This window comes from Pleurodeles waltl, chromosome 7, assembly GCF_031143425.1.
Source record: "Pleurodeles waltl isolate 20211129_DDA chromosome 7, aPleWal1.hap1.20221129, whole genome shotgun sequence".
Classification (NCBI taxonomy): Eukaryota; Metazoa; Chordata; class Amphibia; order Caudata; family Salamandridae; genus Pleurodeles; species Pleurodeles waltl.
The window spans coordinates 1,539,978,503-1,540,266,860 of NC_090446.1; the positions used below are offsets into that span (position 1 = coordinate 1,539,978,503).

The 288,358-nt window shown below is 46.8% G+C and overlaps 1 protein-coding gene and 2 long non-coding RNA genes across 3 annotated transcripts; all 3 read left to right on the forward strand.

The window, feature by feature from the left end:
* Positions 1-21,103: 21,103 nt before the first annotated feature.
* On the forward strand, positions 21,104-67,360 carry LOC138247466 (uncharacterized). The gene is made up of 3 exons (XR_011194513.1): positions 21,104-21,348; positions 42,318-42,399; positions 67,228-67,360. It is a non-coding gene; the product is annotated as an uncharacterized lncRNA (long non-coding RNA).
* A 31-nt stretch (positions 67,361-67,391) lies between these two features.
* On the forward strand, positions 67,392-205,345 carry LOC138247106 (carcinoembryonic antigen-related cell adhesion molecule 1-like; the record flags this gene model as incomplete). The annotated part of the gene is made up of 7 exons (XM_069201851.1): positions 67,392-67,572; positions 175,889-176,170; positions 180,185-180,469; positions 195,417-195,662; positions 199,267-199,584; positions 205,070-205,231; positions 205,317-205,345. Coding segments are annotated over 7 exons (1,503 nt in total), but the record flags the coding sequence as incomplete, so codon positions are not given.
* Positions 205,346-234,516: 29,171 nt separating this feature from the next.
* LOC138247467 (uncharacterized) lies at positions 234,517-246,690 on the forward strand. Its single transcript, XR_011194514.1, has 2 exons — positions 234,517-234,628; positions 246,262-246,690. It is a non-coding gene; the product is annotated as an uncharacterized lncRNA (long non-coding RNA).
* Positions 246,691-288,358: the final 41,668 nt, after the last annotated feature.

The following is a 288,358-nucleotide window of genomic DNA, read 5'->3' on the forward strand; positions in this document are numbered from 1 at the left end:
GCGGGGGTCTCCTCTCCATGGGGCTGGTGGGACGGCGGGAAGCCCACCACCCACGTGATAAGGCCCTAAGTATTTTAATGTTTCAAACTTTCTTTTTATTTTTGGGGGTTCAGGATAAATTAGAATGGGTTGAAGGCTTCTGTTATTACATTTTCCCCTCCTGCAGAGCCACCTCCAATTTTTGTCTCCTGTTTCTGACCATGTTTTTTGTTGGCCTTAGAACTCTGTGCACATTACCCCTGCTAATCAGAGCTAAAGTACCCTCCCTTTCAAGCATGTTAACATGTTAACACTGGTATCCACATAATTGACACCTTTGATTTACTTGTAAGTCCCTAGTATATTCTGATACCTGTAAAATGCTAAAAGTTGGCTACAAACCTCTTTGTGCCAATCACTAAAGTAGCACGGTAAAACACAACTCTAGGACAGCCACTGCAGCATGCAGTTTAAAATGCCATTTCAACCTAGCATAAAAAACCTTTTATCAGGCCTAGACTTTCCTTTTTAGGTTGAGCTTGGCAGTGCGCAGCTCTGTCTGCAAGACATGTTGTATTGAATATGGGCTTTTAACCATGCCCACTCTTGCCAATCATTCTTTGTCGTACTTGTCTTAAATACTTCATTTTTATTAGTGCAAATGTCCCTCCTTTGTGTGCTAAATTCCTGCCAGGGGATTTCACTAAGAGAACATTTTTGTTGGCCATCACACTACCTCACATTTCTTCTTGTTACAGCTTGTGATGACCCTTCCCTCTCTCCTCCAGTCTGGTTTTGGTTTTGTCTTTAATCCCAGCCGTGATCCTTGTTCCTTGGGGCTCGGTGGCATGGTTCATGTTCGAATGTATGTTTTTTAAGAAAAGTCCAGTTATGAATTTGCAATGCCAATAGCTCTAACCCAAGCAAATGTGAGACCAAGTGGATTGCAAATGCTTGCTAATACTTATAAGTCACCCTTATGGTAGGCTCTGAATGCCCATTTGGGAGGATGCATGTATTTAAAGAGTAAGACATGCTTTAACGCGCTGCAGTGAAAAACCTCCAAAGTGGTTTTTCACTGCTTCAAGGATGGCTCTCCCATAAGCTTACACTGGAGAACACTATTACATCTAATAAATGCTAACTTCAGTTTGGCAGTGGCTATAAAATTGGTTTGAGGGCTCAAATTAATAGTAATATAAAATCCAATCTAATGGTCAAGTCAGATTTCATATTCTTATTTTGGAAAACGCACTTATAGAAAATCTAGCTGTGACCTCAACCCTAATGGCTCCCCTATGATCAGATGTATATTGCTCTCAGAGATTGAACAAAGGGCTCTCTCTGTGTGTGGTGAGGACGTGGCCTTGACCACATAGATGGGGGACTGTGTCCATCCCCATCCTGAGCTTCAAAGTACACCTACCTGTCACTGGCAGATGAAGCTCACACCTAGGCCTGTCTCCCCTTTGTCTCGCTTGTCAGGCTGGCACCAAACCCAGTGGGGCTACAGGAACTGACCAGAAGTTGTTTAGGTAGTCTACATAGGCGTGTCTGCCACTCACAGGTTGGTCCTGGGCATAAAACTGGATCCCACAGTACTCTTCTCAGAATACTCTTAGACCTGTGGAGTATCACAAAAAGGACTGCCCTGCTGTCTGAAGAACCTGAGCAAAGACTGGGCCTGCTTTCCTTAAACCCAGAACCCCAGAAGCACAGGGACACAGCAAGCTTTCAGCAGTCTCTTTCCCTGCATCTGCCCAGCAGACCAGCTCCACCTGGATCTACTCTGAACCCTGTTTGTGGCCTCTCTTGGTAATATTCCTAAACCCAAAGTGGAATCACTGTTGAAGCCACAGATGTCAATGTTGAATTCTTGGTCAACCACAGCTTGCTGGTTTTCCCCACTGATGGAGATACAACTTCCACAAAACTTTCTAAGTCTAAATGAAGAGGGCTCGCTCTGCACCAGTGTCAACCATCAAAACCCCTGATAGCGAGTCCTTCATGGGCACAGACTTTGTACTTTGTCTACTAGGTGTTTTTTTTCCACCTTTAACCACCACTGCACCAGGACCCTGCTCTTCCACAACCCGCTGTCATCAAGCTTGAGCTTTCTGCTAACCCTTCCGCCGGCTGACCACTTGTTCTCTAAGCCACACAGTAAACTTTCCATCAGGACAAACCTGGTCCCTATATCCAAGCCATGCTCCATTGCAGTCCACATTAAGTTTTATCTTTGACTTGGTCTAGAATAAATAGAAGACCATGGTTGGGGGATTATACTGTTTGGTGCTATTTTTAATTCTAACGTTAAAAATTCATATCTGCAGTTCTACTAATTGAATTTTTGTCATTTTTGTGGTGATTTTATTTTTTTAAATTTACTCTATTTTTCTAAATTTTTTCTGGTTCAGTGCGGGCCTGCACTGGCAGTTTGCACTGGAAAGTTTGATTGAAGAAGGATCAAGATTGATTAGCATGTGGCTGGGTCGAAACTGAGGTCAAGATTTAGAGTTTGGCGGATGGGTTACTCTGTCACAAACAAGACGGATATCCCGTCTGCCGTCTTACGATCTCCATAGGCTGTTATGGGATTGTGAGCCAGCAGGCAGGATATCCGTCACGTTTGTGAAAGAGTAACCCCCTCCACCAAACTCTTAATCAGGCCCTAAATCTTTTCCCTCAGTCTCCCAGGATTTTTACTCTTTCCTCAATGTTGCTGGGTTTCCAGTTTGAAAAAATAAACCCCCAGGTTTTTAGCTGTTTTTTGCAATGTTTCTAAGACTTGAATTACAAAAGGAAATGCGCCCCATCGAATGATTACTTCCCTTTCATCATATTTTTCACTGTTCACAAGGTTTCTTCAGGCCAGAATTTGAATATTTACCCAGTGTCCCATGATTTTTGCATTTCATCAGTATTTTAGGGATTTATTGCTAGTATGGTAAATCTGAAGCACATTTACCTTTTTCCCAAATGTTTTTGGGGCTGGTATTAGAATAGTAAATCTGTCCCCCATAATTTAAAATTTTCCTTAAAAGCTTTTTAGATTGGAGTATGAATAGTTAATTAGGCTTCCAAGTTTTACGTATTTCTAGAATGTTTTTCAATTGTTTTCCTTGTTACAAATTAATATTGACATTTTTGTAATTTAACAGCAAGAAAGACACTTTTTAATAATAAAATATTTATTAAAATATTTTAAAACCTTCTTCACAGTTTTCACAGTTTAACAAAAATCTATGCTTTTACCCACCTTATGTTAGTATATAGTTTTGCATGTAAAATACATTTTTAAAAATAAAAAAATTGGTGATAATTTATTTGAAAATTGTTATTTTTAGAATGTATATTTTTTAATGGTTACTTTATGCTCAAAATGAAAAACTATTTTTGAAGAGAAAATATACATATATATATATATATATATATATATATATATTTAATAATGTTGTATTTATTACAATAAACAAACATTCTCATAACAACAGGTATGAAGCCTTTTCTGCAATTGTTTATGGAACAAACACAGATTTTTACATTGAGTTCAAGGTATATTCAATCTATTCTTCATTATCATTTGTTGACCATTTTCTGTATAATTTACTATCTCATATAGTCGTAGGGCCTGATTTAAATCTTGTCGGTAACAGTGCCACTGTCGACCTTTCGAATGAAAGTCCGTCCACTGCTGTGACGGTTCACTCTTTGTATTAGATGTTGGCAGTCCCATATGTGAAAGTCCACATTCGAACCGCTGTTCCTGCCAGCGGGAGACTGAAATGTGGATGCAGGCAGGAACCCAGACACCCTAACCGCCATGCTGATTTGGTTGTGCCTCACAGCCAAGCAAAAAGTGGAGGTCCGACCTCCATGTTGGAGTTGGCGTATTGGAGGGGAAGGTGTGAAAACTCGCCTATTCCTCCTTCCACTCTTGTCTTCGGCAGGATATGACTGGACAACACCTGGCGTCATTGCTACCACAATCTCACGGTGAAAACATGACCCCCCTCCTGTTGCTGGACACAAATGTAGGAATGCTACATTGCAAGTGTACATTGGGCAGTGTTCTGTCTGAATTGCAATGGGGTCTTGTGTGAATGTGTTGTGTAGTGTACAGTGCATGGATACACATATGGCTAAGGGACTGTGTGTGTGTGTGTGTATGTGTCTATTAACTCTATTCCATAGCCTCTGCCATTGTACAAAGTCCATTGGGTCCCGCCACTGTCTCCCTCCGTCAGCAGTCTGTTGCCATTGAGTCCGCGTGTAGAATTGCAGCATTAAATACGGTGGGCGGAAGACCGTCGACTTGACAGTCTTTTCTGGTCCGCACCCGACGTGGCTTGACGGTGTGACCACCAAGATCTAGATCAGGCCCTTCGCCATTTCTCCATATAACTACAGGGAGTGCAGAATTATTAGGCAAATGAGTATTTTGACCACATCATCCTCTTTATGCATGTTGTCTTACTCCAAGCTGTATAGGCTCGAAAGCCTACTACCAATTAAGCATATTAGATGATGTGCATCTCTGTAATGAGAAGGGGTGTGGTCTAATGACATCAACACCCTATATCAGGTGTGCATAATTATTAGGCAACTTCCTTTCCTTTGGCAAAATGGGTCAAAAGAAGGACTTGACAGGCTCAGAAAAGTCAAAAATAGTGAGATATCTTGCAGAGGGATGCAGCACTCTTAAAATTGCAAAGCTTCTGAAGCGTGATCATCGAACAATCAAGCGTTTCATTCAAAATAGTCAACAGGGTCGCAAGAAGCGTGTGGAAAAACCAAGGCGCAAAATAACTGCCCATGAACTGAGAAAAGTCAAGAGTGCAGCTGCCACGATGCCACTTGCCACCAGTTTGGCCATATTTCAGAGCTGCAACATCACTGGAGTGCCCAAAAGCACAAGGTGTGCAATACTCAGAGACATGGCCAAGGTAAGAAAGGCTGAAAGACGACCACCACTGAACAAGACACACAAGCTGAAACGTCAAGACTGGGCCAAGAAATATCTCAAGACTGATTTTCTAAGGTTTTATGGACTGATGAAATGAGAGTGAGTCTTGATGGGCCAGATGGATGGGCCCGTGGCTGGATTGGTAAAGGGCAGAGAGCTCCAGTCCGACTCAGACGCCAGCAAGGTGGAGGTGGAGTACTGGTTTGGGCTGGTATCATCAAAGATGAGCTTGTGGGGCCTTTTCGGGTTGAGGATGGAGTCAAGCTCAACTCCCAGTCCTACTGCCAGTTCCTGGTAGACACCTTCTTCAAGCAGTGGTACAGGAAGAAGTCTGCATCCTTCAAGAAAAACATGATTTTCATGCAGGACAATGCTCCATCACACGCGTCCAAGTACTCCACAGCGTGGCTGGCAAGAAAGGGTATAAAAGAAGGAAATCTAATGACATGGCCTCCTTGTTCACCTGATCTGAACCCCATTGAGAACCTGTGGTCCATCATCAAATGTGAGATTTACAAGGAGGGAAAACAGTACACCTCTCTGAACAGTGTCTGGGAGGCTGTGGTTGCTGCTGCACGCAATGTTGATGGTGAACAGATCAAAACACTGACAGAATCCATGGATGGCAGGCTTTTGAGTGTCCTTGCAAAGAAAGGTGGCTATATTGGTCACTGATTTGTTTTTTTTTTGTTTTTGAATGTCAGAATGTATATTTGTGAATGTTGAGATGTTATATTGGTTTCACTGGTAATAATAAATCATTGAAATGGGTATATATTTGTTTTTTGTTAAGTTGCCTAATAATTATGCACAGTAATAGTCACCTGCACACACAGATATCCCCCTAACATAGCTAAAACTAAAAACAAACTAAAAACTACTTCCAAAAATATTCAGCTTTGATATTAATGAGTTTTTTGGGTTCATTGAGAACATGGTTGTTGTTCAATAATAAAATTAATCCTCAAAAATACAACTTGCCTAATAATTCTGCACTCCCTGTATGTTGCAGTCATCGAAGGCTGTGGATGCAGCTCCTGTTGCTTCAATTCAGGTAAGGTATTGTTTTGTTATAATTTCTTCCTACACAGGATTGGAAAATGATATTTTACTTGTTTAATTAGGCACTGTTGGTACCTTATGTTCTATGTTGTGTTTGGTGTAGTGATGAAAAGTGTGTGTGTTGTTCTATCATGCAGTTAACATTTTGTATGGGGACAGATAGGTATCATCATGTATTATGGTGATTAGAATTTACACGAGACGGATATGGTAATGAGCTCTCTTTCCACTGTTTTATTGTCACGCAGATTGGGTGGGTGTTTCAAGTTATATGTTTTGTATGTCAGAAATTCTGCTGGACTTCTAAGTGTTTTCTTTAATGTAAGTGTATGGATTCATGTCCATTGGGTTTCCGGATTTTGTTATTAAACGTTTTTCAGTCTTGGGGTAGATCGTGATATAGATATGTAGAATTTTTCTCTCTACTTTTTTTAAAGGCATTGGTTCTCTTTTTGATACATCTTTTCACTTATAAGGTGTGTTTGAGAAACCCTTGGATAGGGATCTGCTTATTGGTGAAACTCTAAGTAAATTCTCTTTTTAATTTGTTCTGCAATAATGTTTTTATATGTCATGAATATTATGCTGTTTAGATAGGGGATGTTTTACATGGCTCTAATATGTTGCGTTTGTTTGATCTGTATCTTTCTATTTTTATTGTAGTAGATTAGAGACCAGTCTACGGAGATGAAGACATCTGCCACCTAGCCGGCTACTCGGAATGAAAGGAACTTGGCAACTCATTTACACATGACTCAGATTACACACACCTGACAACCCTTCAAAGAAAAACACACAAATACAGTCAGCACCCTCGGTTCTACCTTCTTCCCTTTGGTCTACGTAGCCCTGTAGCCAACAGGAACCACACCCAGCCTCCAGGATGTGGTTCCTCCATCACTGAAGAGCAAGGGGCGCCTCACAGAGAAGGGGCGGGTGTTGTAGTGCCCTGTCTGCTCAAACACCACAAACAACTACATGATCTGTCTATAAGCAACATCTGTGAAGCAGCCTTTGCTGTAACAGAGAGCCTGCATGTTAATGCAATGCCAGGGGTTGTTGTGGACAAGGTGTTCCCTATGGTGAGACGGCTGAATTGCCACCTGGATGCCATCAATGGCACTGAATGAATGAGGGAAGTGGGCAAAGTCAAGGGAAAGCAAAAACATTCACCAGCATTGTGACCTCAAAAACTAGTTCTGTGTGGGTTCATTTACTGTGTGATTGGTCTTGTAATGAGCTGAACTTGTAGATTGGTTGTGGATTTTATGGGAGTGTGTTGCAGTACGAGTGGGTGGCCATGTTTGGTTCTTGACTCACTCCTGTGCTTCCCTGAAGTAGACATGAGCCTGTTTTGTGAAAGTTAAGGCTGGAGTAAAATTAAAATTGTATTTTGTAAACACAATAAAGTAGCCTTCCTCTTGTATGTTTCTGTATTTGCATGTCCCTCCTAAACCCTTTCTTTAGGTTCTTTCACTTGTCCTTCTAACATTTACTACAAAAACATACACCACGTGTGTGGCGATCTCTCCACACGTAGCAGAGGTGTCCATACATGTATGGTGGGCGGCTTGCGTTCTTCTCAGAAGGGACAGGTGGACAGTGGTTGCTTGTCTCTCAGGGCAGATAAGGTAGAATGGTTTCCTCTTCTCTTGGGTGGAGGAGGGGATGGAGGGTTGGTTTGCTCTTGCCCCAGAGGGTACATGTGGATAGTGTTTGCTAGCATCTCAAGGCAGGCAAGGTAGAATGTCTTGTTCTTCTCTTGGGTGGAGGAGGGGATGGAGGGTTGGTTGGTCTTGCCCCAGAAGGTACATGTGGATACATTGCTAGCATCTCAAGGCAGGCAAGGGAGAATGTCTTGTTCTTCTCTTGGGTGGAGGAGGGGATGGAGGGTTGGTTTGCTCTTGCCCCAGAGGGTACATGTGGATAGTGTTTGCTAGCATCTCAAGGCAGGCAAGGGAGAATGTCTTGTTCTTCTCTTGCGTGGAAGCGAGGATGGTGGGTTGGTTTGCTCTTGCCCCAGAAGGTACATGTGGATAGATTGCTAGCATCTCAAGGCAGGCAAGGTAGAATGTCTTGTTCTTCTCTTGCATAGAAGAGAGGATGGTGGGTTGGTTTGCTCTTGCCCCAGAAGGTACATGTGGATAGATTGCTAGCATCTTAAGGCAGGCAAGGTAGAATATCTTGTTCTTCTCTTGGGTGGAAGAGGGGATGGTGGGTTGGTTTGCTCTTGCCCCAGAGGGTACATGTGGATAGATTGCTAGCATCTCAAGGCAGGCAAGGTAGAATGTCTTGTTCTTCTCTTGCGTGGAAGCGAGGATGGTGGGTTGGTTTGCTCTTGCCCCAGAAGGTGCATGTGGATAGATTGCTAGCATCTCAAGGCAGGCAAGGTAGAATGTCTTGTTCTTCTCTTGGGTGGAGGAGGGGATGGAGGGTTGGTTGGTCTTGCCCCAGAAGTTACATGTGGATAGATTGCTAGCATCTCAAGGCAGGCAAGGGAGAATGTCTTGTTCTTCTCTTGGGTGGAGGAGGGGATGGAGGGTTGGTTTGCTCTTGCCCCAGAGGGTACATGTGGATAGTGTTTGCTAGCATCTCAAGGCAGGCAAGGGAGAATGTCTTGTTCTTCTCTTGCGTGGAAACGAGGATGGTGGGTTGGTTTGCTCTTGCCCCAGAAGGTGCATGTGGATAGATTGCTAGCATCTCAAGGCAGGCAAGGTAGAATATCTTGTTCTTCTCTTGGGTGGAGGATGGTTGGTTTCTTTACTCTCTTTACTGTTCATCAGGATCGTGTACTTTATTATCTCCTGAATTTGTAGTGAGAATGGCATCTTCAGCTCTCCCTTGGCTAGACAGTCTCATTCTTTTAAAAATCGAATAAGCCTGTTTTTGAGGAACGTGTTTCATTTTTGCTTCTCTAGTCTTCTCCCACTCTGTTTATGTTGCAGACACATCAATCCAACATAGCCTGCTTCTTCTAAAGACAGCAAGAGTAAAACCACCACCACAAAAGCAACTGGTTCAAAAATGGTCCTGTGAGGAGCCTATGGAAATAAAGATTTCAAAAACATGCCATTAAAATATGTAAAGGGAGAAGCTAAACACAATAAGATTGTGTAAGTTTGAAAATACTTGTGAAATTCACAAAGGCCGTGAGTTTTGAAAAATAGGATTAAGGAAAAATGTCCTGTAGCATTCATTTTGCAAGACACATTTGCCACACAACATGATTTGTTCCAGAAACAACAGTTTTTGCAGTAATTCTGCCTTGCAGGCAAAAGTATGAGAAGGCGACAAACATTGTCCGTTTGTGAAGATGTGAAAGTTGTCATGTCTGCCAAAACCTTGACAAAAAAGTTATAATTGTGCACAGTTCAGACCCAAAACGACCTACAAATCAAGAATGGCTGGACATTTGTGACCTGGCATGGCACAGATGCTAGCCATCCTCAGATCAGTACCTGTGTTATTCCGAGACCTTCTATAGTCTCCCACCGTGCCCTGAATCCTGAGGTACTGAACTCATGGGGAGTAGAGTCTCAGCAACCCGGAAGCAGTGTGCGCGTCACTAATAATATGGTGTATGAAGTGAGCACTCATTAACCGCAGGTGGGTTACACTGAGTGGATGTTTCCCCGAGAGGTTCTGAGAGACATGAAGTAGACAAGAGCAAAGCTTGGGTTGTCTCTGGTGTCACTCAGAGCCCTGAGGTGAGAAACATTCCTGTAATTCACTTTGTACCCATCTATGATTGTATGGTCTGTGTGCCCCAAAAACCATCTGCCAATGCTTTCAACTGCTACGCAGGGGGAAAGGAGTAATATGAGAGCCATAGTGGTGTGAAATAACATACCTTACCTGACACCCTTACACAGCCCCCCTTACTTTACCCTCCCACAGCTTTGCTTCCTGCTTTCAGGTGAACACGCAGCGCCGCCCGGAGAGGCTCCCGGTCCTGTCAGCCTGGCCTGGGAGGCCCTTATGGCATCACAACTGGGGGTAACCAGTTTAGTTATCCGCTGTTGCCAGGTCACAGCAGCGAGTAACCAGAGGTAGAACCTGTTGTAAACAGCAGAGGCTCCCCTCCACAGCCAGGCCTCACAAGATCGTATTTGCTTTTAGGATTGTACCAACCACGGGTGAATACCGGCGAGTGTGGACTGCACAGTTTAAGGAAGAGAGGAGTTATACATTGTATTACGCGCCCTACAGGAAATAAAATGTGTCGAGAAGGGAATCAGTGCAAATCTTTCAACACAGCTCACTGTTCCAAGTCAAGTGTCACACTTGAGTTTTCGCACTTCTGTTTTTAAATCCCAGGGGCTGCCTCGTGCCAGAAAACAATAAGTCTGAGGACAGCTGATGAGACAAACAACGAACTGAAGTGAAAAGGTGTTTACCCATCATTATTTACCTGGCCCGAGCTAACTGCTGCAATACACAAACACGTTTGACCCAGTGGTGTAAGCAGTGATGGGAACCCCGCAGAATGTGAAGAGGGGCCCCAGAGTCTCCCATAGTTTGCAGATTTTTATTGGTCTTGGGCTCAATGGGGGTCCCTGAAGTGTTGGGGATCCATTGCGCTGCAGCAGCTCCAGGGGGTTGTGCTATGCTCCTTATTTGAGTATATGTAGAGCTGAAACATGGGTTGAAAATATGAGATTATAAAGCTTTACCTTCCAAAAAGTGTCCGGTTACCAGGGTACGTACTTCTAGTGAGACACAGATATCCAGGGGATCTGTGGAGCAGGGGGGCTCCAGAACGAATCAATAATTTAGGAGTTGAAATCACTGCATTATTCCAGTTTAAGGTTATACAGCTTGAGATGTATTTGCTTTGCCTGCCTGGGCCGGTAGATTTTTTGAGTGTGTTAATACTCACAAAACTAAAAGAGCAAACTGAGGGGTCAAAAAAGTGATTCAAATTGGTGCAAAATGTTATTTTCAAATTTACTTTCCAGCACAAAACCTATGCTAGACTCATGCAGACACCCTTGCACAGTGGTGCACAGGTGTGTGAGTGCTGCTAGGAAGCATGATTCCACACCAGCACTGGGGAGAGAGAAGGACAGTGTAGGAAAGTACCATCTTGCCTGGCATCTTACCCCCATTTTTACTGTATGTACGTTTATTTTTGCCAGTCTCACTGGGATCCTGCTAGCCAGGGCCCCAGTACTCATAAGTTTGAGGCCTGTATGTGTTACCTGTGTTATGACTAACTGTCTCACTGAGGCTCTGCTATCAAGAACCTCAGTGCTTACGCTCTCTCTGCTTTTAAAATTGTCACTGACAGGCTAGTGACTAATTTTACCAATTCTGATTGGCACACTGGAACACCCTTATATTTCCCTAGTCTATGGTACCTGGGTACGCAGGGTTTTGGGGTTCCAGGAGATCCCTATGGGCTGCAGCATTTCTTTTGCCACCCATAGGGAGCTCAGACAATTCTTACACAGGACTGCCACTGCAGCCTGGTGAAATAACATCCACGTTATTTCACAGCCATTTTACACTGCACTTAAGTACTTCTAAGTCACCTATATGTCTAACCCTCACTTAGTGAAGGTTAGGTGCAAAATTACTTAGTGTGAGGGCACCCTGGCACTAGCCAAGGTGCCCCCACATTGTTCAGGGCAATTTGCCCGGACTTTGTAAGTGCGGGGACACCATTACACACGTGCACCACATATGGGTCAATACCTATATGTAGCGTCACAATGGTAACTCTGAACATGGCCATGTAACATGTCTAGGATCATGGAATTATCACCCCAATACCATTCTGGTATTGGGGGGACAATTCCATGCATCCCGGGGCTCCAGCATAGAGCCCGGGTACTGGCAAACTAACTCTCCGGGGTTTTCTCTGCAGCTACCGCTGCTGCCAACCCTCAGACAGGTTTCTGCCCCCCTGGTGGCCTGGGCAGCCCAGTCCCAGGAAGGCAGAACAAAGGATTTCCTCTGAGAGAGGGTGTTACACCCTCTCCCTTTGGAAATAGGTGTGAAGGGCCTGAAAGGAGTAGCCTCTCCTGGCCTCTGGAAATGCTTTGAAGGGCACAGATGGTGCCCTCCTTGCATAAGCCAGTCTACACAGGGATCCCCCCGCCCCTGCTCTGGCACAAAACTGGACAAAGGAAAGGGGAGTGAGCACTCCCCTGACCAGCACCTCCCAAGGGGAGGTGTCCAGAGCTCCTCCAGTGTGTCCCAGACTTCTGCCATCTTGGATGCCGAGGTGTGAGGGCACAATGGACACCTCTGAGTAGCCAGTGCCAGCAGATGACGTCAGAGACCCCTCTTGATAGGTGATTACCTTTCTCTGTAGCCAATCCTCCTCTGAGGGCTATTTAGGGTCCCTCCTGTGGGTTTCTCATCAGATAACGAATGCAAGAGCTCACCAGAGTTCCTCTGCACTTCTCTCTTTGACTTGTGCCAAGGATCGACTGCTGACTGCTCCAGGACGCCTGCAAAACCACAACAAAGTAGCAAGAAGACTACCACCAACATTGTAGTGCCTCATCCTGCCGGCTTTCTCGACTGTTTCCTGGTGGTGCATGCTCTGAGGGCTGTCTGCCTTCACCCTGCACTGGAAGCCAAGAAGAAATCTCCTGTGGGTCGACGGAATCTTCCCCCTGCCAATGCAGGCACCAAACTTCTGCATCACCGGGCCTCTGGTTCCCCTCTCATCTTGATGAGCGTGGTCCCTGGAACACAGGAGCTGGATCCAAGTGTCCCCGACAGTCCAGTGGCCCTTCTGTCCAAAGTTGGTGGAGGTAAGTCCTTGCCTCCGCATGCCAGACAGTAATCCTATGTACTGCGTGAACTGCAGCTGTTAGGGCTTCTGTGCACTTTTGCAAGACTTCCTTCGTGCACAGCATTGCCCAGGTCCCCAGCACTCCGTCCTGCATTGCCCAACTCGCTGAGTTGGACTCCGACTTCGTGGGACCCTCTTTTGTTGTGCTGAGACGACCACCATTCTCAGATCTTCTGAATGCCTGTTCAGGTACTTCTGCAAGCGCTGCCCGCTTCTGCGTGTGCTCTCTGTATTGCTGAGCACCCCCTCTGTCTCCTCCTCCAAGGGGCGAGCCCCTGGTCCTTTCTGGGCCCTGGCAGAACCCAAAATCCTCAACCGTGACTCTTGCAGCTAGCAAGGCTTGTTTGCGGTCTTTCTGCATGGAAACAACTCTGCATCCTCCAGCATGCCGTAGGAAATCTTCCGACCAAAGGAGAAGTTCCTGGCACCTTCTGTTGTTGCAGAATCTTTGGCTTCTTCCACCCGGAGGCAGACTTTTTGCACCTCCATCCGGTGTTTAGTGGGCTCCTGCCCCTCCGGATACTTGCGTGACTCCTGGACTTGGTCCCCTTCCTTTTCAGATCCTCAGGTCCAGGAATCTGTCTTCAGTGCTGTGCAGTCAGTTGTTATCTTTGCAGAATCCCCTATCTCGACTTTACTGTCTTTCTGAGGTAGTAGGGTAACTTTCCTCCTACTTTTCAGGGTCTTGTGGTGGGGTATCTTGGACACCCTTAGTGTTTTCTTACACTCCCAGCGACCCTCTACACACTACACTAGGCCTGGAGTCCATTTGTGGTTCGCATTCCACTTTTGGAGTATATGATTTGTGTTGCCCCTAGGCCTATTGTCTCCTATTGCATTCTATTGTGTAGTACAGTGTTTGCACTACTTTGCTAACTGTTTACTTACCTGATTTTGGTTTGTGTGTATATTTTGTGTATTTTACTCACCTCCTAAGGGAGTATATCCTCTGAGATACTTTTGGCATATTGTCACTAAAATAAAGTACCTTTATTTTTAGTAACTCTGAGTATTGTGTTTTCTTATGATATAGTGCTAAGTGATATAAGTGGTATAGTAGGAGCTTTGCATGTTTCCTAGTTCAGCCTAAGCTGCTGCTCTGCTATAGCTACCTGTATCAGCCTAAGCTGCTAGAACAATACTAATCTATTAATAAGGGATAACTGGACCTGGCACAAGATGTAAATACCACAAGGTACCCACTATAAGCCAGGCCAGCCTCCTACAGACAGTGGCATATCTCTGTAGATATGGTGCTAAGAAGAGCAAAGCAGGGTCTAGCTGATTTATTTAAAGGGCATTTGGTCAACTTGAGGGTGATGTACATGTTATGTATTTTCTATGAATTAGAAAGAAGATGCTGGCTGGCACTTCTTTGCAGAGAAAAGTCTGTGTTGTTGGTTTAAGTACACTCTTTTGTCCATTGAAAGAAGAGATGTCTGGAAATAATGATCAGGTGCTTAGTGAGTTCTGACATCTACTTGCAACTAACTACAAGCGCTACTACGAAATGTAAAAATATTTAGGAAAAAGATCATCAATGGATAATGTAGTCAATATTTTATACGTTGCGCAAAAGCAGACGTAAGTGAGACGAATAAAGATATAAATACTTTATAAAATTTCCTGCACTAGACTCTGCTACAAACTGTTTAATAGTCAAAATACATTAACCGATATGTATTTGGATTTGGCATAGAGCAGCACAGCATGTCACCCTGCTGTACTGCCTCACACCAAGTGAAAGGGCTGGAATGCACATTGTTTATACAATACGGTCTTTTTCTGTCATTTCCCCATGCCCTGACACTATCTCTGCAGTCTAGCGCCAATGCAGACACCCTTACACCATGGTGCAAGGGTGGCTGTGTTGTCAGGAGGATTGTTTTTGTGCAGGAAGGGAGACCATTGTGACCAAAAACGATCCTGGCAGGTGTTTTCCTCTTTCCATGTGTGCTGCAGAATACCACACACATAGAATGAGGTAAAAAGAGGTGAAATAAAGATATTTCTCCTTGTTACACCTCCACTGGGGAAGTGTAAGGTGTTGGTGCATCCCCAGGCTAATTGAGCCTCTTGAAAATCTGGGGAAGTTTCAACATCCATAGGTGTTGTGTGGGAAAACCAACCGTAACGCCCATGGAATGCTTCCCTGGTGCAGAGAGTGGCAATGAAGAGACTTGTGCTGCCTTGCCTTACTCCATATCTAAAGTGGCTATGCGTGGCCTCATAGATATGATTGGGTAGTCGTGGACACCACCCAGTCTGGCTTCAGGAGCAATCACAGCACAGAGACTGCCCTCCTCGCCGCCGCAGCTGACATCCACTCGCTCCTCGACAACGGCATACAGCAGCCCTCATCCTACTGGACCTTTCGGCCGCCTTCGACACGGTCTCGTACCTTACCCTCTGCTCCAGGCTCCACTCAGTCGGCATCCACTCAGAGGACAAACTCCCTTAGAGCCTCGAGACCCTCCCGGGTGAGTAGTTGCACTTTATGAACACTGATTTGTTTTGATGTAGTCTGAGCCACCGAAGCATCAAAGAAAGTGACGCTTCGGTTGTGCACGGGGCTCATAAATATGCCCCATAATTAGTAACTGGTACACTTATTTAAATCTGGCCCACACTCTTTCAGTAACTCATTCAAAAAGATACAACTCTTTAGAAAGCTTCCCAGTTACATTCCTTCTATGATCAAATTTAGTAAAGTAAAACTCATGCTAGAAGTTTATAATGTGATTTTGACTTTCTGCGTCAACACTGTAGAATCGGACTTAATGAAAGAGTTGTAGACCAGATTAGGATGAGTTTTAGTCTAAAGACTAAAAGGCCATATAAAGGTGCTTTATTTCCTTATGGTGATGTTCATTCATCTGTTTATTACACCTCACTTTTGATTATTAAATGACTGGTTGTCTAGAAGTATTTTAAGTATACCATTTTACAAGGTTTAAACCACTTGTTTGCCTTTCCTCCTGGAGGGGAGCAGGTAATGGCGCCTGTATCTTACAAATGCTGTGGAAAGGGGGTGGAGCCTATTCTAAATTGCATACATTTGTTGCAGTGTGGGTTTAATGAGGGGGCAGAGTCTAGACATTGAAATAGAGAAATGTGATGTATTTAGGATACATTATGGAATTCCTTGACTCTCTCACATCTGGGTCAAAATTTCAAGTTTTGTTCAAATAACCAATAGTGACTAAGATGAACACATTAAGCAGAGGTTTTCCACTTAAAAAATGGCAAAATTAACGTCTAACGTTTAACGTCCACGTCTAACGTGTTTAATGGAAAAATAGCTGTTGTGCAAGCAAAATAATAAGAATCAACAATTCCTGTTTCCATGGACCAGACTAACCACTCAGTTTAATTTGAGCATATTATGCTAAAAGCTATATGTTACATCCATTTTTATACACTCTTTCGCAATACAAGTGAATGGAAGCAAAACCACGATTACAACTGTTACATTAAGTGAAACCAGCTAATGAGCTGATAATAAGAGTTTCTCATAAGAAAAAAGGCAAGAAGTCCTAGTTTTTCCCAAATCCATGCTTTGTGATGCAAGGTTTTGAACAAGGCTATGCTTACTACAAAAATGCAGGAAAATGTAAAAAGGTATGCCACTAAATAAATTACCTTTGAAACTTCCAAAATAGATGAAACATAGCAGGCATATTAGGATGCATACACACTTTCTATTAATATAAAAATTAAATTCAAATTCAAAAGTAAGCTGAATTAGTTCATGTTAAGGCACATTCAGATATCAGTATATTCATAAAGAAACAGTAGTATGGAGGCATGGAAATAGTTGGTTTTATGTTCTCAGTCGCCTCTTTTTTTTACAAGAGAAAAAATCCTTAAAATATTTGATGACATACAATCTAACTAGTTCAGCTTTAAAATCATTAATATCTTCATATTCCTCCCATAAAGATAGCAAAATCTTGTGGACTGGGCCTTTATTAGCACAAGTGGGAAGGATAATGCACAATAAAAGTTTTATTAAAGCATACAATGTACCACAATCAAATTTACTGCATTCGCTATTAATATTTCTATTCCCCAATTCCTAAAGCTTCCAGAGAGTCAGAACCAAATGCCACTTAGGTTAAAATCTATCCTGTTTTAAATTTCATACAATTTCTTAACACTATACTTAGTGTGGTCTATCTATTCATGTATACAAAGAGATGTGTTAGCAAGGTATGTACAGCATTCGGTATCTACTGAGACACACAAATGCCCCTTTGATGCTAACAAGTAATCTTAAGCAAAAACAGCAAGGTGATAGATGGAAAGCTTGAATTAATCTTAGACACAGGCAATTACTTGAGGCCAAATCATAATCTATTGTTTTTTGCCCACCATGCCACTTCAGGTTTAACCCAGCAATATATAAATAAGTCTTGAACCTGCTTCAATGGGAACAGTCCAGCCCAAGATTCCAAGCCAGGACCTCCCCGAACCAGAATACAAGCAACCAAAGACCAGTTTCACCCTGACCCGGACTTATCAGCCGGGTATAGCATGATTCTAGTGGCATAGTGAGCATGCGACCAACGTCTGGGCATACCCATCCCAAATAAGGTTTCAACTGCAGCAACAACAAGGTGCTGGATGGAATGCCTGAATTATCCTAGCCACTATTAATAGCTTGGGGCCACATTCCACTCCTTGTTGTTTTGCCCACCATGCCACCTCAGTTTGGACCCAACCATATGCAAATCAGTCTTGACCCTGCTTCTCATGGGAACAGTCCAGCCAAACTGCCAGGCCAGGTCCTCCCTGAACCAGAATACAAGCAACCTAGGACTGATTTCACCCTAGTGAAGGCTCTTCAGGAAGGTATATCTTTGTTCCAGTGGAACAGTGATTCTGTGACTCATGTATGGGTATACCCAGTCCATTTTCTTTGTTTTTTCTGAAGCCACACAGTGATTAGCAACAGTTACTAATTCAACCAACTAATGCAGATCGTCAATAGCAAGCGTCTCACAGTCAATAGCAAACCCTGCATAGAAGCTGCATCTACAGCTGGAGTTTCTTTCAAACACATCCCTAAGCCTCTCTAGGTAGTCTGCTTGGACTTCACTCTCATTTTGTTTACAATTTGAGATCTTAGTCTAACAATTGGTTCATATTCACCCAGTTGGGTTGAGACACTACAAACACACTTTATATCTCCTCCCAGAAATGAGTAGCGTTCTGTCAGATGTTTGTGAATTATTTTTTAATGTACATTGTCAGAGGTCGATCAAAGGACATAGACCATGATCCTAGGCCGAGCCACAGGTTAGTCCCTCAGGGGTAGATAAGAACGAAAACTCTTCCTGTGTCATTAGAATGGAGAGAAGGGAAGTGTCTTCTAGCCAGCTGATTTACTTAGTTATGGAATCAGCATCTTGTCTTGTAATGTGAACCCTTCTGCCAGGTGCTTTGCTATCAGTCAGTCACATCGCAGCACTCGCTTGTCCGTAACCTTCTTGTGTCCTGGTCACCGGCTCTCCTCCAGGTGCTGCCCCATTTCCAGGTGCGTCTGGAGCCTGACCCTGACCTCCTCGCCTGGCATGGGGAACATATCCAATAAATCCTCCTTCCTGTGGTCCTCACTGTCTTTCTACTTTCATTGTGGTTCAGTTAGCTGGGGGAATAAGACAGCAGTAGGAGGACAAGCCTTAGCTCCATCCACAAAGTGACTTATTTGGTATTCTAGCTTGTCATGGTTATTTGTCACTCCTATGATTTGGGGATTCATGTTTTTATTTGTGGACCTCCTCATGCCATTGCAGAAAGAGTGGCTCCTGTTCAGGATCTATTTTGTTTTTAGAATCTTTCAGTTTCTTCTTTAAATGTCTTAATCTTTTTATGTCAAAAGTAGCATGTTCAGGAAAAGATTTCTTTCCACCCCCATCAGTGAGTATGGGTGGGCAAAAATGTCTACTCTGCCGGCGGAGTTTGAGGAGTTTTATCGACTCTGTGTTCCACGTGGAGTGTGGAGTTTCGGCAAAAAAATTTGCCAACTGCCGCATGGTGTTGTTTTTTCTCACATGCGGCTTGCCGATGTTATGTTGGCAAGGGCAAGGGAGAATGTGCATCAGCTAGCATGATTTTCAGGTGCTAGAACACCTCCCAGTGAGATTTCTCAATGCGGGCAGTTGTGACAGGTCGCGACTTTCCATGTTGAGAAAGCTGCAGCTCAAGTAGAAAATCTACTTGAACGACAGGATGAATCAGCGCTCTCTGGCACGCTGCTGGGTGCCGGTCATGCTGATCTTCCAGTGTGAAAGAAGATCCAGACACTTAAATCAGCAAGAGCAGCGTGATGTGCCCGGTTCCACCCGCTTGCAGAACTCCGTGGAATTTCACTGAGTTTTTATGTAACTGGCCACCCCCATCCACACGTTCAGACAGTTGCACGTTGCTTTAGCATCCTGGCAGTATAGAGTGTGGGATGGAGTCATTTTCGATCTGGGGTCACTAAGTTTTGATTCCTCAGCCCCATCTCAATTCTTTACCTCATTCACACCTGGAAAGGTAGGAGAGGGGTCTGCTGGCCTTGTGCCCACAGCTCAGGGAAGGTGGAAAGGAAATAGATCAAGGGTAGGGGTTCCTTCAGTTATTTTCTAGCTGATCTCATGGAGGGAAAAGAAAGGTATCATACACTCATGCCCAAAGATCCCCTGTGCTTGGCTTCACCTTTGGTCAGGCACTCAGAGGGACTGGAAAAGGTGCTGGTGTGGTAGGATTGGAGGGCCTCTTTCTCAAACACATTAATTTTGGGGCTTCTCCCAATCCTACCTACCCAACCAATTCATTACCCTGCCGTCTACTTCCAGACAACATCTGTTTGTGCACTTTTAATGGACTGTAGTTAGCCACGTAGACAGGCATCAAACAAAATATGGTAATCTCAGTAGGACTTTTCCTACATTTGGTTCAACATGCTTGCCAACTGCTGCCAACCTGTAGTCTTATTAAGGCTGCTTATTGAGTCAGCAGTCACTCCTTGATGAAAGGAGGTCAGGACCACACCAGGCAGGGCAGCGCCTAGGAGGAGGCAGGAGTGACTGACTCTTGCCCACCTGTGCACCTACACACATCACTGGGCAGTGTGCCCACACAGAGCCAGATCAGGCAGGGCACCGCCCAGGAGGAGGCAGGAGTGACTGACTCTTGCCCACCTGTGCACCTACACACATCACCGGGCAGTGTGCCCACACAGAGCCAGATCAGGCAGGGCACCGCCCAGGAGGAGGCAGGAGTGACTGACTCTTGCCCACCTGTGCACCTACACACAGCAGCGGGCAGTGTGCCCACACAGGCAGGGCACAGTCCAGGAGAAGGCAGGGGAAACTGACACCCACCTGTGCACCTGCACAGCACATGGTGCCCACACAGGACAAGACCAGGCAGGGCACAGCCCAGGAGGAGACAGGGGGTGAGTGACTCTTACCAACATGTGCACCTAGACACAGCACAGGGCAGTGTGCCCACACAGAGCCAGACCAGGCAGGGCACCGCCCAAGATCAGGCAGGGGTGACTGACACCCACATCTGTACCTGCACAGGATAGGGCAGTGTGCCACACAGAGCCAGACCAGGGAGGGCACCGCCCAGAAGGAGTGACTGACTCTTACCCACCTGTGCAACTATACACAGCACAGGGCAGTGTGCCCACACAGAGCCACACCAGGCAGGGCACCGCCCAGAAGGAGTGACTGACTCTTACCCACCTGTGCACCTACACACAGCAGCGGGCAGTGTGCCCACACAGAGCCAGATCAGGCAGGGAACCGCCCAAGAGGAGGCAGGAGTGACTGACACCCACATGTGTACCTGCACAGGATAGGGGCAGTGTGCCACACAGAGCCAGCTCAGGCAGGGCACCACCCAGGAGGAGTCAGGGGGTGAGTGATTCTTACCCACCTGTGAACCTATCCTCAGGACAGGGTGCCCACCCGGAGCCAGACTAGGCTGGGCACCGCCCAGAAGGAGGAAGGAGTGACTGACAGTTACCCACCTATGGACCAGCACAGGGCACCGTGCCCACATAGGGCCGGACCAGGCAGGGCACCGCCCAAGAGGAGGCAGGAGTGACTGACTCTTACCCACCTGTGCACCTACACACAGGGCAGTGTTCCCACACAGAGCCAGACCAGGCAGGGCACCGCCCAGAAGGAGTGACTGACTCTTACCCACCTGTGCACCTACACACAGCACCGGGCAGTGTGCCCACACAGAGCCAGCTCAGGCAGGGCACCGCCCAGGAGGAGGCAGGAGTGACTGACTCTTACCCTCTGTGCACCTGGGAGGCTGGCCCTGTGTCTATCTATTGTTGCGATTAATCAATGCTGGACTCACCTGGATCAAAGTCTGAAGCTGAAGGAGGAAGAGAGACCTGCCGGCTTCCGTTACCTGGGCCTCCCTACCAGCTCCGGGAGTGAAGGGCTCACAGAAGGCGGAGGAACCGAGCCCCGGAGCTGTCATCTCTCACAGACAGAGCAGGAGCAGGACCGGGGGCCTGGTGAGTGACCAACGCGCCTAGCAGTCTTTGATGTTAGTGTGGAGTCAGATAGGCGCTATGAGAAGTGACACCGAGCCCCAGAGCTGTGATCTCTCACAGAAGGAGTGAGAGGAGACACTGAGCCCCGGACCTGTCATCTCTCTCACTGACAGAGTGTGTGAGAGGAGAGACCAGCCACAGAGCTGTAATCTCGGTCACAGACAGAGAGAGTGAGAGGAGAGACCGAGCCCCAGAGTACAGAGAGTGAGAGGAGAGACTGAGCCCCACAGCTGTCATCTCTCTCACTGACAGAAGGTGTGAGAGGAGCCACTGAGCCCCGGAGCACAGAGAGTGAGAGGAGAGACTGAGCCCCAGAGCATAGAGAGTGAGAGGAGAGACTGAGCTGTCATCTCTCACAGAGAGAGGGTGTGAGAGGAGAGACCGATCCCCAGAGCTGTCATCTCTCACAGATAGTGGGTGTGAGAGGAGAGACCGAGCCCCAGAGCACAGAGAGTGAGAGGAGAGACTGAGCTGTCATCTCTCACAGAGAGAGGGTGTGAGAGGAGAGGCTGAGCCCCAGAGCTGTCATCTCTCTCACTGACAGAGGGTGTGAGAGGAGAGACCGATCCCCAGAGCTGTCATCTCTCACAGAGAGAGGAGAGACTGAGCCCTAGAGCTGTCATCTCTCACAGAGAGAGGAGAGACCGAGCCCCAGAGCACAGAGAGTGAGAGGAGAAACTGAACCCCAGAGCACAGAGAGTGAGTGGAGAAACTGAGCCCCAGAGCTGTCATCTCTCACAGACAGAAGGAGTGAGAGGAGAGACTGAGCCCCAGAGCTGTCATCTCTCACAGATAGTGGGTGTGAGAGGAGAGACCGAGCCCCAGAGCACAGAGAGTGAGAGGAGACAGTGAGTCCCAGAGCTGTCATCTCTCACAGAGAGAGGGAATGAGAGGAGAGACTGAGCCCCAGAGCTGTCATCTCTCACAGACGGAGCAGGACCGGGGGCCAGGTGAGTGACTAAAGCGCCTAGCACTCTTTGATGTCAGTGTGGAGTCAGTTAGGAGCTATGAGAATTGACACTGAGCCCCAGAGCTGTCATCTCTCACAGACATGGTAGGAGCAGGCCCCGGGGACCGCTGGGTGACCAGGGGGGATTTTACACACTCTTTACACACAGTGTGAAGCCAGCGATGAGCCTGGTGAGTGGCTGAGGCATATACTCACTCAGTACTATCAATGTGGATCCTACTGAGTGTCCAGGGGTTTTACTCACTCATTACTGACAATTTGAGTCAATCGATAGCTTGGCTTTTAGACATTCATTACTGTCAGCGCAGTACCAGAGAGAAGGCTGGTGAGTGACAGAGGCTTTTACTTACTCATTACTGACAGTTGGGAGTCAGTCGGTAGCCTGTTAGTTTCTGCCAGTGCGGCACTCTCTCCTCTGTCAGTGTGGAATGGGAGAGAGGTCTGGCGAGTGACTGAGTTCTATGGTCACTCTTTCATCATGGTGTGGATCTGGACAGTGGCCCTGTCACCCTGTCACCCAGAGCTGTCACTCAGGAGCGGAAGAGGCGGGGCTGACTGAAGACCGATGGGTCCCCCGCCTCATGTAGATTAAAGGGTATCTGCTTCCAGCAGGACTCAGGGCTTTTCTTTATCAATGGTTGATCGATGCGTCTTGTTCGAATGTCTTGTTCTCTTTGGTTTAATGCGACGAAGCGAGACATCAGTCCCTGCGCAGCAGGTGCATTAGCTCGCTGAGCTACCTTGTGTCACTAACCCCCCCCCAGGAGACAGCCGGGAGCTTGGGACGGAGTTCACGCGTTGGATCCTGCACGTTCCCTGGGTTCCATGGGGTGCACAGGGGGAGCCCCGTGTTGTAAGCTTCCTTTACGTTGTACGTTTTGTAAATGTCTTTCTGGACCTGTAAGAAGCGAGTGAGATGGGGCGGAGGCGCTCAGCAGAGCTTTGCAGGTCCGTCCCCTGCACTCTCTGCTGATGCCGGACTGATTATAGTTTATTGATAAGATGGGGGCAATGGAATGTACTCTTCCAGAAATGGTTGTGAGAAGCTCCATCGAAGGTGTCTGGAATCCAGGGGCGTAGCTTCAGTGAGAGAGTTTGGGGTGTGACACCCCCAAAAAATGTATACTTGGCTCAGTAGGTGGGTCTGGGAACCCTGAGTGGCGTCCGCTATCTCTGTGTAGGTTTTAATCACCCTGAGCCGAGAATGAAAAACAAGGCAGTGGCCTTTTACGTGAGAGAGACAGAGTGAGAGACAGGAGAGAGACAGAGAGAGACAGAGAAAGGAGAGAGAGACAGATAGAGAGGGAGAGACAGAGAGAGAGAGAGAGACAGAGAAAGGAGAGAGAGAGACAGAGAGACAGAGAGACAGAGAAAGAGACAGAGAGGGAGAGACAGAGAGAGAGAGAGACAGAGAAAGGAGAGAGAGACACAGAGAGACAGAGAAAGAGACAGATAGAGAGAGAGAGATAGAGAAGGAGAGGGAAGACAGAAAATGACAGAGAGAGTCAGAGAAAGTTAGAGACACAGAGAGAGAACGAGAGAGGGAGAGAGAGAGAGAGAGCAAGAGAGGAGAGAGAGAGAGAGAGGGAGAGAGAGAGAGAGAGCAAGAGAGGAGAGAGAGAGACAGAGAAAGAGAGAGAGACAGAGAGAGAAAGGAGAGAGAGACACAGAGAGATACAGCGAGACCGAGAGAGAGACTTATCTAGTGGCTGAATTTGATTTGAGAATGTGTAACCAGACGGGCTGGCATCAAACCGGGCTTATCTGCTAAACTGTGTGATCCTAGGGAAATATTTCATTACACAGCACTTTTAAATGCTTGGGTGCAGGGTGTGTGCAGGGTGTGTGATGGGCAACCACCTTCAATATCTGATTTAATAGACTGTGGTCTTGTGCGATGCACTTGGCTTTGTCATTGGGGGAGAGCACTGAATGTTTCTAAAAACTATCACTTGTAATAAATGTCTGTTTATGCAGTGATATCATCTGATGTTCGGTAAAATGCTTCCAAATGTTAAAGAAACATACATTTTATTTTGAAACGATTGTATCTCGTATGTCTTACAACATAATGTTGCACAATAAACTGAAGGTTTCATGGCTCGGCTCGTGCCCGGACCCTTGAAGCCAAGCCAGGCCCGGACTCAGCTGTGGCTCGACGAGCCCTCTTCATTACCCTGCACTCCCTCCCCCATCTGCAGCCGAGGCTCAGTGCACGGGGCCGTCAGTCACTCCATAAATGTTTGCCAAAGGCGGGGACTAGAAACACGGGGTCCCTGCCCACGTGCACCGACTTTGTAACTCTAGCATCAAGGCTTCTTGTAGCAGAGACGAAGGAGGGGTTTGCAGTAAGTGTCCCCTGGTCAGAGACTCCAGGCCATTGTACTCTACATTCCAGTGGCCACGAGTTCCCAAGAAGAGCTACCAGGCGCAGGTGTGTAGCTCAGGGAGGTGTTTGGGGTGTAACACCCTCACATTCATGCCTAGTTTGGTGTTTGGGGCCCTGAGTAGAGTTTGCTATACTCTGTGTGTCCATTCTTTGGATTGGGATCTTAAATGTAGTAACCCTGCACCTTTAGAATTACTCCTTGAATTAGGGCAAACTTACTACTTTTTGGAATTCCCCAACATCGGCAGTAGTAGGATTAGAAAACTGCAGCAGGTTCCGGGCAAACTACTGGCGATCAAACACCCAAAAGGTGATGGGGTAAGTGGTTGCAAACAGTCTAACTAGTGGCAATGGCTTGGAGTGGCATTCCAATCCGTCATTTTTTGCCCGCTGTGCACTCTGGACAGAAGCCCATCGGATGCAAATCAGAGCTGACCCTGTTGCTGCTAGAAGCAGTCCATCCCGATCCTTGGTCACCTGAACCCCCCCACCCTGCAATCCGATGCTTGTTTAATCTTGAAATTTGAAATACCCCCCCCCCCCTGAATCTCTCTCATGAAGCAGCACCCCTTGTGGAGTCCACACGGTGGTGGTAGGAGGTAAGCGTAACTGAGGAGGTGTTTACGGATGAGTAATGGTTTTAATAAACAGAGTGACATACAGTACACTGAAACAGAAAGCCTTATCTGTCACCCGGGTGAAATTACTGCCCTGATAACAAGTTGCATTGTGCAGGGGTCCCAGAATTACGGAAGTCAGAAGCACTGTGTACTATCGGTAATTTCAACCCTACACCACACAATTACATATTGTGTAGACTGGAGTGACACCAACTTGGGAGACAGGTCTTTTCCTGAATTTGTAGTGTCAACTTAGAGTCCACTTCAACAAGAAAACAATGATTCCCATCTATCAGTGGTTCCCACCTTTTCACATCTGTAGACGCCCAATTTATCATTACTGGAACCCAGGGACCCCCACTGAATCATTATTGGTATCCGGGGACCCTCCACTTAGTCATTACTGAAAGCTGGGGACCTAATCTGTCAATTTTATTCAATTTTCTAAGCAGTTGCTCACCCCATGATAAAGCTTCGTGGACTCCTAGGGGTTCCCCAACCACAGACTGGAAACCACGGCCATATATTATTTCCCAAACATGTGAAATTCCCATTATTCGTCTGCACCACACCAGAAATAAAGGGACACGTAATTCCAGGGAACAAAAGCTCCAGGGTTTATTTGTGACAACTCCAAATGAGACTTGCAGATGATCGAGGCTCTCAGCAGGACACTTTACCCCCCCCCCCCCAGTACTTGTTTGGGGATAGAGTCACACTTTGGTTGTTAGGATAGTCAGTCACAAATGCAACAGAGCGTCCTGTCCACTGAACTCTTGGTCCCCCCACTTCTTCCAGAGATGAGCAGAACACTCGCTTCTCATGGAGCCTCCATCTGGCTTGTTGACAGAAGGCTTACTCATAGACCCAACAAAGTAGGAACCATCAGAGTAAAGTCATACACCATCTGCTCTGTGATGGTGTTTTTTCTGTCCATCACTGCCAGGAAAAGCATGACGGTAGGGGGACAGAACAAATTAATAATGACCCCAGGACTCTGTAAGAAAACTCCAAGGGTCTGGGGTCATGAGTTTTATGTTTTTCGGAAGCAGCCTCCCACTTGGAAGTTCTATTCAGTAAATAAAAAAAATAAAAAAAGAATTTGGTGAGCAGTGATAACATCTCACTGCGTCCATCTACCAAACCTATTGTACCTTTTTAGGGTACTGCCATGATGGTGGTTAATTTCAAGGTACAGAGATGACTTCTGGGGCAGTATTCATGGCCGTATTTGACAGACAGAGGGCTTAATGTCGTCTGTGAACCCGACAGATGGCACGCCGTCTGTTAAACAAGTCAGGCCCATCATGCCTACATGGAAAGAAATAGTGGTTTTGCTGAGCATATTTTTTCAATGCTGATCTTAATCCCGGCAGTATTTCTATACCACCAGTAGTACTGTGGTAGCCCAGGTAAAGAATTTGTTTCCGAGAAGTGATAATTTATTTGCATCTGAACATTTTATCTAACCAGGGCTAATGTTTAATTTTAGCATATCTTCCTGGTTGAACAAAAATGTTGAATATTTCCTCTAATGACATTGGTCCTAATTTAGAGTTAAGAGGACACGTACTCCATCACAAACGTAAAAGATTCCCGTCCTCGGGATTACAACTGCCTTTGGATATAATGGCCTTGTAATGAGGCAGACGGGAGATCTGTCAGATGTCCGATGAAGTATCCCATCTGCCAAACTCTGAATCAAGCCTGAAGTATTCCATCCTCTAACACCTGGGGTATCCTGGACACTGTCCATGAGCCACTGCACTCTGGTGCACATCTTCCCTTCCCCACCAGTGGGATGTCCCCCCCTTTGTACTTTCCGTCCAATGCAACATCTGTATTAGAGCTCCTCTATAGTTTGGTGTCCAAGCATTGAAAACTGTCAAAGGCACATAGAACATGAGAGGAGGGGCGCAGAGGCCTTGTTTAGAGTTTGATGGAGGGGGTTACTCTGTGACAAACGTCATGGATATCCCACCTGCTGCATTACGGTCTCCACAGGACATAATGGACTTGTAATACGGCGAGTAACCCGTCCACCATCTTCTATATCAGGCCCACGGTCACCTTCAAACACCAGTCAATAGGATCAAGAAGTTAGCATAGTTATTTATTTTTTTAGTTGGAAGCAGCTGAAGCATTTTATAGCTAATGTTGAACTCAGCATCAGTGACTGCACGTACATGGTGTAGGTTGAGGTGTTTACACAGTGGGCGGTGATAGATGCCAGTACATAGTAGACAATCCCAATGTACACATCTGGTGGGTGAACACAATCAAGACAAGCAATACAGCTTATCACTCCCTTAAAGCAAAAAAATGACATGTCCACACCATGTACGAACACAATGACAGGTGGTGGGATGTCATCCTTCGAGAGTTTCATTGAGTAGCAAGTGTCTTTTCAGTGAGGTTTTAAACTCTTTTCCAGTTAGAAGGTGACACAAACATCCTGAGGTGAAGAGTTTCTACTGAAGAGGTCCTAGTAGGTATAAGGTTGGGACACTGGAGACAGCACAGTATGGTTTAGATGTTGTCAGAATATTTTCAACTGCACATATAAGGTCACAAGTGGGCCCATGCAAATTTTGTTTACAGTCGCGTAATCTAGTGTAATTTCTGGAATTTTCCATTAGAATTGTTATGCAAAATTTCCAAAAGCATCCCAAATTGCAATATTGCGATTTTGTAGAGCTAAAAGTCCTGTTGCATGAGAATAACGCAAATGAAAAGAAGACCAGTAACTCTGATGTGTGATTTGTGCTTTTTTTTAGTGCAAAATCCATTTCTAAGTCCAAAATGGACACCAGGATGCATTTTGCATAAACACATAGCAGAAAATGATGCATGGGCATTATGTGTAATAACATCAAATTTCAGATCATGTTTGGGTTTGCATAATTTTTGCGAAGGAAATTATGCAAATTTCAAGCCATGCTTAATTAAGAGTTGGAGTCTAGCATGATAAGGTGTCAGAAAGGTTCCTCCTAGTCACACCAGACAAATCCAACAAGTGATCAGAGGACTACACTGCGCAATTTAATTTAGATTACAACCACAATAACTGTGGATAACATTTAGGGTGACAAGACATATGAAATGTAGCCTTCCTTTTGGGTTGGTCCTTTACAAGACTTTTAAACTCCAACCAAACCCAAGGACTTGTCAGACACAATGGTCATTGTGCAACAAATAAACATTGACGCAAAGCAATAGGGAGCTGAGGGTGTAAACTGTGTGTATTCCAACTGCTTTGTCGCTGTTCGATGAAGAGAGCATGCGTTTTAGTGGATCTGCAGCAAGCGTGCTTTGTACATAAACTGTGTATATCAGGGACAACAGGTGTACCTGCTGCAATAGTTCTGAGTCCTCAAGGTACTCAAGCCTGCGGTGGTGCTCACTTATTAAATGCTGCAGAACCGTGACATGGCCTAGAGGGACTTCTGAAGGTGGATGGACAATAGCCAAGACTTTCACAGAATGTTTATTTTACAAGAATGCTTTACTGCTCATTCAATTGAGCTTCAATGAACAACATCTTAGTAACTGCAACCCGGTTTTAAATCATCTATGTTTGCATTTCACTGCACAGTGAAGGACTTTTGTAACTTGGGGCTTGATTTAGCATTTGGTGGATGGGGTCGCTTTGCATGGCTTTGAATGGCCTCATAGATAGGCAGTAAGGCAAGGCAGCGCAAATCACTGTGTTGCATTACTCTGCATTAGTGAGGCATTCCATGGACGTTGCGTGGGTGTTCCAAACAAACACCCATGGAGTTTAATGCATGCCCAGATTCACAAGACCTTGTAAACCTAGGAATGTGCTAAAATCCTACGTCTCACCAGGGGAGGCCCAACAAGCACAAATATCTTTATTTCTCCTACAACAACGAGAAATATCTTTATTTCCTCTTTCTATGCGTGATGCCTTCTGTGGCACGCATAGTGAGGGGAAAGGCTCCCTGGATTGAAGGTACCCTTTTCTGCACCAAAACAATCCTGCATGCACAGCAGGCACCCTTGCACCATGGTACAAGGGGGCCTGGGTTGGCGCTATGGCATTAGCACAGGGAGAAAGGACAGGACTGTGCTATATACGACACATTCCTGCCCTTTCCCTGTGACGCAGGGCAGCACAGCAAGGTGACTTCACCCAAATCTTGTAAATTTGTCCTAGTTGGGCCCTTAGGGGACTTAAGAATAATGGACATTGCACTAGCACACAGATCCTGGGCCACGTTACTGCTGACTGCCTGCAAATCCCAAACCCAATGTATGACACTTTGTGCTGTATCTAGGGAGGGGGAAGGTTCCCAGTATTTGGCAAACTCAGCAAGAACTATCACAAATAGAACATTTCTTTGCATTTAAAATGCATTATTGAAGCTATTTACATAAATTACAATCACATTTTAAATGCATGAAAAAGACTGAAAATCATGTGTAACAATTGAGGATCCCAGTTTCTTGTTTTGACTGATTTTTACAAATAAATATAGATAAAAAACAGCTTGTTTCCCATGTGTATCTATTCTTAAATGCAGTAAAAACACAGAAAATTGTGCTTCTTGTGAGCGACTCTCTTTGCTGTTCTTCATGTATTCCAAACCAACATCTGAGCAGCTAAGCAACATGGGAGATAAAAAATAGGATGAGATTTTCTTAAATACAAACATACGGAAATAAATAGGATGAGATTTTCCTAAATACAAACATATGTTACACTACATTTGTATATAAGACTAATGTTTAACTAAGGGTGTAGTGTTTTGTTATATTTGACTACTTAATTTGCTGGAACACGAGAGGCATCAAAGTATAGCATATTTATACAAAACAAATATGTAGAAATACCAAAAAGATGACCAAAAAATAAATATGGATAAATACAGATGGAAATATTAAAACATAGAAACCATAAAACCGGGAGCCTTAGTAATAATTGCCAAGCCTAACCATTGAATCATACTTTTATATTTAACAATTGTTACCAATCATTGAACATAGGGAAATAAATTCTACATCAGCATGTTGGATACATGATAACCCTTCGTATTTTAAAATACGTTATATATGAAAAGGAAGCCTGAACTGTAGAAGTAAAAAAATGGAAAAATGGGAAAGAGACTACAAAGGAATGTCAAGAACATGACTCAGTTTAAAACAAGAGATGTAAAGTTGAGGTCAGTGTTTCCAAACTTTTGACTTCTGTGGACCCCCACTTTATCATTCTGGAACCCAGGGACCCTCACTGAATCATTATTGGAATCCGGGGACCCCCCCACTGAATCATTACTAAAAGCTGGAAACCTAATCTGTTAATATTATTTAATTTTCTAAGCAGTCGTGGACCCCCTGAGGAGGCTTTGTGCACCCCCAGGGGACCCCGGACCACAGGTTGGGAACCACTGGTTTCGATAGTTAAATTACGAAAATTTGTATATGAATCAGTTCCCTGTATATGACAATAACAATTATTAGCAAGGACTCGAATCAATAAAGAACATACATTGAAAATAGTCTAAAGTCTTCTGCCTAAACAATACAGTAGGAAATCCACTTTGGAGTGCCCCAGGGCAGACGGGGCCACTGAGGCTCAGTCTGGCCGCCGGCCTCCAATCTGGGAGCCAAGTACCCTTTTTGGAAATTCACTTCTAGGATAGAGAGGAAGAGCAGTCCAAGGCTTACTGGGGACGTGCTGTAGTCTAGAGACTCAGAAATCAGACACACATCAAACTAAAGATAATAATTTGCTGACGACTAGGACCTCCTCTTATTGAAAAAAAGAGTGGTCCCTGGTTCAAAATCATATGAAGAAATATGTTTAACAAAGTTTAAAGATTTTAATAGAAAAAATATAAATATGGTCTGAAAAAAATAATAATAAGACAGTGTTAGTGAAGAAAATATGCTTGCTGCTCAAAAAGTGTGACGCACACCTGGAATTTGGAGAAGACACTCCGCTGATCCGTCTGCCTCAAATCACTTTTTCCTCAGGCTCATTCTTGGCTTGATTCTGATTTGCAGGATAATATATCACCCCATAACTATACATGGTTTTGCCTTTTTCCTTCAATTGGATTGCTCGTTTTACACAGTAATGGTTGTTCTCACAGACCCTACTGAAATCCTTGACGTAATGCGGGCTTTATGCCCTGGCCCATGCCCTTTTGTAGTGTCTTGGCAATCACTGCAAGAACCCTCAATTGGGTTTCTGTCTTTTTCTCGTGTTACTATCCTCCTTCCTACATCTTACCCTTGGGATCGCCATATTGTTTGAATTCTGATGATGATCCTTCAATTTAATGGGGTCGAAAGATAGTCAACTTTGTAACTTGTTTTACCACCTAAATCTACAGTTCTTTCTACCTATTCAATTAATTATCCATATCCACGGCAATAAACTTGTTTACCTGACTTATTAACTTAAACATTTGTAATGCTTTTTTTTCCTGTGTTATGTTGATTTGTTGACACCTGTGAGACTATCCAGGCAGTTGAGCAGGTGTGTAGGTGTGTGGTCCCCACAGAATCATTCGAAGAGCCAAGTCTTCATTTTCTTGCAAAACTAAAGTAGCTAGGAGGAGGCTTTGATGTCTTGTGGGAAGTTGTTCCATGTTTTGGGTGCAATTTAAGAGAACAAAGAAATTGCTGATCTGCTTTTGTGAATCCGGAGGGTGTCTATGAGTGAGAGTGAAGCTAAGTGTAGGCATCTTGATGGGTTGTGAAAGTGTATGTGGCTGTTGAGGTATTCAAGTCTGTGTTATGTAGGGCTTTGTAGGCGCGCATAAGGAGTTCACATTGACTGTGTTTGTGAATAGGAAGCTACTGGAGCTCCCTGAGGTAAGGTGAGATGTGGGTGCAGCAAGAAATTGTGATTGTGAGTCTTGTGGCAGCTCTCTGGATGATCTGAAGTCTAAGAAGGAGTTGCTTGATGTAAGCTGCTGTAGTTGATTCGGCTTGTGGTGAGTGCTTGTTTGGCAGTTCTTCTGGTGTTCTGCAGAAACCACTTGAAGATTTTTCTTAACATTCATAGGATGTGGAAGCAAACAGAGCTCAAGATATTGACTTGTGTTGTCATGTTCAGCTTATCATCCAGTATGATCCCCAGATTTCTTGCATGGTTGATGGATGCTGGTGTGAGGCCCAATTCCATCAGCCACTAGGTGGCATCCCACGGGCAGTTCTTGTTTCCAAAGACCAGTATTTTAGTCTTGCTGGAGTTTAGTTTAAAGCAGTTGGTTATCATCCATTCTGCTACCAGTGCCATGCATATGGTGAAGTTGGTTCTGGTGATGGGTATCTTGTCCACCAGAGAGAGGATGACTTGGGTGTCATCTGCATGGGAGATGATGGTAATGCCTTAAAACCTGATGATGTTGGTGAGCAGGGCCATGTAGACGTTAAACAGGGTAGAAATGAGGGATGAACCCTGGGGTACTCCTCATGCAAGTTACTTGGCCTCGGATGTGAAAGGTGGTAGTCTGACTCTTCGGGTTCTCCCTGTGAGGAAGGAGCTGATCTAGTTGAGAAATGGTCCTTGGATATCCCTTTGATGGAGTCTTCTGATGAGTATGTTGTGGGAGAGAGACAGTGTCAAATGCTTCGGAGAGGTTGAGCAGGATGAAGGCAGCTGTTTCTCCTCAGTCAATGGTGGTACTGATATCGTCGGTGGCTGCGATGAGTTCAGTTTCTGTGCTGTGATTTTTTCTGATGTCTGATGGTGTGGTGGAGCTTGGAGTGCTTGTGAGTTCTTTGATGATGGCTTCATTGTTTACTTTTGCTGGACAGGGAAACAGGGAAGTTGGCCAGTTGGCTTGGGTCCGCTAAAAGTTTCTTGTGAAGGGCATTGATTGCAGCATTCTTCCAGGCTTCTGGGAAGGTGGCAGAGGTGATGGAGGTGTTCATGATGTGGGTGAGTGCTATGCTGATTGTTGATGTGCTTAGGCTATAGATGTGGTGTGAGCAAGGGTCCGGTGGGGCCCCAGAGTGGATGGTCTGAATGATTTTGACTGTCTCTTTGCTGGTAGGGGTTTTTCATCTGATAAGGTAGTTGTCTTGAATGTTGATAGGCAGGTTTGGTGATGAGTTCACTAGAATCTGATTGGTGCACAAAGTTGCTGTAGATATTCATGATTTTGCTGTGGAAGAAGTTGGATATGTCTCCTCAGAGCTCTTGAGGGGGGTGATGCTATTGACGAGAGCAATGGGTGTGGTGAAATCTTTGATGATCGAGAAGAATCTTGGCCACAGGGTTGGAAAAGTCAGTATAGAGGGCACTGAGCCAGTCTGATTCAGAGATATTGCTTCAGCTGTGACTGGGTAGGCTGACATTGCTGGATGCTTTGGTCTGCAGTGTGTTAATTTGTAAGTGGCTTATGGAGTAGTTGGTCCATGTGAGGTTGTGTTGAACTTGATGTCACTGAAGTCAGTGAAGATGGAGTCCAGTGTATGTCTTTCGATGTTTGTGGGTTCAGTGACAAACTGGGATCATCCGATGTTGTTTAAGTTCTCTAGGAGTGCTGTGTACAAGTGGTTGTTGCTGTCTTCAAGGCTTTGGAGTCGATGGTGAGATGGGAAGTTGAAGTCTGTGATGAAGGTAGCATGTGGTCCCAGCAGTTGGTTGACAAGATTTCCATTTAGGGTGAAATGTTTGTAGATTTGAAACCTGAAGTGCAGATGTTCCATGAACGGAGTAGCAAGCTCTGTGGCAGATGATGAACTTTGTACATCAGTGGTTCCCAGCCTGTGGTCCAGGGACACCTGTGGATCCGAAAAACCTTCTCAGGGGGTCCAAGAATGCTTACAAAATCAAAATATATTAACAGATTAATAAAGTATGTATAAATACAGTAGCTAAATTGCAATCGAACATTTGAAAACATACTGTAAATGTCAAGGAATTTGGAATTGGAGGCTAAAAATTAAATTAGCATCCTCAGATAGATTTGTGGGAGCAGTGCAGGTGTATCAGACAGAATATAGTATGGATGAAGAGTGGCCTCAATTGAATTTAGAAAAGCTCCAACCTTCCTATTAAAATTATTTTTAAACTTATATATATATAAATAGGAAATGCCTGTGAACAAGGTCGTCATGACCGAAACGCGTTGGGCAACATTGTGTCAAGTTTGATTTAAACGGAGCCCAGAAATAAAGAAGCTTTGAAAACTGAAACTTTTGGAGCGCGGTTTTTCCTTCTTCAACTTGAGGAATTTGTTTATATATATATATATATATATATATATATATATATATATATATATATATATATATATATATATATATTTATTTACATATATATATATATATATTCCAGTCAAATAAAATGTATTATCATTTGTGCATGTGTTTAATGAATGCTTGTTTCTGTATTTTCTGTTTATTGTTTTTTGGTTAAACTCATCCACAATGTTTAGGCCTTGGTCCCTGGCTTCTAGTAGTTCTAGAATCTATTTCTTACCTGTCAACATAGTATTGCCAACATATAATGCTTTACATGAACACTGTAGAACATAGATCACAGTGGGATTAAGGCATGTTATGAATTTCTTGATTTTTCTAGGCCCTGTCATAGTAGGAACCACATACGTGTCATCATATCCACAACTCACATGCTCTCTGACATCTGAAAAAAACATGTGAGAGACTTAGGACCTGGTTTAGAGTTTGGCGGATGGGTTACTCGTCTGGCGTATTACTATCCAAAGGCGCTTTTAATACTTCGGGCGGAGTAACCCTTCCACCTACCTCTGGTTACAGGTACCTCCTTTTTTAAAGTTTCTCTTAACTGCATGTGCTTTATTACTAAATGTAGCAATGGATCTTGCTTTAAAGAGGGTGTTACGCCATCACAAACATGACAGATATCCCGTCCACTGTATTACAGTTCCATTATAGTCTACTTGTAACCCCTCCGCCAGACTTTAAATCCGGCCCTAAGTCTTTTCTCATGACCTAATTGAATTTGTACATGGCTCAGTTGGAACATGTTCAGTATAACTGCTCCAGCTAAAACCTTTGATTATGTTGTGATATCTGTCTCTGAAAATTACATTATTACTATGGTTGCTATGTTTTGTCAGCAGATCTCAATAGGGGCTTTGCTCCATTTGAGATGAGTAGAATACTGACTTGTTGCATGACGAACACTGTTCCCTACAGGTTTTTTTTGATAGAATCTTGTCTCTAATATACCATTTTTGACTTCAAGTGCTTGATCAACTCATACATAAAACCATTTACAGATTTAAGTTTTTAGTATTCACAATTCCCTCACTGAGGTTGTACTTCCCATTCTAAATTCTGAAATAATCATTATATGGAGTAGTCAAAGTGTGACAGTATCAGATTTTTTATTATGTTCTGAAGAACAGACCTCCTGCTCCTCCAGCCCATTTGCATAGCTAGGGGTGAAGCAGCGCCCATTGCTATGCCCTTTGGTTGTCGGTAACCACTGGGTTGGAACAAAAAACTTTTTTTCAATCAGAACTTCAACATAGGCAATATGATCTCTGTGTGTTTAAAAAGATGTATGGATCTTGAGTGTAGAAATACCTACAGGCTGCCCTCCCCTTATCATGCTAGATACCAGTGTACAAAGATGTAACATCAGTGGGCATCATCCCAAAATCATCCTACAAAGGAATCCCCTCAGTCATTTCCAAGACATCCATAGTGTCTTGCACATACTAAGTTAAAGTTTGAACATTTAAAGAGAGAAAGTGGTCAATACATTGTGATGTTGTTTACAGTAAGCTACTACCAGAATGCATTATAGGCCTCCCTAGTGGGTTGGAACCATTCTTATGAATTCTGGTTACAATAAACAGATGGTTGGCAGTGTAGGTTGCTCATTGTTCAGAAACCAATATTCTTCGGTTTCTATTTAACACTTTGAGGCATTGTTATTCATTAAATCCTCCACACAACCCTTCATTCTCTTGCTCAAATGCATATGTTGTCCAACATCACCTGTTTGTAAGTGCATGATCTCAATATTTCAACCATTTTGATTTTCTTCTTCTGTAACAGTTGATCAATTTGAGTTTTAGCAAACTTTATAAATATCTATTCTCATCTTCTTCTAGTCAAAGCAATTTGTTGGGAATTACTGAAAGTCCCATCACCAAAAATTGTTCCTCCTCTGATATAAGAATATGAATTATGAGATTAACAATGGTTTGTGAAGCTACTTTTATTGCCTCAATCCTCTTGTCTGTCTCTTCACATGACCATGTTTCTGTTGCTTGTCTACTTCACCCTCAGTACATTGGTCCCTTTTTTCCTTTCATGCTCTTGAGTTATTCCTCTTTCTTTTGTCCTTGTACTTTGATTGTCCTCGAGAAGATTAAACATATTTTAAAGTGTAGCGCCACACTTGTTGTTACTATTTCTCCTAAATGATCACTTGAATCTATAAAATCCACATCAGAGCATACAGTACTTTGTTGAGAGATACTAGTCATTGATACAATATCCAATTTCCGTTGAATGGTGTCACCAGAGATGTCAGACCTTTTTGCAAAATTAAAAATCCCCCTTGCACCTTGCATACAGTCTTATCTTTCAAAGCGTTCATTTGTCTTTAAACACATTTTCATATTTTTGCAATCTGACTTGAATTTAATGTAATTAATAGTTAATTGTCCTTTTTAAAAGCTCATGTACATGTTCCTCAATCGCTTCCCCAAGTTTATTTTAATTAATGTTGGCATATTTGATGTGGGCCTTCATCCAACGGAATAAACAACCATTGGTACTTCCCATCCATTCATTAATCATTGAAGGGTGGGGTCCCCATAACAAGAAATTGTAAAAATAAGACCTTTGTGTATTATTCTAGCCCCCAAATACTTCTCTGGGGAAGCTACATCGCACCATTTCTTTCTTTATTTTTGGAAAGTCTCTCCAGTCCTTCCAATGTTTGTGTCTGTGAGAGAGTTTCTGCAGCTGCCTTTGTCACTTCCCCGTCAGTGGCAACCACTAAGTCTGCATCATCATACAGTCATAAGCAGTAGCTGCTGCTTGCATACATCATGATTAATCTAATGAAGAGGTACTTGTACCTCGTGTAAGCATTGCTCATCCCTCAGTGACATGCTTGAACCTCCTGCAATATGAAGAAACATCAAGACAGCCTCATGTAGTAGAAGCTTTAACCTGGGAAGACAACTTTTGATGTTCTTTGAGGTCATAGGTCATGAGTAAACTGAGAGAGAAGATAGCTGCGCAATATGGATTAAGTAGAGTGTTATCACAAGGCAATCAAAATAATAATAATAATAATAATATTAATGATAATAGTTATAATGCCAATGATGAAATAATAATAATAAAAGTAATAATAATGATGACAATAACAATAATAATAATAGCAAATAATAATAATAATAAAAAAATAACAATGATGATGATAATAACAATAATGGTAATAATAATGATAATAAAAGTAATAATAACAATGAAGACAATGATAATAATAATAATAGTAATAACAATGATGATCATGATGATGAAGATAATAATAATAGCAATAATAATAATAATAATAGTAATACTCTCTTAAAAGTGAAGAATGTGCAAGTTTGAAACTGCAAATGTTGGCAATTGGCCCTCTCTGCAGGGTCATCCCCAAACTTGCCTTTCTCCTCCTTTGTTTCTGACATCTGGGCATTTTGCCACTGCTGATCAGTGCTATAGTGCATGTGGTCTCTCCCCTACAACTTGGTATAATAGGCTTACACCTGTTTGGCATATTTAATTTACCTGTAAGTCCCTTTCAAAGCAGCATACCATATACACAGGGTTTGTAAATTAAATGCTACTAGCGGACCTGCAGCGCTGATTGCCCCACCCACAGAAGTTGCCTTTCAAACTTGTCTCAGAGATGTCACTGCAGGGCCTGCACGCACAGCTTACTGCCATACTGACTTGGCAAGTCAACCTACTTGCCAAGGCCTAATACTCCCTTTTTATGATACCTGAGTCACCCCTAAGGTAGGCCCTCGATAGCCCTTTGGTCATGGTGCTGTGCATGTTAAAGATAGGACATATATTTTTATGTGTTACATGTCCTAGTAGTGACCAACAGCCTCTTTTGTTTGTTTTTCACTACTGTGAGTGCTGCTTCTCTCATAGGTTTACATTGGGAATTCCCTTAAATATGTTTAAGTGCGAATTTCAGATCTGTAAGCAGTAGCATGAGCATGTTTAGTGTGTTTGGAATGGTAGTGAGAAATCCCGTTTACTAGTGTATGTGAATTTTACATTACTATTTTAGAACTGCCACTTTTACAAAGTAGGCATTTCTCTGGGCTTATAACTCAAGTGCTTTGCAGCTTGACTCCAATCCATGTCTGGGGAAGAGAGACAGCTCGGCTTTATGCATACTTTCCAGACAGCCATGACACAGGGAAGTGGAGGTGTAGCAAAATTACATCTGCATACAGAATGGTCTACCTGGGCTGGGAGAAAGGGAGGCGGGCAACATTAGGGGCATATTTAAGAGTCCCTATCACCATTATAACACCACATTAGCATCTTTTTTTGATGCTAATGTAGCATTAGAAGGCCAAAAATGCTGCGCCATATTTACAAAGTGATGCAATGCATGCATTGTGCCACTTTGTAACCCTTTGTGATACATTATGCCTGTGCCAGGCATAATGTATGCAAAGGGGGTATTCCCCGGTTAAGAGGGCCAAAAAAATGTTACAAGGAAATCTAGGAGATTTAATTGCAACATATTTTTCAGCACTTTTAATGCCTGGTCAGAGGAGCTGTTAAAAGGAGGTTTCCATTGATTTCAATGGGCCTCTGGGTTCTCTGCAGGATTAGCGTAAAAATTGTTGACACAAATCCTGCAAAGCGCTGGACTAGCATAACATTTTTGGACATTAGACCTCTAACTACCGCCATGGTGTGCCACATTTTAAGTACAGCACACACATGGTGGCATTGGGGGCACTAAGGGACGCAAGAAAAGTGGCGTTGCATTGTGTGCAGTGCCACTTTTCTTAAATATGCCCCTTACATTTGTGTAGGCTGTGTCCTGCCCCCACATAAATGGCTTGTTTACCCCCTACTGATGGCTGGAGACAGGGCAGAGGTTCAAAAGGGGTATTGTGCACTTCTAAAGTTCTTTTGAAGTTCCCCCTAGATCAAAGACATTTTGAGAATAAGTACCCCATGATTCGTAAAGCACTTTTGGACCTAAAACCAAACCTCTGTCACAAGGTCTACTTGACTGCAGAAAGGGCTCATCTGGACTACTCTTCTGTTTGTTGCCCTGCTGCCTGGTGTCTGTTGAATGGCACAAAGGAAGCCTCAGAATTACTTTTTCGCTTCTTGCCCTGCTGCCAGCTGCTCCCTGACCTTTAGAAGACTGAGGCCCCACAGGAACTGCAAGTAGAAACCATCATTCCTACTACCTGTTTTGATGTGGTGGCCTGCCTGCACCCCCCTTCAAGTGTTCACCCAGGAGTCCAGCGACCACTGGTTGTTGCGCCTGGGCACCATAATTATCAGCGCCTGGGGAGCACCTTGACTCTACAAGCTCGTGCATGGTGAGTGCCGCTGATTTCACAAGCCTTCTGAGCTCCTCTCCCGACGGGGAATTTAAATCACCACAAGCGCCGTAGCACAACTTAAAGAAATAGCTGCTGCACCCAGCAACGACTGCCTCTCGGGCTGCCGGCTGCCATCGGAGCCCAGGAAGCTTCAGGCGCCCCAAGAGGACCGGTGCCTTCACCCCGCAACCGCTGCCTCGGGCTGTCGGGGTACTTCTGCTGCCCCACACCATGCCCCTCGGCACCCTGAGAGGCAGAGCACAGAACCCCTTCCTCTGAACTCCCCGACTTGCGCTGCATAAGCTGTGTGCGGCGAGGCTGCGATCAGCCTCCTTCTCAGAGCACATTACCAGGGAAACCTGAAACCTTCTCACAGCGGCCAACACAACTTCACCCCGCCCCCTCAAGGGCTGAGACCAGTGTGGTGCGGCCACCACTCGCAGTTGGCACTGGGAGAGCGGGTCTGCTCGAGCCTCTGATCACCGTGCCCCAGTAGGGCACCAAGTCAACCCTGATCGTCAGCCAGTCAGTATGAATGCTGTGCCACTCCAGACAGAGACCAAATATATGAAAACAAGCAGTGTTCCTGCTCCAATAACAACAGTCCTGCCACAAACGCAGAGCCAGGGCTCCTTAGAGTTGGAACACAAGCAATACCAGATTGATGCCAGCCTACAGAGACCTCATCATTGCAGTGCGACTTGAGTCCTATGGCACAGTTAGCACAGGGCCCACGTCTGAGCATACATGATGCACCAAGGGTAATGGACGCAGTGCCTCCAAGAAGCGTCAGCAATTGCTCAAGGCTACAAACCAGTTCACTACCTCACTCCACACAGGTACCAGTCATATGCAAATCAGCCTTTGTCCTGTTCCAGTAAGAACTGTTCAACTCAAACTGCAGAGCTAAGCCCTACCTGAACAGGAGCACAAGCAACTCCAGACTGGTGTCAGCCTAATTAATAAATATTAGTGAGGGGCAGCATGCGGCGTGTGGCACTGTGAGAAGGGGACCCACATCTGGACATACAACTCGCTTTAAAACCTCACAGTGAAGAGAACAAAAGAGTGATACATGGATTTCTTGCAAATAGGCTCTGACAGTCACTTGTTTTTCACCCATTATACCACTCTAGACTGCAAATTGCTAAACCTGGACTCCTCTGAACTGTCTGGGGCTGCTTGTGTTTTTGTTAGAATGGGCTTGAGCCAGCAGTTTGGGCTGGTGTTGAAACTTACACATGTACAATTCTACCTAGTTTGTATGAGGAGAGATGCTCATCTTCAAGCATGTGGTCATAGAAACACTGCCTGCCTGTAATATTCTGGATTTGATGAGGGGTTGAAATGTATCATGTGCTGGGATGAAATATACAGTGTCCCTCGGGTTAAAGTTCTTTTATGTTGATAGGTTTGTTGTTACCTCAGTTGAAAGATTCTCTGTTCTGGGTGACAGGTAGGTGTGTCTGTGTGTATGGCTTGTAATGAACCTTTGTTTATCTTGTTTCAAAGGTAGTTTATGATATACATTCAGAGATAGACTGTTCTCTTAGGTTGGAATCCTCATATGTTTGACTATGGATGCTCATTTATGTGAGCCTTAGAGTTCACTAATGTGTGAGGAGACCAAAATAATGCCCCAAATTTTAGGCACTCCAAAATTATATTGTTATTGATGCACACAAATGTAAATGCACAGGCGTTGTCTACAGATATATTCCTGCATGTTCATAGTGTTAGACCTCTGTGCTTCCTTTGTCTATATGTATATGTTATAAGCTGCAGAGTCTGTATGGAATAAGCTGCACAGCCTGTGATTCCACCATGTTTTAAGGTACAGACCATGTGTTCTACAGGATGAAAAGTCTGTGTATACAAATGCGCAGAGTCGGTATGCTCCAAGATGTGGTATGTGTGTTCCAGGATCATGAATCTCTGTTCTCCTCTGCACTCTCCACTGTTGTGTCTTGTACATCACTGTTTCATTATAAGGGACATATGTTGTACCTTGTGCTGTTCTGTGCTGTTGTAACAATGGAGACACATTTCACACTCCAGCATACCTGGTGCTTTCTTGCCCAGCAGTGGTGAGTGACTGAGCCCTGTATGGCATTGGGTGAAGTGTGGAGCCCATGTACTGAGGGGAGTTGAACAGGTCTGCTGTGTATCTGAAAGTGACCTTCATCCAAGTAACATCTTTTAAAAAGCAAATCCACATACAGGATGTTGCATGTTGGCCATTACATAAATTTTCCATCTTCGTATCACTAAACATCCCACTTTTCTTTACTTTAATCTGATAAGAACATCTATAACTCTGTATGAGTGTAAGATTTATCATTCAGAAATCTAACTGAAATATATTTTCTTCCACTTAGGTGTCCAATGTTGTCTGATCTGGAGGTAGCGCCATCGAATCCAAAATGAAGCTTCTGAAGCTGAGCTGTGTTATGATCACAGGTAAACATGCAAAGTTGATCAAGACTTAAGATAAGCCAAGAACATGGAGGTGACATTGTGTAAAGGAATTGAAAAGGGTGAAACATTAGGTCACAAAGCATGGAGGTGTGTGGTAACAGTGACCGTCCCTCAACAATGTGTACAAACAGCATGTTACACTCTTCACATCTGCTGTGTATTTTATGCCATGACATTTTTTCATATGCATTAGTTTTAAGAAAAGTGGTATACCCAAAAGCAGGTTGTAAGGCGTTACGTTTTAGAGTGAAAAAGTCACATTGAAGCCTCCTGGGCTGTTTCCTTTTGTACAGTAACAGTCATTTGTAATAAATATATTTGGAGAGGAGAGGCAACATATCCCAGTCAGGCGTTGCCACTTGTAGGGCATGGGCCCTCCTTACACTCAACAATGACAGTCAACACACTGACATATACAGAATGTATATGAAATGTCCAAAAATCTCTCAAACTGAGACATCTACCGCACATATTCCTTCCCCAAGTGTAATATTTAATCAATGTAAGTTCCCCACATTATTAAGATTCAAGAAAACCCCTGCCTGTGCATTTCAGCTACATAACCTTTGTCTGGGCTTCTGTGAGAACATGAGCAGTGCACCTGTGGGGGGTATAAGACATTATTTGAATAGCCTTGGCTGCACATTACAGGGTGCTTTAGGTTTTCCTTTAAAATCAGAACATACCCTTGATAAAGATTTTGCACAGTGGGGGTTGACTACACAACTTGGCACTACAATCCACAAGATACCGCATTCTATATAGAGAACATTGGGATTTTGTAGTGCAGCACTTCGTGAATACCACAATATCTGCATAGCGAGTTTTCTGAGTTTTGCTTTGCAGTAACAACTTATTCCAGACATGTATGTGGACTGTGATCCTTTTGTGTTCCTTGATTGCTGTGTGTGGCTGCTGCTTATCTAGGTTGTTGCTCTCTTTAGTAACAGAAGCATTCTTGTGTGAGGGTTTGAAGGCTAATAAGACATTTCTTTAGAAACCACTTCTCACTGGTATTGGGTGGGGATCTGTAAGAGGAGCACAAAGAAATCCTGGCCTCTTGTCCCCTTTACCACATGAGATTTCTGCATTAACTGTATTCCCATCAAATTCAAGCACATACAGTCCTGACAAAGATCTAACTCATGAAAATGGCACATGGTAGCACAAGTGACATCACACGCCCAGTTTCACTCACATACTTACACATACACGCACATTTACACTTACACACAACATCTCAAGTAAACATACGCTAGCCTGCAAGCATTCACACAACATACATTTAAAAACATTTTTTTTACTTACCTCAGCTGCCAGGGAAGGTCATATTCCAGCTAATTGTACATCATCATCACCGTGGGGGCTGCGGGGGCCTTTGTTATGCCACTGCGACCCATCCTTTCTCAGCAGGATTGAGCGCCTGTTGTAACTGAACAGTTTCACACAAATGTGGATCATGGACAGCAAATGTTCATTGTGGTAATTGACAGACTCCGGAAGGATCAGGTAAGTCAACTTGAAGTTTATTCTCAGAAGAAACCACCCTCAACAACCAGCGACACATGAGGGGAATCGTTACAACATAAACTGTTTCCTTTCAACTGTTCTTTTACATTCACATTCTATCCCGAATGCCTCCTGGCACCCAGCACTACTAGACGGCTTCACAAGCTCAAAGAGCAGTCGTGTGCCGGTGTTGCGAGCCTGTGTACAGGAGGATATTACATGCATACAACAGGGCTTACCTGCACTACCTAGTGCTTCACTGTAGGAAGCTGGCACGGTGTGTGCTGGGTACTTACACCTTATACCAGGTCCAGGTATCCCCTCTTAGTGAAGTGTAGTCAGTTTCTAGAAGCCAGGATCTCTAGAGGTAGCTGTGGATGAGCAGCCAAGGCTTATCTAGGAGACATGCAAAGCTCATGCAATACCACTGTAGTCACACAGCACTTAGACAAATGAAAGAAAACATGCAGTGTTACAAACATAAAGGTACTTTATTATGGTAACACAGCACCAAAAATACTACAGAGGCAATACTCCCTTAGGAGGTAAGTAATACACTAGTTGTCACAAATAGGCATACGAACAGTTAGAAAACAGTGTAAAGCAATGTAAACAACAACAGAGAATAGTGACCCTGGGGGGAGCACAAACCATATACTAAAAAAATGGAATGCGAGAGTCGAACCCCCACCTAGGTAAGTGAAGTGTGTAGAGGGGAGCTGGGGGTACCAGGAAAAAACAAAGGTACGTATCACAACACCCCCCAGAGACCAGGAAAGCAGGAGTAAATTACTAGAATTTCCCCAAAACACCTACTTAGAAGAAAAGAAGAGAATTGCAAAACCCAGAAATGACTGGAAGAAAAAAACAGTGGATTCCTGAAGAGGAAGTCCTGTGGAAAGAGGGGACCAGGTCCAGAAGACACAATACAGTTTAGTGAGGGAAGGAGCCCCTACCCACCAGGCTGGAGGTTGCATGAGTTGATCAACGGTGAGGAAGGAAAGTCAGCACTGCAGCCCTGGAGTCGGAGTCACATTCCTGGAGGATGCAGGTGATGTCCCACGCTGGAAGGAAGATTGCAGTTGGGTTTGTGTGTCTGGATTCCTCCAACAAGCCTTGGCACAGGCAAACCTTGCAGTTTGCAGTAAATGGTGCTGCTGGGGACCAGTAAGGCCCAGGAGAGCTCAACCCAGGAGGGGGTATAGAGGGAGCTCTCAGTGTCGCGGAGAACCCAAAGAAGCACAGGCAGCACTCACAGGAGTTCCACAAGTTGTGGACACAGAAGGTGCAAATGGAGTCAATGCAGCACTACGAAAAAAGATCCCACACCGCAGGAGAGTCACTCAGGGAGCTGTGTGTTGCAGGAAGGAGTCCTGGGGGTTGGAGCTACACGATGCCTGAAGACTCCTTGCAGAAAGTGCTAACAAGCCTTGGCAGCTGCAAAAGACACAGTGCATGGGGGTACTGTCCTGAATAGGAAGGCAAGTGCTTACCTCGACGCAAGTTGGAGAGCTGGCAGGGAGGACCGACAGGACCACTCCCAACTAACACCTGTGTTACAGGATCCACGCAGCTCAGCAGGGGAGGGGATTCACACAGCCAGTCGTCGTTGCTGTTGGTCCTTGCAGATGCAGGGGAGTGACTCCTTCACTCTAAATGAGATTCCTTCTTCTTTCCTGTGCAGACTGAAGATGGGCTAACCTCAGAGGATGCACAACTGGGGAAATGTTGCAGAAGCTGGAAGGAGCCATGGAAACAATGTTGCAGGTGAAGTCTTCATCTTTGTTGCAGATTGTCGGGTCCTGGAGAGTCCAGATGCAGTTTCTTTGGTCAGAATTCAAAGTAAGGGATGCAGAGGAATCCTGCTGGAATCTTGCAAGCCGAATCTGAGGAACCACACAAAGGAGAGACCCCAAATAGAGGGGTATTGGTCACCTAACTGGGTGATCACCTATCAGGAGGGGGCTCTGATGTCACCTGCCTGGCCTGGCCACTCAGATGCTCCCAGACCTCCCTGCCAACCTTGAATACAAGATGGCAAAACCCAGGGACCTTCTGGAGGAGCTCTGGGCACCACCCATGGAGTGGTGATGGACATGGGAGTGGCCACTTCCCTTTCCATTGTCCAGTTTCATGCCAGAGCAGGGACTGGCGGTCCTTGAACCAGTCCAGACTGGTTTATGCACGGAGGGCACCAAATGTGCCTTTCAAAGCACACCAGTGGCCTGGGAAGGCTACCCCTCCAAAGTCCAATAACACCTATTTCCAAAGGGAGAGGGTGTTACACCCCTCTCCCTAAGGAAATCCTTTGTTCAGCCTTCCTGGGCTTGAGCTGCTCAACCAACAGGAAGGCAGAAACCTGTCTGTAAGGTGGCAGCAGCGGGGGCTGACTGGAAAACCTCAGACATCTGTAGGAGCAATACTGGGGGTCCTCTAAGGAGCCTCAAGAGTGCATGGAATCATACAACTAATACTTGGAAAAGTATTGGGGTATGATTCCAACATTTTTGATACCAAACATGCCTAGGTTCGGAGTTATCATTATGCAGCTGGACATAGGTAGTGACCTATGTCCGGTATGGCGTCCTCGCATTCACAAAGTCCAGGCAAATCGGTCTGGAATTTGTGGGGGTACTTCTGCTAGTGTAGGGGTGCCCTCATACACAGATACATGCACCCTGCCCTCTGAGTTGAGAGGGCCTCCCATAGGGGTGACATAATGACTTGGTGCAGTGACCTATAGTGAAAACGGGTTCATGCATCCAGTTCACGCAGACTGCAATGGCAGGGCTCTGGAACCCTTTGCATGGGCTCCCTATGGACGGCAGAATAACTGCTGCAGCCCATAGCGATCCCCTGGAACCCTACTGCCCTGGCTACCTAGGTAACATATACTAGGGGCTCACATGGGGGCACCAGTATGTCAATTGTGGGATAAAAAGTTACCAGCAACTAAGTTTAAAGGCAAGAGCATAATCACTGGGGTCCTGTTTAGCATGATCCCAGTGAACACAGTCAAACACCCTGACAAACAGGCAAAAAGTGGGGGAATCCATGCTAGAAAGAGGCTACTTTCTTACATTCCCTCCTTCTTAATTGGTAATAAAACACTTTTTCTTACAGAGAACTAAAAAAAGCAGCGTCCAGCATGGCCTGTGGGGAGCAATGATCACACGGGAAAACATTTAAAGTGCTGGAATAGGTAACCGGCTCTGGGAAGGCATCCATGAAGTGTATTGTGTTCAGCATCAGCCTAGTTAATAAACGTCTGTGATGGCTGTTTGCTAGCCAATTAAGGTGCGATTTGATACCAGGCACGCATTTAATCAGACTACGATATGAGACGGTGCACTTTGGGATTCAGTATGATCCTTGTCATTTCCAAACATCTTTGAAAAACAAACTTTAAAAAACTGTTTAAAAGATCATCAATTAATCAAGATTTGTAAAGCCCGACTAATCACCCGACAGGGTATCCAGGCGCTTGCAGGTCTCAGAGAAGCAGTGAAAATTAGGAAAAAGCAATGAGAAGTCACACAAAAACAGCAAAAAAAGCAAGGAGAAAGCAACGAAAATGAGGGAAAACAAGGAAAGGGCACAAATAATGGGAGGAAAAGCAAGGAGAAAGTAGTGAGAATGAGGGACAAGCAAGGAGAAGGTGCAAAAAATCAGGAAAAGCAAGGAGAAAGTAGTGAAGGCAAAGAAAAAGCTAGGAAAATGCACACAAAAAAAGGAGGGAAAAGCCAGAAGAAAGCAGTGAGAACAAGGTAAAAGTAAGAAGGCACACAAAAAAGGGAGAAAATGAAAGGAAACAAATGTGAAAAAATGTGAGAAAAGCAAGGAGAATGTACATAAAAATGGGAAAAGCAAGGCAAAAGCTGTGAAAGTGAGGGAAAAGCAAGATTAAGCCACAGGAAAAAAGGGGGGAAAGGACAGAAAAAGCAGTGAAAAATGAAGGAAAACAAGGAGAAGGCACATAAAAAATGGTTAAAAAACAAGAAGACAGGAGCAGGAGTGATGCAGCAGCACTGGGAGAGCTGGGCCTGGGACCTAATGATAAAAAGCCTCTGGAGTACTAAAAAGCTCTGGTGGAGTTAGTCTGTGGCTGGTCATTTTTATCTAAGCTATCTTCATTGCGTTATCAAGCTTTCACCAATCAAAAAGTAGCATAGGATTAAAAATGGTATCTCTTTTCATCCAAATAGAACACCAAAGAAGGAGCGGTCGCAATCTGATATGTTTGGAGAAGAGTAGAGGTGCATTGAGGGACTGCCAAGAGTTGCCTCAAAAAGCCATTCTGTCTTTTGAATGTCAGCATAATCTCATTCCAATTGTTCTCCTGCACCGTAGAGAACAATCAGCGGTCTTTTTGCTTAATACACCTCCACCTGCTCTTTAAGGGGCTTTGTTAGATGGAGTCAACTGAAAAAGGTTTACTCCATCTAAAGCATTGGTAAGAACCCTACCAAAGATCTTCTCCTTAGCCTTGTACTAGAAAGTGACCAGAACCAGTCTGGCCCATCCCAGGATCAGGAGGGAGAGGAGGGGGGTACCCAGCAAGAATAAGGGTAGGGCCCTGTGGACTCTGGAGAGGTTTCATCCAAAGACCTGTCACCTAACAGGCCATCCAGTGAAGCTGGTAGTGGGAGGGGGTCACACATCAGTAGGGCACCTTTCAGTCCAACAGGCCAGGTAACTAGAGTCCAGCGAGTTAGAGACAGGTCCACTTCTGCCAATTCCCACATTTCCTCGGTGTCTCAGAATTCTCAAGCCTCCCACCCTGAGAATAACACCCTAGATAGGGAACTCAGAAAGCTGAGGTTGGAAGAGGCCAGACTGAAGCTGAGACAGCAACAGTTGGCCTTAGACAGGGAATCTCTAGATGTAGAGAGGGAAAGGCAGAGGTTGGGGTTAGTTCCCCATGGTGGCAGCAGCAGTGTTCTTGATAGTAATCCTGTAAGAGAACAAGATTCTAGGAACCTGCATAAGATAGTCCCCCCTTACAAGGAGGGAGGTGACATTAACAAGTGGTTTGCTGCACTTGAGAGGGTCTGTATGGTACAGTTGGTCCCTCAAATGCAGTGGGCTGCTATCTTGTGGCTATCTTTCACTGGTAAGGGTAGGGATAGGCTCCTTACTGTCAGAGAAAGTGATGCCAATAACTACAAAGTTTTGAAGGATGTACTCTTAGATGGATTTGGCTTAACTACTGAACAATACAGGATAAAGTTCAGAGATACCAGAAAAGAGTCCTCTTAAGACTGGACAGACTTTGTAGACTGTTCAGTGAAGGCCTTGGAGGGATGGTTACATGGCAGTAAGGTGACTGACTATGAAAGCCTGTATAATCTAATCCTGAGAGAGCATATTTTGAATAATTGTGTGTCTGACTTGCTGCATCAGTACTTGGTAGACTCAGATCTGACCTCTCTCCAAGAATTGGGAAAGAAGGCAGACAAATGGGTCAGAACAAGAATGAACAGAAACGTTCATACAGGTGGTGACAAGGATGGCAAGAAGAAGTATGGTAAGTCTTCTGACAAGGGTGGGGACAAAGATAAAAAACATTCTGAGTCTTCATCAGGCCCACAAAAACCCTCTGGGGGTGGTGGGTCCAAATCCTCTTCCCACAATCAAAAGAAGCCATGGTGTTATTTATGTAAAAGTAAATGCCATTGGGCAAGTGATTCCACTTGTCCAAAGAAAAACACCAAGGCTCCCACTACCACAACCCCAACTGCGCCCTCTAGTACCCCTAGTAATAGCTGTGGTGGTGGGAAGTCTTCTACAAATAGCCAATCAAAGGGTGTAGCTGGGCTCACCATTGGCAGTTTATTTGGGGTTGGTCTTGTTAGGGAGACCGCATAGGCTGTTTTAGTCTCTGATGGTGGCATTGATTTTGCCACCTTGGTTGCTTGCCCCCTTAATATGGGTAAGAACAAGCAACTACCCCTAATTAACGGTGTTGAGGTTGAGGCCTACAGGGAGGCAGGAGCCAGTGTAAGGAGGATTGGGAACAACCTTTAAAAGCTCCAAAGCAAGACATTGTGCACTATGTACTTGGCCTAAGATCCAGAATGGCTGAGTACATGAAAAAGGCCAGTAAAAACCTTCAGGCCAGCCAAGAGCTCCAAAAGCAACGGCATGACCAGAAGGCTGTCCTGACCCAGTACCACCCAGGACAGAAGGTGTGGGTATTGGAGCCTGTGGCCCCAAGAGCACTCCAGGGCAAATGGAGTGGACCCCATCTCAATGTTGAAAAGAAGGGTGAGGTCACCTATTTGGTTAACCTAGGCACTGCCAGGAGTCCCCTTAGGGTGCTCCATGTCAATTGCCTGAAACCTTACTATGACAGGGCTGACTTAACCCCACTCATGGCAACTGATGAGGGGCAGGAAGAAGAGAGTGACCCTCTCCCTGACCTCTTCTCCATCACTGAAGCAGATGCCTTAGAGGAGGGAGTGGTGCTTTCAGATTGCCTTACTGGTGCGCATTAGCAGAAGGACAACTGTATAAATCTCCTAGGCCAATTCTCTGACCTCTTCTCACTGATACCAGGTACAACTGCCTGGTGCGAGCACACAATCAACACTGGAGACAGTTTACCTGTCACAAGTAAGATTTATAGGCAGCCTGACCATGTCAGGGACTGCATAAAACAAGAGGTACAGAAAATGTTGGACTTAGTAGTGATTGAGCCTTCAGAGAGCCCTTGGGCTAGCCCAGTGGTGCTTGTCCCAAAACCTCACTGTAAAAATGGTAAAAGAGAAATGAGGTTTTGTGTTGACTACAGAGGTCTCAATCAAATAACCAAAACTGATGCTCACCCTATACCCAGGGCAGATGAGCTAATAGATACACTGGCTTCTGCCAAGTATCTAAGCACTTTTGATTGAACTGCAGGGTTTTGGCAGATTGAATTATCAGAAGATGCTAAACCTAAAACTGCATTTTCCACCATTGGAGGGCGCTATCAGTTCACTGTTATGCCCTTTGGTTTGAAGAATGTGCCTGCCACTTTTCAGAGGTTGGTGAACACAGTCCTGCAAGGTTTGGAAGCTTTTAGTGCAGCATATCTAGATGATATAGCTGGCTTTAGCTCCACCTGGGATAAGCACCTGGTCCACCTATAGAAAGTTTTGGAGGCCCTGCAAAAGGCAGGCCTCACTATCAAGGCCTCAAAGTACCAGATAGGGCAGGGGAAAGTGGTTTATCTGGGCCACCTGGTAGGTGGGGAACAGATTGCACCACTACAGGGGAAGATCCAGACCATTATGTAATGGGCTCCCCCTACACCTCAAACCCAGGTGAGAGCATTCTTAGGCCTCACAGAGTACTATAGGAGGTCCATTAAGAACTATGGCTCCATTGCAGCTCCTCTTAATGACCTCACTAGTACGAAGATGCCTAAAAAGGTATTGTGGACAGCTAGCTGTCAAAAGGCTTTTGATGAGCTCAAACAGACCATGTGCTCTGCACCTGTCCTAAAAAGCCCCTGTTACTCCAAGAGATTCATAGTCCAGACTGCTGCATCTGACTTAGGGGTGGGGGCAGTGCTATCACAGCTTAACACTGAGGGCCAGGATCAACCTGTTGCTTTTATCAGCAGGAGGTTGACCCCTAGAGAAAAGCGTTGGTCTGCCATAGAGAGGGAGGCCTTTGCTGTGGTCTGGGCACTGAAAAAGTTGAGACCATACCTGTTTGGTTCTCACTTTATTGTTCAGACAGACCACAAACCTCTACTATGGCTTAAACAAATGAAAGGTTGAAAACGCTAAATTGTTGAGGTGGTCCATCTCCCTACAGGGAATGGACTGTACAGTGGAACATAGAGCTGGGAGTACCCACTCCAATGCAGATGGACTCTCCAGATATTTCCACTTAGACAATGAAGACTCATCTGGGCAAGGTTAGCCTTATTGTCCCTCGTTTGGGGGGGGTTGTGTAGGAAGGTACCATCTTGCCTGGTATGTTACCCCCATTTTTACTTGTGTGTCAGTTTGTTTTTGCCTGTCTCACTGGGATCCTGCTAGCCAGGACCCCAGTGCTCATAGTTGTGGCCTGAATGTGTGTTCCCTGCGTAGTGCTTAACTGTGTCACTGAGGCTCTGCTAATCAGAACCTCAGTGCTTATGCTCTCTCTGCCTTTAAAATTGTCACTGCAGGCTAGTGGCCATTTTTACCAATTCTCATTGGCACACTGGAACACCCTTATAATTCCCTAGTATATGGTACCTGGGTACCCATGGTATTGGGGTTCCAGGAGATCCCTATGGACTGCAGCATTTCTTTTGCCACCCATAGGGAGCTCAGACAATTCTTACACAGGACTGCCACTGCAGCCTGAGTGAAATAACGTCCACGTTATTTCACAGCCATTTTACACTGCACTTAAGTAACTTATAAGTCACTTATATGTCTAACCCTCACTTAGTGAAGGTTAGGTGCAAAGTTACTAAGTGTGAGGGCACCCTGGCACTAGCCAAGGTACCCCCACATAGTTCAGGGCAATTTCCCTGGACTTTGTGAGTGCGGGACACCATTACAAATGTGCACTACATATAGGTCAATACCTATATGTAGCTTCACAATGGTAACTCTGAATATGGCCATGTAACATGTCGAAGTGTCCAAATCTGGTATATGGGGGGGGGGCAATTCCATGCACCCTGGGGGCCCCACCATGGACCCCCAGTACTGCCAAACCAGCTCTCTGAGGCTTGCATTGCAGCTATAGCTGCTGCCACCTCACAGACAGGGGTTTGCCCTCCTGGGGTCTGGGCAGCCCAGTCCCAGGAAGGCAGAACAAAGCATTTCCTCTGAGAGCAGAGTGTTACACCCTCTCCCTTTGGAAATAGGTGTTACAGGCTGGGGAGGGGTAGCCTCCCCAGCCTCTGGGAACGCTTTGAAGGGCACAGATGGTGCCCTCCTTGCATAAACCAGTCTACACCGGTTCAGGGACCTCTTCTCCTCTGCTCTGGTGGAAACCTGGACAAAGGAAAGGGGAGTGAGCACTCCCCTGTCCATCAGCATCCCAGGGGTGGTGCCCAAAGCTCCTCCAGTGTGTCTCAGACTTCAGCCATCTTGCTTTGCAAGGTGTGGGGGCACTCTGGAGGGCTCTGAGTTCCCAGTGCCAGCAGGTGACATCAGAGACCCCTCCTGATAGGTTCATACTTGATAAGGTAGCCAATCCCCTTCTCAGGGCTATTTAGGGTCTCTCCTGTGGGTTCTCTTGAGATTCTGTTTGCAAGTTTCCTTCAGGAATCCTCTGCAACAACTTCAGACCCTTCTGACCTCGTATCAACCGCAGCCTGCTCCAAGAAATGCTGCAACTGCAACAAAGTGTCTACAAGCGAAGCTTTTCTTCATCAACCTCAGCTCCAAGTCAGCAACTGCAACAGTTTCCATGGTGTGCATGGTCTGGGGACTCCCTGTCTTCATCCTGCACCAGAAGGACCGAAGAAATCTCCCATGGAGTGACGGAGTCACTACACTGCTCCAAGCAGGCACCTGCCAAGGTGATGACCAGTACCCTGGGACTCCTCTCACGGCAACACGCATGCTCCTAAGGACACAGAGGGTGGACATCATCGACATAGACTGTATTGAGGTCCTGCTGATGCAATCTGGAGGAGGTAAGACCTTGCCTTTCCCGAGAATGATGGTACCCCTGTGTATTGTGTCTTCTTCGCATCCTGAGGCCTCTGTGCACTCTTTGGAAAATTCCTTTGTGCATAGCCTGGCCCAGGTCCCCAGCACTCCACCCTGCGATGCTCAACTCACTAAGTTGTTCTCCGGCGGTGTGGGACCTTCTTTTGTTGTGCTGCATCAACTGCATTTTGCACCTCCTTTGAATCTGGATCCTGTGGCTTCTGGGGGTGCTGACTGGCATTCTGAGGGTTCTCTAAAGTGCTGAGAGCTCCCTCTTATTCCTCACATAGAGTGGAGGCCCCCAGGTCCCTCCTGGATCCATCTAGTGCCATTTTGATGCAAAACGCACTTTTGTCGTAGCCAAGGCTTGTTGGAGCCTTCCAACACGAAATCTCGTCTGAAACAATCTTCACACCGTGGGACATCTTTTGCTTTATGCAGGAACCCACAAGCATCTTCCTAGGGTGCATTTCTGTAGTCTTTGACTAACAGGGGACTCTTCTTTTGTGCCCTCTTCTGGGTTGGCAGGGGCTCCTATCCTTCCTGGAACTTCTTTTGACTTCTGGACTTGGTCCCCTTCCTTTACAGATCTTCAGGTCCAGTAGTCCAGCAGTTGTTCTTTGCATACTTGGTTGGCTGCTGCAAAATCCCCAAAACGAGGTGTAGTGTGTCCTAAGGAAACTTGCAGTACTTTACTCCTGCTTTTCTCTGCTCTGGGGTGGGGTAATTTACTTACCTTTACTGTATTCTTACACTCCCAGTAATTCTTCAAACCGTACACTTGTCTAGGGGGGAATTTGTGATTCACATTCCCCTTTTTTAGCATATGCTTTGTGTTGCCTCTAGATCTATTTTCTCCCATTGCATTCTATAGGATTTCCTACTGTTTGCATTGTTCTATGACTATTTACTTGTCTAAAATTTGTGTCTAGTGTATATATTGTGTATAATACTTACCTCCAGTCATGGTCGTCTCAGTAGTGAGAAGAGCAGGTCAGCCATGCAGAGGGTTGTCACGTTAGTGCAAGGAGCTGGTCAAGCAGCAGGTGGTTGTGTAGCTTTGTGATTGCAGTAGTCGTGGGCTGCCTTTGCTGTAGCGTGAAGTGCAGGTCTCATGATGCCAATCTCCATGGTCTGTTGTCAGCATGAAGAGCAAAGTTTACCTGAGGTTTGTGTTGACGGTCTTAGTGGGTGGCAGAGTCTTGGCGTGAACTGACCTTTTCGTTGCAGAAAGGAGCACAAACATCTGTATTTTCACCTTTTCTTTAGACGTATCCTCTGGTGCCAGCCAATGGGCAAGGACCTGGGGAGGCACCTCTTGGTGATCAGATGCTCACAAGTTCAATCTTCCTTCTCAGATAGGAAGGCAGTGCTTCAAAAAGCATGACAGCTCTCTGGCAACAGGACAGTCCTTCTTCTATAACTTCTTCAGGTTAAGAAGTGTTCTGTTGAGTGGCTCTGGAGGTGCAGTATTTATACCTGGTGTCAGCCTATGTAATTTATCTTGAGGCAAAGGCACCGTTCCGCAAGATCTATTTCCTTAGAGATCACCCCTACTGCTCTGGCCAGAGAGAAGTCCAGAGTAGTACTATGGGACAATTGAAGCCTGTGTGAGGACAGGTGTGCTATGCCTGACTCGGGGACAGGCACATTTGGCAAGGTGAGAGCAGACACTTTTAAGTACCAGTCCAAGGTAGTAAACTGTTGATGCATGTGCGAGGGCAGGCATGTCCTGCCTGACCCTAAGACAGGCATGTCTGGTAAGGAGAGCGTAGACACCCTTAGGTATCAGTCCAGGATAGTGTGCCGTTGATGCATGTGTGGTTACAGCTGTGCAATGCCTGACCCTGGGACTGGTATGTCTGGTGAGGGGAGCGCAGACACCATTATGTATCGGTCCAAGATGGTGTACTGTTGATGCATACAGCAGTACACCATACATACAGGAGTGCCTTGCCTGACCCTGGGACAGGCATGTCTGGTAAGGTGAGAGCAGGCAGCTTTAAGTACCAGTCCAAGGTAGTGGACCTTGATGATTTTGCAAGAGCAGGCATGTCCTGCCTGACCCTAGGAAAGGCATGTCTAATGAGGAGAGAGCAGAAACCCTTAAGTATCAGTCCAAGATGGTGTACTGTTGACGCACGTGTAGAAAGAGGTGTGCTACGACTGACCCTGCGATAGGCATGTTTGGTAAGGTGAGAGCTTTAAGTACCAGTCCAAGGTAATGGACTGTTGATGTGAGTGCAAGGGCAGGTGTGCCATCCCTGACCCTAGGACAGGTATGTCTGGTAAGGTGAGAGCAGGCAGCATTAAGTACCTTTCCAAGGTAGTGGACCTTGATGAATTTGCAAGAGCAGACAGGTCCTGCCTGACCCTAGGACAGGCATGTCTGGTAAGGAGAGAGCAGACACCCTTACGTAACAGTCCAAGATGGTGTCTTGTTGTTGCATGTGTGGTTACAGATGTGCAATGCCTGACCCTGGACAGGCATGTCTGGTGAGATGAGGGCAGACACCTTTAGTGCTCTCCTTGTTGGTTGATGCAGCCAACATGGGGGAGCAGGTAGGATCCATCAGTAGGGTTGGTGTAAACCTCAGTACTGTGCCTTGATTGACGCTGTCAATTATTAAGTCTTGAGGGATGAGCAGAGCACAGAAGCATCTTCTGGAGTCTTTGTGAGCTTTGAAGTGGAGGAGACACCACTTCTGGCAGCCCCTGCAGCCACCCGGGCTTGTTAGGAGGCTGCACAAAGAAAGGTACACTGGGGAGTTAGTGCATATGATGTTATCAATAGTATTATATATTTTAAGAACTTGAATAAGTATGCATTCAGGATGCCTTGTCTTCAGAATAAAGACAAAACTTAGGTTCTCTGCATAAACCTTCTGAAGGTTTACACTCACACACTACAGCAAAAGCTTCCTTCAAACACCTGACCCCCCTGCTCAGTCCTTTGTGGGCTCTCATGAAAACAGGCAAAGGGCCCAGAAAGCATCTATTCTGGCAGTTCAGGTAATGCTGGAGGACCCTCTTGACAGGGACGTAGAAGGGAGAGAGAAAGGAGAAAGCAGGAAGGCAGAGGGAAAGTATGACTGTAGTAAAGTACCCTCTTTTTGCTGTGGTTACCCCCATTTTCTGCCTGATGTCAGCGTGCTTGACTGTGTTCAATGGGATCCTGCTAACCAGGACCCCAGTGATTATGCCTTCTCTCCTCTAAATTTGGTTGTTGCATATTGGTAACCAAGTATTTCACCCACAATTAGCATACTGGTGCACCCTTATAAGTCCCTAGTATATAGTACTTAGGTACCCAGGACATTGGGGTTCCAGGGGATCCCTATGGGCTGCAGCATATCTTTTGCCACCCATAGGGAGCCCATGCAAAGGCTTCTAAGGGAATGCCATTGCAGCCTGTGTGAAAATATGCATGCACCCTTTCACTGCCATTTACACTGTACCAGGTCACTTATAAGTCACCCCATAGCAGGCCCTCAAGCAGAGGGCAGGGTGCAGAGAACCTGTGTTTGAGGGTACCCATGCACTAGCAGAGGTGCCCCCACGACCTCCAGGACCATTTTCCCAGATTCATGAACGTGGGGATGCCATTTTACACGTGTACTAGACATAGGTCACTACCTATGTCTAGCTACATAATGGTAACTCCGAACATAGGCTTCTTTGGTATCAAACATGTTGGAATCATACCCCAATGCTTTTTCAAGCATTTGTTGTATGATTCCATGCACTATGGGAGCTCCACAGTGGACCCCCAGTACTGCCATTACAGCCTTCTGAGGGTTCCCAGGCAGCCCCAGCTACTGTCACCTCACAGAAAGGTTTCTGCCCTCCTGTTGCTCAAGCAGCTCAAGCCCAGGAAGGCAGAACAAAGAATTTCCTATGAGAGAGGGTGTTACACCCTCTTCCTTTGGAAATAGGTGTTACAGGCATGGGAGGGGTAGCCTCCAGAGCCTCTGAAAATGCTTTGAAGGGCACAGATGGTGCCCTCCTTGCAGCATCCAGTCTACACTGGTTCAGGAACCCCAGTCCCTGCTCTGGCACGAAACTGGACAAAGGAAAGGGGCATGATCACTCCCCCATCCTAGGGGTGGTGCTCAGAGCTCCTCCAGAGTGTCCCTGGGTTTTGCCATCCTGGATTCCAAGTTGGCAGGGCACTCTCGGAGCATCTGAGTGGGCAGTGCCAGCATGTGACGTTAGAGCCCTCCCCTGATAGGTGCTTACCTTTGTAGCTGACCACTCCCCCTTTCAGGGTTATTTAGGGTCTCTCCTCTGAGTGTTTTTTTAGATTCGAATTGCAAGACTCCACTAGGAATCCTCTGCATCCTTTACTTCACCTTCTACTGACAAAACTGCATCTGGACCCTCCAGGAACTCTATAAACTGCAACAAAGAAGCAAAGACAACTTCTGCAACATTGTATCTTCAGTTCCTGCCAGCAACTGCAACTGTTTCCAGGTCATGCATCCTCCGAGGGCTGTCTGTCTTCAGCCTGCACCAGAAGATTGAAGGAATCTCCCTTGAAGTGAAGGAGTCACTTCCCTGCTTCAGCAGGCACCCCTCTGCAGCGATGACCGGTGGCTTAGGTCCCCTCTCCTGAAGAAGTGCATGGATCCAGCTACATGGGTGGTAGACTGAAGTGGTGTCGAACGTCATGAAGTCCAGCTGTCCAACTTTGGTGGAGGTAAGAGCTTTCCTCCCCACGCAATACAGTACCCCTGTGCACCACATGTTTTGCAGTTGCCAAGGCTTATTGCCATCCTTCCACAAAGTTCTTCATGCACCATGGACCTCCATCCCCAGCACTCCTTCCTGCGATGCACAGCCTCCTGGGTGGTTCTTCGGTGGCATGGGATCCCTTTGTGTAGTGCTGCATGGGCCTCCTTTTGTACCTTCTTTGTCCCCATGCTGTGGGACTCCTGTGCATGCTGCCTGGTCTTCCGAGGGATCTCTGAGTTGCTGTCTCCCTCTCCTAGGTAGAGGCCACCAGGTCCCTCCTGGTCCCGGGCAACGCTATTTTCTGCTAACCGCAAGCTTTGCGTGTGTCAAGGCTTGTTGGCAGAATCCAGTGATGCAAACCAGACTGGACTCATCCATCCGGTGTGTGACATCATCTGCACCAACCAGGAACCTGCATCCATCTTCTTGGGTGCAGTACTGGCTGTTCTTCCTCGCCAGTGGTTTTTCTTTCGCACCTTCATCTGGGTTAGAAGGGGCTCCTGTTCTCCCTGGACTCTTCAGTGTTTCTTGGACTTGGTCCCCTTCTTCCACAGGTCTTCAGGTCCAGGAATCCACTGTTGGTGTCTTGCAGTCTCTTCTGGTTCTCGCAAAATCTTCTATCACATGTATTTGTGTGTTCAAGGAAAGTAACTGATGAAGGGCCAGAAGTAGGAAGGAAAAATTTTGCGACTCGGAAATTGCGAGTCATTGCGAATCACAATTTCTTACTCGCAAAATGGGATCCAAGAAAAAAAAGCGAACTCACAATTTGCGAGTCGGGTGTCGCAAATTGCGACTGGGCTGCAAATTGCATGCAGGTGCAGCAAAACAGTTGGAAAAACACTTCCTGGCTCTTGCTGATGACATCAGAGCCAGGAAGTCATCAAATACACCTGGGAGGAGGGAGGACCACACCCTTTTCAAACTGCTGTGCAACTACCTGGAGAGAGGAACTGCTGCTACCATGGAAGACACAGGTAGTGCAGGAAGGAAAAGGAAACTAAAATTCTTAGAAAAAGAACTTGAGGTGCTGACAGAAGAATGCTGCCAGCACCATGACCAGCTTTTTGGCAAGGCAGCCCTCAGTGTCCCAGACACCGAGAAGAGGAGGATCTAGCAGCAAATCCAGGAGAGGATCAATGCCATTGGGGTGAGCCACTGAAGCATTGATGAAATTAAAAAAAGGTGGTACGACCTGCGCTCCATGACAAAGGAGAGGGTGGCAGAGTGCCTCAGGGAGATGAGGGGCACAGGAGCAGGCCCATCCACCATCCCACCTCCCACAGCCATGGAGTAATTGGTGGAGCAGACACTGGAGCCTGAGGCTGTGTCATGAATGGGAGCATTGGATACGTCAGCGCAAGGGACATCCAAAAGTGAGTACTATGAAACATGCATGTACACCTACAAATGCTATATCCACACTCACCCAGTACACAGCAGCATGCACAACCAGACTAGCTCCATTCCAGACTAGCAACCACCAGAATGATGCATTATGGGCAATGTAGTACAGTAGTCAGCATATAGGCAAATGTTTAATATGAGGCATACAACAGATGTTATAGACTGACAGTGTGTTCCCTATGTCCCACAGGTCTCCCACAAGACACCCCCACCAGCCACACCATCCATGGTGAAGACAGCAGGCCACAAGCAGTGCAGGAGGCTGCAGCAGCCATTACAGGGCCCAGCACGACACCACCACAGTCCCCTCCAGAAGAAGTACAGGACATGGAGGAAGGAGACACAACACCTGGCCCCAGCCACACTGTGAGACAGCCAGAGCCAGCAGCACCACTTTATCGCAGACGCAGAGTCCAAGTGCAGGCGGTGGCCCAGGAGGATATAGGGGAGGCATCCATGTCTGCAGTTGAGGCATCCCTCCTTTCTGGTCAGCGCCTGCAAACAAGGCAATAAAGGATTATTTCAGGTGCAATTCAGAGAATGGAACACAATATCACACATGGCCTGGCTGATGTGAACACACAGTTCACAAGACTAAATGACAATGTCAGTGAACTTACACATTCAATCCGCCAACTGGTGACGGAACTGGTGGCTGAGAGACAAAGCGCAAGGCACTGTGAGCGCCACCTAGTTCAAAGATTTGACCGCATGGCAGCGTCCATTGGCCGTCTTGCCATGGACACCACAGGCCTGTCAATACGGACCGTGAATCTGCAGATGGAACTGGGCCACTTTGCAGGGGATGTGGCGCGGGGACTGGGCCGCATTAGCCACGCTGTGGACATGTTGGAGGCCAGGCAGGTGGCAAGGGGCACGGGTGAGACCCCTCAGGACAGTGAGGAGGTGTCCACTATCAGCAGTGTATCTGCCACTGACACACGTGTACTGCGGAGTGGCAGTGCACATCAGGGGTCAGCTGACCCACCTGGGACGAGCCATGCTGGGCGAACCAGGAGGAGGATGTAGGCACAAACACTGCAGGACTTATGAGGCACATGCAGTTAATGTGTCCTCATTAAGGGTGGACATGTGCAGCCCCTTACGGACAGTTATGTTCTTTTGTTATTAGGTTCACTAATTAAAATGTTTTGTTTGTTCCACTACACAACTGGGCTCTTTGTGTGTGACATTGGTGAGTGTGGTGTCTGTTACCACGTACCTTCCAAAGTATTGGGTTGCAATGTGGTCCCGTCTCTGTCTGCCTTGATTTGCAATGCTTCTATCTCCAGGCTGCCGATATGGTAGCTCTTGCTCGTTATCCTCCGAATCTGGGTCTGCAGGGGTTAGATGTAGCCCACGTCTGGTTGCAATGTTGTGCAGTATTGCGCATGCTCCAACTATCTTGAATGCTGTTATTGGGGCATACTGGAGCACACCTCCACTTCTGTGGAGGCATCGGAATCTTGCCTTTAACAGTCCAAAGGTCCTCTCTGTGACATTTCCGGTCTGCCTATGTGCACTGTTATATCGCCTCTCATTCTCATTGCTGGGTGTTAGGTACGGGGTAAGTATCCATGGTCGTAGCGCATATGCACTGTCACCTGTTTGGCAAAAATAAGCAATGTTAGCAGGGCATGGATGGTTTCAACAGTGACCTGTGTGTAAGGCTTCAGGGTGTCTTCAGCAATACCTAAGAGATGTCCATCTCCAAACTTTCTAGGCGTTGGTCTATCCCACTGTGCCTGAGAATGTAAGAGTCATGTGTACTCCCTGGAAATTTGGCTACCATGTCAGTGATGACATAATGGGCATCACATACCACCTGGATGTTCAGTGAGTGGGTACATTTCCTATTGCGGAACAGATATTCCAGATTTGCAGGAGGGCAAATTTGTATATGTGTCCCTTCCACACACCCTATTACATGGGGGAAGTTGGCAATTCTGTAGAATTCCAACTTGGTGCTGTTAATTTCAGCCTCATTCCTGGGTAGGTATATGTATCTGGACATGTGTGTAAGTATGGCACCTAGGAAACATCTGAAGAACTGTGAGAGTGCACTTTGGGATACCCCACCTGCCACTGCAATCACCCCCTGATAGCTACCCGAGGCCAAGAGGTGCAGAGAGGATAGCACTTGCACATGTGTGGGGATGGCGCTGCCGCGCACAGTCTTGCGTTGAAGCTGCGGATTGAGTAGATCAATGAATTCTAATATTGCTGCACTGCTGAGTCTGTATTTGTCATATATCTCCTCCTCAGTTTGTTGGAAAAGTGTCTGCCTGGTTCGGTATATCCTCTCCTGTCTCTGGCTCCTCCTCTGCTGGGCAGCATGGACTCTCCTCCTCCTTGCTATCACATATATTTCAGCCATTTTGAGTAACCCAGATGCCTTATGGGTCTCCTTTTATACTTTGGTTCTGGTTACCACCTGCTCTGACTTAGTGGTAATTTGGGTGTGCAAAATGGGCTTTTTGCGACAATTTGCGAGTGGCTTTTTCATATGGTTTGCGACTCGCAAATTGCGACTTCCTATTTGCGGGTCGCAAAATCAGGTCGCAATTTTTGGGAGTCGGTAATGGCTTGCATCGCAATTTGCACTACGGAAATGGGATTTTTGCATCCTATTTCCGATTTTGCGGGGTCGCAAATTGCGATTTGGGCCATTTGCGACTCGCAAAAATTTGCTACATCTGGCCCGAACTCCTGCTTTCCTGGGCTCTGTGGTGGATTCTATTACTTACCATTGGTGTTTTCTTACACTCAAAGCGCCCCTCTACACATTACACTTGCCTAGGTGGGAAACCGACTTTTGCATTCCACTATTTTATTTTAGTATATGGTTTGTGTTCCCCCAGGCCCATTTTCTAACTATTATTTGCACTGCTTTGTAACTGTTTTTCCAGCTATTTCTGCATTATAGTGTATATACTGTGTATATTACTTACCTCCTAAGGGAGTATAGTCTCTATGGTATTTTTGGCATTTGTGCCACTAAAGTAAAGTACCTTTATGTTTGTAACACTGAGTATTTTCTTTCATGTGTGTGAGTACTGTGTGACTACAGTGGTATTGCATGAGCTTTGCATCTCTCCTTGTTAAGCCTTGGCTGTTCATCCACATTACAGCTAGAGAGCCTGGCTTCTAGACACTGTGTACATTTCACTAACAAGGGATAACTGGACCTGGTATCAGGTGTAAGAACCATAGGTACCTACAACAAGCCAGCCTCCTACAGCCTCCGTTAGTCACGATGGAGCTGAGGCTTAAATTAATATTGAAACCCATTCAGTTTTCTAAGGGGCGCACCTTCACTTATGTATAAAATGTTATCAACCTTATTTACCTTATTTACTTTTCACTAGCACTGCAGCTGCTCTTAAATGTATTTGGAGATAAAGGCCGTAATACATCTTTTTCCAAACATTTTCCTCAGAAAGTATGAATGGGAACAGTAATTACATGCTCGAAATATACAAAAAATGCAATGCAGGTCTTGAACTCACAGATATTGAAGCGTATCTTTCATTAAGGGGTTGTGTGTCAAACTCAAACCTTTCCTTCATTTCATTGCAAAGGATAATGACCCCAAAACAAATATTCTTGGCTATGGGTTTGCACCTTCGCTTTTCTTTCACACACGCTTTATTATCTGTTTCTTTGGCAGTCACTTCTATTCCATTCCATAGCCAGTGACTGCTGCCTACTCACTCCCGGGGCCAATATTCACTCTCCCACACTACCAAGACCACTCTCACACACCTCACACACTAGCAGTCTAACACTGCCACAAACTCTCAATCTTCTGTCTGACTCACGAGGCCCCTAGTGAGACCTTGCTAGTGCGAGGACTGATGCTGGGCACAGGGAGCTTTGCTCTGGCCTCTGATGCTGTAGCATTCCATGTGATGCTTGCTGGTAATTGCTTTACATAAATTTACATACTTTTTGCATAATTTTACACAACCTTTGCAAAAGTTTGCAACATTTTGCTGGAAGGAAAGACGTGATTTCATACAATCCTAAAATGTTCCACTCTGCACCATTATGAATCAATGATTTAATGACGTTTATGTAGGTCTCGGGTCACCCTAGGAGTATACGAGCGCTGTAGAATGTGATATTTCTGGTAGATGCAGTGGTAACCCTGGTAGCTGCTAGTAATATGGCGCATCTGCTTACATATATAAAGGGTTTTTCAAGGATGACGCAAACAGATTTTTCTTCAGGAGAAAGGTTGGATAATTCACGACATTAATCCCAAATTGCAGGGCAGAGAAATCATTAAGGTGGAGGAGGTTGGTGATAATGGCATCTCTACTAAGCTATAGCCAAATTTAAATTACACCAGGGTAACTTGCTTAATTTTTTTAATATCTCATTACACGTCTTATGAGAAATTCATGAAATTACGTCATTATATCATCACATAATTAGGCTGCAAATATATTGTGGTGGCGTGCAGGAACAACACAAATAACCAGAAAGAGAGTGTCTGACATTCAAGGCAATTTCATCGTTTAGTCCATTTTTGTTAATGGGAAATACGTCCTTTCATCAAAAATTTATGCAAGGGCTAATTTCATACTAAAATATAGTGTTAAATTATTACTTTTCCATTTATGTAATTATGCACAATTTCATGCAATTTTCAAAAAATGTTGCATAAATGCACAAACACAAATTATAAATCAATCAATCCAGTACTTCTATAATGCAGCTTATCAACCGGAGGGTTTCAATGAGCTGTTGCGACAAGCTGCACACTTGAATAGACAGATCTTCAGGTCCTTAATGAACTGCTTCATTGATGCAAATTATGCAAATTTCACACATCCCTAACCATTAGCTCAACCATTTTCACAATCAGGGCATCAGACTCCAGACACCGGACTGGGTAGGAGTCCAGGAAGGTGTGGTATATATGGGGTTGCCTGTAATTAAGCCAATCAGAATGGTGCAGAACCCAAATGTTTGAGCTATTCTTGTTGGTTGATTTTCCACCAATCTGAATTATTCCTTGTGTGAAGGCCCTTTTTGTGTTCCTGCCTGCGCAGGTGGGAGGTTGTAGGTAGACATGTGCCCCAGTGGTGGCAATTACAGTGATACAGAACTCAGTTTGCCATATCCAAAGGACCTGCTACAAGAACCAGCTAGTTCGCCATGAAGCTGAAATCCACCAAAAGCAACTGCCAGGAACAAGAAATAAAGTGGTGCATCTGCAAAGACAGGAGACCATACCGCCTTCAAGGTAGCACTCAACCTGTACCATTGCCTCCTGAAAGAAACCAAGAAGAACGCCGTAGCAGACCGCATAGAAGCCAGCTCAAACTGCAGTAAGGAGCTCATTAATATCGTGAAGGGGTTTTCCACCCCCCGCAGCTGCCGAAAACAACATCACCCCCTCCCAAGAATTGTGTGAGATCCTGGTGGACTTCTTCCATGACCAAATGTCAAACATCTACGAAAACTTCACAACCTACCCCACCACTGACTGCATCCGCCTGCTCATACCCATGAACACAAACCTTGAATAGAATACCTGCTCACCCATTGGGAATCTCTCACAGCTCAAGCCGCAATCTCCATCATGAACTCAGTACACTCAGGAGCACCCAGGGACCCATGTCCCCTCCACATCTTCAACCTCGGTAGCAAGGCGATTAAGGATGAGCTCAAGAAAGTCTGGAACACCTCCATTACGAGAGCCGCCTTCCATGAGGACTGAAAATACACTGTAGTGAGGCCTCTCCTGAACAAACCATCTGTTGATCCAGCATATTGGAAGAACTGCTGGCCCATCTTCCTGCTTCCCTTTCCGGCAAATGTTCTTGAACAAAGGCAATCAACAGCAACTCACTGAACATATGGAATGCAACAACTTGCTGGATCCCTCCCAATCTGGATTCCAAGCCAACCATAGCACAGAGACAGTCCTGATCGTAGCCATCAATGTCATTAGGGCCCTCCTGGACTGCGACAAAAAACAGCAGCCTCCTGGGCCTATCAGCCACACTTGACACCGTCTACCATCACACCTTGATCCATAGACTCCACCACATGAGAATCTAAGGAGATGCCCTGAAATGGATCAGCTCATACCTCACTGGAAGAACCTAGAGAATCTGTCTGCCAAGAAGATCATTCGCAGCATCCCACAAGGATGAGCCCTCGGCCTCACCCCCTTCAATACATGCATGCCCCCCCGACCAAAACCGGTAGATCACACAGACTCACCCACTCCAACGACACACAGCTCATCCTCTTGCTGTCAGAAGACCTCTTTACCACCAGAACCAACTTCCATAGATGTATGATGAACATTGCTGGCTGGATAAAGAACAACTGCCTCAAACTTAGCTTGAGCAACATGGAAGTCCTTATCTTTGGGAAAAACACCTTGCCATGGAGCAGCACATGGTGGCCTTCTGAACTTGGCCCATCCCCTGCCCTGACAGACGACGCCCGCAACCTCTGTATCATCCTGGACAGCAAGTTATCTATGATGAATAGGTAAATGCAGTCTCATCCTCCTGCTTCCACACCCTGCAAATGATGTTCATGTGGCTCTCAGTCAACACCAGAAGGATCGCCACACAGGCCCTTGCCACCAGCAGACTTGACTACGGATATACGCTCTATGTAGGAATGACTGTATAGCTCCTGAAGAGACTACAGGCAATACAGGACTCAGCAGCAAGACTCACCTTCGACCTCCACAAACGAACCCACATCTCACGTCATCTCAAGAAGCTACACTGGCTCACGATCCACAAGGGATGCTAGCTCAAGATGCTGACTGTAGCATACAAAGTCCTGCAGAGAGAAGGATCAGCTTACATCAACAAATAAAAGACCTACCACCAACCGACCAGACAGACAAAGTCGGGAACAATCTTCCTCTGCACCTCCAAAACTCCTCATTGGTAAAGGAATTGAGGAAAGGACTGAAGACCTGAATTGCTGCTTTTTAAATCCTGATTGATTGATTGCTGATTGATTAAGTTGTAAAAGTGTTTACATTCTTTAGGACTGGAAGAATGCTGTCAGGAGTGGAATTTTAGGATAATCACATTTGAGCATAAATATTTTCTTAGACAGATAAGGGTGGGTATGGGAGATTTATTGGTCAGGTGTGCATTGTGTAACATACTGTGTAACCGTTTTTACAAAATGTTGTGAAGCATATTAGTTTGAATATTAGTTAATTAATTTGAAACCTCGGTACTGTGTATCATGTAAATTGGTGGGAATTCCTTTATCTTAGTTTCAATTTCCAGAAACGAAATCTCATGTTGATGACAGGATGGCCACAGGCGGTGGTCAGTTCTGCAATAGCGTGAAGCGAAAAGCGATGTATTTAGCCACCAAACGCCCCAGGAAATAGAGACTACATAGAAATTACCATTTATATTTACATATTTAAGTGCTACAAGAATTATGCATGCATCTTTGTCTGAAGTCTCTGTTGTGAATTACATCTCCTTCTTCGCTCCCTCCCATCCAGCCTGGCTGTGCGTGTGGCCCCAGCGGACGGCGGCGCAGGGCCCCGGGGCGGGTGTGGTCGATGCTGCGGTGGGAGAGACGGTCACCCTCACCGCCCCGGTCACTGCGGATATACTGGTCTTCTCATGGTACAGGGGGACCGCGGTGAGTGAACTGATCCTCACTTACATCGTGTCATCTTCCGCACAGAACAACGGCCCGCAGTTCACGGGGCGGGAGAGCGGGCGCCCCGACGGGTCCCTGCGGATCACAGACCTGCGGACGAGCGACTCCGGGATCTACACAGTGTCTGTGATACCAAATAGTGGACCAACAACACCAGGCTCCCAGCAGCTGCGAGTCTACGGTGAGTGAGGCACTCTCTCAGTTAAGACACACTCCAGCAGAACGACCGAGAGTACCTACATTTCTAACTTCTGAGCATGTAACTGTGTACTTGTAGTATGCAGTAGTACGGAAAATAATAATGTTAATAATAATTGTAATCAACCAATGATGGCTTTGTAATGTACGTTTAATCACCCACAGGGTCTCAAGGCGCAGTAATACTTTATAAATGACGTGACCCTTGCATAGACCACAGGTGGGATAAATCAGTGCAGAGTTTCAAGCCATCTATATTTTTAAATACTTATAAAACCGGCCCACAGTTCGCGCCTCTAGTACCTGGCGGTAATGGCCGCTGTCTTCCCTCCACAGACTCTGCACATCCACATATGACAGCCACGGAGCCACTGTCGCTGCCCACGGAAGGGCAGTACACACAGGGTAGAGGCAATCCATTCTTAGGCCACGCACCCCCTGGACATAAGCACTGTACTGTACAGTGTACCGGCACGGTAGACTGTGATCCCCCCTGGCACGTGCAGGGTAGAATGAATATCGGGGGTACGTTGAGCGGCGAATCCAGAAGGTGTCATGCTGGATTATGTAATCACAGCCAGCAATTTTCTTCTTGCGTGCCAGCAAAAAAAAGAAAAACTTGAATGGCCTCGTGCTCTTGCACAAAACACGGTGCCATTCGTGCTGTTTTTTTAGTGCTGTTCGAGCTACCGGTGCTAAATTGTAGTTCGATTGCATGTTTCTGCCTGTTGGGGCAACGCATGGAATCTGGTGGAGTTTTTATATAACTCCATGGAATTCCGTCGAGTGAAACTCCACAGGTTCCACCCACCTCTAATTACCCGTTCGAGTTCTGGACTTTAACCATTCAGTGTGCACGGGGAGTACGGCCTTCACACAGAAATAACTCTGGCTCAAGTCTTTACTGTGTTGCATGAAGTGCTTGCATGGGATGCACAAGAGACTGTGGCCCTCATTACAACCTTGGCGGGGATGTCGGCTGTAACATTGCAGCCGGCTCCTAATGGCAGGCAGACAGTGAAAATCGCTACAGGGCTGTGCCTGGGGGCCCCTGCACTGCCCATGCTAAGTGCATGGTCAGGGGCCCCCAGGGGCCACAGCTCCCCTTACGGCCAGCCTTTCCATGGCGGTGTCTACCGCCATGGACAGGCTGGCGGGAAGGGGAGTCATAATCACCAGGGCAGCGCTGAAAGCAGCGCTGCCCTGGTGGATTACAACCGCCAGGACAACCATGGCGGAAAACCGCTGGTCCCGGCGGTATGACCGCGGCGCTACTGCTGCGGTCAAAATGTGCCGAATTGTACCGCCAGCCTGTTGGCAGTACGATCGCCACTTCAACCCTAGCGGTCTTTGACCACCAGGATTGTAATGAGGGCCTGCATTTCCCACATATAGCTGGTTGAGAGGTTTTGGCACTTACACATAAGGTGCAGGACCTTCCATTTGATTCCAGCTTCCACAGGAATTAATGACCCTTGTAACCGACCCCCAAAGCATTGATCTTGCCCCTGAATTCTGCATCCAAACAAATTCCAACATTCTAAGCCCTTAGCAGTTTAGCCAGACATTTTTGGCATTGCCCAGATATGGGCAGCTGATATAACGAGAATTTGCAATGCAATAGGTCTCACATTTTCTTGAGTTGGTGCTATTGGAATTGTAACTTCATAACTGGACTTTTCTTGCCACATAAATTGGTCAACTCTGCCTCCTAATTTCATCTATTCATGCCATATAATTCCAGTGGCCCACCACTTACCTAAAGCACAACCATTTGCCTTCTTCCTCTATCCTAAAACGTATACAATTATCATATAAACCTTTATCAGAAATAAACTCTTGGCATTAGAGTGTAATGCTCAAAACACCATAACAAAAATATAATTTGGGATGGATTTGAGGGTGAAAGAAACAGGGAGTCAGGAGTAAAGATGGGAAGGACAAGTGGCGTAGTAACGGGGTCATGGGCCCTGGAGTAAGAAAGGAAAATGGTTGACTGTTTTTTTGGTAGGAAAATAAAGCAATAATTAGAGTTGAGTGAGGTCCATAGGTCTTTTTGGCCCCGGTTCCACTGCACCTGTTGCTCCATTGATAACTAGATCTCAGGATGCGGCAGAAAAAGAGAAGCAAAAGGAATACAACAGACAAAAGGAAGAAAGAGAAAGGGTCACAAAGAAATAAAAGAAAGAAGGGAGAGAAAGAATGAGAAAATGAAGCACAATTAAGAAGAAATAGAACAAACATGTGAGACAAAAAAAAGAAGGAAGCTAGCAAACAAAAGATACAGAGGAGAACATAATAAAGGAAGTGTGAAAAGAAAGCAAAAAAATGAACATTAGAGAAAAGAAAGATGGTGAGAGAATCAAGCAGCAAAAGAACAAGGGCATGTATTTACCAACACATTTCCCACAGACACAGAATGGGAAAACCACTGACACTTCGGGTCCCGACAAGTAACTTGTGGCTTCCACATACAGATGGGAAAAAGAGGGATTTATAGTAAAAAGTGAATTGACAGATAAAGATAAGAAAAACACCAGAGAAAGGAAGGAAGAAAGATCTAAATAAATAAGGGAAAGAACATAACCTGAGTCAAAGGAAAGATCAAATAAAAAATACAAAGAAAGAATGAAGGGAAGAGAAAAAAAATAGTGAAATAATAAACGCCTGATGAAGAAAAAAGAGAGGAACAAAACAAGGAAAGAAAAAAATCAAGTTTTTGCAAGTTTGAAAGAGGAGGTAGGAAGAAGGAAATAAAAAAGGGAGAGGAGTAGAAATAAACAGTTGAAAGAAAGAGTGAAACTGTTAGCGTGTGAATTTTAAGAGCTGAAAAGAGAACAGTGGGGAGAAAGAAAACATTGAGAGTAAACAGAGTAAATGAAAGAACGGAGTGAGATAGGTGAAATATACCCTCCCAAATAAAGGTGGCAGCTAGGAATAGATTTAATTGGTTCCCCCAGGTCCTCAAACAGAAGTCAGAGTTTGGAACAGCAGTGGGCACTGCAGAACAGCAGGAGGTGCATTAGCAGAGTTGTATGTGAACCCCAATACAACAATATTGGGGTGCTTCAGATCAGGATTGGGGGTATAGACAGAGCTGTGTCCCGGCCCATTGTGGAATAACAGAAAGGCAGCGGGAAAGGAATGAGAAACGGAGCATCGTGTAATTCCTGGTATTGGAATAATGGGACGCTGCAGGTTAGGGTTAGGGTGCACTGACACAGTTGTATGTGAGCTGCAGTACTGGAATAGTAACGGGCACACAAAGTCAGAAGTGAGGTATGTTAATGAAGCTATATGTGGAACCTAGTATTGGCGTGTCAGTGTTACCAAGTGTTAGCCTGGAGGGGCCCTGGTGAAGCTGCGAGTGGGGCCCAGCATGGGAGTAGCTTTGCCTCTGAACCACAGAAGCTAGAGGCATGTGTGTGAGCCATAGTGCTGAGAAGAAATGTTACCTGAATGTTAGAATTGATGCATTCTGGAGGAGCTGTGGTAGTTTGGCACAAGCAGTCAGGCTTATCTCAAAGGCAATGTGTAAAGTATTTGTACCAACACACAAAGTAGTATAGTAAAGACTTTACAAAATTGACACCACATCCGTTTACAAAAATAGGCAATATTTATCTAAATCGAACAAGGCCAAGATGACAAAAATCCAACATACACAAGTCAAGATATGAATTTTTAAAACAATAAGAGTTTTACTCAATAGAAAGCAATGGAAACATTGATTTTACACAAAGCACCTGGTTTGCGTAAAAAATTAAGCTGCACGGGTGAGCGAGCGTCGGAAAAGTCAGCGATGCGTCAATTCCTTACTCACAAGTGAGGCCGTGGGTCGTTTCTCCTCTGGTCCGGTCGGCGATGCACTGTTTTCTTCTCCTGCAAGAGAGAAATGCTTCGATTTCCGGACAGGGCACCTCGGACCCGCACAGCTTTGCGATGACTTTGACACCAAGCGACGATGCATGAGAAATCCAGTCGCACGGTGTTGGAAAACCATGCTGTGTGGGGTTTGCATAATTATCAGAAGCCTCAAGTGGGTGTTGCGTAATTTCTCTAGCCGCGATGTGTCGATCTCCCAGCCGCAATGGAGGTGGAGTGTCTATTTTAGCCGCAAAGCAGATGGCGATTAGTTTTTCAGTTGCGTTGCAGGTAGTGCATCAAAACTTTCCCTGCACAGTGTTCTGTGAGTGGATTAAGTCCTTGTTCTGCCAATTTCACCTCTCAAGGGCCCAGGAACTGGATAGGGCACCACTTGGCAGGGCAGGAATCTGAGCAGAGAGTCCAGGTGCTGGCAGAGGAAGTCTTTGATGGCCCTGACACTTCAAAATAAGAGGCAAGCTCAATCCAAGCCCTTGGAGATTCTTCACAAGCAGGAATATACCTCAAAGTCCAGTCTTTGCTCTTTTTCAGGCAGAAGCAGCAACTGGAGGCCAGCCCAGCAAAGCACATTCACAGGCAAAGGGGCAGTACTCCTCCTCCAGCTCTTCAGCTCTTCTCCTTGGCAGAGGTTCCTCTTCATTTCAGAAGTAATCTTGAAGAAATCTAAAGTCTGGGGTTTTGGGTCCACTACTTATACCCTTTTCTGCCTTTGAAGTTGCCCAACTTCATAGAAAGTCTCTGTTGTTTACAGGATCTTGCCTGCCCAGGCTTGGCCCCAGACGCACACCAGGGGGTTGGAGACTGCATTGTGTGAGGGCAGATACAGCCTATTCAGGTGTAAGTGACCACTCCTCCCTCCACTCTAGCCCAGATGGCTCATCAGGATATGCAGGCTACACCACAGCTCCCTTTGTGTCACTGTCTACAGGAGATTCACAAACAGCACAACTGTCAGTTTCACCCAGACAGGGAATCCACAAACAGGCAGAGTCACAGAATGGTTAAAGCAAGAAATTGCCTACTTTCTAAAAGTGGCACTTTCAAACTAACAATCTAAAAACCAACCTCACTAAAAGATGTATTTTTAAATTGTGAGTTCCAAGACCCCAAACTCCATATCTCTATCTGTTCTCGAAGGGAAACTGCACTTTATTTAAAGGCAGCCCCCATGTTGCCCTATGAGAGAGATATGCCTTGCAACAGTGAAAACCTAATTTGGCATTATTTCACTGTTAGGACATGTAAAACACATTAGTACACATCTCACCTTTCACATACGCTGCACCCTGCCCATGGGGCTACCTAGGGACTACCTTAGGGGTGCCTTACATGTATAAAAAGGGAAGGTTTGGGCTTGGCAAGTGGGTACGCTTGCCAAGTCGAATTGACAGTTTAAAACTGCAGACACTGCAGTGGCAGGTCTGAGCCATGTTTACAGGGCTACTCATGTGAGTGGCACAATCAGTGCTGCAGGCCCACTAGTAGCATTTAGTTAACAGGCCCTTAGGCACCTCTAGTGCACTTTATTAGGGACATACTAGTAAATTAAATATGCCAATCATGGATAAACCAATGAACAATACAATTTACACAGAGAGCATATGCACTTTAGCACTGGTTAGCAGTGCTGAAGTGCCCAGAGCCCTAAAGCCAACATAAATTGGTCAGAAAAATTAGGAGGAAGGAGGCAAAAAGTTTGGGGATGTCCCTGCAAAAAGGGCCAGGTCCAACAGCTGCTGTAACTGAACTGCGTGTGAACGGGCCCCAGTATAGGAAAGGAGGTGACCTTGCTGGGGTAGAACTGAGGTGCACTGATGGAGTTGTGCCTGAGGACCCATTACTGGAAAAGCAGTGTACGGACTGTAAAAACTGAGGTGCCCTGGCAGACAGTGTGTGTGTGGGGTTCTGGCTCAGCTGAGGGGCTTGAAGTGTGTGACCTAAGGTGCACTAATGGAGGTGTGACCAAGGTCCCAGTACTGAAACAGTAGTGTGCACTGACTGTAAAAAATGAGGTGCTCTGGCAGCCAGCCTGTGTGGGGTTCTGGCACGGCTGAGGGGCTTGAAGTGTCTCAACTGAGGTGCACTGATGGAGCTGCACCCAAGGTCTATGTACTGGAACAGCAGTGTGTACTGACTGTAAGAACTGAGGTGCTCAGGCAGACAGCATGTGTGGTGTTCCTGGCACTGGCACGGCTGAAGACTTGGAGTGTGTGAACTGAGGTGTACTGATGGAGCTGTGTCCGAGATCCCAGTACTGGAGCAGCACAGTAAACTGACTACAACAACGGAGGTGCTCTGGCAGACACCGTGTGTGGGATTCCTGGCATTGGCATGGCTGAGGGCTTGGAATGTGTGAACTGCAATGCACTGATGGAACTGCATCTGAGGTCCCAGTACTGAAACAGCAGTGTGTCCTGACTGTAAGAACTGAGGTGCTCTGGCAGACAACATGTGTGGGGTTCCCGGCATGGCTGAGTGGCATGGAATGTGTGAACTGAGGTGCACTGATGGAGCTAAAAGTGGGATCCCAGTATGAAGCAGAAGTGGATACTGCCTTTAAAGATTGCAAAGCCCTGGTAGAGCTGGGTTCCTTGGCTATAAGCAATTACAAGCGATCTCCACCCTGGGCACCACAGTCAGGTACACTTGGTAAAGAAAATCCAAGCCAAGGAAGGGTGGGAGGCAGGCAGCTGAAAAAAGGTGCAGAAAGCCTAGAAACACCAAATGTGACCAAGATAACAGCCTGATTTACAGTCCGGCTTACAGCAAAGGTCAGAATAAGAATGCTCTGCAAATGAAAAGGGAAGCTTCCCTGGACAGGAGCAGGAAACAAAGTGAAAAAAGTCCCCAACAGAGCAGATAACCAGGACAAAGTGTTATTATACAGGAATTGGTCCCTGCTGCCACGCAGAAGAAGGAGGAACAAAGAGGCATGACTGACTACTAGCAAGCAAGGATTTTTAAATGACACTGAAAATAACAAATGAAATAGCTGGAAGCCCAGAGAAGACATATACTTAAAAGTATACAAGAGGTCATTCGCTTTTGCTCGACCTAATAAACACAGGCGCGGACTCTGTCGGAGAGTTGACTGAGCGAACTGGAGGATGTTCTTCAGACTGCAGAACTGGTTGAGAATGCTTTGCTCAACCGAGGTCAGCAAGCCATGAAGATGCTAGGGATTTGTTGCATATGCTCTCTTTTTTACCCAGGTGTTGGGGGTTTGTTTGAAAAAAAGACATCTGTTTTAAAAATGTTCACTCTTTTTTCACCTTCTCAGTGATGATCAGACAGGTGGTAAGGTGGATGTACTGACTGTGATGTGTTCAGCATATGACAGTACATATAGATTATGTTGCCTAGTGGTGCCCTGTAGCAGTAACAAGAGAAGTTTAACATAAAAGCCAAAAGAGGTGACCCTGCAGCACCCCACATGTCACAACTGACTTAGGAACCATGAAGACCCAAGCATGGTTCCTCAGAGTTCTTGTTAAGGAATGAAAAAGAAACGATTGTCACCCCAATACTCACGGCATGTTATAGTTCTTTCAAGAAGATCCAGTTATCCTTGGTATCAAAGGTTGTAGAGAGGTCCAACATCATGACCTTTCCCCTCATCTCTCCTTTAATGAGAGCCCCCATGATGCTACTAAGGGTGATTTCTTTATCTTCTTCCTGGAGAGGGAATCATGAATGACTGGAGTCTAATATATTAGGTCTATCCATGCCATCAACACCTATTGTGAAATGGAACTTTGCAGCAATTGTCTGACAATCAATAGACCAGCAATAAGGATGTTAGAATCAAACATTTCAACACCGCCCAAAGTGATCTTTACCTGAAGAAGTGTTCATCATGTTGTCAACATCCACCCTTTAAAGGAAAGATAGACGCATCACAACAGTGGTGACCTGGATTCTTGAACCTTATACTTTACAGAGAGATAGTAAGCACTAGACATGAGTCATTGATTCTTTAAAATTCACCAATTGAAAGAACTGTGAGCACCAGAAAGATGTCCACAAATGAACATCTTTCTAGTGGAGGCTGAAAACCATAGCCAATTATTCTTTCTCAACAGCTTCCTAGGACCTCTCCTTGGAGGTAAGCATGCATGAATCCCATGTGTCCAGTTGAAACTCCCAAGTTAGTCTGAATGGAAGAATTGCCTCTCAATGTAGTTTACTCCCATGGCCACTGGAATTTGTGTGACGATGGAGGTCCAGATTACGCAGCAAGAAGATAAATCTGAGTAGAAAATAGTGTGGCAGTACTCACTATTTTGTCATTTTTACACAAATTAAAACTGTCTGGACAAAGGTTCTACCACATTACTACCAGTTTATCACCTAGATACAGACTTCAGGAACCGCACAGTTAACCTTTGCAAAGGGTCTACCTCTGCGAGGCACCACACTTGACACTTTTATATAACCTTTGATGAGTTTTAGGGTCTGACTCTGTTAATATTACACATGCTATTCATTAGAAAACAGTTTTGCAGTTTACCACAATTTCATAGCACATGTGTTGGACCTTTTACAGGTTCATCCCGAAAGTTTTTTGCCTTCCTCCTCCTTTTTTTCCTGACCTCTTTATGTTGGCTCTAGGTCTCTGAGCACTTTATCACTGCTGATCAGTGCTAAAGTGCAGGTGCTCTCCCTTCTAAAGTTGGTATGATTGGCTTGCACCTAATTGGCACATTTAATTTACCTGTGAGTGCCTTGTACAGTGGAATCCCTATACCAGGCCCTGTAAATTAAATGCTACTAGTGGGTGTGCACCGCTGCTTGCGCCACCCACTGAAGTAGCCTTTCAAACCTGTCTCAGGCCTGCTGGCACAGGGCCTGCGTGAGCAGTTTACTGCCACAGGGACCTGGCATCTAAATGTACTTGCCAGGCCTAGAACTCCTCTTTTACTACATATAAGTCACCCCAAAGGTAGACCCAAGATAGCCCTATGAGGAGGGTGCTGTGTGGCTAAAAGACAGGACATTTGCCTGGTTTTGTGGCCTGGTTTCTCACTGCTGTGAGTTCTGCCTTCTCATAGGATTGCTTTGGAAATGCCCTAACATATGTCTAAATGGTATTGTCTGATCTATGAGGGGTAGCGTAGGCATGTTTGGTAAGGTTGTAATGGTAGTGAGAAATGCTGCTTACTTGTGTAGGTGGATTTTTTTATTACCATTATAGAAATGCCACTTTTGGAAAGTGGGCACTTCCCTGACTGTGGTGTTTTGCAGCTTGCCTCAAATCCACACCTGTGGCAGAGTGACTACTGGGCTTTGTGAGTACTTTCACACAGCCTGTACATAGGGAGGGTGGAGGTGTCACAGAGGTGCATCTACATATTGAATGGTCTTCCTGGGCTGAGAGAAGGAGAGGCGGGGCACACCTGCATTTGTAAAGGCTGTGCCCTGGCCTCACACAAAGGGCTTGTTTACCCCCCACTGATGTCTGGAGCCAGTGCTGAAGGAGAAGGGGGACATTCCTGGAACCGGCCAGTACTGGTTGGAACCCTTTCTCCCCCTTTTGTGGAGGCTGCGCAAAATGTGAATAAGTACAGTGGGTTTTTCCCCACATTTTTAGATACTAATGGACTAATGAACTGGAAACCGGATGCTACTAGAAGGACTCTCCGGGGACCCCCTTGGGACTGCTGCTGTTGTGCTGACCTATGACCTGCTAGGTCACTTGGAGGGACTGCCACTGCCTCCCTGACCCTTCTGCTGACCTGTTTGCTGGGACACTGCAGCCCTGTGCCCCATTGTTGTCTGGGTGGTGTGCCCCCTGTTTCCCTGCATTTTTCCTTCCTCACAGCACAGGAGAAGCTCTTTGCCATTGATTTTCACAGCGTGAGAGAAGAGCCGGAGGCACGGAAGCACTGTGTTCCCTCTGTGCCTGAGCATGAGGAGTGCTTCATCTTTCTTCTTTTTTTTCTCAGCGCGTAAGGAGCGCTTTGTACTGAACTCATCCCTTGCTTGGGGTGCCAGGAAGTGCCCGTGACACTCGCTGTGGGCCCCCTTCACAACTCCAACATGTGAGAGGTCACGAGGAGCAGAGGAGCTTGCGCGGACAAACACGCTCCCTGTGGTGCCCGAGGGAAGTGCAAAATCATTTTTCTTATTTACTGATCCATGTAAAGCCACTTTGTATGGCTTTGTTTGGTTTAATAAATACAAATAACGCAAGGCAGCACAATGCACTGAGAAGTAGTTCCAAGGGTGGTGCATGGAGGTTCCCACACACCCACACATGGATTTTGGCGCATTTCCAGATTAACAAAGATATCTTGATTTCTACTTATTTTTTCCTCTTTCCAGATGTGCTGCATTTTGCAACACAAATAGAAAGAGGAAAACACTGTTGATTGTTTTTGGGCAGGGAGGTGCCCCTTCCTGCACAAAAGCAATCCTGTCTGTAATTCAGGCACCCTTGCACTAGGGTGCAACGGTGCCTGTGTTGCCATTAGGCAGCACAGAGTGCACCCGCACTAGGAAGCAGGGGTAGTGTGCCACATGGTAGTTGATATTGCACATTTCTGCTCTCTTCCTTTTTCACACAATGCTGTGCAGCACAACAACTTAGCTTGAAAGCCTGTGTTGCAAAAAAAATCTGCAAATCTGCCTCAGAGTGCTTACTCCCTTACAGTACTTCCTACTGAAAATGATAACAACAGAGGGGCAGATTTACTAATCTTTCATGCAATGCATTGCAGCAAGGCAACTTCCTACACTGCATCATGTGTAAGGGAGACGGTTGAAATGCACTATATCCATTCAGATATGGCACACTTCTGCTTTCTGATAGTGCTGGTGCACTTCAGGCAGCCTTCCGACAACACAGGCAAGCGTGCACCAGGGTGCAAGGGTGCCTGCATTATGGGCAGTGTTGTTTTGTTGATGAAGAAAAACCTTCTGTACAAAAACAATCCCTAGAGGCATTTTCCTCTTTTCATGTGTGCAGAATGTAGCACACATGGAAAGAGGAAGCGACAAGAAGAAATTAAGATATTTACCTTGTTACGCCTATCTTGGGTATGCACACCATTTTGGAGCAAACACATTTTTGCATCATTTAGTAATTGTGGGTTTGTTTCAAAATACATTTAAGACATCTAAAGAATGCTGTTATCCTGTAGGCATTGGGGTGTAATACTCTATCATTGGCATATATCAGGAATTACAGTGTGTTTGAACATTGGGTAAGTTGCATCCACCCAAGCAATTTTAGTGACCATATCTGTAGGAACGAGATTACATAAAAGGGTGCTAATAAGCACTCCTGTTTTAAATTTCTATTAGTTGGGATTATATTAGTGAGCCAATCGTAATGGACACGTTTGACTTGTACCTAGGTATCCCAATACAAAGACTATGCAGCCTTCAGATATTGCGGTGGCACACCCATTCAAAATTTGCTTTGTAAAGAATTGAATGATCCATCTCATCAGCAGCAATCTGACACTCTATAATTCAAGTGAACAAAATGTAGGATTTCATATGCTCAGAATTTTGTTATCCAAAATGCTACTTTTTGGTTGAAATCCAGTCTGCTCAGTTGGGATTAAATTAGCTGTACTAGCTCATGTTTCAGTAATTTAAGAAGTTAGGGATATGTTTGTGTGTTGGTTTGCATCATGTGTGCACCACGCAACGTGGTACATGCACGACACAAACTTTAAATATAATCATTGAAGGCACACAAGGCCACATAAGTGGCTCCATAAATCTGGAAGAAGGCAACGCAGCAGAAGTCACTGCATTGCCTTACTCTGCCCTGTGAAGGCGTTCCATGGGCATTGTGTGGAGGCTCCCACAATACTCACATGGATTTTGACACATTCCCAAACTTACCAGGACTGGTAAACCTGGGAATGCACCAAAACCTCACTCCTCCCCAGGGAGGGCATATTAAGGAGAACTTTCTTTATTACTCCTCGTTGCTTCCTTTTTCTCTGTGTGCTGCATCCTGCAGCATCCATAGAAAGAGGAAGGGCCATATTTATACTTTTTGACGCACAACTGTGCCAACACAGTTGTGCGTCAAAAAATTTAACGCCGGCTAACGCCATTCTGAAGAACCATGCGGGCGCCGTATTTATTCAATGACGTTAGCCGGCGTTAGCCGGCGGAGCTGCCTGGTGTGCGTAAAAAAAAATGACTTACACCAGGCAGCGCCGGCGTAGGGGAAAATGGAGCTTGGGCGTCAAAAAATGGGGCAAGTCAGGCTGAGGCAAAATTTTCGCCTCAACCCGATTTGCGCCATTTTTTTTTACTCCCAACCCCCATTGAAATGACTCCTGTCTTAGCAAAGACAGGAGTCATGCCCCCTTGCCCAATGACCATGCCCAGGGGACTTATGTCCCCTGGGCATGGTCATTGGGCATAGTGGCATGTAGGGGGGCCCAAATCAGGCCCCCCTATGCCACAAAAAAAAAATACTTACCAGCACTTACCTTAATGTCCCAGGGGTGGGTCCCTCCATCCTTGGGCATCCTCCTGGGGTGGGCAAGGGTGGCAGGGGGTGTCCCTGGGGACATGGGAGGGCACCTCTAGGCTCCTTCCGCGCCCACAGGTCCCTTAACGCCTGCCCTGAGCAGGCGTTAAAAAATGACGCTAACGCGGGTAGACGTCATTTTTTTTTACCTGCCCACTCCCGGGCGTCATTTTTGCCCGGGAGTGTAAATACGGCGCACATGCCTCGGAGTAATTTTTTAGAAGGGAACGCCTACCTTGCATATCATTAACGCAAGGTAGGTGTCCACGCTAAAAAATGACGCAAACTCCATGAACTTTGGCGCTAGATGCGTCTAACGCCAAAGTATAAATATGGAGTTCGTTTTGCGTCGAATTTGCGTAAAAAAAAACCGACGCAAATCCGGCGCAAACAGAGTATAAATATGGCCCGAAATATCTCAGGGGATTGTTTTTGTGCAGGAACATGCTCCATGGTGCAAGGCTGGCTGCAAAATGACACCAGTGCAGGGGCAAAGCCAGGAATGCGCTATATTAACTTAAATACAGCGCATTACTGCCCTTTCCCTATCACACAGCAGAGCAAGGTGACTTGCTGCGCTGCACTGCGTGAAAACTTAAAATATGCGCCTTCGTGTATATTACATATAACCATCATCTATTAATACTATTGTTCTTTAATTATAAACTTAAATTATAATCATATAAATTGATTGGAGTATTGACCCCCACCATAACTAAGGGATGATTTGTAATTCGAGTGCTGGTGTGAACAAAATACTCAACTATTTAGCCCAATTAATGATTGGTCTTGTAGGAAAGTGGGTTACTTATTGGTATGGATTTGAGCCCACCACAAAGAACAAGGGGGTAAAGCACATGCTAACCACAAATGAGTGGGGGTAAAGCACATGCTCAATAATTTAAACTTGGACTCCACACCCTGGTAGTGATAGCACACATTAATTAGGAAACTGTGTAAAGTATTGGGCAGCCATAAAAAATATAAAAACTCAAAACACAACACAATAGAACTTACACAACCAATCTCTCCAAATCTTGAAAACTCTAAATCAGATATCTCAGCTGCAAACTCCCACTGGCACTCCGTAGGTCTTGGAACACCAAAAATGTTTTAAGAGCCAACTTTTCAGACTCTCTGGACCAGCTCCTCTTGGTCACTCCATTTTGAGCATTCCTATGCCCCTTTTGGTCCCACAAGGTAGCTTCCTGCAAATCATTTACAGCCTGTTATGCTTTTATTTTCTTATTTATTCTTTCTTCTTGGAAGAATTGTGCAGGACTGTAGAAGCAGTCCTGCACAATTCTTCAACCAGTGCAGGGATGTTAACCTGCAACTGATCCTCCAACCTGGGGTCTGTACCTTCAGGTTGGACCAGGGCCAGGGGTGAGGCTTCCCTCCCCCTGCCCTCTCTCCTGGGGTCCTGAACCACCCAACTAGGAGTGGCCCCCCCAGAAGACAACATGGTAGGGGCACTGTTAGCAGTAGCCCCTTCCTCCAGGTCAGGGGGGACACCCTGAACCTGATCCTCCAGTCCAGGGTCTGTACCCACAGACTGGACCACCGCCTGGCAACCCAGGACTTCCTTGGAAGCACACTTACCCCCCATCAAGTCAGAGTTTACCCCCTCAACCTGATCATTCAACCCAGAGTCACCACCCTGCGGTTGAACCTTTGCCTGGCACACCAGGACTTCCAGGGGGGCACACTTACCACCCTCTAGGGACACACTATCCCCAAGGGCCACACAAGAGTCTGGCTGGCGCAGGTCCCCTGACCTCTGCCCATCTGACAGAGTCTGGATTCCCCCCAACCCAGAAATGGTCTCACCAAGGTCATTCCTGGGGGGCTCTGCTCTCAGAGCTGACCCCTGACCCTCCAGGTTCTCCACTGGGGTCCGCAACCCCCTCTCAACCTTCTGTCTGGACTTCTGCACCCCCTCACTAGGAGTGGTACTGCCAGACACCAGAACTGGTGGGACGATGGCTACAGCCGCCCCCCCAAGTTCTCCTGACACTGTGGGGTCTCCCTCAACAGATGGCCCTATGGTACAGGCTAGGCTCCCCTCCTGGTGTTCCCTCATGGAACTCTCCAGGACCTGGGACCGGATCTCGGGCACCTTGGGCCTCAACCCATCCCCATTCCCTCTCCTCTGAGACTGGACATGGGGTCCCTGTAGGAGGCTGGACTGGCTTGTAGTGAGTAGCAAGGGGTACTTGCACCTTGCACCAGGCCCAGTTATCCCTTATTAGTGTATAGGGTGTCTAGCAGCATAGGCTGATAGATAATGGTAGCTTAGCAGAGCAGCTTAAGCTGAACTAGGAGACGAGTGAAGCTCCTACAGTACCACTAGTGTCACTTGCACAATATCATAAGAAAACACAATACACAGATATACTAAAAATAAAGGTACTTTATTTTTATGACAATATGCCAAAGTATCTCAGTGAGTACCCTCAGTATGAGGATAGCAATTATACACAAATTATATGTACACAATACCAAAAATATGCAGTATAGTCTTAGAAAACAGTGCAAACAATGTATAGTTACAATAGGATGCAATGGGGACACATAGGGATAGGGGCAACACAAACCATATACTCCAAAAGTGGAATGTGAACCACAAATGGACCCCAAACCTATGTGACCTTGTAGAGGGTCGCTGGGACTATTAGAAAATAGTAAGGGTTAGAAAAATAGCCCTCCCCAAGACCCTAAAAAGTGAGTGCAAAGTGCACTGAAGTTCCCCAAAGGACAAAGAAGTCGTGATAGGGGAATAATGCAGGAAAGACACAAACCAGCAATGCAACAATGATGGATTTCCAATCTAGGGTACCTGTGGAACAAGGGGACCAAGTCCAAAAGTCACAAGCAAGTCGGAGATGGGCAGATGCCCAGGAAATGCCAGCTGTGGGTGCAAACAAGCTTTTACTGGACAGAAGAAGCTGAGGTTTCTGCAGGAACGAAAAGGGGTAGAGACTTCCACTTTGGTGGACGGATCCCTCTTGCCGTGAAAAGTCATGCAAAAGTGTTTTCTCGCCGAAAGACCGCCAACAAGCCTTGTTATCTGCAAATCGTGCGGTAAGCGTTTTTGGATGTTGCTGTGGCCCAGGAGGGACCAGGATGTCGCAAATTGCATCGGGAGAGAGAGGGGATGTCGAACAAGACAAGGAGCCCTCTCAGCAGCAGGTAGCACCCAGAGAAGTGCCAGAAACAGGCACTACAAGGATGTGTGAAACGGTGCTCACCGAAGTTGCACAAAGGAGTCCCACATCTCCGGAGACTAACTTAGAAAGTCGTGCAATGCAGGTTAGAGTGCCGTAAACCCAGGCTTGGCTGTGCACAAAGGATTTCTGCCGGAAAGGCACAGGGGCCGGAGTAGCTGCAAAAGTTGCGGTTCCCAGCAATGCAGTCTGGCTTGGGGAGGCAAGGACTTACCTCCACCAAACTTGGACTGAAGAGTCACTGGACTGTGGGAGTCACTTGGACAGAGTTGCTGGATTCAAGGGACCTCGCTCGTCGTGCTGAGAGGAGACCCAAGGGACCGGTAATGCAGCTTTTTGGTGCCTGCGGTAGCAGGGGGAAGATTCCGTCGACCCACAGGAGATTTCTTCGGAGCTTCTAGTGCAGAGAGGAGGCAGACTACCCCCACAGCATGCACCACCAGGAAAACAGTCGAGAAGGCGGCAGGATCAGCGTTACAGAGTTGCAGTAGTCGTCTTTGCTACTATGTTGCAGTTTTGCAGGCTTCCAGCGCGGTCAGCAGTCGATTCCTTGGCAGAAGGTGAAGAGAGAGATGCAGAGGAACTCTGATGAGCTCTTGCATTCGTTATCTAAAGTTTCCCCAGAGACAGAGACCCTAAATAGCCAGAAAAGAGGGTTTGGCTACCTAGGAGAGAGGATAGGCTAGCAACACCTGGAGGAGCCTATCAGAAGGAGTCTCTGACGTCACCTGGTGGCACTGGCCACTCAGAGCAGTCCAGTGTGCCAGCAGCACCTCTGTTTCCAAGATGGCAGAGGTCTGTAGCACACTGGTGGAGCTCTAGACACCTCCCAGGGGAGGTGCAGGTCAGGGGAGTGGTCACTCCCCTTTCCTTTGTCCAGTTTCACGCCAGAGCAGGGCTAAGGGGTCCCTGAACCGGTGTAGACTGGCTTATGCAGAATTGGGCACAAATGTGCCCAAGAAAGCATTTCCAGAGGCTGGGGGAGGCTACTCCTCCCCTGCCTTCACACCATTTTCCAAAGGGGGAGGGTGTAACACCCTCTCTCAGAGGAAGTCCTTTGTTCTGCCATCCTGGGACAAGCCTGGCTTGACCCCAGGGGGGCAGAAACCTGTCTGAGGGGTTGGCAGCAGCAGCAGCTGCAGTGAAACCCCTGAAAAGGCAGTTTGGCAGTACCAGGGTCTGTGCTACAGACCACTGGGATCATGGGATTGTGCCAACTATGCTAGGATGGCATAGAGGGGGCAATTCCATGATCATAGACATGTTACATGGCCATATTCGGAGTTACCATTGTGAAGCTACACATAGGTAGTGACCTATGTGTAGTGCACGCGTGTAATGGTGTCCCCGCACTCACAAAGTTCAGGGAATTGGCCCTGAACAATGTGGGGGCACCTTGGCTAGTGCCAGGGTGCCCACACACTAAGTAACTTTGCACGTAACCTTTACCAGGTAAAGGTTAGACATATAGGTGACTTATAAGTTACATAAGTGCAGTGGTAAATGGCTGTGGAATAACGTGGACGTTATTTCACTCAGGCTGCAGTGGCAGGCCTGTGTAAGAATTGTCAGAGCTCCCTATGGGTGGTAAAAGAAATGCTGCAGCCCATAGGGATCTCCTGGAACCCCAATACCCTGGGTACCTCAGTACCATATACTAGGGAATTATAAGGGTGTTCCAGTAAGCCAATGTAAATTGGTAAAATTGGTCACTAGCCTGTTAGTGACAATTTGAAAGAAATGAGAGAGCATAACCACTGAGGTTCTGGTTAGCAGAGCCTCAGTGAGACAGTTAGGCACCACACAGGGAACACATACATATAGGCCACAAACTTATGAGCACTGGGGTCTTGACTAGCAGGGTCCCAGTGACACATAACAAACATACTGAAAACATAGGGTTTTCACTATGAGCACTGGGACCTGGCTAGCAGGATCCCAGTGAGACAGTGAAAATACCCTGACATACACTCACAAACAGGCCAAAAGTGGGGGTAACAAGGCTAGAAAGGGGCTACTTTCTCACACAACCCCCCCCCCCCCCAAACGAAGGACAATAAGGCTAACCTTGGCCAGTTGAGACTTTATTGTCTAAGTGGTGATAAGTAGAGAGTAGCTCTGCAATAGACTGGTTACTCCCTTTATCATCCACTATATGGTTACTTCCCTGTGGGGATGTAAACCACCCTGTTTGAAGTTTTTTAGCTAAGCAACAATGTGAAGATGTATTTTCAGAGTTTCTATCAGTAAGTTTTAGTTTAGAGCAGTGGGAATTGTCCACTGAACCTATTTGTAGTGATGGAAATGCCAGACAGGGATGCTGTCTCAGTAAAGCCATAGCTGGGCAAAAACTTTGTCCATATGGCTGGAAGAGAGAACAGGGATGCTGTTTCTCTTGAGTTGGAGCAGGGCAGGGATGCTGTCCTATGAGCTCCACACTAGGGAAGGGATGCTGTCCTAAGCGTTGTGAGGCAGTGCAGGGTTTCTGCACTCAAGTTTCTCTGGGAGGGTTGGAGGGATGCTCCATGTTAACTAAAATGGTGCTCTTTTTCTCACCAATGTTAGTTATCCCACAGAGAGGTACTTCTACCTCAGGGAGTACAGTTTTGCCAACTGATGATTCCCTTGGAACAGGTGCCACCCCAGGAGAGGTTTCTCCCACCACAGGAATGGTATCCTGAATGGTAGGGTGGTTAGGGGATACTGTGATACCCTTTTTACCTGTTGATGGAGAGGGATCCTGAGTTTTCAGGCCTTCTCTCCTTTGCTTTTTAATTTCAGTAGAAATGAGAGGGAACAATTCCTCTGGGATGCCCAGCATGGCTGCATGGGCATAAAACTCTACATCAGCCCAACCTGAGGCCTCTAGGTCATTACCTAAGAGACAGTCTACAGGTAAGCTAGGTGATACCACCACCTGCTTAGGGCCAGTAACTCCACCCCAACTAAACTGAATTATAGCTAAGTGTAGTGAGTACCAAGGGGTACTTGCACCTTGCACCAGACCCAGTTATCCCTTATTAGTGTATAGGGTGTCTAGCAGCATAGGCTGATAGATAATGGTAGCTTAGCAGAGCAGCTTAGGCTGAACTAGGAGACGTGTGAAGCTACTACAGTACCACAAGTGTCACTTGCACAATATCATAAGAAAACACAATACACAGTTATACTAAAAATAAAGGTACTTTATTTTTATGACAATATGCCAAAGTATCTTAGAGTGTACCCTCAGTAAGAGGATAGCAAATATACACAAGTTATATGTGCACAATACCAAAAATATGCAGTATAGTCTTAGAAAACAGTGCAAACAATGTATAGTTACAATAGGATGCAATGGGGACACATAGGGATAGGGGCAACACAAACCATATACTCCAAAAGTGGAATGTGAACCACGAATGGACCCCAAACCTATGTGACCTTGTAGAGGGTCGCTGGGACTATTAGAAAATAGTGAGAGTTAGAAAAATAGCCCTCCCCAAGACCCTGAAAAGTGAGTGCAAAGTGCACTGAAGTTCCCCAAAAGACAAAGAAGTCGTGATAGAGGAATAATGCAGGAAAGACACAAACCAACAATGCAACAACTGTGGATTTCCAATCTAGGGTACCTGTGGAACAAGGGGACCAAGTCCAAAAGTCACAAGCAAGTCGGAGATAGGCAGATGCCCAGGAAATGCCAGCTGTGGGTGCAAAGAAGCTTCTACTGGACAGAAGAAGTGGAGGTTTCTGCAGGAACGAAAAGGGCTAGAGACTTCCCCTTTGGTGGACGGATCTCTCTCGCCGTGGAGAGTTGTGAAGAAGTGTTTTTCTGCCGAAAGAACGCCAACAAGCCTTGCTAGCTGCAAATCGTGCGGTTAGCGTTTTTGGACGCTGCTGCAGCCCAGGAGGAACCAGGAGGTCGCAAATTGGACCAGAAGAGAGAAGGGACGTCGAGCAAAACAAGGAGCCCTCTCAGCAGCAGGTAGCACCCAGAAAAGTGCCAGAAACAGGCACTACAAGGATGCGTGAAACGGTGCTTGCCGAAGTTGCACAAAGGAGTCCCACGTCGCCGGAGACCAACTTAGAAAGTCGTGCAATGCAGGTTGGAGTGCCGTGGACCCAGGCTTGGCTGTGCACAAAGGATTTTTGCCGTAAATGCCCGGAAGCCGGAGTAGTTGCAAAAGTTGCGGTTTCCAACAATGCAGTCTGGCGTGAAGAGGCAAGGACTTACCTCCACCAAACTTGGACTGAAGAGTCACTGGACTGTGGGAGTCACTTGGACAGAGTTGCTGGATTCAAGGGACCTCGCTCGTTGTGCTGAGAGGAGACCCAAGGGACCGGTAATGCAGCTTTTTGGTGCCTGTGGTAGCAGGGGGAAGATTCCGTCGACCCACAGGAGATTTCTTTGGAGCTTCTAGTGCAGAGAGGAGGCAGACTACCCCCACAGCATGCACCACCAGGAAAACAGTCGAGAAGGCGGCAGGATCAGCGTTACAGAGTTGCAGTAGTCATCTTTGCTACTATGTTGCAGTTTTGCAGGCTTCCAGCGCGGTCAGCAGTCGATTCCTTGGCAGAAGGTGAAGAGAGAGATGCAGAGGAACTCTGATGAGCTCTTGCATTCGTTATCTAAAGTTTCCCCAGAGACAGAGACCCTAAATAGCCAGAAAAGAGGGTTTGGCTACCTAGGAGAGAGGATAGGCTAGCAACACCTGGAGGAGCCTATCAGAAGGAGTCTCTGACGTCACCTGGTGGCACTGGCCACTCAGAGCAGTCCAGTGTGCTGGCAGCACCTCTGTTTCCAAGATGGCAGAGGTCTGGAGCACACTGGAGGAGCTCTGGACACCTCCCAGGGGAGGTGCAGGTCAGGGGAGTGGTCACTCCCCTTTCCTTTGTCCAGTTTCGCGCCAGAGCAGGGGCTAAGGGGTCCCTGAACCGGTGTAGACTGGCTTATGCAGAATTGGGCACATCTGTGCCCAAGAAAGCATTTCCAGAGGCTGGGGGAGGCCACTCCTCCCCTGCCTTCACACCATTTTCCAAAGGGAGAGGGTGTAACACCCTCTCTCAGAGGAAGTCCTTTGTTCTGCCATCCTGGGACAAGCCTGGCTTGACCCCAGGGGGGCAGAAACCTGTCTGAAGGGTTGGCAGCAGCAGCAGCTGCAGTGAAACCCCAGGAAAGGCAGTTTGGCAGTACCTGGGTCTGTGCTACAGACCACTGGGATCATGGAATTGTACCAACAAAGCCAGGATGGCATAGAGGGGGCAATTCCATGATCTTAGACATGTTACATGGCCATATTCGGAGTTACCATTGTGAAGCTACATATAGGTAGTGACCTATATGTAGTGCACGCGTGTAATGGTGTCCCCGCACTCACAAAGTCCGGGGAATTGGCCCTGAACAATGTGGGGGCACCTTGGCTAGTGCCAGGGTGCCCTCACACTAAGTAACTTTGCACCTAACCTTTACCAGGTAAAGGTTAGACATATAGGTGACTTACAAGTTACTTAAGTGCAGTGTAAAATGGCTGTGAAATAACGTGGACGTTATTTCACTCAGGCTGCAGTGGCAGGCCTGTGTAAGAATTGTCAGAGCTCCCTATGGGTGGCAAAAGAAATGCTGCAGCCCATAGGGATCTCCTGGAACCCCAATACCCTGGGTACCTCAGTACCATATACTAGGGAATTATAAGGGCGTTCCAGTAAGCCAATGTAAATTGGTAAAATTGGTCACTAGCCTGTTAGTGACAATTTGAAAGAAATGAGAGAGCATAACCACTGAGGTTCTGGTTAGCAGATCCTCAGTGAGACAGTTAGGCATCACATAGGGAACACATACATATAGGCCACAAACATATGAGCACTGGGGTCCTGACTAGCAGGGTCCCAGTGACACATAACAAACGTACTGAAAACATAGGGTTTTCACTATGAGCACTGGGCCCTGGCTAGCAGGATCCCAGTGAGACAGTGAAAACACCCTGACATACACTCACAAACAGGCCAAAAGTGGGGGTAACAAGGCTAGAAAGAGGCTACTTTCTCACACTAAGGGAATAAACTTAGTGGAGTTATGGACATCAATAATGTTATACTGTTGTCCAATGATGTGTTGTTCAGGAGCCACTAGGTTTTCAGTCACCAAAGTGATACTGGCACCTGTGTCCCTGTAGGCCAAGGCCTCAACACCATTTATTGAAACTGTCTGCCTGTACTTATCCATTGTAAGGGGACAAGCAGCCAGTGTGGCAAGGCCAATGCCACTAGGTGTGACAGAAACTGTCTTGGGAGTGACTACCCCAGTTTCTACTATGGACCCATAAGTGAACCCAACTACACCCTTAACTTGACTGTTGCCAGCAGTCCCACCACTAGTACCACTACTGCTATTGGCACTAGAGCTTGATGTATTAGTGGTGGTAGGCTCAGGGGGTTTACCTGGACAGGACTTATCCCCTGGCCTATGGCCTCTGTTTTTACACACAAAGCACCAAGGCTTTTTAAATTGTGTAGGTTGAGAAGAAGAGGAAGAATTTGTTTTATCCCCACCCCCTGAAGAGTGTTTAAGATTTGAAGTGGGATCTTTGGTTTTACCCTTATCCCCATGCTTATCTTGAGATTTTTCACCATCTTTCTTCTTATTGCCATCTTTGTCACCCCCTGTATGAACTTTTCTGTTCACCCTTGTTCTGACCCATTTGTCTGCCTTCTTTCCCAATTCTTGTGGAGAGGTCAGATCAGAGTCCACCAAGTACTGGTGTAACAAATCAGACACACAATTATTAAGAATATGCTCTCTCAGGATCAAGTTATACAGGCTGTCATAATCAGTAACTTTACTGCCATGTAACCACCCCTCTAAGGCCTTCACTGAATGATCAACAAAATCAACCCAGTCTTGTGAAGACTCCTTTTTGGTCTCTCTGAACTTTATCCTGTATTGTTCAGTGGTTAAGCCATAACCATCCAGGAGTGCATTCTTAAGAACTGTAAAATTATTGGCATCACTTTCTTTCACAGTAAGGAGCCTATCCCTACCTTTTCCACTAAATGATAGCCATAGGATAGCAGCCCACTGCCTTTGAGGGACATCCTGTACAACACAGGCCCTCTCAAGTGCAGCAAACCACTTGTTAATGTCATCCCCCTCCTTGTAAGGGGGAACTATCTTGTGCAGATTCCTTGAATCATGCTCTCTTGCAGGATGACTATGGGGAATACTGCTGCTGCCACCATGGGTTTCTAAACCCAATTTCTGTCTCTCCTTCTCTACTTCTAAGGTCTGTCTATCCAAATCCAGCTGTTGCTTCTTGAGCTTCAGTCTGGTTTGTTCCACTCTCAATCTATTGAGCTCCCTTTCTAACAATCTGTCTTCAGGGTGGGTGGGAGGGACATTCCTAGACACAGAAGTATGGTGAGAATGGACAGAAGGAGACCTGTCCCTTACAGAAGGCACCCTAACAGCTTGGCTAACAGTATATTGTGAGAGCACACCATCTGTATGGTGTGATTCAACATGTGTACCAACTATGCTAGACTGTCTAGTAATGGGCAGGCTAAGAAGTTTCTTTCCTGAATCTTTTCCTGGGGGAGTCCCTGGATCAGATTGGGAACCATTAGCTACTTTTTCAACAGATGGGGCACTTTTAGCCTTATCTTGTTCTCTAAGCATGTTAAGTAACAATTCCAAGGAAGGATTCTTCCCTACACTCAAACCTCTCTCTATGCAGAGACTCCTTGCTCCTTTCCAGCTAAGGTGATCATATGCAATCTTGGACAGGTCAACATTTTGGTCTGTGCCAGACATTTTTAGAGAGAGTTAAAGTGATAGAAAAAGAGAAAAAAGTTTTCAGAACTTTTTAGAAAGACAGAAAAAAAACTTTTTTAACTTTTTAGAACTTTTTAGAAAGTTTAGAAGTACTTTTCAGCACTTAGAAAAGAGTGAAAAGAGGAAATGCAAAACTTTTTAGTTATGTGTACACACACTGAACTTGTTTTGTATATTTTTCTCTTATGAAAAGTACAATGACAAGAGTGGTAAGTAGTCTCAAAGCACTTATCCCGCCGCTGCACAACCAATGTAGGAGGCTGGACTGGCTTGTAGTGAGTACCAAGGGGTACTTGCACCTTGCACCAGGCCCAGTTATACCTTATTAGTGTATAGGGTGTCTAGCAGCATAGGCTGATAGGTAATGGTAGCTTAGCAGAGCAGCTTAGGCTGAACTAGGAGACGAGTGAAGCTCCTACAGTACCACTACTGTAGTGTCACTTGCACAATATCATAAGAAAACACAATACACAGATATACTAAAATAAAGGTACTTTATTTTTATGACAATATGCCAAAGTATCTCAGTGAGTACCCTCAGTAAGAGGATAGCAATTATACACAAATTATATGTACACAATACCAACAATATGCAGTATAGTCTTAGAAAACAGTGCAAACAATGTATAGTTACAATAGGATGCAATGGGGACACATAGGGATAGGGGCAAGACAAACCATATACTCCAAAAGTGGAATGTGAACCACAAATGGACCCCAAACCTATGTGACCTTGTAGAGGGTCGCTGGGACTATTAGAAAATAGTAAGGGTTAGAAAAATAGCCCTCCCCAAGACCCTGAAAAGTGAGTGCAAAGTGCACTGAAGTTCCCCAAAGGACAAAGAAGTCGTGATAGGGGAATAATGCAGGAAAGACACAAACCAGCAATGCAACAATGATGGATTTCCAATCTAGGGTACCTGTGGAACAAGGGGACCAAGTCCAAAAGTCACAAGCAAGTCGGAGATGGGCAGATGCCCAGGAAATGCCAGCTGTTGGTGCAAAGAAGCTTTTACTGGACAGAAGAAGCTGAGGTTTCTGCAGGAACGAAAAGGGCTAGAGACTTCCCCTTTGGTGGAAGGATCCCTCTTGCCGTGTAAAGTCATGCAAAAGTGTTTTCCCGCCGAAAGACCACCAACAAGCCTTGCTAGCTGCAAATTGTGCGGTAAACGTTTTTGGATGCTGCTGTGGCCCAGGAGGGACCAGGATGTCGCAAATTGCGTCAGGAGAGAGAGGGGACGTCGGTCAAGACAAGGAGCCCTCTCAACAGCAGGTAGCTCCCAGAGAAGTGCCAGAAACAGGCACTACAAGGATGCATGAAATGGTGCTCGCCGAAGTTGCACAAAGGAGTCCCACGTCGCCGGAGACCAACTTAGAAAGTCATGCAATGCAGGTTAGAGTGCCGTGGACCCAGGCTTGGCTGTGCACAAAGGATTTCTGCCGGAAGTGCACAGGGGCCGGAGTAGCTGCAAAAGTCGCGGTTCCCAGCAATGCAGTCTGGCGTGGGGAGGCAAGGTCTTACCTCCACCAAACTTGGACTGAAGAGTCACTGGACTGTGGGAGTCACTGGGACAGAGTTGCTGGATTCAAGGGACCTCGCTCGTTGTGCTGAGAGGAGACCCAAGGGACCGGTAATGCAGCTTTTTGGTGCCTGCAGTAGCAGGGGGAAGATTCCGTTGACCCACGGGACATTTCTTCGGAGCTTCTAGTGCAGAGAGGAGGCAGACTACCCCCACAGCATGCACCACCAGGAAAACAGTCAAGAAGGCGGCAGGATCAGCATTACAGAGTTGCAGTAGTCGTCTTTGCTACTATGTTGCAGTTTTGCAGGCTTCCAGCGCGGTCAGCAGTCGATTCCTTGGCAGAAGGTGAAGAGAGAGATGCAGAGGAACTCTGATGAGCTCTTGCATTCGTTATCTAAAGTTTCCCCAGAGACAGAGACCCTAAATAGCCAGAAAAGAGGGTTTGGCTACCTAGGAGAGAGGATAGGCTAGCAACACCTGGAGGAGCCTATCAGAAGGAGTCTCTGACGTCACCTGGTGGCACTGGCCACTCAGAGCAGTCCAGTGTGCCAGCAGCACCTCTGTTTCCAAGATGGCAGAGGTCTGGAGCACACTGGAGGAGCTCTGGACACCTCCCAGGGGAGGTGCAGGTCAGGGGAGTGGTCACTCCCCTTTCCTTTGTCCAGTTTCGCGCCAGAGCAGGGCTAAGGGGTCCCTGAACCGGTGTAGACTGGCTTATGCAGAATTGGGCACAAATATGCCCAAGAAAGCATTTCCAGAGGCTGGGGGAGGCTACTCCTCCTCTGCCTTCACACCATTTTCCAAAGGAGGAGGGTGTAACACCCTCTCTCAGAGGAAGTCCTTTGTTCTGCCATCCTGGGACAAGCCTGGCTTGACCCCAGGGGGGCAGAAACCTGTCTGAGGGGTTGGCAGCAGCAGCAGCTGCAGTGAAACCCCTGAAAAGGCAGTTTGGCAGTACCAGGGTCTGTGCTACAGACCACTGGGATCATGGGATTATGCCAACTATGCTAGGATGGCATAGAGGGGGCAATTCCATGATCATAGACATGTTACATGGCCATATTCGGAGTTACCATTGTGAAGCTACACATAGGTAGTGACCTATGTGTAGTGCACGCGTGTAATGGTGTCCCCGCACTCACAAAGTTCAGGGAATTGGCCCTGAACAATGTGGGGGCACCTTGGCTAGTGCCAGGGTGCCCACACACTAAGTAACTTTGCACCTAACCTTTACCAGGTAAAGGTTAGACATATAGGTGACTTATAAGTTACATAAGTGCAGTTGTAAATGGCTGTGAAATAACGTGGACGTTATTTCACTCAGGCTGCAGTGGCAGGCCTGTGTAAGAATTGTCAGAGCTCCCTATGGGTGGCAAAAGAAATGCTGCAGCCCATAGGGATCTCCTGGAACCCCAATACCCTGGGTACCTCAGTACCATATACTAGGGAATTATAAGGGTGTTCCAGTAAGCCAATGTAAATTGGTAAAATTGGTCACTAGCCTGTTAGTGACAATTTGAAAGAAATGAGAGAGCATAACCACTGAGGTTCTGGTTAGCAGAGCCTCAGTGAGACAGTTAGGCACCACACAGGGAACACATACATATAGGCCACAAACTTATGAGCACTGGGGTGTTGACTAGCAGGGTCCCAGTGACACATAACAAACATACTGAAAACATAGGGTTTTCACTATGAGCACTGGGCCCTGGCTAGCAGGATCCCAGTGAGACAGTGAAAATACCCTGACATACACTCACAAACAGGCCAAAAGTGGGGGTAACAAGGCTAGAAAGGGGCTACTTTCTCACAGTCCCTCACCCATCCCACTACACTGGCACCTACCTGGGATACTACAATCCTTCCCTACCTCACCTGGTTGGGAAATACCTAGATCACTCCTCTCAGAAGCCCCCCCAAATGCCTCTTCAGACTCTCTGGTACTCACCAAGAGGTCTGCCTCCATTGTAAGCTCCCTAGGGTCAGAGAACTCACACTCCACCTGGTGTTGGCGCAGCTCTGGAAAATAAGGACTAGACATATGCTCTCCAGCAATTACATCACTCAGCCCCTTACATGAATTAACCAAAGTACCCTTCACCCAACCATCCAGTGACTCTGCTTTGAAAAAGCACCCCACATCACCCTCCTGAGACTGGTGAGACAGTACCTGACTGTCCCTGACACTCAACCCACACTCTTCTGGGATTTCTTCACACTTCATAACCAGGACTTCTACCTGGGGGGAACCCCTCTCCCTGTCACTCTCACCTAGAGTCAGTAGAGTGTCCCTCCCACCAGTAGGAATATGACTCCCCATGCCAGTTCCCCAATCCACCTCAGGGACCCTGTGCATCACTGGAGCTACCTCATACCCCTAAACCTCCTGGTGTGTGTTAACTCCCGCCTTCAAGTAGGGCACCACATCTCTGGGCATGTGCACTTCTTCAGCAGCACTAGATATAAAATTGTTTTTGCCACCATTCCAGCTGGATTCAGCCCTCATGACTTTCAGCTCCTTCATTTTGAGCTCATAAGCCCAAATCCTCTTTTTGATCTCTAAGTCCCTCCTCCTTTCTTCCAACTCCTTCTCCCTTTGCATCCTCAACTCCTTGAACCGGCGAGCCCTCCCTGCCTGTCTGTCCTGTAACTCTTCAGGAGTCAGACCCTTGGATGACACCCTGCTACCCCTCCTGGGGACCCTCCCCCCAGGCGTAACAGGTACCTCCACTACACCACTGTGTATCCTCTGCACTTCTCCACCCACATTCTCCTCCTCTGTGTGCCCTCCAGCCTTCTTGATTGTCACCCAGGCCCTCTGTGCCTTTTGCAGCTCCCCCTCCCTGGTGGAGCTGGCAGTGGGACAGTCAAGATCTTTAAGGAACTATTTCAATTGAGCAACTGAGTACTCCTTCAGTTTCTCTATTTCAAACACAGCTCCAGCTGTTGCATCTCCAGATTGAGACATGATGGTCACAAGTGCAAAGTTCCAAAGGCAGAAAATAAGTTCCCAATGAAGTAAAAAGAATCAGTCAAGGGATCAGCAAAATCATGGAAGTAGAATAAAAAGAGTCCCAAAGAGGAAAAATCGAAGATCACCAAACAAGTAGTATGTGGTCACGTAGTGGTCTGAACTCAAACAGTAGTGTACACTTAATTACTGTATGTCAAGTACAAATACAAGTCCAAATCCCACCGCTGCCACCAATGTTAGAAATGGGGTCTTTGGTTGACAATCAGGTTACCCCCTGTTCAAGCAAGGACCCTCACTCTAGTCAGGGTAAAAGAGAATCACCCTCAGCTAACCCCTGCTTACCTCCTTGGTAGCATGGCAGAGCAGTAGGCTTAACTTCAGAGCGCTAGGTGTAAAGTATTTGTACCAACTGTGAGAAGGTAGCCTCTTTCTAGCCTTGTTACCCCCACTTTTGGCCTGTTTGTGAGTGTATGTCAGGGTGTTTGTCACTGTTTTCACTGTCTCACTGGGATCCTGGTAGCCAGGCCTCAGTGCTCATAGTGAAAACACTATGTTTTCAGTATGTTTGTTATGTGTCACTGGGATCCTGCTGGTCAGGACCCCAGTGCTCATAGGTTTGTGGCCTATATGTATGTGTCACTGGGACCCTGTCACACAGGGCCCCAGTGCTCATAGGTGTGCATGTATATGTTCCCTGTGTGGTGCCTAACTGTCTCACTGAGGCTCTGCTAACCAGAACCTCAGTGGTTATGCTCTCTCATTACTTCCAAATTGTCACTGACAGGCTAGTGACCAATTTTACCAATTTACATTGGCTTACTGGAACACCATTATAATTCCCTAGTATATGGTACTGAGGTACCCAGGGTATTGGGGTTCCAGGAGATCCCTATGGGCTGCAGCATTTCTTTTGCCACCCATAGGGAGCTCTGACAATTCTTACACAGGCCTGCCACTGCAGCCTGAGTGAAATAACGTCCACGTTATTTCACAGCCATTTTACACTGCACTTAAGTAACTTATAAGTCACCTATATGTCTAACCTTTACCTGGTAAAGGTTAGGTGCAAAGTTACTTAGTGTGAGGGCACCCTGGCACTAGCCAAGGTGCCCCCACATTGTTCAGAGCCAATTCACTGAACTTTGTGAGTGCGGGGACACCATTACACGCGTGCACTACATATAGGTCACTACCTATATGTAGCTTCACCATGGTAACTCCGAATATGGCCATGTAACATGTCTATGATCATGGAATTGCCCCCTCTATGCCATCCTGGCATTGTTGGTACAATTCCATGATCCCAGTGGTCTGTAGCACAGACCCTGGTACTGCCAGACTGCCCTTCCTGGGGTTTCACTGCAGCTGCTGCTGCTGCCAACCCCTCAGACAGGCAGCTGCCCTCCTGGGGTCCAGCCAGGCCTGGCCCAGGATGGCAGAACAAAGAACTTCCTCTGAGAGAGGGTGTGACACCCTCTCCCTTTGGAAAATGGTGTGAAGGCAGGGGAGGAGTAGCCTCCCCCAGCCTCTGGAAATGCTTTCTTGGGCACAGATGTGCCCAATTCTGCATAAGCCAGTCTACACCGGTTCAGGGACCCCTTAGCCCCTGCTCTGGCGCGAAACTGGACAAAAGAAAGGGGAGTGACCACTCCCCTGACCTGCACCTCCCCTGGGAGGTGTCCAGAGCTCCTCCAGTGTGCTCCAGACCTCTGCCATCTTGGAAACAGAGGTGCTGCTGGCACACTGGACTGCTCTGAGTGGCCAGTGCCACCAGGTGACGTCAGAGACTCCTTGTGATAGGCTCCTTCAGGTGTTAGTAGCCTTTCCTCTCTCCTAGGTAGCCAAACCCTCTTTTCTGGCTATTTAGGGTCTCTGTCTCTGGGGAAACTTTAGATAACGAATGCATGAGCTCAGCCGAGTTCCTCTGCATCTCCCTCTTCACCTTCTGATAAGGAATGGACCGCTGACCGCGCTGGAGGCCTGCAAACCTGCAACATAGTAGCAAAGACGACTACTGCAACTCTGTAACGCTGATCCTGCCGCCTTCTCAACTGTTTTCCTGCTTGTGCATGCTGTGGGGGTAGCCTGCCTCCTCTCTGCACCAGAAGCTCCGAAGAAATCTCCCGTGGGTCGACGGAATCGTCCCCCTGCAACCGCAGGCACCAAAAAGCTGCATTACCGGTCCCTTGGGTCTCCTCTCAGCACGACGAGCGAGGTCCCTCGAATCCAGCGACACCGTCCAAGTGACCCCCACAGTCCAGTGACTCTTCAGCCCAAGTTTGGTGGAGGTAAGTCCTTGCCTCACCTCGCTGGGCTGCATTGCTGGGAACCGCGACTTTGCAAGCTACTCCGGCCCCTGTGCACTTCTGGCGGAAATCCTTCATGCACAGCCAAGCCTGGGTCCACGGCACTCTAACCTGCATTGCACGACTTTCTAAGTTGGTCTCCGGCGACGTGGGACTCCTTTGTGCAACTTCGGCGAGCACCGTTTCACGCATCCTCGTAGTGCCTGTTTCTGGCACTTCTCCGGGTGCTACCTGCTTCAGTGAGGGCTTCTTGTCTTGCTCGACGTCCCCTCTCTCTGCAGGTCCAATTTGCGACCTCCTGGTCCCTCCTGGGCCCCAGCAGCGTCCTAAAACGCCAAAGGCACGATTTGCTTGTAGCAAGGCTTGTTGGCGTCCATCCGGCGGGACAACACTTCTGCACGACTCTCCAAGGTGTGTGGGATCCATCCTCCAAAGGGGAAGTCTCTAGCCCTTGTCGTTCCTGCAGTATTCACAGTTCTTCAGCCTAGTAAGAGCTTCTTTGCACCAACCGCTGGCATTTCTTGGGCATCTGCCCATCTCCGAGTTGCTTGTGACTTTTGGACTTGGTCCCCTTGTTCCACAGGTACCCTCAGTCAGGAATCCATCGTTGTTGCATTGCTGATTTGTGTTTTCTTTGCATTTTCCCTCTAACACGACTATTTTGTCCTTAGGGGAACTTTAGTGCACTTTGCACTCACTTTTCAGGGTCTTGGGGAGGGTTATTTTTCTAACTCTCACTATTTTCTAATAGTCCCAGCGACCCTCTACAAGGTCACATAGGTTTGGGGTCCATTCGTGGTTCGCATTCCACTTCTGGAGTATATGGTTTGTGTTGCCCCTATCCCTATGTTTCCCCATTGCATCCTATTGTAACTATACATTGTTTGCACTGTTTTCTAAGACTATACTGCATATTTTTGCTATTGTGTAAATATATCTTGTGTATATTTCCTATCCTCTCACTGAGGGTACACTCTAAGATACTTTGGCATATTGTCATAAAAATAAAGTACCTTTATTTTTAGTATAACTGTGTATTGTGTTTTCTTATGATATTGTGCATATGACACTAAGTGGTACTGTAGTAGCTTCACACGTCTCCTAGTTCAGCCTAAGCTGCTCTGCTAAGCTACCATTATCTATCAGCCTAAGCTGCTAGACACCCTATACACTAATAAGGGATAACTGGGCCTGGTGCAAGGTGCAAGTACCCCTTGGTACTCACTACAAGCCAGTCCAGCCTCCTACATTGGTTGTGCAGTGGTGGGATAAGTGCTTGAGACTACTTACCACTCTTGTCATTGTACTTTTCATAAGAGAAAAATATACAAAACAAGGTCAGTGTATATACACATAGCCAAAAAGTTTTGCATTTCCTCTTTTCACTCTTTTCTAAGTGCTGAAAAGTACTTCTAAACTTTCAAAAAGTTCTTAAAAGTTTAAAAAGTTTTTTTCTGTCTTTCCAAAAAGTTCTGAAAACTTTTTTCTCTTTTCCTATCACTTTAACTCTCTCTAAAAATGTCTGGCACAGGCCAAAATGTTGAACTGTCCAAACTTGCATATGATCACCTTAGCTGGAAAGGAGCAAGGAGTCTCTGCATAGAGAGAGGTTTGAGTGTAGGGAAGAATCCTTCCTTAGAACTGTTAATTAACATGCTTAGAGTACAGGATAAGGCCATAAGTGCCCAATCTGGTGAAAAAACAGCTAATGGTTCTCAATCTGATCCAGGGACTCCCCCAGGAAAAGGTTCAGGAAAGAAACTTCTCAGCCTGCCCATTACTAGACAGTCTAGCATAGTTGGTACAGAGGTTGAATCACACCATACTGATGGTGTGCTCTCACATTATAATGTTAACCAAGCTGTTAGGGTGCCCTCTGTAAGGGACAGGTCTCCTTCTGTTCATTCCCATCATACCTCTGTATCTAGAAATGTCCCTCCCACCCACCCTGATGACAGATTGTTAGAAAGGGAGCTCAATAGATTGAGAGTGGAACAAACCAGACTGAAGCTCAAGAAGCAACAGCTGGATTTGGATAGACAGTCTTTAGAAGTAGAGAGGGAAAGACAGAAGTTGGGTTTAGAAACCCATGGTGGCAGCAGCAGTATTCCCCATAGTCATCCTGCAAAAGAGCATGATTCCAGGAATCTGCACAAGATAGTTCCCCCTTACAAGGAGGGGGATGACATTAACAAGTGGTTTGCTGCACTTGAGAGGGCCTGTGCTGTACAGGATGTCCCTCAAAGGCAGTGGGCTGCTATCCTATGGCTATCATTTAGTGGAAAAGGTAGGGATAGGCTCCTTACTGTGAAAGAAAGTGATGCCAATAATTTTACAGTTCTTAAGAATGCACTCCTGGATGGTTATGGCTTAACCACTGAACAGTACAGGATAAAGTTCAGAGAGACCAAAAAGGAGTCTTCACAAGACTGGGTTGATTTCATTGACCATTCAGTGAAGGCCTTGGAGGGGTGGTTACATGGCAGTAAAGTTACTGATTATGAAAGCCTGTATAACACAATCCTGAGAGAGCATATACTTAATAATTGTGTGTCTGATTTGTTGCACCAGTACCTGGTAGACTCTGATCTGACCTCTCCCCAAGAATTGGGAAAGAAGGCAGACAAATGGGTCAGAACAAGGGTGTAGGAGGCTGGACTGGCTTGTAGTGAGTACCAAGGGGTACTTGCACCTTGCACCAGGCCCAGTTATCCCTTATTAGTGTATAGGGTGTCTAGCAGCTTAGGCTGATAGATAATGGTAGCTTAGCAAAGCAGCTCAGGCTGAACTAGGAGACGTGTGAAGCTACTACAGTACCACTTAGTGTCATATGCACAATATCATAAGAAAACACAATACACAGTTATACTAAAAATAAAGGTACTTTATTTTTATGACAATATGCCAAAGTATCTTAGAGTGTACCCTCAGTGAGAGGATAGGAAATATACACAAGATATATATACACAATAGCAAAAATATGCAGTATAGTCTTAGAAAACAGTGCAAACAATGTATAGTTACAATAGGATGCAATGGGGAAACATAGGGATAGGGGCAACACAAACCATATACTCCAGAAGTGGAATGCGAACCACGAATGGACCCCAAACCTATGTGACCTTGTAGAGGGTCGCTGGGACTATTAGAAAATAGTGAGAGTTAGAAAAATAACCCTCCCCAAGACCCTGAAAAGTGAGTGCAAAGTGCACTAAAGTTTCCCTAAGGACAAAATAGTCGTGTTAGAGGGAAAATGCAAGGAAAACACAAATCAGCAATGCAACAACGATGGATTCCTGACTGAGGGTACCTGTGGAACAAGGGGACCAAGTCCAAAAGTCACAAGCCACTCGGAGATGGGCAGATGCCCAAGAAATGCCAGCGGTTGGTGCAAAGAAGCTCTTACTTGGCTGAAGAACTGTGAATACTGCAGGAACGACAAGGGCTAGAGACTTCCCCTTTGGAGGATGAATCCACCACGCCTTGGAGAGTCGTGCAGAAGTGTTTTCCCGCCGGATGGACGCCAACAAGCCTTGTTACATGCAAATCGTGCGTTTGGCGTTTTTGGACGCTGCTGGGGCCCAGGAGGGACCAGGAGGTCGCAAATGGGACCTGCAGAGAGAGGGGACGTCGAGCAAGACAAAGAGCCCTCACTGAAGCAGGTAGCACCCGGAGAAGTGCCAGAAACAGGCACTACGAGGATGCGTGAAATGGTGCTCGCCGAAGTTGCACAAAGGAGTCCCACGTCGCCGGAGACCAACTTAGAAAGTCGTGCAATGCAGGTTAGAGTGCCGTGGACCCAGGCTTGGCTGTGCACACAGGATTTCCGCCGGAAGTGCACAGGGGCCGGAGAAGCTTGCAAAGTCGCGGTTCCCAGCAATGCAGCCCAGCGAGGTAAGGCAAGGACTTACCTCCACCAAACTTGGGCTGAAGAGTCACTGGACTGTGGGGGTCAATTGGACGGTGTCGCTGGATTCGAGGGACCTCGCTCGTCGTGCTGAGAGGAGACCCAAGGGACCGGAGATGCAGCTTTTTGGTGCCTGCGGTTGCAGGGGGACGATTCCGTCGACCCACGGGAGATTTCTTCGGAGCTTCTGGTGCAGAGAGGAGGCAGGCTACCCCCACAGCATGCACAAGCAGGAAAACAGTCGAGAAGGCGGCAGGATCAGCGTTACAGAGTTGCAGTAGTCGTCTTTGCTACTATGTTGCAGGTTTGCAGGCTTCCAGCGCGGTCAGCGGTCGATTCCTTATCAGAAGGTGAAGAGGGAGATGCAGAGGAACTCGGCTGAGCTCATGCATTCGTTATCTAAAGTTTCCCCAGAGACAGAGACCCTAAATAGCCAGAAAAGAGGGTTTGGCTACCTAGGAGAGAGGAAAGGCTACTAACACCTGAAGGAGCCTATCAGCAGGAGTCTCTGACGTCACCTGGTGGCACTGGCCACTCAGAGCAGTCCAGTGTGCCAGCAGCACCTCTGTTTCCAAGATGGCAGAGGTCTGGAGCACACTGGAGGAGCTCTGGACACCTCCCAGGGGAGGTGCAGGTCAGGGGAGCGGTCACTCCCCTTTCCTTTGTCCAGTTTCGCGCCAGAGCAGGGGCTAAGGGGTCCCTGAACCGGTGTAGGCTGGCTTATGCAGAATTGGGCACATCTGTGCCCAACAAAGCATTTCCAGAGGCTGGGGGAGGCTACTCCTCCCCTGCCTTCACACCATTTTCCAAAGGGAGAGGGTGTCACACCCTCTCTCAGAGGAAGTTCTTTGTTCTGCCATCCTGGGTCAGGCCTGGCTGGACCCCAGGAGGGCAGCTGCCTGTCTGAGGGGTTGGCAGCAGCAGCTGCAGAGAAACCCCAGGAAGGGCAGTCTGGCAGTACCAGGGTCTGTGCTACAGACCACTGGGATCATGGAATTGTACCAACAATGCCAGGATGGCATAGAGGGGGCAATTCCATGATCATAGACATGTTACATGGCCATATTCGGAGTTACCATGGTGAAGCTACATATAGGTAGTGACCTATATGTAGTGCACGCATGTAATGGTGTCCCCGCACTCACAAAGTTCAGGGAATTGGCTCTGAACAATGTGGGGGCACCTTGGCTAGTGCCAGGGTGCCCTCACACTAAGTAACTTTGCACCTAACCTTTACCAGGTAAAGGTTAGACATATAGGTGACTTATAAGTTACTTAAGTGCAGTGTAAAATGGCTGTGAAATAACGTGGACGTTATTTCACTCAGGCTGCAGTGGCAGGCCTGTGTAAGAATTGTCAGAGCTCCCTATGGGTGGCAAAAGAAATGCTGCAGCCCATAGGGATCTCCTGGAACCCCAATACCCTGGGTACCTCAGTACCATATACTAGGGAATTATAAGGGTGTTCCAGTAAGCCAATGTAAATTGGTAAAAATGGTCACTAGCCTGTTAGTGACAATTTGAAAGTAATGAGAGAGCATAACCACTGAGGTTCTGGTTAGCAGAGCCTCAGTGAGACAGTTAGGCACCACACAGGGAACATATACATGCACACCTATGAGCACTGGGGCCCTGTGTGACAGGGTCCCAGTGACACATACATATAGGCCACAAACCTATGAGCACTGGGGTCCTGACCAGCAGGATCCCAGTGACACATAACAAACATACTGAAACATAGTGTTTTCACTATGAGCACTGAGGCCTGGCTATCAGGATCCCAGTGAGACAGTGAAAACAGTGACAAACACCCTGACATACACTCACAAACAGGCCAAAAGTGGGGGTAACAAGGCTAGAAAGAGGCTACCTTCTCACACAACCCCCCCCCAAACGAAGGACAATAAGGCTAACCTTGGCCAGTTGAGACTTTATTGTCTAAGTGGTGATAAGTAGAGAGTAGCTCTGCAATAGACTGGTTACTCCCTTTATCATCCACTATATGGTTACTTTCCTGTGGGGATGTAAACCACCCTGTTTGAAGTTTTTTAGCTAAGCAACAATGTGAAGATGTATTTTCAGAGTTTCTATCAGTAAGTTTTAGTTTAGAGCAGTGGGAATTGTCCACTGAACCTATTTGTAGTGATGGAAATGCCAGACAGGGATGCTGTCTCAGAAAAGCCATAGCTGGGCAAAAACTTTGTCCATATGGCTGGAAGAGAGAACAGGGATGCTGTTTCTCTTGGGTTGGAGCAGGGCAGGGATGCTGTCCTATCAGCTCCACACTAGGGCAGGGATGCTGTCCTAAGTGTTGTGAGGCAGTGCAGAGTTTCTGCACTAAAGTTTCTCTGGGAGGGTTGGAGGGATGCTCCATGTTAACTAAAATGGTGCTCTTTTTCTCACCAATGTTAGTTATCCCACAGAGAGGTACTTCCACCTCAGGGAGTCCAGCTTTGCCAGCTGATGATTCCCTTGGAACAGGTGCCACCCCAGGAGAGGTTTCTCCCACCACAGGAATAGTATCCTGAATGGTAGGGTGGTTAGGGGATACTGTGATACCCTTTTTACCTGTTGATGGAGAGGGATCCTGAGTTTTCAGGCCTTCTCTCCTTTGCTTTTTCATTTCACTTGAAATGAGAGGGAACAATTCCTCAGGGATGCCCAGCATGGCTGCATGGGCATAAAACTCTACATCACCCCAACCTGAGGCCTCTAGGTCATTACCTAAGAGACAGTCTACAGGTAAGCTAGGTGATACCACCACCTGCTTAGGGCCAGTAACTCCACCCCAACTAAACTGAATTATAGCTAAGGGAAGAAACTTAGTGGAGTTATGGACATCAATAATCTTATACTGTTGTCCAATGATGTGTTGTTCAGGAGGCACTAGGTTTTCAGTCACCAAAGTGAAACTGGCACCTGTGTCCCTGTAGGCCAAGGCCTCAACACCATTTATTGAAACTGTCTGCCTGTACTTATCCATTGTAAGGGGACAAGCAGCCAGTGTGGCAAGGCCAGTGCCACTAGGTGTGACAGAAACTGTCTTGGGACTGATTACATCAGTTTCCACTATGGACCCATAAGTGAACCCAACTACACCCTTTGCTTGACTGTTGCCAGCAGTCCCACCACTAGTACCACTACTGCTAGGGGCACTAGAGCTTGATGTATTAGTGGTGGTAGGCTCAGGGGGTTTACCTGGACAGGACTTATCCCCTGGCCTATGGCCTCTGTTTTTACACACAAAGCACCAAGGCTTTTTAATGTGTGCAGGTTGAGAAGAAGAGGAAGAATTAGTTTTATCCCCACCCTCTGAAGAGTGTTTAAGATTTGAAGTGGGATCTTTGGTTTTACCCTTATCCCCATGCTTATCTTGAGATTTTTCACCATCTTTCTTCTTATTGCCATCTTTGTCACCCCCTGTATGAACTTTTCTGTTCACCCTTGTTCTGACCCATTTGTCTGCCTTCTTTCCCAATTCTTGGGGAGAGGTCAGATCAGAGTCTACCAGGTACTGGTGCAACAAATCAGACACACAATTATTAAGTATATGCTCTCTCAGGATTGTGTTATACAGGCTTTCATAATCAGTAACTTTACTGCCATGTAACCACCCCTCCAAGGCCTTCACTGAATGGTCAATGAAATCAACCCAGTCTTGTGAAGACTCCTTTTTGGTATCTCTGAACTTGATCCTGTACTGTTCAGTGGTTAAGCCATAACCATCCAGGAGTGCATTCTTAAGAACTTGGAAATTGTTAGCATCATTTTCTTTTACAGTAAGGAGCCTATCCCTACCTTTTCCAGTAAATGATAGCCATAGGATAGCAGCCCACTGCCTTTGAGGGACATCCTGTACAGCACAGGCCCTCTCAAGTGCAGCAAACCACTTGTTAATGTCATCCCCCTCCTTGTAAGGGGGAACTATCTTATGCAGATTCCTGGAATCATGCTCTTTTGCAGGATGACTATGGGGAATACTGCTGCTGCCACCATGGGTATCTAAACCCATTTTCTGTCTTTCCCTCTCTATTTCTAAAGACTGTCTATCCAAATCCAGCTGTTGCTTCTTGAGCTTCAGTCTGGTTTGCTCCACTCTCAATCTATTGAGCTCCCTTTCCAACAATCTGTCATCAGGGTGGGTGGGAGGGACATTTCTAGATACAGAGGTATGATGGGAATGAACAGAAGGAGACCTGTCCCTTACAGAGGGCACCCTAACAGCTTGGCTACCAGTATAATGTGAGAGCACATCATCAGTATGATGTGATTCAACCTCTGTACCAACTATGCTAGACTGTCTAGTAATGGGCAGGCTGAGAAGTTTCTTTCCTGAACCTTTTCCTGGGGGAGTCCCTGGATCAGATTGAGAACCATTAGCTACTTTTTCTACAGATTGGGCACTTATGGCCTTATCCTGTACTCTAAGCATATTAATTAACAGTTCTAAAGAAGGATTCTTCCCTACACTCAAACCTCTCTCTATGCAGAGACTCCTTGCTCCTTTCCAGCTAAGGTGATCATATGCAAGTTTGGACAGTTCAACTTTTTGGCCTGTGCCAGACATTTTTAGAGAGAGTTAAAGTAATAGACAAAGAGAAAAAAGTTTTCAGAACTTTTTGGAAAGACAGAAAAAACTTTTTAAACTTTTAAGAACTTTTTGAAAGTTTAGAAGTACTTTTCAGCACTTAGAAAAGAGTGAAAAGAGGAAATGCAAAACTTTTTGGCTATGTGTATATACACTGACCTTGTTTTGTATATTTTTCTCTTATGAAAAGTACAATGACAAGAGTGGTAAGTAGTCTCAAAGCACTTATCCCACCGCTGCACAACCAATGTAGGAGGCTGGACTGGCTTGTAGTGAGTACCAAGGGGTACTTGCACCTTGCACCAGGCCCAGTTATCCCTTATTAGTGTATAGGGTGTCTAGCAGCTTAGGCTGATAGATAATGGTAGCTTAGCAAAGCAGCTCAGGCTGAACTAGGAGACGTGTGAAGCTACTACAGTACCACTTAGTGTCATATGCACAATATCATAAGAAAACACAATACACAGTTATACTAAAAATAAAGGTACTTTATTTTTATGACAATATGCCAAAGTATCTTAGAGTGTACCCTCAGTGAGAGGATAGGAAATATACACAAGATATATATACACAATAGCAAAAATATGCAGTATAGTCTTAGAAAACAGTGCAAACAATGTATAGTTACAATAGGATGCAATGGGGAAACATAGGGATAGGGGCAACACAAACCATATACTCCAGAAGTGGAATGCGAACCACGAATGGACCCCAAACCTATGTGACCTTGTAGAGGGTCGCTGGGACTATTAGAAAATAGTGAGAGTTAGAAAAATAACCCTCCCCAAGACCCTGAAAAGTGAGTGCAAAGTGCACTAAAGTTTCCCTAAGGACAAAATAGTCGTGTTAGAGGGAAAATGCAAGGAAAACACAAATCAGCAATGCAACAACGATGGATTCCTGACTGAGGGTACCTGTGGAACAAGGGGACCAAGTCCAAAAGTCACAAGCCACTCGGAGATGGGCAGATGCCCAAGAAATGCCAGCGGTTGGTGCAAAGAAGCTCTTACTTGGCTGAAGAACTGTGAATACTGCAGGAACGACAAGGGCTAGAGACTTACCCTTTGGAGGATGAATCCACCACGCCTCGGAGAGTCGTGCAGAAGTGTTTTCCCGCCGGATGGACGCCAACAAGCCTTGTTACATGCAAATCGTGCGTTTGGCGTTTTTGGACGCTGCTGGGGCCCAGGAGGGACCAGGAGGTCGCAAATGGGACCTGCAGAGAGAGGGGACGTCGAGCAAGACAAAGAGCCCTCACTGAAGCAGGTAGCACCCGGAGAAGTGCCAGAAACAGGCACTACGAGGATGCGTGAAACGGTGCTCGCCGAAGTTGCACAAAGGAGTCCCACGTCGCCGGAGACCAACTTAGAAAGTCGTGCAATGCAGGTTAGAGTGCCGTGGACCCAGGCTTGGCTCTGCACACAGGATTTCCGCCGGAAGTGCACAGGGGCCGGAGAAGCTTGCAAAGTCGCGGTTCCCAGCAATGCAGCCCAGCGAGGTGAGGCAAGGACTTACCTCCACCAAACTTGGGCTGAAGAGTCACTGGACTGTGGGGGTCACTTGGACGGTGTCGCTGGATTCGAGGGACCTCGCTCGTCGTGCTGAGAGGAGACCCAAGGGACCGGAGATGCAGCTTTTTGGTGCCTGCGGTTGCAGGGGGACGATTCCGTCGACCCACGGGAGATTTCTTCGGAGCTTCTGGTGCAGAGAGGAGGCAGGCTACCCCCACAGCATGCACAAGCAGGAAAACAGTCGAGAAGGCGGCAGGATCAGCGTTACAGAGTTGCAGTAGTCGTCTTTGCTACTATGTTGCAGGTTTGCAGGCTTCCAGCGCGGTCAGCGGTCGATTCCTTATCAGAAGGTGAAGAGGGAGATGCAGAGGAACTCGGCTGAGCTCATGCATTCGTTATCTAAAGTTTCCCCAGAGACAGAGACCCTAAATAGCCAGAAAAGAGGGTTTGGCTACCTAGGAGAGAGGAAAGGCTACTAACACCTGAAGGAGCCTATCAGCAGGAGTCTCTGACGTCACCTGGTGGCACTGGCCACTCAGAGCAGTCCAGTGTGCCAGCAGCACCTCTGTTTCCAAGATGGCAGAGGTCTGGAGCACACTGGAGGAGCTCTGGACACCTCCCAGGGGAGGTGCAGGTCAGGGGAGCGGTCACTCCCCTTTCCTTTGTCCAGTTTCGCGCCAGAGCAGGGGCTAAGGGGTCCCTGAACCGGTGTAGGCTGGCTTATGCAGAATTGGGCACATCTGTGCCCAACAAAGCATTTCCAGAGGCTGGGGGAGGCTACTCCTCCCCTGCCTTCACACCATTTTCCAAAGGGAGAGGGTGTCACACCCTCTCTCAGAGGAAGTTCTTTGTTCTGCCATCCTGGGCCAGGCCTGGCTGGACCCCAGGAGGGCAGCTGCCTGTCTGAGGGGTTGGCAGCAGCAGCTGCAGAGAAACCCCAGGAAGGGCAGTCTGGCAGTACCAGGGTCTGTGCTACAGACCACTGGGATCATGGAATTGTACCAACAATGCCAGGATGGCATAGAGGGGGCAATTCCATGATCATAGACATGTTACATGGCCATATTCGGAGTTACCATGGTGAAGCTACATATAGGTAGTGACCTATATGTAGTGCACGCATGTAATGGTGTCCCCGCACTCACAAAGTTCAGGGAATTGGCTCTGAACAATGTGGGGGCACCTTGGCTAGTGCCAGGGTGCCCTCACACTAAGTAACTTTGCACCTAACCTTTACCAGGTAAAGGTTAGACATATAGGTGACTTATAAGTTACTTAAGTGCAGTGTAAAATGGCTGTGAAATAACGTGGACGTTATTTCACTCAGGCTGCAGTGGCAGGCCTGTGTAAGAATTGTCAGAGCTCCCTATGGGTGGCAAAAGAAATGCTGCAGCCCATAGGGATCTCCTGGAACCCCAATACCCTGGGTACCTCAGTACCATATACTAGGGAATTATAAGGGTGTTCCAGTAAGCCAATGTAAATTGGTAAAAATGGTCACTAGCCTGTTAGTGACAATTTGAAAGTAATGAGAGAGCATAACCACTGAGGTTCTGGTTAGCAGAGCCTCAGTGAGACAGTTAGGCACCACACAGGGAACATATACATGCACACCTATGAGCACTGGGGCCCTGTGTGACAGGGTCCCAGTGACACATACATATAGGCCACAAACCTATGAGCACTGGGGTCCTGACCAGCAGGATCCCAGTGACACATAACAAACATACTGAAACATAGTGTTTTCACTATGAGCACTGAGGCCTGGCTATCAGGATCCCAGTGAGACAGTGAAAACAGTGACAAACACCCTGACATACACTCACAAACAGGCCAAAAGTGGGGGTAACAAGGCTAGAAAGAGGCTACCTTCTCACAAAGGGTGAACAGAAAAGTTCATACAGGGGGTGACAAAGATGGCAATAAGAAGAAAGATGGTGAAAAATCTCAAGATAAGCATGGGGATAAGGGTAAAACCAAAGATCCCACTTCAAATCTTAAACACTCTTCAGAGGGTGGGGATAAAACAAATTCTTCCTCTTCTTCCCAACCTGCACACATTAAAAAGCCTTGGTGCTTTGTGTGTAAAAACAGAGGCCATAGGCCAGGGGATAAGTCCTGTCCAGGTAAACCCCCTGAGCCTACCACCACTAATACATCAAGCTTTAGTGCCCCTAGCAGTAGTGGTACTAGTGGTGGGACTGCTGGCAACAGTCAAGCAAAGGGTGTAGTTGGGTTCACTTATGGGTCCATAGTGGAAACTGATGTAATCAGTCCCAAGACAGTTTCTGTCACACCTAGTGGCATTGGCCTTGCCACACTGGCTGCTTGTCCCCTTACAATGGATAAGTACAGGCAGACAGTTTCAATAAATGGTGTTGAGGCCTTGGCCTACAGGGACACAGGTGCCAGTTTCACTTTGGTGACTGAAAACCTAGTGCCTCCTGAACAACACATCATTGGACAACAGTATAAGATTATTGATGTCCATAACTCCACTAAGTTTCTTCCCTTAGCTATAATTCAGTTTAGTTGGGGTGGAGTTACTGGCCCTAAGCAGGTGGTGGTATCACCTAGCTTACCTGTAGACTGTCTCTTAGGTAATGACCTAGAGGCCTCAGGTTGGGCTGATGTAGAGTTTTATGCCCATGCAGCCATGCTGGGCATCCCTGAGGAATTGTTCCCTCTCATTTCAAGTGAAATGAAAAAGCAAAGGAGAGAAGGCCTGAAAACTCAGGATCCCTCTCCATCAACAGGTAAAAAGGGTATCACAGTATCCCCTAACCACCCTACCATTCAGGATACCATTCCTGTGGTGGGAGAAACCTCTCCTGGGGTGGCACCTGTTCCAAGGGAATCATCAGCGGGCATAGCTGGACTCCCTGAGGTAGAAGTACCTCTCTGTGGAATAACTAACATTGGTGACAAAAAGAGCACCATTTTAGATAACATGGAGCATCCCTCCAACCCTCCCAGAGAAACTTTAGTGCAGAAACCCTGTACTGCCTCACAACACTTAGGACAGCATCCCTGCCCTAGTGTGGAGCTCATAGGACAGCATCCCTGCCCTGCTCCAACTCAAGAGAAACAGCATCCCTGTTCTCTCTTCCAGCCAAATGGACAAAGTTTTTGCCCAGCTATGGCTTTACTGAGACAGCATCCCTGTCTGGCATTTCCATCATTACAAATAGGTTCAGTGGATAATTCCCACTGCTCTAAACTAAAACTTACTGATAGAAACTCTGAAAATACATCTTCGCATTGTTGGTTAGCTAAAAAACTTCAAACAGGGTGGTTTACATCCCCACAGGGAAGTAACCATATAGTGGATGATAAAGGGAGTAACCAGTCTATTGCAGAGCTACTCTCTACTTATCACCACTTAGACAATAAAGTCTCAACTGGCCAAGGTTAGCCTTATTGTCCTTCGTTTGGGGGGGGGTTGTGTGAGAAGGTAGCCTCTTTCTAGCCTTGTTACCCCCACTTTTGGCCTGTTTGTGAGTGTATGTCAGGGTGTTTGTCACTGTTTTCACTGTCTCACTGGGATCCTGATAGCCAGGCCTCAGTGCTCATAGTGAAAACACAATGTTTTCAGTATGTTTGTTATGTGTCACTGGGATCCTGCTGGTCAGGACCCCAGTGCTCATAGGTTTGTGGCCTATATGTATGTGTCACTGGGACCCTGTCACACAGGGCCCCAGTGCTCATAGGTGTGCATGTATATGTTCCCTGTGTGGTGCCTAACTGTCTCACTGAGGCTCTGCTAACCAGAACCTCAGTGGTTATGCTCTCTCATTACTTCCAAATTGTCACTGACAGGCTAGTGACCAATTTTACCAATTTACATTGGCTTACTGGAACACCATTATAATTCCCTAGTATATGGTACTGAGGTACCCAGGGTATTTGGGTTCCAGGAGATCCCTATGGGCTGCAGCATTTCTTTTGCCACCCATAGGGAGCTCTGACAATTCTTACACAGGCCTGCCACTGCAGCCTGAGTGAAATAACGTCCACGTTATTTCACAGCCATTTTACACTGCACTTAAGTAACTTATAAGTCACCTATATGTCTAACCTTTACCTGGTAAAGGTTAGGTGCAAAGTTACTTAGTGTGAGGGCACCCTGGCACTAGCCAAGGTGCCCCCACATTGTTCAGAGCCAATTCACTGAACTTTGTGAGTGCGGGGACACCATTACACGCGTGCACTACATATAGGTCACTACCTATATGTAGCTTCACCATGGTAACTCCGAATATGGCCATGTAACATGTCTATGATCATGGAATTGCCCCCTCTATGCCATCCTGGCATTGTTGGTACAATTCCATGATCCCAGTGGTCTGTAGCACAGACCCTGGTACTGCCAGACTGCCCTTCCTGGGGTTTCACTGCAGCTGCTGCTGCTGCCAACCCCTCAGACAGGCAGCTGCCCTCCTGGGGTCCAGCCAGGCCTGGCCCAGGATGGCAGAACAAAGAACTTCCTCTGAGAGAGGGTGTGACACCCTCTCCCTTTGGAAAATGGTGTGAAGGCAGGGGAGGAGTAGCCTCCCCCAGCCTCTGGAAATGCTTTGTTGGGCACAGATGTGCCCAATTCTGCATAAGCCAGTCTACACCGGTTCAGGGACCCCTAAGCCCCTGCTCTGGCGCAAAACTGGACAAAAGAAAGGGGAGTGACCACTCCCCTGACCTGCACCTCCCCTGGGAGGTGTCCAGAGCTCCTCCAGTGTGCTCCAGACCTCTGCCATCTTGGAAACAGAGGTGCTGCTGGCACACTGGACTGCTCTGAGTGGCCAGTGCCACCAGGTGACGTCAGAGACTCCTTGTGATAGGCTCCTTCAGGTGTTAGTAGCCTTTCCTCTCTCCTAGGTAGCCAAACCCTCTTTTCTGGCCATTTAGGGTCTCTGTCTCTGGGGAAACTTTAGATAACGAATGCATGAGCTCAGCCGAGTTCCTCTGCATCTCCCTCTTCACCTTCTGACAAGGAATGGACCGCTGACCGCGCTGGAGGCCTGCAAACCTGCAACATAGTAGCAAAGACGACTACTGCAACTCTGTAACGCTGATCCTGCCGCCTTCTCGACTGTTTTCCTGCTTGTGCATGCTGTGGGGGTAGCCTGCCTCCTCTCTGCACCAGAAGCTCCGAAGAAATCTCCCGTGGGTCGACGGAATCGTCCCCCTGCAACCGCAGGCACCAAAAAGCTGCATTACCGGTCCCTTGGGTCTCCTCTCAGCACGACGAGCGAGGTCCCTCGAATCCAGCGACACCGTCCAAGTGACCCCCACAGTCCAGTGACTCTTCAGCCCAAGTTTGGTGGAGGTAAGTCCTTGCCTCACCTCGCTGGGCTGCATTGCTGGGAACCGCGACTTTGCAAGCTACTCCGGCCCCTGTGCACTTCCGGCGGAAATCCTTCGTGCACAGCCAAGCCTGGGTCCACGGCACTCTAACCTGCATTGCACGACTTTCTAAGTTGGTCTCCGGCGACGTGGGACTCCTTTGTGCAACTTCGGCGAGCACCGTTTCACGCATCCTCGTAGTGCCTGTTTCTGGCACTTCTCTGGGTGCTACCTGCTTCAGTGAGGGCTCTTTGTCTTGCTCGACGTCCCCTCTCTCTGCAGGTCCAATTTGCGACCTCCTGGTCCCTCCTGGGCCCCAGCAGCGTCCAAAAACGCCAAAGGCACGATTTGCGTGTAGCAAGGCTTGTTGGCGTCCATCCGGCGGGAAAACACTTCTGCACGACTCTCCAAGGCGTGTGGGATCCATCCTCCAAAGGGGAAGTCTCTAGCCCTTGTCGTTCCTGCAGTATTCACAGTTCTTCAGCCTAGTAAGAGCTTCTTTGCACCAACCGCTGGCATTTCTTGGGCATCTGCCCATCTCCGAGTTGCTTGTGACTTTTGGACTTGGTCCCCTTGTTCCACAGGTACCCTCAGTCAGGAATCCATCGTTGTTGCATTGCTGATTTGTGTTTTCTTTGCATTTTCCCTCTAACACGACTATTTTGTCCTTAGGGGAACTTTAGTGCACTTTGCACTCACTTTTCAGGGTCTTGGGGAGGGTTATTTTTCTAACTCTCACTATTTTCTAATAGTCCCAGCGACCCTCTACAAGGTCACATAGGTTTGGGGTCCATTCGTGGTTCGCATTCCACTTTTGGAGTATATGGTTTGTGTTGCCCCTATCCCTATGTTTCCCCATTGCATCCTATTGTAACTATACATTGTTTGCACTGTTTTCTAAGACTATACTGCATATTTTTGCTATTGTGTAAATATATCTTGTGTATATTTCCTATCCTCTCACTGAGGGTACACTCTAAGATACTTTGGCACATTGTCATAAAAATAAAGTACCTTTATTTTTAGTATAACTGTGTATTGTGTTTTCTTATGATATTGTGCATATGACACTAAGTGGTACTGTAGTAGCTTCACTCGTCTCCTAGTTCAGCCTAAGCTGCTCTGCTAAGCTACCATTATCTATCAGCCTAAGCTGCTAGACACCCTATACACTAATAAGGGATAACTGGGCCTGGTGCAAGGTGCAAGTACCCCTTGGTACTCACTACAAGCCAGTCCAGCCTCCTACATTGGTTGTGCAGTGGTGGGATAAGTGCTTGAGACTACTTACCACTCTTGTCATTGTACTTTTCATAAGAGAAAAATATACAAAACAAGGTCAGTGTATATACACATAGCCAAAAAGTTTTGCATTTCCTCTTTTCACTCTTTTCTAAGTGCTGAAAAGTACTTCTAAACTTTCAAAAAGTTCTTAATAGTTTAAAAAGTTTTTTTCTGTCTTTCCAAAAAGTTCTGAAAACTTTTTTCTCTTTTCCTATCACTTTAACTCTCTCTAAAAATGTCTGGCACAGGCCAAAATGTTGAACTGTCCAAACTTGCATATGATCACCTTAGCTGGAAAGGAGCAAGGAGTCTCTGCATAGAGAGAGGTTTGAGTGTAGGGAAGAATCCTTCCTTAGAACTGTTAATTAACATGCTTAGAGTACAGGATAAGGCCATAAGTGCCCAATCTGGTGAAAAAGCAGCTAATGGTTCTCAATCTGATCCAGGGACTCCCCCAGGAAAAGGTTCAGGAAAGAAACTTCTCAGCCTGCCCATTACTAGACAGTCTAGCATAGTTGGTACAGAGGTTGAATCACACCATACTGATGGTGTGCTCTCACATTATAATGTTAACCAAGCTGTTAGGGTGCCCTCTGTAAGGGACAGGTCTCCTTCTGTTCATTCCCATCATACCTCTGTATCTAGAAATGTCCCTCCCACCCACCCTGATGACAGATTGTTAGAAAGGGAGCTCAATAGATTGAGAGTGGAACAAACCAGACTGAAGCTCAAGAAGCAACAGCTGGATTTGGATAGACAGTCTTTAGAAGTAGAGAGGGAAAGACAGAAGTTGGGTTTAGAAACCCATGGTGGCAGCAGCAGTATTCCCCATAGTCATCCTGCAAAAGAGCATGATTCCAGGAATCTGCACAAGATAGTTCCCCCTTACAAGGAGGGGGATGACATTAACAAGTGGTTTGCTGCACTTGAGAGGGCCTGTGCTGTACAGGATGTCCCTCAAAGGCAGTGGGCTGCTATCCTATGGCTATCATTTAGTGGAAAAGGTAGGGATAGGCTCCTTACTGTGAAAGAAAGTGATGCCAATAATTTTACAGTTCTTAAGAATGCACTCCTGGATGGTTATGGCTTAACCACTGAACAGTACAGGATAAAGTTCAGAGAGACCAAAAAGGAGTCTTCACAAGACTGGGTTGATTTCATTGACCATTCAGTGAAGGCCTTGGAGGGGTGGTTACATGGCAGTAAAGTTACTGATTATGAAAGCCTGTATAACACAATCCTGAGAGAGCATATACTTAATAATTGTGTGTCTGATTTGTTGCACCAGTACCTGGTAGACTCTGATCTGACCTCTCCCCAAGAATTGGGAAAGAAGGCAGACAAATGGGTCAGAACAAGGGTGAACAGAAAAGTTCATACAGGGGGTGACAAAGATGGCAATAAGAAGAAAGATGGTGAAAAATCTCAAGATAAGCATGGGGATAAGGGTAAAACCAAAGATCCCACTTCAAATCTTAAACACTCTTCAGAGGGTGGGGATAAAACAAATTCTTCCTCTTCTTCCCAACCTGCACACATTAAAAAGCCTTGGTGCTTTGTGTGTAAAAACAGAGGCCATAGGCCAGGGGATAAGTCCTGTCCAGGTAAACCCCCTGAGCCTACCACCACTAATACATCAAGCTCTAGTGCCCCTAGCAGTAGTGGTACTAGTGGTGGGACTGCTGGCAACAGTCAAGCAAAGGGTGTAGTTGGGTTCACTTATGGGTCCATAGTGGAAACTGATGTAATCAGTCCCAAGACAGTTTCTGTCACACCTAGTGGCATTGGCCTTGCCACACTGGCTGCTTGTCCCCTTACAATGGATAAGTACAGGCAGACAGTTTCAATAAATGGTGTTGAGGCCTTGGCCTACAGGGACACAGGTGCCAGTTTCACTTTGGTGACTGAAAACCTAGTGCCTCCTGAACAACACATCATTGGACAACAGTATAAGATTATTGATGTCCATAACTCCACTAAGTTTCTTCCCTTAGCTATAATTCAGTTTAGTTGGGGTGGAGTTACTGGCCCTAAGCAGGTGGTGGTATCACCTAGCTTACCTGTAGACTGTCTCTTAGGTAATGACCTAGAGGCCTCAGGTTGGGCTGATGTAGAGTTTTATGCCCATGCAGCCATGCTGGGCATCCCTGAGGAATTGTTCCCTCTCATTTCAAGTGAAATGAAAAAGCAAAGGAGAGAAGGCCTGAAAACTCAGGATCCCTCTCCATCAACAGGTAAAAAGGGTATCACAGTATCCCCTAACCACCCTACCATTCAGGATACCATTCCTGTGGTGGGAGAAACCTCTCCTGGGGTGGCACCTGTTCCAAGGGAATCATCAGCGGGCATAGCTGGACTCCCTCAGGTAGAAGTACCTCTCTGTGGAATAACTAACATTGGTGACAAAAAGAGCACCATTTTAGTTAACATGGAGCATCCCTCCAACCCTCCCAGAGAAACTTTAGTGCTGAAACCCTGTACTGCCTCACAACACTTAGGACAGCATCCCTGCCCTAGTGTGGAGCTCATAGGACAGCATCCCTGCCCTGCTCCAACTCAAGAGAAACAGCATCCCTGTTCTCTCTTCCAGCCAAATGGACAAAGTTTTTGCCCAGCTATGGCTTTACTGAGACAGCATCCATGTCTGGCATTTCCATCATTACAAATAGGTTCAGTGGATAATTCCCACTGCTCTAAACTAAAACTTACTGATAGAAACTCTGAAAATACATCTTCGCATTGTTGGTTAGCTAAAAAACTTCAAACAGGGTGGTTTACATCCCCACAGGGAAGTAACCATATAGTGGATGATAAAGGGAGTAACCAGTCTATTGCAGAGCTACTCTCTACTTATCACCACTTAGACAATAAAGTCTCAACTGGCCAAGGTTAGCCTTATTGTCCTTCGTTTGGGGGGGGGGTTGTGTGAGAAGGTAGCCTCTTTCTAGCCTTGTTACCCCCACTTTTGGCCTGTTTGTGAGTGTATGTCAGGGTGTTTGTCACTGTTTTCACTGTCTCACTGGGATCCTGATAGCCAGGCCTCAGTGCTCATAGTGAAAACACTATGTTTTCAGTATGTTTGTTATGTGTCACTGGGATCCTGCTGGTCAGGACCCCAGTGCTCATAGGTTTGTGGCCTATATGTATGTGTCACTGGGACCCTGTCACACAGGGCCCCAGTGCTCATAGGTGTGCATGTATATGTTCCCTGTGTGGTGCCTAACTGTCTCACTGAGGCTCTGCTAACCAGAACCTCAGTGGTTATGCTCTCTCATTACTTCCAAATTGTCACTGACAGGCTAGTGACCAATTTTACCAATTTACATTGGCTTACTGGAACACCATTATAATTCCCTAGTATATGGTACTGAGGTACCCAGGGTATTGGGGTTCCAGGAGATCCCTATGGGCTGCAGCATTTCTTTTGCCACCCATAGGGAGCTCTGACAATTCTTACACAGGCCTGCCACTGCAGCCTGAGTGAAATAACGTCCACGTTATTTCACAGCCATTTTACACTGCACTTAAGTAACTTATAAGTCACCTATATGTCTAACCTTTACCTGGTAAAGGTTAGGTGCAAAGTTACTTAGTGTGAGGGCACCCTGGCACTAGCCAAGGTGCCCCCACATTGTTCAGAGCCAATTCACTGAACTTTGTGAGTGCGGGGACACCATTACACGCGTGCACTACATATAGGTCACTACCTATATGTAGCTTCACCATGGTAACTCCGAATATGGCCATGTAACATGTCTATGATCATGGAATTGCCCCCTCTATGCCATCCTGGCATTGTTGGTACAATTCCATGATCCCAGTGGTCTGTAGCACAGACCCTGGTACTGCCAGACTGCCCTTCCTGGGGTTTCACTGCAGCTGCTGCCAACCCCTCAGACAGGCAGCTGCCCTCCTGGGGTCCAGCCAGGCCTGGCCCAGGATGGCAGAACAAAGAACTTCCTCTGAGAGAGGGTGTGACACCCTCTCCCTTTGGAAAATGGTGTGAAGGCAGGGGAGGAGTAGCCTCCCCCAGCCTCTGGAAATGCTTTGTTGGGCACAGATGTGCCCTATTCTGCATAAGCCAGTCTACACCGGTTCAGGGACCCCTTAGCCCCTGCTCTGGCGCGAAACTGGACAAAAGAAAGGGGAGTGACCACTCCCCTGACCTGCACCTCCCCTGGGAGGTGTCCAGAGCTCCTCCAGTGTGCTCCAGACCTCTGCCATCTTGGAAACAGAGGTGCTGCTGGCACACTGGACTGCTCTGAGTGGCCAGTGCCACCAGGTGACGTCAGAGACTCCTTGTGATAAGCTCCTTCAGGTGTTAGTAGCCTTTCCTCTCTCCTAGGTAGCCAAACCCTCTTTTCTGGCTATTTAGGGTCTCTGTCTCTGGGGAAACTTTAGATAACGAATGCATGAGCTCAGCCGAGTTCCTCTGCATCTCCCTCTTCACCTTCTGATAAGGAATGGACCGCTGACCGCGCTGGAGGCCTGCAAACCTGCAACATAGTAGCAAAGACGACTACTGCAACTCTGTAACGCTGATCCTGCCGCCTTCTCGACTGTTTTCCTGCTTGTGCATGCTGTGGGGGTAGCCTGCCTCCTCTCTGCACCAGAAGCTCCGAAGAAATCTCCCGTGGGTCGACGGAATCGTCCCCCTGCAACCGCAGGCACCAAAAAGCTGCATTACCAGTCCCTTGGGTCTCCTCTCAGCACGACGAGCGAGGTCCCTCGAATCCAGCGACACCGTCCAAGTGACCCCCACAGTCCAGTGACTCTTCAGCCCAAGTTTGGTGGAGGTAAGTCCTTGCCTCACCTCGCTGGGCTGCATTGCTGGGAACCGCGACTTTGCAAGCTACTCCGGCCCCTGTGCACTTCCGGCGGAAATACTTCGTGCACAGCCAAGCCTGGGTCCACGGCACTCTAACCTGCATTGCACGACTTTCTAAGTTGGTCTCCGGCGACGTGGGACTCCTTTGTGCAACTTCGGCGAGCACCGTTTCACGCATCCTCGTAGTGCCTGTTTCTGGCACTTCTCCGGGTGCTACCTGCTTCAGTGAGGGCTCTTTGTCTTGCTCGACGTCCCCTCTCTCTGCAGGTCCAATTTGCGACCTCCTGGTCCCTCCTGGGCCCCAGCAGCGTCCAAAAACGCCAAAGGCACGATTTGCTTGTAGCAAGGCTTGTTGGCGTCCATCCGGCGGGACAACACTTCTGCACGACTCTCCAAGGTGTGTGGGATCCATCCTCCAAAGGGGAAGTCTCTAGCCCTTGTCGTTCCTGCAGTATTCACAGTTCTTCAGCCTAGTAAGAGCTTCTTTGCACCAACCGCTGGCATTTCTTGGGCATCTGCCCATCTCCGAGTTGCTTGTGACTTTTGGACTTGGTCCCCTTGTTCCACAGGTACCCTCAGTCAGGAATCCATCGTTGTTGCATTGCTGATTTGTGTTTTCTTTGCATTTTCCCTCTAACACGACTATTTTGTCCTTAGGGGAACTTTAGTGCACTTTGCACTCACTTTTCAGGGTCTTGGGGAGGGTTATTTTTCTAACTCTCACTATTTTCTTATAGTCCCAGCGACCCTCTACAAGGTCACATAGGTTTGGGGTCCATTCGTGGTTCGCATTCCACTTCTGGAGTATATGGTTTGTGTTGCCCCTATCCCTATGTTTCCCCATTGCATCCTATTGTAACTATACATTGTTTGCACTGTTTTCTAAGACTATACTGCATATTTTTGCTATTGTGTAAATATATCTTGTGTATATTTCCTATCCTCTCACTGAGGGTACACTCTAAGATACTTTGGCATATTGTCATAAAAATAAAGTACCTTTATTTTTAGTATAACTGTGTATTGTGTTTTCTTATGATATTGTGCATATGACACTAAGTGGTACTGTAGTAGCTTCACACGTCTCCTAGTTCAGCCTAAGCTGCTCTGCTAAGCTACCATTATCTATCAGCCTAAGCTGCTAGACACCCTATACACTAATAAGGGATAACTGGGCCTGGTGCAAGGTGCAAGTACCCCTTGGTACTCACTACAAGCCAGTCCAGCCTCCTACACCAACACACACAGTAACTTCATGCAAACACTACAAAATTACACAACACCGGTTTAGAAAAATAGGAAATATTTATCTAAACAAAACAAGACCAAAATGACAAAAATCCGACATACACAAGTCAAGTTATGAATCTTTAAAGATTAAACTTAAAAATAGCGCTTAGAAACAAAAATGCTTCAATGAGATGTTAACACGGCGTCGTGACGGAGTCATTCCCAACAAGCCGACACCAGCGGCGCCGGACACGGAGTCGTGTAGACCCCCAAGTACAGTACCTTTGTTGAAGAGTGAAAACAAGCCGATGCGCGAAGTCGGGGATTGCGGCGTCTGTGCAAAACGTTGAATCCACGCACTTCGAGCGGCGTCGGTCACGACGTGGTGCGGCAACTTTCACGGAGTCACGGACTTCAGTGGGGCGGCTGCGGCGTCGGGCCTGCGAAGAGCGTCGCGTTCCAGCGAAGGTCACGGCGTCAGGTGCAGGCGGCGTTACCGGATTCAGCAGCGGCGGCGGTCCGAAGTCGTCCGAACTCGATTTCCTTGGATTCCACCAGCTTTCCTTTCAAGGGCCCAGGGACTGGATAGGGCACCACTTGTCGGGGCAGGAGTCTCTCCAGAGACTCCAGGTGCTGGCAGAGAGAAGTCTTTGCTGTCCCTGAGACTTCAAACAACAGGAGGCAAGCTCTAACTCAAGCCCTTGGAGATTTCTTCACAAGATGGAAGGCACAAAAAGTCCAGTCTTTGCCCTCTTACTCTGGCAGAAGCAGCACTGCGGGAAAGCTCCACAAAGCACAGTCACAGGCAGGGCAGCACTTCTTCCTCAGCTATCAGCTCTTCTCCAGGCAGAGGTTCCTCTGGTTCCAGAAGTGTTTCTAAAGTCTGTAGATTTGGGTGCCCTTCTTATACCCATTTTAGTCTTTGAAGTCACCTTTCTTCAAAGGGGACTCACACCTACTTGTGAAATCCTGCCTTGCCCAGGCAAGGCATCAGACACACAGCAGGGGGTTGGAGCCGACATTGTCAGAGGCAGGCACAGTCCTTTCAGATGAGAGTGACCACTCCACCCCTCCCTCCTAGCAGAGATGGCTAATCAGGAAATGCAGGTTACACCCCAGCCCCCTTTGTGTCACTGTCTAGTGCGAGGTGAAAAACAACCCAACTGTCAAACTGACCTAGACAGGGAATCCACAAACAAGGCAGAGTCACAAAATGGTTTAAGCAAGAAAATGCTCACTTTCTAAAAGTGGCATTTTCAAACGCACAATCTCGAAATCAACTTTACTAAAAGATGTATTTTTTAATTGTGAGTTCAGGGACCCCAAACTCCACATGTCCATCTACTCTCTAGGGGAATCTACGCTTTAATCATATTTAAAGGTAGCCCCCATATTATCCTATGAGAGAGACAGTCCTTGCAACAGTGAAAAACAAATTTAACAATATTTCACTGTCAGGACATATAAACCACATTACTATATGTCCTACCTTAACCATACACTGCACCCTGCCCTTGGGGCTACCTAGGGCCTACCTTAGGGGTGCCTTACATGTAAGAAAAGGGAAGGTTTAGGCCTGGCAAGTGGGTACACTTGCCAAGTCGAATTTACAGAGTTAAAATACACACACAGACACTGCAGTGGCAGGTGTGAGACATGATTACAGGGTTACTTGTGTGGGTGGCACAACCAGTGCTGCAGGCCCACTAGTAACATTTGATTTACAGGCTCTGGGCACCTCTAGTGCACTTTACTAGTGTGAGAAGGTAGCCTCTTTCTAGCCTTGTTACCCCCACTTTTGGCCTGTTTGTGAGTGTATGTCAGGGTGTTTGTCACTGTTTTCACTGTCTCACTGGGATCCTGATAGCCAGGCCTCAGTGCTCATAGTGAAAACACCATGTTTTCAGTATGGTTGTTATGTGTCACTGGGATCCTGCTAGTCAGGACCCCAGTGCTCATAGGTTTGTGGCCTATATGTATGTGTCACTGGGACCCTGTCACACAGGGCCCCAGTGCTCATAGGTGTGCATGTATATGTTCCCTGTGTGGTGCCTAACTGTCTCACTGAGGCTCTGCTAACCAGAACCTCAGTGGTTATGCTCTCTCATTACTTTTAAATTGTCACTAACAGGCTAGTGACCATTTTTACCAATTTACATTGGCTTACTGGAACACCCTTATAATTCCCTAGTATATGGTACTGAGGTACCCAGGGTATTGGGGTTCCAGGAGACCCCTATGGGCTGCAGCATTTCTTTTGCCACCCATAGGGAGCTCTGACAATTCTTACACAGGCCTGCCACTGCAGCCTGAGTGAAATAACGTCCACGTTATTTCACAGCCATTTTACACTGCACTTAAGTAACTTATAAGTCACCTATATGTCTAACCTTTACCTGGTAAAGGTTAGGTGCAAAGTTACTTAGTGTGAGGGCACCCTGGCACTAGCCAAGGTGCCCCCACATTGTTCAGAGCCAATTCCCTGAACTTTGTGAGTGCGGGGACACCATTACACGCGTGCACTACATATAGGTCACTACCTATATGTAGCTTCACCATGGTAACTCCGAATATGGCCATGTAACATGTCTATGATCATGGAATTGCCCCCTCTATACCATCCTGGCATAGTTGGCACAATCCCATGATCCCAGTGGTCTGTAGCACAGACCCTGGTACTGCCAAACTGCCCTTCCTGGGGTTTCACTGCAGCTGCTGCTGCTGCCAACCCCTCAGACAGGCAGCTGCCCTCCTGGGGTCCAGCCAGGCCTGGCCCAGGATGGCAGAACAAAGAACTTCCTCTGAGAGAGGGTGTGACACCCTCTCCCTTTGGAAAATGGTGTGAAGGCAGGGGAGGAGTAGCCTCCCCCAGCCTCTGGAAATGCTTTGTTGGGCACAGATGTGCCCAATTCTGCATAAGCCAGTCTACACCGGTTCAGGGACCCCTTAGCCCCTGCTCTGGCGCGAAACTGGACAAAGGAAAGGGGAGTGACCACTCCCCTGACCTGCACCTCCCCTGGGAGGTGTCCAGAGCTCCTCCAGTGTGCTCCAGACCTCTGCCATCTTGGAAACAGAGGTGCTGCTGGCACACTGGACTGCTCTGAGTGGCCAGTGCCACCAGGTGACGTCAGAGACTCCTTGTGATAGGCTCCTTCAGGTGTTAGTAGCCTTTCCTCTCTCCTAGGTAGCCAAACCCTCTTTTCTGGCTATTTAGGGTCTCTGTCTCTGGGGAAACTTTAGATAACGAATGCATGAGCTCAGCCGAGTTCCTCTGCATCTCCCTCTTCACCTTCTGATAAGGAATCGACCGCTGACCGCGCTGGAAGCCTGCAAACCTGCAACATAGTAGCAAAGACGACTACTGCAACTCTGTAACGCTGATCCTGCCGCCTTCTCGACTGTTTTCCTGCTTGTGCATGCTGTGGGGGTAGTCTGCCTCCTCTCTGCACCAGAAGCTCCGAAGAAATCTCCCGTGGGTCGACGGAATCTTCCCCCTGCAACCGCAGGCACCAAAAAGCTGCATCTCCGGTCCCTTGGGTCTCCTCTCAGCACGACGAGCGAGGTCCCTCGAATCCAGCGACACCGTCCAAGTGACCCCCACAGTCCAGTGACTCTTCAGCCCAAGTTTGGTGGAGGTAAGTCCTTGCCTCACCTCGCTGGGCTGCATTGCTGGGAACCGCGACTTTGCAAGCTTCTCCGGCCCCTGTGCACTTCCGGCGGAAATCCTTCGTGCACAGCCAAGCCTGGGTCCACGGCACTCTAACCTGCATTGCACGACTTTCTAAGTTGGTCTCCGGCGACGTGGGACTCCTTTGTGCAACTTCGGCGAGCACCGTTTCACGCATCCTCGTAGTGCCTGTTTCTGGCACTTCTCCGGGTGCTACCTGCTTCAGTGAGGGCTCCTTGTCTTGCACGACGTCCCCTCTCTCTGCAGGTCCAATTTGCGACCTCCTGGTCCCTCCTGGGCCCCAGCAGCGTCCAAAAACGCCAAACGCACGATTTGCGTGTAGCAAGGCTTGTTGGCGTCCGTCCGGCGGGAAAACACTTCTGCACGACTCTCCAAGGCGTGGGGGATCCATCCTCCAAAGGGGAAGTCTCTAGCCCTTGTCGTTCCTGCAGTATTCACAGTTCTTCAGCCTAGTAAGAGCTTCTTTGCACCAACCGCTGGCATTTCTTGGGCATCTGCCCATCTCCGAGCTGCTTGTGACTTTTGGACTTGGTCCCCTTGTTCCACAGGTACCCTCAGTCAGGAATCCATCGTTGTTGCATTGCTGATTTGTGTTTTCCTTGCATTTTCCCTCTAACACGACTATTTTGTCCTTAGGGGAACTTTAGTGCACTTTGCACTCACTTTTCAGGGTCTTGGGGAGGGCTAGTTTTCTAACTCTCACTATTTTCTAATAGTCCCAGCGACCCTCTACAAGGTCACATAGGTTTGGGGTCCATTCGTGGTTCGCATTCCACTTCTGGAGTATATGGTTTGTGTTGCCCCTATCCCTATGTTTCCCCATTGCATCCTATTGTAACTATACATTGTTTGCACTGTTTTCTAAGACTATACTGCATATTTTTGCTATTGTGTATATATATCTTGTGTATATTTCCTATCCTCTCACTGAGGGTACACTCTAAGATACTTTGGCATATTGTCATAAAAATAAAGTACCTTTATTTTTAGTATAACTGTGTATTGTGTTTTCTTATGATATTGTGCATATGACACTAAGTGGTACTGTAGTAGCTTCACACGTCTCCTAGTTCAGCCTAAGCTGCTCTGCTAAGCTACCATTATCTATCAGCCTAAGCTGCTAGACACCCTATACACTAATAAGGGATAACTGGGCCTGGTGCAAGGTGCAAGTACCCCTTGGTACTCACTACAAGCCAGTCCAGCCTCCTACATTGGTTGTGCAGTGGTGGGATAAGTGCTTGAGACTACTTACCACTCTTCTCATTGTACTTTTCATAAGAGAAAAATATACAAAACAAGGTCAGTGTATATACACATAGCCAAAAAGTTTTGCATTTCCTCTTTTCACTCTTTTCTAAGTGCTGAAAAGTACTTCTAAACTTTCAAAAAGTTCTTAAAAGTTTAAAAAGTTTTTTTCTGTCTTTCCAAAAAGTTCTGAAAACTTTTTTCTCTTTGTCTATCACTTTAACTCTCTCTAAAAAATGTCTGGCACAGGCCAAAAAGTTGAACTGTCCAAACTTGCATATGATCACCTTAGCTGGAAAGGAGCAAGGAGTCTCTGCATAGAGAGAGGTTTGAGTGTAGGGAAGAATCCTTCCTTAGAACTGTTAATTAATATGCTTAGAGTACAGGATAAGGCCATAAGTGCCCAATCTGTGGAAAAAGTAGCTAATGGTTCTCAATCTGATCCAGGGACTCCCCCAGGAAAAGGTTCAGGAAAGAAACTTCTTAGCCTGCCCATTACTAGACAGTCTAGCATAGTTGGTACAGAGGTTGAATCACATCATACTGATGATGTGCTCTCACATTATACTGGTAGCCAAGCTGTTAGGGTGCCCTCTGTAAGGGACAGGTCTCCTTCTGTTCATTCCCATCATACCTCTGTATCTAGAAATGTCCCTCCCACCCACCCTGATGACAGATTGTTAGAAAGGGAGCTCAATAGATTGAGAGTGGAGCAAACCAGACTGAAGCTCAAGAAGCAACAGCTGGATTTGGATAGACAGTCTTTAGAAATAGAGAGGGAAAGACAGAAAATGGGTTTAGATACCCATGGTGGCAGCAGCAGTATTCCCTATAGTCATCCTGCAAAAGAGCATGATTCCAGGAATCTGCATAAGATAGTTCCCCCTTACAAGGAGGGGGATGACATTAACAAGTGGTTTGCTGCACTTGAGAGGGCCTGTGCTGTACAGGATGTCCCTCAAAAGCAGTGGGCTGCTATCCTATGGCTATCATTTACTGGAAAAGGTAGGGATAGGCTCCTTACTGTAAAAGAAAATGATGCTAACAATTTCCAAGTTCTTAAGAATGCACTCCTGGATGGTTATGGCTTAACCACTGAACAGTACAGGATAAAGTTCAGAGATACCAAAAAGGAGTCTTCACAAGACTGGGTTGATTTCATTGACCAGGCAGTGAAGGCCTTGGAGGGGTGGTTACATGGCAGTAAAGTTACTGATTATGACAGCCTGTATAACTTAATCCTGAGAGAGCATATTCTTAATAATTGTGTGTCTGATTTGTTGCACCAGTACTTGGTGGACTCTGATCTGACCTCTCCCCAAGAATTGGGAAAGAAGGCAGACAAATGGGTCAGAACAAGGGTGAACAGAAAAGTTCATACAGGGGGTGACAAAGATGGCAATAAGAAGAAAGATGGTGAAAAATCTCAAGATAAGCATGGGGATAAGGGTAAAACCAAAGATCCCACTTCAAATCTTAAACACTCTTCAGAGGGTGGGGATAAAACAAATTCTTCCTCTTCTTCCCAACCTGCACACATTAAAAAGCCTTGGTGCTTTGTGTGTAAAAACAGAGGCCATAGGCCAGGGGATAAGTCCTGTCCAGGTAAACCCCCTGAGCCTACCACCACTAATACATCAAGCTCTAGTGCCCCTAGCAGTAGTGGTACTAGTGGTGGGACTGCTGGCAACAGTCAAGCAAAGGGTGTAGTTGGGTTCACTTATGGGTCCATAGTGGAAACTGATGTCATCAGTCCCAAGACAGTTTCTGTCACACCTAGTGGCATTGGCCTTGCCACACTGGCTGCTTGTCCCCTTACAATGGATAAGTACAGGCAGACAGTTTCAATAAATGGTGTTGAGGCCTTGGCCTACAGGGACACAGGTGCCAGTTTCACTTTGGTGACTGAAAACCTAGTGCCTCCTGAACAACACATCATTGGACAACAGTATAAGATTATTGATGTCCATAACTCCACTAAGTTTCTTCCCTTAGCTATAATTCAGTTTAGTTGGGGTGGAGTTACTGGCCCTAAGCAGGTGGTGGTATCACCTAGCTTACCTGTAGACTGTCTCTTAGGTAATGACCTAGAGGCCTCAGGTTGGGCTGATGTAGAGTTTTATGCCCATGCAGCCATGCTGGGCATCCCTGAGGAATTGTTCCCTCTCATTTCAAGTGAAATGAAAAAGCAAAGGAGAGAAGGCCTGAAAACTCAGGATCCCTCTCCATCAACAGGTAAAAAGGGTATCACAGTATCCCCTAACCACCCTACCATTCAGGATACTATTCCTGTGGTGGGAGAAACCTCTCCTGGGGTGGCACCTGTTCCAAGGGAATCATCAGCTGGCAAAGCTGGACTCCCTGAGGTGGAAGTACCTCTCTGTGGGATAACTAACATTGGTGAGAAAAAGAGCACCATTTTAGTTAACATGGAGCATCCCTCCAACCCTCCCAGAGAAACTTTAGTGCAGAAACTCTGCACTGCCTCACAACACTTAGGACAGCATCCCTGCCCTAATGTGGAGCTGATAGGACAGCATCCCTGCCCTGCTCCAACCCAAGAGAAACAGCATCCCTGTTCTCTCTTCCAGCCATATGGACAAAGTTTTTGCCCAGCTATGGCTTTTCTGAGACAGCATCCCTGTCTGGCATTTCCATCACTACAAATAGGTTCAGTGGACAATTCCCACTGCTCTAAACTAAAACTTACTGATAGAAACTCTGAAAATACATCTTCACATTGTTGCTTAGCTAAAAAACTTCAAACAGGGTGGTTTACATCCCCACAGGGAAGTAACCATATAGTGGATGATAAAGGGAGTAACCAGTCTATTGCAGAGCTACTCTCTACTTATCACCACTTAGACAATAAAGTCTCAACTGGCCAAGGTTAGCCTTATTGTCCTTCGTTTGGGGGGGGGTTGTGTGAGAAGGTAGCCTCTTTCTAGCCTTGTTACCCCCACTTTTGGCCTGTTTGTGAGTGTATGTCAGGGTGTTTGTCACTGTTTTCACTGTCTCACTGGGATCCTGATAGCCAGGCCTCAGTGCTCATAGTGAAAACACCATGTTTTCAGTATGGTTGTTATGTGTCACTGGGATCCTGCTAGTCAGGACCCCAGTGCTCATAGGTTTGTGGCCTATATGTATGTGTCACTGGGACCCTGTCACACAGGGCCCCAGTGCTCATAGGTGTGCATGTATATGTTCCCTGTGTGGTGCCTAACTGTCTCACTGAGGCTCTGCTAACCAGAACCTCAGTGGTTATGCTCTCTCATTACTTTTAAATTGTCACTAACAGGCTAGTGACCATTTTTACCAATTTACATTGGCTTACTGGAACACCCTTATAATTCCCTAGTATATGGTACTGAGGTACCCAGGGTATTGGGGTTCCAGGAGACCCCTATGGGCTGCAGCATTTCTTTTGCCACCCATAGGGAGCTCTGACAATTCTTACACAGGCCTGCCACTGCAGCCTGAGTGAAATAACGTCCACGTTATTTCACAGCCATTTTACACTGCACTTAAGTAACTTATAAGTCACCTATATGTCTAACCTTTACCTGGTAAAGGTTAGGTGCAAAGTTACTTAGTGTGAGGGCACCCTGGCACTAGCCAAGGTGCCCCCACATTGTTCAGAGCCAATTCCCTGAACTTTGTGAGTGCGGGGACACCATTACACGCGTGCACTACATATAGGTCACTACCTATATGTAGCTTCACCATGGTAACTCCGAATATGGCCATGTAACATGTCTATGATCATGGAATTGCCCCCTCTATACCATCCTGGCATAGTTGGCACAATCCCATGATCCCAGTGGTCTGTAGCACAGACCCTGGTACTGCCAAACTGCCCTTCCTGGGGTTTCACTGCAGCTGCTGCTGCTGCCAACCCCTCAGACAGGCAGCTGCCCTCCTGGGGTCCAGCCAGGCCTGGCCCAGGATGGCAGAACAAAGAACTTCCTCTGAGAGAGGGTGTGACACCCTCTCCCTTTGGAAAATGGTGTGAAGGCAGGGGAGGAGTAGCCTCCCCCAGCCTCTGGAAATGCTTTGTTGGGCACAGATGTGCCCAATTCTGCATAAGCCAGTCTACACCGGTTCAGGGACCCCTTAGCCCCTGCTCTGGCGCGAAACTGGACAAAGGAAAGGGGAGTGACCACTCCCCTGACCTGCACCTCCCCTGGGAGGTGTCCAGAGCTCCTCCAGTGTGCTCCAGACCTCTGCCATCTTGGAAACAGAGGTGCTGCTGGCACACTGGACTGCTCTGAGTGGCCAGTGCCACCAGGTGACGTCAGAGACTCCTTGTGATATGCTCCTTCAGGTGTTAGTAGCCTTTCCTCTCTCCTAGGTAGCCAAACCCTCTTTTCTGGCTATTTAGGGTCTCTGTCTCTGGGGAAACTTTAGATAACGAATGCATGAGCTCAGCCGAGTTCCTCTGCATCTCCCTCTTCACCTTCTGATAAGGAATCGACCGCTGACCGCGCTGGAAGCCTGCAAACCTGCAACATAGTAGCACAGACGACTACTGCAACTCTGTAACGCTGATCCTGCCGCCTTCTCGACTGTTTTCCTGCTTGTGCATGCTGTGGGGGTAGTCTGCCTCCTCTCTGCACCAGAAGCTCCGAAGAAATCTCCCGTGGGTCGACGGAATCTTCCCCCTGCAACCGCAGGCACCAAAAAGCTGCATCTCCGGTCCCTTGGTCTCCTCTCAGCACGACGAGCGAGGTCCCTCGAATCCAGCGACACCGTCCAAGTGACCCCCACAGTCCAGTGACTCTTCAGCCCAAGTTTGGTGGAGGTAAGTCCTTGCCTCACCTCGCTGGGCTGCATTGCTGGGAACCGCGACTTTGCAAGCTTCTCCGGCCCCTGTGCACTTCCGGCGGAAATCCTTCGTGCACAGCCAAGCCTGGGTCCACGGCACTCTAACCTGCATTGCACGACTTTCTAAGTTGGTCTCCGGCGACGTGGGACTCCTTTGTGCAACTTCGGCGAGCACCGTTTCACGCATCCTCGTAGTGCCTGTTTCTGGCACTTCTCCGGGTGCTACCTGCTTCAGTGAGGGCTCCTTGTCTTGCTCGACGTCCCCTCTCTCTGCAGGTCCAATTTGCGACCTCCTGGTCCCTCCTGGGCCCCAGCAGCGTCCAAAAACGCCAAACGCACGATTTGCGTGTAGCAAGGCTTGTTGGCGTCCATCCGGCGGGAAAACACTTCTGCACGACTCTCCAAGGCGTGGGGGATCCATCCTCCAAAGGGGAAGTCTCTAGCCCTTGTCGTTCCTGCAGTATTCACAGTTCTTCAGCCTAGTAAGAGCTTCTTTGCACCAACCGCTGGCATTTCTTGGGCATCTGCCCATCTCCGAGCTGCTTGTGACTTTTGGACTTGGTCCCCTTGTTCCACAGGTACCCTCAGTCAGGAATCCATCGTTGTTGCATTGCTGATTTGTGTTTTCCTTGCATTTTCCCTCTAACACGACTATTTTGTCCTTAGGGGAACTTTAGTGCACTTTGCACTCACTTTTCAGGGTCTTGGGGAGGGCTAGTTTTCTAACTCTCACTATTTTCTAATAGTCCCAGCGACCCTCTACAAGGTCACATAGGTTTGGGGTCCATTCGTGGTTCGCATTCCACTTCTGGAGTATATGGTTTGTGTTGCCCCTATCCCTATGTTTCCCCATTGCATCCTATTGTAACTATACATTGTTTGCACTGTTTTCTAAGACTATACTGCATATTTTTGCTATTGTGTATATATATCTTGTGTATATTTCCTATCCTCTCACTGAGGGTACACTCTAAGATACTTTGGCATATTGTCATAAAAATAAAGTACCTTTATTTTTAGTATAACTGTGTATTGTGTTTTCTTATGATATTGTGCATATGACACTAAGTGGTACTGTAGTAGCTTCACACGTCTCCTAGTTCAGCCTAAGCTGCTCTGCTAAGCTACCATTATCTATCAGCCTAAGCTGCTAGACACCCTATACACTAATAAGGGATAACTGGGCCTGGTGCAAGGTGCAAGTACCCCTTGGTACTCACTACAAGCCAGTCCAGCCTCCTACAACTAGGGACTTAACAGTAAAACAAATATGCCAATCATGGAGAACCAATTACGTACACATTTTACACGGAGAGCATAGGCACTTTAGCACTGGTTAGCAGTGGTAAAGTGCTCAGAGTTGAAAAGCCAACAGCAACAGGTCAGAAAAAAATAGGAGGCAGGAGGCAAAAAGACTGGGGATGACCCTGCATAAGCAAAAAAGTCTAACAACTAGCATCAAGATGGTGTTAGTATACTGTCTGTCTCTCTCTTTGATTCCTACAAATTATGTGGTACAAGCCTTGACTCATTCCCCAGCTTCTTTTCTTTGTGTCTTGCTTGACTCTTTTTCGGTCTTCCAATTATCTGAGTCCTGATGATGATCCCGGATCTTATATTGCATCGAACACTATCGGCATGTATGACAGACCTGTATGGAATACGTAATAGAGATAGTGTCCATCTACAAACCTGTGTGATGTAGATATATTCTCAAATCTTCATGTGTCACATCACTACACCATTACCTTATAGGCACTGTTTTATGATGCACCTAGAGATCCCAGGGTTTCCTTTGTGTACACCTCTCATATACACATCTCATGTACACCTCTCAGATACTCTTCTCATGTACACTTCTTATGTACATATCTCTTGTACATCTCTCATGTACACATCTCATGTACATCTCTCATGTGCACCTCGTTCTCATGTACACATCTCACGTACAGTCCTCATGTAGCATATGTAAACCCTGCCTTCTACGTCATCCTCAGTCAAAAGTCTCATAATGAAGGACACTGATGTGTCAATGACCATGGTGAAGACCCTCCCTTTTCCCCCGTCAGTGTCTGATTTGGGCAGTCATTTCATTGCTGCAAAGAGAGTTAACAGCAGGTGGCACCATTCATGCTATAAGGCTTTGTGGCATCCCTTCACATCATGGTATTGTAACTTTGCGGTCTGTACCTGAGGGTAGTCTAACATAAGCTTTGCCGCACGGTGTCCTGGAGACAGTAGATTCGCTCCAGAGGTAGCCTGCCCTCAGCGAAGCAGAATGTAAAGATAGGTGGCTGCTTTGGTCCTTTTGTCTTGCTATGGAGATGATGTTGCACTCATCTGCTCTCACAAAGTGATCCTCCCTGAGCTGAGCAAATGTTTGGGAAACCGAAGGAGTGAGATACTTGTCATTTTCTCACTGGGATCAAGGATGCCAGATGCTAGATCATTGTGGTGTAAGGTGTGAGCTTGACCTATGAGTGGTAACATCATGAGAACAGGCCATAGTCTGTTGTTCAATACTGGTGAATGGATAGTGGGGTATGTGCGGTACTCACTTACAGCTCTCCGTCATATGCAGCTCAGTAAAATAGTGGGTTAGCAGCTTCCCATGCTCCCCAACAGTCCCTAATCACATTATTGATGTATATATTTATTGGTGGTGTAGGAGGCTGGCCTGGCTTGTAGTGGGCACCAAGGGGTACTTACACTCTGTACCAGGTCCAGTTATCCATTATTAGTGTAGAAGAGGTGTTTCTAGCAGCTTAGGCTGATAGAAGGTAGCTATAGCAGAGCAGCTTAGGCTGAACTAGGATACATGCAAAGCTCCTACTATACCACTGGTGTCATATGCACAATATCATAAGAAAACACAATACACAGATATACTAAAAATAAAGGTACTTTATTTTTATGACGATATGCCAAAAGTATCTCAGTGAGTAGCCTCAGTATGAGGATGCAAAATATACACAAGATATATGTACACAATACCAAAAATATGCAGTAATAGCAAAAGGAAGTAATGCGAGCAATGTAAAGTTAAAGTAGATTGCAATAGGAGCACATAGGGATAGGGGCAACACAAACCATATTCTCCAAAAGTGGAATGCGAACCACGAATGGACCCCAAACCTATGTGAGCTTGTAGAGGGTCGCTGGGACTGTAAGAAACCAGTGAGGGTTAGAAAAATAGCCCACCCCAAGACCCTGAAAAGTAGGTGTAAAGTGCACCTATATTCCTCAGAGAGCACAGAAGTCGTGATAGGGGAATTCTGCAGGGAAGACCAACACCAGCAATGCAACCAAAGTGGATTTCCGGACCTGAGTACCTGTGGAACAAGGGGACCAAGTCCAAGAGTCGCGGCAATGTTGAGAGAGGGCAGATGCCCAGGAAATGCCAGCTGAGTGTGCAAAGAAGCTGCCACCTGATGGTAGAAGCTGTGGATTCTGCAAGAACGAAGAAGACTAGGAACTTCCCCTTTGGAGGATGGATGTCACACGTCGTAAAGAAGCTTGCAGAGGTGTTCCCACGCAAAAAGACCGCAAACAAGCCTTGATAGCTGCAAGGGTCACGGTTAGGGTTTTTGGATGCTGCTGTGGCCCAGGAGGGACCAGGATGTCGCCACTTGGATGAGGAGTCAGAGGGGGCACCCAGCAAGTCAGAGAGCCCTCACAGAAGCAGGCAGCACCTGCAGAAGTACTGGAACAGGCACTTAGAAGAGGAGTGAACCGGAGTCCACGCGAAGTCACAAAAAGAAGTCCCACGACGCCGGAGGACAACTCAGAAGGTTGTGCACTGTAGGTTAGAGTGTCGGGGACACAGGCTTGGGTGTGCATGAAGGAAATCCTGGAAGAGTGCACAGGAACTGTAGCAGCTGCAAATCACGCGGTACCCAGCAATGCAGTCTAGCGTGGGGAGGCAAGGACTTACCTCCACCAAACTTGGACTGAAGAGTCACTGGACTGTGGGAGTCGCTTGGACAGAGTTGCTGAGTTCCAGGGACCACGCTCGTCATGCTGAGAGGGGACCCAGAGGACCGGTGATGCAGTCTTTTGTTGCCTGCGGTTGCAGGGGGAGGATTCCGTCGTCCCACGTGAGATTTCTTCAGAGCTCCTGGTGCAGAGAGGACGCAGGCTACCCCCAGAGCATGCACCACCAGGAAACAGTCGAGAAGGCGGCAGGATCAGCGATACAAGGTTGCAGTAGTCGTCTTTGCTACTTTGTTGTGGTTTTGCAGGCGTCCTGAGCAGTCAGCGGTCGATCCTTTGGCAGAAGGTGAAGAGAGAGATGCAGAGGAACTCTGGTGAGCTCATGCATTTGGTATCTCAAGAATTCCCTAAAGCAGAGACCCTAAATAGCCAGAAAAGGAGGTTTGGCTACCTAGGAAGGAGGATAGGCTAGCAACACAGGTAAGAGCCTATCAGAAAGAGTCTCTGACGTCACCTGCTGGCACTGGCCACTCAGAGCAGTCCAGTGTGCCAGCAACACCTCTGTTTCCAAGATGGCAGAGGTCTGGAGCACACTGGAGGAGCTCTGGGCACCTCCCCTGGGAGGTGCAGGTCAGGGGAGTGGTCACTCCCCTTTCCTTTGTCCAGTTTCACGCCAGAGCAGGGCTGGGGGATCCCTGAACTGGTGCAGACTGGCTTATGCAGAGATGGGCACCATCTGTGCCCATCAAAGCATTTCCAGAGGCTGGGGGAGGATACTCCTCTCCAGCCCTGACACCTTTTTTCAAAGGGAGAGGGTGTAACACCCTCTCTCTGAGGAAGTCCTTTGTTCTGCCTTCCTGGGCCAAGCCTGGCTGGACCCCAGGAGGGCAGAAACCTGTCTGAGGGGTTGGCAGCAGCAGCAGCTGCAGTGAAACCCTGGGAAAGGTAGTTTGGCAGTACCCGGGCCTGTGCTAGAGACTCAGGGGATCATGGAATTGTCTCCCCAATGCCATTGACAATTCCATGATCCTAGACATGTCACATGGCCATGTTCGGAGTTACCATTGTGATGCTGTACATAGGTAGTGACCTATGTACAGTGCACACGTGTAATGGTGTCCCCGCACTCACAAAGTCCGGGGAATTTGCCCTAAATGATGTGGGGGCACCTTGGCTAGTACCAGGGTGCCCACACACTAAGTAACTTTGCACCCAACCTTCACCAGGTAAAGGTTAGACATATAGGTGACTTATAAGTTACTTAAGTGCAATGGTAAATGGCTGTGAAATAACGTGGACATTATTTCACTCAGGCTGCACTGGCCGGCCTGTGTAAGAATTGTCAGATCTCCCTATGGGTGGCAAAAGAAATGCTGCAGCCCATAGGGATCTCCTGGAACCCCAATACCCTGGGTACCTCAGTACCATATACTAGGGAATTATAAGGGTGTTCCAGTATGCCAATGTGAATTGGTGAAATTGGTCACTAGCCTGTTAGTGACAATTTAGAAAGCAGAGAGAGCATAACCACTGAGGTTCTGGTTAGCAAAGCCTCAGTGAGACAGTTAGTCATCACACAGGGAACACACACAGGGCACACTTATGAGCACTGGGGCCCTGGCTGGCAGGGTCCCAGTGACACATACACTAAAACAACATATATACAGTGAAATATGGGGGTAACATGCCAGGCAAGATGGTACTTTCCTACACAACCCCCCCCTCCCCAAACGAAGGACAATAAGACTAGCCATGACCTTATGAGTATTCATTGTCTAAGTGGAAATATCTGGAGAGTCCATCTGCATTGGAGTGGGTACTCCCAGGTCTATTTTCCACTGTATAGTCCATTCCCTGTAGAGATATGGACCACCTCAACAATTTAGGGTTTTCACCTTTCATTTGTTTTAGCCAAAGTAGAGGTTTGTAGTCTGTCGGAACAATGAAGTGAGTGCCAAACAGGTATGGCCTCAACTTCTTCAGTGCTTAGACCACAGCAAAGGCCTCCCTCTCTATGGCAGACCAACGCTTTTCTCTAGGGGTCAACCTCCTGCTGATAAAAGCAACAGGTTGATCCTGGCCCTCAGAATTGAGTTGTGATAAGACTGCCCCTAATTCAGATGCATCAGTTTGAACAATTAATTTCTTGGAGTAACATGGGCTTTTTAGGACAGGTGCAGTGCACATGGCCTGTTTCAGCTCCTCAAAAGCTGTCTGACAGCTAGCTGTCCACAATACCTTTTTAGGCATTTTCTTGGAGGTGAGGTCATTAAGTGGGGCTGCTATGGAGCCATAGTTCTTAATGAACCTCCTGTAATACCCAGTGAGGCCTAAGAAGGCTCTCACCTGGGTCTGAGTTGTAGGGGGAACCCAATCTATGATAGTTTGGATTTTCCCCTGAAGTGGTGCAATCTGTTCTCCACCCACTAGGTGTCCCAGATAAAGCACTTTTCCCTGCCCTATCTGGCACTTTGAAGCCTTGATAGTGAGGCCTGCCTTTTGCAGGGCCTCCAAAACTTTCCATAGGTGGACCAGGTGATCATCCCAGGTGGAGCGAAAGACAGCTATATCATTTAGATATGCTGCACTAAAAGCTTCCAACCCTTGCAGGACTGTATTCACCAACCTCTGAAAAGTGTCAGGTGCATTTTTCAAACCAAAGGGCATTACTGTGGATTGGTTGTGCCCTCCAATAGTCGAAAATGCAGTTTTTGCTTTAGCATCCTCTGATAGCTTGATCTGCCAATACCCTGCAGTCAAATCAAAGGTGCTTAGATACTTGGCAGAAGCCAGTGTATCTATGAGCTCATCTACCCTGGGTATAGGGTGAGCATCAGTTTTAGTTACCTGGTTGAGACCTCTGTAATCTACACCTCATCTCTCTTTTCCCATCTTTAGAGTGAGGCTTTGGTACAAGCACCACAGGAGAGGCCCATGGGTTTTCAGAATGTTCAACCACTCCCAGTTCAAGCATTTTCTGAACTTCTTGTTTTATGCAGTCTCTGACATGGTCAGGCTGCCTATAGATCTTACTTTTGACAGGCATGCTGTCTCCAGTATCTATAGTGTGCTCACACCAAGAAGTGGTGCCTGGCACAGTAGAAAAGAGTTCAGAAAACTGACCCAGGAGATTTATGCAGTTGTCTTTCTGCTCAGCAGTAAGACAGTCTGCCAAAACTACACCTTCCACTAGAGCATCCTCTTCTGTGGAAGAGAAGAGATCAGGGAGAGGGTCACTCTCTTCTTCCTATCCTTCATCAGTTGCCATGAGCAGGGTGAGATCAGCCCTGTCATAGTAGGGTTTTAGGCGATTGACATGGAGCACCCTAAGGGGACTCCTGGCAGTGCCCAGGTCAACCAAGTAGGTGACCTCGCCCTTCTTTTCAACAATGAGATGGGGTCCACTCCATTTGTCTTGGAGTGCTCTTGGGGCCACAGGCTCCAATACCCACACCTTCTGTCCTGGTTGGTACTGAATCAGAACAGCCTTCTGGTCATGCCATTGCTTTTGGAGCTCTTGGCTGGCCTGAAGGTTTTTACTGGCCTTTTTCATGTACTCAGCCATTCTGGATCTTAGGCCGAGTACATAGTCCACTATGTCTTGCTTAGGAGCTTTTAAAGGTTGTTCCCAACCCTCCTTTACAAGTGTTAGAGGACCTCTAACAGGGTGTCCAAATAGAGTTCAAAGGGGCTGAAGCCCACTCCTTTCTGGGGTACCTCCCTGTAAGCAAAAAGGAGGCAAGGTAACAGGACATCCCATCTCCTCCTGAGTTTTTCAGGGAGTCCCATTCTCATTCCTTTGAGAGTTTTATTAAACCTCTCTACCAGTCCATTTGTGGATGATAAGGTGTGGTGAATTTGTATGTTACACCACATTCCTTCCACATGGCCTTCAAGTATGCAGACATAAATTTGCTACCCCTCTCTGATACAACCTCTTTTGGGAAACCCACCCTGGAAAAGATTCCCAGGAGGGCGTTTGCCACTGCAGGTGCTGTAGTGGTCCTTAGAGGAATTGCTTCAGGATATCTTGTGGCATGGTCCACTACCACCAAGATAAACCTATTGCCTGAAGCAGTAGGGGGGTCAAGGGGGCCAACTATGTCAACCCCTACCCTTTCAAAGGGAACCCCAACCACAGGCAGTAGAATAAGGGGAGCCTTTGGTGTGCCACCAGTCTTGCCACTGGCTTGGCAGGTCACACAGGACTTACAAAAGTATTTTGTGTCCTCTGACATCCTAGGCCAATGAACCAGGGAGATAAGCCTTTCCCATGTTTTAATTTGACCCAAATGTCCAGCCAAGGGAATGTCGTGTGCCAGAGTTAGGAGGAACTCTCTGTACTGCAGGGGAATGACCAATCTCCTGGCTGCTCCAGGTTTTGGATCCCTTGCCTCTGTGCACAAGAGGTTGTCCTCCCAGTAAACTCTATGGCCCATATTTATACTTTTTGACGCTAAACTGCGCTAACGCAGTTTAGCGTCAAAAAGTTTAGCGCCGGCTAACGCCATTCTGAAGCGCCATGCAGGCGCCGTATTTATTAAATGGCGTTAGCCAGCGCTAGCAGACCGGCGCTGCTTGGTGTGCGCGAAAAAAAATCACGTACACCAGGCAGCGCCGGCGTTGGGGAAAATGGCGTTAGGGCGTCTTAAAATGGGGCAAGTCAGGTTGAGGCAAAAAAATCGCCTCAACCCGATTTGCGCCATTTTTTACGACGCCCAGACGCCATTTAAATGACTCCTGTCTTAGTAAAGACAGGAGTCATGCCCCCTTGCCCAATGGCCATGCCCAGGGGACTTATGTCCCCTGGGCATGGTCATTGGGCATTGTGGCATGTAGGGGGGCACAAATCAGGCCCCCCCCTATGCCACAAAAAAATATAAAAAAAAAAAAAATTATACTTACCTGAACTTACCTGAATGTCCCTGGGGTGGGTCCCTCCATCCTTGGGTGTCCTCCTGGGGTGGGCAAGGGTGGCAGGGGGGGTCCTTGGGGGCAGGGGAGGGCACCTATGGGCTCATTTTGAGCCCACAGGTCCCTTAACGCCTGCCCTGACCCAGGCGTTAAAAAGAGGCGCAAATGCGGGGTTTTTAGCCCCGCCCACTCCCGGGCGTGATTTTTGCCCGGGAGTATAAATACGACGCATTTGCGTCGCAGTAATTTTTTCAGACGGGAACGCCTACCTTGCATCTCATTAACGCAAGGAAGGCGTTCACGCAAAAAAATGACGCTCATTCCTCATACTTTGGCGCTAGGCGCGTCTAACGCCAAAGTATAAATATGGCGTTAGTTTTGCGCCGAATTTGCGTCGAAAAAAATGACGCAAATTCGGCGCAAACAGAGTATAAATATGCCCCTATGTGAGTCACTGACATCCCCATTTTGCTGTTTGACAGCTTGCTGTCTTAGAACCTCTAATGTGGGACAGGATTTCTGTGCCACACTCAGCTCCTCCCTGGCAGGCCCCCTCCACCCAAAAGCTCAGCAGTGTCTGCTGCCAGCTCCTCTGGTGAAGGTTCTGCACAGGGGGGAAATTATTCTTCCTCAGAAGTAGAATCATCTGTAGAGGGAGGGATAGTGGGTAGGGATTTACCCTTACTAGCCCTAGCTTTAGGGAGAACTTGGTCCATTGTTCCAGGCTCCAAGTCACCCTGTCCTTTTTGCTTTTTGGCCTGAGCCCTTGTCAAAGCAAAAATATGCCCCGGAATGCGAAGCATTGCTGCATGAGCCTCCAACTCCACTTCTGCCCAAGCTGATGTCTCTAAATCATTTCCTAGTAGACAGTTTACAGGTAAATCTGAAGCAACCACAACTTTCTTTGGACCAGTAACCCCCCCCCAGTTGAGATTCACAACAGCCATGGGGTGGCTAAGAGTGTTGTTATGAGCGTCTGTCACTTGGTACTGGTGACCAAGTAGGTGTTGTTCAGGGTGTACCAGTTTCTCTATTACCATGGTAACACTGGCACCTGTGTCTCTGTAGGCCTGAACCTCAACACCATTTATTAGGGGAAGTTGCTTGTATTTATCCATATTAAGGGGACAAGCAACCAAGGTGGCCAAATCAATGGCACCTTCAGAGACTAACACAGCCTATGTGGTCTCCCTAACAATACCAACCCCAACTAAATTACCAAAAGTGAGCCCAGCTACTCCCTTGGATTGGCTATTAGTAGGTTTGCTCCCACCACCACTGCTATTACTAGGGGCACTAGAGGTTGCAGTAGGGGTTGTGGTAGTGGGAGGCTTGGTGCTTTTCTTTGGACAACTGGCATCAGTTGTCCAATGGCCTTTTACTTTACATAAATAGCACCATGGTTTCTTTACTTGATTAGAAGAGGATTTGGACGCACCCCCCCCCCACCAGAGTATTTTTTTTTGGGCCTGATGAAGACTCATTTTTAGATTTGTCCCCACCCTTGTCTGAAGACTTACCATCCTTCTTCTTGCCATACTTGTCACCCCCTGTATGAACCTTTCTGTTCACTCTTGTTCTGACCCATTTTTCTGCCTTCTTTCCCAATTCTTGGGGAGAGGTCAGATCTGAGTCCACTAGATATTGGTGTAACAAATCAGCCACACAGTTATTCAGAATATGCTCTCTCAGAATCAGATTATACAGGCTTTCATAGTCAGAAACTTTACTGCCATGTAACCACCCCTCCAAGGCCTTCACTGAATAGTCAACAAAGTCTACCCAGTCTTGTGAGGACTCTTTTCTGGTTTCTCTGAACCTAATCCTGTATTGTTCAGTGGTTAGGCCAAATCCATCCAAGAGTGCATTCTTCAAAACTGTAAAATTATTGGCATCACTTTCCTTCACAGTAAGGAGCCTATCCCTACCCTTTCCACTGAAAGATAGCCATAGGATCGCAGCCCACTGCCTTTGAGGGACCCCCTGTACCATACAGGCCCTCTCAAGTGCAGCAAACCACTTGTTAATGTCATCCCCCTCCTTGTAAGGGGGAACTATCTTATGCAGATTCCTAGAATCATGTTCTCTCACAGGATTGCTATCTGGAATACTGCTGCTGCCACCATGGGGTCCAAACCCCAACCTCTGTCTTTCTTTTTCTAAGTCTAGGGATTCCCTGTCTAGAGCCAGCTGTTGCTGTTTAAGCTTCAGCCTGGACTCTTCCACTCGCAACTTATTGAGTTCCCTTTCTAACATCCTGTCATCAGGGTGGGTGGGTTGGGAATGTTTTGACACAGAAGAATGATGTGAATGAACAGAGGGAGACCTGTCCCTAACAGTTGGCACCCTAGAAACCTGGCCTGCAGGAACAAAAACATCCCTACTGTGATGGGAGCTTCTATTACTACCAGCATTGCTAGGTGGTCTGCTAAGAGGCAGATTAGGAAGGGCACCCTCTAACACTTTTATTGGTGGTTCCCCTGAGTCAGAGTGTGAGCTATCTCCTAACTTCTCAATTGAACTGCCAGCTAAGGCCTTATCATTTTCAATAAGCATGTTAGACAAATAATTCTCTAGAGGGGTTCTTTCCTACCACTAAACCTCTATCAATGCAGAGACTCTTTAGGCTCTTAAAGTTAAGGTGGTCGTAAGCTGTATTGACCAAATTAGGAAGAGTTCCTACATCAGACATGATAGAAAAAGGTTTAGAGACAGATAAAAGAGAGAAAAAGTTTCAGGACTTGTTAGGGAAACAGAAAAAAACCTTTTTCAACTTTTTAGAAACATTTTGAAAGTTTAGGAGTACTTTTCAGCACTTAGCAGATAGTGTAAGAGAAGAAAAGAAAAACTTTTTGGTTAGGTGTACATACACTGAACTTGTTTTGTATATTATTCTTTTATGGAAAGTACACAATGACAAAGTGGTAAGTAGTTGCAAGTACTTATCCCACCAATATACAACCAATGTAGGAGGCTGGCCTGGCTTGTAGTGGGTACCAAGGGGTACTGACACTCTTTACCAGGTCCAGTTATCTCTTATTAGTGTAGAAGAGGTGTTTCTAGCAGCTTAGGCTGATAGAAAATAGCTATAGCAGAGCAGCTTAGGCTGAACTAGGAGACATGCAAAGCTCCTACTATACCACTGGTGTCATATGCACAATATCATAAAAAAAAGGCAATACACAGATATACTAAAAATAAAGGTACTTTATTTTTATGACAATATGCCAAAAGTATCTCAGTGAGTACCCTCAGTTTGAGGATGCCAAAAATACACAAGATATATGTACACAATACCAAAAATATGCAGTAATAGCAAAAGGAAGTAATGCAAGCAATGTAAAGTTACAGTAGATTGCAAAAGGAACACATAGGTATAGGGGCAACACAAACCATATACTCCAAAAGTGGAATGCGAACCACGAATGGACCCCAAACCTATGTGAGTTTGTAAAGGGTCGCTGGGACTGTAAGAACCCAGTGAGGGTTAGAAAAATATCCCACCGCAAGACCCTGAAAAGTAGGTGTAAAGTGCACCTATATTCCCCAGAGAGCACAGAAGTCGTGACAGGGGAATTCTGCAAGGAAGACCAACACCAGCAATGCAACCAAAGTGGATTTACGGACCTGAGTACCTGTGGAACAAGGGGACCAAGTCCAAGAGTCGCGACAATGTTGAGAGAGGGCAGATGCCCAGGAAATGCCAGCTGAGGGTGCAAAGAAGCTGCCACTTGTAGGAAAGTACCATCTTGCCTGGCATGTTACTCCCATTTTTCACTGTATATATGTTGTTTTAGTTGTATGTGTCACTGGGACCCTGGTAACCCAGGGCCCCAGTGCTCATAAGTGTGCCTGAATGTGTTACCTGTGTAGTGACTAACTGTCTCACTGAGGCTCTGCTAATCAGAACCTCAGTGGTTATGCTCTCTCATTTCTTTCCAAATTGTCACTAACAGGCTAGTGACCATTTTTACCAATTTACATTGGCTTACTGGAACACCCTTATAATTCCCTAGTATATGGTACTGAGGTACCCAGGGTATTGGGGTTCCAGGAGATCCCTATGGGCTGCAGCATTTCTTTTGCCACCCATATGGAGCTCTGACAATTCTTACACAGGCCTGCCACTGCAGCCTGAGTGAAATAACGTCCACGTTATTTCACAGCCATTTTACACTGCACTTAAGTAACTTATAAGTCACCTATATGTCTAACCTTTACCTGGTAAAGGTTAGGTGCAAAGTTACTTTGTGTGAGGGCACCCTGGCACTAGCCAAGGTGCCCCCACATTGTTCAGAGCCAATTCCCTGAACTTTGTGAGTGCGGGGACACCATTACACGCGTGCACTACATATAGGTCACTACCTATATGTAGCTTCACCATGGTAACTCCGAATATGGCCATGTAACATGTCTATGATCATGGAATTGCCCCCTCTATACCATCCTGGCATAGTTGGCACAATCCCATGATCCCAGTGGTCTGTAGCACAGACCCTGGTACTGCCAAACTGCCCTTCCTGGGGTTTCACTGCAGCTGCTGCTGCTGCCAACCCCTCAGACAGGCAGCTGCCCTCCTGGGGTCCAGCCAGGCCTGGCCCAGGATGGCAGAACAAAGAACTTCCTCTGAGAGAGGGTGTGACACCCTCTCCCTTTGGAAAATGGTGTGAAGGCAGGGGAGGAGTAGCCTCCCCCAGCCTCTGGAAATGCTTTGTTGGGCACAGATGTGCCCAATTCTGCATAAGCCAGTCTACACCGGTTCAGGGACCCCTTAGCCCCTGCTCTGGCGTGAAACTGGACAAAGGAAAGGGGAGTGACCACTCCCCTGACCTGCACCTCCCCTGGGAGGTGTCCAGAGCTCCTCCAGTGTGCTCCAGACCTCTGCCATCTTGGAAACAGAGGTGCTGCTGGCACACTGGACTGCTCTGAGTGGCCAGTGCCACCAGGTGACGTCAGAGACTCCTGCTGATAGGCTCCTTCAGGTGTTAGTAGCCTTTCCTCTCTCCTAGGTAGCCAAACCCTCTTTTCTGGCTATTTAGGGTCTCTGTCTCTGGGGAAACTTTAGATAACGAATGCATGAGCTCAGCCGAGTTCCTCTGCATCTCTCTCTTCACCTTCTGATAAGGAAACGACCGCTGACCGCGCTGGAAGCCTGCAAACCTGCAACATAGTAGCAAAGACGACTACTGCAACTCTGTAACGCTGATCCTGCCGCCTTCTCGACTGTTTTCCTGCTTGTGCATGCTGTGGGGGTAGCCTGCCTCCTCTCTGCACCAGAAGCTCCGAAGAAATCTCCCGTGGGTCGACGGAATCTTCCCCCTGCAACCGCAGGCACCAAAAAGCTGCATTACCGGTCCCTTGGGTCTCCTCTCAGCACGACGAGCGAGGTCCCTCGAATCCAGCGACGCTGTCCAAGTAACCCTCACAGTCCAGTGACTCTTCAGCCCAAGTTTGGTGGAGGTAAGTCCTTGCCTCACCTCGCTGGGCTGAATTGCTGGGAACCGCGACTTTGCAGCTACTCCGGCCCCTGTGCACTTCCGGCGGAAATCCTTTGTGCACAGCCAAGCCTGGGTCCACGGCACTCTAACCTGCATTGCACGACTTTCTAAGTTGGTCTCCGGCGACGTGGGACTCCTTTGTGCAACTTCGGCGAGCACCGTTTCACGCATCCTCGTAGTGCCTGTTTCTGGCACTTCTCCGGGAGCTACCTGCTTCAGTGAGGGCTCTTTGTCTTGCTCGACGTCCCCTCTCTCTTCAGGTCTAATTAGCGACCTCCTGGTCCATCCTGGGCCCCAGCAGCGTCCAAAAACGCCAAACGCACGATTTGCGTGTAGCAAGGCTTGTTCGCGTCCTTCCGGCGGCAAAACACTTCTGCACGACTCTCCAAGGCGAGAGGGATCCGTCCACCAAAGGGGAAGTCTCTAGCCCTTTTCGTTCCTGCAGAAACCTCAGCTTCTTCTGTCCAGTCGGAGCTTCTTTGCACCCGCAGCTGGCATTTCCTGGGCATCTGCCCATCTCCGACGTGCTTGTGACTTTTGGACTTGGTCCCCTTGTTCCACAGGTACCCTAGATTGGAAATCCACAGTTGTTGCATTGCTGGGTTGTGTCTTTCCTGCATTATTCCTCTAACACAACTATTTTGTCCTTAGGGGAACTTTAGTGCACTTTGCACTCACTTTTCAGGGTCTTGGGGAGGGTTATTTTTCTAACTCTCACTATTTTCTAATAGTCCCAGCGACCCTCTACAAGGTCACATAGGTTTGGGGTCCATTCGTGGTTCGCATTCCACTTTTGGAGTATATGGTTTGTGTTGCCCCTATCCCTATGTTTCCCCATTGCATCCTATTGTAACTATACATTGTTTGCACTGTTTTCTAAGACTATACTGCATATTTTTGCTATTGTGTATATATATCTTGTGTATATTTCCTATCCTCTCACTGAGGGTACACTCTAAGATACTTTGGCATATTGTCATAAAAATAAAGTACCTTTATTTTTAGTATAACTGTGTATTGTGTTTTCTTATGATATTGTGCATATGACACTAAGTGGTACTGTAGTAGCTTCACACGTCTCCTAGTTCAGCCTAAGCTGCTCTGCTAAGCTACCATTATCTATCAGCCTAAGCTGCTAGACACCCTATACACTAATAAGGGATAACTGGGCCTGGTGCAAGGTGCAAGTACCCCTTGGTACTCACTACAAGCCAGTCCAGCCTCCTACATTGGTTGTGCAGTGGTGGGATAAGTGCTTGAGACTGCTTACCACTCTTGTCATTGTACTTTTCATAAGAGAAAAATATACACAACAAGGTCAGTGTATATACACATAGCCAAAAAGTTTTGCATTTCCTCTTTTCACTCTTTTCTAAGTGCTGAAAAGTACTCCTAAACTTTCAAAAAGTTCTTAAAAGTTTAAAAAGTTTTTTTTTTCTGTCTTTCCAAAAAGTTCTGAAAACTTTTGTCTCTTTCTCTATCACTTTAACTCTCTCTAAAAAAATGTCTGGCACAGGCCAAGGTGTTGATCTGTCCAAACTTGCATATGACAACCTTAGCTGGAAAAGAGCAAGGAGTCTCTGTATAGAGAGAGGTTTGAGTGTAGGGAAGAATCCTGCCTTGGAACTGTTAATTAACATGCTTAGAGAACAGGATAAGGCCAGAGGTGGCCCATCTGTTGAAAAAGTACCTAATAGTTCCCAATCTGATTCAGGGACTCCCCCAGGAAAAGATTCAGGAAAGAAACTTCCTAGCCTGCCCATTACTAGACAATCTAGCATAGATGGTAATGATGATGAGCCACACCAAAGAAATAGTGTTGTCTCACATCATAGCAAAAGCATTTATTCTCACCATACTGGTAGTAATGTTTCTGTAAACCAAGCTGTTAAGTTGGCTTCTGTAAGGGACAGGTCTCCTTCTGTTCATTCCCATCATAGCTCTGTTTCTAGAAATGTCCCTCCCACCAACCCTGATGACAGAATGTTAGAGAGGGAACTCAATAAGTTGAGGGTGGAACAAACCAGACTGAAGCTTAAAAAGCAACAGCTGGATTTGGATAGACAGTCTTTTGAATTAGAGAAGGAAAGACAGAAGTTGGGTTTAGATACCCATGGTGGCAGCAGCAGTATTCCCCATAGTCATCCTGCAAAAGAGCATGATTCCAGGAATCTGCACAAGATAGTTCCCCCTTATAAGGAGGGGGATGACATTAACAAGTGGTTTGCTGCACTTGAGAGGGCCTGTGTTGTACAGGATGTCCCTCAAAGGCAGTGGGCTGCTATCCTATGGCTATCATTTAGTGGAAAAGGTAGGGATAGGCTCCTTACTGTGAAAGAAAATGATGCTAATAATTTCCAAGTTCTTAAGAATGCACTCCTGGATGGTTATGGCTTAACCACTGAACAGTACAGGATAAAGTTCAGAGAGACCAAAAAGGAGTCTTCACAAGACTGGGTTGATTTCATTGACCAGGCAGTGAAGGCCTTGGAGGGGTGGTTACATGGCAGTAAAGTTACTGATTATGACAGCCTGTATAACTTAATCCTGAGAGAGCATATTCTTAATAATTGTGTGTCTGATTTGTTGCACCAGTACTTGGTGGACTCTGATCTGACCTCTCCCCAAGAATTGGGAAAGAAGGCAGACAAATGGGTCAGAACAAGAGTGAACAGAAAAGTTCATACAGGGGGTGACAAAGATGGCAACAAAAAGAAGGATGGTAAGTCTTCTGACAAGGGTGGGGACAAATCTAAAAATGAGTCTTCATCAGGCCCACAAAAACACTCTGGTGGGGGTGGTGGGTCCAAATCCTCCTTTAATCAGAACAAGGAAAAGAAACCATGGTGCTATTTATGTAAAATAAAAGGCCATTGGACAACAGATCCCAGTTGTCCAAAGAAAGGCACCACAGCTCCTACCACTACAACCCCTACTGCTACACCTAGTGTCCCTACTAATAGCAGTGGTGGTGGGAGCAAACCTACTAATAGCCAATCCAAGGGAGTAGCTGGGCTCACTTTTGGTAATTTAGTTGGGGTTGGTCTGATTAGGGAGACCACAGAGGCTACTTTAGTCTCTGAAGGGGCTATTGATTTAGCCACTTTGGTTGCTTGCCCCCATAACTTGGAGAAGTACAAGCAACTAACCCTAATAAATGGTGTTGAGGTCCAGGCCTACAGGGACACAGGTGCCAGTGTCACAATGGTCATTGAGAAACTGGTGCACCCTGAACAACACATACTTGGACACCAGTACCAAGTAACCAATGCTCACAACATAACACAAAGCCACCCCATGGCTGTTGTAAATCTCAACTGGGGGGGGTAACTGGTCCAAAGAAAGTTGTGGTAGCTTCAGATTTACCTGTAGACTGTCTATTAGGGAATGATTTGGAGACATCAGCTTGGTCAGATGTGGAGTTGGAGGCCCATGCAGCAATGCTGGGCATCCCAGGGCATATTTTTGCTTTGACAAGGGCTCAGGCCAAAAAGCAAAAAGGACAGGGAAGCTTGGATCCTGGAACAATGGACCAAGTGCTCCCTAAAGCTAGGGCTAGTAGAAGCAAACCACTTCCTACTATCCCTCCCTCTACAGTGGATTCTACTTCTGAGGAAGAAGAATTCCCTCCCTGTGCAGAACCTACACCAGAGGAGCTGGAAGCAGACACTGCTGAGCTTTTGGGTGAAGGGGGGCCTGCCAGAGAGGAGCTGAGTGTGGCACAGCAAACCTGTCCCACATTAGAGGGTCTCAGACAGCAAGCTGTCAAACAGGCTAATGGGGATGTCAGTGACTCTCACAGAGTTTACTGGGAGGACAACCTCTTGTACACTGAGCATAGGGATCCTAAACCTGGAGCTGCCAGGAGATTAGTGATTCCTCAGGAGTACAGAAAGTTCCTCCTAACACTGGCACATGACATTCCCTTAGCTGGGCATCTAGGACAAATGAAAACTTGGGACAGGCTTGTTCCCCTGTTTCATTGGCCTAGGATGTCTGAGGACACAAAAGAATTTTGTAAGTCCTGTGAAACCTGTCAAGCCAGTGGCAAAACAGGTGGCACTCCAAAGGCACCCCTTATCCCACTGCCTGTGGTTGGGGTTCCCTTTGAAAGGGTAGGGGTTGACATAGTTGGCCCCCTTGAACCTCCTACTGCTTCAGGCAATAGGTTTATCTTAGTGGTAGTGGACCATGCCACAAGATATCCTGAAGCTATTCCTTTAAGGACCACTACAGCACCTGCAGTGGCAAAGGCCCTCCTGGGAATATTTTCCAGGGTGGGCTTCCCAAAGGAAGTAGTATCAGACAGAGGAAGCAATTTCATGTCTGCATACTTAAAGGCCATGTGGAAGGAGTGTGGTGTAACGTACAAGTTCACAACACCCTATCATCCACAAACAAATGGACTGGTGGAGAGATTTAATAAAACTCTCAAAGGCATGATTATGGGTCTCCCTGAAAAACTCCGCAGGAGATGGGACATCCTTCTACCATGCCTCCTTTTTGCCTACAGGGAGGTACCCCAGAAAGGAGTGGGCTTCAGCCCCTTTGAACTTCTTTTTGGACACCCTGTTAGGGGTCCACTCACACTTGTAAAGGAGGGTTGGGAACAACCTTTAAAAGCTCCTAAGCAGGATATTGTGGATTATGTACTTGGCCTCAGATCAAGGATGGCTGAGTACATGAAAAAGGCCAGTAAAAACCTTCAGGCCAGCCAAGAGCTCCAGAAGCAATGGCATGATCAGAAGGCTGTTTTGGTTCAGTACCAACCAGGGCAGAAAGTGTGGGTCTTGGAGCCTGTGGCCCCAAGAGCACTCCAAGATAAATGGAGTGGACCCCACACAATTGTTGAAAAGAAGGGTGAAGTCACCTACTTAGTTGACTTAGGCACTGCCAGGATTCCCTTTAGGGTGCTCCATGTCAACCGCCTGAAACCCTACTATGACAGGGCTGATCTCACCCTGCTCATGGCAACTGATGAGGGACAGGAAGAAGACAGTGATCCTCTACCTGATCTCTTCTCTTCCACAGAACAAGATGCTCTTGTGGAAGGTGTAGTTTTGGCTGATTGTCTTACTGCTGAGCAGAAAGATAATTGCATAAATCTCCTAGGACAATTTTCAGAACTCTTCTCTACTGTGCCAGGCACCACTTCTTGGTGTGAGCACACTATAGATACTGGAGACAGTTTACCTGTCAAAAGTAAGATCTATAGGCAGCCTGACCATGTCAGGGACTGCATAAAGCAAGAAGTTCAGAAAATGTTGGAACTAGGAGTGGTTGAGCACTCTGACAGTCCATGGGCTTCTCCTGTGGTACTGGTACCAAAACCCAATTCTAAAGATGGAAAGAAGGAAATGAGGTTTTGTGTAGACTATAGAGGTCTCAACTTGGTAACCAAAACTGATGCTCACCCTATACCCAGGGCAGATGAGCTCATAGATACACTGGCATCTGCCAAGTATCTAAGCACTTTTGATTTGACTGCAGGGTATTGGCAGATCAAATTGTCAGAAGATGCTAAACCTAAGACTGCATTTTCTACCATTGGAGGACATTACCAGTTTACTGTAATGCCTTTTGGTTTGAAAAATGCACCTGCCACTTTTCAGAGGTTGGTGAACACAGTCCTGCAAGGGCTGGAAGCTTTCAGTGCAGCATATTTGGACGATATAGCTGTCTTTAGCTCCAGCTGGGATGATCACCTGGTCCACCTATGGAAAGTTTTGGAGGCCCTGCAAAAGGCAGGCCTCACTATCAAGGCTTCAAAGTGCCAGATAGGGCAGGGTAAGGTGGTTTATCTGGGACACCTTGTTGGTGGGGAACAGATTGCACCACTTCAGGGGAAAATCCAAACTATTATTGATTGGGTTCCCCCTACCACTCAGACTCAGGTGAGAGCCTTCCTAGGCCTCACTGGGTATTACAGGAGGTTCATTAAGAACTATGGCTCCATTGCAGCCCCTCTTAATGACCTCACATCCAAGAAAATGCCTAAAAAGGTATTATGGACAGCAAACTGTCAGAAAGCTTTTGAGGAGCTGAAGCAGGCCATGTGCTCTGCACCTGTCCTGAAAAGCCCTTGTTACTCTAAAAAATTCTATGTCCAAACTGATGCATCTGAATTAGGAGTAGGGGCAGTCCTATCACAACTTAATTCTGAGAGCCAGGATCAACCTGTTGCTTTTATTAGTAGGAGGTTGACCCCTAGAGAAAAGCGTTGGTCTGCCATTGAGAGGGAGGCCTTTGCTGTGGTCTGGGCTCTGAAGAAGTTGAGGCCATACCTGTTTGGCACTCACTTCATTGTTCAGACAGACCACAAACCTCTACTTTGGCTAAAACAAATGAAAGGTGAAAATCCTAAATTGTTGAGGTGGTCCATATCCCTACAGGGAATGGACTATACAGTGGAACATAGACCTGGGAGTAGCCACTCCAATGCAGATGGACTCTCCAGATATTTCCACTTAGACAATGAAGACTCATCAGGTCATAGCTAGTCTTATTGTCCTTCATTTGGGGGGGGGTTGTGTAGGAAAGTACCATCTTGCCTGGCATGTTACCCCCATTTTTCACTGTATATATGTTGTTTTAGTTGTATGTGTCACTGGGACCCTGGTAACCCAGGGCCCCAGTGCTCATAAGTGTGCCTGAATGTGTTACCTGTGTAGTGACTAACTGTCTCACTGAGGCTCTGCTAATCAGAACCTCAGTGGTTATGCCCTCTCATTTCTTTCCAAATTGTCACTAACAGGCTAGTGACCATTTTTACCAATTTACATTGGCTTACTGGAACACCCTTATAATTCCCTAGTATATGGTACTGAGGTACCCAGGGTATTGGGGTTCCAGGAGATCCCTATGGGCTGCAGCATTTCTTTTGCCACCCATAGGGAGCTCTGACAATTCTTACACAGGCCTGCCACTGCAGCCTGAGTGAAATAACGTTCACGTTATTTCACAGCCATTTTACACTGCACTTAAGTAACTTATAAGTCACCTATATGTCTAACCTTTACCTGGTAAAGGTTAGGTGCAAAGTTACTTTGTGTGAGGGCACCCTGGCACTAGCCAAGGTGCCCCCACATTGTTCAGAGCCAATTCCCTGAACTTTGTGAGTGCGGGGACACCATTACACGCGTGCACTACATATAGGTCACTACCTATATGTAGCTTCACCATGGTAACTCCGAATATGGTCAAGTAACATGTCTATGATCATGGAATTGCCCTCTCTATACCATCCTGGCATAGTTGGCACAATCCCATGATCCCAGTGGTCTGTAGCACAGACCCTGGTACTGCCAAACTGCCCTTCCTGGGGTTTCACTGCAGCTGCTGCTGCTGCCAACCCCTCAGACAGGCAGCTGCCCTCCTGGGGTCCAGCCAGGCCTGGCCCAGGATGGCAGAACAAAGAACTTCCTCTGAGAGAGGGTGTGACACCCTCTCCCTTTGGAAAATGGTGTGAAGGCAGGGGAGGAGTAGCCTCCCCCAGCCTCTGGAAATGCTTTGTTGGGCACAGATGTGCCCAATTCTGCATAAGCCTGTCTACACCGGTTCAGGGACCCCTTAGCCCCTGCTCTGGCGCGAAACTGGACAAAGGAAAGGGGAGTGACCACTCCCCTGACCTGCACCTCCCCTGGGAGGTGTCCAGAGCTCCTCCAGTGTGCTCCAGACCTCTGCCATCTTGGAAACAGAGGTGCTGCTGGCACACTGGACTGCTCTGAGTGGCCAGTGCCACCAGGTGACGTCAGAGACTCCTGCTGATAGGCTCCTTCAGGTGTTAGTAGCCTTTCCTCTCTCCTAGGTAGCCAAACCCTCTTTTCTGGCTATTTAGGGTCTCTGTCTCTGGGGAAACTTTAGATAACGAATGCATGAGCTCAGCCGAGTTCCTCTGCATCTCTCTCTTCACCTTCTGATAAGGAAACGACCGCTGACCGCGCTGGAAGCCTGCAAACCTGCAACATAGTAGCAAAGACGACTACTGCAACTCTGTAACGCTGATCCTGCCGCCTTCTCGACTGTTTTCCTGCTTGTGCATGCTGTGGGGGTAGCCTGCCTCCTCTCTGCACCAGAAGCTCCGAAGAAATCTCCCGTGGGTCGACGGAATCTTCCCCCTGCAACCGCAGGCACCAAAAAGCTGCATTACCGGTCCCTTGGGTCTCCTCTCAGCACGACGAGCGAGGTCCCTCGAATCCAGCGACGCTGTCCAAGTGACCCCCACAGTCCAGTGACTCTTCAGCCCAAGTTTGGTGGAGGTAAGTCCTTGCCTCACCTCGCTGGGCTGCATTGCTGGGAACCGCGACTTTGCAGGTACTCCGGCCCCTGTGCACTTCCGGCGGAAATCCTTTGTGCACAGCCAAGCCTGGGTCCACGGCACTCTCACCTGCATTGCACGACTTTCTAAGTTGGTCTCCGGCGACGTGGGACTCCTTTGTGCAACTTCGTCGAGCACCGTTTCACGCATCCTCGTAGTGCCTGTTTCTGGCACTTCTCCGGGTGCTACCTGCTTCAGTGAGGGCTCTTTTTCTTGCTCGACGTACCCTCTCTCTGCAGGTCCAATTTGCGACCTCCTGGTCCCTCCTGGGCCCCAGCAGCGTCCACAAACGCCAAACGCACGATTTGCGTGTAGCAAGGCTTGTTTGCATCCTTCCGGCGGGAAAACACTTCTGCACGACTCTCCAAGGCGAGTGGGATCCGTCCACCAAAGGGGAAGTCTCTAGCCCTTTTCGTTCCTGCTGAAACCTCAGCTTCTTCTGTCCAGTTGAAGCTTCTTTGCACCCGCAGCTGGCATTTCCTGGGCATCTGCCCATCTCCGACGTGCTTGTGACTTTTGGACTTGGTCCCCTTGTTCCACAGGTACCCTAGATTGGAAATCCACAGTTGTTGCATTGTTGGGTTGTGTCTTTCCTGCATTATTCCTCTAACACGACTATTTTGTCCTTAGGGGAACTTTAGTGCACTTTGCACTCACTTTTCAGGGTCTTGGGGAGGGTTATTTTTCTAACTCTCACTATTTTCTAATAGTCCCAGCGACCCTCTACAAGGTCACATAGGTTTGGGGTCCATTCGTCATTCGCATTCCACTTTTGGAGTATATGGTTTGTGTTGCCCCTATCCCTATGTTTCCCCATTGCATCCTATTGTAACTATACATTGTTTGCACTGTTTTCTAAGACTATACTGCATATTTTTGCTATTGTGTATATATATCTTGTGTATATTTCCTATCCTCTCACTGAGGGTACACTCTAAGATACTTTGGCATATTGTCATAAAAATAAAGTACCTTTATTTTTAGTATAACTGTGTATTGTGTTTTCTTATGATATTGTGCATATGACACTAAGTGGTACTGTAGTAGCTTCACACGTCTCCTAGTTCAGCCTAAGCTGCTCTGCTAAGCTACCATTATCTATCAGCCTAAGCTGCTAGACACCCTATACACTAATAAGGGATAACTGGGCCTGGTGCAAGGTGCAAGTACCCCTTGGTACTCACTACAAGCCAGTCCAGCCTCCTACACCACTGGATGGTAGAAGCTGTGGATTCTGCAAGAACGAAGAAGACTAGGAACTTCCCCTTTGGAGGATGGATGTCACACGTCGTGAAGAAGCTTGCAGAGGTGTTCCCACGCAGAAAGACTGCAAACAAGCTTTGCTAGCTGCAACGGTCACGGTTAGGGTTTTTGGATGCTGCTGTGGCCAAGGAGGGACCAGGATGTCGCCACTTGGATGAGGAGACAGAGGGGGTGCCCAGCAAGTCAGAGAGCCTTCACAGAAGCAGGCAGCACCTGCAGAAGTACCGGAACAGGCACTTAGAAGAGGAGTGAACCGGAGTCCACGCGAAGTCACAAAAGGGAGTCCCACGACGCCGGAGGACAACTCAGAAGGTTGTGCACTGCAGGTTAGAGTGTCGGGGACCCAGGCTTGGCTGGGCACGAAGGAAATCCTGGAAGAGTGCACAGGATCCGGAGCAGCTGCAAATCACGCCGTATCCAGCAATGCAGTCTAGCGTGGGGAGGCAAGGACTTACCTCCACCAAACTTAGACTGAAGAGTCACTGGACTGTGGGAGTCACTTGGACAGAGTTGCTGAGTTCCAGGGACCACGCTCGTTGTGCTGAGAGGGGACCCAGAGGACTGGTGATACAGTCGTTTGTTGCCTGCGGTTGCAGGGGGAGGATTCCATCGTCCCACAGGAGATTTCTTCAGAGCTCCTGGTGCAGAGAGGAGGCAGGCTACCCCCAGAGCATGCACCACCAGGAAACAGTCGAGAAGGCGGCAGGATCAGCGATACAAGGTTGCAGTAGTCGTCTTTGCTACTTTGTTGCGGTTTTGCAGGCGTCCTGAGCAGTCAGCGGTCGATCCTTTGGCAGAAGGTGAAGAGAGAGATGCAGAGGAACTCTGGTGAGCTCATGCATTCGGTATCTCAAGAATTCTCCAAAGCAGAGACACTAAATAGCCAGAAAAGGAGGTTTGGCTACCTAGGAAGGAGGATAGGCTAGCAACACAGGTAAGAGCCTATCAGAAAGAGTCTCTGACGTCACCTGCTGGCACTGGCCACTCAGAGCAGTCCAGTGTGCCAGCAACACCTCTGTTTCCAAGATGGCAGAGGTCTGGAGCACACTGGAGGAGCTCTGGGCACCTCCCCTGGGAGGTGCAGGTCAGGGGAGTGGTCACTCCCCTTTCCTTTGTCCAGTTTCGTGCCAGAGCAGGGCTGGGGGATCCCTGAACCGGTGTAGACAGGCTTATGCAGAGATGGGCACCATCTGTGCCCATAAAAGCATTTCCAGAGGCTGGGGGAGGATACTCCGCCCCAGCCCTGACACCTTTTTCCAAAGGGAGAGGGTGTAACACCCTCTCTCTGAGGAAGTCCTTTGTTCTGCCTTCCTGGGACAAGCCTGGCTGGACCCCAGGAGGGCAGAAACCTGTCTGAGGGGTTGGCAGCAGCAGCAGCTGCAGTGAAACCCCGGGATAAGTAGTTTGGCAGTACCCGGGTCTGTGCTAGAGACTCGGGGGATCATGGAATTGTCTCCCCAATGCCAGAATGGCATTAGGGTGACAATTCCATGATCCTAGACATGTTACATGGTCATGTTCGGAGTTACCATTGTGACGCTGTACATAGGTAATGACCTATGTACAGTGCACGCGTGTAATGGTGTCCCCGCACTCACAAAGTCCAGGGAATTTGCCCTGAACGATGTGAGGGCACCTTGGCTAGTGCCAAGGTGCCCACACACCAAGTAACTTTGCACCCAACCTTCACCAGGTGAAGGTTAGACATATAGGTGACTTATAAGTCACTTAAGTGCAGTGGTAAATGGCTGTGAAATAACGTGGACGTTATTTCACTCAGTCTGCACTGGCAGGCCTGTGTAAAAATTGTCAGATCTCCCTATGGGTGGCAAAAGAAATGCTGCAGCCCATAGGGATCTCCTGGAACCCCAATACCCTGGGTACCTCAGTACCATATACTAGGGAATTATAAGGGTGTTCCAGTATGCCAATGTGAATTGGTGAAATTGGTCACTAGCCTGTTAGTGACAATTTAGAAAGCAGAGAGAGCATAACCACTGAGGTTCTGGTTAGCAGAGCCTCAGTGAGACAGTTAGTCATCACACAGGGAACACATACAGAGCACACTTATGAGCACTGGGGCCCTGGCTGGCAGGGTCCCAGTGACACATACACTAAAACAACATATATACAGTGAAATATGGGGCTAACATGCCAGGCAAGATGGTACTTTCCTACAGGTGGAGTTTTATATATCGCAAACATGTCCCGTCAGGGTAACAGAGCACTTTACAAATAGCAGACAAGTTACACATATTGGGAGAAATGCAATGAGGAATAAGCAAGCAGAAATACAGGCACAATATAACAATATTAGACAATCAGTCTAGATGATAGCTTAAAGCTAACCTCAATAAATCAGTCATTTGTAAAGCGTAGCACTATCACCCCAGGGGTATCTGGGCCCTGCGAGGGAGGGTGCTACTCAGAAGTAGAGGGAGGGTCATTCCAGGCTTTGGCGGCGATGAAGGAGAAAGTGCGGCCCCTGCTGTGGGTGCAATGGATGCAGGGGACTTGTAAAAGGGTGCATGAGGAAGAGCACAGGTGTCTCAAGGGCAGATGGATGTTCAGCTGGGGGATGATGGATGGTACCAATTTGTGGAGGTCTTTGTAGGCATGTGTGAGTGTCTTGAACTGGCATCTTTTCTGGACAGGGAGCCAGTGGTGTTTCCTGAGGTGAAGAGTGATGTGTGTACACTTAGGGAGGTCCAGGATGAGTCTGGGTGCCATATTCAGTATTGCCTAGAGTCTTCTGAGGAGCTGGGAGGGGATGCCGGTGTAAAACCTGTTCCCATAGTCAAGGTTGTGGATGATGAGAGCTTGTGCAATGATCTTTCTGGTGTTTTGTGGGATCCATCTGAAGATCTTGTGGAGGGTGTGGAAACAGGAGGCCGCAACCGTGCTGACTTGTTGTTTCATAGTCAGTTGGCTGTCCAAGATTATGCTGAGGTTGCGAGCATGGTCAGTTGGTGTGGAAGTGGGCCCATGTTCTTCCGGTCACCAGCTGTGGTCCCAAGCAGAGGTGTTCTTTCCAAATATCAGTTTAATTTGAGGCAGCTATCTCTCATGCAGTAAGCTATGTCAGTCATTGCATTGTGGAAGTTGATTTTGGTGTAAGAGGGGTCTTTGGTGAGTGAGAGAACGAGCTGGGTGTCATCGGTACAGGAAACGATGTTGAGTCCGTGGCCTCTCACGATGTCCGCGAGGGGGGTCATGTAGATGTTGAACAGTGTGGGGCTGAGCTATGATTCTTGGAGGCCGCTGCATATGATGCTCTTGGGAGAGGAGGCAAACAGAGGGAGGTGTATGCTATGGGTGCATCCTGTCAGGAAAGAGGTGATCGATTTGAGGGTGTGTTGTTGAATGCCAATGTTGTGGAGTCTGTCAATGAGGATGTGTTGGGCAACAGCGTTGAATGCTGCCAACAGGTCGAGGAGAATCAGAACTTCTGCTTGTCCTTGGTTAAGGAGGGTTCTGATGTCATCTATTGCAACGATTAGTGCAGTCTCAGTGCTATGTTTGGCCCGTAAACCTGATTGTGATGCGTTGAGTAGGTTTGTTCCTTTCAAGGTAGTTGGTGAGCTGTTGGTTGATGGCCTTCTTGAGTACTTTCGCTGGGTGTGCAAGCAGGGAGATTGGCCGGCAGTTCCTGAGGTCGCTGGGGTCGGCTAAGGGCTTCTTTAGGAGGTTCTAATCTCAACATGCTTCCATCTGTCTGGGAAGGATGCTGTGGAGATGGAAATGTTGAGGATGCACTGGTAATGGAGCTCTTGTGTCGTAGGAGCTCTACCCGGAAGCTGCCATCTTCCTCCACGGCCTGACTCATACGCTGCTCCATTGTTTCTGAATTGCTTCTGAATGTTGCCACCAAACATCAACAAGCTGCAACTACCTTCTGCTACAAATGGGGTCTCTAGTTTGTAGAGGTATACACCCTTGTCCAAGTAGGGACCACAATCCTAGTTAGGGTAAGTCACCCAAAATCCAAATTATCTTGTGCCTACCCTCTGGTAGCTTAGCACTGAACCATCAGGCTTAACTTAGAAGGCAATGTGTAAAGTATTTGTGCAATAAATTATACAGTAACACAGTGAAAACACCACAGAAAAACACCACACAGGTTCAGACAAATTGATAATATTTAGCTGAATAAAATGAGGTAAAAATGACCAAGATCCAAAAAGCACAAGTTGAAATATCACTTTGAAAATGTTTAAAAGAGTCTTAGGGCCAGTTGTATGAAAAAGGCCTTTTGCGAATCGGAAATAGCGATTTTTAAGAAATCACTACTTTTGAGTTGCAAAATGCAATGTATCATATTTGCGATTCGGTAATAGCGATTTCTTAAAAATTGCAAATGCACTTACCGAATCGCAAATTGCGATACAGCCCCCATTCGCATCTATGGGCCTGTCTGCCCATATTTGCGAATATTTTGCATGTCCCAAATTGAGAATTCCTAACTTGAATTTGCAATTGTGGGACATGTAAAGTCCAGGGTGCTGGGGGCTTAAGGGCCCCTCTGCTGCACCCCGAAACATTTTTTAACAACATGTAAGGTGCACAAATGACAAAAGGGCATGTGTGCTTTACATGTAAATTATAAAAATGCATTTTAAATGCATTTTTAAAATTTGCACATGGTTACCACCAAGTTCAACTTGGTGGTAATAGCGATTCCTTAATGCCTAATTCACATTGAGGAATTGCTTGATACATGTGCTTTAGAAATCGCAAATAAGGATTCCTTATTTGCGATTTCTTATTTAGAGAGTCACAATTTGTGACTCTCTAAACAGGGTCGCAATTTTAAGGAATCGCTATATTAGTTTTCAGCCCCCCCCCCTAGCACCAGAATGCCCCCCTTGCATACATTATGCCTGCCGCAGGCATAATGTCGCACAAGGGATTAGAAAGTGGCACAATTCAAGCATTTTTGGCCATCTAACGCCACATTAGCTTAAAAAAATGACGCTAATGTGGCACTAGAATGGCGCTAGGCCCTCTTAAATCTGGGCCTGAATGTGACAAACAACGAGACCATTGAGTAGAACATGACAATTCATTTGGCAGAGTCAAAGCCCACTCAATGTGAATTTTAAGGAATTGGAAATAATACATCTTGGAAAAAAGCTGTGCTGTTAAGACAGACTTAAAAGAAACAGCAGAGGGAGGAGAATTCACAAGCAAGGAATAAGCAGTAGTAGAGAAAAAGGAAATGTGTGAAAAGAGAAGATGGTGAAGGTAAAGAAAACAAGAGAATGGATAGATAACATAAAAATAGGAGGGGACTTAGGTAATTAAAACAATAGAGGAGAAAGAACAGAAGTAGAGTGTGGAGAAAAAGAAAAAAAAAGAAAATGAGAATGAGAATGAGCACAGGAGGAGAAATGGAGGGTTAAGTGAGGAGAGAGAATATGAAGTGCAGAGGGTAAAGCAAATAGGACAGCACAAAGGAAGAAATCCATTGAGACCAAAAAAGAGAGAAGCCTGTGGAGAGGGTGAGAGAATCACAATGTAAGAAAAGAAGAAACTCATAAGTGCTACAGTATGCCACACCAGAAACTAAAATCAACCCTGGCTAAAATGTTCCAACCAGCTCCACCCCCCTGGAAGCAGCAAGTGAGCCTCTGGGGCAGCCCACCCTACATGAAACCAGCCCCTCAGTCTGCAGCCCACGGGAGAAATGTCACAGAGGCCCACTACTGCCACACATTATACAAACCAAAGAGTCTAAACTAATCCAAACTTTGACTTGTACTTGTGTTGGCTGTCTATTTAGAGAAATGTTACATTATTGCCTGAGCTTCTCAGATGTGTCTGTAAAATTGACTTTTTGTGCTGAACGCTTGTCCCGAATTTTTACCCTTTGTCCTGAAGTTTTACAATCCATGTCCAGAAATGACCTATGTGCCAGGAGGTTTCCCTATGGCCATAGCACATGCCAGTGTTCTAGTCACAGTGGAGACCTCCTGCGCTGCTGTTATCTTCCTGGGACCTTGCACATCTTCCCTGGTAGCCTACCCATTAGTCAGCAAGGATTGTATGGTGGGGTCAGTTCGAAATCTCCGCCACTGCTGCTCTAAACTTTTTATGTTATTTAACTGGACAATATGAACACTGTCAGTTTACATTGCTTCAAATTATCAACCTTTGTCCCAAAGGACACTTTGGAAAACTTTATAAAAATTCCTGCGAGAAAGAAATAAGGTCACAAATCTGTGCTAGGTCCAGTTAGATCTCAATAATTTAACCCCTGGTATCACAGAGCAGAAAGGCTTAATTTAGGAGAAATGTGTAAAGCATCTATAAATAGCAAACCAGTTAATAAGTGGAAAGCACAACAGAATAACAATCCCAGTCAGTAGTTTAATGAACAAGTGGATACCAAAATGACAAAAACCCAAAAGGAGAAACCAGAGATATGAACCTTTAAAATTTGAAATTATTTTTTGCAGCAAATAGCGCAAAGCACCCACCACGAACAGTTGGTTGTGTGAGACCAGGACAGTGGTAAGGTTTAAGGTTTACTGCAATGGAGCAGGGGTTGGATACAAGGTCCAAACAAGTCTGGGTTAAAGAGTTGCCATTAGACTTTGACATTTCTTGAAAAGGTAGAATCCTCAGCAAGGTCATGCAGCAGGCATGATGGGAAGCCCCTGACGAAGTCTTGGTGAAGCCTTTGACAAAGTGGGGAAAAGCTCCAAGTGGGAAAAGTCCGGTGTTTGCACCCCGGAAGCTGTTGACGTCGATCAGATGTTGCTCGGCATCAGGTGACGATTTCTACCTTTGGGCTTAGTAGCTTCTTTGAAAGATGAATTCCTTCAGCGAGGCAAAGCTGTGTGTTGCAAGGGTTGGATGCTGCTCAGAACTGAGCCCATTGATTTGGATTTGCTGCTGTGGAGGAGTACTTAGTGCTAGCTGCGGTGAGGTCAGGCACCCTCAGTGGATCGGCTTGCAGGTAGGTCCTGGTCTTCTGTCAGTTCTCTAGTCAGAGTTCTTTGAAAAAGTTTCTAGGTCACAGCATTTAGTTTCAGCAGGTTCGGCAGGAGAAGAACACTCCGACACCTAGCCAAGGGCCCCTGCACATTAGGGACACAACTTGGGGGTCAGGATTCACTCCAAAGGAAGCTGCCAGCAGGGTTCAGGGCAGGTCCAGTTGGAACTGGCCAGCTGGGTTCTCCAGGATGATAGGCTTCTTGTAGCTTTTTATGTTCGTGTTTATAGGACTTAAGCAAGCTGACCCTTGGAGTCCACTTCTTGGCCCTGTGTTCAAGTAGGAGCAGTTCCAGCCTTTACGTCTGTCGCCACAGGTTCAACAGCAGGTGCAGTCCTTCTTCTAACTGCCAGGTCCAGATGTGTTCTGGAGGGGTTTCTAAGGGTACTAGATGTATGGCTCCTGCCAGTCTGAGGGGGTGGAGGGACCCCTGGCCACTCCCTAACAAATGGGATTATAGTTTCCACATGTGGCCCTACCCACTTTTGCTGCACTTCCTATGTGTTTTACTGTAAACTATTCCATAGTGTGCCTCTCTATTAAAACCAATATGGCAGAACCTTTCTTCCTTTGTGTAGAGCTCTCTGTGCCCTCTCAGAGGTCTGGCTAGAATAATGGGCAAACCCTCCCTTAGGGTCACTCAAAACCAGTTCTGGGTAAGCCTTTCTCCCACTAGGAAGACAGCCTAGTTGGTTAGCAGGATAATGAAGGGGGCAGGGCTAGGTGTGCATTATATCTGCTTGAGACAGGGTAGGACCTTTTAAAGTTTAAATTCCAGGTCACAGCCCAGCTGCCATTCTGTCAGGGGGAAGAGCATCTTCCAACACCCAAGCCATTTGTTTACTTTCTCGGAACAAAACACAACTCACCACAAGGAAGCCATTAACAGTCAGGTGACATTGAGTACTGGCAGAAATATATATTTGACTTAGGCAGGAAAATGACTACTTTCTAAAAGTGGCATTTTCAAAATAGTAATTCAAACTCCTACTTGGCCATTAGGTTGGAGTTTTAATTACTATTAAATTGAGTCCTTGAATCATTTTCTAGCTATTCCCAAACTGACGCTATGCATTACAAGGTGTTATAATGTAACCCAATGCTTTTCTTTTTTTTCTTTTCATTTATACTTTTATTGTGAGCATATGCCATAAAAAAAAGTAGAAAAGAAAGAAAACATGCCACCTAAATGTGGTAGCCAAATGCTTTCAATGCAAAATGTAAATGAATGAAACTTTGATATAGTTTCAATAGAACATTACAGGTGATTCCTAGCAGACAAGTGTATTTAGAACAGCTATAGAAACACTTCATAATTTGAATGCACATCACAGGAACATATAATTGTTGCACAGAAGTGAGAGCATCAGCTTTCAAGTACCTGAAGATGCAGATTAAAATACAAGAAGAACTAACAAATAAAAAGGATAAAGAATGGAAAAGAAACAATATTGGGAAAGAAATCTGTTGGCCCACCAGCCCTAGCACTAAAGGTGTAGGTCAGAGACATTCAGACGGGGTGAGCCTCCCCTTGGTATTCACTTTCCGCTGCCCCCTCACCTCCACCCTCCTCCCCTAATAATGTCACTAAGTAACCCAGCTCTGGACTAGAGGGTCTTTTAGTATGCTCCTTGAAAGCACAGACCAACATAGTGGTAATGACCAGCACCGATTTTAGTGAAAGAAAAGAATGAGGATGAGACACATTGCTTAGGGAAATTGATGCTGTTTTAGTTTTTTATATGTTATGTCCCTGCGGGTAGTACTGACTATACTAAAGGGAGCCTGCAAGTAACACGCAAAATATCACCACTCATTTGTGATAAAAGCTCGTACTTGGGAAACCCTTAGGATGACAGGCTAGATAATAGCATGTTCACACTCATGTATTTGACCACACTTGACAGAATTTTTAAACGTTTAGAGCTGCCAAGTGGCCCTATTTCTTGTCAAACAATTTTAGTAAGTACTGGTAATTTAAACAAATAGCATTGCATTTTGGGGCTTGTATTTTCTTTTTTTTTGTGTTGTATTTTTTTTTTTATTGGAAAGACAAGAAGTACCTATGTATACCATGCATAGTATACTTCCCTATACAGCCATGATCAACAACTAGAACATGGTACAAACAGGACCCATCAACAATTGGGCAACCTGTAAGTTGGAAAGGGAGGAGAAGGCGGGAGAAGAGGGAGAAAGAGAGGGGGGATAAAGGGACAACAGAGTGACAGCATCGGGGTAGGGGGGAGTGAGAAGGTGTCGAGCTAAGAATAGGGCCACCACGAAAGGGGGGAGGGTATGTAGATGCCAGAGTGATGTGCGGATTCATGACAGTGTAGGGGTACAATGATTTGTGGTAGTGATTGCAACCTATTTAGCTAGCCTGCCCTGAGCAGCTTAGGGATGATAGCACTAGTAAACAGGGGGGGAGGGGGAGTAGGAGGGAATTGCGGGTCTCTGGATGATACTTGGAGCCTTTATGCCCGCGGTCCGCCTTGATTTCGCAGTGCGTCTCCAGGCCGTCTAGAGTTTGGATAAATATGAAGAAAAAATGACAAGAAGAGAAGGTTGAGGTGGCAGGACAAATCAGTTGTGAGTATAGTAGATGAACAGAAGTGAAATATCTAGAGAAGCAGTGAATAGTGTGAGAGACAGGGGGAGGGGAGCTGAAGGAAAGGAGGGAATGGAAAAGCGAGTCAGAAATAAGGGCATAAGGGCACCCAGTGCCGCAGTTCTTGATTGGAAAGGGGGGGCTAGTAGGGCATAGCGGGGGAAGAGGGGGGAGGGAGGGGATCATCAGTAGGACAAGGGGAAAGATGAGGCAATACATAGCAAGAGAAATAGAGATGGATGGCGGGGCGGTAAGGTATGGCCTGGTGTGGAGGGCAACGATCTAAAACAGAGGGAAGGTAGGCGTGGATGTGCAGATTTGTTCCTCGAGTTTGCCAGTGCTGTGTCTTTAGATTTGCCACGAACAGGTTGTACCATTTTCATGAGTGTTCTGCAAATAAGGAGATTATTCTGAATTACAATGCTTCGGAGAGGGAGGGTGCCCATGTCTGCATGAATAAGGCGGCCTGGTCCTGTAGGTTATAAATGACTCGTTCATGCGTTGCAGTTTGTATCATTGCCATCAGCCACTCTTCCGGTGTGGGTAGGTCAGGTGACCTCCAATGGCGGAGAATCAATAGCTTGGCTAGCGCAAGAGCAGTATGTAAAAGGCGACATTGTGGTCTTGACAGATCATGGAGGTCCCCCCTGTCATGTAGAAGGATAAGGGTGGTAGGAAGTGGCTGGAGGAGAGGGATGGAGCCTTTGAGAATGGTTCTCATGGACTCCCAGAAGAGGCATATCAAGGGGTGTAGGAAAGTACCATCTTGCCTGGCATGTTACCCCCATTTTTTACTTGTGTGTCAGTTTGTTTTTGCCTGTCTCACTGGGATCCTGCTAGCCAGGACCCCAGTGCTCATAGTTTGTGGCCTGTATGTGTTCCCTGTGTAGTGACTAACTGTGTCACTGTGGCTCTGCTAATCAGAACCTCAGTGCTTATGCTCTCTCTGCTTTTAAAATTGTCAAGGCAGGCTGGCGACCATTTTTATCAATTCTGATTGGCACACTGGAACGCCCTTATAATTCCCTAGTATATGGTACCTAGGTACCCAGGGTATTGGGGTTCCAGGAGATCCCTATGGGCTGCAGCATTTCTTTTGCCACCCATAGGGAGCTCAGACAATTCTTACACAGGACTGCCACTGCAGCCTGAGTGAAAGAACGTCCAGATTATTTCACAGCCATTTTACCCTGCACTTAAGTAACTTATACGTCACATATATGTATAACCCTCACTTGGTGAAGGTTAGGTGCAAAGTTACTAAGTGTGAGGGCACCCTTGCACTAGCCAAGGTGCCCCCACATAGTTCGGGCAATTTTCCTGGACTTTGTGAGTGCGGGGACACCATTACACTCGTGCACTACACATAGGTCAATACCTATGTGTAGCTTCACAATGGTAACTCCGAATATGGCCATGTAACACGTCTAAGATCATGGAATTGTCCACCCATGCCAAATCTGGTATTGGAGTGCTATTCCCATGCATCCCTGGGCCTCCACTATGGACCCCGGATACTGTCAAACCAGCTCTCTGGGGTTTTCTCTGCAGCTACCGCTGCTGCCACCCCACAGACAGGGTTCTGCCCTCCTGGGGTCTGGGCAGCCCAGTCCCAGGAAGTCAGAACAAAGGATTTTCTCTGAGAGAGGGTGTTACACCCTCTCCCTTTGGAAATAGGTGCTAAAGGCTGGGGAGTGGTAACCTCTCCCAGCCTCCGGAAATGCTTTGAAGGGCACCAATGGTGCCCTCCTTGCATAAGCCAGTCTACACCAGTTCTGGGGCCTGCCAGTCCCTGCTCTGGTGCGAAACCTGACAAAGAAAAGTGAAGTGGCCACTCCCCTGTCCATCACCACCCTAGGGGTGGTGACCAGAGCTCCTCCATTGTGTCCCAGACCTCTGCCATCTTGAATCTAGAGGTGTGAGGGCACACCGGAGACCTCTGAGTGGCCAGTACCAGCTGGTGATGTCAGAGACCCATCCTGATAGGTGCTTACATCACTAGGTGGCCAATCTTCCTCTGAGGGCTATTTAGGGTCTCTCCAGAGGGCTTTTCCTCAGATAACGACTTGCAAGAATTCACCAGTATTCCTCTGCACCTCTCTCTTTGACTTCTGCCAAGGATCAACCGCTGACTGCTCCAGGACGCTTGCAAAACTGCAACAAAGTAGTGAGTAGACTACCTGCGATATTGTAGCATCTAGTCCTGCCGGCTTTCTCGGCTGTTTCCTGGTTGTGGATGCTTTGGGGGCTGCCTGCCTTCATCCTGCACTGGAAGCCACAAAGAAATCTCCTGTGGGTTGACAGAATCTTCCCCCTGCTCCAGCAGGCACCAAACTTCAGCATCACCTGTACTCTGGGACCCCTCTCATCCTAACGAGCATGGCCCCTGGACCTCAGGTGGTGGATCCAAATGACCCAGACTGTCCACTGGTCCAACTGTCTGAATTTGGAGGAGGTAAGTCCTTGCCTCCCCTCTCCAGACAGTAATCCTGTGCACCGCATGAACTGCAGCTGCTAGAGCTTCTGTGCACTTTTGCAAGGAATCCTTCATGCACAGCCAAGCCCAGGTCCCCAGCAGTCTGTCCTGCATTGCTCAACTCCCTGAGTTGAACTCCGGCTTTGTGGGACCCTCTTTTGTCGTGTTAAGATGACTGCTGTGTTCAGACTTCTTGAACCTATGTTCAAGTGCTTCTGTGGGCGCTACTTTCTTGTGCGTGGACTCTCTGTATTGCTGAGGGCCCCCTCTGTCTTCTCTCCCAAGTGGCGACATCCTGGTCCTTCCTGGGCCCCGGCAGCACCCTTTTTCCTTTACTACAACTCTTGAAGCTAGCAAGGCTTGTTTGCGGTCTTTTGTCAAAAAAATAACTCTGCATCCTCCAGCACTCCGTGGGACATCTTCTGCATGAAGGGGAAGTTCCTAGAATTTTTCGTTGTTGAAGAATCTTCAGCTCCTTCCACTCGGAGGCAGCCATTTTGCACCTTCATCCTGGGTTTAGTGGGCTCCTGCCCCCCTGGACACTTTTACGACTCTTGCACTTGGTCCCCTTCCTTTGCAGGTCCTCAGGTCAAGGTATCCATCTTCAGTGCTTTGCATTCTGTTGTGGTTTTTGCAAAATCCTCTATCACGACTTTAGTGTGTTTCTGGGGAAATAGTAGTATTTTACTCCTACTTTTCAGGGTCTTGGGGTGAGGTATCTTGGACACCCTTAGTGTTCTCTTACACTCCCAGTGACCCTATACACACTACACTAGCCTCGGGCCCATTTGTGGTTCTCATTCCACTTTCTTAGTATATGGTTTGTGTTGTCCCTAGGCATATTGCATCCTATTGTATTCTACAGTGTTTGCACTACTTTCTGACTGTTTTACTTACCTGATTTTGGTTTGTGTATATATTTTTTGTATTTAACTTACCTTCTAAGGGAGTATGTCCTCTGAGATATTTTTGGCACATTGTCACTTAAATAAAGTTCTTTTATTTTTAGTAACTCTGAGTATTGTCTTTCTTATGATATAGTACTATATGATATAAGTGGTATAGTAGGAGCTTTGCATGTCTCCTAGTTCAGCCTAAGCTGCTCTGCTATAGCTACCTCTATCAGCCTAAGCTCCTAGAACACTACTAATCTACTAATAAAGGATAACTGGATCTGACACAAGGTGTAAGTACCCTCAGGTACCCACTATATGCCAGGCCAGCCTCCTACAACACCCCTGTCTCGTCCCTCTGCGTACCGGAAAGGTGTTGGAGATGAACCCGCCGCAATTGACCTGTGCTGTAGGGCCATCATAAAGCAGGCGCACTTGGGAGATGAAGTGATCTCCAAGGTCAAATTTCTTAAGGGTGGCAAAAGGTAGTCACATTTGATGCAATCAAATGCCTTTTCTGCGTCTAGGGAGAGGGCGAGGGCCTCCACCAGATGGTCTTTAGCAGACCATAGAGCGTGCGAGAGAGAACAGAGATGGTTTCTAGAAGTGCGTCCTGGGACAAACCCCACCAGAGTGGGGTGGATTAGGGCAAGGAGTAATTTACGTAGATGGGATGGGAGGACACTGGTGAGTATTTAATTCAGGAGAGATATGGGGCGATAGCTGCCACATAAGAGAGGGTCCCGTCCAGGCTTGGGGAGGACAGCTATCACTGCTCTATTAGAGATAGAGGCTAGAGATCCCTCATGACTGGAATCTCGGAAGGCTTCATACAGCAAGCCAACCGAGTTGCTACTGGACCATTTGTAGAAATCTGTGGGAAACTATCCTCACCCGGCGATTTATGATATGGGAGGTTGGCTATATCCTGTGCTATTTTGATTATACTAATTTCCCCATCCAGCAGGGTGTGTCCCTCAGAAGTCTATTGAGGAAGGTAGGAGTTAGCTAAAAAGGAGTCAAACTGGACAGGGCTAGCTGACGTTTCAGGGGTGTATAAGTCTCCATAGAATTTTGCAAACTCCTCAACTATGTCTTGAGGTTGAGCAAGGAGTTTCCCGGTAAAGGAGGAGAGTGCAGGTATGGCTTGTGCTGCCTCTCTTTGGCGAAGTTGGGCCGCCAAGAGCCTGCCCGCTTTCTCACCTTGTTCATAGTGCCATCCTCATAGGCGCTGTAAAGCATACTCAGCCTGGGAGGTGTATAATTAATTGAGGGCCATCCTAGCCTGTTCCAGATGTCGGCGAGTTGGTAGCGAGGATCATTTTGTATATAGCTGGGTGAGAGTCGCGATATTACTTTCCAATTCAATTTGCCGAGTTTTCTTCTGACAGTTTGATATTGCTGTGTCTCTCATCATCTGCCCCCATAAAGTAGCTTTCACAGCTGACCACAGTACTCTCTGGGAGCGGACTGAGCACTGATTAACCTGTAAGCAAGTGGTGATGTGCGACCGCAGTTGGGTTTTGCCTTGGGACATTCTATAGCGGTGTACTGGGAAGCGCCATGGTTTACGTCCCAGGGAGGGTAGATCAATGTCCACTGAGGTTAGGATCGGAGAGGGATCAAAGAGGGCGCATTCCAAAATCCACGCATCGTGAGAAAGGGGCACTACTGTTTGCGACACAAAGAAATAGTCCTGCATTGAAAGGAAGGTATACTCCCTGTCTCCTGGGTGTGTGAGTCTCCAAAGATCAACCAGGCTGTGATCTGAGAGTATGTTAGCCAGGAAGGGCTCTGTCTGGGTTGTTATCAGTGTCTATGAGGCTGGTTCTGTCTAACACTGCGTCCCTGGAGAGATTCCAGTCACCCCCAATGATATAGAGCGAAGCTCCGATTTCTGTAAGTAGACGGTTTAGACGGAGGAGAAAGGATCGCTTGGGGCCTGTGGGCGCATAGACCGATCCGATACATATAGGTTGGTTACCGATCTGCAGTTTAGTAAATACGTATCACCCGTAGGGGTCAGGACATGATTTAACCTCCTGTGTAGGAAGGGTTTTTCGCAACAGGAACGCTACTCCGCACTTCCTAGGTGTCCCTTCCTCCAGTAGCGGCGGGCAGGACAGCTACTAAATATTGCTCTCCCAACCCAGTCCCGGCGTAATTTGCTGGATTCTGTAACACTGAGACGTGTCTCCTGTAGGAGGGCTATGTCTGTCTGTTTACAAAGCAGGCAGGAGAGCACTTTTTGATGTTTCACATATTGGGTCATACCATGGACATTCCAGGATAGGATTTGTAGAGGACGAGGAGGGATAATAGTCCTAGTAGACATAGGCCCTCATTCTGACCCTGGCGGTCGGCGGAGAGACGGCGGTCGGACCGCGAACAGACCGGCGGTATTAAAAATGGCATTCTGACCGCGGCGGTCCCCGCCGCGACCGACCGCCACTTCTCCACTCCGACCGCCACGGCGGTCATGACCGCCGGGCTGGAGTTTGCGCACTCCGGCCCGGCGGTCGTCCCAAGACCGCCAACGGTATTATGACCCTGCCTACCGCCGCGGTTTCTTGCGGGCGGGAACCGCCGTGCGAACCATGGCGGTAAACACTATCGGGGCCAGGGAATTCCTTCCCTGGCACTGATAGGGGTCTCCCCCACCCCCCACTACCTACCCGAGTCCTCCCCCCACACCCTCCACCCCCCTGCCACCCCCCAGAGGTGGTACGAACCCCCTCCCCACCCCCACCCCGACATGCACATACATGCACCCCGACATGCACACACCCCCAACATGCACATATACACACCCCCTACACACACATACACAACGGGGACACATACCCGCACACATACATGCAGACATGCGCACCTGCCGAACAGCACACATTACCCATAGACACAGCAGCACCCCCCGCCCGCATACACGCACTCACACACCCCCTCTACACACTCACACGCACACCCCCATGCACGCCCACATCACACAACACCCCCCCACCCCCTCCCCTCACGGACGGTCAACTTACCTTGTGCGTTGGTCCTCCGGGAGGCGACGGGAGCCATGGGGAGGTGACCGCCAACAGAAGACCGCCAACAGAAGACCGCCACACAGAAATGTGGGTCGTAATTCTGTGGGCGGTGTTCTGCTGGCGTGGCGGTGGAGGTTGACCAGTCTCCACTTTCCCGCCGACCGCCAGTGTGGCTGCTGGCGGTTTTCCGGCGGAACGCTCCCAGCGGTCAGAATGCGCACAGCGGCATACCGCCGCGGTCGGCGGTCTTCACCGCGGCGGTAACTCGGCGGTCTTGCGAAAAGACCGCCAAGGTCAGAATGAGGGCCATAGTGGTAGCATGCGTCTGTATTTAGTGGAGGGGAGGGGATGAAGAGAAAGGATGGAGGGAAGGAGGGGATGCGTTGAAGGAGAACAATGGAAGTGAGTGAGGGTGGAGAGTGGGGTTAAAATAAGTGGAAAGATATGAGAGAAAAAAGGAAAAGAGGGGGGAGGGGAGGATAAGGGTGCCGGTAAGGGGAGGGGGAGCTGGGTGTATCTTTGACAACGGACCTCAGGGAGGGAAGGGAGCAGGCGGGAGCGGGGGGAGGGAGATAGGAGTGGGGGATATCAGAAGTGAGAGGTGGGATAAGAGAGAGAGAAAAGGAGAAGGGAGAAATAAGAAGAGGGTAAGGAGAAGGTGAGTGAGAAGGGCCTAACCTTAACAGGGCTAGGGTCCTCAGAATCCCAGAACTGTGAACTGTGGGTCTAAACCTAGGGAGATTGCGCACCTCCTAGGAGGAGGGGGATGGGGGGCTCCTGATTAGCAAAAGTATAGAAGGAACGGGTGCGGAGATGGGGAGGGGGTCAGGGAAGAGCGTTCTGTGGCAAATTGGGTGGGCTATGTCTTTGTGGAATCGAGGATGGCTTGCTTGTCACTCCATCCCGTCTTGGTGTATGAAGGAGGGGGGCAAGGGTAGGGGGAGGGAAAGGGAGAAAAGGGGCAGGGGAGGGGTTGACGGGTGGAGGGAGAAGGGGGAGTCTGTGCTAGTGCCGGCCGCGGTAAAAACCTGTTCATTGTGGCAAGAGTGGGGAAGCGGGAAAGGGGAGCCGTTGGATTGGCGTACAAGGAAAGCACATAAATTTGTCCAATAACTGCGACCATAGGTCATAGGTCTTCCCCTGTGGGACCTGCCTGAGATGGGGTTTGGGGGTGACAATATTAGACAGTAACCTATGTGAACCAAGCCCATCCGTCACAAATACTGTGGCTAGGTAGGGAGAGAAGGGGAGAGAAAAGAGGTAGAGGGTAGTGGAGGATGTTAAGAGGGGACAGGATATGGTATGGGCAAATGACAATGCAGTAATACAGCAAGAGGGTGAGATAGCAATCAACCAATAACTAAGAACTAATACAGGCCTAGCTTGTGGGCAAGCGCACAGTGAGACGTCCATACCTTGATACAATAATACGATTATACAGTAAGGCAGAACAGCTAAACAATGGAACTATGAGCCGGGAAACGACTCCACAGAGGCCAGCATGCACACATTGATAAACATACAGAAGTGACAAGTGGGTGAGTTCTTGCCCCCTGGTGGGAGCCAGGTGTGGTACTCACAAACTCTACGTAGCTTCCCATGCTCATCATCCTCAAAAGGCCCCCAAAGGATCAAGAGTTCAAGTGTTCAAGTAGAGGCGGGGCTGGGTTTCAATGGAGACCGAGATTTGTCTCTGTCTATCTGCTGGGTATGGTGCGACACAGCCAAGAGTGCCTTGCCCCTGTTATCATGGGGTCTTAGGTATTTCTTCTGATCTCTGTCTCTTTGGTGGACCCCTCTGCCGCCGGGGGGGTTGGCCGTCCAAGGAAATGAGTGGCAACATTGTGTCCGAAGGGTTCTGAGTCACATCAGCGGGTAAAGTCTAAGGGGTCATGTCCATGAACATGGGTGTCAGGTTGTTGAGTTAAATCCATAAGTCCTGAGATTGAACCTTTTTAGTAACCCACATACGCTGGTTCAAAGAGACCATATTTCACTTCCAATTGGCGTAGGCGAGGGCGGAGTGATAAAAATGCCTTGTGGCGTTCATTCATCTCTTTGGAGAAGTCCGCCGCAACAGTGATCTCACAGCCATTGGTTCGGAAAGGTCCCTGGGAGCGCACAGTGGTAGTGAGCTGCCAGGATTGAGGAGGCAATTGATGATAGAACGCAGGCAGCATGAATCCTTAGCTCTCTTTGGACTAAGACGATGTGCCCCCTTGATCTTCAGTGGGGAGTCAAAGGATATGCCATTTAGGGTAGGGAGTGTTTCTTTGAGATATGCCTGAATATCCATCCTCTAAACGTGCTCCGGAAAGCCAAAGAAACTTACGTTGTCCCTGCGGTTCCTGTCCTCCTAGTCCATGAGCTTACTGCAGAGGAAGAGAAGTTCCCGGTCTCAGTCTGGTTCGGTATTGAGGTGTTCCTTGACTGCAATGCCACTCTGTTCCAAGTCAGACACTCTGGATTGGAAGCCTGCATTATCCAGGCATATGGATTTGGTCTCTGCCACCAACGTGGATATAATAGAGTCCATCCCCTTCACCCAATGACCCACTGCTGTGATCTCTTGGAAGATGTGATCCATGGTAGTGCTGTCGGCTGGGAGTCGCGGAGCGAGGCCTGAAGGCGGGAGTGGTGAAGGATTTCAGACAAGAGAAGCTGTCTTGATGGTTTGCCAGAAGGTTTATCACCAGATTTTCCAGTAGCCATCACAGGACTTTTTTTGTGCTGTTGGGCTACAGTGTTGTAATAGTGGGTAGGGTTAGCCTGGTGTTCAGACCTTCTGATTTTCAAAAGACAAGGGTCTTGTGATGTACAGAGGACGTTCCCCAGCATGTGGGGATAGGAGGAGGGGCGACTGTTCCCCTCCCATTCCCCGCTCAGACGGGCTACCAGTGCCTGCCGACTAACAGGTGCTGTCTGTGAATAGGGATGGGGAGGGAGGATGCAGACTGGTTCCTCCCCTACTGGCCCATACACCTATATGAGTGACTTCCCTGGATGGGTATCCGCCTTCGATGTTCTGTCTCTGTGGTTGGTAGGCAGGCTTCCGTTTCTCAATGCATCCCCGGCTCAGGACTCATCGTTGCTGAATGGAGTGGAGGCTGCTGTGGGGCCATGCGTGTCACAGGGGATTTGGAGACCATGCCATATGTTGAGGAGCACCCCTGAAGTCATAGTTGCGAGAGAAGTGGTGGGTTTGAGCCTCACTGTCCTTCCAGGGCAGAAAGTTGAGGGCAATCAGGGGAGCAGAGGGGGGGAACGCCTCTCGGTGCAGCTCCCTGGTGGAAAGGTGTCCCACTCGGTCCGAGTCAGTGTGGGGGGGTGAGTTAAAGGCAGAGATGGGTGGGAGGTGGGCCCCTGTGTCCCGCCGGACAGCGCCCCTGTGTTCCTTCACTGCCCCTGTTGCAGTGTGCGAGGGGAGGAAAGAGGGAGAGATGGCAAACCCCAGAAATACTACCAGCCTTGATCTGTTTGACTGCACCCTATGGTCACGAGGAAGAAGGGTGGGGGGGCGCTATCCTCCAGACGTGCCCCTTTGTGCCAGCGGTGAGGACCGGGAGCCGCTCCGGTCTTGATGGGTGCGGCTGACTCACAGTGTTCCAGTCAGGCTCTAGGCCTCACCTGTGACCGGGTGTGGCTCTGCTGCAGGAAGGAGAGTTGCCACAGCTGACCCCGGTGACCACCCGCTACACAACCACACAGCTTCAGTGGTAGTGCCCCCCCAGCGGCAACACCATATGGGCCGAATCGACCAGGATGCAGCCACTGCGGCTGGCACGTGAGGCTGCTGCTTTTCAAAGGCTGCAGGCCTCAGCCCCGCCTCCTCGTCATTGGCCAGGCACGCGATGCCGTTGCTTCTCAGAGGTTGTAGGCCTCAGTCTTGCTGTATCTTGACCGACTGGGCTCCATGGCTGCTGGGTGCCTCATCTGAGGACCCGCAGCAACACCGCTCCCAAGACTGCTCGCTAGGTCCTGCACTGCCACTCCGAACCCCCAGTCTCCAAGGGCCCTCTGTAGCGTGGAGCTCAACTTTCAGGTGGCCATCTTCCACGCCACGCCCCAACCCAATGCTTTTTTATGAAATAGTCAGCATTGCACAGTGAACTACGACTTTCGAGAGTTCTTACTGCCGTGACATGTAAAACAAAACTGCACATGTCCTACTTTTTAAATGCAGTGTAGCCTGCCCTATGGGCATGGGTGACTTATAAGTATTAAAAACAAAGGTTTAGGCCTGGCAAAAGGTGTTTGTAGTAAAGCTGATTTCTTCGAGATGAAATAAAGATGCTGAGATGTAATCCAATATAAATTTTATTCCAGAAAGAGAGGTCCCATCCAAACACATCCAACTGCCAGCTTTTCTCCCTCCAGCCTTCTCATATGACATCACACCGTTCTATTCTACTGCTAAAGATTATCTGCTCATTCTCTAATAAATACTACAGTGTTATTTTGGCAAGTTGAATTTGAAGTTTTAAAACTGCACATTCAGGATGCTGGGGAAGGCCTGAGACACACTTTGCATCGTCACTTCAGGGATGGAACAATAGGTGCTGCAGTCCACTAGAACATTTCAGGTACCGGTCCTCCTGGGTACACTGGGGGGCATATTTAAGAGCCCCTTGCACCAAAGTGACGCTCCGGTGGTGCTATGCCCTGCGCCGTATTTACAAGGTGGCTTTAAGCCACTTTTCATGACTCAACGCCACCATGTAAATTCTGCCCCTTCACAAGCAGCCCTTTCCGTGGAAGGGGCATGCAATGGGTGTTATTGTGGGCGTGCCACAGCAACACCCATTGCATTTTGATGCTGCTCCAGATTTACAAGATTTTGTAAACCTGAGGAAGCGCCAAAATCTAACGCCACCCCAGGGGTGTTGTTAGCAAGGTGCAACGAAGAGGAATACTTTTATTCATCCTTGTTTTTTGCTTTTTCTATGCGTGCTGCATTCTGCATCATGCATAGAAAGAGCAAAATGCAAGAAATTAATGTTTATTTGCAGGAAGGTGTTCCTTCCTGCACATAAATAATCATTTGAAAATGACGCTTGGGCACTTCTGTGTGTGCTGCATTCTGCATCACACACAGAAGTGCCAAAGCGCCATTAGTGATTGTTTATGTGCAGGAAGGGACACCTTCCCACACATAAACAATCATACCCCTCAACGCAGGCATCCTTGCACGATGATGTAAGGATGCCTGCGTTGGCGCATGGCAGATCAATTCAGTGCCAGTGAAGGGGACAACACATGGGTGCGCACTATTCAATTGTGAAAATGACGGAGCGCAGCGCTGCCAATATTTGCGCAGCGTTGCGCTCCATCATTTTCTGCAAAATTTGGGTCTGGGTACCATGCAGTATCGACCTAGAGGTAAGGTAAATGTGCCAATCAGGGTTTCTTCACCATTTTGACAAGTTTCCAGGGGTCAGACCACACGCCCTGGGGCCTGGCTAGCAGGTGTCCAAAAACAAGTTGCATCCGTCCAAAAAAGTGGACGTGATCACACAAAAGACATTTTCTTACACTCACAATATGCCTAAAACAGTAATAATGGATATTTTAATCACGGGATAACCATATTAAGCTTTTCTTTATTTATGAAATCTTGGTAAAATGGTGGATTTTGTTTTTATATTTGAAAAAAATAAAAGGATGCGAATTTTAAATTCAAACTTTATTTTCTCTAGAAATCCTTTCCCAGCCGTCCCTGCTCATAGCTTCGGGAATAGAGTTTAATGGATATAACATGACCCTCAAGTGTGAGGCCCGGAACCAGACAGTGGACACGTACCTGTTTCTTAAAGATAACGTGAACATCACCTGTGACCAGCAGCGCGTCACCTGCACTGGCTCCAGCCCCTTCCTGCACTTCCAGCCAATCATGACGTCCGACAATGGGAATTACACCTGTGGAATATATAACCTAATCAGCAACAACACCAGCAGCCCCCGGGAGATCTGGGTGAAAGGTGAGGTTTTATATGTTTTTGATGCTATGTTTTCTAGTTCTGGTGCAGAGGACATCTGACATTCAAGGACGGTCAGCAATTTGGAAATGGCAGCACAGGGGGTGCAGGTGTGTGCGTTCTTTTTTTGGGGGTGGGGCATTTGCCGTTTTATATCCCAAACTCGATCCGAAGGTATTGGAGCACTTTATGTGAGCACAGGTTACATTACACAGGGACACATTCATCTTTTGTAGGCAGAGGAAGATTAAGGGGGTCATTCTGACCCCGGCGGTCTAAGACCGCCGGGGCCAGGGTCGGCGGGAGCACCGCCGACAGGCCAGCGGTGCCCCGAAGGGCATTCTGACCGCGGCGGTTCGGCCGCGGTCAGAAGAGGCAAACCGGCGGTCTCCCGCCGGTTTACCGCTGCCCTTAGAATCCCCCATGGCGGCGCAGCTTGCTGCGCCGCTATGGGGGATTCTGACACCCCCTACCGCCATCCTGTTCCTGGCGGTTCGCCCGCCAGTAACAGGATGACGGTAGGGGGTGCCGCGGGGCCCCTGGGGGCCCCTGCCGTGCCCATGCCAATGACATGGGCACGGCAGGGGCCCCCGTAAGAGGGCCCCGAAAAGTATTTCAGTGTCTGCTAAGCAGACACTGAAATACGCGACGGGTGCAACTGCACCCGTCGCACCCCTGCAACTACGCCGGCTCAATTCTGAGCCGGCGTCCTCGTTGCAGGGGCATTTCCTCTGGGCCGGCGGGCGCTCTTTTGGAGAGCGCCCGCCGGCCCAGAGGAAATGTCTGAATGGCCGCCGCGGTCTTTTGACCGCGGTGCGGTCATTCAGCGGCGGTACCCTGGCGGACGGCCTCCGCCGTCCGCCAGGGTCAGAATGAGGCCCTAAGTGATTTGCCCAGAATCACAGAGTGGTGAGCTGACGCCGAGACTGGAACCTGGTTTCCCAACTTTCGTGGGAGTTGATTGCTGCAATACTTTTGGTATTTTGACTACAATTTGCAATAAGTATCAGCAATGCCAACAAACACTTTAATAGCATTACAATGTTGTGTGTGCCCCTGAAACCTCAATCACGGGCAGCTGGAATAATTAACCAAATGAACCCAGCTGTGTGGAGATCAAGCACTTTTTCTGTGGAAGCTCACTACTTCTGCCCAATCAAAACATGTACTCCTGCCTTCCGTCATGTGGGCGGAGCCATAGACCCTCTCTAGTGATGCTCACTCAATTGTCTGGCTATCAAGCCAGAACATAAAAAGTTATCATTTATTTTCAAGCTTTGCACCTCACTTTATGCTTTCTTCTGTTAGAAAATCTCAGACTTTAATACCCTGGCCGTTTTATTCTCCAAATTGTGCTTTCCAAAAATATCTGGATGAGTAACAAAAGTAAAAAATATTGGGGCCAGATTTATGAAAAGTGGCGCAACTTACATTCAGCGCTACTTTTCTAGTGGCCCCATGCGCCCCCCCCCACCACCACCATGTGTGTGCCGTAATTAAAATACGGCGTGCCATGGCGCAGGTTAGGGGGCAATAGCGTCAGAATTTCGGACGCTGTTTATGTTAGGGTTAGATGTTAGTAATGTTAGTTTTCATGGTTAGTGCCAAAATGTTGGCACTAACCCTGAAAAGTACATAGGGGCCTATTGTAACCAGTGGTGTGCCCCCTTTTAACGCCTGCTCTGAGAAGGCATTAAAAGTGCCAAACAAATGACGCAAATAAATATTTTAGATTTCTTTGCACAATTTGTTCGACACCCCTTACGTGGGAACGCCCCCTTTGCATACATTCATTATGCCTGGCACAGGAATAACGTGGCCCAAGGGTTTAAAAAGTGGCGCAATGCACACAGTGCACCACTTTCTGAATCTATGGCGGGGGTATTGTAAATATGGCGCGGGGAAAAGTCCTTCTTAGTGCCACCTTAGTGTCACAAAAATTCCGCTAAGGAGCCGCTCGGCTCTCTTAAATCAGGGCCTAGGTGTCTTGCAAGAGACATTGGTTGGCCTATGTTGGTACTGCCCCCTTGCCAGCTTCATCTTTACATAAAAGGAACAAGGCTCAGGCTGCTCGGACCTGCAAGCGGTCAGAGGCCTACCTGGCACAAGGAAAGCGTGGACGGGGAGAAGACATCCGGAATTTAACAGCCCCTATACAGAATTCCCTTTTTAACTCCTTAGCAGGAAAGGACACGGAAGGGAGCGCTTGGTTTGATGAATTCAAGATGGCGGTTTGACCCCCAGAGCTGCATCTTGATGGTCTAAAACCGTAGACACCTCCGGACTTAGAGGAAAACAAGGCAGCAGTCAAGGGCCAATCACAGCTCCCAGGACCATGCCTTGCAGACCCTTCTCAGGCTGCAGACAGGCTCTTGCCTTCTGAGCCCAACAATCTCCCTTCCTACTGAACTCTGCATGCGGTGCAAACACTACAGCCCTGATTCTAGCAGACACCCGAGGTGGCTTCCCACAGCTGTGTGTGAAGTCACTGACAGCGCGTCTCACCACCTCAGAGCAGTCAGTGAGTTATAAGTGTCACAGTCTGTGATGTTCTGTCAGCCTGGACACGGAGGCTGTTCGAGGCTCCTGACAGGCATCAGAGGCTCATGTAAACCCCATGACGTTTACCTCTCCACAAGTCTTGTACAAGTGCCGCACACAACTTGGGGATTGTGGCTCAGTGAGCAGGATTCGGGGATACCTTGATATGACATAGAATGACCTCGGATTTAGTTCCATTCAGTTCCAGGCCTCTGTCTTGCAGCTATTTTGCCCTGTTGTTCGCCCTCGGGATAACCCCAGAATGTGTCCTTTTGGCTTGGCCATTTCAGCTGATGAATTATATATCACCGGCAAAGGAACTGATCCTCTATCACTATTTCACTCTAGCAAGAGTACGATTAGGGCCACTAGAATTATGCGGCAGGAGAGACAGATAAGCGGCAGGTTTGAGTAAATTACGCGGCAAGAAAAGGAAAATTATGCTGCAAAACGTGGCACATTGTGTATTGGCATTAGTTGTTTATGTCGTCATTTTCAAACTTGGTAACAGTGTCTGGGCATTGGTTGCATCTCATTCGTACCAGTTTAGCACCGTAACATAGTGTAACTCTGCGGTGCTGAGCTGCAGGGAGAAAGATTCATTCACACCATAATCTACCCTTATTGGCCCTAATTACACATAGGTGGGGTGGGGGTCAGAGGGTCCCCTCTGCTGGCAAATACCCTTAGCCCTGAGATTGTATGTACTGCATATGGTACGTTCCTCCTGTTCCCGAGTTTTCACCTGGGAATGAGGCAGAACGTGTTGGAAATGAGGCTTAACGCCTGGAACTTGTATTCAAAGCACTAGAATCAGTTGCTTGGCTTCTCCTCGCCGTCCCCCTGATACATTTCTGAAGGTCTCATCTGCCGAAATCTGTCAGGGAAATGATCTGTGTGTGGGAGGGGGGGGGGGTTATATCTGACCTTAGAATTCCCATTCCTGAATAAAGTCCTGTTCGCACAGAGACTGAAAATGAACAGCAGCTTCTAATCAGGCCCTTAGAACAAGTGAAAGCGCCTAGAAGCTAGCTCACAAGCGCCAGCGCTGATTCCAAGTGGTGGAAGAGCAGAGAAGGGTCGGTGGTGCACTATGACGTCAGAAGAGCCACAGGCTAAGAATTGACTCTCGGTTTGAAGACATATGACCTTCAATGCGGCTGCTGAAATAATAGCGCCTCGAGAAGGGCTCCACGGCACAGTGATTTCAGTTAGTCGGGAACCAGGAGTGTTTGCAGTTTTACAGCGTCAGACGTATGTAGCAGTGAGGAGACATTAATGGCAGCGCGTGCAGCACATAAATACATATATCATGACATTTTGCATTACCTCTCGTACGTCAGCACCTGCTGTCTCTATACTCTGGCCACGAGCCCTTGCTCTACCTTTGACTTTTCCTCTGACCCTAACAGCTATCTTTTTTTCCCATAGGTACAAGCCACTAATCTGTTTATTTTCTTGCCTTCTGATTGGCAGAGCCCATCTCCAGTGTGAACATCTCCAGTAATGGCACCTCAGGTCATCTCTGGGAGGACGAAGGGTCTGTGAATCTGACCTGCTCGGCCCTGGGGACGGCGCCCACCTTCTCCTGGACGTACAATGGGACCGACCTGCCGAAGGACTCCCGGTACCAGCTGTCGCCGGACGGGTCATCGCTGGTGATCAGCCCGGTGACCAGAGGAGACACCGGACCCTTCGTCTGCACCGCGTCCAACCCTGCCAACAACCAGAGCAGCTTGCCCCTCCATCTCAAAATCTCCTGTGAGTACTGCCTGCAGGGTGGGTGGAGCGATGGATGAATGGCTGACTCACTGCATCACCCATGATGTGTCCAATGCATGAAACACTGGCCCTGTCTTGCAACATTTCCTGAACGTCTTTAACATGTAATGTTTGAAGAAAGGAACAATATATGAGCCAAGAGGAAATGTAGTAACTTGTTCTGGTTATCTATGGATTCATGGAGGTCGTTCAGGGGTCGCCAGGGGTCACAGCTGCGACCCCGGGGTTGCCCCTTGCGGCCCCTGGCATTGCCTCTGCGACCCATGGCCTCAGAGTTGGCAAAATCAGAGCCTGGAACACATGGGCAGGTGAACGTCTGTTGGGCCTCATCTTTCCTGGTTTCTGTCATCTTTTTATTACACAATTAGTGAATACTTTTATCCACTTTTAGTGTAAAAATGGAGCACAATTAGCTACAATATAGGTAAGTAAAATGCTTTTAAATCATGTTGGATTCGTGCTTGAGGGTGCGACTGTGTGAATGTGTGTGAGTGAAAGTAAAGGTCACATGGTGTCTGATGTCACTTCCGCTGGTCTTTTAAAAATGAAAACAACTGAAAACAACTAGATCCTACTTTTACAAAACATCCTGGCCCAAATTTAAGAAAAATGGCTCTGCATTATATGCCCATCAGCGCCCCACGAACACCAGGGCGCACCATGGAACGGGTTAGGGACAATAACAAATGTTTGCAGCCCCCCTAGTGGGGGAAGGCCCTCCTTGCATACATTGGGGGTAATTTTGACCTCGGCGGTCTTTTTTCAAAACCGCCGAAGGACCGCCGTGCGGAAAACTGCCAGTGCAGGCTGTTTGCTTCTCAGCCTATTATGACTGTTGGCAGCTCTCCGTCCCTTTACGGATGGAGAGCCGCCAACAACCATACTGGCGGGCAGCGGGAAAGTGGAGGTTGCTCCACCTCCACTGCCATGCCAACAGAACACCGCCCAGCGAATCACGTCCTGTGATTCGCCGTGGCGGTGTTCTGTTGGGTTTGTGGTGTCGGCTGAGCTGCCCCCATGGCTCACGTCCCCTCCCAGAGGATCGACGGACAAGGTAAGTCGATCGTCCATTAGGGGAGGGGGGTGGGGAGTGTTGTGTGCGTGCATGGGGGTGTGCGTCTGAGTATGTAGAGGGGGTGTGTGAGTGCTTGTATGCTTGTGGGGGTGATGCGTGTTTGGGAATGAGTGCATGTATGTCTGTATGGATGTGTGCGTGTATGTTTGAATGTGGGTGTGCGTGTCTGACTGTGTGTGTGGATGTTGGCATGTATGTTGAGGTGTGTACGTGTGTGTGTTGGTGGTGCCTGCATGCGTGTCGGGTGTGTGTGAGTTATGCGATGTTGGGGGTCGGGGTGGGGAGGGGGGCCATGCCACCTTTGGAGGGTGGCAGGGTTGGTGGGGGGTGTAGGGGAGGGAGTCGGGGTGGGGGGGACCCCTATCAGTGCCAGGGAAGGAATTCCCTGGCACTGATAGTGCTTACCGCCATGGATTTCATGGCGGTTCAGACCGCTGGAAATCCACGGTGGTAAGCCAGGTCCAAATACTGCCGGCGGTATAGTGACGGCCGCCGGGCTGGAGACCCAGGTCTCCAGCCCAGCAGTCGTCTCCGCCCTGGTGGGTGGAACGGAGAACCGGTGGATGACAATGGCGGTAACCACCATGGTCATAATTCCACAAGGTAAGACCGCCAGCCTGTTGGCGGTCTTACCGCCGGTTCTCCGCCTTCCGCCAGGGTCGGAATGACCCCCATAATGCCTGGCAAGGGGTTACAAAGTGGCACAATGCATACATTGCTCCAGTTTCTCAATCTGCTGCAGCGATTGTGGCCTCGTTGGGCCACACTAGCATAAACAAATGACACTAATGTGGAGCGAGGGGGCGCTAGGTCTTCTCAAATCTGGGCCCCTGTACCTCCCACATTCTGTGTGCGCTCACTACACTCCGATCGGGCCACAGCTGTAGTCATTTTCTGCAGCCGCTCCGGGTACCTGTGACGTTCTGTACTACCCCAGCATCCTTGCTATGATATGTCTGCCACTGCGGGTCAGCAAGAAACCTGTGTCAGAAGATGGAGAGGAGTATTTGCCTCCAGAAGTTTGTGTCTAACGTTGGAGAGATCTCTCTCCAGGACCGGGCAGGAAGGGAGGCAGGAAGTCAGGCCACATTCTTAAGGGCAGGAAGGGACGCAGGAAGGCAGACAGACATTCTTATGAGCAGGAAGGGAGGCAGGCAGACATTCTTTTGGCAGGAAAGGAGGCAGGCATACATCCTTAAGGACAGGAAGGGAGACAGGCAGACATCCTTAGGGGCATGAAGGGAGGCAGGCAGACATCCTCAAGGGCAGGAAGGGAGGCAGGCAGACATTCTTAAGGGCAGGAAGGGAGGCAGGCAGACATCCTTAAGAGCAGGAAAGGAGACAGGAAGGCAGGTAGACATCCTTACGGGCAGGAAGGGAGGCAGGCAGACATTCTTAAGAGCAGGAAGGGAGGCAGCCAGACACCCTTAATGGCAGGAAAGGAGGCAGGAAGGCAGGAAGCATTCTTAAGGGTAGGAAGGGAGGCAGGAAGGCAGGTAGACATCCTTACGGGCAGGAAAGAAGGCAGGAAGGCAGGAAACATTGTTAAGGGCAGGAAGGGAGGAAGCGAGGCAGAAATGCAGGCAGACATCCTTAAGGGCAGGAAAGGGTCAGGAAGGCAGGCAGACATCCGTAAGGGGGGAAACGTCCTTAACAACGTGTCCAGTGGACACCATTCAGGCCTGCTGTAGTGTTCGGCTTGGGCCTGTCACACTCAACATAAATGTGTGAGCATTTTTTTTTAAACTCGGTGGGGATAAAGCAACATGTTGGTTTGGGGGCAGAAGCAACACAGAGGGAGCAAATGGTGCCTGTAGAAAAGCACATGAGCGAGAGAGCAACATTGGGCATAAGGGGACAAAAGCATAATGGTGAATGGGAAAATTAATGTGGAGCTGGGGGGAGAAGCACAGGGGGAGGAGCCCAGGATGGCGAACGCATCATAGAGGAGACAGGAAGCAGCAGATGAGTGAGATACCAATGCGGTGCTCTGAGGGCAGAGGAGAAGCTCACTAGGGAGACAGCAGGAAAATACATGCATCTCATGGATTTCTTAAGACAAAAGAAACAAGCCTTGGCAAAGCCAATAACTCTGGTGCAGGCTGCCTGTCTATTGGTTGCTCCAATATTTGTTCCATTTAAATGCATTCCAAAATCATATTAAAAAGCATTGGCAAATCCAGTGGGTCTAGAGCAGGCTGGCACCTTTTTGGCTTTGGACAGGTCCTCTGCTTTTCATATGTTTGAGACAGAACCGAAGGAGAACAGCTTGCTAGGCACTGTCTTTGCTGTGAACGGTGTCTCCCGGTGCAGTGCTTCACACAACATAACACTGCCCCACGGGGACCCGGAAGTATGGGAGGAAAAATGGTACGTGAAGACAAACATGCAAGCATTTCTTTTTAAATAAGCACAATGGGCAGGTGTAGGAAGCCCATTTGCATTTCTTAACAGTCAAAATTGGTATTTTGGGCCGTTAGGAAATGCAAAACGGCCTTTTCTTATGTACAAAGGCCTTTAAGGAATGGCACATTGCGATTTCTACCCCGAAGAAATCACAATTTTCAATTCCCAGAAGAGGAAATCGCAAACAGGAATTTCTTATTTGCGATCCCTATTCTGACACACAAAGCATTTCCTAAATGTGATTTAGGCATTTAGGAGATTACATTACCGCTGACTTGAAGTCAGTGGTAAACAGGTGCAATTTCAAAAAAAGCACCCTAAGGTTCTTTTTAGGGTCGAGCCTGCGTCGCATGCGCTCATGCATGCGTATCACTAGCGAGACGCTTTAAGTATTAGAAAAGGGCTCGGAGCCCCATCAACGTCACGTCACTGTCTTTCATTGGCTCGTGGGCTTGCCTGTTAGAATCTGCTTGCTTTCATTAGTGGAAGGCACGCACACGTCATGCCTTTTCTGGTGGTTAGTCCTCCTCGAGCGCAGCGACCAAGTACAGAAAACATGCGCGGCTCGCTGGGTTTGTGGACTAGTTTTTCTCTGTTTTTGCAGCACGATCTCGCTGGGCAGAAGTTCGCATACTATCTACCTTGTAACTCAGTTAATTGCACTTTTGCTGATAGGTATTATTAGTGTGAACTGTAGCAGCGCAATCGCGCAGTTTCTTTTTTTTTAATGCAAGAAAAATCCGGTTGGGAGTTTACAAGTGTGAACAGCTGTAACTCCGACAAATGCAAAACCCTAGTGCAATACAAATGCTTGTTTTTAACTGAAATAGAGAGCACACACATGCCCCTCGGGCATATGTGTGCTCTGCAGGTGTACCCCTATTTTTGGCATGCACCAAGGGGGGGGCTTTTGCCCTGGTTTTGCATTAACTGAATAGCCATTGGCTTTATTGGGAGTTATTAAATCTGTATCTCTGTACATAACATTTTGCATTTCTTTGCATTTCTTAAATAGCGATTTCTATGAATTGCATTTTTGTAGATCTGGCTCAATATTCCATTTCAAGCAGAACCTGAAAACAGTCAGTGGCACTCTTGATAATCATTAATTTGAATAAAATTCTCATTAATCTCAAAATGTAAAGTTCTTTGTCTCTTCAGTGCACTTAAAAAGGAGTTTAAGGTTGTCAGTTGTAGCTCATATTCATTTACAATTTAAGTACTTGCTGCCAGAATCTCAGATAAACACAGAAAAAGCCCTGGCAGGATTCGGGATTCTGTTGTCCTCAAGAATAGATGAGGAAATGTGCCCCTAAACATAAGATTCAAAAGAGCATTTCAAATAGCAGTCATTTAAATAACACTTGAGCCTCAGCTCGAAGGCTCAAGATCAGTAATGTAGAAACCATGAAGGTTTGTTAAAGATTAACAATTGATGCAAGGTTATCTGACTGTTAGTGCCTGTCACAGCACCTTTCAGAGGGCAACAGGGCAGGCAGGAGCTAGTGGGCGCTACCGTGGAGGTTGCGGACTTTTGCTTCTGTGGCCTGGCCTACTATGGGTTCTGAGTAACTGGGCCAAGTACCACTTTCGCACTTGATTCTCTGTGGTAATGCGTGGAAGAGTCCAAGGCTTCTAGGAGAATAGGTAGGTGTATGGCAGACACAGGCTCAAAACTCAATGTACGTTCAGCAGCCACAATAAATAAATAAGCTGTCAAATACTCGATTTTATTAAAAGTAACATTTATACACACACACAAAGCGAAATATGATACATATTAAATAATAACACACTCTTCTTTTAAGGTTTGCAATTTTGCGCGGCACCAGGTCCCACTCTTCTAGATATGGATTAGGTTATTACCCATTTACGTGAGCTGACGTCTAGGCTAGGCCCTACTAGGGAATACAAGTCTTACAAGTTCCATTGCTGTGATTTAACGTCAGAATTGTCCCAGCGCCCGTGGCGCTTCAGTCAGAGCAAGTCTCCCCAAAGTGCACTGCGACTCAAGGTGAGTCTTACCTGCTCCTGATGGAGGTGCGATGGAATGCCCAGGAGCATTCAGTGGTGCTGCTTTGAAGTCGACTTCGGCTGGTGCTGGCGATGAGCAGTAGTCTTGTTGCGGCTTGCACGGGGCCTAGACGCACAGCGCTCTTCCATTGTCATGGTAAGTACTGCTTGTCTCGATGGCAGACCTGGATACAGCGCGAGCTTCAATAACATAGTAGCAGCTCTGGACTCTCAGTGGCACACAGCTCATGGGCAACAACCTTCGGCTTCTGCTGCAGCTCCAACTTGGCATACAGGTCCCAAATACCATATGTCTTGAGTCAAACAAGCATTGAAAAAGCATTGAAAACCTGCCTACAAAACGAGCACTCCGAGCACTCAATGCAGTGTCCCTTTTCAGGTCTCAATACTGTGCAGGATGATGGCCCTGTCTTCAAGACAGGGCTGCACCAGGGCGACAGCCCTTTAGTTTGCCTGCGGCCCCCTACAGAACATACAAGGGTCACAAACCACGGCTAAGGGGCATGCATGTTTGGGTCAAAAATCTGTACAAGGCAAAAGCCCTCTTTTTACAACAATGACCAGAGCAATGGCCCTTAACCTTCACCATGGTCCCTACCTGACATACGGGAGTCATGAGCAATACACATTGGTGGACAGTCAAATTGGTGCGTAGTCCAGACCTGGACCCAAATCTCGCACTCTGGTTCAGGGATCCAGTTAACAGGATCTCCACTGGGCCTTGCTCTGCCCAGGCAGTCTCCTGCTCCTCACAGGGTCCTCTGGTCTTGGGTCAGATGGAAGCTGGTGCCCCAGTGTTGTTGATTCTCAAGGGCGATGTCCCCTCACCCAGCAAGGAGAATGGCAGATCCTTGTTCCCACTCCTGGTCCAAACAGACACAACTCATGCTGACCTTCTCCATGGTGGGGCACAGCTTTAGTTCGGCATTTTGGGAATTTCAAGTTTTCTTGTTTATAAAAATAATTTCCAGACGCAAATGTGTTTTAGTGTCTATGTCTTTGAAGTTGTGTTCTGGGGTGTTGCCCACTTTGAAGTTCCCACACATCTGTTCTGCTCTTCTTTAAAGTGCAGGGTGTTACAGCAGGAGTGTCTCCAAATCTGACAGCCCCAAACACAGACCATGCCATTAACAATCACACCTGGTTGTCCGCTTCAGTGATATGTGCACCAAAGGGTTACAAAGGCCACCAGTCATTCCCCATTGTGCGCACGCACCCACGCACGCTAACTCTCATGTACTGTCCCAATTCACAGGCACACATACATTCCCTGTGCAAACACAACCATGCATGCTGACTGGCACTTCATAAAACCCAATGCAGGCCAAGAAGGCGTTAAGCACACAGCAGCAGGACTTTACACAAGTGGCCAGAAGGCTCTGCTCCAGTGACACAGGTAAAAAGGCCCGCTCGTTCTGCTGATCACTAATATTGAAAACACGGTCTGTTGCCACCACCGCACTCGTGCTGGTTCACTCTAGATGGAGGTAGTAGCTTTCACTGCCTGACGATAGTGCTTTGGGTGCCGCTTCCGTGTAAGCAAGACTGCAGTCCATGAGACAGGCCCAGGTCATGGCACACATGCAGGATCCATCTATGCCCATGCTTAAAAATTATTACCAAGGATCCAGATATGACCGCAGCTGGGGCACTCAGGGCAGGGGTACACATCCATTACCATGCAAGGGTCCTTTTCTATCTCAGAAGGGTCTATAGTTCTGGATGAGTGACATGAGACACTTTTCCACCATCTCTACCACTGAGTTGACCTACCTTTTAGCTGCATGTGCCTAAGTGAAAGAGCAGGATACCATCGCTCACAATAAAATAAGCCAATTACTGAATGGGGGGCTGACCCTTCCCCCATGATCTATGTTGTAGTGGGTGGAGACACAGTTTAAATGACACAACAACTGACCAATGGATAGATAGCTGCCTGAAAGTGCCCATAGCTAAATATATTATGTATGTCATTTTACTTTAATCAAAATGTCTTGGCTAATGGAAGACTTAACATTAGTTCCCTAAAAGTGAGCAGTGAAGGACACAAGTAAATTGCCAATGCTATGGCTGGAAAGGAACCAAAGATGGACAAGGTAAACCATCAAATAAGAAGCAGGGAAATAAGAGTGACAGTAAAGCCAACCAATAGTAAGTGTGTTCTTGGTAAGTCCACAATGTGTCTTTTGCCAACAGACAGCTGTGTTGTCTGATGGGCCAAACATAAAAATAGAATTAACTTGAAAGTAACACAGCAAAAAGTGAGATTTCCTACTTGTGTTCCTTTTACCAACTAAGCACAAGCTTCACAAACTTTCACAAACAGAGAACATTTTACACATTGAAAAAACATACCTTTTCTTGGTATTTTTGCCCTATCATGCAACTTTTTCGAATATGTCTCCATAAAAGAACCAACAGTACTAGCTTTTTGATCTGCACCTTGTGACAAGATATGACCGAAGCAAGGTTGTGCTTTTGTTAACAAAGATTATAACTGAGAGGTCTGACTGTTAGCAGACCAAATCCTAGCAGTTAATGGGTAATCATTGTGTTTTGTAGGGGTTAAGACTCTTGGAAATCCATGAGGAAATGAGAATGCAGGATATTTAGAAAGTTTCAGTGGGATGGGATCAGCTTCATTTCAGGATGGATAGAACTATCCTGTAAAGAACCTGGAACAAGAAGGTTCAGAAAGAAAAGAAAGAACAATAATTAAAGACTACAGAACCAAAGAGAGAAAAAAATTACCCTTCAAAAAATAGAAACTGCAAGAATATTATTCCACATAAATATTAATCTTTTAAAACCTTCCACATAATGGCAGAATCTGCATGCTCAGGTAATTATTTGGCATTTTTCACTGGTTAAATTCCAGCAGGTTTGATCTGCTGACATTTAACAGGATGCACAGACTTCACTGCACCCAGTAAATACCGGAGTCAATAACTTATAATTCGACCCCTAAGCAAACAGGTGTTAATGCAAGGGTCAGAATTGTGCAAGTCACTCATAATGAGGTCCTTATGTTTTGGGCTTTTTTTCTGAAAATGAAAGTATATTTTACCACGGAAGGGCTGAGCTGGGGTAGGCCTGACAATGCAAACTACTGATAATGTGAAGGAGGTTCTTGGGTACAGTAGGGAAACTCCTTCGCGCAGTGCCCATCAGTAGTAGTGCGTCTGTTCCATGATTAGAGAGGATCAACCACTTACAAATGGACATGGCCCAGTCCCAGAAGCAGACACCTGACTAGGAATATGAGACCAAGTACTCCCCGTATAGGTACTTTGCAACCTCCACTGAGGTGATCCTTGGAAACACGCAAGCAAGACAAGTCTGACGCATAGGGCCAGATTTACTAAGAAGTCACAATGTTGCGTGAAAGGGAGAGCGCATATCAGCGCCATATCTATTGCGATACAACACTACTCTCCTCTCCCTGCCCTGGCACATTCCTGGATACTTGCACCAGTGCAAACACCCTGGCACTGCAGTCCCAGGGTGTCTGCATTCCCTAAAGCAAAGGTTTGTGCCGGAAGGAGTCCCTGCCAGTAAAGAAACTATGCTTTAAGAGTTTTCTCCCTTTGTACCTATGCTGTACAGTGCAGCACACAAGCAAACCGGGAAAAACAATGTGAAATCAAATCATTTTTCCTCGTTCCACCTGCTTTGAGGAGGTGCGGCATTTTTTGTGCAAATCCCTGTCTGTGATTCTTTGTAGATAGGACTTTGTGGGTGGATGCCAGGGAACACCCAGGCCCCATCATGGAACTCCCCATTGATCCATAGAGATGCAAGGCAGTACATTGAGCAACTTTTCATTACTTTGGGTTGCTATTCAATGAAAATACACATTCGTAATAAGTTATTTCAGCAGAAGTACACTTTCTATTTGACGTTGCAGTTTTCTTATTTTAGGTCAGGAGGGATGGGCCGGCCGGAAGATATAATACTGTTATTGCACCTCATTCCGGTGAGCTGATCGATACTTCCCAAAGGAAGAAGTGGAGGCAACCACTGCAGTCCTTTTTCATAATAGGACACCACAACTCCAAGTGGATGCAACCACTGCAGCCCATGGTGTGAGGGGATGTCCCCGAAATGTAAAGCTGCTCACTGTGTGCAGCAGTTCAGTGCACAGGAGAGAGGATCTGTGCTGTGCTCTACAGTACAGTGTGTCAGGTACAGGCAGACAGTGGGTGTGTGACCATGAACTGAGAGGAAGTGTATCCAGGTCACTACAGTCCAGTCATGACCAAGGCTCTAATTTCTTGGTAGAAATGAGGTGTTGTAGCCCTGTGTGGTCCAGAGAATCTAAGACAGAACTGGGTGTGAGCTCTATGTAGGATCCTGAGCTGGGTGTGAGCTGTACACAGGATCCTGAGCTGGGTGTGAGCTCTATGTGGGATCCTGAGCTGGGTGTGAGCTCTACTCAAGATCCTGAGTTGGTTATGAGGTCTATGTGGGGACCTGAGCTGAGTGTGAAGTCTACATGGGATCCTGAGCTGGGTGTGAGCTCTATACCAGATCCTGAGCTGGTTATGAGGTCTATGTGGGCACCTTAGCCGAGTGTGAAGTCTACATGGGATCCTGAGCTGGGTGTGAGCTCTATGTAGGATCCTGATCTGAGTATGAGCTCTACACAAGATCCTGAGTTGGTTATGAGGTCTACTTGGGCACCTTAGCTGAGTGTGAAGTCTACATGGGATCCTGATCTGGGTGTGAGCTCTATGTAGGATCCTGAGCTGGGTGTGAGCTGTACACGGGATCCTGAGCTGGGTGTGAGCTCGACATGGGATCCTGAGCTGGGTGTGAGCTCTACATGGGATCCTGATCTGAGTGTGAGCTCTACACAAGATCCTGAGTTGGTTATGAGGTCTACTTGGGCACCTTAGCTGAGTGTGAAGTCTACATGGGATCCTGATCTGGGTGTGAGCTCTATGTAGGATCCTGAGCTGGGTGTGAGCTGTACACGGGATCCTGAGCTGGGTGTGAGCTCGACATGGGATCCTGAGCTGGGTGTGAGCTCTACGTGGGATCCTGAGTGGGTGTGAGCTCTACATGGGATCCTGAGTGGATGTGAGCTCTATGTGGGATCCAGAGCTGGGTGTGAGCTCTACGTGGGATCCTGACTGGGGGTGAGCACCACATGGGATCCTGTGCTGGGTGTGAGCTCCACATTGGATCCTGAGCTGGGTGTGAGCTCTGCGTGGGATCCTGAGTGGGTGTGAGCTGTACACGGGATCCTGAGCTGGGTCTGCGCTCAACATGTGATCCAGAGCTGGGTGTGAGCTCTATGTGGGATCCTGTGTGGGTGTGAGCTCTACATGGGATCCTGAGCTGGGTATGAGCTCCACATGGGATCCTGAGCTGGGTGTGAGCTCTACGTGGGATCCTGAGTGGATGTGAGCTCTACGTGGGATCCTGCGCTGGGTGTGAGTTCTACGTGGGATCCTGAGTGGGGGGTGAGCACTACGTGGGATCCTGTGCTGGGTGTGAGCTCCACACTGGATCCTGAGCTGGGTGTGAGCTCTGCATGGGATCCTGAGTGGGTGTCGAAGAAGGTTTAGAGACAGTGAAAAGAGAGAAGTTTCAGGACTTTTTAAAGAACAGAAAAAAAACTTTTTCAAACTTTTTGAAACTTTTAGAAAGTTTAGGAGTACTTTTCAGCACTTAGCAGAAAGTGTAAGAGAAGAAAAGCAAAACTTTCTGGTTAGGTGTACATACACTGAACTTATTTTGTATATTTTTCTCCTATGAAAAGTACAAAATGACAAAGTGGTAAGTAGTTACAAGCACTTATCGCACCGCTGCACAACCAATGTAGGTGGCTGGCCTGGTTTGTAGTGGGTACCAGAGGTACTTACACCCTGTGCCAGGTCCAGTCATCCCTTATTAGTGTAGAAGAGGTGTTTCTAGCAGCTTAGGCTGATAGAAGGTAGCTATGGCAAAGCAGCTTAGGCTGAACTAGGAGACATGTAAAGCTCCTACTATACCACTGATGTCATATGCACAATATCATAAGAAAACACAATACACTGATATACTAAAAATAAAGGTACTTTATTTTTATGACAATATGCCAAAAGTATCTCAGTGATTACCCTCAGTATGAGGATGAGAAATATACACAAGATACATGTACACAATACCAAAATTATGCAGTAATAGCAAAAGGAAGTAATGCAAGCAGTGTAAAATTACAATAGATTGCAATAGGAGCATATAGGCACAGGGGCAACACAAACCATATACTCCAAAAGTGGAATGCGAACCACGAATGGACCCCAAACCTATGTGATCTTGTAGAGGGTCGCTGGGACTGTAAGAAAACAGTGAGGGTTAGAAAAATAGCCCACCCCAAGACCCTGTAAGGTAGGTGTAAAGTGCACCTACAACCCCCCGAGAGCACAGAAGTCGTGATAGGGGGATTCTGCAAGGAAAACCAACACCAGCAATGCAACAACAGTGGATTTCCGGACCTGAGTATCTGTAAGACAAGGGGACCAAGTCCAAGAGTCACGAGAGTGTGTCAAGAGTGGGCAGAGCCCAGGAAATGCCAGCTGAGGGTGCAAGGGAGCTCCCACCGGATGGAAGAAGCTTACTGTTTTGCAAGAACGAAGAGGAATAGGAACTTCCCCTTTGGAGGATGGATGTCCCATGTCATGAAGAAGCTTGCAGAGGTGTTCCCACGCAGAAAGACCGCAAACAAGCCTTGATAGCTGCAAGGGTCGTGGTTGGGGTTTCTGGATGCTGCTGTGGCCCAGGAGGGACCAGGATGTCGCCACTTGGATGAGGAGACAGAGGGGGCACCCAGCAAGTCAGGGAGCCCTCACAGAAGCAGGAAGCACCCGCAGAAGTACCGGAACAGGCACTTAGAAGAGGAGTGAACCGGAGTCCACCCGAAGTCAGAAAAGGGAGTCCCACGATGCCGGAGGACAACTCAGAAGGTTGTGCACTGCAGGTTAGAGTGTCGGGGACCCAGGCTTGGCTGTGCACAAAGGAAATCCTGGAAGAGTGCACAGGAGCCAGAGCAGCTGCAAATCACGCGGTACCCAGCAATGCAGTCTAACGTGGGGAGGCAAGGACTTACCTCCACCAAACTTGGACTGAAGAGTCACTGGACTGTGGCAGTCACTTGGACAGAGTTGCTGAGTTCCAGGGACCACGCTTGTCGTGGTGAGAGGGGACCCAGAGGACCGGTGATGCAGTCTTTTGTTGCCTGCGGTTGCAGGGGGAAGATTCCGTCAACCCACAGGAGATTTCTTCAGAGCACCTGGTGCAAGAAGGAGGCAGGCTACCCCCAGAGCAAGCACCACCAGGAAACAGGCGAGAAAGCCGTCAGGATGAAGCGATACAAGGTTGCAGTAATCGTCTTTGCTACTTTGTTGTGGTTTTGCAGGTGTCCTGAGCAGTCAGTGGTCGATCCTTTGGCAGAAGGTGAAGAGGGAGATGCAGAGGAACTCTGATGAGCTCTTGCATTCGTTATCTAAGGAATTCCCCAAAGCAGAGACCCTAAATAGCCAGAAAAGGAGGTTTGGCTACATTGGAAGGAGGATTGGCTACTAAGAGAGGTAAGAGCCTATCAGAAGGAGTCTCTGACATCACCTGCTGGCACTGGCCACTCAGAGCAGTCCAGTGTGCCAGCAGCACCTCTGTTTCCAAGATGGCAGAGGTCTGGGGCACACTGGAGGAACTCTGGGCACCTCCCCTGGGAGGTGCAGGTCAGGGGAGTGGTTACTCCCCTTTCCTTTGTCCAGTTTTGCGCCAGAGCAGGGCTGGGGGATCCCTAAACCAGTGTAGACTGGCTTATGCAGAGATGGGCAGCATCTGTGCCCATCAACGCATTTCCAGAGGCTGGGGGAGGCTACTCCTCCCCAGCCATCACACCTATTTCCAAAGGGAGAGGGTGTCACACCCTCTCTCAGAGGAAATCCTTTGTTCTGCCTTCCTGGGCCAGGGCTGTCGGGACCCCAGGAGGGCAGAAACCTGTCTGAGTGGTTGGCAGCAGCAGCAGCTGCAGTGGAGACCCCGGAAAGGCAGTTTGGCAGTACCCGGGTTCTGTGCTAGAGACCCGGGGGATCATGGAATTGTCTCCCCAATGGCAGAATGGCATTGGGGTGACAATTCCATGATCTTAGACATGTTACATGGCCATGTTCGGAGTTACCAGTGTGACGCTATACATAGGTAGTGACCTATGTATAGTGCACGCGTGTAATGGTGTCCCCGCACTCACAAAGTCCTGGGAATTTGCCCTGAACAATGTGGGGGCACCTTGGCTAGTGCCAGGGTGCCCACACATTTAGTAACTTTGCACCCAACCTTCACCAGGTGAAGGTTAGACATGTAGGTGACTTATAAGTTACTTAAGTGCAGTGGTAAATGGCTGTGCAATAACGTGGACGTTATTTCACTCAGGCTGCAGTGGCAGGCCTGTGTAAGAATTGTCAGATCTCCCTATAGGTGGCAAAAGAAATGCTGCAGCCCATAGGGATCTCCTGGAACCCAAATACCCTGGGTACCTCAGTACCATATACTAGGGAATTATAAGGGTGTTCCAGTATGCCAATGTGAATTGGTGAAATTGGTCACTAGCCTGTTAGTGACAATTTGGAAAGCAAAGAGAGAGCATAACCACTGAGGTTCTGGTTAGCAGAGCCTCAGTGAGACAGTTAGTCATAACACAGGTAACACATACAGGGCACATACTTATGAGCACTGGGGCCCTGCCTGGAAGGGTCCCAGTGACACATACACTAAAACAACATATATACAGTGAAATATGGGGGTAACATGCCAGGCAAGATGGTACTTTCCTACAGGTGTGGAGCTCTACATAGAATCCGGAGCTGGGTGTGAGCTCTACGTGGTATCCTGAGTGGGGGTGAGCTCTACATGGGATCCTAAGCTGGGTGTGAGCTCTACACAAGATCCTGAGCTGGATGTGAGGGCTATGTGGGATCCTGAGCTGGGTGTGAGGTCTACATCGGATCCTGAGCTGGATGTGAGGTCTACTTGGGATCCTGAGCTGAGTGTGAAGTCTACATGGGATCCTGAGCTGGGTGTTAGGTCTATGTGGGATCCTGAGTCGGGTGTGAGGTCTATGTGGGATCCTGAGCTGGGTGTAAGGTCTATGTGGGATCCTGAGTCGGGTGTGAGGTCTATGTGGGATCCTGAACTGGGTGTAAGGTCTACATCGGATCCTGAGGTAGGTGTGAGGTCTACATCGGATCCTGAGGTGGATATGAGGTCTATGTGGGATCCTGACCTGGATCTGAGGTTTATGTGGGATCCTGAGATGGACGTGAGGTCTACACGGGTGTCCAGTGCAGGGTGATATAAACATAGGGCCAGTGCTCAGGATGGAGCTGCTACTCATGCCATCTCTCTTTCTTTCCTTTTTAGTGAGACCCAGTGGAAGGATCCAATGTCGAGCCCAGAAAATCAGTGACAGTCAAGTGGAGCTATCGTGCTCCTGGCCTGGGGGGTCCCCATCTGCCAAGGTTCATCTGCAGCTGCCCCCCAGCATTAATAGCAATGAAAATGACGAGGTAAAGCGTAATGTGTCCCGGAGCAATATCAATCCTAACATGACCATGACATGCAGAGGGGAACAGGAAGGTTACTCCGACAATTGTTCGTTGTCAATGGGTAAGTTCCTACTGTTTGCCATAATTTAACACACTCTGCACATTGTTTCTCAGTGTCTTGTTGTGCATGAGTCTCATTAAGGGCGATTGTCATGAACAATGGTTTTAAACCCCATTTTTTCACTGCTCTGACATCAGTGCAGCACACTCCAAGCTCCGAAGGCCTGCTATAACGTCTGGTCTTCTGAGACCTTCAGCCAAACCTCTAGAAACTGAGGGAGGGGGAGGAATGAGCAAGGGTGCCACAAGTCACAGACTCGCCTGTCACCTGTGGGTCTGAGGAGCTCACCATCTCCCAGGGAAATGCCTCGCTGAGGAGCATCTGTCACAGGGTCGCTGTCAGCACAGCGTGGGGGTCCGGCTCACAGCGGGGCATTGAGGGCAGAGCATCATGTAGGAAGAGGGGAAGAGCATCGAGGGTGGTGAGGAGAATGGCAGCTATTTGGATTTCGGGGAGGATGATACGGTAGGTGGTTGCAGGACGCTAGGCACTTTGAGGCGGGTTGAGGGAGAGAAGGCCATGTTGTGCATGGCTCCCTCATGACCACTGTACACATGCACTGGCCGCTGATCTGAGCCGTAGGACATGTTTAAGGGTGGCCTTTCAAAACAGAAAACTGTGTATTTTTTAAACATTTGTACTTTCGTCCTCTGGGCTCTAGGGGACCTCAGAGACAACCTAGGGTTTGCTATCAATATCTATTTCATTTCAAGTGGAAAACAACCCTGTGATTTGCATCTGACCATCTACAATTCTTGGTCTTACCGGAACTGCTATCTTTTCTTTGCCCATCTACACTTAGAGCGCCATGGGATATCACCCCTAAGTACCATCTCTCTTTCTTAGTACTCTGGACAATGAAAACTACCTAATCTTCCAAACCAGATGCATACACATCCCACGTCTCGTCCTGTGCAGCAGTAGAACAAGGGATCCTCTGAGAGGGAAGAAGCTTGTCCAAAGCCACAGCATGGGACAAGTCGAGTTGCATTAATCGAGAGCAGAATCATTGGTTTTTTATTAGAAATCATCTCAGTTCAGTTCAAAATAACTTTATTCAGTCAAAACGACCATAAAATCACAGAAAAATAAAACACACATTTTATTTAAAAATAATTACAATAAAATAATTCATCATAATGTACAATCTATATTATACTATGTTGGTATAAACAGGATTCCCAGTTACAACGTTGAGACAGACCACTTCCTGACTTTGATAGCGCCAACAATTAAACTAAGCACAGCAAAACACAAGTCAGGAGAGGCTAAACTTTGTAAAAATCTTATACCTTCCTTAAAAGAGCTAACGTGCTTGTGCAAGAGAACTGGACGTAAAAAGCAGCCTCATAAGGAGTGATATAAAATACAAAAAGGCATAAAACGCACACAGTGGATTGGGGCGTACATGGTAAAGATGGAGACCGAGTAACCGCCAAATGAAAAGCGACTAAGAAATGGATCTTATTTAATCTTAGTCTGCTCAAATCAAATCTTAATTCGGAGTTAGTGCTCCAGAGTAGATGAGCTTCAGTGCCTGAAGTGGTAGAGATAGGGAAATAATTCAAAACTGGGTCCCTATCTAGTACCTTCTCAATTCTAATCTCCTTCCTTTATGACACAAATCTTTGTATTACCATCTCTTGTTTTTGAACCAATGTTTTCAGGAGCATCAAAAAAGGAATGCAATCCCAGGGTAGAAAGGGTCTTCTTAACATATGCCAACCAGGGTATACTGCCATATTGCCTAAATTGAGACAATCAACCAAAACTTTCCTTGAACAAGCTTCCTCAAGGGAGTTCCACACCTTAACTCACAGTAAAAGCCGGGTCAATTCTGAGTGTGTAATAAGGCCCGGGGTAGTTTTGGGAATGGCTAGAACGCTGTCCAACAACTTCTTTTCAGCTGTATTTTGGGGGGCCAGCGTAACCCCTCACTCCAGCTCTGTATACACCAACTGACAGACACTAAAGGTGCATCAGTTCCTTGACAGGCTTATGGCCTAACTTTTTTTGCAAACCTAAAACATAGTATCGCAGGTTGCTTCCATCTTCTGAACTCTTTCCATAATTAGCCTGGCTCATGATCCATTTGCATCCAGTAAGATGGCAAGATAATTAAAAAAGGGTACCTTGGCTTTTGGGGTGTCAATGTAAAACTGTTTAGATCTGGTGTTCCTCGGTCCACATAATAAATGACTTTTTAAGGTTCACCTTAAGGTTTAGTTTAGACACAAAAACATTAAAACCATTTAAACATCTCTGTAAACCATTTGCTGTTAAAGTAAAAGGACTGCATCATCCATATAAAGACGTACAGGGGGGACATGAGGGCCAATTCTCGGGACATCTTCACTACAAGAACCTAAGAAGTCATCCAGGGCATTATTGCGAAATAAGAGCTGGGAAGGGGCCAAAATACAACCCTGTTTCACCCCTCTTGTAACCTTTATTGGCTTTGTAGAATCCGCAGACTGGGTGTAACGCACCTTTGTGGTTGTATCACAATGTAGCAGCCGTATTAAATCCACCAGTGGGGGATCAACTCCCGTCTGTACCATAAGTTCCCATAGTTTACCCCCATTTACCTAGTCAAAAGCACATGAGAGATCCGTAAAGGTCATATGTACGGCACCTCCCCTGGCTTCGACATACTTCCCAAGATCTAAAGTTAGGTTAAGACCTGGACTAAAACTCTATTGGGTAGCCTCTGCCCAATCCTTTAATTTACCCAGGATTACTTGCCCCCAAAACTTTGGACATGAATCTAATAGTGATATTGGCTGGTAACACGCATGTTCATTTCCGTCCCTTTTTTTAAAGAAAGGCGCAATTATTGATTCCCAGCAGGAATCAATTAAATTTACCCTGACAATTAATCTTAAAACATTCGTGATTAATGTGGCCCAAAAGGCAAGATTAGCCTTAAATAAATCTAAGGTCAAATTATTGGGGCTGGGGGTTTTACCACTAGCTAAGCGTATTATTGGTTTTGTTTTGATACTAGGTCAATACATTCTGTTACTTGTTACTCATTTCTATTGGGAAATGAAATTCTGCCCAGATACCTTTATCGTAATCCCCACCTTGAATGACTGAATTGAAGATTTGAGAAAAATGCTCAACCCAGTCCTGCTCTGGAATATGAAATTCTAAACCAGTAGCAAATGTATCTGTAAAAAAAGAGTGATTCACTATTTCCCAAAAGAGTTTAATATCTTTCGTTTGGGCGCCATTTTCCAGGTCTTTCCAGGACTTTGCTCTAATTTCTTGCATCCTGCGTTAAATATCACTTTTGTAATTTTTCCTAGGTTTCCTTATTTCTTCAGTGTCACCAGGATCTTAATAGTGGTCTTTAAGGGTTTTTAATGTTGTAACACAATCAGGGCTAAACTATGCATGACCTTTTATGGTAAAGTTTCCTTTTCTTTGCCTTGTGGCATTTGTAGCTTGCATTGTCTCCCTATCAGTGCGTCTGTGAGTTGCCCTCAGCCTGTGCTGTCACCCTGTGAAAGGTCCCCAATCCCTATGAATCTCATAAACGTATTCTCTTTCACTGTCTCTCTCACAGGCCCCTTATTAACTCTAATGTTAAACTTTACAGGATTACCACATGATCCAGCAACTCAGCAGAACAACACATTGACAGGTGGACAGTCGGTAACGCTGACGGTGAACTTGCTGGGCAGCAGCAGCAGCCGGCTGGCTTCAGCAGGGATCCTCCCAGCCAACTTCACTTGGATTAATGGCACATCCACTGTTGGATCCGGCGGGAGAGTGGAAATCACCTCCAATGACTCCTTCTCCCAGATGGTGATCTCCAATGCGATGGAGAGCGACAGCGGTGACTACATCTGCCGGGCTGAGAATCTCATGGGCACAACTAACTTTTCATTCCGTGTCCAGGTCTCTCCAGCACCAGGTAATATTGTGATTGGCTCTGTGGAGAGTGGTATGGAGTCCTCAGACAATATGACCTCAGAAAGTGTGAGAGGATGTAGCGACTGTTGACCAAAGTCACCCCCACCAAACTCATGGATGGTACATGTGCCAGTTCCTAGGGGTTCCTGCCCCACTTTTCTGTGATTGAAATGGGATCTTGGCGTATCCAATCTCTGAAATAGGAATGTAACGGAAAGAATGGCTAAATATATCAATGTTCATCATGCAGAACAGGATGCACAGACCATGTGGCCCGGTAGTGGGATGCTTTACTCCCTTACAGCTCCTTTGTCGCTTCATAGGAGTACAACAGCCCAGACACATGGTAGTCGGTTTATACACTCTACTGTACCACCTTCATGTGATCACCTAAATATTCTATAATCACTCTGTCTTGGAAAGGGCACTACACACAATCTGCCAAAGCGAGAAGCAGCCTTCTCTCCAACCTATGTTATTTTGTTTCTGGGTGTATTTAATATTTGCTTGATTGATAACAGTGGCAGAGGAAGGATTTTGTACCAGAAGGAGAAGTACTTTTGAAGGGGCACCATACTCAAGGCGGTGAAACTTTTAAAACTGTGGATGGCAGCTTTGGCTGCTGAAGTTTAATGGTGGTGTTCGGGGTGCAGTATTTAACACAGATTTCACACAGCAAGCATGCAAAGAAAGCAAACTGCAATTGCTTTAGTGAAATTTGTGGTTGGGAGAGTTTTTAATCCAAGATTTAACCAGCAGCATTTTTACCTAATTGGCTACAACCCCATTGTTCCTAAATGGGGCACCTATGTAATAGTCCATTCTTGTTTTTGTGTGCCAAGAAAGCTTTGAAGAACATGGTCAGAGCTGCATTCTAATCACACTTTTGATAAAATGTGAATCAGTAGCTCTGCTAATAAGAAACAGTAACAAAATTGGAACTGCAGTTTCACATTGCCAATTTGGGATTAAAATGCATGTATCATTGTTTCACTTCTCTGTTCCTCTTTCTTCCATTTTCCATCCTGTTGTGTTACTTTATGTTATGTTATGTTGTGTTGTGTTCTGTTGGGTCTTGTTATGTCATATTATGTTATACGTTATGCTATGTTAGGTTGTTCCATGTTATCCAATATTTTATATATTGTGTTACAGTATGTTGTTCTGTTCTGCTCTGTATTTGGAAATTGAGCTAGTACCAGTGAGGGTGTCCTGGTGCTGAGCAGGTGTGAGTGCCTTGCCCTGCCTGTGATAGACTTGTTAAGTGTGAAGGCAGGTCTTCGACTTCTTGCGGCATTCAAGAAGAGAGGAGGTAACTCTAAAGTGGAACGGTACGCCGTTCCATGCTTTAGGAGTGATGGAAGAGAATGTCCGTCCATCTGACCTGGTTTGGTGTAGGGGTAGGATGTGTGCGAGAACGGGTCCTGCGGAGCGGAAGTGTCTGACTCAACGGTCTTTACTGAAACCATAAATGCAGTTGCAAACAAGTAATGAACAGAGGTAGCTTGAAGATGGAGAGTAGGCATAGCCTTCTGTGCACTACCATGCAGTTTACAGTGAGGAACAAACAGTTTACCATGAGGATCACGCAGTTTACAGAGAGGATCATGCAGTTTATGGTTAGGATCACACAGTTTACAGTGAGGATCATGCAGTTTACGACGAGGATCATGCAGTTTACGGTGAGGATCACACAGTTTACAGTGAGGATCATGCAGTTTACACAGAGGATCATGCAGTTTACACAGAGGATCATACAGTTTACACTGAGGATCACACAGTTTATAGGTAAGATTTTACAGCTTACATTCAGGATCATACAGATTACACAGAGTATTTTACAGTTAAATTCAGGATCATACAGAATACACTGTGGATTTTACAGTTTACATTCAGGATCAAACAGATTACACTGAGGCTCTTACAGTTTGCATTCGGGATCATACAGATTACACTGAGGATCTTTCAGGTTACATTGAGGATCATACAGATTACACTCAGGATTTTACAGGTTACACTGAGGATTTTACAGTTTACAGTGAGGATTTTACAGTTTACATTCAGGATCATACAGATTACACTGAGGTTTTCACTGTTTCCATTCATGATCATACACTTTACACTGAGTATTTTACAGTTTACATTCGGGATCATACAGATTACACTGAGTATTTTACACTTTACATTCGTGATCATACAGATTACACTGAGGATCTTACACTTTACATTCAGGATCGTACAGATTACACTGAGTATTTTACAGTTTACATTCAGGATCATACAGATTACACTCAGGATCTTATAGTTTACATTCGGGATCATACAGATTACACTGAGGATTTTACGGTTTGCATTCAGGATCATACAGATTACACTGAGGATTTTAAGGTTTACAGTCAGAATCATACAGGTTACAGTGAGGGTTTCACAGTTTACAGTCATGGTCATACAGGTTATAGTCAGGGTTTTACAGTTTACATTTGGGATCATACAGATTGCATTGAAGATTTTACAGTTTACATTTGGGATCATACAGATTACACTGAGGATGTTACTGTTTACATTCAGGATCATGCAGATTACACTGAGGATCTTACAGTTTGCACTGAGGATCTTTCAGTTTACATTCAGGATCATACAGATTACACTGTGGATTTTACAGTTTACACTCATGATCATACAGATTACACTGGGGATCTTTCAGTTAACATTCAGGATCATACAGATTACACTGATGATTTTAAAGTTTACATTCAGGATCATACAGATTCAGGATCATACAGATTACACTGAGGATGTTACAGTTTACATTCAGGATCATACAGATTACACTGAGGATCTTTCAGTTTACATTCAGAATCATACAGATTACACTGAGGATTTTACAGTTTGCACTGAGGCTCTTACAGTTTGCATTCGGGATCATACAGATGACACTGAGGATCTTTCAGGTTACATTGAGGATCATACAGATTACACTCAGGATTTTACAGATTACACTCAGGATTTTACAGATTACATTGACGATTTTACAGTTTACAGTGAGGATTTTATAGTTTACATTCATGATCATACAGATTACACTGAGGATTTCACTGTTTCCATTCATGATCCTACACTTTACACTGAGTATTTTACAGTTTACATTCGGGATCATACAGATTACACTGAGGATTTTACACTTTACATTCAGGATCATACAGATTACACTGAGTATTTTACAGTTTACATTCAGGATCATACAGATTACAATGAGGATTTTACGGTTTGCATTCAGTATCATACAGATTACACTGAGGATCTTAAGGTTTACAGTCAGAATCATACAGGTTACAGTGAGGGTCTTACAGTTTACAGTCAGGGTCATACAGGTTACAGTCAGGGTTTTACAGTTTATATTTGGGATCATACAGATTGCATTAAAGATTTTACAGTTTACATTTGGGATTTTACAGATTGCACTGTGGATTTTACAGTTTACATTTGGGATCATATAGACTACACTGAGGATTTTACAGTTTACAATTGGGATCATACAGATTGCACTGAAGATTTTACAGTTTACATTCAGGATCATACAGATTACACTGAGGATGTTACTGTTTACATTCAGGATCATGCAGATTACACTGAGGATCTTTCAGTTTACGTTCAGAATCATACTGATTACACTGAGGATTTTACAGTTTGCACTGAGGATCTTTCAGTATACATTCAGGATCATACAGATTACACTGTGGATTTTACAGTTTACACTCATGATCATCCAGATTACACTGAGGATCTTTCAGTTAACATTCAGGATCATACAGATTACACTGAGGATTTTAAAGTTTACATTCAGGATCATACAGATTACACTGAAGATTTTACAGTTTACATTCAGGATCATACATATTACACTGAGGATGTTACAGTTTACATTCAGGATCATGCAGATTACACTGAGGATCTTTCAGTTTAGATTCGGAATCATACAGATTACAATGAGGATCTTACAGTTTGCACTGAGGATCTTTCAGTTTACATTCAGGATCATACAGATTACACTGTGGATTTTACAGTTTACACTCATGATCATACAGATTACACTGAGGATCTTTCAGTTAACATTCAGGATCATACAGATTACACTGAGGATTTTAAAGTTTACATTCAGGATCATACAGATTACACTGAGGAATTTACAGTTTACATTCAGGTTCATACAATTTACATTGAGGATTTTACAGTTTACATTTGGGATCATACAGATTACGCTGAGGCTCTTTCAGTTTACATTGAGGATCGTACAGATTACACTGTGGATCTTGCAGTTTACATTCTGCATCATACAGTTTACACGCAGGATTTTACAGTTTGCATTTAGGATCATACAGATTACACTGAAGATTTCACAGTTTACATTCAGGATCATACAGAATACACTAAGGATTTTACAGTTTACATTCAGGATCACGCAGATTACACTGAGAATTGTACATTTTAGATTTGGGATCATATAGATTGCATTGAAGATTTTACAGTTTACGTTTGGGATCATACAGATTGAATTTTGGATTTTACAATTTGTATTTGGGATCATACAGATTACACTAAGGGCCAGATGTAGCAATATTGCAAATTGCGACTTGCAATTTGCGAGTCTATCCGACTCGCAAATTGCAAGTCGCAATTTGCAATGCAGTACGGTGTCTCAGACACTGACTGCGACTCTCTATGGGGTCGCAATGACCCACCTCATCAATATTCATGAGGTGGGTCGCAAATTGCGGCCCCATAGCGAGTATAGGCACTCGCAAACATGGAGGCCTGCTGTCGTCAGCAGACCTCCATGTTCGTGACTGCTTTCAATAAAGCAGTTTTTTTTTTTTAAAGTGTAGCCCGTTTTCCTTGAAGGAAAACGAGCTGCACTTAAAAAAAAAAACGAAACCTTTTGTTTCGGTATTTTTCAGAGCCGGCAGTGGTCCATAGGACCACTACCTGCTCTGAAAAATTGTTTTTGTTTCCATTCACGTTTGCGACTGGGACAGTCGTTTGCGACTGGGTTACCATCCACTTCAAGTGGATGGTAACTGCGATTTCATTTGCGACCGCTTTCGCGGTCACGAATGAAATTGAATAGCATTGCAAGTCGCAAATAGGAAGGGAACACCCCTTCCTATTTGCGAGTCGGAAATGCATTTTGCGAGTCGGATCTGACTCGCAAAATGCATTTCTGCATACCGGAGAGGCTTTTGCGCCTCGCAAACAGCATTTTTCGCCGTTTGCGAGTCGCAAAACCCTTTTTACATCTGGCCCTAAGCTACAGATAGGTTTCTTCACCAGGCAGTTATCCTCTGCTCAAATCCCATTTTACATGAGTCATTTTTATAACTTCTAGGTCCTGAGCGTTTCCTTTTTGGTCACAGGTCTTTGTTGACTGTGGCTCTATCAGTAGTTAGATTCACACTTTGCATTTACAATCTCTTGCTTGTCTTTGGCAGAGACCTCCACAACACAAACCACAACCACTCCACTTGTGACCCATCCGAATGATAACCCTGGAGGATTGTCGGCCGGAGCGATCGCAGGTATTGTCATCGGGGTCATAGCTGTGGTAGTGATCATTGGAGTCACGGTGTACTGTGTTCTAAAGAAAAAGAAAGGTGAGTAAGGGCCAAGGAGGGGCTCCTTCTACTAAGGACCTGTGATGAAGTTGGAATGCTGACAGCTTGTTTTCCTTCTCTACAGATAAAGAGCTGAGGACATCCAACAGGTAAGCCTTCCTTCTTCTGGAACTCAATGAAATAAAGGCATTAAGTCTGGGCAAGATGTTATATTTGTTTTCTTCTTTTTACAAGATGGGACCACCAGCAGTAGACAATTATTATTACTTATTTAGAGAAATTCACCTAAGTTCAACCACTAGCAAGTACTACATCCTAGAACCCTTACTCAATATAAGCTTAGAGGTAAAGAACCACAACATGTCCCCTTTCCAAATGAAATTAGATTAGGACAGTGTGAACATAGGAAATAAATCATGGCAGATTATCGGTGAGCATAAACGAAATGGAACAATTTGAGGTAGAAAGGGGCACAAGATTCAAAATTAGACACATGAGTTGAGAAACACAAGAGGAAAGCTGCACTCAAAACTAAACACAACCTGGAGTGTAAGCACACACATAATAATCCAGTCTCCTGGGTCTCGTTTCCTTCCATACGCTGATCTTCATGGGGCCTTTCAATTGGACTCCCACACCTTCACTTAACCGTGGATCCAAACTCTCAACCAACACCCTCTGTCAACCGTAATCAATGCATTTTGTAACTTTCCACCGCTTGCCACCTTACAGCACCACACAATTACCCTTCACACTGATCACCCTCTTCAGATGTGAGCACTGCGACATTCCCTTCTTTGGCATAGCAACCAAACACACCAGCACAAAGCCTCCATATTATTGTGTCTTTGAGTATACATACCCTATTTACATTTCACACTTTCAGTCAATTTCAATCCACCAACTCCTTTCTTCTTTGTTCTTCTCATCCAAGATGGTGTGACAGTAGGTCATGGTACTCTTCCCTTTCAAAGAAAAAATGAGGACTCCCGGGTCATAGAGTGTGGTACCTCGCTGTAACCCCACAACAGTTTTTTACCTCCTGTTTCCATTTCAATCCATGTTGTATGGCTAAGTGTACATATTCACATAATTTTCTGTTGAACCATTCCACCAGCCCATTCTCACACGGATGTTAGAATGCTGTCTTGTAATGCCTGATACCCTTCCACTTTAAAGATGCCTTAATTGTCCAGAAATGAACTGGGGTTCATTGTTTACTATCACCTTGCCTAGGCATCCTTCCTTTTGAAATTTTACAAAAGTTCACTAGGTTGGAAGACTTAGGGGCATATTTACTAGAAAGGCACTGGTGCGGCCACTGCACCAAAATTGGCAGTGCCATGCTGCGTCACTTCTAAAACTCAGAGATGCACCTTATTTAAAAGAACATGTTGTATTCCTGTGTTTCTCCCTGCACCTTTGCTAAATTAGTTGCCGAGCGCAAACGCAACCACCCTTGTGCCACGGTGCAATGATGACTGCATTGCAGGGGAGATTAGTTTGGGTAGGTAGGGACACCGTCCTGCACAAAAATAATTTTTAATGGCGATATACTCCTTTTATGTGTGGTGCATTCTGCAGCACATATCGGAAGAGCAAAAAACAAGGAGAAATTAAAGCATTGCTCCTCGTTGCACCATGCTAATCCCATCCTGGGGTGACGTTAGATTTTGGTACTGCCTCAGGTTTACAAAATCTTGTGAATCTGGGAAGAATCAAAATGCAATGTGTGTTTGGGTGGAACACCCATAGCACAAAAAGTGGCTTAACGCCACCTTGTAAATACAGCGTAGTGCACAGCGCAACTGGAGCATCACAAGAAGTGACGATCCAGCGGTTCTAGGGGCTTGTAACTATGCCCCTTAATTTCTTGAAAAAACTCTACCTACTAGACAACTAGTACTACAGTCTGCCATCCCCCTAAACCCACATCATTGAAAGAGCAACTAATGCCCAACCCTACTTCCTCTACATCTCGTTAGGAAAATTCTGCTGTAACAAAAGGTATCTCTTTGATAATGTGTGACTTGTCACTGCATGTGCATGTCATACACCTTCAACAAAACCTTTCCATCTCATGATTGATGCCCATCGACCAGAAGTCAGCCTTCCTCTCATGTCATCTCATTATCAGAACATGAAGTTCTGATAATTTAACAAGACACGAATTAAGATATTAGGTAACATGTATGATCCAATAGAAGGGTATTGCCTGCCAAAGAAGAGGCAAAGTGCCATTTGAATAAAAGTGAATTTGTTCCAAAAGTGATAGCTTTCTTTTAAAAAGTACAGGTATTTCAGCATTCTAAGTTAACTCAGAAACTCCAAGGATTGACATTGAAGAATAAATGTGCTTCTGGACATGGTAAGGTTCTCTCATTGCCCTTCTACGTTTTGAAAGTTCGTAGTTGTATTACATAATTAGACACTTACCTAGGAAGTGGCTGTATTTTTGGTAAATAGTGTTCAACATACCCTGCATAGTGCCCACTGGCACCCCCATTCTGTAAGGAGGCATTTTGTAGTGTTCTAAATACAGTGCACTACTCACCACTTCCGCCTCCTGCGCACTCGATAAAGAGGTGCTTCATAGCGCTCTATATACAGTGCACTACTCACCACTGGCCCCGCCTCCGCACTCTATAAACAGGCGCTTCATAGCGCTCTAAATACATTGCACTACTCACTGCTGCCGCCTCCTCCCGCACTCTATAAAGAGGCGCTTCATAGCGCTCTATATACAGTGCACTACTCACCACTGGCCCCGCCTCCGCACTCTATAAAGAGGCGCTTCATAGTGCTCTATATACAGTGCACTACTCACCACTGGCCCCGCCTCCGCACTCTATAAAGAGGCGCTTCATAGTGCTCTATACACAGTGCACTACTCACCGCTTCCGCCTCCTCCCACTCTATAAAGAGGCGCTTCATAGTGCTCTATATACAGTGCACTACTCACCACTGGCCCCGCCTCCGCACTCTATAAAGAGGCGCTTCATAGCGCTCTATATACAGTGCACTACTCACCGCTGCCGCCTCCTGCGCACTCGATAAAGAGGCGCTTCATAGCACTCTATATACAGTGCACTACTCACCGCTGCCGCCTCCTGTGCACTCTATAAAGAGGCGCTTCATAGCGCTCTATATACAGTGCACTACTCATCGCTGCCGCCTCCTGCGCACTCGATAAAGAGGCGCTTCATAGCGCTCTATATACAGTGCACTACTCACCGCTGCCGCCTCCTCCCGCACTCTATAAAGAGGTGCTTCATAGCGCTCTATATACAGTGCACTACTCACCGCTGCCGCCTCCTGTGCACTCTATAAAGAGGTGCTTCATAGCGCTCTATATACAGTGCACTACTCACCGCTGCCGCCTCCTGTGCACTCTATAAAGAGGTGCTTCATAGTGCTCTATATACAGTGCACTACTCACCGCTGCCACCTCCTGTGCACTCTATAAAGAGGCGCTTCATAGTGCTCTATATACAGTGCACTACTCACCACTGGCCCCGCCTCCGCACTCTATAAAGAGGCGCTTCATAGTGCTCTATATACAGTGCACTACTCACCACTGGCCCTGCCTCCGCACTCTATAAAGAGGCGCTTCATAGTGCTCTATATACAGTGCACTACTCACCGCTGCCGCCTCCTGCGCACTCGATAAAGAGGTGCTTCATAGTGCTCTATATACAGTGCACTACTCACCACTGGCCCCGCCTCCGCACTCTATAAAGAGGCGCTTCATAGCGCTCTATATACAGTGCACTACTCACCACTGCCACCTCCTCCGCACTCTTTAAAGGGGCGCTTCATAGCACTCTATATACAGTGCACTACTCACCGCTGCCGCCTCCTCCGCACTCTATAAAGAGACGCTTCATAGCGCTCTATATACAGTGCACTACTCACCGCTTCCGCCTCCTCCCGCACTCTATAAAGAGGCGCTTCATAGCGCTCTATATGGAGTGCACTACTCACCGCTGCCGCCTCCTGTGCACTCTATAAAGAGGCGCTTCATAGTGCTCTATAAAGTGACTGCACCTCCTCCTGCACACTCTAAAGTGACTGCACCTCTTCCTGCACGCTATAAAGTGACTGCACGTCCTCCCACACTCTATAAAGTGACTGTACCTCCTTCTGCACGCTATAAAGTGACTGCATGTCGTCCTGCACTCTATAAAGAGACTGCACCTCCTCCTGCACACTCTAAAGTGACTGCACCTCTTCCTGCACGCTATAAAGTGACTGCACGTCCTCCCACACTCTATAAAGTGACTGTACCTCCTTCTGCACTCTATAAAGTGACTGCATGTCGTCCTGCACTCTATAAAGAGACTGCACCTCCTCCTGCACACTCTAAAGTGACTGCACCTCTTCCTGCACGCTATAAAGTGACTGCACGTCCTCCCACACTCTATAAAGTGACTGTACCTCCTTCTGCACGCTATAAAGTGACTGCATGTCGTCCTGCACTCTACAAAGTGACTGTACCTCTTCCTGCACACTCTAAAGTGACTGCCCCTCTTCCTGCATGCTATAAAGTGACTGCACGTCCTCCCACACTCTATAAAGTGACTGTACCTCTTCCTGCATGCTATAAAGTGTGTGCACATCCTCCTGCACTCTATAAAGAGACTGCACCTTGTCCTGCACTCTATAAAGTGACTGTACCTCTTCCTGCATGCTATAAAGTGTGTGCACCTCTTCCTGCACTCTACAAAGCGACTGCACCTCCTCCTGCACTCTGTAAAGAGACTACACCCCTCCTGCACTCGATAAAGAGACTGCACCCCCTCCTGCAATCGATAAAGTGACTGCACCCCCTCCTGCACTCTGTAAAGTGACTGCACCTCCTCCTGCACTCTATAAAGTGACTGCACCTCCTCCTGCACTCTATAAAGTGACTGCACATCCTCCTGCACTCTGTAAAGAGACTACACCCCCTCCTGCACTCTGTAAAGTGACCGCACCTCCTCCTGCACTCTGTAAAGAGACTACACCTCCTCCTGCACTCTGTAAAGTGACTGCACCCACTCCTGCGCTCGATAAAGAATCCCTCTTCATTTTGCACCTAGAGGTCTGCTGGGGCATTCTGGCATATTGTAGCATCAAAACACCAATGATCCATACTTGTGTCGTCTCGGGTGACATTGGTCTCCTAGCCAATAGCAGTGATTTGCAGGCTTGGATGAATCCACATCACCTAAAACCAAGGGCCACATACTGTACACAAAGTCACAAATAGCCCTGTTAGCAGAATCAGGCTGTTTGTGACATGGAAAATGTTTTTTTTCTAGTGTACAGAATGCAAAATGATATTCCGTAACTTGTTACTGAATCATATTTGGTATTTTATATTCAGTATTTGAAAGGGGTGTGTTTAGGGCGTCCCTCCCAAATACCAAATTAGTGTGGTATGTATCATTGTTTTGCAATTGAATTCCGGTCACAAAACAGTAATAATTTACGACCACTTTAAAACTGTAGGAAACCCATTTGTAAAGGGGGAATGGGTCCCCAGGGGATCCCATACCCTTTAAGAATGTACATAACAATATTTAATATTTTTATGGGCAGGTAGTGATTCTACAGACCACTGCTTTCTGTCAAACATGAACCATCAAGGTTTCATTTTTTTTTTGTAGTTAAACACATCATTTTTTCCTTTGAGGAAAATGGGCTGCATTTATAAAAAAACATTGCTTTATTAAAAAGCAGTCACAGACATGATGGTCTGCTGAGCCCAGCAAGCCACCAACCCTGTGCTTGCTGTGATTCCTAATGCATCACAAACTGACTTATCTCATTAATATTCATGAAGTAGGTCAATTTGCAACCCACAAAGAATCCGTAAATGAAACTCAATAACTTTCATACTTTAGGAAATTGGTATTTCTAATGTTTGTACATCTGGCCCTTAGACTCCTAAAATGGAGATCGGTCTCAAAGGTCATCCTGTCTAACCCTTCAACCCATTCCTGGCTGTGCATGATAAATATTCTAGAATGCAACCCAAACATTATTGAGACCTCAAACTTCATTGGTTTCATTTCAGAGTCACACCTCACCCTCCGGAAATGCACACAGCATGAACACATCACTGAGTTATAAGAGACATGGGGCCAGATGTGTCATCAAGGCCATTTGCGATTCGGAAATAGCAATTTTTAAGAAATCGCTATTACCGACTCGCAAAGTGCCATGTATCACATTTGCGAATCGGTAATAGCGATTTCTTAAAATCGCAAATGCTATTACCGATTCGCAAATTGCGATACCGGCCCCATTCGCACCTATACGCTTGTTGGCCCATATCTGCAAATTTTTTGCGTTTCCAAAATTGTGATTTCTGGTGCAGAAATTTTGAAAATGCAAAACCCCAGGGTGCTGGGGGCCTAAGGCCCCCTCTGCTGCACCCCCAAATTTATTTTGGGGACATGTAAGGTGCACACATGCCAAAAGGGCATTTGTGCTTTACATGTACAAATTAAAAATGCATTTTAAATGCATTTTTAAATTTTGCACATGGTTACCACCAAGTTCAACTTGGTGGTAATTAGCGATTCCTAAAAGCCAAAATCGCATTTAGGAATTGCTTTATACATGTGCTAAGGAATCGCAAATAAGGAATCCTTATCCTTATCCTTATTTGCGATTTCTAATTTAGAGAGTCTAAACAGGGTCACAATTTTAAGGAATCGCTATTTTAGTGATTTCTTAAAATTCGGTTCAGAATGTATTTCATACATTCTGAAATGGCACTTTGCATTCGCAAATGGGCATTCGTGCCGTTTGCGAATGCAAAATGCTTTGTACATCTGGCCCATGATTCCTTGTCGTCCTTCTAGCATGGCCTACAAGAAGTGACAGCCTCCCTGGTCCTTTCCAGGCTTGGCTACAGGGATGCTATTCTGACGGGATCCCAAATAATCTCCGCCCTTGGAAGCTGCTCTTGGCACTGCCGCCTCTTGCCTCAGGTTCAAAGGATGCTCAGTCCACAGTCCTGTCTTTGAAACTCCAGATTAGCTGGCATGGGATGCCAACATCACTGGGTGAGGTCACCTTCGCAGCCTAGGGATCCAGCTGTAACAAATCTCCCCTTTATCAAGAGGGCTCACTGTTTTCTGTTTCAATGATTTTTACAGACAGATACTGACAAACAACATTTATTTTCGTGTCTGTATTTATTATTAAATGTGAATAAAAGTGGAATTTAGATTGTTTTTGAGTGATTCTAAATGTGTGCCAGGCCAGTAGTTGTGTGTATTGACAGGTAAGGAGGAATATAAAATAGAGGGATTTTAATGAGGTTACCGAGCAGCAGGTGTGCGCCAGGCTGACACTAAAACGCTCACGTGTTCATTCAAGTGCATGACTTATCGTCTGTGGGTTTTTAAGACATTGAAACCTGTCAGGCATTGGTTTAAGCGCCCACATCTACTGGTTGAGTACATGGGGAAATATACTGGCCTCAGCTTCAATTTTTTTAGAAAACCCAAAATAAATATGGATAAGAACTGACTCGCATGTCAAAAAACATAAATATCAAAAATCGGGAATCCTATTTATGAACGTATGACGTCTTGATCCATCTTTCAGCAGCGGCACCCCCATAATCTGGAAGCGTGCCCCCCTCTCTCTTCGCATCATGTTCTGTAGATGTCCACAAGTGAATGCGCTTCTTCTACTTAACCGTCACATCCTGTCTCACTCTTCCATGTCCGGTCCACGCCGATGCTTGAAGATGGGACATCTTTTTGTCTAATTCAGAGTCCTCTGGGTAGCCCTACCTGAGCTCCGAGCTATTTAGCTGACAATTACTGCTGTTTTTGGAGAGTTCCAGCATCTGCTAGAAATGTATATTGTCACTTTCTATCTAGTTCAATGTGTACATCAGTCAATTACAACTGGATATATGTAATTTTCTTCCATAGTCCATGTCCACGCCCTGTCTCCCTTGACTTGGTTCCCCCAGTAATAGACTTTATTGCACATCTGCCTCACTCAGGAGCCCTGTCACTCACCAGGACCTGTGAGCACCGCAGAAACCCTGAGAAATAAATACATTTTACAAATAGGTGTCTCGACCTCGAGTGATGTTGAACATGTTGGTCTTGGAATATGTCGGTTCATTCAGTCCAAGACCCTCTATTCTCCAGACTTTTAAGTGTGGATTAGGATAGTTTTATTGTGTGAATCCCACCTTCTCAGCACATTCTTCACTAACTTTAACAACATTCCTGTCTGAGAGCCTCCCTGGGGCAGCTCACTGATGCAGACGCGTCTCTGCACCTTGTATCTCCTGGTCGCATCAACAAACGAGAGCTCTGATGCCTGCGCTTCCAACCTCGCTGCTGAGTTCCCACTCGGTCATGTATCTCTAAAGCATAGAAACATAAATATGTAGATAATGTTCAAAAAAGCTACTTTTACTGGAACAAATCTGAAAATATCAGATTGCCACTAATAAGTATTCCCCGAGAGGCTACATTTGTGTCCAGACCCCAGGGACAGTGCAACGTGTGGAAAGACAGCAACTGTCGTTTGCGACCACTAGGTGGCACCACGTCCCAATAAATGGACAGACACATGTCTATATCTTCAATCTACAGGGAGAAGTGGGAAAACAAAATGGTATTATTGTTAGAAGGAGTCTTTGTTCTGTCTCTGGCAGTGACTACATATGAGTCTCTCTGTTAGTCCGCTGTTCCACCGCACCAGTCGCACATGTGACTTCAAACTGCTTACATGTTATCCTTTACAGAGCTCTCAACCCGTAAGGATGATGCTTTTAAAGGTGTTTGTGTGCCAGCTTCCACAGCCCCCGAGGTCGCTCCTTTGAATGATAGTCGTACAGCAGAAAGCAGCTGGAGAAGGGACCTGCGTCGTCCTAGGAGCAGACAACATGCTCCGGATTCATAAAAGTTTCATAAAAGTTTGTGGACTACAGAGTCTTAGACTGAATGAACTGACGAATTCAAATGACCAACTTTTTCAGTATCACTCCAGATGTTGAGACACCTATTTATTTAATGTATTTATTTATTTTTCAGAGTTTACTTTGTGCTTACGGGTCCTGAAGAGATCATAAAAGTTTGAACATTACAAGATTTGTTATTTTGTTTACATTTTTCCACTGCTTTAGCCTGCTTCTGTTTTCATGGCCTTTACTTTGAGCCCTGGTGATGGCCATGAACTCTGTGTGGTGACCTGGAAGATCTTGCCTTTCAAGTTAAGGATAGAGAGCATTTCTTTTGTACCCCATTTCCCCACTGTCCCACCATTTCAAGGAGGCTCTTTTCCCATCTTTCTAAAACAATGCTAATGCAGAAACACTCTACAGAGAAGGAATTACTTGCACATGAGAGGAAAACCAAAGAGGGCGGGATCACATACTCTCGCACTAAGTTCATCCTCAAATGTCCTGTTCACAAAAGAAGCAGGAAACTATCCCAGAACTCCACCACACTTCAATCCACCCAACCCACTCCAATCAAATCCACCCCACACCAGTCCACCACACTCCAATCCACCCAACCCACTCCAATCAAATCCACCCCACACCAGTCCACCACACTCCAATCCACCCAACCCACTCCAATCAAATCCACCCCACACCAGTCCACCACACTCCAATCCACCCAACCCACTCCAATCAAATCCACCCCACACCAGTCCACCACACTCCAATCCTCCCAACCCACTCCAATCAAATCCACCCCACACCAGTCCACCACACTCCAATCCACCCAACCCACTCCAATCAAATCCACCCCACACCAGTCCACCACACTCCAATCCTCCCAACCCACTCCAATCAAATCCACCCCACACCAGTCTACCACACTCCAATCCTCTCAACCCACTCCAATGAAATCCACCCCACACCAGTCTACCACACTCCAATCTACCCAACCCACTCCAATCAAATCCACCCCACACCAGTCCACCACACTCCAGTCCACCAAACCCAATCCAATGAAATCCACCCCACACCAGTCTACCACAGTCTAATCTGCTCTACTCCAACCTGCCCCAATCTAATATAGTGAAACTCACCTCACCCCACACCAATCCACCCCACTCTAGTCCCATCCACCCCACCTCAGTCCAAGCTGCCCTATTACAATCCAGTCCACCTAATCAATCCAATCCACCCCAACCCAATCCTACCCACCCCAATCCAGTCAGTTGTCCGCGGACTGCTACTTGTTCTTTTCTCCAATAAGTCTAACACTACAAGTGCTCACCTCATGCTGGATTGCATCAAAGGCCCACAATGCTGATCATCAGATGCCCCACTTTCTGCTCCTGGGTCTGGGGAGGCAGGTGTGAGCCCCTGTATGATGCTGACCAAATACGTGACCTGAACCACCTGACTTACCTTCAGTGGGGGAGTGGAAGTGGTGGGTAGTGAAGCTCTATATAATAAGACGAAGTGGCAGAATTCATGAGCGAACTGCAAACCAGCGCTGCCCAGCGGAACTTCCGCACCAAATATGAGACGCTTCCTTTCCTGATTGAAGATGAGACATTGAACCTGTTTTGATCAATGACTGAGAGCTCAGTGGAGACAAGCATGACTAGGAACACCTGGGGAAAGCTCCCCGTCTGTTCTTGGACACCAAGCAGACCACAAGCCTTCAGAGAGCTATCCAACATTGGAAAAGAAAGGCAGGTGGGACAGTTGGAGAGTTCTCAAAAACTGCAAGAACTCAACCCTCAAGAAACGCCCGGCATCTGCCTTCACTGCGACTCCCGCTGCCGTGTCTACCTGCCAGGGGTTCTAATGAAGGGGGTTACTACCTCCGCTGCATTACCACTCCTGGCGCCCTCGCCACCCCCTGCTCCGAAGGCCAGAGAAGATTACTGGGACCACAGAAACCAACAGCAAAAACACTCTCAGTAATGGTGGCCATACTACCTTCAAGTAGGCGCAAATACATCTAGACTGCACTACTCAAGACACATCCCACAGATCCTACACCCTGCAACTAAATGGAAGGGGCCATCTTGGTAGTAGTGGAACTAATATACAAGAAAAGACCAGTTCAATTCAACATCTCTCCTGTTGACCAAATTATTACTCTACCTCAGTCAGTGAAGGTGTTCCGGCTTTCTAAGTTTGGCTGTAAGAGGAACACTCAACAGATCGCAAGGAGACCCGTGGAAGCCGGAATAATGACCGCACTATCTCTCTAAAGAAAAGTTACACTTTGCCTTAACATGCTTTGTCCTTGCATTTTAGTAATCCTTGTCAACTTTAGGCTGAAACAAGCACTGTTCTCTTTATCACAACTTCGGATTAGAACTGGCACTCCAGGGGACTCATGAAGGTCTATTCCATTTGACTGCAACCTTCTACTTTGAGGGAAAGCCCCATATTAAAGTTGATAGCAGAGGCGAATGAGATCATATTCCCCACCCAATCAAATTACTCTTCCTGTTGAGAAGCCCCGATGCCCTGAGGTCATCGAGAGCCCAGATAATGAGAGAACGGATGTGACTGACATCCTAAAATGTGGCCCTCCTCTCCCAGTTGAAAGGTAGGTCACACATCCCTGACCCCATCTCTTATCAAAGAGCAACTCCAGTCCTAACTCTGACGATCTTACGGACAGACTGCCCTGGATGATGTCACAGCCTTATATCTCCTTTTACCTATCAGTATCACTTCATGATGATTCAAACACCAACTAAAATCCATCAGTTCTGGATTACACCTAAAGTTCCCGAGCAACACTGAATACAGTATCACCAAGAGTGGACTCCATTGAGTGTAAAATGTTTATTTGGTCATCAGAACGCTTAGGACCTCAATTAACAGAGAAACAAACATGACAAACTCAGCGGACAAGTCTGCTCTGTATGATTTCTCTCCAAGATTAAATATTGTACATCATCAAATCTATACAAACCTGCAATAAATAACCTAAAACACAAGTTTATAAGAGAAGTTCCAGAAAAAAATAATTATAGATCATTATCACTGTGCAAGAAAATGCTCCTTACATACACCTACTATTTTTCACCCAACAACCATCACAACAGTTCAAGTGCTATGCCTAAAAGCAAAAGAAACCTCTCTGTAAAGAACCTACTCACTAACATGTTCACTGACCCAAGGGAAGACACCATTCTCCATCTTCAACAATGGAAAAGTTATGATCCGGCCCTCAGATGGCATTAGACAAATCTGAAAACAAACTCCATCTGCTTCTGCACCTTAAAGATATTTTATCCCTTATGGATACCACAACTTATATACCTGACCCAGGTCATACACCGCAAGTCATTAATACCCCAATGTACCGTAGCATGCTCGCAGCTAGAGAGTTGTGCATTTAGGTCTAGATTTGAGGTTATGCTTGCTTTAAAAAAAAATCCCCGACCCTAGTAGGTAATCAAAATTGAATGTTTTTAATAGGTTTCAATATACTTATGTATCTATATGGTGCAAATTGTATGATTGCAGCATTTAGAAAACAAGGGTTTACGATCATCACACAAAAAGGCCTATGCATGTTACCTTTTGATGATTTAAGTGGGAGAAACTCTCCTTCAAGCAAGTATCCAGACATGAACTTTGCACAGCTGTGCACAACGTTTGTGCTCATTTAATGCTGATTTAACAATATGTCACTTTAGAAGGAAAGTTGTTTTTTTCAGTTTGTGGACAAAACACCTGTAGATGGGAGTTGAGTAATAAACCTTAGTTGTCTCAGAGGCCAAACATAGATGTCCAGAGTGACATTAATTTGGATTTTCTTCACCTTTCCTAAAAGCATGTTTCTCTGTCCTACCTCTCTGCACTCCTGATTTTTAGTCCCCGCTTCCCAGATTGCTACTCAAGCTTATGGAGTCCTTTCTTCCATTTCTATTATACTTTCCCCACCTCTAATCTTTGCGTTTTCTCTCTCCTGGATTTTCTGTCCTTCCCTTTACATTTCCCCATCACCGGTGCTTAATTTGAGCCAGTAGTTTCTGGTGCTTGGCACCAGCCCTTAATTGTCATTACCAGGACTTACAACAGTCTGCCACACGGTGACACTGTTTATCTAATTTAGAGATGGGTAAAGCAAAAGTTCTTAATTATTTCAATATACATTGAAAATGACTAATACCTGTCACCCAGGCCCTTCCTATAGCTTTGGGGGATGGAATTGTCTGAGTGTCACAGTTGTAGGAGTTAGAGGATTAGTAGCTCTGTTGGTGCTGCCACAGACGGCACATCCAGGGGCAATGTGTGGTGCAAGCAGCAGTTACCTCCATACAAGGGCCCTGGCACTTATTTATTTTACAAACTGAGCACTGGCTAACACTCCTCACTGGCTCCCTCCTTCTGCCTCTCTGACGTCACTGATATTTCTCTTCCTCTTGCCTTCTGAGTTCTGTCCCAGGAAGGAGACTTGAAAGGGAGGAGGCTGAGTTATTTATATAGAGAGAAACTTCTTCACAGTAAAATGAGACACTCATTCTCACAGCTAATAATCTCTTTGTTTTTCCTTCCAACTTGGACTTTGCCAGGAATCTGCCAGGTACGTCCCCTTTTATTACAGTATTTTCTGATAAGGCGAGAGTGAGAAATGGTTGATTGAGATGCAGAATAAATCCCTCTCACAGCTGAGGGTGAACCCTCTGGAGAGAGGACCATGACTGGAAGGGTTCAGAGAGTGAAGGGCCTACAAGAAGGCCATTGATGTGTCTGTCTGTTAGTGATTGACAAAGCAATTGAAATGTGACTGCATTGTCCAGTTCTAACAGTTGTTTGAACATATTTTCCAAAAATCAAGTACTGTCTGTCTGTAGAATTGTGAAAGTAAGTCCAGTGTGTGTGCTGTTCTCTTACACCCGCCTTCCACCCATACGCACACCCCCCATTAATAAGTGAACAAACTTGAAACATGAATGTTCTTTGCATGGATTTGACCATGTTACACTTGCTTACAGATTGGGTTGAAGTCATAGTTGCACCCCAAAGATCTTTGAAATGTTGAATGCCAGGACTTCCCAGGTATCCATGTAGGGGATGAATGGCTAGAACCTCTAGGCCTAACTGCAGACATTGAATTACCTTTCACATTTCTCCCAACAAATGCCCTCCTTGTGATCATGTCCAACAAGCATTCCTTCTTCCAGTGGAATCCCATGCTGCGGAGCGCTCCCATGGGATGCGTCTGAAGAGCAGCGCTTACAGTGACGTCCAGGCACCCAGTAAAGACGCATCTCTAAATCCATAAACAAACACCAGATTTCATAGCAAAAGTAAACTTTAGCTCCTTTAGCTACAATGTGGCCAAACTGTGGAGCGCACTCCCTCCTTCAGTATGGCTCATTGATTATGAATTGTCCTTCTGGAAACACCTAATAACCAGGCTATTTGATAACTAACCCCTCTTGAGAGTGTGGCGTAGTCTATGTTGCATTTCTAGCGATGGGATGCCCTAGGGTAGCCACTTGCTTTACAACTGTGCATAGAAATAGAAATAGAACTCGTGAAACTAATTTCCTGGTCATGCGAGGCACATTAGTGTGAATATACCACATTATATAGAAACCTCATCTAGGAAAAATCTCCTCCATTGCGATGATCTAGGACACATTCTATGACTGTGGTAATTAAAGCGCGGAGATGAAGTCTTATGTGCGTGTGTGTGTGTGCAGTGGTATCTGTACAGTTAGTCCTCACTGGGAAGCAGAGACAACTCAACAGCATAATGATGTGTTCATTTAAAATGAGGTGTGAGTCAGGGAAGGTCCTATGATGTGGAGGGAAGATTTCTCTCAAGATTTGGGTTGTCAATAAAGGGGGTCACTGCAGGTCTGTCAGTGTTGGGGTATTGTGCTCAAACGGCTTCAGCTCTGCAGAGTGAGGGATGCTTCTCGGGTGTAACAACAAAATATTGGGGAGACTGCTGAACAGAGGGTTGCTTGCATTGGCATCATAGAGGATCATGCCATGTCCTGTTGTTCTGGGGTCCACGTCTAGTAAGAAAATTATGTGGAATTCACAGCTTTGTGAGGATTCAAAATATGCGGACAACCTCACTTGTGGGTAAAACTTCCAACAAAAAATATTTTAGGTAGGATATTTGTTCTGAAACTTGTGTTTTCGTGTGCTATATATTGCTTTTTTTAATAATCTGCATTGGTAATTTTTTCACATGCATTTTTTTTAACTTACCATGTTCATCAGTGTTACACTTGACAGCCTTTGGTGTGGTCTTCCTCCAAACATGTTTCCTTCTCCCGCTCTGTTTGCTAAAATTCGTTTTTGTTGACCGTAGGACTCTGTGTATCACTGCTAACAAGTGCTAAAGTCGATGTGCTCATTGCTTAAAACATGGTAAAACTGGTTTACACCTATAGAGCATATCTGTTAATTATAAATCCCTAGTAAAGAAATACTTACTACATGTATCAAGCACCTGAAAATTAAATGCTACTACTGGGCCTGCAGCACTTATTGTGCCACCCAATTAGATAGCCCTTTATAACATGTCTCAGGCCTGCCATTGCAGCCTGTAGTGCAGTTTTTATCTGAAAAAGGAAACCTTTTTGCCAGGCTTATGTCCCTCTATTTAATACATGCAAGCCACCCCTATGGCAGACCCTAAACAGCTCACAGTGCAGGGTGTATTGTGTATAAAATGTTGGACATGTACAATACATATAATAAGTAATAACCTTTGATTGCGAACAGGTAGAAATACCATGTGTGGTCCCAAAAGAATTACAAGTTAAAATCATGTTTATATGTTATGTGATGTTATGTTATGTTTTATTGATTTGGATAGCGCACTACTCACCCGCAAGAGTACCCAGGTATTTTAATGGTAAAGTCGGATTTTTAGTTAAAATTCTAAAAGTGCCACTTTAATAAAGTTGCCATTGTCTTGTCCTAACCATTTGGTGCCTACAGCCTGTATCCTGGGTCACATGACTGGGTGTAGTTTGCACTTGGCCTTTGTGTATTTCTCCCAGACAGTGAGAGAAGAGGGGCACTAGGAGATGCTAGGATGCATCATCCTGCAAACATGGGAGAGGCAGATTAGTTCATTGCCCAACTTACATTCCAATGGGGCTGCCTCCAGCACCCTCAAAAAGAACTCGACTCCAGTCTTATGTTACCCCTAGACCTCTTGGAGCCTGGGGACGGTATGGGTGAGATTTCTGGAACTAGCTGTAGCAAGGCCCAGACATTTTTCTTACCTCAAAATATGATGCCAGGTATAACTGTGGGACCCTTAGATGAACGCTTCAGTTCACTCCTGGATCCACTAAGGACCCCAAGAAAAAATTACCTTGTACTTCAATGAGGTGCCCTAGTGCTACCAAAGGGCTGCCTTACTGCTTGATCCCAGGACTCCGAGAGTTACTCCAAGGGCTAGTAGGCTTACCTCCTTTTCTGATCCACAGGGATACAAAAAGCTCCAATAACCTTGAAACCACGCCTTTAAACTTGTAACCTCAAGTCTGCCTGAAGTGAGCACTGTCCTCCAACTTGTGTCTACCCAGTCTAAGGCCCTTGGAAGGGGTGCTAAACATGTTCAAACAGCAAAACCAAACCTTGGGACTCAAATAATTCTCCACTAAAGAATGGTCTGAGTACTGATAAGAGACCAGGATCTACCTGCTTGCCAATCTGTCAAAAGTACATCACCAGTTGTCCTGACTTTACAATGGCCTCCACTATGTTCTTCTCCACAGCATAAAATTCTGTTGAGAGGCTCCTCTCAAAAGGATATCCGGCCTTGTGAAGTCGTTGTCAGCTACAGCCTGCAGCTTTCTCCAGCTGGATATTTTCGACTTCCAAAAAAGTGACAAAGTTCAAAAGTAGAAACCTTCACAGTGACTTTGTTTGGCAACTCCCCGACGATGACACCTCCGCTTTACACACTGCTGGCTGCCTTGCCCTACTGAACTTTACCTTCTCAGACACTTTTTCTCAAAAATTATTCTGTGTAGGAAGGTAAGCCTGGACCGGGCCCAATCCACCTTGTGTATCTAAACCGTGCTCCATCGCGGTAAGCCATAACCTTTGACTTTGGTCTGGTCTCGCGCAACTAGATGCCCGCAGTTGGTGCTTTGATCTTTTAGGCATATTTTATTACCAAAACATATACATACACAAGTGGTCTCTGCAACCGTTATCTCTGAGATATACTATTGTAACCTACTTTATTTAGGTCTGCCACAATCTTCTTTAGTTGCTTTGTGAAGAATCTAGAACATGGTGGTCAGAATGCTATGTGGGTACAAAAATGTGATCACCTTTTGCAAGCAAGAAATAATGTGTACTAGCTTCCTGTTAAGCAGAGGGTTATTATTATAAATCTTTGCTTAATCCTTAAGGTTTGTATGAGGTAGAAAACTCTCTCTTACTGGATTGAATTTAGCTAAACCATCAACAGATCTTCATTCTTCCTCTCAATTGCTATCTGGAGGACCTAGCATTACGAAGGCAGAAATGGGATGCATAGCTCTATGGAACATTTACTGTAAAATAAATTGCTGATTGGGAATAAACAATGAGCTCATATATGATATTCTGGAAAGCCAAAAAACCTTCTTATTCTCACAGGCAAAGTAATCTTTTGTTTGCAGCCTCTGTCTTTGTTTGTAGTGGTCTTTATAGCCATGATGCCTTTTGACATGAATATCTACACTTTATAAGTGCTTTCCTACTCCATTCCATTCTACAATTATATATGCACATCTATGCTTCCAGAATTCTTTGCCTATAAACTAATGCCAGCGTCTAGTTTCCATGATCTTTGCAGTAACAATATACCAAAACCAATCTTAAATCAGGACTTAGAAGAAAGTTTGAAGAAAAATATCTGAAAAGGTAAGGGTTCAGTGGGGCAAGGCAGTCAGCAGTGTCAGAGGAGGAGGTGTCACCATCTGGAATCTGCTGGATAAAGTTGTTGTGAAGATTTCTATATTTGGACTTAAGGCCTGATTTAGAGTTTGTCTGACAGGTTACTCAGTCACAACCATGACGGATATCCCATCCAAAGTATTACACTGTCCATAGGATATAACTGAATTGTAATAAGTAAAACAGGATATCCGTCACATTTGTGATGGAGTAACCCCATCCTCCAAACTGAGAAGAAAGTAATGGAAGCTGCAGCAATGTCTGGCCAACAGGTGATGCACCTTGGGTGTATCGGCAAGCAGGTATGTCCTAGTTTCCTCTTGGTTTTCTGGGCACTTTTTGGCCTGACAATGTTCTAAGTGCTACGTTTTGGATTTTATCTATCTGGGCACCTTAAGGACCACTTCAAAGGGTCCAGGACTGGACCGGCACCACTTGATGGGGTCAGGACTCATTTAAGCTGTGTCCAGGTTCAGGTTTAAGATGGTTGGAGCCTTTTCTGTCTCTAAGCTTCTGATCAGCAGGCCAGCCAGCTATCCTTTGGAGTTACTCTGTAAGTCTTGGGTTCAAACATAAGAGGGCAGTCTTTTAAAGGCACAGGCAAGCTTCAGGCAGCAGGCAGTCCTTCTTTGTGCAGTAAGGCAGTCCTCTGAAGTACACAGCAGGCCACAGCAGCATACAGACCTCTGAGAGTCTTTCTGTACGTCCAGAAGTGAACCGGACATTGGGTCTGAGGGTCCTATTCTTATGCTCAATGTCCCCTTTGAATTGGAAGAAACCTCTGGAGGATTCCACCACAGAAGTGTCTGGGGTTTCATGTCATCCCTGTTCTGCCTCCGGTCTTTCTGCAGGCACAATAAGCTAAGTATGAAGTTCTTTGTGTGAGAGCTGAGGTGAAGTCTTCTGAAGTGCAAGTGGGGCTATGCACAGCTCCACGCTCCATCCTCCATCCTGCCTGAAATGGCACATCCAGACAACAGCTAGTCCTTCTATTGTGTGGCTGTCTGGGAGGAATATACAAGGGTTGACTGACAACTACGCCTGGTTATGTGACCCAGGAACAGGCTGGAGGAACCAAGTGGCTAGAACAAGAAAATGCCAACTTTCTAAAAGGAGAATTTTCAGAATTGTGACTTAAAATCTGACTTTACATTATAATTCCTAGACACCAACTATGGTTTTCCTAATTGCTCCCAATCAAAAGGTAGCCATTATTAAATTTAATAAGATAACCCTACCAGAGAACTAGGTCTCACAATAGTGAAAAACAAATGTGTGAGTTTTTCACTACCAGGACATGCAAAACTTAAAAGTACATGTCCAGCTTTTTAATCACAACACACCCTGCCCTATGGATTGTCCAGTACCTACCTCAGGGGTAACTTGTATTAAAGAGGGATTTTTAGGGTTGGGAAAGAATTATTTTGCTAAGTCAAATTAATACTTTAAAACTGCCACTGAATGCAATGGCAGGCCTGGGACATGTTTTAAGGGGCTACTTAAGTGGTTGGCACAATAAGTGCTGCAGGCCCATTAGTAGTGTTTAATTTACCAGCCTTAGGTACATGGTATACATCTTTACTAGGGACCTATAGTTAAATTAAATATGACAATCAGGTGTAAGCCAATTTTACCATATTTTAGAGAGAGAGAGAGATAGAGAGAGAGCATAAGCACTTTAGCACTGGTTAGCAGTGGTAACATACACAGAGTCATAAGGACAACAATATATAATGCAGAGAAATAGGAGGGGTGAAGGCAAAAAGTTTGTGGATGAACCTGAAGAGAGGTCGAAGTCCAAGAAAGGGCTGCTTGGTGCTCTGTGTCCGTGTCATTAGACCCCTTGTCCTGCCTGACGCCATCCGTGCAGACAAGGTCAGCAGTAGCAGCAGGGCAGACCAACAGAGCTTAATCCTCACCTGGAGGAAACTGGCAAGATGTGCTCTATGTTCAAAATGCACCACAACAAGGTCCACATAGCATTAGGACAATGTAGGTCATCAGTAAGTGGGAGTAGAACTCCACATTGTATTCACAGACATTTACTGCTAGACACAGCCCAGTTAAAATCCAGACTAACAACACTGGAGCTCAGATTGGCTTCTCAGGGGGCTTCTGGGAGTGCAGAATGTCGTGTAGCAGCTCATGACACCACGCAGGTACTTTTAGGTTGCTCCGTCGGCAGAATTTGAAGAGTTTGCCCGCTCCGCTTTCAGCGTGTATTTCCAGCAAAACTCTGCCAATCGAAGTGTGATGGAGTTTTCTTCTTGTGCACGGCTCTCCAACATTAAGCTACTAAGCAAGACTTTCCATCCCTGAGCGCCATTTTCATGCACTAGAATGACCCATGACGAGATTTGTCAAAGTAGGCATTTGCTGTTCATGTTGAGAAAGCTGCTGCTCAAGTAGAAAAGTACCCGAGTGGCACAGAAGCAACGCCCCCTGGCACACTGCGTGGCACTGGTCACACTGATTGTAGAGTGCAGAAGATGCTCCCGGTGCTACAAATCAGCCTGGGCAGTGAGATATGTCCGATTCCCTCTGCTTGCAGAACTCCGCGGAATCTCACAGAGTTTTTATGTAACTCCGCGTAATTCTGCGGAGTGAAACTTCACGAGTTCCACCCATCCCTAATATGTTGACTGCTGTGTCAGACCCATTGTATTGTCACCATAATATAGCTTTGTGCTCGTACCTTAACCCCTTCTGTGCCCAGGACGTAATGGTTACGTCCTGAGGCACAGTGCTGCTGTCCCCAGGACGTAACCATTACGTCCTGTGCACAGAGCCCAGTGGGAGCGCTAGCGCTCCCTCTGTGGGGTTCCCCCCCACCCCCCCCCTTCCACCCCCGACCTCCCCAACCGCCCCTGTGACGTCAGCGCGCGAGCGCGCGCTGATTAGTCACAGGGTTTCCCCCATCGCGCTGGAAGCAGAGCTTCCAGCGCGATTGAAAAAGAAATGCTTTTGCATTTCTTTTTCAATCCCATGGGGGAGGCCCCGAGAGGCTTCAAAGGGAAGGAAATGTATTTCCTTCCCTTTGAAGTCTCTCACAGGTTTCAAAAGCCGGATTGCTTGCAATCCGGCTTTTGAAACCCCACTAGACACCAGGGATTTTTTTTTTCTTCAGTGAAATTGGCAAAAGGGAGCGACCCCTTGGGCAAGGGTCGCTCCCATTGGGGGCATTTTTTTAGGAAGGCCTTTTCTGCCCCCCCTGGGGGCAGATTGGCCTATTATTAGGCCGATCTGCCCCCAGGGGGGGCAGAAACCTCTAGGCACCAGGGACCTTTTTTTTTGTGATGATTTTTTTTTTTTAGGTGGGGAGCGATCCCTTGGGCAAGGGTCGCTCCCCTACGGGGCAATATATATTTAGGCCATTTCTGCCCCCCTTGGGGGCAGATTGGCCTATTTTGATGAGGCCAATCTGCCCCCAAGGGGGGCAGAAACCATTAGACACCAGGGAGTTTGTTTTTGCGCGCGAATTTCACGCAACGGGAGCGACCCCTTTGGCAAGGGTCGCTCCCAGGGGGGGCATTTTTTTGGGAAGGCCTTTTCTGCCCCCCCTGGGGACAGATCGGCCTATTATTAGGCCGATCTGCCCCCAGGGGGGGCAGAAACCTCTAGGCACCATGGATCTTTATTTTTTATTTTATTTTTGTTAGGTTTTCTTTTTTTTTTAGGTGGGGAGCGACCCCTTAGGCAAGGGTCGCTCCCCTAGGGGGCAAATTATATTTAGGCCATTTCTGCCCCCCTTGGGGGCAGATTGGCCTATTTTGATGAGGCCAATCTGCCCCCAAGGGGGGCAGAAACCATTAGACAGCAGGGAGTTTTTTTTTTGCGTGAATTTCACACAAGGGGAGCGACCCCTTAGGCAAGGGTCGCTCCCTGTGGGGGGGGGGGGGATTATTTTAGGCCATTTCTGCCCCCCTGGGGGGGTAGATCAGCCTATTTTGATTCGGCTGATCTGCCCCCAAGGGGGGCAGAAACCACTAGGCACCAGGGATTTTTTTGTTTTTCTGTTTTACAGATGGGGAGCGACCCCCTTGGACAAGGGTCGCTCCCCTGGAGGGGCAAAATGTATTTAGGCCATTTCTGCCCGCTTTGGGGGCAGATCGGCCGATTTTAGGTCAATCTGCCCCCAAGGGGGGGCAGAAACCACTAGGCACCAGGGATCTTTTTTTTGCGCCGTCACACAAGGGGAGCGACCTTGTAGTCAAGGGTTGCTCCCCGGGGGGGGGGGTTAAAATTATTTTAGGCCCTCTCTGCCCCCCCTGGGGGCAGATCGGCCTATTGGTATTAGGCCGATCTGCCCCCAGGGGGGGCAGAAACCTGTAGGCGCCAGGGCAATTTTTTTTTTTTTTTTTTTTTTTGTTTTTTTAGAGATGGGGAGCGACCCATCAGACAAGGGTTGCTCCCCTGGGGGGCAAACTGTGTTTAGACCATTTGGGGCAGATTGGTCGATTTTAGGTCAATCTGCCCCAAGGGGGCAGAAACCACTAGGCACCGGGGATTTGTTTTTTGGCGCCAATGTCACGCAGGGGGAGCGACCCCGTAGGCAAGGGTCGCTCCGGGGGGTGGGGTGGTGGGTGTTCGGGGGCAAATTTATTTTACGCCATTTCTGCCCCCCCTGGGGGCAGAAACCTGTAGGCGCCAGAGCAATTTTTATTTTTTTTTTGTTTGTTTGTTTGTTTGTTTTTTTAGAGATGGGGAGCGACCCATCAGACAAGGGTCGCTCCCCTGGGGGGCAAACTGTGTTTAGACCATTTCTGCCCCCCTTGGGGGCAGATTGGTCGATTTTAGGTCAATCTGCCCCAAAGGGGGCAGAAACCACTAGGCACCGGGGATTTGTTTTTTGGCGCCAATGTCACGCAGGGGGAGCGACCCCGTAGGCAAGGGTCGCTCCGGGGGGGGGGGTGTTTGGGGGCAAATTTATTTTAGGCCATTTCTGCCCCCCCTGGGGGCAGATCGGCCTATTATTAGGCCGATCTGCCCCCATGGGGGGCAGAAACCTCTTGTTGCCAGGGCAAATTTTTTTAGTGTTTTTTTTTTTAGTTTGTTTGTTTTTTTAGAGATGGGGAGCGACCCATCAGACAAGAGTCGCTCCCCTGGGGGGCTAACTGTGTTTAGACCATTTCTGGCCCCCTTGGGGGCAGATTGGTCGATTTTAGGTCAATCTGCCCCCAAGGGGGCAGAAACCACTAGGCACCGGGAATTTGTTTTTTGGCGCCAATGTCACGCAGGGGTAGCGACCCCGTAGGCAAGGGTCGCACCTGGGCAGGGGGGACGGGGGGGGGTGTTCGGGGGGCAAATTAATTTTAGGGCATTTCCCCCCCCCCTGGGGCCGGCTGAGCTAGAGGCCAAAATCCACATGTAGGCACTTTGCAAAAAACACCTCTGTTTTCTGTGAAAAAATATGTTGTGTCCACGTTGTGTTTTGGACCATTTCCTTTCGTGGGCGCTAGGCCTACCCACACAAATGAGGTACCATTTTTATGGAGAGACTTAGGGGAACGCTGGGTGGAAGGAAATTTGTGGCTCCTCTCAGATTCCAGAACTTTCTGTCACCGAAATGAGGGGAAAAAATGTTTTTTGGCCAGATTTTGATGTTTGCAAAGGATTCTGGGTAACAGAACCTGGTCAGAGCCCCGCAAATCACCCCATCTTGGATTTCCCTAGGTCTCTAGTTTCAAAAATGCGCTGGTTTGCTAGGTTTCCCCAGGTGCTGGCTGAGCTAGAGGCCAAAATCCACACGTAGGCACTGTTTTCTATGAAAAAATTTGATGTGTCCACGTTGTGTTTTGGGCCATTTCCTGTCGCGAGCGCTAGGCCTACCCACACAAGTGAGGTATCATTTTTATCGGGAGACGTGGGGGAACGCTGGGTGGAAGGAAATTTGTGGCTCCGCTCAGATTCCAGAACGTTCTGCCACAGAAATGTGAGGAACATGTGTTTTTTTTAGCCAAATTTTGAGGTTTGCAAAGGATTCTGGGTAACAGAACCTGGTCCGAGCCACACAAATCACCCCATCTTGGATTCCCCTAGGTCTCTAGTTTTCAGAAATGCACAGGTTTGGTAGGTTTACCTAGGTGGCGGCTGAGCTAGAGGCCAAAATCAACAGGTAGGCACTTTGCTAAAAACAGGTCTGTTTTCTGTGATGTGTCCACGTTGCGCTTTGGGGCGTTTCCTGTCGCGGGCGCTAGGCCTACCCACACAAGTGAGGTATCATTTTTATCGGGAGACATGGGGGAACGCTGGGTGGAAGGAAATTTGTGGCTCCTCTCAGATTCTAGAACTTTCTGCCACAGAAATGTGAGGAACATGTGTTTTTTTAGCCAAATTTTGAGGTTTGCAAAGGATTCTGGGTAACAGAACCTGGTCCCAGCCACACAAGTCACCCCATCTTGGATTCCCCTAGGTCTCTAGTTTTCAGAAATGCACAGGTTTGGTAGGTTTCCCTAGGTGGCGGCTGAGCTAGAGGCCAAAATCTACAGGTAGGCACTTTGCAAAAAAACACCTCTGTTTTCCTTCAAAAATTTGGCTGTGTCCACGTTGCGCTTTGGGGCGTTTCCTGTCGCGAGCGCTAGGCCTACCCACACAAGTGAGGTATCATTTTTATCGGGAGATGTGGGGGAACGCTGGGTGGAAGGAAATGTGTGGCTCCTCTCAGATTCTAGAACTTTCTGCCACAGAAATGTGAGGAACATGTGTTTTTTTAGCCAAATTTTGAGGTTTGCAAAGGATTCTGGGTAACAGAACCTGGTCCCAGCCACACAAGTCACCCCATTTTGGATTCCCCTAGGTCTCTAGTTTTCAGAAATGCACAGGTTTGGTAGGTTTCCCTAGGTGGCGGCTGAGCTAGAGGCCAAAATCTACAGGTAGGCACTTTGCTAAAAACAGGTCTATTTTCTGTGATGTGTCCACGTTGCGCTTTGGGGCGTTTCCTGTCGCGGGCGCTAGGCCTACCCACACAAGTGAGGTATCATTTTTATCGGGAGCGATGGGGGAACGCTGCGTGGAAGGAAATTTGTGGCTCCTCTCAGATTGTAGAACTTTCTGCCACAGAAATGTGAGGAACATGTGTTTTTTTAGCCAAATTTTGAGGTTTGCAAAGGATTCTGGGTAACAGAACCTGGTCCCAGCCACACAAGTCACCCCATCTTGGATTCCCCCATGTCTCTAGTTTTCAGAAATGCACAGGTTTGGTAGGTTTCCCTAGGTGGCGGCTGAGCTACAGGCCAAAATCTACAGGTAGGCACTTTGCAAAAAACACCTCTGTTTTCCTTCAAAAATTTGGCTGTGTCCACGTTGCGCTTTGGGGCGTTTCCTGTCTCGAGCGCTAGGCCTACCCACACAAGTGAGGTATCATTTTTATCGGGAGAAGTGGGGGAACGCTGGGTGGAAGGAAATTTGTGGCTCCTCTCAGATTCTAGAACTTTCTGCCACAGAAATGTGAGGAACATGTGTTTTTTTAGCCAAATTTTGAGGTTTGCAAAGGATTCTGGGTAACAGAACCTGGTCCCAGCCACACAAGTCACCCCATCTTGGATTCCCCTAGGTCTCTAGTTTTCAGAAATGCACAGGTTTGGTAGGTTTGCCTAGGTGGCGGCTGAGCTACAGGCCAAAATCTACAGGTAGGCACTTTGCTAAAAACAGGTCTGTTTTCTGTGATGGGTCCACGTTGCGCTTTGGGGCGTTTCCTGTCGCGGGCGCTAGGCCTACCCACACAAGTGAGGTATCATTTTTATCGGGAGACGTGGGGGAACGCTGGCTGGAAGGAAATTTGAGGCTCCTCTCAGATTCCAGAACTTTCTGCCACAGAAATGTGAGGAACATGTGTTTTTTTAGCCAAATTTTGAGGTTTGCAAAGGATTCTGGGTAACAGAACCTGGTCCCAGCCACACAAGTCACCCCATCTTGGATTCCCCTAGGTCTCTAGTTTTCAGAAATGCACAGGTTTGGTACGTTTCCCTAGGTGGCGGCTGAGCTACAGGCCAAAATCTACAGGTAGGCACTTTGCAAAAAACACCTCTGTTTTCCTTCAAAAATTTGGCTGTGTCCACGTTGCGCTTTGGGGCGTTTCCTGTCGCGGGCGCTAGGCCTACCCACACAAGTGAGGTATCATTTTTATCAGGAGACATGGGGGAACGCTGGGTGGAAGGAAATGTGTGGCTCCTCTCAGATTCCAGAACTTTCTGCCACAGAAATGTGAGGAACATGTGTTTTTTTAGCCAAATTTTGAGGTTTGCAAAGGATTCTGGGTAACAGAACCTGGTCCCAGCCACACAAGTCACCCCATCTTGGATTCCCCCAGGTCTCTAGTTTTCAGAAATGCACAGGTTTGGTTGGTTTCCCTAGGTGGCAGCTGAGCTACAGGCCAAAATCTACAGGTAGGCACTATGCAAAAAACACCTCTGTTTTCCTTCAAAAATTTGGCTGTGTCCACGTTGCGCTTTGGGGCGTTTCCTGTTGTGAGCGCTAGGCCTACCCACACAAGTGAGGTATCATTTTTATCGGGAGATGTGGGGGAACGCTGGGTGGAAGGAAATTTGTGGCTCCTCTCAGATTCTAGAACTTTCTGCCACAGAAATGTGAGGAACATGTGTTTTTTTAGCCAAATTTGCAGGTTTGCAAAGGATTCTGGGTAACAGAACCTGGTCCGAGCCACACAAGTCACCCCATCTTGGATTCCCCTAGGTCTCTAGTTTTCAGAAATGCACAGGTTTGGTAGGTTTCCCTAGGTGGCGGCTGAGCTACAGGCCAAAATCTACAGGTAGGCACTTTGCTAAAAACAGGTCTGTTTTCTGTGATGTGTCCACGTTGCGCTTTGGGGCGTTTCCTGTCGCGGGCGCTAGGCCTACCCACACAAGTGAGGTATCATTTTTATCGGGAGACGTGGGGGAACGCTGGGTGGAAGGAAATGTGTGGCTCCTCTCAGATTCCAGAACTTTCTGCCACAGAAATGTGAGGAACATGTGTTTTTTTAGCCAAATTTTGAGGTTTGCAAAGGATTCTGGGTAACAGAACCTGGTCCGAGCCCCACAAGTCACCCCATCTTGGATTCCCCTAGGTCTCTAGTTTTCAGAAATGCACAGGTTTGGTTGGTTTCCCTAGGTGCCGGCTGAGCTAGAGGCCAAAATCTACAGGTAGGCACTTCGCAAAAATCACCTCTGTTTTCTTTCCAAAAATTGGATGTGTCCACGTTGCGCTTTGGGGCGTTTCCTGTCGGGGGCGCTAGGCCTACCCACACAAGTGAGGTATCATTTTTATCGGGAGACTTGGGGGAACATAGAATAGCAAAACAAGTGTTATTGCCCCTTGTATTTCTCTACATTTTTCCCTTCCAAATGTAAGACAGTGTGTAAAAAAGACTTCTATTTGAGAAATGCCCTGTAATTCACATGCTAGTATGGGCACCCCGGAATTCAGAGATGTGCAAATAACCACTGCTTCTCAACACCTTATCTTGTGCCCATTTTGGAAATACAAAGGTTTTCTTGATAGCTATTTTTTACTCTTTATATTTCAGCAAATGAATTGCTGTATACCCGGCATAGAATGAAAACCCACTGCAGGGTGCAGGTCATTTATTGGCTCTGGGTACCTAGAGTTCTTGATGAACCTACAAGCCCTATATATCCCCGCAACCAGAAGAGTCCAGCAGACGTAACGGTATATTGCTTTCGAAAATCTGACATTGCAGGAAAAAATTACAGAGTAAAACTTAGAGAAAAATGGATGTTTTTTTCACCTCAATTTCAATATTTTTCTTTTTCAGTTGTTATTTTCTGTAGGAAACCCTTGTAGGATCTACACAAATTACCCCTTGCTGAATTCAGAATTTTGTCTACTTTTCAGAAATGTTGCGGTTTCTGGGATCCAGCATTGGTTTCATGCCCATTTCTGTCACTGACTGGAAGGAGGCTGAAAGCACAAAAAAACGTAAAAATGGGGTATTTCCTAGTAAAATGCCAAAATTGTGTTGAAAAATTGGGTTTTCTGATTCAAGTCTGCCAGTTCCTGAAAGCTGGGAAGCTGGTGATTTTATCACCACAAACCCTTTGTTGGTGCCCTTTTCAGGGAAAAAACCACAAGCCTTCTTCTGCAGCCCATTTTTCCAATTTATTTTAAAAAAACGAAATTTTCACTGTTTTTTGGCTAATTTCTTGGCCTCCTTCTGGGGAACCCACAAAGTCTGGGTACCTCTAGAATCCCTAGGATGTTGGAAAAAAAGGACGCAAATTTGGCGTGGGTAGCTTACGTGAACAAAAAGTTATGAGGGCCTAAGCGCGAACTGCTCCAAATAGCCAAAAAAAGGCTCGGCACAGGAGGGGGAAAAGGCCTGGCAGCGAAGGGGTTAAAAAGGAAAATTACCAAATGTCACTTATTCGTCCAGGTTATTTGAGTTTAGGGTTTATATTTCATTGTATTTCTTTTCTGCAAACTGCTGATAACAGAGAACACTTTCATGATAAAAACCTTAAAGAGTCACAAAAGTTTGAGTGTTTTTTATACAGTGTTCGCAGTCTTGGCCCATTTGATACCTTTGGAGTGACAACTGTTGTTACTGTTTCCTCTCGGTGATTCTCCGGGCCCTCTCCCTCAGTAGCCCTTGTTTTGTAACACTCAGTGGGCCACATCTACAAGAAAGTAGCTCTTCGGTCCTGATGCACCACTTTTGTTGCGCCGCCCCCGCCCCACCTAACGACACCATGGTTGCACGTTATTTGCCTCAGCAGTGCACCATGGCACTCGTTTCCACAACAGCATCAAATTTATGACACTATTGTGGTGCTTTGCTAGATTAGCAACATAAATTATGGCATTAGTGCAGCAAAGCACTAGGGATGCTCATAGGTTACTATGGGCCCGCCACTATAACGCCTGCCGAGCAGGCGTTAAAAATGATGGAAACATTTTTGCTGGAAAATCTTGTAGATTTCACTGTGCCATTTTTTGCAGCCTCCTTGCGTGGTAACGCCACCTTGCATACATTTATGCCTGGCACAGGTATAAAGTGTTGCAAGGGGTTACAAAGTGGCACAATTCTAGCATTGTGCCACTTTGTAAATATGGTGTGGGGAAGTGGCTTCCTTAACGCCACATTAGAATAAAAAACCACTAGTGTGGCGTAAGGAGGCGCCAGGGCCTTGTAAATCCTGTCCTATGTGTCTGTGCAGGTCCCAGAGACCCTGTTGTTTTATGACAGTGGCTGACTAGGGCCAGAGACTTGCTCCGTCTAAGACAACTCTAGCTTCCAGTTTCTGCCCATCACTCCTTGATTCTCCAACTCAAGGTGTCTCTGTGGTTGTCTGCATCACTCTGCCCAGGCCATGGCTTGCCCAGCACCTGTTGTTCACCCTGAGAAGTCTGTGTGTGCCCCTCCATGATTCAGCAGAGTAAGACTCACACTGTTGGTGTACTCTTCAGAAGTGGATGTGCTCCTGAGTTTTTTAAATCACAATGAGTCCATGTATTAATTGTCACTCTTTATTCTTTTTTCTAATGCAGGAGAGTCCAATGTGATGCAGATGAATGATAATGCGAAACAGGTAGGTGATGGGGTATGCTGTTAGGTAGATAGGTATGTAAGTGTTTGATGTTACAAGGGGATTGTCAGCCATTGGGTTTCTTCTACTAACCCAAGAAACACAATCTGGTTTGGTCCCTACACAACACTATTAGGTTTTCTGATCAGTCCCTGGTACTAATGGCAGAACCAGCAGATACTTCCACAGAGGAATGCATGTTTAGCTCAAACAGATCCCAACAAATTTAAGGTCAGGAATACATCATCTAGAAAGATCAAGAAAACTTGCAAAATAAGCAAAAAGGCACCAAACCATTGAAATTAGATAACAATATGCATTTGTTTAAAAATTTGTGGCACAGCCAGAAGACAAAAAGTAGTAATTGAAAGTCACATAATGTGCTGACCATGTCGTAGGTGCAATTTTAAGTCACAGATGGTGAAGAAAACAAATTGGATAGGACAGCGGGTTGCACTGTTCAAAGTTTTAACATTATGGCTTTCTTTATTTTCAAGTGCTCTAAGATGAGAGCAGCGAGGGTACCACGAAGTCACACATCCTCCTTGAGCTCCCCTTGAAGTCTTCTCTTTTGGAACCAAAACCTCAGGAGGAACACATCATGGTTCTGCAGCCGCTTCATCCCAATGAAAGGTTTTGCATTCCAACCATGTCACTTTTCTGGGTATTGAAATCATCCAGAAGTGCATGGATGGAACATGTAGCTGTGCAGGCTTCACAAGGCCAGGTGCCTTCTGCAAGTGGGGATGCTGCTGAAGCTGTCTTTGCTCAGAGTAGGCATTAAAACGACGCACCTACAGAAACCTATGGTCCTGGGGGGCGTGGCCGGGCCACGAAGCAAGATGGCCACCTAGAGCGAGAGCTCCGTGTCGCGGCGATTCTGGTGGGGTGGCGGGGCGCAGAGGCAGCTGGAGAACACGCTACACCCGGCGCAATTTGTCCTAACAACTGTTGTGCCTCGGACCAGTGCCCGGAGACACCGTGAGGCGAGCCAGGAGACCGAAGAATCGCGACTTGCCCGTGACTCGCTCTCGGCGGAGAGGGCCTGGCAGGAGGGGCGGAGTTGCGCCATATGAGAGCCACGGCTGGTACAGTTGCAGCGACCGCAGAACAGACTGGTGGGCCATGGGAGCTACGAAGAGCTGCTCTCGCACGGTGCCTGGATCTCCCGGACCCCAACGGAGAAACTCGCTGAGGCACCAAGAACCTGCCGACCCTCCGAAGGCTGCGGTGAGGGTAAAGGTACTGCAGGAGAGACGGGACTGCTCCTCTCTAACGCACGGCTGAGAGACGCATCCAGAAAGGAAAGATCAGCGGAGGTGGAGCTACTGTCCCCCCTCCCACTTCACCCCCATCCTCTCTAAAGCTGAAAAACTTCGGACTATTGGACTACCCTACAGATCTCCCCCCACTGAGATATCGAGCCCAACTCTCCCTCCTCCTCCCCCCATACAGTAAATAATATCAGTTGAATAAAAGGAGAAGGGGGAGATCCAAGAGAGAAGAAAGGAGGAGTGGAACACAGAAGAGCGGAGGGTGGCGGAGGGGAGGGGGAAGACGAAGAGGGGGGCAAAATGACGGAGGGGGGTCTGGAAGGAGCAAAGAGAGCGAGAAGAGAACGGAAAAAGCTGGAGGATAGAGAAACAGACAGGAGAGCAGGGAGGTGAAGAAGAAAACAGGGAAAACATACCGCACCCAAACATCTTATACTCCTATCCCCATAGCACATGCTGGAGAGGGACGAGGAAAGAAGGGGTACGACGACGACAACATAAACCTGAATTAGAAAAGAAAGGGGTACATAGAGATAAGATTGAAAAGGAGGAAAAGAGATAAATAAGAAAGGATCAGTGGACAATGGAAGAATACCCCCCCAAAAAAAAAAAATCCCCAAAGCCAAGACGGAACATCATCAAAAGTAAGACAAGGTGAAAAAAAAACGAAAACGATACAAAAAGATACACAGAAAAGACAAATACACAGGGGATAAGTGATCTAAGTTAGAAGACTCAGGAAGGCCTAAACATCGCTTATCCCCCCCCTACCCAGATCACTTAGGTTCAAGGGCAGGAGTGAGCGCCCCCCACCCCAACTCATACATCCCAAGGAAACGCCGATGACAACAGGCAGAGAACACAGCCACATACAACCCTAACCAAGCTAGATGACTGGCAAAAGACCTGGAGGTAACCATACACACTTTTCTCCTCCCTCACCGCTCCCTGCATTCAACACCAATGACAAGAGAGCCTGGCACAGGGAATAGAGGACATCACTTTTCAATACTCTGGGCTATGGCAGTTCCTACACCGACTCCACCACAGCAGAATCATCACCGGTATAACTTCCCCTCTGATCTGAGGACAATGCTAGGTCAATACAACTCATAATAGTCGCCAGGGAGAGACATGTATACATAAATAAAGGGGGAAAAAGAAAAGGAAAGAAAGTGGAGAACGAGTAGGCGAAAACGGACACTGGAGGGAAGGGAAAAAACAAAAAAAGAGGAAGGTCAGAATAGAAACAAGAACCGACTGGCACAGAAAGGCCACACCTCCACTGGATCTAGAGGAAGGAAAACCGGACACTAAGTGGACAACTTTTGTGGACCGTTGAGGCGATACCCCGGTAACAAACCGAACCATAAATCCGTCAGTAAACCCGCACAACAGCTATTATTTTCGGAAGCGCTTCAACACAAACGCTTAACCCCCACCACGACAAGCCCCCAAACATCGCCACCCCCAACTGAGCTCACCACAATGGCAGACAAGGGCCACCCCACAACTATGGACGGATATTTCAGGAAATTACCACTGTCTGTCGCCGCATAGAGGGGATGGACGCCTCTATAACTTCACTAACACTAGAGACCAAATCAATGCGATCTGAAATCGCAAGCTTCCAATCCATAGTGACGGGACTGGAGCAACGCATGGGATTAGTAGAGGCGCAGGCCACTGTGTGTTTCGGGACCGAGACCAAGACCTCCTTTACCTAAGGAGTAAACTAATGGACATGGAGGATAGGAGTCGGAGAGACAACATCCGTTTACACGGGATCCCGGAAAACGAAGAAGGCGCGGATATACAGGCCTTCTTAAACTCCACCCGCCCAAAACTGACCTCAGTGGACTTCGACCCACCAATAGAATTGCAACGGGCACATAGAATAGGCCCAAAACGCTCCGACAATCCTTCAAGACCCCAACTAATCATCGCATGCTTGCTACTGCATAACCAGACCCGTCAAATACTTTAAGCGGCGCGCAATCATGGACCTTTCCGAATAGACCAGCATGACATTCGAATAACTGCTGATTACTCCAAGGAAACCAATGAACGCAGAAAGGCCTTCTTGGCTCTACGACCCCGGCTTCGCCAACTAGAGATAAAATACGGCCTTTTCGATCCCGCAAGAATGTGGGTTACCAAAAATGGAGTATCTAAAGACTTTTACAACCCCGAAGAACTGAGACTTTTCCTTGATTCCTTCCATCCTCAATCTATGGACTCTACCAGCACAAACTGTTCGCATGACAACGCAGGAGACAATGAAGGAACTGGAAGTTTCCCCCCAGGACAGGAAAAAACGAACATGGCTCTCTGTGACATTGAAGTCGGCCAAGGAGGCAGAGATATAGAGCTATTGGCCAGATCACATGATGATAGGGGTCAGGTCTTACACGCAGTAGTAACCCACACCCAACTATTGGAAAGGGACAAATCTTGTTCCCCTTTAAATCCAGCAACTGTAGCCCCTTGAGAGGAAGACGCGATACTGCACACAAGAAAGTCAATGGCCTGAAAACAAGAATACTGCAGCAGCTCTCGACCCCGTGGACGGATGAGTACCCATTCAGACCAAATATGTGTGCCTTCATTACAATTGTCTAAGATTGTTAGTGTTGTTGTCAAAACCAGATACTTTAAAAGCACATGTTCACTGTAACCCAATATAAGGCCTTACAATGGGTAAATATCCAGTAAATTATAATCTGCCCCTAGGGTATGACGGAGCACACACACCAATGCAAGGACTAGATTTACCACCTTCCCGTAGGCTACATAAAAGCCCAGACCTGGCCTTACAACATAGCACAAAGGGTATCAAATACCGGACAACCACCAGAGAAATCGACACGCTCCCATTGTGCTAGAAAATACCCCATAGCAGCAAGCACCACAACATAACCCAATCCTACCCCAGCACACAACACATAAGACTAATAGCAATGCCAGAACTAATTAATCTTCATAGATATCCCAGGGGCCAAGATTGGGGCAAACCAGGATAAACTAATCTATTCCCTGAGACCACACAATAAAATGTGACCCATTGTATATCAATACCTCAACTAATATCATAAACTAAAATTATACAAGATGACGCAACATACCATAACATAACAATATGGTGTCCCATACTAAGGCATTACAATATAAATAGTCAATTATCCTCTCTTGAACGTACACATTCGCCTGCAGATTACTAGCCACCGATACCCGTGAGCCCCATCCAGGATAGGACGATCATGAAGGTAGTATGTGCCACACTAATAAACTGACAATATCCGAATACATACCTTCTTATAATAATATTATGATGTAATAATACGCGACAAGGCACCAGTAAGGGGGTGGACCACACATTGCCCCACACAATACGGGACTCTGTAGCACTCACTGCTTATTCTATGATAACCGGCCCAACGCCCAGGTTAACAGTTCATAATATAACAAGGTGATAAGGTAATAGGACGTATTATGTTAATAAGAATCAATAGGTTATAGGAATGTTGAAGTAAGCGCTAATGTGATGTTACAGCTGAAAAGTAATACTCAGAATGTACTGTATACTTACATCTCTATATATCTTTGCCTGCACTAGCACTATATAGTTCCGTTCGTCCCCTCTCCTCTTCCGCCCCAATCTCCCACCGCTTGAATATCCCCTTCTCTCCATATACTCTGTCCTTACCCTGCAATATCACCTTAGGATTCCCCATCATACACATGCGCCTCCATTCCTTCATCCCCTGTAACATCAGATATTACGCAACACGCATTAAGCTCCATTCTGCATTAATCTCTCTCCCACCCCCCCTTTCCTCATCTTATCGTCGACTCTCCCGCACGACCAATAACATCTCACAACAGCACGACCCAGGCATGACGACAACCAACTACCCTTCCAACTCCTAAAAATACACGCTCCAGCTATGTACATGGCTAAACACTATAACTATTACCATCCGCAGACAATTAGGCCCGTCTCTTGATTCTCAATACATAACCATGAATCCTATACCTCTCCCTGCCATCAACATATAGATAGTCGGTTGCCTGCTGCCCCCGACAAGGACCACCCCGACGTTCCGAGAGAAACCGGACCCGCCGTTTACAGATCTAGCCAAGGAGGCAGGATCCCCAGCTTCCTCCCCCTCTCCTCCCTATCCCCTTACCCCCCCAGTATCTTTTCACATCATTCTCTTAATTTTAAATATATACACCGATCTTTCTATCCCCCCTTCCATTTCGTATCCCTTTTTTCCTTTTTTCCCTTTTCTCCCTTGTTTCTCCTTTTCTCTATAGCTCTCCTCGGCTTTCCCTCCATGTATCCTATTTTTTCCCCCTCTCTCCCGCCTCCACCTTCGCTCTCTCTTCCTTTTTCTAGAGAGCACTTCCGCCAGCTGCACCCCTCTCCCATAACCCACTGCATTATAACAAGTATAATTTCCACTTGAACAAACGTGATAGTAGCCCCTTCTTTCTCCCTCTGTTAGTGCTAACACCGGAACAAGCAAGATCCTGTACACCTGTCCAGGATGCTGAGAAGAGCCTCTCAAAAGACACGACCATTGCATATCCTCTCCTGGAATGTACATGGTATGAAGAGCTATGTTAAGCAGAGAAAAATAATGTCCTATCTTCAATCCAAAAAAGCAGATATCACTTTGGTACAGGAGACCCACCTTGACACTCTGGAATCCAGTAAACTTAAACGGGACTGGGTAGGGAGGACTGTATTCAGCTGCTGCCCAGCGAACCAAGAACCCGGAAGCAGCGCACCCCGCAAGTGTGGGGTGGCGATCTTAATACGAAAATCCCTTCCGATCACAATCATTAAAACATGGAGTGATTCAGAAGGAAGGTATATATTTGCCAAACTAAAAATAGGGAATACCTTCTTATGCGTGGGCTCCGTCTACGCACCAACCAGCTCAAAACGCACATTCCTCCTACAACTAAATCGTCTCCTGACAGAAATCAGGACTGCCCGATATATAATCGGGGTGGACTGGAATCTCGCCCAAGATGCCATACTAGATAGGACAGGCCCCATTGATGTAGGCAACAACCACGATAGAGCACTCTTGACAAACATAACTACGGACGTCTGCCTAGTTGATTGTTGGAGAATACAACACCCGAAAGATAAGGAATATACTTTTATATCGGCCGTCCATGGCTCCCAATTGCCCCTGGACTACTTTCTGGTATCACACACTGTAATTCCCCACAAGCTGGACACCTGCATCCTAGACAGTGGTCTTTCAGACCACTCTCCAACGCTAATCCTGATCCAGGTAGGCCTGTCTCCCCCAGGCTGAAAACCATGCGGACTCGCTGTACGCAGATACCACTCCCCCAAAGGGAAGGAGCAACTAAGAGCACACTTATCTACATATATGACTGAGAACACAGGCACTGTGACCTCCAAAAGGGTTCTATAGGCAGCGGCAAAAGCGACACTGAGAGGGAATATGATGCGAGATGAAGCATTGGCCAACAAAGACAGAATAGCCCGCCAAACCACCCTAGAGACCACAATCCAACACCTCACCAAAAAGTACACCACCCAACCGTCCCCTAGGCTACGCTGCTCCTTAGAACAAGCCTGCATGGCACACAATGAGCTCTACATGTCCCAGACGAAATATGCACTGTAGAAATTGCGAGACCGTCATTGCGAACAAAGAGAAAAAGCAGGACGCCTCCTAGCGGCCCAGCTACGACAAAGAGAGGCTGCTTCCGCCATTTCAGCTATAACATCTTCTTCAGGAGCAGTGTTGACTCGTCCGCAAGATATTGTGGACGAGTTTGCCAAGTACTACCGACATCTCTATACCCCGGAAACGACGACTGATCAGGCACAGATAGTGGTATTTCTTAACACGGCCAATCTGCCTCGTTTGTCGGAGGCTGGCAGAGCCCTCTTAGACGGTGATATAAGCAAGGAAGAGATAACACAAGTTATAACAAACCTCCCCTACCATAAATCTCCAGGAGAGGACGGATTCCCTGCAGAATTTTATAAATGGGCCGGGGAAGAGGCAATCACTGCAGTGCATGAAGCACTAACGGAAGAATGTCAGGAAGGCTCTCTGGGCGCTTTATCCAACAGGGCTACAATTGTCGTTCTGCCTAAGCCAGGGCAAGATCCCCTCCTCTGTGGCAGCTATCACCCTATTTCCCTCCTGAACGGAGACGTCAAACTCCTAGCCAGTGTTTTAGCAGCACGCCTACGCAAAGTGATACCATGTCTGATCCATAATACCCAAGTGGGGTTCGTACCGGGTCGCACTTCCAGAAACCACATGTGTACTCTCTAACACACACTGCTGGAAGCTCTACATATGTCCGAAGAGGCCCTAGCTTTATCCCAAGATGCAGAGAAAGCAGTTGACCGCATCGAATGGTCCTATTTTGTTCACCACCATAAAGCAATTCGGCCTAGGGGAACAATTTATCTCTAAAGTATGTTTATTATATGACCACCCCACAGCACAGGTCAACTGCGGGGGCTTCTTATCAGACCCCTTCCCTATTGGAAGAGGCACACGCCAGGGTTGCCACCTGTCACCGCTTCTATTCCTATTGGCCATGGAACCCCTGGCAGCTACCGTACGGAACTCCCAACAGATAAAAGGTATTCAAATAACCGGGGGCTTATCCAAAATCTGTCTCTACGCAGACGACATCTTATTAACCCTGTCCGATCTAGAAACTGCCCTACCCACACTGCTCTCTACCATAGAGGAATTCACACCTCTATCTGGATACCGGGTAAACTGGGACAAAAGTGAAGCACTACCTTTATCCCGCATAACGACGAGAGCATCGGTACATGGCCTTCCATTCCAAAGGACACCGACCCGTCTCAAATACCTAGAAACGTTTATTAACCGAGGCTTGGAGCACATAGTTCGGGACAACCTAGATCCCCTCATATCTAAAATGAAACAGGATTTTGCCAAATGGTCACTATTGCGCCTGTCCATGTGGGGTAGGACACAGGCGCTCAGAATGACTACACTGCCACGCTTTACATATGTGCTAGGCATGCTCCCCCTACAGGTACCCCTCCCTTTACTCCGTTCGATTGATGCATCCATAAGGACCTTCGTCTGGTGCTCCCTACGCCCAAGACTTAAACCTGCAACTATCCTGGCGCGGTGACCCTATGGAGGCTCAGGCTTACCCTCGGTAGAACAATACTCACTAGCCTCACAACTATCACAGTTAGTATACACACTCCCAGGCACACCTGATCCACTGCAATGGGTAGCCACAGAGAGTCTCCTAAGAAGACAACACGCAGAGATGGGAGGGATATATGCTGACCACCCCTCCCTGCCCTACCCCATTCTCAAGGCCACCGACACAGCGTGTCACAGAGCCCACCGCTTGCTAGGTATACACCCTTCCCTACATGCCCAGGCCTCCATAGCAGGGAACGAAAACATAAAAATAGGAGGAAATCTCCTCATGTGGCCCCAATGGCTTGAGGCAGGTATTTATAATATATCCCATATAATGGATGGAAATAATTTTCGAACCTTCGCCTCTCTTCAGGAGGAGTTCGGCATTCATAGTAACCAAGAATGGCAATGCATACAGCTTAAACACTGTATGCGCAGAACATTAGGGACTCCCCCATGGATGTTTAAAACTTCACCCATTGTTACCTACCTCCAGAAATGGGGCCGACATAAAGGCGTTATGGCTGGCCTTTATGCCGAGTTAACAAATCATCTCTATTCACAACCCCTTCTGGAACGACTACGCCTAAAATGGCAGGATAGATTGGAAATTACCTATATGGATGAAGAGTGGTCAGACATACTAGAAGCCCTTGATAGGGGAGTACACGAAGCCCGCCTGAAATTCTGCTTATTTAAAGTTCTCCAAGACTGGTACTGGACCCCAGTTAAACTTCTCAGGGCAGGCCTGCTACCGCATGCGAAATGTTGGAGGTGCATAGAACCCCACTGTGATCTACTTCACATCCTATGACATTGTCCGACGATACAGCCCTTATGGGATGCGGTACGCCACGCCCTGTTAGACTTCATACAGATTCCAAATCCGACCCCGCCACCACTTATTTTCTTACACGATATACGCCCATACCCCTCCCTAACACGAGCCCAAAAAAGGTTACTACACACAGCACTCGTCACTGCCAAAATATGCATACTCTGGCATTGGAGGTCTAGTACTGCCCCCACGCCGACAGAATGGATGACTGCCATGTATCAAACAGCCACCCATGAACGAGTGATATATAACTTACAGGACCAAGCGGCGCTATTCGAGGAAGTCTGGCGCCCATTTTTGACAAAGTCATGAAGCAGCTGGCAGATGGTCAACGACCAACGGTCGGCGAGAAACAACTGTCCTCTCAAACTCTTTCACTTTCCAATTTTCCTCCCCCCTGTTCTTCCCTTCTTCTCCCCCAGCTATTTTCTCTATCCTATCTTCCCCTCTCCCTCCTTCCAGCTGCCCCACTCAGACAAACGCACCAGGCAGGCCCTAGACTGAACAACCTGACATCTCCCCCAGTCCTTCCACATAATCTATGTCTGGGAAATTAAAATGCACAAGAAGAACCCATTCTTTCAAGGACCTCATAATAACGAACAAGTCACTACGGACGACTTCTTTACTCTCTTTTCTACTCACCCCTCCTTTGAAATTATTCTCCCACAGAGGTTTGGTACTCCTACCCTCAACTTACTCTATACTCCAACAAATTAGGCCTACATGCCATATTGCCCATCTTCAAACGACAACCTACGCCGGACGGGAAACCATGGAACAACTTACACTTAGGTCTTGCCAGCCTCGACACGGGGTCTATGGCCTCCCTTACTCACCCACTTGTCTCCCTACCTAGTAGCCCTTACCCCCCAACTCCCCCACTTCTTCCCCCCTTCTTCCCCAATCTTCTTCAATCACTAAGACATCCCTATCTCTCCCTTATTATAAGATCAACACTTCCCTATTGACACTACAGCAGTGATCTAGTTAGAAAATCCACTCATCACATTTTTGAGCCTGATAATGAAGCCCTGATAGATTTATGTCTGATACCTTTAACCATCAGAATATTCCCTCAGAAAATATGACTTCTACATAGGTGTTTTTCGAGCCACACTGTCAGAATCCTTCCTCAGCCTGTATGGGCCACAGCGCTCTGCAAATACCCCTCCAGCCCATCACATGCTTTCAGAGCAAAGCGGTACCCAAATAGAGGAAGAAATGGCTTTCATCCACCTAAAACTGTGTTTGGAAAGTGGGTGGAGAGTCATCCTTGAGGTGGGCTGAAAGAGTCCCCACCGTCCTGTCGTCTTCCCTCTGTTTCTCCACTCCTGCTGTCTGTCTGTGTGTGGCCGGTGGTGATGTCGGGTGGAGAACATCTTCATCTTCTTTCCAGCCTGGTAGAAGAAAGACCACTCCAAGTCAGAGACTACCTGCTGCTGAAGATATATTAATAAATGTACACAGCCATATCCGGGAAAGACAGAAGGGGGAAATGTGATGCATGCAGCAGTGTTTAATTTGAGCCAGTGGTTTCCGATGCTCAGCACCGGCACTTAATTCTTAGCACCACCGCCTGAGACAGTTTGCCACATCTGGGTATGAGCACAACAATAGCTGTTGATTTTTTAAATATATATCATCAATCACTAATGCCGCCCAAGCCATTCTTATTGCTATAGGGGCCTTGAATAGTCTGAATTGTCACACTTGTGGGAGTGTGATGGTTAGTATGGTGCTGTCATTGGCAGGTGCAGTGGATGGTGCTAGCTGCTGTGTCCTCCCATCAAGGGCCCTGGCACTTCTTGGTTTACAAATTAACCACTGGCATGGAGCCAGAAAAGGGCTTCCATTAGTAAAACAGTTGCAGTATCAGTGTGGCAGGCCCCATCTTCAGTGAACACATTCAGAAACACATCACTCAGATCAGCCCTGGTATGCTTATGTGGTGGAGGGACAGTTTTAGGGCCTCTCTTGGTGGGTGGATGTCACTGTACATGTCTCAATAAGTCACAGAGCCCTAATCCAGCTTGGCCAAGCTTTGGGCACTGGAGGAACAGACCACTGTAAGAAGAGGGGTAGAGTACTGTTTATTTTGTATCATCTTATTTTAAGTCCGTCCCAGGCCTGGAGGGACAACACCAGCCCCTGCACATAGGAAATGCATGATATGGCTGCCATGATTGGTTTGAATACAGAGAAGATGTGTTTTCTGCAATGGTTGTAGTGCATAACATGTGTCCCTGATGTACAGGGGATTTCCGTTTGCTGTGAAACCCATCTCATTAAGCTATGTTTCTTTATTCTCAGGATGACATTAATTATGCTGTTCTCAAATTCAACAACAACAATCAACAACAAATACTGGCGCCTGATTGCCCCAATGCCCCTGAGACGCTGTACGCCCAGGTGAAGAAGAAGTAAAGGCAGAAAGCTGAGAGCAGGAAGAGCTGGGGACCAGCCACCCCTCATCTGGCATTCTAAATGCCATTGGTTCAGCGTCTCCAGATTTGGGACACCCCCACCCATGATGACCCCTTAATCTGTGAAGTTCCCTTAATGAACTTCAGACTACACCATATCATTTACCATTCCTCCATCAGGGAAAATTCTACTAAGGTTGTTTAAAAAAAATAAAAGACCTCATGGCCACACCCTCTGTTGGTTTACTTACCAAATTTAATTTTGATTGATATTTCTATGAACGTAGGTGGGAAATAAACATGTGTTTGTCGTGAATTGTGCACTTGTGCTTAATGTATTGAGGACTCTATTAAGAGCGCTTGATGATCTCACTGCTTTACGGCACCCACAGAAGCTCACAGTAGTAGACTTTGTTGGAGGACCTCTCAGTCCATGGAGGTGCCACCATAGTGAGGGTTACCCACCAATTCCACTCTCACTAGCCATCTTGGGACTCTTATAGCTTCATCTATGAAGGTTGGCGCCACAAGATCCTTGTTTCGAACCCTGAGCTAGACCTCCGGCTTCCTGGACCCCCCACTCCAGTCTATCTTGATGAGAGCCTTGTAGAACCACCAGGGACAGAGGGCCACAGTAGATGCCAGTAGGCAGCGGTTAATTCACTCCCACCTATTAAAGTAGATGATCCTCCCTTTCTTTGATTAGCCTCATTTCCAAATCGCCATCTCCTCTGTGCCTAACCGGGACCTCTTCCCTGCCAAGTCCTCCTCAAGGGACTGATCATGTGGGCATCCCAGGAACATGAGGGTGCTTCAGGGAGGGGTCTGCAATACTTCAGTGCTCTTCAAACTGAGGGTCATGAAGGTACATCTGTGTGGGGTTGGGAGGGACTGAGGCTCTGTCAAGGAGGAGGACTGAGACTGTCCTCACCCACTGCAAAATGTCTTATTTGTTTGAAAACCTAAGAGCATTGTATTGTGCCTGCCAAAATATGTTTAAAAATGAAAAACTGGACACAGCTGCAATAAATGGGAAAATAAAGATTTCATTGAACATCAGTAATTTTTAGTGGATACTGTAAATGCCATCAAAAGGCATTTGGTCTGCTTGTTTGAAATTTCATGTTTAGGAGTTACTGTGAAGCAACAGAAAACGTTTTTGAGTTGTCTGTTGACATGTCACCCAAATGGCTGTAAAATGTCTACCATGCCTCGGTTATTCTACATTGTGCTTAGTTATATCAACAGGTTTAAAAGCACTCATGACTATTACTAGGTCGGATTTTCTTGGGGAATATGTTCCCAGCTGGACTACATTATATTATCTTGCAGATAACGTATAAGATTCTAGCCATAACTTTTAAGTACATATTAGTTGTCATCTTGGGCAGAGGGTGAGATGGCCAACAGTATTCACTGAACCAGTGACTTGATATAAATATGTTGAAACCACTGGCTGAGCTTGGCGGTCTCCTTTTGTGGAAAAAGCCCACAGCATCAGAGGTTGCCTCTGGTTGGGCATCCATCCAATCAATCCCCTCTAAATTTCCTGCCCCTCTACCCTTGTGGTCCTCGCGAAGCCATTGAAAGTTAAACAGGCATGCCTACCAGCATTCATGCAAGAGAAGGCCTATTCTAAAAACCACCTCAATGCTGATCAGGACTGCAAGGGAAAGGACTGCTCCGGGCCTGGCTTCTCTTTTGTTGGAAAAACGTTTGACTAGTGTGTAGTCCCACAACTAAATCAACATATCACTGATAATACAGAACCATAAACCTTCAAAACTGATTTCTGATCAGGAACATAGCACCCACACAGCACTGATAAACTTCACTGATGCCACCTACCAGACACTGGACAGAGGTGAGGCTGCCTCTTCGTCTAACCTGAGCCCACACAGCACTGCTAAACTTCACTGATGATGCCTACTGGACACTGGACAGAGGCGAGACTGCCTCTTCTTCTAGTCTGAGCCCCACAGCACTGCTAAACTTCACTGATGATGCCTACTGGACATTGGACAGAGGTGAGGCTGCCTCTTTTTCTAGTCTAAGCCCACACAGCACTGCTAAACTTCACTGATGATGTCTACTGGACTTTGGACAGAGGTGAGGCTGCCTCTCCATCTGACCTGAGCCCACACTGCACTGCCAAACTTCACTGGTGACACCTACCAGACACTGGACAGAGAGAGGCTGCCTCTTCGTCTAATCTGAGCCCACACGGCACTGCTAAACTTCACTGATGATGCCTACTGGACATTGGGCAGAGGCGAGACTGCCTCTTCTTCTAGTCTGAGCCCCACAGCACTGCTAAACTTCACAGATGATGCCTACTGGACACTGGACAGAGGTGAGGCTGCCTCTTCATTTAGCCTGAGCCCACGCAGCACTGCTAAACCTCACTGATGATGCCTACTGGACACTGGGCAGAGGTGAGGCTGCCTCTCCATCTGAATTGAGCTCTCAGAGGGTTTAGGGACAGTGGATGATGACTGCTCTCTCTCTCTGCTGTCTTTGGTACTGGTTAAATGGTGTTCCAGTGGTTGAAATCCTATCTAGATGGGAGCTATCAAACTTTTAAGTTGACTCATACCGCCTATCAACCCATTTACTCTCCACCCAGACTTAATAGCCACCCACCTTTTAACTTCTACTTGGAACCAAGTGGGGATTTTCTAGGATCCCTTAGCCACCAGTGTGTAGATGATTCACAAATCTGTGTAAAAGTGACCGATGATTTATCCACTGTCCACTTCACGGACTTCCTCTTAGAAATACAAAACTGGCTGACTTTCTAGCACCTAAAATTAAACCAAAGCTAAACTGATTTCAGCATCGGGTCATTAATCATAAATTAGAGAAATGGTTAAATACTGCAGGAGCGGTTCTCTTATATGGGTGCAGGGGCTCCGCCCCCTTTAATTATCCCCTCAAAAATGCTTTTTAATTTCCCTAATATTGCTAATATTATTTAAACAAGCATTGGCAAAGCTAATAGGTCTCGCCTATATGAGGGCTATTGGCTTTGTTTTGCCATGTTGTACACTAGTATGGATCCTGTTCAGCATGGGTAAAAGTTAGTGGTGTGAAGTGTCGGAGTGGGGGAGTAGAGTGTCATAAAGTGGATTTGTCTGAGTGTTGTGGAGTGGAGTAAGAGGATTGGAATGTCATAGAGTTGAGTAGAAGGGAAGTAGGATTCAGTGGCAGAGAGTGTCATAGACTGCAGTGGGGTGGAATAGGGTGGAGTGGATTGAGGTAATGGGATGGATTGAATTGGCATAGATTGGAATGGTTTGGATTGGGGTGGCTTGAGTGGAGTGGATAGGTGTGGGTGGATTGAAATGGGGTGAGGTGGATGGTATTGTGGTGTATTTGAGTGGGATGGATTAGATTGGATTGGGTGGGTGGTTTATATTGGAGTGATAGGGCTGAGGTGGGTGGATTGGACTGAGGTGGGGTGGACTGGATTCGGGTGGGGTACATTGTATTAGGATGTGGTGTGTTGGATTTGATTGGGGTGTACTGGACTGGAGTGGGGTGGACTGAACTAAGACAGGGTGGGTTGTATTGTACTGGGCTGGGGTGGATTGCAGTGGAGTGGGTTGTGTTGGAGTGGGGTGTTTTGGAGTGAGGTAGTCTGGATGGATTGTATTAGAGTTTGGTAGACTGAACTGGGATCGAATGGGCTGGATTGGGTAGAGTGTGGTGGATTGGAGTGGAGTGGATTGACATGGGATGGGATGCATTTGGGTGGGGTGGACTGGAGGAGGTGGATTGGATTGGGGTGGGGTGGATTGGATTGGGGTGGGGTGGACTTGACTGGGATGTATTGGACTGGGGTGGATTGCACTGAGGTGAGGCAGATTGGATTGGCATGGGGTGAATTGTACTGCAGTGGGGTCGACTTGAGTGGGCTGTAGAGGATTGGGGATGGAGTGTAGTGAGGTGGATTGGACCGAGTGGGGTGAATTGGATTGAGTGTGGTGGATTGGACTGGGGCAGATTGGATAGAGGTGGGCGGATTGGATTAAGGTGAATTGGAGTGGATTTTGGTGGATTGGTCTGGAGTGGGGTAGATTGGAGTGGATGGATTGGTGTGGGGTGGATTGGATTGGTGTGGGTGGATTGATTGGAAAGTGGTGTACTGAATTGAAGTGGAGTAGATTAAGGTGGTTTGGGGTGGGGTGGATTCAACTGGAGTAAGGTGGATTAGTGTGGACTGGATTGGACTAAGTGGGGTGGATTCAAGTGGATTGGATTGAAGTGGGGTGGATTGTATTGAAGTGAGGTGGGTTGGTTAGTGTCAAACTTGATTGCAGTGGGGTAGATTGGAATGGAATGGAGTGGGGTGGGGTGGGTTGGAGTAGTAGTGGTAGTGGGGTGGATTTGACTACAGTAAGGTGGATTGGATTGGACTGGGGTGGGATGATTGTAGTGTGTGGGATGTTCGGAATTGGGTGAGTTGTACTGGAGTGGGCTGGGGTGAGTTGGACTGGAATACGGCAGGTTGGACTGGAGTGGGGTGGACTAGAGTGGGTTGAGGTGGACTGAACTGGAGTCTATTGGGTGTGGTGGACTGGGGTGAGGTGTATTGGATTGGAGTGGGGTAGAATGAATTGGGAAGGATTGGGGTGGATTGGGTTGGATTGGTGTGGGGAGGAATGGGTTGCAGTGGGTGGATTATGGTGGATTGACTAAGAGTGGGGCAGACTGTTTTCGACTGGAGTGGGTTGTTTACCATTGTAGTGAGGCAGGTTGTTTTGGATTAAAGTGGGACAGATTGTTTTGGACTGGAGTGGGGCAGGTTGTTTTGGCAGATTGTTTTAAATTGGAGTGGGCCGGATTGGAGTGGGACAGATTTAGACTGGAGTGGGCAGATTGTTTTGGATTGGAGTTAAGCAGATTGTATTAGGGTAGATTGGAGTGGGGTGGATTTGGTTGGTGTGGGGTTGATTGGATGGGAATGGGATGGATTTGAGTGGGGTAAATTGGGATTTAGTGGGGTAGATTGAATTGGGGTGAGGTGGATTGGATTGGAGTGGGCCATATTGTTTTGAATTAGAGTGGAGCAGATTGGAGTGGGATGACCTGTTTTTTATTGGAGTGGGGCAGACTGGACAGTGGAGCATTGGAGTGGGGCATATCATTTGCATTGGAGTGGGGCAGATTGGAGTGGGGGGATTTGAGTAGGGCAGATTGGTTTGGATTGCAGTGGTGCAGATTGTTTTCGATTGCAGTGGAACAGATTGTTTTGGATTGGGGCAGATTGGAGGGGGGCATGTTTTGGATTGAAGTGGGCAGATTGTTTTGGATTGAGTGGGGCAGATTGTATTGGGGTGGATTGGAGTGGGGTGCATTAGGTTTGTGTGAGGTTGACTGGATGGGACTGGGGTTGATTGGAGTGGGGTGAATTGGGATGGAGTGGGGTGAATTGGATTTGGATCAGGTGGATTGGATTGGAGTGGGGCATGTTGTTTTATATTGGATTGGGGCAGCTTGCAGTGGGGCGGACTGTTTTTCATTGGAGTGGGGCAGGCTGTAGTGTGGCGCATTGGAGTGGGGCAGATTGTTTTGGATTGGAGTGGGGCAGATTGTTTTGGATAGCAGTGGGGCAGACTGTTTTGGATTGAAGTAGGGAAGATTGTTTTGGACTGCAGTGGGGCCGATTGTTTTGGAATAGAGTGGAGCATATTGTTTTAGATTGCAGTGCAGCAGATTGTTTTGGAACGAGTGGGGCAGTTTGTTTTAGGGTGGTGACAATTGCTTTTGATTAGAGGCGGTGACTTGGAGTGGGGCAGATTAGATTGGTGTGGGTTGGGAGGATGGAAGTGGAGTGGGTTGAGAGGACTGGATTGAGGTGGGGTGGTTTGGTGTGGGGTAAAGTGAGTTGGATTTGGGTGGATAGTAGTGGGGCAAATTTGAGTGGGGTGGATTGGGTTTTACTGCATGATAATGTGTTAAAGCATCATTTCAGAGATTACACATAGCAAACAAAACTGTCGCTTTGCAATAGTTTGAACAAATTAATTGTCATCTTTCGAGAACAGTGCCCATGAGCAAAAACACAAGAAAACATGGGTGGAAACTGATAAAAGAGGACAGGGCAAAAAAATAAATAAAGTTAACTTTAAAAAATAAAACTTTGCAATGCTGTTCATCCTGCTGGGCACGTTTTTGCCAGTCACAAGCCTTCTGTTTGCGGGGCACTGGAGGTTAAAAAAAAAAAAAAAAATGTAACTCGATCACATTGGGGGCAGTGGACAGGCCCTAATTAAGTTGAATAAATCAGTGCTTGATTCCTGCTCCACACACAGGAATGGAAATGATACGAGTTGTGCCTTGACGAATTACGAGGCTGTAAAGAAGAGTGCCACGTAAACCAAGAAATGGTGAGCAACAGTTTCACAAGCGAGACGTATGCGCTAGTGCATGCACTCGCAGGTTCAACCCTAACAAGCATTTGCAACGTAATAGGTCTCACATTTGCTTGAGTTAAAGCAAGAGGCATTGTAAATTCTTAACTGGACTTTTCTTGCCGCATAAATTGGTCACCCCTGCCATATAATTTTGTCTTTTTCTGCCATATAATTCCAGTGGCCCTGCATATAACTAAAGCACTTCCATTTACATTCTTCCTCTATCTGCAGCAAAAAATAAAAATGTTGCCATTTAGCATCCTAATTTAAATCTGCCATGCTAATTCCAATAGAATATCACTGTCACCACCCCACCATCAGAGTTGCTAGCTGGCTAACACAATTCCCAAAACAAGACAGCCACAGAGGAGTAACAAGAGAAATAAACTAGAAGGGTCACCCAAACGTATCAAGAGTGTTCAAGCAGTCATAGTGTAACAAGGATGTTAGGTTGGACTGAATTATGGTCATAATCATAATAAAGAGAGATTATTAAAACATATACAATTATCATATAAACCTTTATCAGAAATAAACTTTTGACATTAGACTAATGCTCAAAACAGCCCCTAAAGGGTACTGTAACAAAAATATCATTTGTAAGAAACAAGGTCATTTAACCATATTGTTAGCCCAAAGAGGGGAGAAGCCCATAAAAAATAGAGGAGAAAGTAATGCAGTGTAACCATATACTTAGCCCCTAGAGGACATTTTTAGGGCTAGCAAGCCTACTGCAATGATATTACAAACAAGACCTTTAAAGCAAAACTTCTCTCAGCTATAAAACAAAAGTTGTAGCCGTGGGGAAGGTTAAAAGACAATGAATGATGGGAAACATTATTATTTTGGGGTCTCCACTAACATAGAGAGACCTAGAGATGATGTAGACAGAAAGAGTGTTTTGAAGGCAGTTCCATTGTCCTAGGAACACCACAGGCTGAATTATGAGCACAAATGTTTTGTAAAAGTAATGCTCTGCAAAGCATTATGGGGTGAGTTTTGATGCCCCAAATATTATAATATGTTGACTGTAATGCTCAGAACAGCCCCAGGACGACACCACAATAAAAAAAGGATTTAGAAGAAACATGTCATGTAACCATGCAGTCAGCCCTTCGAGAGCATAACCACATAAAAAAAAGAATGGAAACAAGTAATGCAGTGTCACCATATTTTTTGCTCCCAGAGGGCATAGTGAATTACACTTTTTCAAGGCTAGCAGAACTATTACAATGATATTATAAACAAGGTCCATAAAACAGAACGTCTCCCAGCTGTAATACAAAAGTTCCAACCACGAGAAACATTAAAAAGATAATGAATGGTGGTATGGGTTATTATTTTGTAGTCCCCACTAACACTGTGTGGGGGCCAGAGATGATGTAGACAGAAAGAGTGCATTGTGGTCAATGTTTTGAAGCTGGTCCCATTGTCCTAGGACCACAACAGGCTCATTTATGAGCAAAAATGTTTTGTAAAAGTAACGCACTGCAAAACATTAGAGGGCGATTTTCCCGAGTATAGTTAATATTGTAGTATCAGCTCTCCCACTGTGCCGAGAGAGCAGCTTTCGCTTTGAGGATTTCTGTTTTATGTAAAGCATTTACCAGTTTCAAGTGTTTTAAGGGGAGAGCCACAAAAAATGACTTTGATTAGGTAACTGTGAACAATGTGACCAGCGCTTCAATACCACCGATCAAGTTCACGCTGTTGTGCCTTTTCACTCTCTGAGAGCCATGGCTGCCAGGCAGCACAAAGGGGAGAGACAAAATAAATAGTGCGCCCACGCTGGCAATCGTACAACAATTCATGTAAAATGGGCAATCTGCAAGGCGTGACAAAAACAGCCTCAAGGCGGGACAAACGTAAAGTATTTACCAATGACATCAAGTGTTTTTTGAAAGCCAAGCCCAGGAACCAGTGAACGTGATGGGTGGGAGGTGGGCGTGGTTAAAAACCCACAATATGTATAACAAGTCAAAGCGTTTGGCACATTAGGTTGCTTTGGAGAGATTATCTCCTTGTGAATCCTGTCCTGCAATGCCACCTGCAGGGTGTGTACCTTAGGAGTTGACCTTGGAGTTTTTCTTGTGCACTGTGGCTTCTCAAGAGGAAACAGATCTCAGAATATATTTTTAACGTAGTAGCAACTTGCAAGCATGTATCGTTAAAATATCAAAAGTGGCACTAATTTGGGCTGGGCATGCTGCCATAATGCCGATGGTGATCATGATGAGCCTGGGTAGTTGTAGTGATGGGGGGCCCTGGTGCTAATGATGACTGGAAGCAGGGATCCTAATGATGGCTCTGGGGCACCGGCACCAATGGTGTCTTGAAAGCACTGGAACTGATGGTGAATGGGACGCACAGAGAGGAGCCATGACTGGGGGCACCAGATCTGATGGTGACTGGAAGCAGTCAGTGCAGCTGATGGTGACTGGAGGCAGTGCAGTTGGAAGTAACTGGGGTCATTGGAACTGATGGTAACTGGAGGCAGTCCAGCTGATAGTGACTGGGGTCACTGGATGGTGACTGGAGGCAGTGCAGCTGATGGTGACTGGGGGTCATTGGATCTGATGGTGACTTGAGGCAGTGCAGCTGATGGTGAGTAGGGTCAGGACAGGGGGAAGAAGAAAAGAAAGTGTTGCTTCAGTGCAGAGGAGCAGGAAATTCTGGTGAAAAAGGTGACGGAACACCAGCACCAACTGTTTGTCACCTCAAAGTTGCCAATCAGTAGGAGAGAGGCAATATGGCAACACATTGTTGACAAGAGAAACAGTGTGGCAGAAGTACGGAGAACAGTCATCGAGTGCAAGAAATCCTGGCATGACTGCAAGCGCAGGACCAAGGAAAAGATGGCCAGGAACAGGAAGGTAGCTCTGGAGGTAGGAGTCGTGCACCGCAGGAGGCCCTGGACCACATGGAGGAGATGGTGGCAGCCGTCATCCCGGAGGAGATCATCACAGGGATTCAAGGACAGGACAGTGCAGACTACCAGGAGACAACACACATGCAATATTGAACTCCTCAGGGCCGACCTGGCTGCCTACCACAGTGATGTGGCTGCTATACTTAAGAACCAGCAGCTCCTCCTTGCTGCAGTACTGTCCTTCATAGCCCCACAGTTGGCAGCTACCGGAATGTCTGACTCAACATCTTCAAACACTGAGGTGTGTGTTGCCCCTTCACAACCACCACCACCAAGGGCAGAGGAGACTACACACACATCAGAAGATATAGACGTGGAACAGATCACCTTTACCCATAAGAGTACCCGGTAGCACTAGTCCCTGCCACATGCCCACCTATTGCCAAGGTCTTGTGGTTTGTAACATGCCAGTCTTGAAACAACTGTACTCAAGCACTGTCCTTCAGCCCACTGTTTATCTTGTCACCCTGCCCTGTGATTGTCTCTCACTAACTCATTGGCAGATCCTGTCCCTCTCCACTGTCTGACACTTCACCCCAGCATGTCCAATGACATGTCCTTTTGCATATGTGTAGGATCACAATGGAAGGTGTCAAACTAATGGACTCACAATCATGGACAATGTACATATAGCACTACAGCACTTTCAAATAAATAGCACTTACACAACAACTTGGTCTCTGTGTAATGTGACACATCAACCGTGAGGGAGATCAGTGATGTTTACCTCAGGTCAATGATTATAGATTGTCAATACACCTGACCTGAAAGAATGTTGGCTGATAACTACGCACAGTGGTGTGGATTGTACCATCATCTGCCTTTCCTTAGGCTTAATTCTGAGGAAAATAGAAACTATACACCATAATGCTGTACTGGACAGAATAACGCTTCCTCAAGGGATGTCTAAACCACAAATTATTGCCTTCAACTTTTTCTTCAAGCCAAAACCTATGTATGTGACATTTGACCCAAAAATTAGCTAACACACACCACACTGCATGAATGGATGTATATGAGTTTACGTACAAATATGTAACCAGGCTGAACATTGTAACAAATGATAGCTGTGAGTTATGTATACCATACTACATGAGAGCATACTACCACTCACCTTATAAGGATTTGCTTGGACATCAGGCTGCAGGCAGACTTAACACAGTGTCCTCAATACCAAATCTGGTAGCAAAGTATGTGACATTGAAAACATACATCAAAAATTAACAACAATTTGGGATCCATAGTAACCGTGAGTGGTGGGTGCAATGGATGTCAGAATCTTAGCAAAGTAGCTTTGGTGTAGCTGCCAATGTAACAGCTCAGTTGGGATTTGGTTGCAGGATGGGACACAAAGGCTAATACTAAAGAGACACTGTTCACTAATGCCAAGGCCCTGATCTACAAGCATGTGACACATACTGTAAAGAGTTAACTAGATATTTATTAAACGGTAAAAACAGAAGCTAAAAGCAGGGGAAACACCATACCTAACCAAACCTATCCTAACTACACATTACACACAACTGGCTCTAACTAACCTAAGCTAAACTTACTTATCACATTTAACGAAACGATCTAAACATCAACCCTCCGCCCCCTTATAAGACGGGACACATGGAGGACAACATATACTAACCTAAACACATACTATCTTATGCTAAACAAATATATATTTTTTGCATTTTTATATTTTATTTAAAAAAAAAAATGTTATTTAAAACACCAAAACCCCATCATCCCCCAACACATAATAAAAAACAAATATTAAAAGTATTATTCCCCCACACCCCCACCCACTACTACTAACTAAACTAACAACCTATTCTAACCTGACACTAAGAGCCCCCTAAACCCACTAATGAAAAGAACCAGGAAAGAGGAGGGAGGGGAGAGAATCATGGCTGAGGGTATACTGTTTACAAGTTCGCCCTCCGCAGGGTCTTTTTTATGGCACGCACCATCCGATTCACTTGTGCCACCTTCTGCTGCAGCCTGGTCATTTTCCTCAACATACGGTCCAAGTTCCGTTGCATCTGCTGGGTCAATGACTGCAGCAGGGGTGGTCTGGGTGCCAGTTGAAGAAGTATATCCCCTTGTCGGTGCCATGCCTGTAGGAGGAGGTGCAGGTGGTGCTGTGACAGGTCCTGGAGCAGTGGAGGTTGACAGCCCTGCAAATGTGCCTGCTAAGGTTGGTGCCACCTTGGTGGCAGTGGTGGTGCTGGTGGTGGTGGCTGTGGTGGACACAGAAGGGCCCCCTTGGGCAAAAGCCCTCCATACTCCTGAGGCTCATTCATGGCGATAATGCCTTGCCATGTTGCGGAACCCAGACTCCACATCCAGAATGTGGCAGTAACGCATCGCCCTGCGCTGAAACACCCGAATCTGGATAGGATTCATATTGGCAGCTGTTAAAACCAAACATTAGGTACTTCACTGTTCATGGCTCCAGAAGTAAATCAGACAATACATCTAATGTACCAGAAACAGCCCATATCATCATACAGATCACTGTTTGTCCCTGAGGAAGTACATGCCAACGCAGCCTACACATTTCCTACCTAACAGCATAGCAATGCTCTAAAAGATGGGTAACAATTTGTATGACCTGTGCATCATTGTTCAGCCATTTGTCACTTAAAATAAATGTTGCAAGTCCTTCACAACTGACAGGCCAACTAATGACTATCTTCTGGATGACAACCAAGGGCCACAAGATCTGTAAGTTGTAAATGGAATTGCCAGGATAGAATGCAGTTGCTATTCATGAGTGGGTATCCTAGGTTTGGACTAGTGACTTACAGATTTACATGTCTGTGTATTAAACTTGGATCTTCATTACTAGGTACACTTTTCACAACCCTACGCCTGTGCCTGGGGGGGTGGACAAGCATTAAATACTTTCAAACATCAAGGACACCCAGAAAGCTTTGGACAGTTGTTCATGGGTTTGGGGAGTCCATCACAGGTAAAGAGGATGTCCTACTTGGATAAAGACAAACCTTGGACAATCCCATCCACACTTATGTTTGGAAATGCAGACAATTGTCAACATCATTTCCTACCATGAACACATGACTTACATCAAGCAGATAGATGCAAGCACACATCTGGCCATGAGCTGCATGCACACCTGGGCCATTGTACTCAAGTGCCTCATACACTTAGCACAACATGTAGAGCTACATGTTGCTAGGAAGTCAAACATACAGTCAAACATGTTAATTAGTGAATATGGAACCTGAAGTCTGTGGGTAAGACTTTGGCATAGCTATTCTGTAAGATCAAGGTCTGACTTGCTGACTAAATCACAAATATGGTCCTATGCTTCAATTTCTGAATTTAAGTTTTATTCACAAAAGTCATCCCTATTCACATGGCCGTGCCTACAGGACTGCCCTACAATCCCAAATGATGACAATACGCTAATGATTGCCCAACTCAATTATGGGAAACAGATGATACTCCACTCAAGGAAAATATTCGATCATTGACCAGCGCATCACACCTTGCTATGTGTCCAACATACAAGAGTCAATCACACAACAGCAGCAAACACAACACATAACAGAAATATCAACACTTACTGGAGATGTCTGGGTCCGCAAATTGAGCCACCTCTCCGATAGTGTAGGGGGCAGGTCCACCTGTAAAGCATGGAAGGGAGAAATGTGCTCAATGTCTGTGCACTGTACAACACTTCCAAATACAAATACTATGTGTAAGATTGAATCATAAAGTCAAACCTTTCAGACATGATGATACTTCATCCGACATAGCACTGCAAACATGTACAGACCCGGGCACTCCAGTGAGTGATACACACATATCTGCAGACATGCAGTGGCCCTAACTATCATGTGGTGGCAAACATGCCCCATCATTTGTTTGCAGAATCATTCATGGAGTGTATTCCTCTCATCATGTGTATTCATGAGAGACATGCAAAGCCACTTTCCTGGAGGACTGCAATACCAGTCACCCAGCTATTGTGACTAAGACTAATGTAAAAGACACAGGTACAATGTACAGAGGGCCAGAGGGTACAGATGTTACCCCTTAATTTGTATCATTTTGCTTCATTTTATGTGCCACAGGTATGGTAAGTTGCACCAAACATTGAGATATGAACCCGTGTGCATTGCTTTTGGCATCCATCCCTAATTTAATTGTGACACAACTAAGACCAAATATTAGTCTGAGATGTTACCTGAGGTCAGCTATAACTTGTTACATATGTGTCAGAATCCAGTTCAGAAATGTATCCGAAAAAATTGAGGGACACATTATTTCTTGAAAATATCTGGATTTAAAACATGTCTTTCCTGGTACACTCACAGACCATGGATGAAATATATGTTAGAGCCACATTTGCATCATCTAGTGACGTGAAGGCAGCACTCATTTACAGGCTCCTGTTGTGTTTTGTAAGTTAGTGCAGCTGTTGCATCAAAAATGACGGTAATGTGTAGGAAATATTGTATAACTCACGGCAACTGTATGTTTAACTTGCATTCCACATGTCCAAAAACATTGCCTGCAGCATATGAACAAATCTGCTACTGTCACTACAGAGCATTTAAATGCGCACATTACTCTGAATTGTACTCACCAACAGGGCCACCAATCACAATCCCCAGGTGGTCCAGCAGGTCTTGCTCCCTGGAAACCAGGGCAGCCCAGCGGTGTTTCAGCTGGTGGTCGGTGCGCGCTGTGTTGTAGATTCACTTGAGATGGTACAGGACCTTTGCCCACCGGAGCCTTCTTTCCTCTGTGTGATACCCCTGTGTCACACGCCCACCTGCTTCTATCGTTAAGGGTAGGAAGTGGCACACCAGCCAAAAATACCCCTCTAGCTCCTCCTCTCCCATCCTGCCAAGACGAGGCCTACCAAACATGCTTGCACAAAAAAGGGAATAAAGCGGTAAAGAGGAGAATGAAGGGAAAGTAGGAGAGGGAAATTAAAAAAAAATACAGAAAACAGCCCAACTATCCCCAAGCTAACACTACCTACAACAGACTCCCAACAGTACAAAGACACAGTTATACATCAGAAATGACAAAAAATACACTTACACAGGATACCACAGACACTTAGGAAACACAAAAAGACAATTTAAGGAACATTAGTAGGGTGACCCATTTGTCCGTAATTGTAGCCTTTCACCAAAAGGACACCAGGGCGAAATTATGGGTGTATTAGTTTCCCCAGCTGGATTGAAAGGTAGGGAGTCTCCTGAGCTCTGAGGGAGGGAGGGGCAGACAGATAAGAAAAGGCCTTCTTGCCACATTCTCCTTCTCTAAAGGAATGTAAATGTGGGCAACTAGTAAATCTGCAAATGCAAAGGGGCTTGAAAACCTGCATTGACTTTAACCAAAGGAGTCACTTGAAGCTTTCTGATGGCAAATATATTTTCTTTTAGAGAGGTACTGTAATGGTGTTCCAAGGTGAGCTGTGGAGTGTGTGTTTTAATGGAGTGTTATAAAAAATGTTAGTACTGGGTATAAACTGTGGTATAAACTGTATATTATTCAAATCTGTATTTGAGAAGCACTTTTTTTTTATTTAACCAAAATGTATTTGCGCTTTTTTTCTAGCACCCTATATTATGATGTAATTGTATTTATATAGCGCTTACTACCCCTGAAGAGGTGTCAAGTGCATGTTTAAAATAAGGACTTACACATTCACAGTTCTTTCAGGGACCTCTGCACCTCACAGTACTGACAAACATTGGCAAAGCCAATAGGTCTCGTCTATGCAGAGTTATTGGCTTTGCCAATGTGTTTTGGCCATGTTATGTACCAGAGTGGCTGCTGTTCAGCATGATTAAAAGTTAGTGGCATCATGGTGTGGAGTGGAATAGAGTGGCACAGGAGCTGTGGTGTTGAGCCCAGTGGTGCACAGTGCAGATGTTTAGAGTGCGTTTGCATAGAGTGCAGTGGTTTAGAGTGCAGTGGCATGGAGTGGCATGGGACAGAGTAGAGTGGCATACAATAGAATGGAAGAGAGTGTGGTAGTGTAGAGTGGTGCAGTGGCATAGAGTGCAGAGTAGACTCGCGTGGCAGGAAAGTGCAGTGGCGTAGTGTAGAGTGGTGCAGAGTATAGAGCTGTAGAGTGCAGTCCCATAGAATAGAGTGATGCAAAGTAGAGTGGCATAGAGTGCAGTGGCTTAGAGTTCAGTGGCGTAGAATGCAGAAGTACAGAGTAGATTGGTGTACAGTATAGTGGCGGAGAGTGCAATGTTGCAGAGTAGAGTGTCAGTGGCGTGATGCAGAGTGGAGTAGAGTGGCACAGAGAGCAGTGGCATAGAGTACAGTGGTGCAGAGTAGAGGGCAGTGGCGTACAGTGCAGCTGTTTAGAGTGCATTGGCGCAGAGTGCAGTGACATAGAGTGACATGGGGTAGAGTAGCATAGAGTGCAGTGGAGTAGAGTGGCATACAATAGAGGGGCAGAATGCAGTAATGCAGAGTGGTGCAGTGTCAGAGTGCAGAGTAGACTCATGTGGCATAGCGTGCAGTGGCGTGCAGAGTGGAGTATCATAGAGTGGTGCAGAGTAGAAAATAGTGCCTAGAGTGCAGTAGCGTGGAGTGCAGTGGTTTAGAGTGGTGTGGGACAGAGTAGAGTGGCACAGAGTGCAGTGGAGTAGAGTGGTATGCAATAGAGTGGAAGAGAGTGCAGAAGTGTAGAGTGGTGAAGTGGCATAGAGTGCAGAGTAGACTCACGTGGCACAAAGTGCAGTGGCATTGTGTAGAGTGGTGCAGTGCAGAGTATAGTATATTGTTGTAGAGTGCAGTCCCGTAGAATGGAGTGATGCAAAGTAGAGTGGCATAGAGTGCAGTGACTTAGAGTTCAGTGGCGTAGAATGCAGAAATACAGAGTAGATTGGTGTACAGTATAGTGGCGGAGTGTGCAATGTTGCAGAGTAGAGTGTCAGTGGAATGATGTAGAGTGGAGTACAGTGGCACAGAGAGCAGTGGCATAGAGTACAGTGGTGCAGAGTAAAGGGCAGTGGCGTACAGTGCAGTTTTTTTAGAGTGCATTGGCGCAGAGTGCAGTGGCATAGAGTGGCATGGGGTAGAGTAACATAGAGTGCAGTGGAGTAGAAAGTGGCATACAATAGAGTGGCAGAGTGCAGTAATGTAGACTGGTGCAGTGTCAGAGTGTAGAGTAGAGTCAAGTGGCATAGCGTGCAGTGGCGTAGAGTGGTGCAGAGTGGAGTATTGTAGAGTGGTGCAGAGTAGAATATAGTGCCTAGCGTGCAGTGGCATAGAGTGCAATGATGTGCAGTGGCATAGAATGCAGTAGTACAAAGTAGAGTGGTGTAGAGTGCAGTATTGCTGAATAGAGTGTCAGTGCAGTGGTGTAGAGTGGTACAGAGAACAGTGGCACAGAGTACAGTTGTGCAGAGTAAAGGGCAGTGGCATACAGTGTAGTTGTTTAGAGTGCACTGGTGTAGAGTGCAGTAGCATGGGGCAGAGTAGGGTGGCATAGAGTGCAGTGGAATAGAGTTTACTGGTGCAGAATGTAGGAGTACAGCGTAGAGTGGTGTAGAGTACAGTGGCGGCCAGTGCAGTGTTGCAGAGTAGAGTGTCAGTGTGCTGTGGTGTAGAGTGCATTGAACTAGAGTGCAGTGGTCAGAGTGGCATAGAGTGCAGTGGCGTAGAATAGATTGTTTCAGAGTAGAGTGCAGTTGCATAGAGTGGAGAGGTGCAGGGTAGAGTGCAGTGGCTTAGAATGCAGTGGCACAGAGTGCAGTGGCATAAAGTAGATTGTTTCACAGTAGAGTGAAGTGGCTTAGAGTGGAGAGGTGCAGGGTAGAGTGGAGTTGCATAGAGTGTGATGGCGTAGAGTATAGTGGTGTAGATTGCTGTGGCATAGAGTGCAGAGGTGCAGAGTAGATTAGAGAGAGATACAGTGTATTGATGTAGAGTGCAGGGGCACAGAGTTGAGTGTTACAGAGTAAAGTTCACAAGCATAGAGTGTATTAGCTTAGAGTGCAGTTGCGTACAGTGCAGTGTTGCAGAGTGGCATAGAGTGGAGTTGTGCGGACTAGATTGGTGTTGCCTAGACGAGAGTTGTATAGCATGCATAGGAGCATAGCACAGAGGTGTAGAGAGGTGTAAAGTGCATTGGCATAGAGTAGAGTGGTACAGAGCAGAGTAGAGAGGCACATCGTGAAGTATCATAGAGTGCAGTGGCATAATGTGGAGTGGTTTGGAATGGAGAAGAGTGCAGTACAGTGGCATGGAGTGGCATAAAGTCGAGTAATACAGAGTAGGGTGCAGTGGTGTGGAGTGGTGCAGAGCAGAGTGGAGTGGAGTATGCATGGTGTGGCAACACAATGCCATTACAGACAACACATTTTTTATTGAAATGACCATTACATTTGCACAGATATACAGTTTTTCAAATCAAACTATACTGTGCACAGACGATGATGTGTGGAAATTGTATCGCCTAATGCAATGATTTGTTTTAATCATATAAAGGTATTTGCTTCCAGCACAGTTCCGAATTAACAAAAATGTGCTTCATTTGTACTCCTAATTCTGATATATTCTGAAGTTTATTTAAATGTTGTCATGTGATAGAAAACACTCTTTCCTAACCCCAGTATGCAGCAAGATTGTGGCATAAACCCTCTCACTTTCAAGTCAGAGAAATAAAAGTAAACACTAAGGGGGTCATTCCAACCCTGGCGGTCGGTGATAAAGCAGCGGCCAACCCGCCAACAGGCTGGCGGTCGAAAAAATTGAATTCTGACCCTGGCGGGAACCGCCAACACAGACCGCCACCTTAACACTCCGACCACCACGGCGGGACACACAAACAGCGCGGCGGTCACCGCCAACAGGCAGGTGGCAGACAATGTACCGCCCACACCATCACAACTCACCAATCCGCCACCTTTTCCGGGGCGGGAGCACCGCCGATAAAAACACGGCGGAAACAGACTACGAACGGGAAAACGCTCACCTATACGCACTCCACGAGGACGGAGAACAGCATGGAACCCGAATTAAACATCCTACCAGCTATTGTCTACCTGCTCATCTACCACGAGTACGAACGCCGGCGCAGACGACAACAGTGAGTACTGCACCTACGACACAGGGGAGGGGGGAGATGAAAAGGTTACGGCCACACACATACGCGACACACCCACCCCCCCCCCAACTATCTACACACCAATGCAGAGCAGCAAGCCACAGTGACACCACCCAAACCCCCCGGAATAATGCAAAGACATAATAAAAGTGAGAAACAAAATTTAAGTAGAAAATAGGTTATTTGAAGTCATGGTAAAATAGCAATATGAATCGTAAAAAATCAAGTAAGAACATTGCGAAACCGATAAACATAGGCAATAAGTCCTGCACAGTCACTTAAATTTCCACTGTCCGTGGGCCAAAGTGCATCAACACATGGGCAAAGACCACACAGGAGACCTGAGTCTGTTAGAGAGAACACTGCTGGGGCATCAGATGACAAAACTACAGGCACCTCAGGGGAAAGGGAAGGGGGGGCACCTCAGCCACATGAGTCCACGACGCCAGATCCACGAAGGGGCCACCATGCCCACTGTGCCATCCTGGGGAGTGCAAAGCCACAGTCTTTCAAGTCTCTACAGTGGGTGGGCTGCCCACTGCTTTATCCTGGGGAGTGCAAAGCCACAGTCTTTCAAGTCTCTACAGTGGGTGCTCTGCCCACTGTGCCATCTTGGGGAGTGCAGAGACACAGGCCATCAGGTGGATTACAGACTCCACAGGTAATGGAGGAGGCAGGGTGCCCCGAGTGCAGCGTGAACACTAGCTCGACACAGAACCGGCACTGTCAATGGGCCAGCGGTGCTTGACAGGAAGGGCCCAGCGGAGCGGTGCTTGAGACGGCGGGCCCAGCGGAGCGGTGCTTGACAGGAAGGGCCCAGCGGAGCGGTGCTTGACAGGAAGGGCCCAGCGGAGCGGTGCTTGAGACGGCGGGGCCCAGTGGAGCGGTGCTTGAGACGGCGGGGCCCAGCGGAGCGGTGCTTGACAGGAAGGGCCCAGCGGAGCGGTGCTTGAGACGGCGGGGCCCAGCGCAGCGGTGCTTGAGGCGGCAGGGCCCAGCGGAGCGGTGCTTGACAGGAAGGGCCCAGCGGAGCAGTGCTTGAGATGGCGGGGCCCAGCGGAGCGGTGCTTGAGACGGCGGGGCCTAGCAGAGGGGTGCTTGACAGGAAGGGCCCAGCGGAGGGGTGCTTGAGACGGCGGGGCCCAGCGGAGCGGTGCTTGACAGGAAGGGCCCAGCGATGCGGTGCTTGACAGGAAGGGCCCAGCGGAGCGGTGCTTGAGACGGCGGAGCCCAGCGGAGCGGTGCTTGAGACGGCGGGGCACAGCGGAGCGGTGCTTGACAGGAAGGGCCCAGCGGAGCGGTGCTTGAGATGGTGGGGCCCTCTTCAGCGGTACCTTCTGCACGGTGGGGCCCTGTTCAGCGGTGCCTTCTTCACGGCGGGGCCCTCTTCAGCGGTGCTTGTCCAGTCATTCAAGGGAGCCAGACCTGGCTAGGACTCCCTGCTCAGTCGCCCTCCGACCGTGCAGTTGCTGGACCCTTCTGTGACAGAGTCCTGGGCCCGTGGGTGTCCTCCCTCACACCCGGGATGGGGCTTGTGGGGCCCTCCTGCTCCGCGCCCCTGCTGGCTGACTTCTCCGCCCTGCTGCCCTTGTCCTCCTTCGATGAGGCTCTCGGGCCCTTGCCTCCCCTGGATGTTGTGGCAGGTGACGGGCCAGGACTTTGCTCCTTGGGGGCAGCCGTGTCAGTCTTTTCGCGGCGGCCCTTGATTTTACGTGTCCTCTTTCCAGGGGGAGGGCTGGCTGTCCCCTTGCTGCTGGCCGATGTATCAGTGCTGGGAAAGGGTGGACTCCAAAACCTGTGCACAATGGAGACACTTGAAGCAGGGCTGGTGGTGGCTGAGGTGCTCTTGGGACTCTTAGCAGATTGAGGGGGTGGGTCAGGTGGGGCAAAGAGGTTAAGTTTGGAGAGGTAAAGTTTTTTAGGACCAATGTAAAAGGTAGGTGTAGTGGTTATGGGAGTGGAGGAAGAGGATGTGGTTTTAGGAGAGTCAGGTGTGCTGTCTTTGGGTGCAGGTGCATGTGACGTAGGCTGTCGTGAGGTGGTTGGCTGTTGGGTGGGTGGCTGCCTGCGTTTGTGTGTCTTGGAAGAGGGGGTGACAGACAAAGTGGGAGAGGACACAGGGGACGTGTAAATGGCAGTGGGGGTGGTGACTGCACGTGTGCGGACTGTACTGGAGGGTGTGCTGGTGATGGAAGCACTGGCTGATGGTGGTGTGCATGCAGGTGTGAGTGGAGACGTCACAGGGAGGGAGGAGGGAGACAAGGAGGAGGGGGACACAGAGGTGGTAGTGACTGTTGCCATGTCTGCATCTGGGTGTTGCTTGGGTGAATGCATGTGTGATCTGTGGTGCTTATGTCTGGATGAGCTGCCCTGGGGTGTTGAGGTGTGTGCAGGCTGGTCTGATGGTGTGGATGGGATAGGCTAAGGAACAGGAGACAGAGACAGGGTGGAGGCAGTTAGAAGAGGGAGGCTGGAAACAGGGACAATGGCTGCCGTCAGTGCTGAGGCCAGAGCATTGAACGATCGTTGATGGGCAGCCTGACCCGAATGAATGCCCTCCAGGTATGCATTGCTCCGATGCACCTCCCTCTCCACCCCCTGGATGGCATTCAAAAGGGTAGACTGCCCAACAATGATGGTCTGTAGGAGGTCAATGACCTCCTCACTGAGGGCAGCAGGGGTAACAGGGGCAGGGCCTGAGGTGCCTGGGGTGAAGGAGATGCCCGCCTTCTTGGGCGAGCGGGCACGGAGCGAAGGCTGAGGGGCTGCTGGGAGGGCGGAGCTGGTGCGAGGGGTGGCGGCTGTACCTGTAGAGGCGGGGGGCCCGGATGTTGCCGCCACCGCTAGGGAGCTCCCTTCCGAGGACGTGTCGGTGTCGCTGGTGTCACCACGGGTCCCCGTTGTGGTGCTCCCCTCGCCCTCCGTATCACTGGTGCCCTCGGTGTCTGTACCATGGGCCACCGGGGCCTTGTGAGTTGCAGCTCCATCGTGCTCCGATGCCAATTCTCCTCCGCCTGATGATGCTAATGCACACATGCACAAGAACATAAAGAAAAAGGGTGGGGGGAGAAAGAAAAACAGGTTGAGTGCATGCATTGTTAACTCCGTTGGCGGAGAGGACAGACACAGGAGCCTCATGCACTACGCCACGCAATCGGGGTACACTACTCAGTTATTGTGACTAGGCCAACAGGTCTATGGACAACAAATGCGCACATGGGTGATGCTGGACCATCGTTTGATGTACTTGGCACCCTACAGAGGTGGGGTGCGGGGGCACAGGGCCATGCCTAAAGGAGGGGACTACACTACAGAAAGCGCCCTGGCCTAATGTCACCCACAGCCCTCCTCCCCCACCCAGACGCCTCCACTGCGTGTAAAGATAGCAGAATGTGCTGGTACTCACCCCCTTGTGTCTGCTGTGATGTCCTCACGCGCCCATCCAAATCGGGGTAGGCCACCGCCAGGATCCGGGACATCAGGGGGGTCAAGGTACGACTGGCACCCCTCCTAGGTTGGGAGGCCATCCCCAGCAGTGACTCGCCGGTCTTCCATTGCCCCCCCCCCCAACCTTGCCATGTGGCACATGCTCTCATCTGTTGTGCCTTGCACTCCTCATTCGCTCCCCACCCCACCATCTTACATCCACCATACACAACCCAGGCATAGCCCATTCTTTCTTTTTCTTTCTTTATATAACTTTATTTCGGCTGCAAGCCATAAAAGTAGAAAATACAAAACATTTACATGGTCAGAGGGCGTATCAATTAACAATTATAAAGATATAAGAATAACATTATTTTAAAAGTTTTTGCAATGCCCTGAAAGGTATAAAAATATTAAATCATCAAAATTGGCGCCAGTCAATTGAAAACTTATCAAACTAAATAAATATAATCTAAAACCAGATGAATAAGAAGCACGTGATTATAAAAATTCTCTGTTTCATATCTCCCCTGTGTTCTATAGGTACCTTGTCGCAGAGGCACCAATTTTATCATTTATCTCAATTGTCTAGTATAAAGGGTGAAAATTCTATAATTTGTTTTAAGAACCCTAGAAGAATAGTGGGGTCGCAAATTTGTAAAAACAAGCAAATCATCATTGTTCTTTAAATCTGAAGATCGAGACCATTGAAATTTTAGCTTCATCCAATAAAACCTAATATGTAAAATATATATAATCTAAAACCAATGTGTTAAAAATACATGTTTATAATAATTCTCTTGTTCTTATGGCCCATGCACTTCGCAAATATCCCACTACAGAAAAGACTATTTTATCACTTGTGTCAGTTGTTAAAAATCGTAATGCTGTATTCCATTCCCTTATCCCAACTGCCCTACACAATGGGGCAATCCACTTTTTCCTAGGTACCAGATATCTTGGACAGAAAAACATAAAGTGCGCGAGTGACTCTTTTGTCTTTTGACAATGGTGGCAGTATATTGAATTAGAGTCCTCCGATCTCCATTGTGCTGTAAATGTCTTTAGCGGGAGAGTCCCTAATCTAAACTTGATGAATAGTGTTTTAGTATAGGGAGGATTTACATTATCCATATAGGCCTCAAATTTGGGGCTACATTTGTGGTCTAAAAACTGTAGAGTCAGACCGCCATGATTTTTTAACCAAATTTGGGCCAAAATGTTCTCCCAATAGCACCTTTTTACACGCTCCTTTACTTCCTTGGTCAAATTATGAGGGGCACTCCACACCTCCTCCATTTTAATGAATTTACACGTATCTCTGATATGTCTGAACCAAGGGATCTTTAGTACGTTATCACTTGAGAGGAGTTCATCTAGTGCTATGTGGAGAGTGGACCGATACTCTGAGGTCCACAAGCGAATCCAGTACATTAGTGATCTTAGTGAAATTTCATTGTGTATTTCGTTTAGGGCTAAGTCGAATCTGAGTGGGGTGAGAGGGGTGCTCGTCGGCAACTTCAGGAAGTTTCGTATAAAACGGTTTTCAACTGTGGTCAGACACCTAGAATTCGTATGTCCCCAGAGCTCAGCACCATAAATTGAGGCTGCTACTGCCACTGCTTTGTAAACGGTAATGGCAGGTGTTATCTCCCCTTCACAGGTATTGGCTATTTTCCTTGCTATCACTGTTGACCTTTGCCTAAGTGCTGTCTGACTCTTCCTAATCTGTGCCGTCCAACGTTGATCGTCACTTAACCTGATCCCCAAATAATCGAATTGGCTGACTCTCTCCACTGGTTGGCCTGCTATCGTCATTTTTCCCCTGAATAGTTTATGCGGGTTGAAGGCCATAAACTTGGATTTTGTTGGGTTAATTTCAAGTCCTCTTTTAGAGCAAAAACTAAAAAAAGGGTCCAATTCATTTTGTAAGCCCATGGGTGTTCTTGAAATTAGTAAAGTGTCATCGGCAAACATTAAGATAGGGACTGGGGCCCATTCAACGTGCACCCAGTGTACTTACCTGTTGGTCTGGAGGACCGTAGAGTAGCGCATACTGGGGGAGGACCCCATCCACCAGTTTCTCCAACTCTTCAGAAGTGAAGGCAGGGGCCCTTTCCCCAGTCGCAGCAGCCATTGTCTCTTCCAGACCGAGGTCACAGCAGCACTTGCAGTATAGGTCCTCTCCTGTGGATGATCAGGTCTCGAGTGATTAATCTGATAGAAAATGGCGGTCACGCCCGCGGCGGTGCGTGCCGCCGCGGTGCGTACCGCGACCGCCGGCGCACCTCGTCATTGGCTCCTGAAACCCATAGGGTTCAATGTTAACCAATGTGGCTTCGCACAGCGGTCTTCGACCGCCTACCGCCACGGTGTGCCACGCCAGCGCATTGACCTCACATCCCACTGTCACACTTCTCAGGTCAGGCAGCCGCCATTTCAAGGGCCCACATGGCTCAATTTCTACTGCGTCACACAGGCCTAGGCCTTGCATTGCCACACATACAAGCCATTCAATGCATAGCGATTTGTGTACTGTGCAAGCTGTGGTAACGTACCTGTGGGTTGCTTGACTCTGTACTCCATGTTGTCCTTCCTAGGCACCGTCCGCTGGGACTTGCGAGGAGAAGGAGGAATCCTCCCGTGTACCAACCGCTGGTGGACCTGTCGACAATGGAAGAACGACATATTATTCTTCGATACTGACTTGACCGAGCCACTATACATGAACTGTGTGCCCAGCTGGAGCCAGCCCTGATGTCCCCCTTCCGCCAACCCACAGGAATTCCCCCTCTGGTGCAGGTTCTGTCAGTCCTCCATTTTTTGGCAAGTGGGTCTTTTCAGACAACAGTGGCCATGTCATCAGGGATGTCACAGCCTATGTTTTCTAAGATTTTGTCCAGAGTGTTGTCTGCCCTGATGAAATACATGCGGAGCTACATTGTTTTCCCTCAGGAGGGTGATTTGGCCACTGTGAAGGGTGATTTCTATGCCCTTGGACATATCCCCAACATCATTGGAGCCATCGATGGGACCCATGTGGCTTTAGTACCCCCAAATGACAATGAGCAGGTGTACAGGAACAGAAAAAATTACCATTCGATGAATGTGCAGGTGGTCTGTTTTGTTTGGTTGACCAGTACATCTCCCATGTAAATGCCAAGTTCCCTGGGTCAGTGCATGACGCGTACATCATGCGAAATAGCAGCGTCCCTTATGTGATGGAACAGCTACAGAGACACCGTGTGTGGCTAATAGGTGACTCTGGTTACCCCAACCTGCCTTGGCTATTGACCCCAGTGAGGAATCCCCGGACCAGGGCAGAGGAACGGTACAATGAGGCCCATGGGCGAACTAGGAGGATCATAGAAAGGACCTTCGGGCTCCTGAAGGCCAGGTTTAGGTGCCTGCATATGACAGGTGGATCCCTAATGTACTCACCAAAGAAGGTGTGCCAGATCATCGTGGCCTGCTGTATGCTTCACAATCTTGCTTTGCGACGCCAGGTGCCTTTTCTGCAGGATGATGGTCCAGATGGTGGTGGTGTAGCAGCTGTGGATCCTGTGGGGAGTGAAGAGGAGGAAGACGACGGGGACGACACGGACAACAGGGACACAGTTATACAACAGTATTTTACGTAGCACACAGGTAAGAATCACCCACGCCATTTTACATTTACTTCAGGCCTCCTGCATCTCTACTTTCTGTGTTTCCCCCCAGTTCCTTTTAACAGATTCTTGACTTTCCCTTCCCTTTTCAGTGCTGTATGACCCACTGCGTGACTTCTGCTTTGTTTGCCCATGGACTTAAGCTCATTGACATTGGTATGTTCTCATCACAATGTAACTGAATATTATTGAACCGTTATGTGTAATACATTTGTTAAGAATACAAACAGACTCCAGATTTTTGAAGTGCAATTAGTGATTTATTTTTAGTGCTACATATAGGTCCATGATAGTAAAACGGTGATGGGTGGGGGTGGAGTAATGTCCATGGCAGAGTCCAGTTCTCAGTCTGACAGGTGCATTGTCCATATGCCTGTGGAAGGATGGAGCAGGGGCAGTTTAAGGTTGGACAGGGTGACAATGATGGGACAGTGGGATGACATCAGGGGGTATCTTATGCTGGCGGGGGTCTTGGCATCCTACTCTGTCTTCTTTTGTGATCTCAGGTTCCTCTTGCGGGGTGGTTGTTCTTCAGCAGGAGGTGGGGTTCTGGTGGCCTGTCGTTGTGTGGGGGCCTCCTGTCCACTAGCGCCGGCGGAGGTGGTAGGCTGTTCCTGGTCCAGGCTAGTGACAGGGGCCCTTTAGGGTGCCACATGGTCCCGCAATGTGGTGACTATCTGGTTGAGGGCCTGGACGATGGTCCCCATTGCGGAACCGATGTTCCTGAGTTCGTCTCTGAACCCCATGTAGTGTTCCTCCTGCTGTGCCTGGATCTCCTGGAACCTGGCCAGTACCGTCACCATCGTCTCCTGGGAGTGGTGGTATGCTCCCATGATGGTGGTGAGGGCCTCTTGGAGAGTGGGTTCCCTGGGCCTGTCCTCCCCCCCCTGTCGCACAGCAGCCCTCCCAGTTCCCCTGTTTCCCCGGGCCTCTGTCCTCTGGACGGTGTGCCCACTACCACTGCCCCCAGGTCCCTGTTGTTGTTGGGGTGGTGGGTCAGCCTGGGTGCCCTGTAGTGGCGGACACACCGCTGATTGACGCATCCTGGAGACAGAGGCATGGGCCCGCTGGGTGGGAGCTGTGCTGATATTCCCAGAGGGGGTTAGGTCTGCTGTGGCCTGTGTCTGTGTGTGGGGAACCGACTGTCCCGAGGTCCCCGATGGTCCGGGCTGGTCATCAGGTTCTAGGTCGACAGAGCTGCTGTCATCACTGGGGGCCTGTTCTGGGGGTGGGATGGACAAATCTGGACCCTCCTGGCCGGTGTGTTGGCGTTCGGGCCCGCAGGGGTAAAAGAGTATGGTTATTGCTTGTGTGTGTGCCATGACGTGCGATTTGTGGGTGCCCTTGTCCCCCAGTGCTGGCATTCCCTTGTGGGAGGAGATGTGAGGGTGGTTTGTGGGGGTGGATGGGTATGTGCAGTGGTCATGCATAGGTGATGGGTGTCCATGGTTTGTGTTGGCATTCAGGGTTTGGGGTTGGGTTGGGTGGGTTGTGCTGGTGAAACATTGGCAGGGAGGATGTGTGCTGGGGGGTTGGGGGTGAGGGTGGGGGTCTGGGTTGGCATGCTGGTGGTTGGGGGGGAGTGAAGTAGTTGAGATTAGACTTACCAGAGTCCATTCCTCCGGGTACTCCAGCGAGGCCGTCAGAATGCAGGATGTTCAAGACCTTTTGCTCCCATGCTGTGAATTCAGGTGGAGTGGGTGGGGGTCCGCCGCCAGTCTTCTGCACAGCGATGTTGTGTCTTGACACCATCGAGTGCACCTTCCCCCGTAGGTCGTTCCAGCGCTTTTGGATGTCTTCCCAATTTCTGGGATGCTGTCCCACAGCGTTGACCCTATCGACGATCCTTTGCCATAGCTCCGCCTTCCTGGCTATTGTGGTGTGCTGCACCTGTGTGCCAAAGAGCTGGGGCTCTACCCTTATTATTTCCTCCACCATGACCCTGAGTTCTTGGTCCGAGAACCTGGGGTGTCTTTGGGGTGCCATGGGGTGGTGTGGATGAGGTGTGGGGTGCTGTTTGTGGTGATGTGAGTGGTGGTGTGTGGTGATGTGTGCGTAGATGTGGTGTGGGTGATGATGTTGGGTTCCTCTGTGTGTTGTGGTTTGCGTTCCCTGTGCTCTCTCTCTGTGTATTGCGCCTTGTCGCTGAATTTCGATTTGTGGGGGTTTGTGGGTGATGTGGGTGTGTGTTTTATATGGTGATGGGTGTGTGGGAGTGGTGTGTGTATGTGTATCAGGTGTGTGTATTTTGAATTGTCCAATGTGGCTGTGTTTTGTATGGGTGTGTGTATTTTGAGCGCGGCGGTGTGTACCGCCAATGGAATACCGCGGTTGAAAGACCGCCGCGTGGATTCGTGGGTCGTAATGGCATGGGTGTGTTTGTGTTGGCGTGACGGTGGAGGTTTGGTCATCTCCAGTTTATCGCTGCCCGCTGATGAGGCGGCCTTCCGTGGATGTCGGGTTTTTGGCGGTTTGCCAGTTGGAGGTCAGAATGACCGTGGCGGTTTACCGCGGCTGCGGCGGTATAATGGTGGACTTCTGACCGGCGGTAAGGGCCTTTTACCGCCAAGGTCAGGATCACCCCCTAAGTTCCCACCGGAGACAGAGCCTGACATTTGACTTTGTTTCTTTTAATGCACAGCAAATGTGATAAGATAAGAACAAGATTTACAGGCCTGTTAACAGAAAGGGAGCACTCGGAAGGATACTGTAAGTAAGGTTTTGGCAAGGGAAGGGACGAACTCAAGCTGCATAGCCTAAAACAAATAAAACCAGCAAATTGAAAGCAACAAAATGTGAGTAACAAACCACAAGACCAATGGCAAGCAACGGGTGGAATGCATTAACAAGGAAGCACTATGAATGTACTTAAAGTGACAGTTGTGGGATACTTTGTGGGGAAAGTCCAGCATTTTAGTACAGTCCATATATTGCAGAGGTTTGGCTGCATCAATCACCCAGGTAATATGATGCGCAGACATGGAGGGGTTTCCATGTTGCAGGAAAGGTCTGTACACCCATTCTATCAGTTTGTTACCAGTTCCTATGGTGTAGAGCTTCTGGCACACCTCTTGTACAGTTAGTGCTAGGTGGCAGGCATGAAATAGGGAATTTAATGATTATTTAAGGTGGCTGTAAGTAAGGAGTTGACCGGGTTGAAGATGGTAATCTGCCACAAGAGTTTGGAAATTTAGTAGCCTGCCTTCCAGAAACAAATCCCCCAATTTGAAGACACCTGCAGCATGGCACTGATGGAGTTGCTCTGATCACAGCCATCCTGTGCAAGCGGGAAGGCTTAGCAAAGGTAGTGCAGGGGTTTTAAAATGTTTAGAAACATACTCAAAATTGTGCTGTTACTTTCTCTTCAGTACTCAAGGGCATTAATTTATTACTGAACAAGGATGTAATGTGACACCTGAATGTAGCATACCAGGAGGCCATCACAAAAAGACCACAGTGAATAAATAGTGCTATGTTAAAAAAGAGTAAATAAATGCACTGACAACATGGGCTCTTGTTCTTGAATTTTTATCTTGAATTTTCACCCTTTGTCCTGAATTTTTGTCCTGAATTTTGACCCTTTGTCCTGAATATTTTACAGTCCTGTCCAGAATTTGCCTCAATGCCAGGTGGTCACCCTACACAGGAGACAAAATCACAAAATTCACAGAGAGACAAGTCAAAACACAGCCACACAGTCAGGAAATATCACAGACTGCAAAGTGAAAGTGAAAGTACACCCACTGTACCAATTCTGTAAACAGGATTACATATTACATCACTTCCTGCCTCAAATGCGGTGCGTTTTTATTCTTATGCATCACAAAATTCTAACGCTTACAGTCTGTGCGTCATTTTCTTTTGACGCACATGCGTAGAAATTACCCTGCATCCATATTTTCAATTATTTTTTTAAGTTAACCAATTTCATTGGGTACAGTGTGGGAATTACCGCTCAGGGCCAATGGATGTATCATGGCAGTGAGCGTCATGTTTCGACACATATGCGTCATTTTTTGAAGCATGTGCCTCTTTTTATACACGTATGCGTCAAAATTTCTATCTTTGACAAGGTTTGGGTTATTTTTAATTTTTAATAGTACATGACAGGTGTGACAATACAGAGATAGGCTGTTTTCACCTGCATTGTGCATTCTGGTGTGTGGGCACATGTGACAGATCATACTACTGCGGACCATGATCCTCTAGTTGTTGTACCGGATTTCCACTCTTCACTGGCGCAATAGATGGCCAAACGTGTGGAATACAAATAGGTATTACCCAGTTTGGGCATGTTTTGCGTCAATAGAGGATAGTAAGACTACGCAACTCAATACAGTAACTCAATGCCTGTGTGTCAATGTGTGTGAATTGGCTCTTACTAATGTCGTTGTCCCACTGTGTGAACATCACAAGACGCATTTTCTCAAATCTGCTTGTATGCATGTGTTTTCAATGTGTCCAACCATCAGATGCTATTCAGTAAGGAAATGTGTTTGTCATACATGTAGCAACAAATGCTGTGTGAACTTCCAAGGTTTTTTGGGCCATAAGCATCACCAATGACAAACCATGCACAGGATAGATAGAAGACGGTTGATCATGGCAATGTTCCAAGACTAAGCCATCACATGTCCTGGAATGTTGGATACTACTTCCTAGGCACTTGTTTGTATACTACCCATGAGTCAGGCATTGGAAAATGCAATGTGGGTACAGTGATTGTGACACTGAGTCCCAAAAACAATACACAAGTGTCATGTCACACCACAGTTTAAGTCATATAAATGAGCCATGTTTCTCCTGTGGCAGTGGAGGACCAGCAGATCAAGCAGCACGTGTGCACAGATTTCCAGTGGTTAATTGCACAAAGGTGTCCAGTTCAAGTGTGTGGGGCCATGTGTAGCCTGTGTCATTATTGGGGTCCATGTTGTCACAGTTACGTGCAGGTCTAGTCATGAGTCTGTGGAGAAATTTCCTGCATTTACAAAGTATCCTTTGCAGCTGAATTGAAGGAAAGGTGAAGAGGAATTGAGGACACACATGGGGATAGTCCAGCTATGGCACTGGAGACATGTTATGAGACTGATAACAGGGCAACCTTGGTGTGCTGACAAAGGTAATGGATCAGGAATTTTACAGGTTTCCTCACAACATTTGTACACAGGGTGGCCTTTAAAATTCCCACTGCAGCCGGGAACATCAGTGCCTCTGTGCTGATTAATCTCACAGCTATTCACCACGTAAGCCCCATCAATATGTTGGGGGCAATGTGAATCAGTGTGTGGACTGTCAGGGTACTAACATGTGTTGACATTTCATGCACATTATCTGACGTTGTTTGTTGTGCTGGAGGCACCATACCCAATCCATGAATACAGCCATGGTACACTGTCGCTATTTGTCACTCATGCATACATGAAACCCAGACAAGGGATGGGCCATGATTAGGCTATTTGAAGACAAGTTCCACCCCATGATAGATAAGTAAACTGAGTACGCTATACAATGTATTTGAGTATTCATTTTAGACCTACATGACACAATACCCCAGGAGGAAAGTGAGGGCATGGAAAGCAACAATGAGACAAATGTAGCCACAGGGAATCTTTATGGTAACGCAAAGACAGGAACCAGTCAGGCTAAAAGGATGCAGGGTCAAACAGGAACAAAAATGAACAAGGCAAATACACAGTGAGCAGACGGAGACTGGTCAAAGCTGGAACAACACTGTGGAAAATTAAAAATGTTTTTGTCCTGTGTGTTTGAACGTAACACAATAACCCAAGGCCTGTGTTACACACGTTATTTTTACGGAAATGCATAACAGTGTTATACATATAATGGCAGTTTCTATGCCGTTCCCGGCAGCTTCAAGGGCAGTGCATGTTCAAACGGCTGGTCTGCATGGAGGTGCTCACAGGTGTGTGCAGCTTCAGTCTCTCACAAGTCCTGTAGGTGAGATTCAAGTTAAAAGGGCCAACAGTACCTTTCACATGGGAAGCAATGTCCAGGTGATTACAGGTCCTACAGACTACAAGGCAGTGCATTATTCAACCAGAAGTCCATGCAGACAAAAGAACAATGACTGTGGCATACCATACTAAAGAGGGAAGCAGACTGAATTCAGAATGTGAGTCTGGGTGTGTGTAGATTGGGATTATCTGGGTACAAATATTCAATTTCCAGAGCACTCTGAAGAAGGGTGGGGTGAGACCGGGAACATGGCAGTGACAGGACTTATGACCTGGGATGGCATGTGCAGGGGATGTCTTGTGAGCAATGCTAGTCATACCATGCTATCCATTTGCTGCTTATATGGAATTCTTGTCACACATACTCCTTGCAAAAATAGCTGATGTAACACTTACTGATGTCAAGGGTCTGGTCATACCTTCTTGTTACCAATGCAATAGCACATCCACTGACTCAAGTATGAGGTATTTTTTGCCCATATTGAATGATGATGTCTTAGTTGTGTGCCATATGCTGCAATGTGTGAAATAGCTGTGCTCCTCTGATATTGCCCTTCAAATGTGAAATAGACAGGATATATGTCATTTACAGTGTGTGTGAAGTTGGGTGTACATTCATACCCATCAAATTTGATGTGGATTTTTCTGTATCCTAATCTGTATTTCTGCAATGCTCCATGAGGCTACATTCTGATTATGATTCTTAGGGATACTGTTATGCAAAAATGATTAACCAGACTATGATATAATAAATAGAATAGGTGTTTATTGACATATGGTAAGACAGTGGTGATGGTGAGTAGACAATATGTTGTTGCCGACGCAATCCTGCAGCTGTGTTTGGATGGTCCCCCTCATGCTGATGGACAGCATCCTCCTCTTCCTCATGCATTTGTGGGTCGGGTTCATATAGGGGAATGTTCCTCCTTACACATATGTTGTGCAGGATGGCACAGGTCAAAATGATTTTTCACACCATTTCAGGCGAGTATAGGAGGCTGCCTCCAGTGATGTCGAGGCACCTGAATCTTGACTTCAGGATGCCAAAGGTCCTCTTGACTATGGTGTGTGTCCTCTGATGTGCCTCATTGTAGGCACGCTGTGCTGCAGTGTTTGGGTTTGCAAATGGGGTCATGATCCATGGCTGGATCCCATACCCCTGATCAGCTGAAAGAGAAAATGAGTGAGAAAATGTTGATGTTGCTTGCACCATGATTATCACTTTGCATGGCAGTTGTTCTCTTGTGTTGTCTGTGACTCATCGGTGTTTGTGTTATTGTGTGGAATCCCAGGCTTCTAGGATGTACCATCAGCATTCGGTTGTTTCCTAATCTGAACTGGTGTTTGGTGATTGACCGGATGTCAGCGGTATTTTTGTAGAGTTGCAGTACATTGTGTACTCCCTTGCATTATGTCATGTGAAAGAGGTGTCCATGTGTTTTAACTGGGGGTGACATGATACTTCCATACACAGAATCAATTCCACAGTGGTGGTAACACGGTTGCATCTATTTGGCCTGGACATCCCATCCAATTTAACATATGCAATAGAATTTGTTAAACATCAGTGAGGCCCTTTGATTTGGCTGGGTGACAATGTACAACACATCTCCATACTTTGTAAGCACTGACGTGTTGACAACTGACTATGCACAAATATCCCATGTGTGACAAATTCTCTGCAGACCTATTTCTCTGCCCTTGCCAAATCGACTCAGGTTCATACGTGTACCTATACTACTGAACATGTTCTAGTTCAGCTGGCTAACTTGGTTGTGAGGTTGTCATTTTGAGTGTCAGTAGGTCCATATGCCTGTACATCTGCTGTGTGTGTGTGAAATTGTCTCAATCCGTATGTGTAGGAATGTGCACTTTCAATACTGTCACATCAATATGTGTTCTTAGAACAGTCCACTTGCTTATTGGTAGTGGGCAATATCAGAGCAGGAGTGATGTGAGATATTGGTACAGCCTCAGTGATTCCATGTCACCTTCCTTGTAGTCACCATGCTATGTGTGTCATGGTGTTTGACCTGCAGCAAAACACATTACACACCCCTTACACAGTACTTATTACTTGGAAGGGTGTTTGATTGAGTGTTATTGATGTGATATTGAAAGATTAATCTTCAAAGTTGCATTGCCAGTTAAGGCCATGTCATTGTGTAGTTTTAAATTGTTCCCTTGTGTCTGTGGAGTGGAAACTGTTGTTATTTGGATATGTCATTTGTCTATAGGTGTGTATCCAAATGGGTGAGGATATCAAACATGCCTAGCGGTGTCACAACCTCAGTGTGTTCCTGGCCACGTGTCAATGTAGTGGTGTATGTGTTGTTTGTCCTAGAGGGTTGTTGTGCAGTGTGTTTATAAGTAGGTTTCTGTACTTACCAACAAGTAGGCCATTTCCATATCGACCATCCTGGAAGTGTTGATTGATGGTGCAGTGGCGGAAGATGAATGAATCATGTACACTCCCAGGATACTTTGCCACAATGCTGGTGCTCAATCCACGGTGATCGACAATGGCCTGCACATTGATGGAGTGTCTGTGATTCCTGTTGCGATATAGATGTGTGGTTGCAGCAGGAGGCACAAGGCGTACATGTGTCCAGTCAATGGCACCAAGCACATGTGGCAAGCCGTTGATTCGGTAGAAACCCTGTTTGGTCTCCTGCTGCTTCTGCTGTGTGTTGGGGAAGCTGATGTGGCGGGGTGTGAGGGAGATGATGGCATCCAATACCTTGAAGGAAGGCAGAGAATAAGGGCTGTGAGATCCCGACAACCAGGGCACCAGTGGTTTAAAAGGAGCCACTTGCCAACATGTGGAGTACAGCTAGCAGCTTGGTTTCTGGTGGAATGGTGCGGGGTGTCTGCAAGCTGGGTGCCAACTGTGGCTCTATGTTGCGCAGTAGCTGCTGAATGGCTTGCCAGTTGAGCCTGTACCTCTGGATGATGTCTTGTTGCCGGAGTCCCAGAAGGGTTGTCCTGGTGCAGAATATCCTCTCCTCCCTTCTGCATTGCCTTTGGGGTCCCTGCTGGTGTTGTAGAAGCTGCTGTTGTTGGTCCTGTGCTCTGCGTCGGGTGCATGCTGGGTAAAAAGCACCTCAATGTCTTCCTTTTGGAGCTCTGCTGTTGTTTGTGTGTGTTTTCCTTAAGTACTGGTGTGTTTGCCCCATTTTACCCATCATGCCCTGACCCAGGCGTTATTTTTTTATGCAAATCGGGCTGTGCGTCATTTTCCGACTCCACATCCCAGCCGTGCGGGATTTTTGAGCAGTAGCATAAATATGGCGCACGGGTGTTTAAGTCATTTTTTGGGTGGGAACGCCTACCTTGCATGTCATTAACGCAAGGCGGTTTCCCGCATCCAGAAAATGACGCATATGACGGAATTTTGGTGTTCGCAGGCTCGGTGTCAAATTATAAATATGTGCACGCTGAATATGCATGAATATGCATCTACATTTTTGGCACGCACAATTGGCGCAAACAGCGTATAAATATGCCCCTGAGGGTGGCGCTTTAATTCCCCATTTGTTCTCGACCTTTAACAGCGGCAAGCCGCATCAGCCACCAATTATTGGGCTGAGAAGCTCACATCCCTGAAGCCTGTGAGGTCATCAGCTAGATAAAATCAGAGCCTTCTGGGCTTGACTCCTCCCCCTGATAAGGTGAGTGACATGTTAGCCCCTGGGCACCTCTCTTCTGCCTTACTCGGGTCAAACTGAACCAGATATTCTGTAGCTACTAGATTGGTCACTCACCCTCAGGCAACTGCACATAAATGTTGCCACACACCTTAAATGAAAAATGCATGCCAGTGAACCTAACTGGGAAATGTGCTTGTACGTGGGTGTTTCTTGTGTGTGTAACCGGAGACAACAGAGTGCACCTTGTTTTTATAATAATGCAATGTGAACAGTTTAAAATACTAATGCTGCGAAATGTGCAAAAGATCCCTCCATAAGGTAAAATGAGAGCTTTCAGAATATATATCACAGTGTTTCTAGTGGTAGGGCAATTCCTGCTTCCCTTAGGAGGAAGCCCTCTATACCTCAGCTGCTCACACCCTGCCCAGCAAGAATGATACATCGAGAGGCGGGGCAAGGTTGGCATTACCTGTTCAGGAGTGGTTGTTTATTACAAAAAGTATGGGAACTGATTTGTGTACAATATAAAAAGCTTGGGGATGTCTTACCCAATAGACCCCCCCTACTTTAGCCTCTGCAATTTCACTGCATCTCTCTGTAGAAGCAAAGAGAGGAACACCACAAAGCGTGTCACACATGCAGTGCAAAATGTTCCTTTCCTATATCATGTTCCTCTGGATGTGCTGATAGACCTGAAAGCATGTCATAAAAGAGTATTAGCCCTAGTCTTCTTGGGCGTATATTCCTCTGTTTATTAAAAATAAGGATTTTATCCTGCACAAATGTTCTAGGCATAGGGGTAATTTAAATTATGCTGCACAATTTCTAAAATGTTGCTTGTCTGAAATTACTAAAATTATCACATGTTGCGTGATTAATTTGCATTAATGACATAATTATGGAACAATACAAATTACCAGAATGCAAGCTGCTGTTGATTGAGTGTCTTCTGTTTTTAGAGCTGAAAATAAAATGTGCCATCAGTTCCAAATTGGACACGCCTACATTTTGGACAAAATACTGGATTTGCATGTCGACTAATTATTCATAATTTCATCTAAAAAGGCGTGGTCACTCATTAATGAAAAATTGGTGGTTTCATTTTATGACCCACCAGTTTCAAACTTCACAAGCGCCCCTGGGATGTGGCACCACTTGGCAAGTCAGCGGGTCTCAGCAAGAGAGCCCAGGTGTTGGCAGATGTAGTCTTTGATGTCCCAGAGACATTAAAAACTCCAGGCCCTTGGAGAATCTTCACAAAGTCCAGTCTTTTGCTTTTCTAAGGCAGAAGCAGCAACTGTAGGCCCACCAAGCAAAGCACACACATCAAAGGGGCAGTTCTCCTACTCACAGCTCTGCAGCTCTTCTCCTTGGCAGAGGTCCCTCTTGATCCAGAAGTGTTCTAAAGTTGTGGGGTTAGCAGTCCAGTACATGTAGTGCACAAGACCTTGCCTCTCCCTTGCCCTGCGCCAGACTCACTTTAGAGGATTGGAGTTTGTATTGTGTGAGGGCAGGTACAGCATTTCCAAGAGCACTTGTCAGGTCCTCCCTCGCACTCTAGCCCAGGAAGATTCATCAAAATATGCAGGACACACCTCAGCTCCCGTTGTGTCACTGTCTAGAGGGAATTCACAAACAGCCCAAGTGTCAGTCTGGCCCAGATGTGTATTCAGCAGCTAAGCAGAGGCACAGAATGGTTAAGCAAGAAAATGCCCACTTTCTAAAAGTGACAATCTAAAATACAACTTTACCAAAAAATGCATTTTTAAATTGTGAGTTCAGAGACCCCAAACTTCACATCTCTGTTTGCTCCCAATGGGAAACTGCATTGTATATATTGCAAGTCAATTCCCATGTTACCCTAAGGGAAAACCAAATGTGGCAGTATTTCACTAGTGGGACATATAAAACACACCAGCACATGCCCTACCTTTCAAATACACTGCACCCTGCACATGGGGCTACCTAGGGCCTAACTTAATGGTGACTTACATGTAGTAAAAAGGAAGGTTTGGGCCAGGCAAGTGTGTACACTTGCCAGGTCGAATTGGCAGTGCAAAACTGCAAACATAGAAACTGCAGTGGCAGGTCTGAGACATGTTTACAGGGCTACTCATGTGGGTGGCACAATCAGTGCTGCAGGCTCATTAGTAACATTTGATTTAAAGGCACTGGGCACCTCTGGTGCACTTTACTAGTAAATTAAATATACCTATCAGGGCTAACCAGTCATAATCACAATTTACACAGGGAACACTTGCACTTTAGCACTGGTCAGCAGTGGCAAAGTGCCCAGAGTCCTAAAGCCAACAAAACTGAAATCCAGCACACAGTCAGAAATGCAGGAAGCAGGAGCAAAAAGACATTGGAAACCATGCCAAGGATGCCAGGTCTAGCACAGTGACATAGAGTGGAGATGCATAGAGTGGCATACAGTGATGTGGCACATAGTAGATGCAGCGTCCTCGCCAGCCTGGGTACTCACCAATGATTAGGCCACACATAAAGCTGTAGACCACACATATGTATTCCTCTGCATGTACCTGTGAACTCCAACATTCTAAACAAAGCTTCCATTACATTCTACTCTAGGATAATGTCACACTGACACAGAGTCCTCAGGGAGCCAAAAAGGCTCTGTCATCAAATAAGCAGGACCCTACATCACTCCCTCTGCTAAATGAAGAATTACAGCTTTTATCAAATCTGTAGACATACACACATATGTATAGAATCATGTACAACTATATCTCTTTGATCAGTCTTCTTGGCGCTTTGATCTTACGACCGATCTGGTTACTGGAAGCTGTAAATTGTCATCTAAAGAGTCAGAGGTTATTAAAGATGGTAATGAGTCAGCAGCAGTCACTGAATTTTCAAGGTTGATGAATCACAGGCCTAAAATAAGAAGAGTCCCTGGTAACGAGCTTCCCAGGGCACTAGGCCGTCACCTTGTGTCCCTTGGTAGACTCCGCTTGAAAATGTTTAGCATCATAGGGAGCATCAGATCTTCTTTTGCGCATCTGTCGCTCGATCACCAAATTTAATTTTCTAAAAGAGATGTCCTTGCATGTCACCTCTGTGGGCGTGTCTAGCCTTATATTTCTTTTGATATCTTATTTATAAGGTGACACATAGAAGGTAACCATCTATTACCCTTAGAGGTCGACCTGAACCTTTTGCCTCAGATAGGAGTGAGATAATGTCCTAACAATCAACATTAACAATATCAAATCAATAAACATCAATTTCAACTTTGGAGTCAATAATTCGTAACCACCATGATCAATGTGGCCATGAATCACCACACCAGTTTAATAAAGTTCAAACATGTATTCCTCTTTGGATTAACAATGGTAAAATCATGTAAATCAAAGGCAAGACCAAATGATAAAAGTACAAGAATAACACAGGCTGACCACATCGCCGAAATAATATCAATCTGGTCATAATATTCATCATTAAACATTCAAGAACCACAATACAAAATAATAACAATAACAGATGAATGATGGAAATGGAATAGATTTAGTTATTGCAGATGAATTGTTATCAAATTATATAAAACAGATGAATTTAGATTTTGGCATCCCTAACTATTACTCTAATTAGATAAACAAGTTTGGGCTCCATGCACAGAAAAAGATGACAAAAAATAATTTGGAAAACATCTGTCTATGGCGCTAACCAAAAACAGTAGTGGTTGGATTTTCTAAAGAGAGAAAACATAAAAATCTGCAAGAAAAACAAATGCACATTGGTTACACCTCTAGTAAATGGATCAGCAAGCAGCGACGTCTTCATCAGTTGAGCATCATCTGGTCTTCTTCACTGGGCAGTGGCAGAATAGAGAACAGTTCAGTAATGTTTGACCTTAATGCATCTGAACTGTCAATGACAGAAAGGATACAGACCATCATTTCACTAGCTGAGAAAAGGGAAATCAGTGCTTACATCACCTAAACTGTGCTATATTAAAATCCTAGAATGCAACTAGCTAAGTTGCTATTGGTCCATCTATGGAGTGTTTTAGTGTTCAACCAATAACCTCTGATCCACGTTTGAGAAGTATCTGTCTTCATTTTCTGCACTCACGATTGGCTCATCTTCTTTTGCTCCTGATCACTAATTTCCTCTAAAAAATTACATTTAAGCAGTGTAGAAAAACATTGCATGTGTTTCCTGCCAAAAATGAAAACTCAAGCAAGTACAACTATTGTAACATGAAAAACGACATTGAGCACAGAAGTCTATTGTTTAGTTCGTACATTATTATCTAATTTCAGGAAACAAATGCTATGAGCACGGAATATAACTTTTCCATAGTGTGCAAGTCACACAGGATGCTTAAAAAAACATTATTTTACAGAGTTAATACCTTTAAAACACTGCCTCTGGAAAATTACTACAACACGAGGCCTTTCAAACTAACTCTAAAACATGAAGAATAGAACATTTAGTAAAATATAAACTAATTATCCTTTTAGTACATATTATTATTCATCTTTTTCAGTACCTTTAATTATTATTAAGCAAAATACATTTTCATTAGACATTATTATTTCATATCAATACATGTTGTTTATGGTGTCCACCATATCAGCTACATGTTTTTATTTATTAATACATGATTTCAGTTAGGCCTTTAAATGTATATTTCACATTATATTTTAATTACACATTTTTTATTAATAATGTTTGCACTCCAACACCTCCTGTCTACTTGCGCTTCCACTTTCTGCTTCTTAACCAAGTCCCTTGTACAAAACTTGTTTTCACTTTCGTCTCTCTCTTTGTCAAACATCAAAGTCACAGGATTCTCACCTGTAATCGAGTGGGGTGTTGAACGATATGCTACTAGAGTAGTATTTAATACTGTTGTTAAATAGCTTCTCAAGAGATGCACACTCTACTGCTTTCTTAAGTGTGCTCATAAAACGTTCAACAAGTCCATTGGCCTGCGGCCAAAAAGGTGCACTCTTTTGATGCTTTATGTGCTCCAGGAACTCTTTGAATTCTTTGCTGGTAAAGGGCGGGCCATTATCAGACTTCGCAATGGCGGGGATGCCCCTTGTCTTGAATATGCCCTCTATTTTCTTAATGACTGGTTGGTGAGTTGTGGATGAGAGATCTTCAACTAACAGGAAACATGAGTATTCGTCTACAATCACCATTAGATGCTGTCCATTATCAAGAGGACCAAAGACGTTGATGGCTATTCACTAACATGCATGTCTAGGGAGTTCTGACATTCTCAAAGTAAGTTGAGTAACAATGGTCGAAAGGCAGTTGCATATATTACAGGCCTTGTGTTATTTTTCAACTCTTTCATCTAAGTATACAAATTATACTCAGTCTCGGAGAGCTCTCTTTGTGGCAACAATGCCACAATGTCCTTCATGAGCCACTTCAATTACTTTCTGTTGCAGAATCAGGATCTTGGACCCTTGCAGTATAACTCTTTCCAGAGTTATGGACAAGTCAGTCTTGACATTTTTGTATTCTTGATATTCACCATCATTACTGAGAGGTCAAATGTGTTTGTTCCACAACTGATCTGTAATTATGTCTTTTAACTTCAGCAAGTCACTATCATGGCTCGAGGCAGTGATAACCTGGGCTAACGATGCAGCAACTGATGTACTTGACTTGGAGCTGTCTTGGATGGAGTGATGTTACATTGTATAGGCACTTCCACAAAGCAGCCAGCAAAATTCTAATCTTTTCCTTGCTCCATTGTATAATCGTACTCCTACAATCGTAGACCCAGTCGTCCAAGGGGAGGAGGCATCTTGGCTCTTGGATTGCTAAAGATGGTCAGAAAGCTTGATGATCAGTTACCAGTGTAAAAGGCTTTCCATACAGGAACCTATGGAAATGCATTTTGGCATCCACTCTGATGTGCCTAACCGGACCGGAGTAGTGTCAACCACAACTGCTGTATGAAGCTTTGGAGTGAAGCAGGCCATTTCAGTAGCATTTTCAATGGCATAATTGATTCTCTTGAAAGTTCTTTCACATTCTTGTGAGCATTGAAAAGAACACTTTTTTTTAGTCAACTCTCGTAATGGAGCACTAACACTGGCAAAGTTTTGTATGTATCTAGAACAGTAAATGGCCATGCCAAGAAAAGAATGCACAATTGAAACAACTTGTGATGATCAGCATTTTGCAAAACTTTTACATTTGCAGGATCAAATCTAGTTTTGTCTTGTTGCACTCACACTTGTTGGCATTTATAGTCAAACCTACATCACTGAGTAAACAACATACTTGTGTGAGGGCTCTATCATGTGTAGCTCCAAAAACTAAGATGTCACCGCTATAACTGAATGCATTCACAACAGACTGAATGGTGAGTCAAATGACACCTTGGAAATGTTCTGCAGCCGATGACACGAAAATTGAGGGCCTGATTTAGAATTCAGTGGACGGATTAATCCGTCACAATGGTGACAGATATCCCGTCCACTAAAATCTAAATCCCGTTATATCCAGTGGGATTTAGATTTAGAAGGGCCGGATATCCACCACAGTTGTGACAGAGAAACCTGTCCGCTGAGTTCTAAATGAAGCCCTAAGTCTCTTGCATCTAACCAAACCAACATATGGAGAAAAGTTTGTTCGCATGTGCAGCGTTCCTCAAGTTCCAACTGATTGCAACCTTTATTTAAATCAATCTGAGAAAAACATTTGCACCATTCAATTGAGTTATCATGTCAGCAATATGTGGACCTGGATGTCGTTCACATTCAATTGCTTTGTTTGCCTGACACATTTCAACGCATTTGCGCACAGCTCATTCATA